The sequence below is a fragment of the Callorhinchus milii genome, unplaced genomic scaffold (assembly GCF_018977255.1).
Source record: "Callorhinchus milii isolate IMCB2004 unplaced genomic scaffold, IMCB_Cmil_1.0 Scaffold1, whole genome shotgun sequence".
Classification (NCBI taxonomy): domain Eukaryota; kingdom Metazoa; phylum Chordata; class Chondrichthyes; order Chimaeriformes; family Callorhinchidae; genus Callorhinchus; species Callorhinchus milii.
In genome coordinates, this window is record NW_024704742.1 from 81,020,389 (window position 1) to 81,228,698 (window position 208,310).

Consider the following 208,310-nt stretch of genomic DNA (forward strand, 5'->3'; position numbering starts at 1 on the left):
TGTTTTTGTAGGCAAACACAAATTTGCACAATTTTGCACAAACAACATCAAAAGGATTAAATGATTTATCTGGGGGATTAGTGACCAGGACCCTGGCGTAATTCCCACTGGATTTAATAATAATAATCCTTGCATTTGATATAGCGCTTTTCACGTCGGGAGGACGTCCCAAAGCGCTTCACAGAATATACTGTAATGTGAATTGACTGTATATTTGTGGGCGAACGCGGCAGCCAATTGCGCATAGCAATGTCCCACAAACAGTCGTAGATTGAAAATGACCAACTTATTATTGTTTTTGGTTTTGGAGGGATTATTATTAGGCTCTGCGTGGAGTAAGGAAACTTGCCCAAGGTTTCGCCCTCTGCCTGGAATTGAACTCAGGTCTCTCGCTTGCAAAGCGAGTGCTCTAACTACTGAGCTACAGGACACCGATAGTGGTTTTCGGATAGTGCCATGGGATCTTTTGGGTCCAGCTGAAATACGCAGTGGTAGCCGTGTGACCAAGGCTCAATTGTATGATCTGGATCACTTTTTGTTAAGAATTCTTTACTATGATTATAATTCACCAAATGAAGAGGTACTGATAAAGTCTCATCTTTTGGGATATCTGTGGTTACCTACAGGACATGGATGGTTTCTTACAGCAGAGACAGTAGTAAATGCACCTGACTGAGCAACCATTGATTTACCGCTCCGTGACTAACGCTTTCATGGCGACAAAGCTTAGAGCGTGATATAATTTAATAGCACGAGTCAGATAACTTTATTTATGTGATCTAATAGGGTTCTTGCGCAGCTCATTGACTGTGAATTTATTCTTTTATTAACTGAGAAGTGAAAAACTGCCATGCCATAATGTCAGATCTTTCATATTGCATTACTACAGTCAAGAAGAATATCACAGTTGATTTCTCTCACAGTCAAACAGTGTGTATGGCCTTTAATCCTGCTTTGTCTCTGAGAAGTGAGAAGTAGATAACAACACTCCACCATTCTATCTCTCCCACCCTCCACTGACCATCTTTCAAGGTGGGTATGTCACCCAGCCCTGGGGTTCTGACGAAAGGTCATTGGCCTGAAATGTTAGCTCGCTTTCCTCTCTCCATAGATGCTGCCTGACCTGCTGAGTACTCCCAGCGACTTCAGTTTTTCTTTCAGATTTCCAGCATCTACAGTATTTTGCCTTTTGTCAATAATCAAATGTTGATTGTTCTTTAAAAGTCTTTCAAATTTGAAGGATTTTTGATAAAGTTTATGGGGAGAAAATATTTTTGCTGACTGGTCGGTGAAATAGTAACTATAGGACATCAATTGAAGATAGTTAGTAAATGAGAAAATCGGGCGGTTCAGAGAAATATTTTTATGCATAAAATAGTTAGCATATGGAATGACCTGCCGGGAGTAGTAGTTGAGACAGAATCCATATTGGCATTCAAAAGGGAACTAAACAAATATCTTAAAAAGAATCAGCTACAGGAGTCCAGGGAAAGGGCAGGTAAATGGGACGGAAAGAATTTCCCCTTGGAGCCAGCACAGACATGATGGGCCAAATGGTCTTTTTCAATCCTGTAAGTTTGTATGGTTCTATGATTTCAGAGGGAAGGGATCAACAACTTCATGGTACATTGCAAAGCGCCTCCTGGGGGTGGAGAGGGGAATAAGGGGGGAGCAGGGAGAGAAAATATCTTTATAGAAATGGAGAGAGGAAAATATTAAACTATTTGTCACTTTTTGTAGAGAGAGATTAAGATCTATGAATATCATGTATAACGTTAAAAACACTCCTGGGAAACTCGGCTTTCTTTTTCAGCTTCCAATTGCATTTATTCATTTATTTATCTGACCTTTTAGGTCCTGTCTTGCCATTCTTTTGCTGCCAATTCAGGCAGTGGATTCTGTTGATGGATGCGAGGAGGGAGTACATGCTTCCATGACCATTGACTTCTCCCCTCACCCTCTCGCACTCCCCCGTCCACTGGTCAGCTCAGTGCCTTCCCCCAGCTGGGTTCCAAATCCCTGACTGTTCAGCACCTTGGGATATCCTCCTGACGTAAAATACACCATACTAATATAATTTTGTATTGTAATACCTTCCCAACTCTTTACCTTCTCGTCATGTCCATCAGTACGATATTCTGTTTCATCCATTGCAACAGGCACCAAGGTCCAAGTTAACCCTGCAATACAGTGCTGGGGGAACACCTGAGTGAATCATTGTCTGAGATACTGCCCTTCTGATAAGGTATTAAACCATGTTCCTATCTGTCTGTTTAGATGGACATTAAAAATCCCATAGCACTGCTCGAAACGAGAAGGTGATTTCTCCCAGTGTCCTTGCCAACAATGCCTTAGATGATAAAATTGATCATTCATTTCATCGCTGTTTGAGGGATATTGCTGTACACAAACTGGTTGTTGTGTTTTCCAAGAAGTACCCAATTACTTTACAATATACCCTGTGAAGTGCTATGACATGCGCTCCAAACATGAATGGCACCATTATCAAGTGCAGGGATTATTATTAATTATTATCATTGCCATCGCGGTCGCCATTCGTAAATAAAAAACTTATACAGTTGTAGTATACATCTCATTCATAACAACTGTAGGGGTCACTTGAATACATTGTCAGTATGAGGCAGCAATGCAATTCGTTGAACACAATACGACAGCAGATAGCCCACTATCCACATTAATTGGGATCGCCATTGCAAATATTAAAACAATATGGAGAATGCTTCTGTGTTTTTAATGTTTGTTTGAGTGTGTGCTTCTCTCTGCCTCTCTAAATGTATGTGAGTGTGTATATCTCTCTTTGCTCTAAACTTGTGCATATTTCTGGATTTAATGAAGCAAGACTGAGTCAGTCTCGCCTCATTAAAATTACAATCTTGGACAATATAAATGCCGAAGCAATTAAAAGTATCCTAAAATCATAGCCTGAATTAACTGGTGCCCCACGAGGTTGGATGGGATACTTAAGACCATTATCTTAAAATTTAGTAATGTACGAAATTTTGGAAAACAGTCATAAATTCAGTTTTATTTGGTAAGCTGCCTGTCTACAGAACTGAAATTAAAAAAAATGCAGTAAACTGACTTCTAAATTTAGCCTGAATTTAAACCAATTTTTTGCACATTCACACAATCTCAAAATGTAAGAGAATGGTTTCAAGCCTGCTTACAATTCTCATAGAGCATGAAAGTCAATGTGTGCTCTGAGTTCAGTTTTTAGTTTAGGAGCATGAGAAATGTCAGGCCCAAGAACAATTAAATACAGTATCCCTTCGAAGGCAAGCTTTGATTTTAAACACACACACAAACACACAGAATACACACAGATATACAAACACATGGGGCAGAGCTGGGATTTAGTAATAAATAATAATAAAATAGTCCTTGTATTTGATATAGCGCCTTATCACGTCTTTGAGATATCTCAAAAAGCTTCACAGAAATATACTGCAAAGTGAATTGACTGTATAGTTTGTATATTTACACTGAGATGTGCTGTTGATATGCTGATAACCACCTGATATCACACGAGGAGCATTCCGTTGGTAATCATGCTACTGTTCCACTTTACATGAGCATGTCTGCATGGTTGCCGCAGGGAATTCATGTGTGGAGGAAGACAGCAAAGAAAAATCAGCCAGTAGGATGTCAAGCATGTCATTTGGAGAATTTGAATCTCAGCACTGCCTAATATTTTTCTTCCAAAAAAAATCACACAGCAAAAGGTAGCAAAAGAGAAGGAAATTGCATCTGAAGATCTATTCACACTACAGAAGATCATAAAAAACACAAATCTTCTTGTTATCACTGTTATCCAAGAGTTTATAAATTGTCTGAGTAGCTTAAGTGCTAAATATTTTGTCTCCAACATGTCTGGGAGGGAGAAGAAAATTTTGACCCTTTCCTAAAATTTGGTAACAATTTGTCTTGTTGGGTCAATTTAAATAAGTTCCAAAGCTGCTGGGTGGAGAATCATAGGATACAATACAAAATTATATTTGTATAGCACCTTTCATGTTGGGAGGACGTCCCAAGGTGCTGGACGGCCAAGTTTGGTGGGGGAGGTTGGTATAAGAGAGGATGGAGGGCAGGGAAGGTAGGAGCTTGGCCAAAGGAGCAGTTGAAGAGGAGGATCTTGTGATGTGCCTTGAAGGAGGCAGGGGATGGAGTGAGGTGAAGAGAATGTGGGATGGAGTTCCGAAGGGTGGGGGCAGAGTGGCTGATGGCCCAACCACTGATGGTGGGGCAGGCCAGGCGGGGGATGTACAGCAGACCGGAGCCTTGCTGAGTGGAGGGTGGGGCAGGTTGATATGGGGATAGCAGGTCACAGAGCAGGAATCGGAAAGGCTGGTAAGGGCCTTGAAGATGAGGACGAGGATTTTGAACTCTGTCCTCTAAGGGATGGGGAGCCAGTAGAGGCAGGCGAGGGTGGGGGTGATGGAGTCAAGGAGCTTGGTGCAGGAGATAACATGAGATGCAGAGTTCTGGATGATCTGCAGCTTGTGGAGGGAAGAGTTGGGAAGGCCGACAAGCAGGGACTTGGCATAGTCGAGCCTAGATGTGATGAATACGTGAATGAGGGTTTCAACGGCCTGAGGGGTGAGGCAGTGGCGGAGTGGAAGAAGGCAGAGTGGGTCATGGCACAGATATGGGGTAGAAAGGACAGTTGAAGGTCAAACAATACGCCAAGTTTGTGGACTGGCTCACTGAGGTGGAGTGTGTAACCATGGATGGTGATGTTGTCAATGCCTGAGGTGAGGAGGCGCTGACGAGAGCCAATCAGGAGAGCCTCGGTCTTGTTGATGTTCAACTGAAGAAAGTTAGCTCTCATCCAGGACTTGATGTCTGACAGACATTCTGTCAGAACAGCAGTGGTCCTGGAGTTGATGGTCGAGGCAAAGTTGAAGTTGTGAGAGATTATTATTTAACAGCAAAGTTACTGTGCAACACCAGGCAGGTACTGGTGCTTGTACCTATGTAACACCAGACAGGTCAGTGACACTGTATAACACCAGGCAGGTCAATGATACCGTATAACACCAGGCAGGTTAGTGACACTGTATAACACCAGGCAGGTCAGTGATACCGTATAACACCAGGCAGGTCAGTGACACTGTATAACACCAGGCAGGTTAGTGACACTGTATAACACCAGGCAGGTCAGTGACACTGTATAACACCAGGCAGGTCAGTGATACCGTATAACACCAGGCAGGTCAGTGACACTGTATAACACCAGGCAGGTCAGTGACACTGTATAACACCAGGCAGGTCAATGATACCGTATAACACCAGGCAGGTCAGTGACACTGTATAACACCAGGCAGGTCAGTGATACTGTATAACACCAGGCAGGTCAGTGATACCGTATAACACCAGGCAGGTCAGTGACACTGTATAACACCAGGCAGGTCAGTGATACTGTATAACACCAGGCAGGTCAGTGACACTGTATAACACCAGGCAGGTCAGTGATACTGTATAACACCAGGCAGGTCAGTGACACTGTATAACACCAGGCAGGTCAGTGATACTGTATAACACCAGGCAGGTCAGTGACACTGTATAACACCAGGCAGGTCAGTGATACTGTATAACACCAGGCAGGTCAGTGACACTGTATAACACCAGGCAGGTCAGTGATACTGTATAACACCAGGGAGATCAGTGACATTGTATAACGCCAGGCAGGTCAATGCTACTGATTAAGGCAGATTCCTTCACAAAACATTTCCATTCTGTGTGATTTCTGCCCATTTACTTTTCACTTTTAAAATGAATCGTAAAAAGAAGCTTCTATTATATTCAAGACTCTGTGACGCTAACCTTTGGGGCTCTGGGAGGCAACTGTGCTTGAGGGGCACTATATAAATGCAAGTTGTTGTTGTTGTAAAGACTGTTCAGTAGTAAGTAATCTTAACTTGGTTATTTCAGGTCTATTTCCAAACACGTGAGTTTGTCTCAATTTCCAAGCATGTCATAATCTGGATAACTTGCCTCTTCAAAAGGAAAACATTCAGCTTTGAAACTGACACCACAATAGAAAGGAAAAGAACTGATCTCGCGCTCGTGTAACATCTATGTGATCTGTGAAACAATACCATTGGTGGTCTAGAAAGGGACATCATTGCTGTCAATCTAGATCTGAGTGAGCATTTGTGTTCCCTTTAGGTCCAGGGTAAAAAGGAAGAAGTCCTGAGGGTAATGAAATGTGGCACCTATTCTTCCCAACAGTGTAAATGCTGAGAAACATACTGCAAATGGATCTTTGACTTTGCCTATCAAATCTGTTCCTTCCACTGAGTCAACAACTAAAATTTATAATAAAAATAATTCTTGCATTTGATATAGTGCCTTATCACAACGTTGAGACATCTCAAAGCGATTTACAGGATATATTGTAAAGTGGATTCACTGTATTTTGTGGATGAAAGTGGCAGCCAGCTGCACACAGCAGTGTCCCACAAACAGCCATGGAGTGAGTCACCAATTTTATTTGGGGGGTTATTAGGCAGGACATCGGAAGAAACCCCATTCTCTTTTCGAATAGTGCCATGGGATTTTTAACATTCACCTGAACAGGCAGACTGGACCTTGGTTTAACATCTCATTAAAAATCACACCCCTTCAGCACTGCAATGGAGTGTCAGATTAGATTGCGTGATTCCAAGTCCCGACGTGGGGTTTGAACCCAAAACCTTCTGACTCAGAAGAAAGAGTGCTCCCACTGAGCCAGGCTGACACATAATATAGAAGAAGAAAAGCACTCATGCACCTTTTTTTTCTTTGAAAGAGAATATTAAAATGGTAGTATGTAGATACCAGGTTACATGCCTCTGATCTGTCACAGAAAGACCACCAGTCCCTACCCCCACTCCCTGGAGAAAATTGTGCTATAGTGTGCTAGTGTTAAAGTGGCCTCTCTCAGCATCTGGCCATGCCTGACTAAATGTATTAAGCAGGGCACAAAATTCAACCGTGAATTAATATTAGAACACCCACAAAATACACAGTTAATCAACTGTACACTTTATCCTATGAAGCGCTTTGAGACATCTCAATAATGAGATAAGGCTCTAAAGCAAATGCATTGATTATTTATTATATATTATTCTTAAATTATTAAGGGATATTTTGCTGATTACTTTTAATGGTAAGAGCCCAGCATGATAAAATAAGGTCTGAAAACAAAGGCAAAGCTACTGGTCCAACAGCTGCAATGGCAGCTGTTGCGGGAAATGTAATGTAAATTGCCAATTTATCTGTGACTGCTCAGCGGATTGGATTTTGCTTCATGCATCTGGAGTCATATGCAAAGTGTTCCTTGCAGTCTGACATAGTTCACTCCTGCTCACTGACCTAGTTACTAGGCAAGCTTATTCGCTTCTCGGGGAATTCACTAACACACTGAACAGGAATTCTTGGTAAAATATTCTTCTGCATCGTTGCCACAGATCAAATTTACTGGAACATAGTACATCTAGAACAGAATGCTGTTTTTATAAGAAACTATATAAATCATGCATCCATCATTTAGAGCTGTTCAAATCTCATTTCAGCGAAGTCAGCAATTTGTGATTCAAGCACTATTAGATGTGATCACGTGCATCCATAAATGGTGGTGGGGGAGAGGCTAAAGTCTTTATTTGTGCAATTAACATTATAAAATCAACAGAAAAGAAGCCACTGTGCATGTAGTTTTCAAAAGATAAAAAGGAAATTATCAAAAGGTTCGTTTGGTCAAAATGTGAAGGAATAAAATAATTATGAATAATAATGATAAAAAGTGCATTAGATTTCATGATATCAAATCGACAGCCTCCTCCCCACCCATTCATGCATGTATGTGATATCAAATCAACATTTACATTGTCAGAGATCTCACTCAAAGGACAAAGTTTTTTTTGTGCTTTGAGTGAGATCTCTGACAATAACCTGATAGAGGGTCTCCCAGGACAGTTCTGTTTACAGGCTGCTGACAGCATCAGCAGAGGTCTTGATTTGGTTTTATAAACCAATCAGTCTCACTCCCCAGGAGAGCATTCTCTTGGGTACCAAAAGGTATAAGAATAAAGGTTTATTATTATTCTAATAATAAAAACACAGACTAAAAATAAAAACGTGACACTGGAAAGATACAGCATAGAATGAGGCCATTCGGCCCACCTAAATTGTGCCAGTGTGTATACTTCACACAAGCCTCCACCTTTCCTATTAACCTCTCTTTTATCTCTCTATGCCCTTCCCAATCATGTACGCATTGTTTCCTCTTAAATCCTTTGATACTTTCTGCCTTCAACCACAGCTTTCAGCAGTTTTCATAACTCTTTACACAAAGAAATTCCTCCTAAACTCCCTTCAGATCTGATGTTGGCTAACCAGCTGAAACGTAAAGTTCTCTTAAATCCTATGTTATATTGCTTGGGAAAAAAACAAATTAGAACATGTTCATTTCAGACCAAAACCATTCCTGAGCTATAGATTTTCCTGCTTGTTATTCACATCAGGTCTGATTTCCAGACTCCAGACCGTGTCTGACTTTTAAATGAGACTGGTAAACTAAGTGCTTATAAACCCAATATGTGATATGAGCAGTCATAGATCACAAAGTATAGAATAGGGCTTTTATTGATAACTGAGGAACAAGAAAAAGGCACTCGAGAATTGATTATTAAATGAAGACTGCAACGTAAATTATTTCTACATGACTAATGGTGGATTAGTATTTGTGTTAATCTGGATTTTGTTTGTGCCACAAACACTAATCCACTGAGTTTTATGTGATTCAAGTGGACAGGAGACAGGGGTATGAAGGATAGAGGATTGAAAGAGTAATAATAATAATAATAATCCTTGCATTTGATATAGCGCTTTTCATGTCTTCTAGCCATCTCAAAGAGCTTAACATAACATAACATTATATAACATAACATGTAGGAGCAGGAGTAGGCCATTCAGCCCTTCGAGCCTGCCCCGCCAGTCAATCATTGCTGATCTTCTAATCTAACTCCAGCTAATAACCTAACTCTGCCTTATTCCCATATCCCTTAATCCCTTTTACAATAAGAAATCTATCTATCTCAGTCTTGAATATGTTCAAGGACTGAGCGTCAACAGCCCTTTGGGTTAGTGACTTCCATACATTCACTACCCTTTGAGCGAAGAAGTTCTTTCTCAACTCAATGCGAAAGGGCTGACCTCTGATTTTAAGGTTGTGACCCCTGGTTTTAGTTTCTCCAACCAGGGGAAACAATCTCCCACTATCTACTCTATCATGCCCTTTGATGATCTTATAGGTTTCTATAAGATCCCCTCTAATTCTTCTATATTCTAGAGAATATAGGCCCAAATTGGTCAGCCTATCCTCGTAACTCATCCCCTTCATCCCTGGCACTAACCTAGTAAATCTACGCTGCACCCCTCCAAGGCAAGTACATCCTTCCTTAAATAAGGAGACCAAAACTGCACACAGTATTCCAGGTGTGGTCTCACCAGGGCCCTATACAGTTGCAGCAAGACTTCCCTACTCTTATACTCTAATCCTTTCATAATGAATGCTAACATACTGTTCGCCTTCCTAATTGCTGCTGCACCTACAGACTAACCTTCTGTGATTGGTGTACAAGGACATCCAAGTCCCTCTGGACGCTAACACATTCCAATCTCTCCCCTTCTAAAAAATAACCCGCTCTACTGATTTGCTACCTGGGTGGATGACTTCGCACTTCCCTACATTATACTTCATCTGCCACCTACCTGCCCAATCACCTAACCTATTTATGTCTCGCTGCATTTTTTTAATGTCGTCCTCTGTGTTGGCACTTCCTCCTAGTTTAGTGTCATCCGCGAATTTAGATATATTAGCTTCGATGTCGTCATCTAGATCGTTGATGTAGATGGTAAATAGCTGAGGCCCAAGGACTGATCCTTGGGGCACTCCACTAGTCACATCCCGCCAATCTGAAAAGGACCCCTTTATCCCTACTCTTTGTTTCCTACCCATTAACCATTCCCTAATCCACGTTAATATGCTCCCCCCAATTCCATGGGCCCTTATCTTTTGGATTAACCTTTTATGTGGCTTCACAGAATATGCTGTAAAGTGAATTAACTGCATATATTTGTGGGCGAAACGCGGCAGCCAGTTGCGCACAGCAGTGTAACACAAACAGTTGTGGATTCAAAATGACCAATTTATTATTGTTTTGTTTTTTGGAGGGATTATTATTAGACGTGTGGAGTAAGGAAACTTGCCCAAGGTTTCGCCCTGCCTGGAATTGAACACAGGTGACTTGCTTGCAAGGCGAGTGTTCTAACCACTGAGCTACACTGAGTATGGGGAAGAGGTAAGGTAGGGCATAGGGATTGAATGAACAACTTATTCTTAGAGTTGGTTGAAAATTTATGGGACATCTGGCCTCCTTCTGTGCTGCAAATTTCTATGATTCTTTAACATTTATCCCTTAGTGGGGAAGCACTTCATTTTCTGATCCGACAGCAATAAACCACTAATCAATTCAAGTGCCTGTAGTTTGACTGTGACCCTGGTGCAGGTGGAGCTGCTGCACAACATTGCTTCCTTTGAAAATCGGCTAATTTTGTCACACTTCACGAGCACTCGCCAAAAAATAGTGCTGACTGAGGGTTTCTGGCAGGGTGGAACCATTGGCGCCGATTTATCACCCTGTCAGAAAATATAGCAATTAAGCTCTTATTGGGTGGGTTAGTCCGATTAATTGCAGCAGTGCTGGCAGTATTTGAAAACTACAGGAAGTTATCTGTTCAGGTTGCCTACTAGTGGAATTCAGACCTTTTATTTCCAGGCCAGAATCATTTGGAGTCCCGTAGTTTAGTGGCTAAAGCGCTCACCTTGCAAAGGAGAGAAAGCGGGTTCGCTTCCCAGTCAGGCAAAATGTTGGGCAAGTTTCCTTACTCCACACGCTTCTGTTTACCTCGCAGTAAGTAGGAACCCGGATTGTTAGTCGATTGACGGATCGCTTACCAGCAATAATAATCCCTTAAAAAAAATAATAATTCATCAATCCACAACTGTTTGTGCGACAATGCTGTGTGCAGTTTGGCTGCCGCATTTCACCCACAAAATACACAGTCAGTCCACTTTACAATATATTCTGTGAAGTGCTTTTAAACGTCTGAATGACGTGATTAATTGCAAGGTGTATTATGATTATAATTATTTGTCAAATCCAGCAAGAGGATAGCAATATGATATTGGCTCAGGTTGTTACTGTGGTGATCTTTTTGTAGGAGGCATCAGATAAATATTTGAAAAGAAATGGATCCAAAACTTGGGGTCGTGTTGTGATCTTGAAATCAGATCTGGACCGAGAAGAACTGAAATCACACAGAGGCTTGTGAAAGTGTGGAAAGCACTGTCTGCCAAGACTATACAGGCAGAATCAATTGCGAGGCTTAAAAGGGAAATATACATACTTGGGAAGTAAAGGTATTGTGCTCTTACCTGTTTGCTGCCCATGATATGGGGTTAGGAGTTTTCCTTAGCTTCAAGGTAGCTACAGTCCTGGAAGTGATCTGTATTTTACTGACTTGTGATCCTCAGGAGGGAAATCAGGTCAGATAAAGGGGTAGGGACCTGGCCCATATATAAACTGCTCTCTTCCATTCATTATTCTCTTTTGTCTGCTCCAAGTTGCAAACAGTAACCTCGGGTGATACCTCCACAAGGCCTTGAAAAGCCCCAACTCCAAGTACCCGGTTGCCTGATTCAAGAGTGTCTGAGCCCAAGACATGCACCGTGACAGTAAATAGAAACTGAGGCTCAAGTACATGTTGTGCTGTAGAGAACATATTCCAGGAATTAAAGAGAAATCACAGTAATGTAAGAACTGGGTAACCCAATGTACCTGTGTTCTGACAGGATATTCTGCTTGTATTCTTGAGGGGCCTAAATACTACTTGCCTGTCCCAGTTAGAGATCTATGTGTGATTTTGCTGTGTGTTATGTGTTTCAAGCCCTCCATGGCTATCTATGTGTTCTGTGAGTTGTTCAGTGATAAGGTTACAATATTAAGTGGTATAGAGAAAAGGTTTGCTTACATTTATATTATTATTACATTTTATTTGTATTGATTTGTATTGTCAACTTCAACTCTGCATGTCTCTCTTAATAACTTGAAGATCTAAGTCCCAGGATCATCCTTGATGCTCCTCTCAAACTTGTCTTGAATGCCACACTGTCCTGTTAAATACAGAATGCCTAAAACTCTATGTTCACCAGTGATCTGTATGAGGTTAGAATCATTTGTTTCAACTGTACTTGTAATAGCAAAATTAGCAGTGCATCTTAACCCATGTCTTGTGTTAACTAATCCTGAGTAAAAACAGAGTTAAAAACTATGTTCTTGGCCCACACATGGAAACAAAGTATATAAAGTTATTTTCCTGTGTTGTTTTCCACCACCAAGCAGCCAGCTGATAAGGAGAAGGAGTTAGGTGGGAAGAGAGGATAGGATCAGGTTGCTAAATACAGGTAAGTCTGGATTGAGGAATGGTGACATCACTTAAGTTATCAGATCTTTCCGTGTTATTTAACCCATTTATTTTGCTAATTAACATTGTTCAGCAATTCCCTTTTAAAAAAAAGGCTTGCAGAATTGAACGCAATTATTTCTGAGGTTGAATTTATCATGTGCTCATTGGCAATCAGATTGAGATTGAAATTATTTACCTGTCTCTCCTACCTCTAGATATCAAAACAATTACTCTGGTTCCTGAACCACTGGGATGAACACGACAAACATTTAACATATTGAAGCTGTTAGTTTTTGCATTTTTTGCCCCGTTCAGTAAATTCGATCCAAGGCATCAATAATAATAATTAATAAAATACAAAATATTGCAGATGCTGGAAATGTGAAAACAAAAACAGAAGTCGCTGGGAAGACTCAGCAGGTCAGGCAGCATCTATGGAGAAAGGAAAGTGAGTCAATGTTTTGGGTCCATGGCCCTTCATCAGATCTCATCCTTTGTCAGAACATTTCACGTAATTGATTGTAAAAGGTCATCCAAATCTGAGCCAGTTGCTGTCAGACAATATTTACAAAATTTTAACATAATGAATAAGGTAGTCTTTGAAGACAGCAAGCACAGTTAAACTTGTCTTTTTAGATCCTATGCTAGTCAGCACATTGGTGTTTTTTCTGCTCTTGATTGTAGAGCAGAATAATCATGACGATTTGCGTTAAGGTTTCTCTTGATAATTTCCCCAAACTTCTCACTATGCAATCAACTGAGCCAGGTGTCAGAAGGTTGTGGGTTCAAACCCCATATTGAGAATTTGAATTCATATCATTTAGGCTGACACTCCAATGCAGAGCTGAGGCATGCTACATTACATTAGAATACATTAGAATATACAGCACAGAAACAGGCCATTCCGCCCAACTGGTCTATGTCGGTGTTTAGGCTCCACACAAGCCTTCTCTTACCCTTCCTCCACTAAGCCTTCAAGCATAACCTTCTATTCCTTTCTCCCTCATGTACCTATCTAGCTTTCCCTTCAATACATCTATGCTATTTGCCTCAACAACTCCTTGTGGTAGCATGTTCCACATTCCCACTATCTGTGTGAAGAAATTTCTTCTAACTTCCCTATTTGATCAATTTGTGACTATTTTATATTGATGGCCCTGGTTTTGGTCTCCCCCACAAGTGGAAACATTTTCCCTATGTCTATCCTATCAAAACCTTTCATCATTTTAAAGCACTCTATCAGGTCACCCCTTACCCTCCTCTTTTCAAGAGAAGAGTCCAAGCATGTCCAGCCTTTCCTGATATGTATAACCTCTCAGTTCTGGGATCATCCTTGTGAATCTCCTTTGCACCCTCTCCAGTGCCTCTCTATCCTTTCTATAATGTGGGGACCAAACCTGCACACAGTAGTCTAAGTGTGGTCTAACCGAGGCTCTATAGAAGTTTACCATAACTTCCCTCTAGAAATAAACCACAATGCCTGGTTTGCTTTTGCTATGGCCTTATTAGCCTGCATTTCTACTTTTAGTGAATTGTGTGTTTGTATCCTTAGATTCCTTTGCTCCTCTACCCCATTTAGGTTTCTATTTATATTTTCCATTGTTGTAGGTGCTCTCCTCCGGATGAGACATAAACCAAGTTTGTGTTTGCCTGTTCAGGTGGATTTTAAAGATCCCATGGTAGTATTCATTGCTGTTTGTGGGACACAGCTATGTGTAGATTGGCTGCTATGTTTGCCCACAAATACACAATCACTACACTTTGCAGTGAAATCCTGTGATATTGCAACTTATCACAACCCAATGGCACAATAAAGCACGCAATATCAAATGCAAGGATTATTATTATAAAATTGCAGTATTCCAATGCTCCTACACATATTTCCGTTCATTTGTAAGGACATTGTTGAAATATGCTTTTAAATTCCACGCCCAATCTCAGCTTCTGAATAATGGTAGCACACAATCCCAACTGAGAATTCCAGGATATCACCATCTTGGATTCCAGCTTCGTGGGTCTCATTTTCAAGCTTCGAAAACAGCCTCTCTGGTGCTATTTAGAGGTTGTGGTGGTTAATCTGAGTTTGGGCAGTAACCCATAAATCCTGCTTTTTGCATTTGCAAACATAAACCAGGCCCTCTGTAAATATCATAACATTTGTTACCTATACAGTCAAACATGTCTTCAACAGCCATTCAGGAAACTAGGACAAAGTGGCCTCTGAATAAGGGTTTGTTGGTGTGTGAACCAGGCTGTTCCAGGGTGGCTGTTAACAGGTGGTGGTTTCTGAAAGGAGGTGGTTGCTTGAACAGGTTTGAAAATAATTTTTTATCTAAATTTACACTGGACTGAGGGGATTTGTTTATTATAAGAATTTGAAGTTGCAATTTCGAAATGAAGAAATTGAGAAAATCTGAAGAGGTATTTAAAATGTTTTCACCCTGTATTGCATTGTGCTCCCAATTGATAAACTATTGCCGTGAACTGGTGTTATTGCCTCTACAACAGTACTCTGCCTGGAGGGCATGCACACTGGCAAAACATTGGCAGCTATTGTCACTCACCAATGTTACCAACACTTTCAAGAAGGAAATGAAATTGAACAGGGCAATCTTGTAGATGGGAAAGAGGGTGGGTTAACAGTAAGCTGCATGTATGTGTTCAGTGCTCATCAACACAGCAGCCATCATCTCTGGATGCTGCTCAAGGACACACTGCATAAAATGATCATAGAATCATAGAATGTTACGGCACAGAAGGAGGCCATTCGGCCCATCGAGTCTGTGCCGGCTCTTTGACAGAGCAACTGACTTTTATTAACCCCACTCACCAGCTTTCTCCCCATAACCCTGCAAACCTGTCTTCTCCAGATACCTATCCAGTTCTCTCTTAAAAGCTGTTATCGAATCGGACTTCACTGCCCTTTCAGGCAGATCATTACAAATTCTAACAACTCGCTGAGTAAAAAAAATTCTTCTAACCTCCCCTCTGCTTCTTTTGGTAGATATCTTGAGACTGTGACCATGAGTTACAGACACACCTACCAGCGGAAACAGCTTTTCCTTATCTAGCCTGTCGAAACCTTTCATGATCTTGAAGACCTCTATCAGGTTCCCGCGTAACCTTCTCTGCTCTAATGGGAAAAGTCCTAACTTTTCCAGCCTGTCCTCATAGCTAAGCTTCCCCATTCCTGGTATCATTCTTGTGAATCTCCTCTGCACCCTTTCCAGTGCCTTAATATCCTTCCTGATAATCAATGTATGTGGAGAATGTAAGTGTAAATCCATCTTTGTTTCTTGAGAATTCAAAAACCCATGATTTTGATTGATTGATTAATTGAATCATTATAATAAACCTTGTATTTGATATAGCTTCATTCGCAACATGTCACAGTGCTTCAGATTATTTACTGTAAAGTGTAGTGTGTTTATTTTTGTAGGTGACTGAAGCAGCCAATTTGCACACAACAATGCCTCCAAACAACCTTGAAGAGAATGATTAGTTTTATATGAGGGTTGTTGGTCAGGACACCTGGAGAAACTCCTTTTTCTTTTTAAACAATGCCATGGGATCTTTAATGTCTACCTCAACAGGCAGATGGAGCTTCATCTTAACATCCTATCCAAAGGGTGACACCTCCAACAATGCAACACACCCACAATACATTTTTGGAGAGTCATCTTTGACTGTGTGCATTCAAAAAACTGACAGAGGGCTTGAACCCACAACCTTCTGACTCTGAAGTGAGAGTGCTACCAAATGTGCCAGGCTGATATGTAAGGTAACAATCTCCCATTTTATCTTCATTTGCAATCACTTAATTTATTCATTTGGATAATTTAATCTGCTAAAATGTGACTGAATGTGTATCTGATTGAATGTTAACATATGACTGGCATTTATGTTGCATAATAACTCTCAAAGCTTGCTAAGAATAAAAAATGTTTTCTTTAAAAAAAGTCTCCATTAATTGGATTTAAAGATCGGTTATCAAAATAAATGTGAATTTGATCATGGTTCCAAATATTCTTTCTCTCATTAAGGATACTTTGAATAGGTTAAATGGGTACATTTTGTTTAAAAAGGGGAGAAAAATAAATTTATCACTGCCATACAAAAGATGGTCTCATATTCATATATGCTGTGCCATCTCGCACATAACTAATGGAATGGAGGATTGGTTCAGTGCACTGGATCATACCCAGTGGCATGTAGGGGAGACTTCACTTACATAGGACAAAGCAAAAGCTCATGAGAAGATAAACTGGCCCCTGAAATCTATGCAAAAGATTTTAAGTCCATTTTCTAAGGGATATATATAGTGCTAAACACACGAAAAAGTTCATCTTATGACATTTTGCGTCAAAAAAGAAAGCCATGCAAGAACATGGCTAAACAAACAAAAAAGTTCATCTTATGACATTTTGGGTGCACTTGACACACATTTAGTGTAAAAATAGTAAACACAGGAATGTTGTAGACCTAGATCTTGAAACATGAAGAACATTATATTACCAATTGCAGCCTTCATAGAAAATTTGTATAAATTCACTTCTGTCAGCTCCCATTTCACTTATAACCTTGAGTTTCATACCATTTAGCTTGTATTTGTGCAGCTGTCTAATAAGTATGTTCATGCATAATTTCAGCACTACATTCATTTTATTGTTTGCATTTGTGTAACAATTGAACAAATGGTAAACAAAACATTAGACTTTATTAAGGAATAGAGTACTGTGGAAATAGGAAGCTAGAAATGTCAAAGCCTGTTTTGTGTAAATTTGTATAAATCCATTTTGTCGCTTGGGTTGAGTCTGCTAACTGCCTTTGGCCAGAAATTTATTGCAAGCAAGCCTTCACTGCTGCAGCTACATAAATATATGTTACTAGCTGTACCCATTGCAGCTACACTTGGAACCAAAAGGTGCAATATGGAATGTAGACTTCAGTGATGCCATTCACAAATCATTTACTATGCCATAAAGACTGTATGTACACCTTACATGCCTTTCTGTGTCGAAGTCCAGTTGTGCTGTTGTTTGAGCGGGCAATTCATTTTGCCATGTTCTTGCATGCCTTTCTACATTGAAGTCCAGCAGTGCTGTTCTTTGAGCAAGCAATTCATTTTTCCTTGCTCTTGCTGTCCTTTCAGTATTGAAACCAAGCCGGGCTGTTCTTTGTCCTTCAGTTTCATTTAAACGTCCTTTTCTATTTTGTCTGGCAATTTTATTTGGCCTTGAAAGTCTTGATTTTCGCTAAGAAAATTTGCTATTGTGAGGACTCATGTGGGAGGACTGAGTGGGAAGACTCATTGGGAGGATTCTTGTTGGCAGGACTCCTGTGGGAGGGACTCCTGGTTGGGAGGACTTCTGTTGGGGGGACTATAGCTCCCATGACAACCCGAAAAAACTGGCATATATTTGTTGCAGAATATATTTGTATAGATGTATCTCTTTAGAAGGGTGTGTCTTTTCACCTGTCTCTACTTTATTACAGAATATCATGCATACCTCATATTTTGGGGCTTAATTAAAGCATTTTTAAAATATAGCTCATCAACGATAGGAGATCCCCAAACAAAAAAAATGCCCATGATACTCCCACTGCAAGACCTTTCCAATGAGTGTAAATCATGTCTCTACGCCAATCGGTGATTGTGTTACTGGTAGAAACACAGACACATAGACACACAAACGCAGACACTTCATCTTTATTAGTATAGATAAATAAATATAAATGGTTACAAAATGAAAATCCCATTACATTTTAAAGAAACTATACAAAATGAACAACTAATGATTGAGGAGCCAATTTGCAACAAAATGTCAGTAGGAGTCTTTAATCTGGAAATAATCAGGTCATTTAAATTTTTTTAATTTCAGCGCATTGAATGATTAATTTCTAATTGCATCCTGTCATCACAGTCACCTTGTTTCGATTAACACTCTATCTCTTTGTTGGGGTTATTAATGTAAATATTCTGTACGTGTTGAGATTTTGTGCAAAGTGGAACGCCTTCGTTTTAAGCACATTTATGGTTTTGGGACTGAAATATAATTTAGAGCTGTATAATTTAGGGCAGCCTTGGTGATACGAAGTCTGTGACCTGAGTGATTTACTGAAACAAAAAGGCAGGAAAGAATCATGTTGGATCCTGGAGGAGGAACCTACTGATACATTGAAAGATTGAAAATGGAGGGGAAAAATATCATAGCGATACAATGGAAAGGGGAGGAGTTAGGAAAATATATGTAGGTATATTGATTGAATGTGTCAAATTCTAGATTAAGTTTTTAATTTTGAAGTTATTTTTCTGTGCCTTTTGAGAACAAAGTTAGAAATTGAATTCAATAATTTACCAAACTGTGCAATCTGGAATGTTACATTAATAACCCCAAGTGGAATTTCTAGCAGGTACCAGGAACTTCCTCCCTTCGCCCACAAATATACAGTCAACTCACTTTACAGTATATTCTGTGAAGTGCTTTGAGATGTCTAGTAGATGTGAAAAGCGATATTTCAAATGTAAGGAATATTATTATTCCTGGTGGCCATACAGCTCAGCATCCCTTCCCACTGAGCAATCTCCAGGACATGGAGTCCTGTAGCTTAGTGGTTAAAGCACTCGATTTGCAAGTGAAAGACCTGGTTTCGATTCCTGGCAGGGTGAAACCTTGGGCAAGTTTTCTTACTCTACATGCCTGATAATAATCCCTTAAAAAAAAACAATAATAAATTGGTCACTTCAATCCATGACTGTTTGTGAGACATTGCTGTGCGCAATTGGTTGCCACATTTCGTCTACAAATATACAGTCAATTCACTTTACAGTCTATTCTGTGAAGCACTTTAAGACGTTGAGAAGATGTGAAAAGCGCTATATCAAATGTAAGGATTATTATTATAGACTTCTGAAAATGTATTACTGCTTCTCAGTAAAAATTTTGAAGTAGATTGACTAATGGTGGGGTGTGAGTTTGAGAATCATTTGTTTGGTCAAAGAAATCTATAAACTGAGAAGCAGTGAAATACAATCTTATTCTTTAGCAAATGCAAAATTGGATCTTTCATTTGAATGTCACAAAGTTCTAAATGTGTGAGTTAGCTCAGTTTCCCACCACCACCCTCCATAATTTCTTAAAAATTTCTACGTACTTAAACCTAATGCAAAAGAAAGAAGCATTTACGTCAAACTGTTACACACGCTGCCGCTAACATTATGTCTACCCCAATTGCATTCTCCAAAGTAGAAGACGGTGCTTTCACTTTCAATCCAGAACTATATTGATGGTTCTTTCTCACCAGGCTCTCGGTGTTAGCCTGACTCAATTGGTAGAATTCCCTGAGTCAAAAACTTATCGGTTCAAGGATACCAATTTCAATTAACTCCGGACCCCCCTCAACTCAGTAGCCCAGACTATATTATCAAGCTCTTTGAGACACCCTCCCGAAGTGAAAGGTAATAAAATAAATGATAATGTATCAGAAAATCTGGAGAATAATGCACACTTACCCCTTTCATTCGAAAATGGTGGCACAATGTCATAGACCATATGCAAATTAAACAGCACAGCTTTTTACACAATAAAAATAGGAAGTATATTACAGAAAATGTCTTTCAATTTTTTATTAAAAGATATTTGTAAGTGCTCATTATTTTTTTGTGGGAACACACAAAGTATAAGCACAATTACTGGCTCCTCTACCATCACATTGGAGATGGGAGGCCTGAACTGAGTGTACACTTCTTTTGTAACACATCACCATCATTTATAGACATGAAGGTAAATTATTCCCTCAGTTCATCTTAACTTGATGTTTTCAGTCCTTTGGCTGTCAGTCACCATGGCAACAATTTCCAGTGACATTAAATCGTTTAGGATTTTGCCTTGTTCACTTGTTCCCATCGATCCCAGCTTCATGTCCTTAAATAGGGAAAATAATTAACAGTTCAGGCCTAATTACATTTGCAACCTTATTGAAGCAAACATGATAAGTGGTTAAAAATAGGACTATGGAGTCAACACTTTAACCTGTGATGTTCTGTTAATGCTTGGCTTAGAGGGTAATTAATGCATGGAACAGTTTGCCAGGATAGATGGCTGCAGCCAGGAAATTGGATTCATATAAAAAATTAGCTTGTTGGGGTTGGTAGTGTGGTATGGTCTGGAGGGATGAGATCAGATGGGCCTAAGAAAAGGCCTTCTTCAGCTTGACCAATCTTGTGTCTATTTCTCTTTGGTCAGGTGAGTATCTAATACATTAATACATACATGAAAGAGGAGGGACGAGAAATTCTGTCAGGACAGCGGTGGTCCTGGAGTCGAGGGTGGAGGCAGAGAGATCGAGTTGGGAGTCATCCACATGCATGTGGAAGTTGACCCCATGTCTGTGGATGATGTCACCAAAACGGAGAATATGGATATTAAAAAGGAGGGGACCAAGGACAGAGCCCTGAGAAACGCCGCTCAAGATGGTGTGGGGGCTAGAGGAGAAACCATTTGTGATGATGAAGTGGAGATGGTGTGAGAGGTAGGATCGGAAACCATTCAAGGACAGAACCATGAAGCTTGAGGTGAGAGAAGAGGCGGTGAAGGAGGATAGAGTGGTCAACAGTATTGAAGGCAGCAGAGAGGTCAAGGAGGATGAGGGGGCAGAGGGAGCCCTGGTCACAGATGGACAAAATGTCATCACTTTGACCAAAGCTGTTTCTGTGCTGTGGGCAGCACGGAAACCCGATTGGAGGGGTTTGTGAAGGGAGTGGTGGGGAGGAAGGAATGAAGGACCTTGGAAAGGGAGGTTGGCGATGGAGCGGTAATTTGAAAGCAGGGACGGTTCCAGGGAGGGCATTTGTAATGATAGGGGTGATGATGGCTATTTTTAAAATTTAGTTGATAAACATTGAAGTAAGTAAGTGTCTGAAATGCTGTACTCTGTCCAGCGCCTTGGGACGTCTTCCCGATGTGAAAGGCATTATACAAATGTAATCTTGTTGTTGTTGTAAAGGGGACCATTCCATACCCTAATAACCTTCTCAACAAAGACATTCTTTACAATCTCTGCCCTTTAGAGTGATTTGTTCTGATTTGATTTCCAGTTTCCCCAGCTTTCCTCCTGAGCTACAACTTACTTCCTGTGGGACTGTTGGGAGAAGTTTTTAACACATGTCCAGGTAAGTAATTCACCACAGCAGGTTTGCTTTCATTGTTTATTGGATGGGGCAGAGGGAAGGTCACACACAATTACATCTTGGAGTGCTTTATAGGACGTTTTATAAGGCTATAACATAACAAAAGAGATCAGAGACAGAAAGATGGTGCCATCCCCCACTCCCCTCCACGCACACACACACACACTTAAAAAACTCATTCCTCTGGAGGAGGCAGATCATAAATATAAAAACTGTTAAGTATATGAATGTAATGCATTTAGGAATTAGCACTGCCAAGACAAATTACATCTTGTTCCTATATTCATCGTCTTAATGATTTACAGAATGCTTAAGCTTGTCTGAAAGACATTTGCAGTTATGGTCCACAAGCAAATCATTGAGCATGGCAAGGCTGTATTAGTGATCACAATCTTGCACAGCTATGCTTGCAAAAATTACGTATATAGTGCTGAGATACTGAAAATACATAATCTGTTTCTTCACAGATCCAGAGGAATATAGTGGACTCTGCATGTTCCAGGTAAGACACTTGGCTAAAGCTCAGCAATGCCATCATTGCATTTGAGGTAGAACACTGAAACATTTGACAGCATCATCGCACATCACAGATAACATCAGAGATAATTGCTGTCAAGTACAGAGTTTGTAAGTAAACACGGCAGTCAATTTGTACTAGCAGGGTCCCGCAAAACCTCCAGCAAGTGAATGACCACTGTTTTGAAATTCCTTTCTCATTTCGAGTGGTATAAAGGTATCTATTCAACCTCAATTGAATGGATTATCTGAAGGACAGCACCTCTGTCAATGCAGTGCTCTCCTACCATTGACGTGTAGTCTCATCTTAGACTGTGAGCTCCTAATATAAATAGGCTTGGAGATGACGTTCAGGAAGGAGTCCAAGAAAACAGCTTGAAGGCAAGAACCAAAGAACTGTCTGAGAGTATTTATCACCCAACCAAAGGATTTAAGAAGATGCTTCAAAGAACAGAAGACTGTGTTTATAATTGCTCTATATAAGAGCCTAGAGCAATATCTCATTAACAGCAAGTATGTCTAAGTCGAAGAGTCTGAGTGGTAATGAATCCCCTCAGTTCTTGATTTTCATTACATTTTTAAAAAGCTCTTTAAGAAAATGTGGTGCATTGCAGTGGCATGTAGTCAGTTTGTCAAACACTAATTTGCAACACTTAGCACTTCTCTATGGTATTTAGTGGACTAGTTTGTATATTGTGTCTCTTTTAGTTCCAGAAAGGCTAATTAATGCATCAATCATTGGGATTAACGCCTGCTCCTGACAATACATTTTAAATGTTATCTCAAGCATAAATCTTCAAACCAAATTATTGGAGACTGAATCACATTGTTGCAATCCAGAAGTTGACTGACTTGACTGAACTCCGGAACAGTTAAAGCGATCAGTCCTTAATGACTCTGTTTTCATAAGGGTTTGTTTTTCCACGTATCTCGCTCTGTTTCCCATCCCTTTCACGTGTTAAGATTTGGAAATGATAACCACTACAGTACTTCAGGTGGAGTCCTGTAGCTTAGTGGTTATAGCTTTTTCCTCGCAAACAAGGGGATCTGGGTTCGGTCCCAGCCAGGATGAAACGTTAGGCAAATTTCCTTACTCCAAACTCCTTTATTTACCTAGCAGTAAGTAGGAACCTGGTTGTTAGTCAGTTGGTGGATCGCTTTCCTGGGGGTAATAATTCCTTCCAAAAAATAATAATAATTTGGTCACTCAATCCATGACTGTTTGTGGGATACTGCTGTGCGCAATTGGCTGCTGCGTTTCACCCACAAAATATACAGTTAATTCACTTTACAGTATATTCTGTGAAGCACTTTGAGACGTCTCGAAGACGTGATAAAGCACTGTATGAAATGCAATGATTATTATATATTCAATACAACGCAGTACTAAATACTAAGATGTGCATAAACAGCAGGTGAGTGGGTGACATTGTGGGGAGACATTTTCAGTCAAATTTCTTAAAAAATGTATTTTGGGATCGCTGTAGGTGTCAGCCTGGCTCAGTTTAAAGCACTCTTGTCTCTAACTCAGAAGGGTTCATGTGGCAAGTTGGGAATTGGAACTTCATAGTCAGGCTAACACTCCAGTGAGACATTGAACCAGGGTTCAATGTCTGTCAGTCCAGTTAAATATTAAAGTTCCCATGACACTATTCAAAAAGAGAAGGGAGATTTTCCTGGTGCCCTGGCCAAAATCCCCCAAATAATTCATTCATATCATATCTGTTTGTGGTACATTGCTGTGTGCAAACTAGCTGCCCCATCTGCCTACAAATACAGTCACTATACTTCACAGAAACCTCTGTGGCATGCCATAAAACATTTTTATGACATGATAAGGCACTATATCAAATGCAAGAATTATTATTATCATCTCTTGAAATGCTGTTCAATTTGATCCAAGCCTGCTTTCATCTTTGAATATGTGTTGACTGTGTGAAGATGCTTTTGACTGTATTTGTTATATTTTTAATCTCTGAAGAAAGCTTGAATCTTAGTTAAAAAAAATTCAGATGCAGTTGCACTGCACCACACTACAAAAGTCTATTCGATGCATCACGACAAAGAAATGTTTGAAGTTCTTCCCTGGGGTCCAACATTTCAGCTGTTCTTCCACTTTAAGAGACAAGTGCTTTGAAGTGAATACCTTCATGGTTCTATTTCTCTGTTTCAACCCCAAAAATTGTGCCTATGTTTAAAAAGGCATCACTGCTTTACAGTATTTGTGAGAGCTTTGTTTCCTTCTTGACAAAATATTAACTCTTTTGCACAATAAGTTCCTGCAGAGATCCAGAGATTACTCTGTCTAAACCCCCCGACAAACAAATTGCCGATCATAAGAGGGAATAAGACACAATTTGATTGAATGGTGCTGTGAATGTTAATCGGTTCTGATCTCAACACACAAAGGAATAGGCTCCTCATCTCTATAAACATACATAGCCTCTTTCTTATGTTTCATGGTGTGCTTCTGAATCACACAGCTCTTTAGATCCCCTTGAAGAAGTGCTTTTGTAAGGTACAACTAGTAATAATAACTCCAGGTGTACTCCAACTTCGTACTCTTGCCAACCTACATCTAATAATCTCCAGAATTAGATAAGCAGGATGTAGCCTTCCAGGGAGAGAGTGCGCATTCCATTTCAGAAACTGGAATTTGCAAGTGTCGGTGGGATCCATTTGAACATTCAGTTTTGTTTGCGTATTCAAAAACATGGTTATGCAGAACTCCCTTATTTTTGAATAGTGCGTTGGATCATTATTACCTACCTGAAGAACAGGCAAACATATATGTTCAGGAAAGTGTATATTTACAAATTGAATCTGATCCATGCATTCACCAGCAAGTAAGACTGCTCTTACTCATACAACACTGAAAGAGAGGATGTTTAGATATTAACCTTTGACATAGGCATGTTACCTTAGACGGATGCAATAGGCCAGTCAACACTGTGGAGGAGATACCATATCCAGCAGCACTGCTCCTTTGTTTGGCATGGGGTCATTTCCACAAAGGCATTAATCATCTGGAATGGTAACACTGTACATATCACATGTATCCTCCACTTGATTCACTGTGCTCTGAGGATATAAAATGTTGGATTAAAAAGAGGGCAGAAGTTCTACTGTGAGAAGTATGTGGAAGTGTGCTGAAAATGCCTGCAGAGATGCAACACACTGTAAAACCCAATCTAGTAGTAATAATAACCTTGGCATTTTTAGTGATATAGCAACTTACACTTTAGGAGGACATCTCAAAGCAGTTACTGTAAAGTAACTTTTACTTTATTTTGCAAACAAATGGGGTAGTGAATTTGCACGCAGTGATATAATCCTTGTTTTTGAAATAGCACCTTATCACGTCATTGATATATCTCAAAGAGCTTCAGAGAATTTACTGTGAAGTGTAGTGACTGTGTATTTGTAGCAATGGCTCACAAACAGCCATGAAGTGAAATTCCTTTCTCTTTTTGAATACTGCCATCAGATCTTTACCACAGTAAGAAATTGATATTGATTTTATTTGGATTCTTTTGAGTGATGAAATACAAATGTTGCAAATTAGTTACTTCCTCTCCTCCATTTATCTTCCACTTCAAATTTGCTCCCATTCCCCATCTCCTGAAGACATTTTGACTCCTTTCTTTCCAACTAGAGCGTTAACCTGGCTTAGATGTTAGCACTCTCTCCTCTGAGATAGATTCAATCCCTTTGTCAGGAATTGAACTCATGTAATCCAAGCTGATACTCCAATGTGGTGCGTGCAGTGTGTTGATTTGTCAGAGGTGTCATCCTTCGCATGAGATGTTAAACTGAGGTCCTCTCTGCCTGTTGCGGTGGACATTAAAAATCCCTATCTACCAAACACAAGGATTATCACTATTAACTCCTGGGACCCACTTTTTCTCTCCACTGTATCCTACGCAAAATGAGCTTGGACATTTACAACCTAGCTCCTGAAAGATGAAAGCACAATACTACCTAGAATTTGGTACAAATTGGTGCTGAATCGTCTATCTTACTAAGGGATGTCTCGTGAGAGGAATGGAAAATATCGCACTCATGAAGTTGGGGTGGTGGGGAGATTAGAAAATCTACTTTATTCTACAACTCAGTTAGATTAATCAGATTGTGGGCGCCAAAAAAGAGAAGGGTTCCATTCCTAGCTATCATTCAACTATGAACAAGAAAATGAAAAACTGGATACACAGAAGGAATCAGAATGCACTTGCATTTCTAGCTTTACCCATAAGAGGGCACCAAAGAACTGGTAGAAATAATAATAATCTTTGCATTTAATATAGCACAGATCAGACAAACAACTCCAACCATGGTTCATGCAGGCTCAAGTGTTTTTACATTATTGTGATGCTTAAGACATTTGAAGGACGGATGGGGGTGGGGAGGTTGCCTGGCATGAAAATCCCAACATATCAAATGCCACATTTTTGCCCCCTTTCTTTTTTGTTTGGGTGAGGGGGGAGATGGGGGTGGGACAATGCTAAAAGATCAAATAGTAACAGCTTTGGATTGTGCAATACCAGGTTTGAAATTTAATCAATCTCTGACTGTGTGCTTTGCCTCCATCTGCAGGTGTGCTGTGGTAATTGGGATCAAAACCTTCAAAAGTTTCAAGAAATCAAACATTTTTAAAAATCGTCCATTTTTGCTTGTTTTTCCTTTTTTGTTTTCTTTATTATATCCTCCCTTCGACAGCTGAAAACACCCATGATTATTGCTGTCCCTCAGGCAATTGTGACGCTCAATTGGTTGTTTTTTACAGCAAGTGAATGGAGATAGTGAACACTGAGGTCCTTCTTCTGGCCATGTACTATTGAACTTACTAGGTGTTTCATACTGGCAAATTCCACAGTTGATATTTTTAGTGTGCGAAAAGCCAGCTGGCATTTTGAAGCAAGCCAGCTGGAGTTATGTGCATACTTCAGAGTTTTTTGTACGCAATTGGCTGCTGCGTTTCACCCACAAAATACACAGTCACTTTACAGTATATTCTGTGAAGCCCTTCACTAAAAATCATCCTAACTTGGTCAATCAATCCACGACTGTTTGTGGGACACTGCTGTGATCAATTGGGTGCTACGTTTTGCCCTCAAAATACGCAGTCAATCCACTTTACAGTATATTCTGTGAAGTGTTTTGAACCATCTCGAAGAGGTGATTCGGCGCTATATCAAATGCAATCGTTATTATTATTATAGGATTTTACCTGGAAGTGTGGTGAATGTGTATTTGTAGGCAAATTTAACAGCCAAGTTGTACATAGCAACACCCCACAAACAGCAATAAAGTGAATGAACAATTGTATTTGGGGTATTGTGGGAGGGACATCAAGAGAAACTCCCTTCTCTGAGATGAGTTATTACGATACTCACCTCACATAGAGTTGCCTATGGTAGGTTGAGAGGGATGATGGAGCTATAGATAAACTCTTTTCATCCATGTGTGAAAATCCCATTTTCTTTTCTATTTTCCAAATGTTTACATTTTTCTTGGTTATCATTAAACCAATATCTCATCTGCTGTTTACATAAACATCACAAGATCACAAGAAATGTTTGGATGAAATCAATTCAACCATCTGGTGTCATCCTTCCTGAATACCTCACCCGACTATTCTCCCATCAAGACGTTTCTTAAATGAGTCCAGTGATTTGGTCTTAAACACTCATCTTGGTCTCATCCATCCTTTTCCAATAATTAATTACCCTTTAGGTAAATAAATACATTTAAAGATCTCATGGCACTGTTCAGAAAGAGAATGGAGTTTCTCCCAGTTGTGTGACAACTCTCCAGCCTAAAAAGAAATGTTCAGTCACTTCATGGCTGTCTGTGGGGCATTCTGTATGCAAATTGGCTACTGCTTTCACATATAAATACAGTCTGTACACTTAACTGCAATTATTGTAAAATGTGTTGAGCTGTTTCGACATTATTAGTGCTATAACAAAAACAGATTATTATCATAATTTTTTCTCTAACTTTGTTTATCTATAAAATGTATCATTTACCTTTTCTTCTGAATTCCTGCTGTGGATTTGGGAACGGAGTATCGAATTTTAAAACAATTTTTCAAGGGCCGAAAAGTGGCTGTGTTGTCTGGATAAACCATAAATAGTTTAAAACCTGAAGATTAGCCAGGTCCCATTTTACATAGAAAACAGCTTCAGCATTTTAAGGGTTGCACCTTTAATTTGGCAAAACAGTCTCATTCAGTATTTTACAAAATAACCTCTAGATTTCCGTTTAATACGTGACAGTAATAATTGCAAATAATCCACATATCAACATATATGACATTTGTCTTATTAGAGTTATATTGGATTCCTCATTCACTGACAGCAAAACAAGTCATTAACCAAATGGCTGTGAAATGTATCAATTAAATGTCTGCATTTAGACTGTCTAAATTACTTCATTTCGAAGTGAGAATCTGTTGAGAGATGGAGATAATACTTGCATGGCGTAGGAGCTGTGGAAATTCAGTTTGATAATGTGCAGACAAACATTGCCATAGAAACCCTGAATTGCCCATCTTCATCTCACTCAACACAATGACTCATAGGACAAGAATCGTTCCATCATATTTCTGAATTAGCATCTTAGTTTCTCCCTCACACACACACACACCTTGAGCTGATTATCCCAGACACCTTAAAAAAAACTTTCACTTATTTCCAGTCAGTCCTACTTTATGCCATAATATTACTGTAAGTAGGAACCTGGTTGTTAGTCGATTGGTGAATTGCTTTTCTTGGGATAATAATTTTTTTCAGAAAATAATAATCCCTTCAAAAAAAATAAAAATTTGGTCATTTTATCCATCACTGTTGTGGGACATTGCTGTGCCACATTTCTCCCACACAATATACAGTCACTTCACTTTACAGTAATAATATAATAATAATCCTTGTGTTTGATATAGCTCCTTATCATATCATTGAGACATCTCAAAGCGCTTCACAGGATATACTGTAAAGTGTAGTGACTGTGTGTTGCGTGGGTGAAACGTGGTAGCCAATTGCACACAGCAGTGTCCCACAACAAAATAATATTAATTTGGTAATGAATGGCCAAATTAATATTATTTTGTTTGAAGGGATTATTACCCCCGAAAGAGCGATCCTCCAATTAACTAACAACCAGTCCTCTCACTTGTGAGGCAAGTGCGCTAACCACTATGCTATGAGACTCTGGGATGTTTTGCTCTCCCTTTCCTCATCTCCACAACTCTAGGTGCCAATGGATCAGAACTGGGCTAAAAAGCGGCTCAAAGGAGAAACCTTTAACATGTGATAGTCGGATAGGGCTGCTCAAAAAAACAAATCTATGGGTGCTGGAGAGTGGGGGATGGTGGGGGCGTTGGGGGCAGGAAGCTAAAAGGAACAGAAGGATGTATAAGAAATAGGGACATTTAATGCTATAATGAGGCCACATCACACTCACTATCACTTTCAGAGATCTTTACACACCCCCACCAGCCCCCCCACAAACCTTCACGATAACGAACTGTACCTCACTTGCTGTTGTTGCCTTGCACTTTCTATTCTCTCTCTCTCTCTGCCCCACTCCCTTCCTCACAGTATATTCTGTGAAGCGCATTGAGAATTCTAGATGACGTGATAAAACTCTGTATCAAGTGCAAGATTATTATTTATTTTGTATTACTGTACCCTTCATTCTAACAATTTTAATCGCTTCCCTACTGAATGGCACAGCTTCTATTTTGTAAACACAGTATTTTTTTAACCCAATGTCTTAAACTGTGCCTTTTATGTTATAGCATTTTTCAGAGTTTTTCTCAAATGTTCTGTGGCCAATTATTTTTCAGCAAATACAGATGCCCAGCGCTCTGTCTCGGTGGTTTCTCTCTTGCCTGGGCTTATGGACTTCGTCCTCGCCATCCTCCAAGGACCGGGGTGACCTGTTGCCTTTGAATGGTTCTCCTGTGGTCGGTCAGGAACTCACAGCTAATGGAACGAGGTCAGCAACACTCGATGACAAGCTCCTGGGCCAAAGCCAAGTCCTGCAACTCCCTGTGAATCTGGGGATGGTGAAGGCTGACCTGCAGCTACAGTACCTGTCATGTCACAGGATCATGTGACTGCAGGAGGTTTGGTCCAGTCATTGATTCATTCCCACAACCATTCAAAATACAGGCAATTTCTCATCCATCTTCTACAGTACTGAGAAACTTAGGTGAAGGTCCGTGTGGGTGCTGACCTGATGATTGAATTCACCCGGCCTTTGACCTTCTCAGCCTTCGTTCGCATTTAATTCAAGTCCTGTAGCTCAGTGGTTAGAGCACTCGCTTTGCAAGTGAGAGACCTGAGTTCAATTCCAGGCAGAGGGCGAAACCTTGGGCAAGTTTCCTTACTCCACACGCCTAATAATAATCCCTCCAAAAACAATAATAAATTGGTCATTTTCAATCTACGACTGTTTGTGGGACATTGCTGTGCGCAATTGGCTGCCGCGTTCGCCCACAAATATACAGTTAATTCACTTTACAGTATATTCTGTGAAGCGCTTTGGGACGTCCTCCCGACGTGAAAAGCGCTATATCAAATGCAAGGATTATTATTAATTCTTCCAACTCTTCCAACGTTTTTGTTTTCTAAGTAAACACAACAGTTTCTGGGGCAAGGAAGTTCAGCACAGCAAGTGCCCTCATCCCTCACCCAGTTGCTGTCAACTTTCAACCATCCAACTCTTACTCAAGGCTCCAAAACTGAGATGCTGACTGGTGTCATCATACACACACAAAACGGACTAATAGTTTAGAGTGGTCCAACCTTTTGGCTGTCGAAGGAAAGAGTTTCAGGGCATAGTGGCTGAGTCATGGTCACTGATGGTGGAACGGAGGACACAAGGGACAAACAGGAGACTGGAGCCAGTCGAGTGGGTGTTGGAGTTAGAGGTAAGCTGGTTCAATAGGTAGGGAGGTGCAAGGGCATGAAGGAATTTGAAAATGAGTGAGAGGATCTTGAAATGGATCCATTCGATAATTGGGAGCCAATGAAGCCTGGCAAGGACTGGTGTAATGGAGTTTAATATAGGTAAGTATGATGGCAGTGGAGCTTCGGTTCAGTTGGATCCTGTGCAGAGTGGAGCTGGGGAGACTGGCAAAGAGTGCATTTGAAAAGTCCAGTTGGGAAGTGATGAATGCATGGACGAGTGCTTCGGCTGCATCTGGGGTAAGGTACGGTCAAAAGCGGGCAATGTGGCAGAGGTGGAGGAATGTGGGGAAGGAAGGACAGCGGTGGGTCAAATGTGGATGAGGGAAGATGGGTTTATCTCCTGGAGGTGTGGGAGGATCTTGCGGAGAGAGTGGGTGATGGGGCAGTCGGGATGGCTACTCTGGGTAAACATCGATGAGTGCCATGATGAGCATGGCGTAGGATGCCTAGGCTGGAGCAGAGGAGGCAGTGGAAGAGTCCAGGAGAGAAAGAAGGTGAGGAGAAAAGTGGGTGAAAAGGACAGAGGTCGAGTAGTGGAGGGTGGGGAGTAGAAATGGGACCATTTTTAGGGGGGTTGGCTTGGATTGGACTGTACTGTCACGGGTCATGTGAATGTTTACGGGAATCAATGGCTGGACCAAACCAGCCACAGTCACATGACTGGTCTTGGGTAAGCTGCTCCAGTGCCTCTCTAGCGAGCCTGGGTTAGCCAGCCTGGCAGGGCAGGCATGACAGAGCAGCTACAAATAGGGGCAAGGTCTCACTGCAGCCCTGTTGTCAGTCATGGAGCTCCCTGCTGGCCTACCCGGCCGGCAGATCAGTGCCAAAAGTCTGCTTCAGTGCAGCCTCAAGCTGAAACTCAACCGGTCCCACTCAGCAAGATGATCAAATACCATGGCTCCAGTTCAGAACTTGCTACAATATTTTCCCTTAAGTCACTACTGGGAATTGTCCCACAAACAGCCATAATGGGAATGACCAATTTATCTGGATGATTGTTGACCAGTTCCTCCTTTCTTAAAAAAAAACGTTACAGCTTAATTTAACGTTCACCTGAAAATATAGATGGGACCACATTTTATTGAATACAGCACTTCTCCCAGTGCTTCACCAGAGCTTCAGCCTTGAGTGTGAGCTCAATGTCCAAACAAGGGCTTTAACCCACAAGCTTTCTGACTGTGTCAAGAGTGCTCCCAGCAGAGTCATTCAGACTTTTTAATGTATTTCTTAATGTTGGATTGTTTTGCACTGGGGGATTTCAGTGAATCATCTGAAAACTTGCAGACACCTTTAATCCATGGCTATTGTTTACCCACAAATTCCCATTTAAACCTGCATGCACTCACTCAATATGGTATAAAGCAAAATAGCTACAACAACATTTACTATGTATGGAGTGAAACTGTGTTCATCTTATTATTGTGCACACATGGATTTCTCCAGACAGCTTGCTCAGTCAGACACCACTGGACACTTTCCAGCTCACAGCACCTTAACAAGGTGAACATTTGGTTTATTGAGCTCCTGTCAGCAATGGTTTGTAAACCGTGTTGAATTAAGTTGCCGCTCCGAGATTCTGAAACAGATGAAACTGTCCATCTGCACTTGTTTGGGATTTCATCTGAGCATCTGGATGGTACAGAGATCTCAGAAAATGAACCTTAGCTTGTAATAATTCTTGCACTTGTCATAAAGGCTTATCTCGTCAACAAAACATCTCAAAGAGGTTCACTGTAAAGTATAGCAACTGTGTACCTTGTAGTAAAATGCAGCGGTCAATTTGCACACATCAATACTCTCCTTCGAACAGGTATGAAGTGAATGACCAAAATTATTTGGAGCATTATTACTCAGGACTATGGGAAAATCTCCCTCCTCTTTGAGTAGTGCCATGTCCACCAGATGGGACGAACAGCCAGATGGGACCTTGGTTTAAACATTTCATCAAAGAATGGAATCTCTGCCAATGCAGCCCCCTCCCCCACCCCTGAAATCTGCATTGGAGTATCAATGTAAGTTAAGATAAAATACATCTCAGGAGAGAAGATGGAATTTTGTCACAAGACTCTGTAGTTACCCCAATACCACTTGAGTGATGCACAACAAGAGTAATGGGTGAAAATTGATCTTTCGTGTACTATTTAGCACATCATTGAAAAATGTGCAAGTTGATATCTTAATTTCATTGAATAGTAGAGGGAAGTGCAGACTTCTTAATAATTGCACTAGGGATTAAGTACATACTGTTTGTAATATTTACACTAGGGGGCACTACGGAAACTAATATTTCAGCAAGCATTGGCCGGCCTCTTCTCCTCTGCCCTCTCCTCCCCATCGTTGATGAGCAGACTTTCAACCCGTCTGCTCCTGCTGTCTGGAACTCCATCCTTCAGTCCTTCCAACTTGCTTCCTCCCCTCTTTCAAGGCTTGTCTCATAACATACCATTTTGACAGTGCTTTCAGTCATCTTTTCCATCCCCACCTACCACGGTTCCCATCCCCAATGTGGGTGCCCATTCAATGCCGTGAATGCAGTTTGGAAAATGAAAGGTGCTATATAATGCAAATTGTATTTACGGCAGGGGCTAAATACATACTATTTGTAATATTTATACTGGGGAGAAGAACACAGATTTACACCAGTGTGAGAATTTTTTTTGGTATCAGCCTCTTGGCTTCTTAATCTTCTTTTCATCCATCCTAAAGTACAGTTTGCTGCAGGTGTGTCACTAAACTGAAATACAGAGGGCCATACACAATAATGAGGGGTAGCATTACTTCTAACCACCATCACCTACAATCACATGCACAAGCCTATTCTTTTCTACATAGAGCCGTGTGGCAAAAATGAACTGTGTATGTTCTGGGTATGTGTAAATGCCATCGTGAAAGATCGGGTTGAAAAATTGAAAACAGGGAGTTTCAAGTGCTGTATAAAAGCAGCCACCTAGCAGAGGAAGATTGAGAACTTGAAGTGTTTGGAGAGGGAGAGATATGAAGAAATCTCTTTCAGGGACAGTGATAGTCAATTAACAATCAATTTGGACTGGTGAGGAAAGTATAGAAGGACATTGGTAAAGGGGCACAGGGTGTTTTGTAAGTATTTATTGTAATATCCTCCCTATGTGAATTGTACTTTTTAAATGTAAAATTGTATTCTATGTGTGCAGCATCGATGAGTGTGTGGAGTTCTGTAGCATATTGTTTAGAGCACTCGCCTCACAAGTGAGAGGACCTGGGTTTGATTCTCAGTCAGGGTGAAACCTTAGGCAAGTTTCCTTACTCCACAAACAATTCACTTTACAGGATAATCTGTAACATTTGCTCAGGGATGTATTTTTCTGGAAGGAAACTAGCTTAGGTTATGCAATAACGTCAGCCACCATTTGACATTTGGTAATTTAAAATGAACATTCCATTGCTGCCAATGGGAATTCCTGCTTGGTTCCTGTCAAAGTAAGACATCAAGAAGATGAAGCATAAACTGTATTGCAGTATTGGCTGAAACTATAGCACCATTTACATTGAGTCCAAGCCTGGGGACACATTTGATTTGTTTCTCCTGGAGCCTTGGTCCTTCTCATAGATCTCAACTTCTTCCTAGAATCTCTGTTTCCATTACATTAGAGTATTAGAATATCACACACTTTGTCACTTTGGCACAGGGTAGGTCGGTAACCAGTGGACATAGATTCAAGATAATTAGCAAAAGAACCAAAGGAGAGATTATTTTACACAGATCGCTGTTATGGTCTGGAATGTACTGCCTGAAGAGGTGGTGGAAACAGATTCAATAACAACTTTCAAAAGGGGAATTGGATAGGCACTTGAAAATCAAACATTTGCAGGGATATGGGGAAAGAGTGAGGGAGTGGGACTCTTTGGGTAGCTCTTCCAAAAAGCCGGCATAGGCACGATGGACCAAATGGCCTCCTTCTGTGCTGTAATATTCTATGATTCTATGCACTAGATAGCCACCTAATGGCTATCGACCGGTTGGAGACTGATATAGAGGGCCTTGAAGGCAGTAGAAATGTCTGGGCTGGGTCAGTCTTGGGAAAACTAAAGAAGGAACTAGCCTGGTCTGCCGGGAAGGGACTGTTTGATTCTGACAGCTGCTGTACCACGTGACAGCTGCAACTCATCAAACTATTCAAGGCTGGATTGCAGACGGGCTCCTCTCATCTGCTGCCATCACTTCCCAGCCAGTGTACGGTATTTGGCTCTACAAGAATACCATAGGTCCAGCAGGTGTCAAGACTGTCTGAGCGGAGGAACTGAGCAGCTGAACTCCAAACATTAAATTCTATGAGGCAACAGAGGAGCAAGGAAGGCTTAAACCAAAATTCCTCAGCCTCAAATTACTCCCGTAAGTTCATTTTGTCTTAACTTTTTGTCTTTTGACTTAACATCTAAGGTGGTGCAGAACTGTGTGAAATTTAAAAATTCAGTCTGAATTTGAAAGCCAGTTCATTTTTAATGACTGCCAGAAAACCTGGCTTTCACTTTAGATCTGAATTTAAGAATTGTTCCATAACACTGGGTGGGAATCTGGATCTCACCACTGAGCAAAGTCAGATAAGAGTTTCAACCATATGATATCTGAATACAGATTTCATCTGTGAAATACAGGTGCATCCAGAATTTCACATATTATTAAGTACAGTCTTTAATTTTGAAGGCGGTTTCAGTAAATTTATTTGAATTTCAGGAAACGGACTTCAAAGTTAAAGCTAAATTTTAAAAATTGCCAAATTCTGGACATTCTGGAATTCTATATTAATCACATAATACCCCGTGTGATAGTTCATATTATAGATAAAAACTGCAGTGACCCTATCACCCCATCCATATCAGGACCTGTTCTGCCGTCCCACACTTCTGCAATATTGCCCGTCTCCCCTATTGCCTCTCCCCCCAGGCTGCCGAGACCCTCATTAATGCATTTGTCACATCCTAGGTTCAACCTGCAAACTCCCTGCTTGACAAACTCCCCAATTCTTCTCTCCACAAGCTTCAGATCGTCCAGAACTCTGCAGCTCGTCTCCTCTCCAGTACCAAGCTCTGTAACCCCATCACCCCAACTCTCGCACGGCTCCATTGGCTCTCCATCTTTTAGAAGATAAAGTTTAACTTCCTCGTCCTTGCCTTCAAAGCCCTCCATGGCCTTGCTCCTTCCTACCCTGTGATCTGCAAACTCCATATAGATCTGTCTGCTCCCTCTGCTCAGTGGGTTCCAGCCTACTCAATGTCCCCCGCCCAGCACGCCCCAACATTGGCGGCTGGCTTTTAACCTTTCAGCACCAACCCATTCAGCTCCATCCCACATTCCCTTCACCTCACCTCCTCACTTGCCTCTTTCAAGGCCTGTCTCAAACTTAATGCACATATGTCTTTCTCATATGTGCATTAAGTTTCCTCTTGATGCTTTTTGTTTCAACCAGTATCTGACAGTGAGATCTGCATTCTCACCATCCTCTATGTGAAGAGGTTTCTCCAATACTTATTCTTTTCCACTAGCTAGCTTGTATTATTGGCCCCTCCTTTCGGACTTGTTAAGAAGTAGAAACAGTCTAATTAATGTCCACCTTTTCAAATGCTTTCATAATAGTTAATGTTAATGGAATCTTGTTGTTTTTTTAATTGCAAACATCTCTATTCAGGTCCTTTCTCAAATCTAGAGAAAAAAACTCCAACCTGTCCAATCTTTTTTGCTCATTATATCCACCCATCTCAGGTAACATTCTTGTAAATCAATGCTGTATCCTCTCCAAAACTACTATATCTTTCCTGTAATATGACAACCAGAACTGCACACAGTACTCCGATTTCGTCTATCCAAGGTTTTAGGAAGACTTAACATTCCCTTCCTACTTTTATACTCGAGTCAAACTGATTCACAAACTCTAGCTGCTTACAAGTATTTGCAATATCAACATCAAGTGAATTTTAGCTTTGTAATATTAATCATCATCGTTATATTTGATATAATAATAATCCTTGCATTTGATATAGCACCTTATCATGCCTTCGAGACGTCTCAAAGTACTTCACAGAATATACTGTAAAGTGAATTGACTATATATTTTGTTGGAGAAATGCAGCAGCTAGTTGCACACAGCAGTTTCCCACACAGTCGTGGATTGAATGACCAAATTAATATAATTAATACAAAAATATTTTTTTAAAGGGATTATTATGCCCAGAAAAGCAATCAACCAATCGATTGACAACGGGGTTCCTATGTGGATTGTGTTATTGGATATTTTGGTTGCTTTTGTTGTTTAGCACCCATCTAAATAGGCAGATGGAGCCTTGGTTCAAAATCTCATCTGAAAGACATCTCCAAAATACAGCACACCCAGCACTGCTTTGGAATGTTAATGCAGGCTGTGTGTTTAAAATCCTGATGTCGGGCTTAAGCCCACAATCTTCTGACTCAGAGGTGAAAGTGTTACCAACTCCCCCAGGCTTAATGACTAACTGGCCTTAAAATTGTCAGTTTTGTCTTTTTTGAAGGCCTTCCACCACCTACTGCCTTTTAATGTCCTGAGTGGACTGATGTCCTTGGCTGTAATAGAGGAGAGATCTGAGCTGATTAACCCTCTAACACTTGGTTTTCATATCACATCCTCCCGCAGTACCTTTTACTTCCACAATCAGCAGTCTTGCTTGAGAGCAAAACACTAGGGAAGAAACACGGGGAATGATAGAAAAAAATCAAACATAGAAATACTGCCATTTAAATCTATGAGGACATGTGATTTCGGCTTTGCATTTTATTCTGTATTCTTCATCAGAAATGTGCCGCAGGTATTGCAAGGCAATATAAAATATTGATTAAATGCCAAATTTTTTGTGGATCTTCTCTGCCAGATACTTTGCTATTACTGTCAGTTTTGGTTACTGGAAGCTTTGGTCTCTGGTTGAGATGTGCATAGCACAAAACTGTCTGTAATGAGTATTAATTGACAGGCTGACTCAGAGACTCACTGGTGTGGGTAATAGAAATGTCAGGCTGCTGTTGCTCAGAAACCATTCATTTTCATTTCTCCACCCCCCCACCCCACTCCACCACCATTCCAAATACTCTCCGCCCCCCAAAGAGACCCTTTCCTGCCCCCAGGGATGCTTTTTCCCTTAAGTACAGCTCCTCCCATCAGAGACACTCTGATCCCCATCAGAAAAGCTCCTCTCCCACCATGAGAGACACTCCTCTCCTATCAGATAAACCTCCCTCTCTTGGCAGAGATCTCCCCTCTATTTACCCAGAAGCACAGACAGCACAATGTAGTTCTTTAGCCTGAGGGTGAAGAATGGCTGGAACATGATACCAGAGAGGGAGCGGAGGACAGGACGGAGTAAAGGGTGGGTTGACCGGAAGGATGAGATCAAATAGGCTGAAAAGTCTTCTTCATCTCTTAGATGGTATAAATTCCAACTGGGCCTCGGTTTTCTCTATTTATGTAGCATTTCAGAGAACTGACAATTTGCCAAATTCCAGAAGGTCTGAAATACTAAATAAATAGAACATGTCTGGACCCAGGTGGAATTTCACCCCTTGATCCTTAGGGTATTAAAGCTCAGTAGTATGGAGAGGAGACTAATCAACCTGCTCTCTTATTTCTTGAATTAAGTAGGAAAGCGCTGAGTGGACAATGTGTTTGAGGGGTGGGGAAGGAATGGGCAAGATGGAAAATTCCTCGGTGGTCCCTTCCGTTTCCTGGCAGCTGACTGAATGGACATTGACTGCACTTGTGGGCCAGCCATGTACTGTTCTTCTGAGCATCAGACTATGTGGACAAAGAGAAGAGGATAAAATAGACACAATGATAGAAGGATGAAACCTTGAGTGAAAACATTCTGATCTTCATATATGTATACAAATTGAGACATTCAAGCAACCAGATGAGTTTTTTTTAACAGGAAGCACAATTTGTTGACAGGAGACACAAATAAATCTTTTCTTGGGGTCCTTGCTTTGTGGAACCCCTTCAAGTCCTGGATTGTAATTTTGAAACACTAGTAGCACTGAAGCCATAATCTATTCTCAAACCAAACCTTTACCTCCATACCCTCCCCACTTTCCTCCATTCACTGCCTTCTACTCTTACTTCTCTCCCTTCCCTTTCTCTCCGCCTGTTCCATTTCCATCTCTCCTACTCTCTCTCCAATGCCCTCCCTCCCTCTCCAATGCTCTCCTTTCCTCTTGCCCATTCTCCATCAAATCTCTTCCTTCTCTTGTTCACTCCCTCTCTTTCCCTCCCTCTTTGCCAAAACTTTCTGTTCATTTCTTTGATATTAAGCAGTGATTTTGGTCGTCTGTACCAGACAGGCATAGTTCATGAAGTAAATGAATTGCTATTCATTGTAAACAAGCCAATAATTGTGCAAGCATTAAGAATCCTATCAATGTACTTTCTATTTAAGTGAGTTACACACTGAGCACATTTTAATGTATTCACACCTATTGATCGAGGAGAGGAGTGGGCTTTGCATCCTTTCAAGGGAACAAATCAGCAATTGCATGAATTTCACAAATGCAGCACCTAGCAGGGTGAGGTGGTGGAATAGATGTGTTGCTCACAGAGAGGGAGGGAGTGAATCTTTGAGTCAGGGAGAGAATTTGCTATCAGAGGAAGGAAGGGAGGGAGTGTGACACAGCACAGGGGAGAAAGCTGTGACAATTGGACTCTCGGTGATGTCGCTCTATGCCCTTGGCTGCTGGCAGTAACATTTTATTTAGGTGCATTGATACATATATATAGATTTGTGTATGTATATATATATATACACGCTTGTCCATCATGTTGTCATCTGTGGCAGTAAAAACACATTATTCAGTTGCTTCTTCTCCCGAGCTTTGCTGAGTGATGCTGGGTGCAAATCCAGAGCCGACAGTGTAGAGGAAGAGAAAAGCAAAGCTGCGATTTGAAAAGGCTTTGTCAAGGCAACAGCAAATTAGCTCTGGCAGCCACCATAATGAACACGCATCTGAGGAGCAAATCCTCACAAATGGAGTAAGTACTCTTAATTTTCATTAGTTTCTTTATCTAAAGGATGTCGATTTTGGTCCCCACTTTGTTGGGGATATCCCCCCATTGTTTAAATTGCCTTCAGTGAATGCTGCGCTGGATATTTTAATTCTGTGCACAGATTGTGCAGGTTCCTTTGCGACACTGGTACTTTTGTCAAACAGCAGATGTCAGATCATTTAGCCAAAAAGGTGAAGAAAAAAAAGTGTTAATGTACGTTACAGAACGCCTTAGTTGCAGACAAAAAAAATTCAATGTTATTCAAATTTGTACTTAAATGAACAACTATTAAGGCAAATTAAACTACAGTGATGTCAGTCTTGTTTTCAAGGCGAAAAATGCAATAAGCGTTTGATAAATGATCTGTTTGTTGAAACGTTAATTGAAAAGCAAATTACAATCATGTGCTACCCAGTCTAAACTCTGCTCTTGCTTTACCACCCACTGGATGAACTGCACTGTATTCCTTGAGGAACCAGACAGGTTCTGTGACAGCTTCTGCACCCATTTCAGGAATTTGATAGATTAATCTACCAGTGTCAGTGTGCACAGAGGTGACCATGACAGGATCTACGAGGTCACAGTCGTGAAGAGAGAGCTGGCGGAAAAAAATGTGGGTCTGTAAACGATTTCCGAAAAGGAAAATCTAATAGCAATGAAGGGTGTCAATTGCAAAACTTGCTGATTACGCATTTAGCCGGAATGACAAGGATCTTGGAGGCACCTGCAGCCTTCACTGATAACATTGTGTGGGATTGTGAATGTTTCAGCATTAACAAATGCCAGATAAAAGGGTCACCAAGATACAGCTGTTGGCTCTTTCATATTGAAGTCAATCGTCTCATATTATGCACCAGGGATTGCCATGCAGCTAAAAAAAATGCCTGATGGAAAATTCCAATACAAATCTGATCATATGTGTGAAAGTCCCAATCATAATGATCATTGAACATTTATCTACTTCAAATAGTGATTGATGGGAGAGGAGATGTTCAATTCAGGCCTAAATATTATTCTTGGTCCTTGAGTGTGTGTGTGGGGGGGGCGGGAGTGAGAGTGTTAAAATCTCCAGCTCCCTCCCCAGGGGATTTGCTGCTGCACTGGGGAGTTTCTGAACATGTCTGGATCCTAAAACGTTTGTGAACTGTTTCAATCCACTATGAGCAGTATTGAGGTGAATTCATGCTGCATCCTTTACAGACTACTTCGGGATGTCATTTTCAGGATTTCCTAGTTAAGGAATCTGGCAGTGAATTGTCAATGGTATCAAACGGGAATATCACTCCAATTGGATCTATTTTCAGGTTATTTTGATGTGTGGGGTCTCCGACGGGCTACGCCACTGTTAAGCGCTCCGAGACACTGCCCCGATTGAAGGGCACTATATAAGTGCAAGTTGTTGTTTGTCTTCTCAGGTTGGGGTGATGTGTGGGGGCTCCTCATGTTTGTGTGATGTGTGGGGTCTCTGTAGGTTGGGGTGATGTGAATGATGTACATACATTCAATTGGATTTCTTAATTAATTTCTTGATTAAAAAATCATATTAAAGAATATCAGAAATCAGACCCCCTTACAAAGTGAGCTTCTTTTACAATGGGCTATTTTCACATAAATCTTCAAGGTTATAAAGTGACAGTGGGCAGACTGAATTGGTGCCACTGACAATGCAATTGCAATGACATCATTTGCACACACGTCCTGTGTGTGCAGAACTGGTCATAACTCCTCCATATTGTAGCAAACAACAGTGGCTCTTCAACACGTCGCTCAGGCAGCACTCTCTATGCTCCAGTGCTCCTTTTAAATTTTAGTTGTATGTTTTATTTCATTTATTATTACTGCACACTTACACTGTGGTCTTTTCACTTACTACAGTTGGAGCTCAGTCTGCTCAGCTGCAGTAAATGTATCATCTGGCTTCCTTCCAAACCCCAGCAACTGGAGCGGGAATGATTTGAGATTAACTCTCCAGTTATGAATGAGTGCAACTTTCACTTAGGTGTAGACTGTCTGGAGTCTTTACACAGCAAGCAAAACATTTCTCCCACTCAGCCCCCACTATCCCAAATGCAGTCAATTGTAAACTAGTGTCCCAGGGGAAGGTACGAGGACTAGATTCTTGTCAGTCGCTGACTGAAAAAGGAATGTTATAACATTTCAAAACGTGAGAGACACTCAACGTCAACCCAGTAACCTCTGATATCTTTCATTAGAAACGCCTATGATCATGCTAGTGTAAAGCAATTGATTTTCAGCTCCCCTGTGGCTGATAGCATCTTTTCAGTGAGTACCTGGGTTGTGCTTCTGGTGAGATGTTAAACCAAGGTCCTGTCTGCCTGTTCTCAGGTGAACGTTAAAAGATCACATGAGTCCACTCAAAATGAGAAAGAAGTGTCTCCTGATGTCCTGGCTCAGTTGGTAGCTCAGTGTGTATCAGCCTGGCTCAATTAGTAGCACTCTCGTCCTTGAATTAGAAGCTCCATATCAGGACTTGAACTTGCAAAGTCTAAGTTTACATTCCAATACACTGTGCTGCCTTGTTGGAGATGCCAATCTTCAGATGAGATATTTTAACAAAGTCCAGTATAATCTTCAGTGGACGTTAAAAATCCCATGGTGCAACTCAAAAGAGAAGAAAGTTTCTGGCTAACAGTCCCCCAAATAAAATTGATCATTTGTTTCATAGCTTTTTGTGGGACATTGCTGTGTGGATTTGGGTTATCACCTACAATTGGGAATTGGGGTTCACCTACAAATGCACAATCCCTCCACTTCTCAGGAAATCCTGCTGATATGAAAGGTGCTATACCAAATGTAAGGATTATTATTAGTATTAATTGAGGGTAGGATCAGGCTCAGCTGTGACACTGCCTACCCACTACTGTTTTGTATAGTACTTTGGGATCTTTAATGACCACTTGAATAGGCAGATGTGATTTCAGTTTAATATCTAACCTGAAAGATGGCATCTCTGATGATGCAGCACTCATCCAACACTGCACTGGAGCATCCGTCCAGACTTCGCCTCTCTGATGTTAAGCTTGCACTACGGAGATGTACCTGGAAAAACGACAAGTCTCTAGTAATCAAAGAACATTGCTGATGGTTTACCAGTCAATCTGGGTCACTAATGAGATTTTGTGGTGTTTAGTCTAGCAATAAAATATACACCAATATACACAGAATAAGTTTACTACAACAACAACAACAAATTACGCTTCACATCGGAAAGATGTCTCAGGGCATTGGGTCAGAAAGAAAAGAAGTTACCTCTGTACTGGCCAACAAAATGCTTTATGATTTTTAGTAAAGAGAAATATTATTGATAAGAATGAGCCATGGTTATAAGTTGACACTTCTCATATAAATATGCCATTTCCTCTTTAACGTGTGGCTATTGCTCAATGTGGGTAGCGCTATTTTCATATCGTTAGTCACTTGGCGACATTTCACAATGTGGATAGTTTGGAGATTTGCCATTGAGAGACTAAAAGAACTGCAAGGAATGAGTGTGAAGTTAAACTGCTTTCACGCAGAATGTGAAGAAAGGAAACTGATTAAAAATATTTAAAGGATAGCGTACATACCTATAAGGTGGAAAGCAAAGCAAATACTCATTTCCACTATAGGGCTGGTTCAGTTGGTAGTGCTACACTTTAAATTAGGAAGGTTGCGGGTTCAAGTCCTATGTCAGGACTTGCAAGTTATATAGTCTAAACTGGGGGTGTGCTGCATTGCTGGAGGTACCGTTAATCGATATTGTCTGAATTTAAAGATCCCATGGCACTATTCGAAAAGAGAAGCAAGTTTCTCTTGATTCTGTCCACCAACCTACCAAATAAAATTGGTCATTTATTTCATAGCTGCTTGTGGTGCATTCTATGTATAATTGGTTGCCGCATTCGCCCACAAATCACACAGTCACACCACCTTACATTATATCTTGTGCTCTGGGACATCCTCCTGATGTGAAAGTTCAATATCAAATGTAAAAATTATTATTATAATTGTAAGTGGAATTATATAATACAAAGAACAACTAAAACTCAGGAGTCTGCTGGATCAGAAATGTATAATAATTACCTTTCAAAGTAACGTGATTTCTGTTGTCCACAATGCTATTACTTAGGAGACCTTTAAAAGATTGCAGAATGAGCCAGATCCAAGCTTGTAATAGGTGAGGGGCTTAAGAGTTACTGGCTTTGTGTGAAAATATCAACAGAACCAAGAGGTCTCTTCAATTCCCTTTACACTACTAATGCGAAACACTCCACGTAACTTCCTATTAACTGGATATTTGATCTTTTCCCCCATAAATCTTCAGTGATTTACTCGACACACTTTGAGTGCGAGTCATGGTAATAGAATTGTGAACACGTCAGGCTCTTGCACTCTACTTAGTTCAAGAATTCATGGGAAATAGATCTGACACTGTAATCATATAGGAATGTCTGTGCAACCCTTAAAAATAAACCAGCTACCTGCTGATTTGCAAAGCAACTGAGTGCTGTTTTCAGCAGACAATATGGAATGTGTGACCAGATTTTTATATTCTGGCTACATAAGAAGATCTTTATCCCTTGAACTGAATGAGCTTAACTCTTTCTTACATGTGACCACATCAAAACATCCTACAGCATCTTAATTTCTTTCAAGAATGTTGTTTATTTTGGCATTATGATAACATTTCTTATCGATTATACTTTGAAAAATAGTTTGAAGTGTATTTTTCCACAAAAGCCGTGTCTAAATATGAGTTGCATTACTCCAATGAATGTCCTGTGAAATGGCCTAATTCTGGTTTGTAACATTTAGCATTATAACATTCAGAAAAGTTACCGTCCAAATAGCTCAGTGACTTGATGCTGGGTTACGTGTACCAGCAAGATCCCAGTTTGCATCTGAGGTCACCTATCTCATCATGGGCTGTGCCAAGTCCTTGATCCCTGCAGGTGGTGTTGATGGTGAGGGTGCTTCTCAAAGGACCCTGGCCTATGAGAAAGAGTCAGTAGCAGGGATCATGTTCCTAATAACAATCCAGGATCTCCCCCAACCCCTTCCCTGGAATGGAAGGGACAAAATGCAGAGGAAAGCCATTAGGCTGATCCCCAATGTCAGAGGATAAGGGTGTGGGAAATAACTAGATATGGTAGGTTCAGAGGGGATAGTACAGAGATAAATTGGATGTTTAACGAGATATAGAAAATAAATCCAGCACAGTACTTACAGTTATACTAAGGGAGAAAGGCAAGCGGGCACAGGTTTAGGTTTGTGAAGGGTAACTTTAGTACAGACACCAAGTACCTTTATGCGCAGGAGAAGGAACAGCTGGAATGGATTACAGTAGCGTGCTGGACGCTAGACTTGTTTTAAAACAGCTTTATGTCGTAACGAAAAAATTATAGGTTTGGTATTCTGGAAGTTTGAGATCAAATTTGCTAAAGAACCTTCTTCACCCACAGATGTACATAGTTTCACTTAGGCTGTACAGCATGGGAACAGGCCATTGGGCCCAACCAGTCTGCGCCGATGCTTACACTCCACATGAGTCTCCACCCACTCCTTTCACCCTCACACACCCTTCTATTCCCCTCTCTCTCATTTGTATATCTAGCTTCCTCTTAAATGTATCCATACTATCTGTTTCAACCATCGTTTCAGGCAGGGACTTCCGTATTCTCACTATCCTCTGCATGGAATAGTTCCTCCTAAATTCACTTTTAGATACCCTAGTCATCATCTTATACTTGTGCCTGAGGTTACAGCCTAACATTTTGGAACAATCTACTTATGTTAACCTTATCAAAACTTTGTGTAATTTTGAACACCTCCATTAGATCCCCTCTTAAACATCTCTTCTCTAACGAAAAAGGTTCAACCTATCTAGTTTAACCTGACAGCATTAACCTGCTAGTTCATCATAGTAAACTTATGCTGCACTCTTTCCATCACTGCTGTATACTTGTAATGTGGCAACCAGAATTGCTCACAGCCCAGACCTCTTTTGTGAAGAAAATCATGCATGTTACTTAAAGTAGAAGAATCTGCTGAGCATGCAATTCTTTAAATTATTCCTCTATATCCGTCTGAAAATAATCATAATCCTTGTGCTTGATATAGCACCTTATTACATTATTGAAATTTCTCAAAGTGCCTCATAGTATTTTTACTGTAAAATGTAGTATCTGTGTATTTTGTAGGCGAACATGGCAGCCAATTTGTGCCCAGCCATGCCCCCCAAACAGCTGTGAAGTGAATGACAAATTGTATCTGTTGTTGAAACTCCCTTCTCTATTCAAAGAGTGTCATTGGATCTTCAATGTTCACCTAAACGGTAGACAGGACCTTGATTTAACGTCCCATCCAATATATGTCACCTGAAACAATGCAGCACACCCTCAGTGCTGTATGGGGATGTCAACTAGTCTATGAACTAAACGTTCTGACATGGGCCTGAACCGACAATCTTCTAACTTAGCAGAGAGTACAAGTATTATTATTATCGTTTCTATAGTTAGACAGAAAATTAATGGGAAGGGTTGTATTCTTTGGGAGAGGAGGGAGAATATTATATTTCCAAATTACTAGCACAATAATGAATGTAAGGCTCAGATTGCTGATTCTCCTCATTCTTTATAAAGTAATCATTAGCTGACTGCCGCTTTTTAAATCCATTTAAATGACTTAAACCAGACACAAAGCTGTTAACCTGAAAGATAATTTCAAGCAATAAGTGGTCTACGGAGGTTCAGAAACATTTTATGGTTTAAAAGTACTTGTGATTAGAAGTCTTTTGATGTTACCCTTAATTATGAGTTATTTGATTATTTTGAAAATTACAAATACGTTGGATGTACTGGGAATAAGCAATTGCCATGGTCGAGCTTAAATGTCTTGTTGAAAGTCTTATTGAGGTCCTGTTGGAACAACACTATGCAGTGCAATGCCATTGTGCATGTTGATCAAACTGAAAGCATAAAAAAAATCATAAAAAAACACTTAAGTATATATTTGATATACAGCAAATAGACCTATGTATAATGGAACACTGAAATTGAACACAGACCTATAATAATAATAATCCTTGAACACGGACCTATAATAATGATAATCATTTGATGTAGCACTTTTCACGTCTTCTAGATGCCTTAAAGCACTTTACAGAATATACTGTAAAGTGAATTGATTGTACATTTGTGGGCAAAATGCGGCAGCCAATTGCGCACAGCAGTGTCGCACAAACAGTCGTGGATTGAAATTAACAATTTATTATTGTGTTTATTTTTGGAGGGATTATTATTAGGCGTGTAGAGTAAGGAAACTTGCCCAAGGTTTCACCCTGCCGGGAATCGAACCCAGGTCTCTCACTTGCAAAGCGAATGCTCTAACCACTGAGCTACAGGACCTAACACTTGTCTTCTATTCTTTCTATCTTTTTACCTCTTCCACCATCTTTTTCCATTCATCATTTTTTTGTTGGTTGCTACTTGTATATCATGAAGAGTGTGGGTTTATTTTACATTTTACAAGATCTGTATGTAACACTGCAAAGAGTAATATAGTTGAGCGCAGCATTTGAAGCTGTTTTTAAATCATTCAGTTTGGTTTTGGATATTGTTACTTTTTTGGGTAAAAATATGATTTATAATCTGCACTTCCTAAAGTGCATAAATTAATCGTATAATTAAACAATGCTGATTTCACCACAGCTTATATAAAAGGGTAAGGCTGGTACTTATTACATCTGCTATCGTGTCATTTTTGGCAGAGTCTCTGAGATAAGATGAGAACATTGCCTAACATCAGATCAGCCACAAACCTGAAAACCAAAGGAAAATAAATCACAGACATAAAATAGCAAAAAAACTCTCCTTTTTAATCTATGCTTATTAAAAATGACAAATTATTGCTTATCTATATATAAAAATGCAAATGAACAAATTCAGTTCTCTGACTTAATTTGGAAACCGGTTTGTGACTGTATTTGTAGACAATTAATACAACAGGTTTAAACAACAAGCTGCTGAAACCTGTTGAATTTAAGAATTAGAATTATTGAATGAGGCCATTCGGCTGATCAAGTCTCATTTGATCCTGCTGCCCCAACCAGGCTCCTAAACCCATTATCTTTCATATAAGGTATAGGTATTACTTCCCTACAACCACAGTCAGTACACATCACAGTAAAATTGAAATGCCACTGAAACCCATATTCGCAAGCTTCCCACTTTGATTTGCAGAGTTAACAGGAGCGGAGCATGAAGAATCCATGCCCTTGTGACTGTTCCTGCCTCTCTAATTCCTGCTGACAAGCCAGGCTGGCTGCTGTATCATCAATAGCACCTTGGTGTACCGCTGACCTGACTGACTCAAGAAATGAACTACCGAGACCATCACTGAGGATCGACGCAGTTCTAATATTGCTAGGCATGTTTCCTTGGAGCCAATGTAGGTCCCAAAAGACCCTGCTTAACTTTTCTACCTCAAAAACCCCTTCCCTCTCCTCCAGCAGGACAGTCACTAATTGCTCTTCAGATATCGGACAAGCATACGTTTGAGCCCTCGCTCAGTAACTAGGAAGCACTAGGAACTCCCCATGAGCTGCTTGGTGAACAACATGAAATGCATGAGAGCAATGGCACCATCCCCAGTCCAGACATACGCTGAAAGACAATTCCTCTAATTGAAAGTACGGAGCTTTAGCTTTAGCTGTTTGTACCACTCAAAGCAAAGCAGGTACCAATCCCTTGGTATCTGAGCTTTCTATTCACAATCCCAGACTCCCGGTAACGTGTTCCACCAGCTGCCAACCAGAGCCTAAGTTTCTTTATCAGCTACTTATCTTGTAAGAACAGTACTGGAAATAGATTGATTCAGAATAGAATTCTCATTGATTAAGTGAGCATAATACACTTTTAGTTAGAAGCATTGTAAATCAGGGTCTACTCTGAAGTAGACATTTTCTCCAAATTCATATAACAAGCTAAGTCCGATCTGCCCTTACATGAGGTTCAGATGCACATAACATTCATCAGTCTCCAGATAGTGAACAGGAACCCTGGTTCATTTCCCCCTCCTTTAACCCAAGAGTAATGAGGCCAATTTAAGTGCCTCAGTTGCTGAGATACCACACTAGTTTGTGCAGGAATGTGAAACACCCATGTTACTAAGAAAGTGACTGGCATTGAAGTCTTGATTGCTATTTGAAAAAGCTATCGGCCTTCGAGGTCACAACCTCTGTCCAATAGTTGTTGTTGTGATTGAGTTTCAGATATAGATTATCATCATATATACTCATTGTGGTGAGTAAAGAATTTCACATTGAATGATCAGTCAATAATTTAGACCAAAGATCAATGGTTAAATGTGCAATCCTGCAATGACATAGTAGTTAATGAAGCTACTGCTCTCGGTGGGTCTCTGTTTTGGTTGGTGTTCTGCAAGGTGGTAAAAGGGGTGGCATTCAGGACCACTGGATTCGGATAAGCAAAAATCATACAGCATTCAAACCACTGTGCCCTCAAAATATATAGTCAATCCACTACAGTAAATTCTGTGAAGCACTTTGAGACATCTCGAAGATGTGATAAGGTGCTACATCAAATGCAATGATTATTATTATTATAAATGATCACGATCCAGTGATTCTTGTACTGTATATGGACATTAGTTGAGGACCAGATTGATCTCTGCTAGGATCCCCTGGGTTTAAAAACTTGCTAACAGTACTACCTAGGTTCACATATGAAGAATGGTTACTAGTGAAGGCTGCCATACTCACAGAATCAAAACCTAGCATAAGTCACTGCCTTCAGGATGGGTGGGGAATAAAAGTTAGAGGGGGAATTGTTTCCAAATAGTTACTTTGCCCTCCCAGAGATGATTAAAATTAAATCTTGGCTGAATTTCAAGCATCCATTTAATCATTGAAAACATCCCTCATCATCTGAGGCGTACCTTTGTTTTACGCAGACCTCTTCGAAGGAGTCTGGATCCAGATTTGTGCATATCTTTATTTAGTTTTACTTCATTTCGGTTCACACTTAATCTTTACAATTGATACAGATTCAACTGTTTATCACTTCAAATGACGGAATTCTGTCTTTAATTTGTGAACATTATAATTATGCAAGATGTTAGCATTGGTGTTTGCCTGGCTCAGCCTCTAGAGCAGAAGTTTGTGGGTCAGGACTTTGAGCTCAAAGTCTCGGTTGACACTCTAGGGCAATGCTGGGATAGCACCACATTGTCAGAGAGGTTTTTATTAAGACCTTATACAAACGCCCTGTCTACCTGTTCAGGTGGATGTTAAGAATTCAACATCACCATTCAAAAANGAGAAGTGAGTTTCTTCTGGTATCCTGGCTAAAAATTGTCCAGTGAAAATAGGTCATTCACTGTATGGCTGTTTGTGGGAGATTGCTGTCTGCATATAAGCTGTTGTGTTTTCTTACAAATCCTGCTAAGCGTTTTAAGATGTTCCATCTCAAAGCGAACTGCACTATTTAAGTGCAGGTCATTATTATTTTTAATAATAATTGATTCCATGCTCTGCATTATTTGAACTGCATTTTGTATTTCAAAATCCTTTTGGAACACATGTGCTAATTTGCTTATCTTTCACAATACTCAATAGGTGCAGGACTTGAGGTTCAGAGCAGTATCTGGTGATGGGGGTGGGGTGGGTGGGCAAGAGGGGCTGGAAATATGAACTAAATGTCTGTATCATACCAATGATGTGTTGAAACTTTATCCACATGAGATGCAATTTATGCAAAATTGCATGAGGCTTCAAGGTCATGCATTTACAATTCATTTGACACTCGTTGCTCAAGTGCTCTTTGTTTTTCAAGTTCATTTGTTGCTGGGTAGTGATGCAGAAATAATAGCTTTCAGTACAAGAGGGTAAAACAATCACTAAATCAAAAGTTGGTTTAGTTTCTGGATCAGTTTACACTGAGTGTAATGTTTGTTTCCCAACGCTTTGAGTCCATTTCATCATGATCTTGATCTTTATAAAAATATTAAGCAATGCACAAATGTCCTCCCTTTTCAGATTTGTCGTAAGGCAACAGAGTGCTTAAACAGTTCCAGTCAATGTGAATCTGCTATCAACAATGTTAAACAAATACTAGGTTGTATTTTGAACTTATATGGGTATCCCTTGAGCCTTGTAATAATCACTGGCAAGGTCATATTTGGATTCAAACTTCAGTTCCATATGCTATTTATCACACTGAATGTGTCACCCCCATCATCTCTCTCCACCCCCGATTTCATTCTCAATGTCCCATCCTGCAGATCATAGCCTTCCATTGCTATTGAGTGGAAAACTGAGCGCTGTCAGCCTGCCTTCGTTGGTAGCATTCTTGCCTCTGAGTTGTCATTCAAACCCCACTTTGGAACTTGGACCCCACATAGTCTATGCTGACAATCCAATGCGGTGCCGGGCGCGTGCTGCATTGTTAGAGCTGCCATCATTCAGATGAGATATTAAACCGAGATCTTGTCTGACTATCCAGGTTGACGTTGAAGATCCCATGACACAATTCAAAAAAGGAAAGGAGTTTATCCTGGTGTCTTGGCCAACAGTCCCCCAAATAAAATTGCTCACTCACTCCATGGCTGCTTGTGGGGTATTTCTGTGTGCAAATTGGCTGCCACGTTCATCCACAAAATTTAAAGTATGAAGTATTTTGAGAAATCTTGATGATGACCTGATATTTATTGTGCTATATAAGGTGCAAAGATTATTATTTATTACCAGCTTTTTAGTACATAAGATCAAAAGCCTTATTGCACTATCCCAGTGGAAGTCCCACAACTATACGGTCAATTCACTTTACAGTCTATTCTTTGAAGTGCTTTGAGACGTTGAGAAGACGTGAAAAGCGCTATATCAAATGCAAGGATTATTATTATTATTATAAGGCCTTGTTCCATGAACAGGAAATCTCTGCCTTGACTGTGAATGGTGATGTGGGTTAATGTTACACTTCCCTCAGCTAAACTCCAACTGAACTGAAACTTCTTGTTCAGCTTTCTCCAGCTCCTCCTTGCTTTTGACTCCATGTCCCTGGTCACTCACTCCTGCCAACAGAGCCAGAGAATGACTTGTTTGACCCTCAGTTCTATTTCAACTCCTACATCGAGTCCTTGACCAAGTCTACCTTCCAAAGATAGTGTGGAATACTATTTCTGGAACATTGCCCGTTTAAGTCTTTATCTCACTCGCCCTGTAGCTGAAAGCCTCATCCATTCTTTCATCACATCATGGTGCCGAAAGCAGCGATGAGAGTTTGTAGCAGCTACAACAGGATAAGTCTCGGAGTTTACGGATTTAAATGATTAATGTAACATTCCAGCCTATATGTTATCTGTAAGTTACGCCACGCCTAAACCGCAAGAACATTTCTCTCAAAGTGATGGCTAGAAAGCACACCAGGCATTAATCTGAAGAATTAAATAAATTGGGCAGCGAAAGAAGTGTTACATCCTATGCAAGTCTAAACTGCTCAAAAAAGTATGAACAGTTTATTGTAACTCTAGGTCAGAAAGCAAATTTTTCTGTATAATCCAAGGGTCATAGTACCCCATTCTTTAAATCTTACTCTGTGTAACCCAAAGGTTATAATGCTCCTGTTTCAATATGTTATTCGCACAATTCGGTTCATCAAAGTGACTTGTCATCTGGTACAGCCAATCCATGATAATGTTTTATCCAGAACGCACCAAACCTCCATAATGGCTGATATAATTTTCTCTGGGGGACTTTCATTTTGGATAACGTAATCCTTAATGGATCTTTCAATTTATAGTAAAATTCACTACAATGTTTCTAGCTTGTATAGATGATGTTATTGAATCAATTGGAGAGGAAAACCTTCCAGGATTTCTTTATCGTTCTTCTTGTTTTTCAATAGGTTATGAGGGATTTGAGCTCATGGTCGAGACTGACACAGAATATGATCTCTCATAAATTGGGACTCCAAAAGCAATTACAAAGGCAATTGACATACTAGTTTATATCAGTAAGTGACAGGCACTAGGTTTACATTTGTCGGGATAAACATGTTGCAGCCAAATTGCAATCTACAGTGTCCCACAAACAGCCATGAAGTGAGTAACCAATTTTGTCTGAGGGATTTTTGGCCAGGATGCCATGGGATCTTTAACACCTACCTGAACAGGCAGATGGGAGCTTGGTTTAACATTGCATCTGAAGAACAGCACCTCCGACAATTCATCACACTCCCAGCATTGCATTGGAGTGTCATCTTAGACTATCTGAGTTCAAGTACCATTGTGGAGCTTGAATCCACAACCTTCTGTCTCAGAAGTGACAGTCCTACTAACTGAACCAGGTTGACACACAGACAGGTTGGATAGAGGTAAGGCATCAAAATCCAGTGTGTATGTGTGTGTCTGAGGGTAGGTGGGGGGTAACTTCAGTCGAAAGATAAATGATTGGGGTGAATGGGTTTGAAAATGACAAGGGTTTACTTTTGAGGATAAGATAGAGTGGGAAGACCAAGAATGTAAAGCTGCACTTCAAGATAAAATCAACAAATTATGATTGTGTACATACTTCAATGTCTGGTATTGTTGCAGTGCTAAGCATCTGGCCTCTGTCATTTTCATTACCAAACTGACAGCCAGTGGTGAACACCATGGTTCCTTTATTGTCTCCAGATGGCTTTTGAGTTCAGGTTTCAATTTGCAAACTCCACAAGCGTATGTTTGCCTGAAAGTTGGAATTGAGACACTTAATTTAATTAAACATAGTTGCTGAGGAAATGATTTGCTAAGTTTGATTGAACTGCAATCAAAATGCTGCCATAGAAAGTTTTTTTTAATTCTAATTCCATGCGCGACTTTGATATGAACCATATGAGTCGGTAGCGGCAAGAAAGGAAGGGGTGACGTAAGCCTATGGAAGTGCAGTTCCTTCATCACCATGAGGTAATAAACAGCGGATAAAGAATGTTCTGTATGAAAGACTCAAATTTAATGTATCATGCTATGAAAGTCAGGAAATGAGGATTTCCAACCAATTTCAAAAGGTAGATCCTTGTTCAAATCTTGCTACAGATAAATCGTTGTTACCAAGTCCTGAAATCTCCCTCAATCTTTAAACACAGTAGCTGTATAAATAGATCAGGTGCTTCTCTGCAGTGTTTCCAGATAACTGTTCACCCAGTTTTTACTTTTATTTCTTTGGTACTTCTCCATTCTGGTGGATCTGAGAAAACACAAGTCTAGTGATGCTGGAAAACCCAATCCAAATATTGATGAAAGAACATTTCGTCCTTTGCTTCGGCTTGAAAGCAGTTGCAGTTCCTGAGATAACTAACATGCCGTCTGGATTTGGTTAAGGAGTGGGATTTTTCTCCCAGCTCCACTCCTCTTCCTCATTCCTTCATCCTCGTTTGGGGAGCGGGGAGAGGAGGCAAGCGGAAATGGGGTCTCTTTGGGGCTGAGCTGGCTCCAAGGTGACAAGTTTGGCAATGGAATTTCATAAGTAAGTCAACTCTCTGTGGTGGTCATGGAAATCTGGTTCTTTGTAACTTTGCATGTTTGCAGTAGTCTTGGGCACCTCTGTTGTCAAACTAGCCAGAATTAAGTAAGTAGAGTGCAACCCTTCAGGAAGAGAGTGCTCATTCCATTCCAGACATCGGAATTTCCGTGTGTACATGGCAGAAATATGTGGAATTCTAACTTTAGTTTGGATACTTTTTTAAAAAAATGTGATGGGTTGCCAAATATTACAGATACCCACCTACCCCTAGCCCCCCCCCCCCCCCACCCACCACCCCCCCCCCCACCCCACACACACAAAATCATATTATCTGCTAATATCAGACCAACAATACCTTGCTTCAATGTTCGTCAAAGTAGCTTTGTTTAGAGTCTCTTACAAGAAAGCAACCTGTGAATCTAACTTTCAGAGATTTTGTAATGTGGAATGTATTCATCACCTAAGCTCAGCTAAGCTCAAAGTCAAGGAAATGGAGGGTGCGTTACTGTCTTCTGTTTGTTTTTTGTTTGTTTGTTTCTTTAGAGACTGAAAGTTGAGATTTCAGTTGACGATCCTTGTGGCAGCATTGCCAACATTACTCGACACTGGAATTTCTCCTTTTTAAACACGTGGTGTCAAAGTTACTACTGTATAGTAAACACCTGATAAACTATACAGTAAACAACTGTTTGTCGGACACTGCTGTGCACAATTGACTGCCCCGTTTGTCCACAAATACAGTCAATTCATTTTACAATATATTTTGTGAAGCTCTTTGAGACATCTCAACGACATGATATATCAAATGCAACAACAACAATTTGCATTTATATAGTGTCCTCCATGCAGGGTGCGTCTCAGAGTGCTTAACAGTGACTGAGCCTGACTCCGAGCTGGGGGAAGTATCCGTAAGCAAGGTTGAAGAGGAAGGTTTTCGGGTGGAACGTGAAAAAGGGGAGAGAGGAGGGCAAGGCGGAGTGAATGAGGGAGAGTGTTCCAGAGTTTCGGGGCTGACAGCTCAAATTCCGATGGTGGGGCGGAGAGTGCGAGGGAGAAGCAGGCTGCTGGTGCCAGTCGAGCGGAGGCACCAGGTGATGGATTGGGGAGTGAGGCAGTTGGAAAGGTAGGGAGGTGCCAGAGCGTGAACACGAGTGTGAGGATCTTGATGGGGAGACCAGTGGAGCCTGGCCAGAACTGGTGAGATGTGGGTACAGAGTTTGGTCCGGGTAAATATGCAGCAGAGTTCTGAATGAGCTCGATCTTTTGAATAGTGGAGCTGGGAGACTGCCGAGGTTTGTGTTGGAGTAGGAGTAGTGTCCAGGTGGGAGGTGACAAAGGCATGCACGAGGGTTTAGGCTGCATTTGGGGTAAGGTACAGTCGGAGACAGGCAATATGCAGAGGTGAAAGAAAGCGGTCCTTGCCATGGACCTGATGTGGGGGATCAAGGACAGATGGGTTTTGAACCGGTTAACTAGATTGCGCATTGGTTCGGTGAGTTTGAGGGAGAGCCCAAGGAGGTTGAGGAGTTCAGATCCGCAGGAGTGAAAACATTGACGAGAGCATGGCTTCTGTCTTGTCCACATTCAGCTGCAGGAAGTTTACAAGTATTATTATTATTAATGTTTACTGTTTACAACTCAACCCTGTCTTAGTTTGTTACAACCACATAAGTCATCATGCTGTCAATATCCTAGCCACATTTATTCATGTTTATTAATTACATATATGCCTAACTTGCCACTCCAGATAACTTGTCACTGAGTCATTTTCCTTTGGAGTGACAAGTTATCAGGAATTTATAGTATATGGAACTCCAACTGGGGCTTTCGTTCTCATGATTCAAATCTGGCTCAGTGGAGTGAAAATGCCTTGTGCATTGTGGGAATCGCATCATCAAAAAAGTTTGATACAAATCAGCTTTTAATTATCAACAGAGCTTTGCCAACTCCTACGCAGTGGTCTGGCCTGAAGCTGGCAAGGTTCTCTGTGTGCTGTCATCTTTGTTGTCTTTGTTGTCACTGCCCGCGATCGCAGCGTTTGCTCTCAAAATATGGCTTGAACTTTTAATGAGTTATGCCATTACTGTATCGAGCAGCACTGAGAGGCAGCTGTTAGTGGTGGTGACAAATAAGATGGCGGCATATATAGAATGTGGCAAAACAATGTGTAAAAGTTGTCTGGGTAGAGGGTGTTCATTCCCAAAGCTATTGATAGCTAAGGACAAGTTAGGATGGCAGATTTTGTCCAATGTGATAATCGTTTCCAGCAATAACGAACACATTACATGTGCATTTGACACTCCCATTATTAGGTAAGCATTGTTGTTGAGAGCTATGCACAGCTCCTTTAACAATGAGAAAATGCCACCAGTAGCCAACATCACCAAAAGTGATGCGTGAAACGCTGCCCGGAATTTTTCCCATCAAATGGGAAAATAAATCATTACTGATACTGAGATAACAAGAGGGCCTTATAATCCTTGCAAATAAATAATCCTTGTATTTGATATAGCGCGATTCATGTAAGAAGGCCATCTCAAAAAGCTTCACTGGATTTACTGTAAAGTGTAATGACTAGTGGCTGCGTATTTTGTAGGCGAGCACAGCAGCTAAATTGCACAAAGCAATGTCTCACCAACAGCCATGAAGTGAATGACCAATTTTATCTTGGGGGATTGTTGGCCAGACGCCAGGAGAAACTTCCTTCCTGCACAATGGGGAGAAAGGAAGCACTTAGACCCACTAGAACACCTTGATCCGGAAATTAGCCATAGGTAATCTGCCTGATTTATATAACTATCTCACTACATCTCCCCTCTCGAGCCCCCACCCCACCCCACTTCCTCATCCATTAAGTTGGAATCACTAGCAACTTTCAACAGTAAACAAATGTGAAAAGTCCACTTGTAGTTTAGAGAGTAATTTTTTGTATTAATAAAGCAATCAATTGAGAAAAGCCCTTTCTTGCAGAGCTGATTTGTGATGATAAATAGAGGGGCCCTGTTCAATGTAATATGAAGAGAAATTAGTTCTTGAGTGAATGGAGCCTAGTATATTCACCAGTCTGTGGTGAGGGAGGGGGGGCGGGTCTGTAAATATTTAAACAATGTTTGAATGTACATTACTGTACTGTTTCCTGAGATTTTCTTTTCGTATTCTTTAGAATCAATAGGTTATACTTCACAAATTCACAGGAGTTTTTTTCAGGGCCTAACTTGAATTAGTGGCCAATGGTTAATCCTGAGGTTTTGTTTACTTGGAGATACAGATGTGAGGTTTTTAAAGAAAGCCAATAAAATTGATGACAGGTGGGAATTTCATAGAATCATAGAATCCTACAGCACAGGAAGGGGCCATTCAGCCTATTGTGCCCAAGCCGGCACTTTGAAAGAGCTATCGAACTACAACAACAACAACAAGATTCCATTTATTGAGCGCCTTTCACGTCGGGAGGACGTCCCAAGGCGCTGTACAGTTGGGTCAGGACCCGAGCAGGGGGGAAATGGTCAGGGTGAGGGGAGGGAAGGGAGGGAGCGAGGAGGGGGTAGAGAGTCGAGAGGGGAGCTGAAGGCACTAGTGCCACTACCCCGCTCCAAGGTCTTGATCTCCTTCCCAGAGGGTATAAAAATATATATATTGAAAACACTGTGTGAGAAGATGATGTGGCAAGTGAAATGCGAGGACTATGACATGTGGGAATTAATGGAGGGCGCCCTGAGCCCGGGCAACTTCATCTGCAGCAAGTGTCTGCAACTCAGGAAGCTCCAGCTAAGAGTAATAATAATAATAATCCTTGCATTTGATATAGCGCTTTTCACGTCTTCAAGAAATTCTTCAAAGCTTCTTCAAAGCGCTTCACGGAATATACTATAAAGTGAATTGACTGTATATTTGTGGGCGAACACGGCAGCCAATTGCGCACAGCAATGTCCCACAAACAGCAGTGGATTGAAAATGACCAATTTATTATTGTTTTTTGTTTTGGAGGGATTATTATTAGGTGTGTGGAGTAAGGAAACTTGCCCAAGGTTTCGCCCTGCCTGGAATTGAAGTCAGGTCTCTCACTTGCAAAGCGAGTGCTCTAACCACTGAGCTACAGGACTCCGCTGAGAGTAGCTGAGCTGGAAGCCGAGGTGCAGACACTTGCTCCATCAGGGACAGTGAAAGGTTCCTGGACAGTATGTTGGAGGAAACCATCACTCCCCTGAGGCTTGGGAGATGCTTCATCTGGTTAATTGTCAGGGACAGGATAGTTTTATCAGTCCTGCAGATAATGGGACCCCTGAAAGAGGGGTGATGGAGCCTTGGGCTTCAAACTTGTACAATGGATGTGAGGATTTGATGGACCAGACACTTCAGGAGGTGGCCCCCCAACAGCCACCGAGGATTCAGACGGAAAATGACTGGGTGACTGTCAGGCATGGTAGGAAAAGGGGACAGGCAGAATGTCCCCAATAGTGTAGCACTCTCAAAACGGTATTCTGCACTGAACATTGATAGTGTTGATATCTCCAGGGAAGACAGTAAAAAACGATTGGTTGAACAGGGGGACATAGGTGACAGGAGCAATGCTGTTGTCATAGGGGATACAACAGTGAGAGATACAGACAGGCATTTCTGTAACAGAAGACGGGAGTCAAAGATGGTATGTTGCCTCCCTGGTGCAGCGGTCTTAGACATCACGGAACGGGTGGATAAAATTCTTCAGGGGGAAGGGGAACATCCAGAAGTGGTGATCCCGGTTGGGATCCATGATATTGGTAAAAAAAAAAGGGCTGAGACGCTACAGGGTGAATATCAAAAGCTGGTGAAAAAACTAAAGACTAGAACATCCAAGGTGGTGATCTCTGGATTACTCCCTGTGCCTCTGGCGAATAAGTACCATAAAGGCAGGATCAAGCATATGAATACTTGGCTGGAGAAATGGTCCAGAAAAGAGGGCTTCAGGATTCTGGATCATTGGGACCAGTTCTGGGGCAGGTGGGACCTGTACCATATGAATGGGTTACACCTAAACAGGGCTGGGGCGAATGTGCTTGCAGACAGGCTAACTAATGCTGTAGGGGAGGGTTTAAACACGTTTTGAAGGGAGAAGGGAATGCAAAAAACAAAGGGCTAGAAAATGGAGAAATAAAATGGGGGGAAGTGCAGAACCAGGTCAAGTTGGTCTTAGAGTGCATGTGCCTAAATGCACAGAGTTTAGCAAACAAGATTTGGTGAGCTGCAAGCTCAAGTGGTCATAGGGGGATATGATGCAGTAGCAGTAACAGAGACTTGGCTCAAGCAAGAACAGGAATGGGAGCTGAATATTCCCGGCTACAATGTATTCAGGAGGGATAGGGACGGAAACAAAGAGGGGGTGTGGCAATGTTAATCAAGGATACGGTTATAGCCTTGGAAAGGGTCGAGGTGCTGGAGGGCCCCAAAACAGAATCTATCTGGTTAGAGTTAAGGAATAAAAAAGGAGCTGTTAAGCTGGTAGGGGTCCACCAAATAATGGGAAGGAAATAGATGAGCAGATCTGCAAGCAGATCTCAGACAGATGCAAGGCCAATAGAGTTGTGAAAATGGGGGACTTTAATCATCCCAACATAGACTGGCAAAACAACAGTGCAAAGGGCAAGGAGGGGAAAATATTCCTAAAATGCATACATGACAACTTTCTTGATCAGTACGTTTCCAGCCCAACGAGGAAGGAAGCAGTCCTGGATCTAGTTCTGGGGAATGAAGCAGAGCAAGTGGAGCAGGTTTCAATGGAAGAGCATCTGGGCAATAGTGATCATAACATCATTAGATTCAGAGTGCATATGGAAAGAGACAAGGAACCATCTAAGGTGAAGATATTCAACTGGAAGAGGACAAATTTCAGTGAGTTAAAAAGGGACCTAGCCAAGGTGGACTGGAAAGAAAGATTGGCAGGTAAAACAACTAAAGAGCAGTGGGAAGTCTTCAAGGATGAGATAGCTCGGGGACAGAATAAATACATTCCCACAAAAGGGAAAAGTAGGGCTTCCAAACCTCCCTGGATGACAAAGGTAATTGTATCTTGAATGAAGCAGAAAAGGGAGGCATATGATAAATGTCAAACCCAAGATACAGAAGACAACCAAATAGAATATAGTAAGTGCAGAAGAGAACTGAAAAAGGAAATAAGAGGGGCAAAAAGATTATATGAAAAAGGGTTAGAGGGTAACATTAAATGGAATTCTAAAATATTTTACAAACATATCAAGAAAAAAAGGTTAGTCAAAGGTAGTGTGGGACCAATTAAGGACCAAGGGGGAAATCTTATTGTGGAGGCATACCACTATTTATAAAGCCAAGGATCCCATATGCTTTTTAACAGCTTCACCAACTTGCCTCCCACCTTCATGTCTCCCCATATGCCTCTGAAGCAGAGGTTGTGGTTCAAGTCCCTTGCCAGACTTTGAACTCATACAGTCTGGGCTGATACTGCACTCACTCATAAGGCAATGCATTCCCCATGAATGCAGTGGTGGGGGTGTGCTGTATTGTCGGAAGTACCATACTTCGGATGACCATTAAACCAAGGTCCCATCTGCCTGTTCAGATGGAAGTTAAAGATCAGAAGGCACAATTCAAGATGAGAAAGGAGTTTTTCTAGTTTCCTAGTCAACAATCCCCCAAACAAATTGTCACTCACTTCATGGATGTTAAGTGCTCTGGGAAGCTGCCTTGTGTGAGGGGCGGTATATAAATTCAAGTTGTTGCTGTTTGTGGGACATTATTATGGTCAAATTAGCTGCCTCAGTTGCCTACAAAATACTACACTGTACAGTATATCTTGTGAAGTACTTTGACAGGTTCTCCCAATGTGAAAGTTACTATATCATTTGTAAGCTTTTTTTAAAAATTATATATTTCTTGTCTCAGTTTTTGTTACCAGTACAGTCAGAATTGCAGTATTTCTAAATGGATTATTTTCCTTATTTAATCACAATAATAATCCTTGCAATTGGTATAGCGCCTTATCACATTGTTTTAATATCTCAAAGTGCTTCACAGGATATACTGTAAAGTAGATATCACTGTGTATTTTGTGGGCAAAATGCAGCAGCCAATTGCATACAGCAATGTCCCACAAACAGCCATTGAGTGTGTGACCAATTTTATTTGGGGAATTGTTAGCCAGGACACCAGGACAAACCCCCTTCTCTTTTTGAATAGTGCCATGGAAATTTTAACATCCAGCTGAACAGGCCATAAGATCATAAGACCATAAGACATAGGAACAGGAGAGGTCATTCGGCCCCTCGAGCCTGCCCTGCCATTTAATAATATCATGGCTTATCTTCTAACCTAATTCCATTTACCCACCCTAACCCCATATCCCTTAAACCCTCTATCCTTTGGAAATCTATCAATGAATATGTTCAAGTACTGAGCATCCACAGACTTTTGTGGTGGAGAATTCCACAAATTCCACAAGCATATGAGACCTTGGTTTAATACCTCATCCAAAGAATGGCATCTCCAACAATGCAACACACCCTCAGCACTGCATTGGAATGTCAGTTTAGAGAGACTGAGCAATTCCAAATCTCGACATGGAGCTTGATCCAGCATCTTGTGATGTCCTTCCAATGTGAAAGGCGCTGTACAAATGTAATTTTGTTGTTGAACCCACAACCTTCTGAGTCGGAAGCGACAGTGCTACCACTGAGCAAGGCTAAAATTTGCTTTAAAATATCCTCCCTTGCTTAGTTTCTATAGTGCATAATTCCTGCTGAAAGTGTTCTGAATCACTATCTTGGATTCCCAGTGCTTTCGAAGCAGGGGTGATGTTACATTATAGGATATCGGGTTAGCTAAGACTGCCTGTTATTTCAAGACCATGATGCTGCAATGTACAGAATCTATGCTTAACTCTTGACTCTGATGTGTCCCACCAGGGAGAGAATGTGGATCATATTCCCCACAAAAATCTCTGGAATTTCTTTGTACGGGTGGGATGCATGGATCTCTGTTGATTTGGATACTTTTAAGTATGTTGATGGGTTTCCACATGTGTCAGACACCTGGCTGACCGAAAAAAAATCTTGAACACTGGAAATGGATTGCAATGGAGTTACGTTTCTATGATTCAGCAAGATGTAGTTCCACTTGCCAGAAGGAGGTCTCAGAAAGGAATCCCATTTGAAATTGCCACAATTTAGATCTCATGAGCGCTTTGCTCATCAAGGTTATTACTGTGGATTATCATCCTTCTATTATACAGTTTTGCTTTGTTAATCGGTGATGGAAGAGATACATAAAATGCCAATACATCTAATTATGAGGCCATGATATCTGGTCTCACTGTGCATACACACAGCTAGTCAATTTGCTTCCTGTGATCCCACTGTTTCCGCACTAAAATAAATGGTCAACTTCCAGTTCATGAGGTCACTGCTGACATCCCTTCCCGCCTGTTGAGCGGAGGGAACGGATGGGTTGATATGGGGTCAGCAGATTGCAGATAGGGAGGGGCAAGACCGTGGAGGGCCTTGAAGGCGAGCACGAGGATTTTGAACTCTATCCTATGGGAAATGAGGAGCCAGTGGAGCCGGGCGAGTGTGGGGGTGATGGGCCATGGAGACTGGTGCGGGAGAGGACATGAGCTGCAGAGTTCTGAATGATCTGCAACATACGCTTTGATGTTAAAGCTGATATTTCAAAAGCAAGAATTTTCATCAGCCATCTGACCTCAAAGGTTAACATCTGTTGAATTGATGTTGTGTAACAATTAGAGTCTAGCCCGATTATAATGAGTAGGTGAGGAGAGGAAAATTGTCCGAAACTGGTCAAAGAGGTAGGTGTTGAGCGGGTCTTAGAATGAAGTGAGGGAGGAACGACTCAGGGCGATAAGGTGTTGGGCCAAAAAGGCTGAAAAGCCCACCCATCTTGGATTGGGGTGGGGGGGTTACATAAGCCAGGGAACATGATACAAGCCAGCGCTCGTTGAGTAAAAGGAACGGCCAATTTGATAGAGATTAAAGAGATCACAGAGGTAGGGTGGCATGCGACTGTGGAGGAATTTAAAAGATTTAAATTCAAAGAAACTAGTGTTATAACAAAGTACATTATATTGCATTAGAGAATTGAACAGATGTTGACCTTGGATATTCACACGGCTGATAATAATTCTTCTTTTTGAAATAGTATACTTTAACATCCAAACATCTCTTAAGTGATTCACAAGGAATTGCTGTTCTATTGTAGTGACTTCATTAGTATGTGAACGCTGAAGGCAATGTGGCATAGCAATGACCCACAGTCATGAAATGAATCATCAGTCTATTCTGAGAATTGCTGGCCAGGACACCAGGAGAAACTACTCCTTTTGAATAGTTTGCCTACAAATACACAATCACCTCAGTTTACAGCAAAATCCCAAGAAGCACTTTGAGACATCTCGAAGACACGATTAGACATACTATCAAATGCAAGGATTATTAATTATTATAATTATTATAATCTTTTTTATCTCATGGGATCTTTAACATCCACCTGATGGATCTTGTTTAAAGTCTGATTTGAAAGATAGCAACTCTGACAATGCAGCTCTCTCCTCCCACCAGCACTGGACTGATGAATTGATACGAAAGAAGGTTGTTGAAATGTGTTAACTAGCACATGGAATGGGTTAAGAAACACCTACAACTTTGTCCCAATCACTTAATTTTCACATACACTGTTTAATGAAAGACCGAGCTGTATTCTGAGAATTGTTCCCAGCCTCCAACCCTGGTCAGCTGGCCACTTGCAAGTGTTTTTGTTAAACCTTCTAATGCAGAATTATGAGCACATTCCCTGTGGTTTTCTTCCCTACTAGCAAGAAGCCAGCTGGCCTGGCAGGAGATTGAAGACTGGAAGCAGAGCACTGAGTTACACCTCAGTACTTCATTAAAAAATGCGGGTGATAATTAAGTGATAGGAGCAACGTTAATGGACATTTCTTAAACCATTCCTTCAACAGATTACATTTATGTAGAACTTTTCATGTTGGGAGGATATCCCAAGGTGCTGGACAGTCGAGCATTTGCACCTGAGCTGGGAGTTGGATTTGGGAGGGATGAGACCAAAGGAGTCTGTACCTTTATGAACAGAGCACTCGTCTCACAAACGAAAGGACCTGGGTTCGATTCCCTGCAGGACGAAACGTTGGGCAATCTCCTTATTCCACACGCCTCTGTTTAATTAGCAGTAAACTAGGAAACTGGTTATTAGTTGATTTGTGGATCGCTTTTCCGGAGGTAATAATCAGTTCAAAAATGCTTTTAAATTATAATAATTTAGTCACTAAATCCATGCCTGTTCGTGTGTAATTGGCTGCGCATTTCGTCCACAAAATATAGAGTCGATTCATTTTACAGTATATTCTGTGAAGCTCTTTGAGGTGTCTCGAAGACACAATAAGACTCTATATCAATTGCAAGGATTATTATTATTAAAGGGTGTGGGGATGGGGTTAGGAAGATGACTGAAGGCGCAGTCAGAGGAGGTTTTCAGATGGACCTTCAAGGAGGCAATGGATGGAATTCCAGAGAGTGGGGCTAGAAAGCCTGGGAGTCTGAGCATTGGTGGTGGAGAAGTCCGAGCAGTGGACATAAAGTAGGCCAGTGCCTGCTGAATGGAGGGATTCGGAGGGGGATACACTTTAAGAAGGTGCAGCCAAACCATGGAGAGATTTAAAAGTGAGGACAAGGATTTTGAACTCAATCTTCTGGGAAAATGGGGAGCCATTGGAGTTGGCAATGTTGGGGGTGGTAGGTAGGCTCACAGAGCCTAGTGTGGGATTAGGTTAAGAAACTACTGCAAATGTTAAATTTTATCCCATTATTCAGAGCCAGGATCCCTGTGAAGCACAGCTTAATGAAACAAGCAACCAGAAATTGAAAAGAACGGAGGTGTGGAGGTTAGTAAGGGGAGAGCAGAGAATGCGAATGAATCCATTTATTTAGAATTGGATTTTATAAATGCTGTACTTTTAATAAATGTGGCATTTTATGGACTTTTAATGCTTGAAAAGTGAAGGTGCTGGAGTAGAAGGGCATGAACCTGTGATCATTAAGTCTAGTTGCTTGAGGGCATTTAAGGTGTGAAATTCCTTAATGGGAGCATTGATTTGGAGGAGGTGCAGAGTCATAGCCAGTGGGAAGATAGGCTGCAGAGTAACCATCAATGAGCATTTTTACAAGCACATACTTGCTATCCAAACAACAATTTGAACGCAAAATAGCACCAGGATCACGGTTGGAGAAACAGCAGATGAGAAAACTTCTGAAAGGAAGGCCAGAATCAGCCATATCTCCAAATGGTGCTGGCAGGCAATCAATGTTTGCAAACTGCATGGTTTTAACTTCAACAGTACCCAAAACGTACTCTAGGGTTTCCAATCTTCGCTTCTTGCCACCCTGCATCTAAACTCTGTGGGATAAGACATACTGGGAGTGTGACTAAGGAGGTACTGCACACCACCATCCCAGACAAACAGAAATGTACTCCTCAAATTATATGGCTATTGCAAACATATAGATCCAAGAAACCACAAGAATTCACTCCATATATAGGAAATCCACCCAAGGATCCACCCTCACTAAATCAGTTCAGAACCTTGGTGTCTTGGTTGACTCTCAATTATCCTTTCTACCCCACATCCGTGTCATGACCTGCTCTGCCTTTCCCTACCTCCGCAACATCACCCGGCTCCGCCATTGTCTAACACGGCAGGCCTGTGTTTTTCACCCTCTTACATGCATTCATAACATCCAGGCTTGACTATGCAAACTCCCTGCTTGTCGGCCTTCCCAACTCCTCCCTCCATAGGCTGCAGATCATCCAGAACTCACCAGGCTCCGTGACCTTATCACCTCCATCCTCACCCGACTCCATTGACTTGCCAACACCACACAGAGGATACAGTTCAAGATCCTAGTCCTCACCTTCAAAGCACTCCAGGCCTTGCTCCCCCCTAACTCTGCAACCTCCTAACCTTCCTGTATGAGGGTTTCAGCTTTTTTTTAAGCAGAGTACCCAAAGTAGAGGTACCGTGGACATTACTGAACACTGAGATATTAACTGCTGGTATGCTGCTGGCAACACAGTGACTCCCTGGAGACCATTTGAACAATGATTGAGTAGTGTAATGGGTAGGAGGAGATCAACATTGTAGGGCTGTCCGTACAGCCACCTACTGCATGATGTGCCCAGTTCACTTAGTTTAAAGCTAAAAGAAAGCCCTTTCTTCTTCAACGACTCAGAGCTGAGGTATCCTCTCTCTCCTGCTCCCTGGCTGTTAGAACAAATTTCTTAACAGGATTTTAAGAAATCCCAATATAATTCCCATTGAGGTGTGAGAACTCAACTCTAGATACCGGAGCAGAATTCCTGCAGGTTGGTGTGATGGGCTTCAGGTACTATTTGTGTGACTGATTCCTTCTTAAAAGAATCTGGTTAAGCAAATCCCCAAATTTGAGTCTGATTATCAGAAGGCTATGATGATCAGCAGATGTCCATTGATGAGTGAAACTCAGTTATTTTCCGACAGCATCTATGTTTTCCATTGGTACAAGGCATAGTTACAGGCAGCATGTATAATGAATTGTATTTCTGTCTGTATTTTTTAGCTTAATCTCAGTTGTTTTTAGAATAACAGTGATTCACTTTACGTTGCTGAGCTGCATGTAAACAGAGCTTGTGTTATTTGTTGACGAGATCTTGTTTTCCAGCATGGATGGGATGTCAATTACTTGTGTTCCTCTTACCAGTAAACCTGTTTTTCTGTGTTATTCCTTAATGAGGAAATAAGATTAATATTCACTGTTCCAAAATAATTGTATCGGGAGTTTAGGAAACATATATTTTGTACAATTCGCCCACAAAATACAATCAAATTCACTGTACAATATATTTTGTGAAGCACTTTGGATGTCTTGATGACATAATATGACGCTATATCAAATCCAAGGATTATTATTATTATTACATTTGTACAGCTAAGCAGTTGTGCTGTTCAGCTATTTGGTGCCCCCAAAACAGCTCACCTTTTAATGTTCGTCAAAGGCTATTGTCATGTATTCTAAGAACATTTGATGGGGCCATTTAATGGAAGAATTGACCAGAGACTGAATTGATTTGCACTGTCTGCATTTATACTGAATAGTTGTGAGAAAAGCTATCCTTTCAAAGTTCACCTACTCAAGGGTCATTCACTGTCTTCCCACAAATGAAAATCACTTTGCAAGTGTGTGCCCATGGCTGTATTTATTAACCTTATTTTCAGCATTGATTCAGTGTCAATTTTAATGAATTGAGGTTCAAAGTGCAGTATGACTGTGCCTTATCACATCTTTGAGACATTTCAAAGCGTTTCACAGGATTTGCCATAAAGTGTAGTCACTGTGTATTTTGTAAGTGAACATGGCAGTCTATTTGCACACACCAAAGTCTCACTAACAACCATCAAGTGAATGATCAATTTTAAGATGCAATTCAGGACAGGCTCAAGGAAATACTTCTTTACTCAAAACATAAGGGTCCAGTAGCTCAATGGTTAGAGCACTCGCCTCACAAGCGAGAGACCTGGGTTCGATTTCTGGCAGTTTCCTTACTCCACACACCTGATAATAATCCATCAAGAAAAAAAAACAATAATAATTTGGTCACTTTAATCCATGACTGTTTGTGGGACACTGCTGTGCGCAATTGGCTGCCGCATTTCGCCCACAAAAACGCAGTCAATTCACTTTACAGCATATTCTGTGAAGCGCTTTGAGACGTCTAGAAGATGTGAAAAGCACTATATCAAGTTCAAGTATTATTATTATAATTAGTAACTGGAAGGCGTTATCAGGAAGAGTGACACTAGACTCAATTGAAAAACAGCAGCTTTAATCTTCGATGCAAGGACGATAGGGCTAGTATTCTAGAAGGATAAAAATCAAATGGATCAAAGGTACCTTCTTCATTAAATCCATATTCTGTTCTTATGAAGATTATAACTTATAATTTTCCATTTTATACCAGCTGCGAAACATTGCCTAAAGTGGTGCATCATCAGAGCAATGTGAGACTACCTCCCCGAAGTAGGCATCCAGCTCATAAAACTCTAGCAATAGTGCAGTCTGTGTCTATTCAACATATGAATTGCATTGAGCCAACACAAATTATGTAGTATAAGTGCTCAATTATTCAGCCATGTTTAGCCTCTCATGCAAAAAGCTAACAAAAAAGTGGACTGGATCTATTCAGTCTGGGGGCCACTGTGAGATTCAGTCTGCGGGCCACTCCTCCTGTGTTGTATTTATGGTTTGGTATAAAAAAGATGAGAGTTGTAGGTGACCTTTTATCTGACATCAATGTCAAATACTTGCATTAATAAAACAATGCAAGGATTATAATTATTATTTATTATTATTTGGAGACATGTTTTTCACTGCAATCTGCACTTGTGTCCATGTGTGCACGAGTATCTGTCTTTTTAATATAATTTATGTGTATGCTTTACTTCTATTTATCTGTTTGTGTCTTTTAATACTGTTTATCTGAGCCTTTTAACTAGTGTGAAAAAAATATTGTATGTGATGTGATAATTATCACATGAAGGGATGTTTCTCTCCTGGAGATGACCCATTTATAACTGCTGTGGGTCAACACCTCCCCTGACTAATTTAAAACAATTTTATCCAAAAACTGGTTATCGCAGCTATTGAGCTGGCTGGTTGGTAATACCTTTGAAACTGGCGTTTCATAGATCCCAGCATTTCAGTGCTGGTTCAGGAAATACCAGCTTAACTCAACTACACGATGGCAGGATGAAAAATACTGGGTCATCTCCAACAGCGGAATATCTCATTCTGTTAGATTAATATCACCTGTGATGATTATCACCTCCCACATCACATTTTTCACCTTATTTTGTGTTCTTGTGCCTTTTTACTGTTTGGGTGGCTGTTTGGATAGAAATTCTTTACTTTTATTTATATATGTATATGTTGCCTATGTGCATGTTTGACTAGTATTTATGCAAGTGTAGGTATGGTTTACTGCCATTTATGGATATGTATGCTTTATTACTATTTTATGTATGTGTGTTTTATTACTGTCTGTATGCTTGTGGACATGTGTGTTTGTGTGTAATCACTGTAACCCAAACTTCAGCAATCCAGAATTACACAGGAAAAACTTTTACAAACAAGATTTAGATTTTTTTCAGCTTCTTAATGGGCTGATCTTTAAGAACAGGATGTCTGACATCTGGTCTTTGTTAGTGATCTGCATTCACTGCTTGACTGTTAAGCTCATAGAGCTATGATAACAACATAAGTTAGTATGTCTGGTTACGTGAGGCTGAGCAGGGTCTTTTTGGGGGACGCCAGACACAATTGAAAAGTTTTGCCAACAGCATTAAGTAAAGTTTACCTTTGAATGAAGTTAACCTTCAGAGTTCAGGATATCCTTTGCACCTTTCACGTTACAGATTACCAGATAAACTGAGCTGAATGTAAACGTGCCAAAGTTGCAATGACAAGTGAAAATGCCTGAAATAAAAGCCTCCTGTTCTCTCGATAAAACTGGTAAAAATTTGAAAAGCCTTGTTTGGAAATGGGGGATGGGGTTCCGTCCCAAACCTATCACAAAGTTTAAATTTTAAGGACATTTTAAACACAATTTCTACCCTGTCAATAAAAATAATTAAGGAATAGAATATTGAATATCACATTTCCCTCTTCACTCCCTCCCCTAGTGTTTCATTACTTAACACAGTGAATATTATCATTCTAATGTTTGGTGTCTCTCTACACCAGTAACAGCTTCTTGTGAAAGCTCACAGTTTGTGCAGCTTCAGCTATTGAATGAGCAGTTGTTTAGATGAGCTTAAGTACGCCCATTACAACATGATTGGTTTTAACAAACAATGATGAAGATAAAGTCCGCTGCACTTTCATGGCTTTTCAGAGCTCCAGAGTCCTGAAAGCCCTGACATTTTGAACAGCTTCCTAAGTTATGTCAACCAATGTTTTTCATCGACAGACCTCTTGACATAGTTATGTAATAATAATAATCCTTACATTTGGCATAGTGACTTTCATGTTTGTGGGTTCAAGCCCCACGATGGGACTTGGAATCACATTGTCTAAGCTTGAACTCCAATGCAGGGCTGGAGGTGTGTTGCACTGTCAAAGGTGCCGTTCTTCAGATGAGATGTTTAAATTGAGGTCCCGTTTGCTTGTCCAAATGGACATTAAATATCCCATAGCACTATTTGAAAAGAGAAGGGAATTCATCCAGTATCCTAGAAACCCTCAGATAAAAATGTTCATTCACTTCATGGCTTCACTAGCCATTGCTGATTGGAAATAATTCAGTTTCTTAAGTGACAGAATTGTGGCCTTTCCCACCTCATGGGAAAGTTTAGAGATGGTTAGGAATGTGTTCCAAGTTGCAATATACCCCAGGGGTTTGAATGATGTTATACAAGTCTTCTCATAGGCTGAGAATGTTTGTTTCCATAATTCACAGGAAAGCCATCTGGAATAAAACTGGAGGAGGAAAATGAGGAAAAGTAGGAATCAAAATTGCTCACTGAAAGGGAGTATTTTATGTAGTTCCTGATTGTTGAAATGACCAGTTCAGAGGTGTGTCCATGCCACTGTTAGTATTTATGAGAGTTTTCTTTAATCTCTCTTAATGTAGACTTTGGTATCATTAACAAAAGGGCAGAAAGGGCAGTCTGGTAGGATGCTCCTTCCTTTTTGCAAGACCATGGCTTCTGTTCAGCATCTCAATGGCTAATAAATAGTTGAGACTAGCAACTCACTGAGTGAGGACCTTGGCAGCATGTGAAACATTGCAATTTATGAAAATAGCTGGCATAAGACTTTCACACTGTGTTTTTGTGTTCACAGAAACTAGTTCTGGGGAGGTGCTTGCTGAGCCTTTTTGCTAAAGTGGAGCTAGTGGCCAGACATAAAATTTGCAGTTATTTTAGTTTCTCTGCACAACAAATACGATTTTCAACAATCCACAATATTTCCCAATTTAAAATATTAGCCATGATATCGGCAATTCTACCTCAGCAAAAGTGTGTGGGAGGGAGGGAGGGAGAGAGAGAGAATGAGAGATTTTACATTTGGGATATTGCAGCATGTGTAAAACAAAAGTGAGTACCCAGGGTCTATAAATCCTTTCTGGGAAATTAACTCAGACATCAATTAACCAGCAATTTTTGAACCGTGACATATATTACATCGCAGAACTGGTAGCGATGCACTGATGAGATACACCAGGCGCACTCGAGTGTAACTAACATATTAGATCGGTCATGGGGGTGTTGCAGAAGAAGTAATTGATGCCAGCCATAGTTAGTGAACAAAACAAATCAACTCTATTAGGGCCCAAAGTCAACAGACTGGGTAAAACGTGTGTTTGCTTTGCTCCTCTCTAGATACTTTGTTCCTAGGTGCAGGAACACCCCTTATAACAATAATAATTTAATAATCCTTGCATTTCATATACCGCCTTATAACATCTTTGAGATGTCTCCAACTGCTTCACAGAGTATATTGTAAAGTGGATTAAATATGTATTTTGTGGGCGAAACGCAGCGACCAATTTGCGCACATGAATTTTTACAAGGGGGAGTATTTTAATAAGGACTGAGTATTTTAAAACTTGCATTTGTATTCCTATCTTGATTACCAAAAATACAAGATATAGATTTCGATCACTCACAAAGAGTACCACAAACAGCCATGGAGTGAATGATAATCAATTTTATTTGGTCAGGACACCAGGATAAACTATCTTCCCTTATTGAATAGCGTCATGGGAACTTTAATGTCCACCTAAACAGGCAGATGGGACTTTGGTTTACGTCACCATTAGGATCCTCTCAAGGAACTTGCGAAGGCTTTCCATCTGCGGGAACCCTGGGCTATCTCATTGGGAGATTCTGCCCACAGCACAGAAACAGCCCTGGTCAAAGTGACAAATGACATTCTGTCCATCTGCAACCAGGACTCCCTCTGTCTCCTCATCCTCCTTGACCTCCCTGCTGTCTTTAACACCGTTGACCACTCTATCCTTATCCACCATATCTCCTCTCATCTCAACCTTCACAGTTCTGTCCTTCAATGGTTCAGATTGTACCTCTCATGCCTCCTCCACTTGATCTCCATAAATGGTTTCTATTCTAGTCCCCACACCATCTCATATGGTATTCCTCAGGGGTCTGTCATTGGTCCCCTCCACTTCAATATCTATACACTCCCTCTTGGTGACATCATCCGCAGAATGGGTCAATTTCCACATGTATGCGGATGAAACTCAACGTTCTGTTAGGACAGCAGTGGTCCTGGAGTCAAGGGTGGAGGCAGAATGTCTGTGAGTCATCAAGTCCTGGATGAAAGCTAACTTTCTTCAGTTGAGCTTCAACATGACCGAGACCTTCTTGATTGGCTCCCGTCAGTGCCTCTACACCTCAGGCGCTGTCAGCATCACCATCCATAGTTACACACTCCATCTCACTGAGCCAGTCCGGAACCTTGGCGTTTTGTTTGACCCTCAACTATACTTTCTACCCCACATCTGTGCCATAACCCGCTCTGCCTTCCCCCACCTCTGCAACATTGCCTGGCTCTGCCAATGTCTCACAGCGCAGAACGCCGAAACCCTCATAGGCGTATTCATAACATCGAGGCTTGACTATGCAAACTCCTTGCTTGTCGACCTCCCCAACTCCTCCATAGGCTGCAAATCATCCAGACTTCTGCAGCCCATGTCCTCTCCCGCACCAGGCTCCATAACCCTATCACCCCCATCCTCGCCCGATTCCACTGGCTTCCCATCACACAGAGGATATAGTTCAAGATCCTGGTCCTCACCTTCAAAGCTCTCCATGGCCTTGTCGCCCCTGCCTCTGCGACCTCCTCATCCCCTACCATCCTGCCCACTTCCATCGCTTAGCGGGCTCCCGCTGGCTTCACATCCCCTGCCTTGCCCGCCCCACCATTGGCGGGTGGGCCTTCTACCACTCTGCCTTCACTCTCTGGAGTTCCATCTCGCAGTCCCTCTGCCTCATCCCCTCCCCTGTCTCCTTCAAAATTCATCTCAAGACCCTCCTCTTTGACTGCTTTAGATCACCCAGCTCGGGTCCGAAACTCTGACTGTCCAGCACCTTGGGACATCCCGCCGACATGAAAGACACTATACAAATGTAATTTTGTTGTTGTTGGTCATGGGGCAGCATCAGCTGATGCTGCTGAGTTGGGAAGGTGCAATCCCTGTGCTCGCTGCTTGCAAACTGAACAATAGTGATCTCCTGCCCAGTCACAGAGTCCAAGCCCATTACAATATATTCACTACCAGTTAGCAACATATGACAAAGATTTTAACTTTTTCATATCTTTCCTCTCATTTCCATCTATGGGGGGTTGCCGTGTATCATGTGAAAAATTATCACTGGTGATTATTATTACATCACATAGTGCATTTCTTATCCCAACCCCAACTACTCCCACCATAATAGAAGACTGCAATGTGCAGGAAATGGCTATTCTGGAAGAAGTGAATTAAACTGCAGGAATGAAACTGATATGTGGTTTATGAATTCTGCGAGTGTTAAGCTTTGCAGGCGAATGCGGCGGCCAATTTGCACAGAGTAATGTCCCACAAAAAAACATGAATTGAATGAACAATTTAATCTGGCAGTTTGTGGGGCCAGATCATCCAGACACCAGCTTTAAGGCTTTGAACAAAATGCCCTATTGATTTTTTTTTCTTTCCATATCTTTTGTTTTGGTCATCGAGACAAGAATGCCAATGCAATTTGCGAAATACTTCAGTTTTTATTTCCCTCACCTCTCCCCTCCCCCTGTTAAAATTCCTATCTGCTGACTTTTGCTTCCCCACCCCCTTTTTTTGCCATTATATTTCCTTCTCACTGTTAGCACTCATAACCCAGAGATTTATACCGCAAGCAGCAATGAGTTACAACTTTAAATCTGTTCCTGTGCTTTCAGTTTGGCTTTCATTAGTGCTTTCTTTGTTCCTCCTGCTCTCAGAAACTGGCCTCTCATGCAGCATAATTTCGTAGATTCACTTAAAAGAAAGAATAAATATTTGTAATCCTTACATTTGATATAGCACCTTTCATGTCGAGAGGACTTCTCAAAGCGCTTTCCGGGATTCACTGTAATGCGTTGTGACTTTGAAGGCGAATGCGGCGGCCAATTTGCGCACAGTAATGCCCCGCAAAAAAACATGAATTGAATGAACAATTTTACCTGGCAGTTTGCTGGCCAGGACACCAGGAGAAACTCCATTATATTATGAACAAAAAATATAAAATAAAAGGTTCGCTCACAGAATAAATGTCAAGTTTATGCCCTTTCCAATGATGAATCAATGATATAAGGATGATCCAACATCTGAAACTGAGGGGGTAGTGAAAGATTTAATTTTATACTGAGGAGGTTAACGTTCAGAATCAGATCGGTTTGTGGGGGAGCTGGAGAAGGAATTCACCACCAATGTTTTGTGTATATCTCATCTCCCGCCCTATGGCTCTTTTCTCAGCTGGTGCTACATAACTATAAATTTAAACAAGAAACTATTGAGATAGAAGACCACTGAGGTCTAGATTTACTCCATTCATGTAACATTTCAGAGATTCCAGAATTTTGCAAATTGTTGAATTTACTCTGAATGTTGGGGCCCCTTTTTCTGCAGTTCTTAAAAAGAAACGTGCAGAAAAATTGCTTCACAATTAATGACTGTGTTTAAAAATTTGCTATATCCTGGACGATCTGGAACACTTGCCTCCTTCAAAGACCATCTCAAGACACTCCTCTTTGACTGCGCCTTAAGTCACTCTCCTACCTGCCCTCCACCCCTCCTGATCCCAACCCCCAGCTCGCTTGCAAATCCTTTCCTGTCTAGATTCATAGATTCATAGAATGTTACGGCACAGAAGGAGGCCATTCGGCCCATCGAGTCTGTGCCGGCTCTTTGACAGAGCAAGTCACTTTCACTAATCCCAATCACCATCTTTCTCCCTATAACCCTGCAACCCCGTCTTCCCCAGATACCTATCCAGTTCTCTCTCAAAAGCTGTTATCGAATCGGACTTCACTACCCTTTCAGGCAGATCATTCCAAATTCAAACAACTCGCTGAGTGAAAAAAATTCTTCTAACCTCCCCTCTGCTTCTTTTGGTAGATATCTTAAGACTGGGTCACAGACACACCTACAGCGGAAACAGCTTTTCCTTATCTAGCCTGTTGAAACCTTTCATGATCTTGAAGACCTCTTTCAGGTCCCCGCGTAACCTTCTCTGCTCTAATGGGAAAAGTCCTAACTTCTCCAGCCTGTCCTCATAGCTAAGGTTCCCCATTCCTGGTATCATTCTCGTGAATCTCCTCTGCACCCTTTCCAGTGCCTTAATGTCCTTCCTGATGTAAGGTGCCCAGAACTGGGCGCAGTACTCCAGCTGAGGCCTAACCAGTGTTTTGTATAGATTGACCATAACCTCCCTACTCTTATACTCTATGCTCCTACTAATAAAGCTCAGTACACCAAATGCCTTTTTTACTGCCTGATCTACCTGCCCCGCTACCTTTAATGATTCGCTGACTTGAACACCCAGATCTGTCTGTACGTTCACCCCCCTTAAGATTGAGCTACCAAGTCTATATTGCTTCCTATCATTTTTCCTACCTAAGTGTATCACCTCACACTTATCTACATTGAAATCCATCTGCCACATGTCAGCCCATTCCACCATTCTGTGTATGTCTGCTTGCAGTTGGTTACAGTCCTCCTCACTATTTACTACCCTACCTAACGTTGTATCATCTGCAAACTTGGAAATAGTGCACTCTGTGCCCAAGTCCAGATCATTAATATATATTAGAAAGAGCAGTGGTCCCAATACCAATCCCTGGGGGGCACCGCTTCACACCTACTTCCATTTCGAGAAACACCCATTAACCACTACCCTCTGCTTTCTGTCACTCAGCCAGTTCCTAATCCAAACTGCCACTGTCCCCTTAATACTGTGGGCCTCTAATTTTTTTATTAATCTCTTATGCGGTACTGTGTCAAAAGCCTTTTTGAAATCCATGTAAATAATGTCCACCGCATTTCCCTCATCAACCCTCGCAGTCACCTCTTCAAAAAATTCTATTAGATTTGTTAGGCAAGATTTGCCTTTAACAAATCCATGTTGGCTGTCTCTAATTACCTCATGTTCCTCTAAGTAGAGATCTATTCTGTCCCGGATTATGGTCTCCAAAAGTTTTCCTATTACCGAAGTTAGGCTGACTGGCCTGTAATTTCCGGGTTTGTCTTTCTGCCCCTTTTTGTAGATGGGGTAACATTAGCCACTCTCCAGTCTCTTGGCACCGGTCCTGTGTCCAATGAAGATTGAAATATAATGGCCAAAGCCTCTGCTATTTGAACCCGTATCTCCCACAGCGACCTTGGGTGAAACCCATCTGGTCCTGGTGACTTATCAATTATGAGCCCAGTCAATCTTTTCAGAACTTCCTCTCTGTAGTAATTTGATCTATTTCCTCTACCCTCTCATCGAATACTGCGGCATTTGGGGCATCCATTTCCGTTGTGAAGACAGATGCAAAGTACTCGTTTAGTACATCAGCCATGCCCTCTGCCTCTCGCGTCTTGGGACATTCTCCCAACATGAGAAGTGCTATACAAATGTAATTTGTTGTTGTTAGCAGAGTTAATCTAGACCCATGTGGAATTGTATCCCTTATAACTACATCTAACCCAAAGTCTATTGCACAAAACAAAAGTTCTTGAGTTATTTTTTTAAGGGGAATCTTGAGAAGCATCTTGTGCTGGTCATTGATTGTTTAAAGTAAGTAATCTGAGCTGTTTTATTTTAATTTGGTACTTGTAAATGTTTTATCTTTTTTTTGACTGCTTGATGCTAAACATTTTAATACTTAAATTATTATGGCCTTTAAATTTTCCACCTTTTCAATTATTCCGTGGTTACAGCAGAGACAGGAGTCAAAGCATTTCATTATTGTCCCAGCCTCTACACAGTAGAGTCTCCAGATTGGCATTGTGTGACCATCAACGACAACAAAGTTACATTTGTATAGCGCCTTTCATGTCTAGAGGTCGTCCCAAGGCGCTGACCGCTCACTCACTGGCAGCCTGTTTGTTGTCGTTAGTTGTGATCAGCACTAAAAGGAAATGAACAAATAATAATAATAATAAAAAGTTACAATGGGTGTCAGCCTGGCTCACTTTCCTTATTTCAGGAGTTTCAGTTACACTGACAAACAATCTTCCCAATAAAATTGTTCATTCATTTCATTTGCCTGTAAAGGTTACATTGGTCCACAAAACACACAGTCACTACACTTCACAGTGAATCCTGTGAAGTGCTTTTGAGATGTCCTCCTGACCTGAAAGGCACTATATGAAATGAAGGATTATTATTAATATTTTTAATGTTGTGTTTTTCGATAAGGAATGAAACCAACCTTATACCAATAAGCGCAGGTTCATGTCTTTTTGTGACAGCAATAATATGTCAACCAGTTAAGAATGAGGGATATCTCATTGCACATGACTTCTTGGATGCAAGCATGGCTGCACGTGTCTGGGTTCTGTTTGCAGTCACGGAGTGCGTGTGGGTTTGTGTTTGTGAGTGGTTAGCATTTTTAGTGTACCCATGGCAATATGAAGCAGCATCAGTTCAGCACAGCCAAAGTCCGGGGCTAGAAATTAATCCAGGGGCAGACATCAATAAAAGTATACAGGGAAGCCAAGCTGTGTTCCTGAAAAATTCCCTGTGAAAGTCGAAAATTTAAAGCTACAATGCCTATATTGTTGCAGCACGAGTGTTCAATAAAATATGTTACCTCCTTGCCAGGAGCATGTAATGCATTCCCAGAGGCATTTCAGCAGTTGGAAACACTTCAGTCTGCCCAACGGTCGACTCAAGCTTTTTCCTTATAAGGCAATTTAATTCCTGCACAGTAGAATGACAAGAAGCCAAAGTGTCAATTCTGCAAGCAATAGACCACGGCAGCCTTTGTCTCTACAGGGGCCCAGGTTTGTTGTCCAGACCTGACTCCCGGCCTTTGTCCATGAAGCAGATCATATTTGTGACTGCACCGCAAGACCACAAAACTGTACAACAACAATTCAGAATGGTATCTTGTTGCCTGTGACTTCTCTCTTGCCATCCAAACTGTACTGTGTAAAGTACACAAGGGCTTGACAATTCATAAAGTCTAATAGTAATCATAATCATTGCATTTAATATAGCACCTTATAATTTCTGAGCTGTACACTTCTGAGTTTTCTGGAAAGTGTAGTGACTATGCATAAGCAAATGCAGCAGCTAATTTGCGCACAGCAATGTTCCACAAAAAAACATGAGCTGAATGATCAATATTTTTTTATCTGAGGATTGTTGATCAGGACTCCACGGTCACCCGAATTTTAACGTCCACCTGAACAGACAGGCAGGACCTTGGTTTAACATTTCATTCCTAGGATGGGATCTCTGACAATGCAGCAAACCCACAGCACTACAATGACATTACACAGAGTGCATAGAAAGCCTTTGCTGAACCTTAAATTGTGTTCCACAAAGGGCTAATTCTTTTTAAAATCTGCTATTTATTGATGGTAGATGTCCTGAAGTGTAAGCTCGTCACTTTGTAATTCTCCAGATCAACGTAGCCCATGACTTCATTAATTTATTTATTGCTGTTGTTTTTAACTATTTTCTAAAGCTATTGCTGTTTGCTGGTTAATGTCGTTGATTAAAATGTGCATTTAGGCAAAGTGGCATTATCACAACTAAGGATTGTTCCTTTCTAACCTTTAAATCCTACATCCTACAGATTTGCAAAACCACCCAGAATATTTAAGAGTAAATATAATACAGTGGGGCCTTCTTTAGTCACAATCTTCAAATGTTACAAAATCATCTTATATTATGATATCGCAAGGCCATCTCACCGTAATCCTGCTGCATGCTGTGAAATTGGTTGAGTGCACTTATGCCCCATTGGACACAACCAGACCTACAATTACTTATGGTATTGCATCACAGCAAAATACCCAGCGATATGGATTTGTCATGACGATAGCAAAAATCTGACGATATAGACTATTATTGCCTTTGTACCATCACCGGGTGAAGGGGAATGAAATCCAGGACTTCTGTGGTACAAATCGAAGTTTCTCCCCACATTGTGGCCAACAAATCCTTTGATAAAATTGGTAACTCACTCTTGGCTTTTGTAGGACATTGCTGTGCACAAATTTGCCTACAAAATACAGTCACTTCATTTCACAGTAAATCCTGTGAAGCACTTTGAGACATCCTTCCAATGTAATAAAGCGATATAGCAAATGCAACCATAATTATTACATGAACTAACTGCCAGAGCTGGTTGTGATGCATACACTACAGGAGCTTATCACAAGCACTCACCTTGCAAGCAAAAGGACTTGGATTTGATTACCAGGCAGGGTGAAATGTTTGGCAAGTTTCCTTACTCCACACACTTCTGTTTACCTAGCAGTAAGTAGGACCCCAGTTGTTAATAGATTGGTGGATCGCTTTTCCGGGGGTAATAATGCCTTAAAAAATAATAACAATTTAGTCACTCAATCCACAATTGTTTTGGGACACTGCTGTGGACAATTGGCTGCTGTGTTTCGCCGAAAAATAGTTATTTCACATTGCAGTGTATTCTGTGAAGCATTTTGATAAGGCACTCTATCAAATGCAAGGATTATTTTTATTACTGTAAACCTCATTTAACCCCAGCAGGAGCAACAATTACAACAACAAAATTACAGTTGTAAAGCGCTTTTCATGTCGGGAGGACTTCCCAAGGCAGTGGGGTATCAGGACCCGAGAGTAGGTGAGGAATGGCAGAGAGGTAAGAGGGTGGCTGAAGGCACGGTCAAAAAGGAAGGTTTTAAGTCGTGCCTTGAATGGACAAGGGAGGGAGAATGGCGAAGGGAATATGGGATGGAGTTCCAGAGGGTAGGGGCAGAGAGGCTGAAAGCCCGGCTGCTGATGGTAGAGCGGGTCGGGCGGGAGACACGGAGCAGGCTGAACGGAGGGAGAGGACAGATTGATAGTGGGTCAGCAGGTCAGAGGTATAGGAGGGGGCACGACCATGGAGGGCCTTGAAAATGAGGACAAGGAATTTGAATTCTATCCTCTGAGGGATGGGAGTCAGTGGAGCCGGGCGAGGGTGGGGGTGATGGAGTCACAGAGCCTGGTGCAGGAGTGGACACAAGCTGCAGAATTTCTGGATGATCTGCAGCTTGTGGAGGGAACAGTTAGAGAGGCTGACAAGGAGGGAGTTTCCGTAGTCGAGCCTTGAGGTGACAAATGCGTGTATGAGGGATGAGGCAGGGTGGAGTCGGGCAATGTTGCGTGGGTCATGGATATGGGAGAGAAAGAACAATTGAGGGTCAAACAAGATGCCCAGATTCCTGACTGGCCGGTGAGGTGGAGTGTGCATCTATGGATTCTGATGCTGACAGTGCCTGAGGTGCGGAGGCTCTGGCACGAGCCAATCAGGAGAACCTCGGTCTTGCTGACATTCAGCTGTAGAAAGTTGGCTCTCATCCAGGACTTGATGTCTGACAGACAGTCTGTCAGGACGTCAGTTGTCCTGGAATTGAGGGTGGAGGCAGAGAGATAGAGTTGGGTGTCATCTGGGTAACTGTGGAAGTTGACCCCATGTTTGCAGATGATGTCACTAAGGGGGAGTTTGTAGAGGTTGAAGAGGAGGAGACTGAGGACAGAGCCCTGAGGATCACCATACAAGACTGTGCGTTGGCTGGAAGAGAAAGTGTTGGTAAAGACACATTGGAGACGGTGTGAGAGATAAAACCTGAACTATTCAAGGACAGAACCTTGCAGGTTGAGGTGAGAGGAGAGGCAGTGGAGGAGGATAGAGTGGTCCACGGTATTGAAGGCAGCAGAGAGGTCAAGGAGGACGAGAGACAGAGGGAGCCTTGGTCACAGTTAGACAGAATGTCATTTGTGACCTTGACCAGAGCAATTTCCGCTCTGTGAGCAGCACAGAAATCCAATTGGCGGAGCTTGTGAAGGGAGTGGAATGAGCAAAGCTGGGAAGCAATGAGTCTTTCAAGGAACTTGGAAAGAATAGCGAGGTTGGAGATGGGCTGGTAGTTAGAAGGGAGGGATGGGTCCAGGGAAGGTTTTTCAGGATAGGAGTGATTGTAGCTGTTTTTCGGGGATGGGAACCCTGCTGGATCATAGGAAGAGATTGATGGTGTCAGAGATTAGAGTGGTGAGGCGGTGAAGCTGGGAGGAAAGGAGAGGGGTGGGGATATAATCAAGGGAGCAGGTGTTGTGTTTCATGCTGGATATGGTGGTGAAAAGATTAGGGGAGACAGGTTCGAAGATTTGGAGAGAGTGATGGGTAGGGGTCAGACTGTGGGGGAGATGGGGAGGGGGTGGTGGTTGAGAAGGCGGAGGCAGCTGAACGGATCCCCTCAATTTCGGACTCGAGGAAATACAGCATCTTCTCACAGTCAGACTTTGTGGAGAGAATAGGTGAGGCATGGGAGGGTAGACGGAGGAGCTGATTGGTAGTGGAGAAAAGGAGCTCGGGGTTATCCTTCACCTCAAAAATTATCTTGAAGTAGAAGGACGATTTGGCAGAGGCAAGTGCAGAGCGGTACGTTTTCATGTGGATCAGGCAGATCTGCTGGTGGACAGTTAGATCAGATTTGAGCCAGGTGTGTTCGGTGGCCCGCACCTGACCCTTGAGGGAGCAGAGGTGGCTGTTGTACCAGGGTGAACTTTGTGAGTAAGAGGTAGTTCGGGAAGTGAGGGGGTCAAGGACATCAAGATTGGTGGAGAGGGAGTTGTGGAGGAGAGTGAGCAAGGAGGATAAATCAGTGTGGGACATAGGCCAGATGGAGAGGAGTTCAGATGATTCCAGGGCAGCAGAGAGGATTGCGGGTAGACTTTTTTCCCTGGGCGGTAGGAGATGGAGGTGGGTTTGGTGGCGATGGGGAGAGAGATTGAGGAGTTAAAGGAGATGAAATGGTGATCGGAGATGGCTTTGCTGTGATTGTGATATCCAAGCCATTGAGCCCCAAGTAATCAACAGGTCAAGTGGGTGGCCATGAACGTGAGTGGCAGAGTGGATGTGGAGAGAAAAGTTGTGAGAGGAGATGAGAAAGGTGAAGACCAAGGAAATAAAGCAGGAGGGGGTGAAGTGAAGGTTGAAGTCGCCGAGGATGAGGAGGCGGTCAGAACAGAGGCAGAGGGAAGCTAGGAGGGTGGAGATGTCAGAGATGAAGGTGGGGGATGTTTTTGCAGGGGCAATAAATGAGGAGAATTTTGAAGGAAAGATTGGCGGGATGGTAGAGGGTAAGGTGCTTGAATGAGGGGAATAAGCCAGAGGAGTAAGGGATAAAGCAAGTGAGGTCCTGGAGATGAAGGCCACACCACCGCCATGATGGTTGGGACATGGGCTACAGTGGGAGCAGTCACCCTTCTGATCATTATTAGACTCAGCAGCAATAATAGAAACTTTGAAAGATGTAATTTTAAAATATTTAGCAGGTCCAATTCTCAGGTTCGACAAAAGATTATCAGTCCTTGATACGTTCAATACATTTAACCAATATGGGTCCTATAAAAGTGCAAACATGTATACCACAACAACAACAACAAATTATATTTGTGTACCACCTTTCACATCAGGAGGATGTCCCAAAGCAATGGATACAACAACAACAAGATTACATTTGTATAGCAACTTTCACATCGGGGAGGATAGTCAGGGATCTGCACCCGAGTTGGTGGTTGGGATCAGGAGGGGAGGAGGGTGGCGAGGGTAGGGGTAGGAGAGTGACCGAAGGCATGGTTGAAGAGGATGATCTTGAGACAGGCCTTGAAGGAGGACTGGTTCTTCTTATTACCTCACCTGAATTCTGGAATTTCCTACAGTCATAGTCTGAAAATGTTAAATCCTTGGGCACTTCTCGAAAAGAGAAAGGAGTTTCTTCTGGCCTCCTGGCCACCAGACCTCCAGATAAAAGTGCTCATTGACTTGAAGGATGTTTGTGGGACAATGCTATGTGCAAATTGAGTTTCATGTTTGCCTACAAATACACAGTCACCTCACTTTACAGTAAAATCCTGTGAAGCTCTTTGAGACATCTCGACAACATGATAAGGCGCAATATCAAATCCAGGACTGTTATTATTATGTGATATTTATTATATGATATTTATATTTTTCTCTTCAACCGTGCCTTCACCTCCCCTCTCGATTCTCTACCCCCTCCTCGCTCCCTCCCTTCCCTCCCCTCACCCTGACCATTTCGCCCCTGCTCGGGTCCCAACACAACTGTTCAGCGCCTTGGGACATCCTCCCGATGTGAAAGACGCTCTATAAATGCAATCTTGTTGTTGTTGTTGTATGTGCAATGGGCTTGAAGCCAGCAATAACATACTCTGTGGTGAAGCTGGGTAAGTCGAGTCTGTTCATTAAAATAGCCGGTGTACCCGCTCTATACAGTTGCGTGCCGCAAGTTCAACCTCACAGGCTTCTTGGAATTCATCATGAAGAATGACTTTGAGGGAGGGGGAAACAGCTCTTCGGGTCCATTTGATATGAAATCAATATGACATGGACTGCAATTTACACTCCATTGTGTTTTCATCCCTTCCCAAAATACACAGGATACACTTTACAGCATCGCCTCTGAAGCGCTTTGAGATGTCTCGATAACGTGATGAGGCTCTATATCAAATGCAAGGATTATCGGCTTTGAAACTCTTTCCCTCAATCCCTCCATCTTGCCCACGCCTTCCCCTCTTTTAGATCACGACTAAAGACCTTCCTCTGCGACAGTGCTTACAGTCACCTTCTCCCTCCCCCAGCTCGGCGTCAGGCTCTACCTCTGTTAAGGGCTCCAATACCCTGCCCGCGTGAAGATTGCTATGTAAATGTAGGGTGAAACCTTGGGAAAGTTTCCTTACTCCCATTGGTCATTTTCAATCCACGGTTGTTTGTGGGACATTGCTGTGCGCAATTGGCTGCCGCGTTTTGCCCACAAATATACGGTCAATTCACTTTACAGCATATTCTGTGAAGCACTTTGAGACGTCTAGAAGACGTGAAAAGCACTATATCAAATGCTAGGATTATTATTATTAAATACAAGTTGTTGTCTGGGCAAGTTTCCTTACTCCATACGCCTAATAATAATAATCCCTCCAAAACCAAAAACAATAATAAATTGGTCATTTTCAATCTACGACTGTTTGTGGGACATTGCTGTGCGCAATTGGCTGCCGCGTTCGCCCACAAATATACAGTCAATTCACTTTACAGTGTGTTCTGTAAAGCGCTTTGGGACATCCTCCCGACGTGAAAAGCGCTATATCAAATGCAAGGATTATTATTATTATTATTATAATTATCATTATTGTTTATTTAAGAAATGCCCACAAAGTAATCAGCGAATGCTATCAAAAACCATTAAGTACCTCTGAGCTTACTTTGCATTAGTGTTCAAGAAATTCCCCTTGGATGTTTAGTTTATGGCAGAAGTTGAAAAAGGCTGTGGTGCCTATGAGATTTTTTCAATCCAGATTTATATTGATGTCAACAGTAGGAATTTGCTGTCCTTTTTTTAGTCTTTGGAAAGCAGCTCCTGATTCTGGCTGCATTGGAATAATCTGTTCTGTGAATTAATAGCAGATTTAGAGAGAAAAAAATAGTGCAGCCAGAAAAAGGACAGCCTGAATATTTTTGGTGTGCTTCCTAATATATACATTCCATCCAAGTCAGTTCCCACCGTTTCTTCCTGTTCATGCACCAAACACACAGACACAAAGCCTATGGCTGCAGTCTTTCTCCCTGTCTGTCTATCTCTCTCTCTCTTTCCTACCCACATGCAGGTTGCTACCACACAAACCACCCAATGCTGAGGCCCCTGCAGTAACCCTACTCTAGGAGGAGCGAAGCGCGAGAGGCATGTCAAAGTGAAAGAATGATAGACATGCCAGCTATCCCTCTGCTCAGCTCAGCTCCTTTTCACTGCACATACATGGCCCGTGACAGCAGCACAGAGAAAATGCAGTCACATTACAGCTGAGGCAGCCACTGATCTAGTGACTGAGATGAACCTGGCATAAGCTTTACAGTACATCTCACTGGCAGTGACACTCAGCACACACAGAGATAGAGATATCTCCCTCCTTTTCTAACTTTACCTGAACACTGTGTTTTTTGGTGATTGCCTTGTTCTGTATCCCTCTTTTAGGATGGCAGAGGCTGAACTTCAAAAGCAAAGACTCCAAGCCATAACCGTAAGTCAATTCTCTTTTTCCTCTACTCGGTTGCACAACTTTTTTTGTTCTTATTTTAACTCTGGACCATGTGTTTTGTGCCTCCATGAGCTTCCTTTGAAAGAAGTCGACAGGGGTCTGAAGCCACTTTAATTGATTGTTTGATAGCCTCCAAGAATCTATGTTAGTTCATTAATTGACTGAAACACACTGTTGCCTGGTGTGTTGAATGGATCCCTGTCACTACTTATTCTGAATCTTGTGTTGGTTCGGTTATTGCTGTTGATGCTACTCGCCCCCAAATGTGCTTTTTTAAAAAATAAAAATGATGATTATTATTTTTTCATCGTAATTTTTTCAATGTTACCCAGAGACGAGTCGTGAAGCAAAAACCCACCAGGTTTCAAAAGAAAGTTTCTCTTCTCTCTTCCCCCAAACACAAAACACCTCAAATGTCCCCATTTGACCAGCAGGACACACACAGAGTGTCTGACCTGAGCTGGACGCCTGTATATGATTAAACTCAGAGCACTGGAAAGCTCCTGATAGAAGTCACAGAATCAAACTGTAGGGTCAGCCTCAGACTTAACCCTTTGGGTACACATCACCAGCTTTCACACTCAAAACACTGATTTTCAATGGTTCGGTGTAATAGAATCAAGGACCTATACCACACTGCCAGGATATTGCTTAACCCTCAGAAGACAAATGAACAATGTAAGATCACTTTTGTTTGACTATCATATGAATTCTGTGCAAAAAAAACCACACACACACCTCCCACTCCCAGCATTATCAGGCATATAGAGAGGAGTCAGAGAGACCCATTTCATTTACTTAACCCTTTGGGTATGGAAAATTATTCTCGACAATTGAAAAAAAACATTCTCTTTCATTTATCTGCTATTCCGACTTATTTTATTGTGTTACAATTCAAATCCGTGCATGTTTCTGTGAAGTATAATTAAGAGGTTTACCGAAGAGTGTTGCTTAATTCACATTATTTGATCAAACCACTGGAATGCATGACATTTGTGATTCGAGCAAAGATATGCGAATGTTGTTACTCTAGTTTTATTTTGTGCTCTTGCTCCAATATTATGCAATTTTAGGTTTGAGTTCCTTAATCACATTGGCACTCAAAGGGTTAAACTTTTCTGCAGTGGGCACTGTAGCTGTGCACTGCACTTTAAGAGATATTTGTTCCCCAGCAGGGGCAGGGGAAATTAACAGACAAAGAAAGATTTTTTTTTGCAGTGTATTCGTCCACTAGAAGTTGTCTGAGTTTCTGTTTACAGACTTTTTGACTGCAAATTGTGAGACCATTGATTTCTTTCCCCTTTGGTTACCCATCTCTGCACCAAAACCCCCACTCACTGACAGACTGTCAGTCTGCAAGAGCTTTCATGTGCTAGTTGGCTAACCGTTTGAGGAGTAATATTTACTCCTGCTGTCCGAAATGACAGCCCTAGCTCGTGAACCAAAGGATTTGATAGCAGCGAGCACCAACTAGGAAAGACGCTGAAGGGAGCAGAAACAGTATTAATTTGGACTTGGCACTAATAGTTAAGGATACAGCCGGGAAATGCCTGTATCAGGGGAACACAAGAATGGCTTCATTTTGATCTGCATTCTGATTTGTTTGCACAGATGATTTTAATTTAACTGCAGCTACTTTGTCGGATTTATTTATCTTAATCCAGTGAGAACAGTTACACATGGGAGGAGCTTCTGGCCTGTCTGGGAATGCCTAATAATAGCTGCTGCCATGATTGAGGCGAGGAGTGTTAGGTGAAGAAAGGGGGAGGAAAGAGGGTGGCGGGGAGGCGTATTGCCTGCAAAACTGAAAGTCGACCAAATGTCCTAAAGCTTCAGCTGTGTGACATTTGCAGGCTGGTGAGCATGATATCCCTTGTCTTTTAAGAATGTAAGAATTCAGTTTCTAGGTCCAATGGTTTTCTGGAAAACAATCCAATTGGGGGCACAGAAAATTTGTTTAAAATGCAAATATGGAGGCAAAATTATGACATTTTTAGTCCAGGCTTCTTTTTGAATGAGTGTGCCGAAGCTGCCCTGCCAGATGGCAGCTATTCTCCCTTTGTTAAGTGGAGTCTTTACACCCACAGAGGCTGCCTTCAACTCTGCTCTTCACCTGGATCAACTTCACTCATACTGTGTTCAAGTCAATAGTCTCTCTTACGAACATCGCTTCTGATTTGATAAATTCCTTCGTGAGTGTCATTTGTTAGTTGTGAAAAAGTACGCGCAAAAGCATGCATACAGAGGGAATTACATGTGTCCTTAATATATATTTGATAATATGTCCTGGCCAACATACCCCCAAATATAATTGATCGTTCACTTCATGGTTGTTTGTGGGACATTGCTGTATAACAAATAATCTGCATGATTGTCCACAAATACAGTTACAATACTGTACAATAATTCTTGTGAAGTGCTTTTGAGACTTTTTGATGATATGATATGTTGTTATATCAAATGTAAGGATTATTATTGTTATAATCAGCCATTCTGTGAACTTTTTTAAGGGCCTTATGTTTCCTCTGGGTGCATGTATTCAAAGTTAGTTTATATTGTATGTGGTTAGCACACATCGATATTGTTCTTGTATTCAGTAATTATACAGTAAGCACTCTTAAGATGTTACCTCATGTGAAGGGTATTATATATATGCAAGTTCTTGTTGTGTAATTGATTTTATATTATTTAGATTTATTTGCTGATGCAAAATAGAGGGTCCATTTTCAAAAGCAACAAAAATTGAGTGGTTGGGACGATATGAGAAATATAGTAGTTGTCAATGAATGGAAGAGATTTTCATCTGAAGTTTTGATCAGAATTAGAGCACCAATGACAGCTTCATAAATACAACAATCGTATTCAAGTGGAGCACAGATCTGAGGAAGGAGAGTTCCAAACTGTGGATCTTGGACAATTTAGTGAACTATCATAAACACCCAGAATAGAATCCTTCTTCCCAAGTTAAAGTCTTTAGCTATGTGTCATCTTGCATGGTTTTAATCACTGGTATTCAAAACAGATTTTATTGTTTAGTCAAAATCACACTTTTAAATCAGTTAGGAAAATAAAACAAATCCTCGTTAATCTTAGAGTATGGAGAGAAATCAGGTTAGGATGTCCTATTCCTGATCATCATCCACTGATTCCTACTGATGATCACCATCCACCGATTCCTACTGGCTGGTGCATGCTAACCCCAAGAGTGAATAACAACAACAACAAACTTACATTTGTATAGCGCCTTTCACGTCTGAGTTCATACATGAAGAATACGACTTCAATGATGCACTTACTCGAGGGCTCCTACATCCCGAAATGAAATCAGGACAGGAGAAAAAGGAAGGAAATAAGATAATTCCAAGAGATGCAGCACACTCCAAAATCATTGGGGACAACCTTGTCTCCATCCCCTGAATGCCTCTATGCAGTTGGTATGCAAATCAATAAAGTCCCTTCAATGATGAACTGAAGTGTACACAGAAAGGAGAAATGGGAAACGGAGATTGAAATTCCTAGTGTTCAAAACCATGCAAGATGACACCATTTCCGGTTCATCCACCGCTGGCTGATGCAGCACAGTAAAGAGTTTGTGAAGTTAACAGTCCATTCGGAAATAAAATCTAGAATAGGTTCTATCCAGTGAATCTGTCTTGTGTCAATATTGCCCAAGTCCATTTTGGACTAAATTCTCAAGTCAGTTGAGTTCAGATTTCCAGAAATCATACTGAAGCTGTACAGTGCTCTGGTAAAGCCACAGATAAGAGTACTGCATACAGTTCTGGTCGTCACAATATAAACGGGGTGCCTAGGCACTTGAGATGGTGCAGAGGAGAGCAACCAGGTTGATTCCCATTGTTAGAGGAAAGAGCTTTGAGCAACAATTGGTTTTTCATCAGATCTTGTGAAGACATGTACTTCCATCACAAAGGGTCTTTGCAGAAGGATCTTTGAGGAATGTGAACTAAACAGTTACAGCAAGGAATCACGCCATTCGGCTCAAATATTCCATGCTGGTGTTTATTCCACATGAGTCGCCACCCCTCCTATTCCCCTTTCTTATAAGCCATCTATTTCCTTCTCCCTCATGTGTGCATCAAGTTTCCTTTTAAATATGTCGGTGCTTTCAGGTTCAACTACAGCTTCCAGCAGTGCATTCCACATTCTCACCACCCGCTACGTGAAGAAGTTCCTCTTCTTCCACCATTGTCCTTTTAAAAATATTATGTCTGTAGCTAGTCCATGGCTAATCCAAGGCCAGCATAGAGTTAGTAGCCAATGAGGTATGGATATTATCATATAGCATGAGAGTTAAACTGATCTTAAAATTAAACTTAAACTAAATTTATAAACACTTAGCAGAGGCAAAAGATTGAACAATCATAGCATCCTGGGATTTGGGGGTTTACCTAGGGTGACCATTAAAAACAGCAATCTATTCACTTTGGGAGAAAAAGCAATCTGCATCTAGATTTACTCTATTTTCTTTGCACTTCAAATCCAGAATTTCAAACTTGTTGAATTCATTCTGAACTTTGAAGTTTTTTTTGGTGGTACTTAAAAGAAATTTACAGAAAGACAACTTCAAAATTAAGGCTGTATTTACAAATCTGCCAAATTCTAAACGCTCTGAAATGTGCAGCGCCTTGGGACTTCCTCCCGACGTGAAAAGGTGCTTTATCTTTCATACAAAAACGAAAAAGAAAAATATGAAATCGAGAAAGCTGGTTAAATTCAAACCTCAATTATTCATCATATTCAAACGTTCTTAGAAAGGGGGGTGAGGGGGAGGGAGGGGCATTATAAGTGACATTCCATTGTATACATTAAACAAATTTAGGCAAAGTATTCAAAGTTACATTGTACAAGTTAGATCATATCAAGAGCAGGAACAAGACACAAAAGTTCGGCAGAAGTTTATGAATGTGATGTTTTATAAAAAGGCACTTCTATATTTTTCAGTCAATAAAAGGAGGTTGAAATTCCTCCAATTGAATTGGCCCGTGTGAAGGGTGCTATATATATGCAAGTTCTTGTTGTTGTTGGTCCATATTTGTCAGTACAACATAACCTTCAGGCGTTTAAAGAGGCATGTATTTTTCATATGTGTACTACCTCCTTTCCAGATGTCTTTTGGTCTAAATTCCATAAGTATTCTCCAGTTTCGATCTCTCCTTCGATTTCCTTCCAGATTGCTTTTCTCATCATTAAGGTTTTTATTTCACTTTTGCAGCACTTCACAAATTAATTTCTCACTCTATCCAGTCCTTACTTTAACTCATGGGAGGCCATATAGGAATGTGTGGCCTCCTGGAGAAGAGATTTTGGGTCATTGTCGTATCATTTTACACGCCACAGTGTTTCCAGACCAGGCAAGCCCTTTGCCGTAGAAACAATCACTGTTTTAAACTTGTCTCATCTTTGTCAATCACTTCAATATTGGAGTGTGGGCAAAACTGGCTGAAGAGGAATAAGAATCAATTTTGATTCTTATGGACTATTCCACACACCGTGGGATACGGTCCGAGAAGCTACCACTCATGAAGACATTACCCTCATGAAGAGCACTATATAAATGTGAGTTGTTGTTGTTGCTTTGAGATATTTCCAATGAAATCAGGAATTATCTGATGCAGACACCACAATGGGTACTGTATTATTGTATGGCGCAAACGCTGTTTGCCACCGATTTACAGTAGGGTGGTATATTGTTCAATAGCTGTTTTGCACCTATTGTAGGTTGTACTTTTGTAGGAGCGCTTTAAGGGAAGGCACAATTTCCAGGCTGTTGGGACTGACCAGTGTGCGACAACTGCTCTCAACTTAAAGACAACACACTTTACATAATGACTTCATCGAAAGTAACAATGCTTGTGACACACATGAGATAAACAAGTGTAGGAAGATTTGTTGTAGAAATATGGAATTATGTAGAAATCAAACTCTTTTTACAGACAGAAATGTCCCTTTAAGCAGTTGAGGGAGAGACATGCTTTTGACTGATTTATTCATGCATTTTTCTTCAGACATAGCCTTTCTAGAGTTTAGTCTCCCCCAGGACTCTGCCCTGGTCTCCAGGAAACCTTCCGGGCAGCTGTCAGACCAGTCTTCAAGCCTTCATGCTTGCACTAATAGGTAAAATGTGTTTGTAATATATCACTCGTTTCCTTAACACCACACAATATACTACAACAGGGCAAGGCGAAACGTTGGGCAAGTTTCCTTATTCTGCATGCTTCTGTTCACCCAGCAGTATGTGGGAACTCAGTGGTAGTCTATTGGTGGGTCGCTTTTCTGAGGGTAATAATCCCTTTAAAAAAGTTTGGTCACTCAATCCACGACTGTTTGTTGGACACTGCTGTGCGCAATTATTTGTCATATCACTAATGTCAAGAGGCATCAAGCACAACATAAAGTGTGGGCCACATGTAAACCACGTTCTTCCCCTTCTTACCCTCTATCGTCACATAAACTCATGGCGAGTTCTATCTCCTCGAGAATGCAATGAGATTGGTTTCCTTCTCCCCCATTTTCTTTGTTCCTCCTCTTGTTTCGAAGGCGCAGACTCCAACTGAGGTACAGTTTCACCTATAACCACCTATTATCATCTACACAGTTTTACCTATAATTCAGCTACATCTCCATGACCTCGCTCCAATGACCATACTTCCTGTATGAGTCTGAACTGTAATAAATTGTAGATCCCAAACCGCTGCTGCTGTTGAGAGCCTATCTGCAGAGATTGCTGCAGTCTGTGTGATCAATTGCTAGACCAGGAAGTACAATTGCTCAAGTAGCCATCAGGTAAACTACCTATAATTCAGTTGCCAACAAACCAGTAATTTCACCAGTCTTACCTCGCTGAGCTGCGGCAGACTATTACAAGTAGGTTCCTGGAAGAGAAAGATTTTTCTAAAAAGTTTATAATAATAATTCTTGAATTTAAATAAACACCTTATCATGTTGAAACTTCTAAATGTGCTTCACAGAGTTTTCTGCAAGATGTATTGACACTTTAAATTTAATTTTAATTTTAAAATTATTGTGTATGTTGTAGGTGAACATGGATGGCATTATGCTTGTAAGAATCTCCCACAAATAAACATGAAGTGAACGATTAATTTTAGCAAGAGGATTGTTGATTAGGGCACTGGAAAACCTACTCTTTACTTTTGAATAATGCCATGGGATCTTTTAACACCATAAATGTGGGACATTCCTGTGTGCAAATTGGCTGCTATATTCGCTTACAAAACATTCGCCTACAACAGTAGGATATCTCAAAGTGCTTTACATGAAGCACTTCAGGATATCCTACCGATGTGAAATGTGCTATATCAAATGCAAGGATTACTATAATTAATGTTTCAGCACAAAAAGAGGTCATTGGTTCCACGAGAGGCTATGCTGGTGCCAACTCCTCCACAGGAGAGATTGCATTGCGTCCCTTTGTTAGGGAATGTAACACATGAACCAGAACGACCCACAGTGTACTGCAGCATTGGAGCCGCAGGGCTAGGCGTGTGCCTCTGCAAACTAAAACAGCTACTTCCACCTCTGTATGTAAGTCGTGTGCCGGTCACTCATTCGTGAACATTCTGCACCCAGAGGGCTGAGATGCTTGCAACATACTTAAGAAACGTGTCTTAAAATTGTCATTTTTTTCAAGTGAGTGTTGAGATTCATAAACTATTGCAAACGTCAACTGGTTTTATACAGGCCGCCTGAGATTATGCTGTACAGCCATGGAGTTTTAGTTACTCCTTGCATTCAATGTAGCGTCTATAACATCTCAAAGCATTTCACAGGCAATATCCATGAAGTGCAGAGACTGTGTATTTGCAGATAAACAAGACAGCCAATTTAAGCTCAGCAATGTCTCACAAATGGCCGGCAAGTGAATAATCATTTTATCTGGGAGAATGTTAGCCAGAGCGCCAAATGAAATACCCTTCTAAACAATCTGAAGAGGGAGGCAGGGCCATAGTTTGATGCCTCTTCTGAAGGATGGCATCTCTACGAAAACAGTGCTCCTCAAGCACTGAACTACTCTGTAAACCTAGACTATCAACCTAAAGTTCCAGTGTGGGATTTAGACCCACAACCTTCTGCCCCAGTTTCCTCTTGATATCTGTATAACAATTCTCAAATAAGAGAATAATCCAACAACGGGTCCAAATTTAGATTTGTTTTTAATGGCATCAAAATCTAAATTTTTGTGGTAATTTCTTATTAGGATAATTATTTGAACTGCAAATATTCTCCAAATAAATACACAGCCCAGCAACGTTATTCTTGGCTTAAGTCAGGATTGTTTTGCAGTTTACGGTTGTGAGTTGATGAAATGCTCTCAGAAGACTCTGCCTCAGATATTCCTCCCTTCTTTCAGGGCAAATGAATCACATTTACTTTAAGACCTAGCATACTGTGCTCTGACATGACCTCCACATGCCTGTCTGTCTCCGATTATACTTACATAGAAGTCCAATATACTCCCTGTGTAAATGCATGTGTACAAGGAAAATTATTGATTATTAGTTGTGCAATTAACAATCAATCCTTCTCATTGATTGTTAATTAGATATGTGGAATACCTGTAATTTTCTCTCTTCACACGAGGTTACACACAGTTTACAAATGGCGCATAATAGTCCCCACTGGTTTTACAGAATTCCAATACTGGTGGAGATGGGCTAGGATCTGACGAGATTAATGTTTCTGTAATAATAATAATAAAAATAATCCTTACATTCAAAATAGCAGCTTTCATGTCATCGAGATGTTTCAAAGTGCTTCACAGGATGCACTGTAAAGTGCAGTGACTATTTAGTGGGTGAATGGAGCAGCCAATATGTGCACAGCGATGTTCCACAAGCAGTTATGAAGTGAGCGACTAATTTTATTTGGGGGATTGTTGCATGAACTGGGAGAAACTCCTCTTTTTGAATGGTGTCATGGCATCTTTAACGCTCACCTGAACCGGCAGATGAGTTTAACATCTCATCTGGAAGAACCTCACTGCTGACAATGCAACACACCTTCAACACTGTGTTGGAGTGTCAGCTGAGACTATAAAAGTTGCAAATCCCGGTGTGCGCCTTGAACCCACACCTTCTGGCTCTGAGGCGAGAGTGTTCCCAACTGAGCCAGGCTAACAACAACAACAAAATTACATTTGTATACCAAATTTTAGATTTACTCTGTATAGCATTTTAGAGTATCCAGAATTTCGCACATTGTTTAAGTTGGTTTGCTGCATTCTTAAACGAAATTACAGAAAATCTGCTTCAAAATGAAGACTGAATTTAAGAATTTGGCAAAATTAGGCTATTTGATCTTATTCTTTCAGAATACCAACCTTATCAACAATCTGAAGCACTTTTGAGATGTTCTCCCAATGTGAAAGGTGCTATATAAATATACAATTCTTGTTACCATTTTGCCATTGTGGCATGAAATTAGTTACTATATGAGTGGAGTATTCTGGCCTCAACCACCCTTTCTGGCAACTCATTTCAGCTGTCGATTACCCAATATGTAAAGATATGGTGTACAGTGTATGTCTGGTGTATGTCGTAATGTTGCCACTTGCAATCCAGAACCCATTTGTACCTGAATATATCAATGTATTGTTCGGAGTTTACTTTCTTTATCTCAATTAGCATCATAAAATTGGCGTGTTATCCGGTTATAATCTTGGCTTATAAACAGCCTTTTCTCTACAGTTGAACAACATCTTGAAACAACTAAGGACTCATTCACAGAACATCAACAGTAAATGACTGATTATTAATACAGCCTTGGGGAATATTATAATAACATTGTGAAAATGAACAGTAGATTAGCAAATACTGTATAAATAAATGTGCTAAATTTGAAATGGCTTAGACGAATTCATCCTTAAACATCCAAATTTATGGGAGTACATGGAAACTTAAGATATTAATCCAGGCAATAGGTCAAACAAATAGATCAGTTATTCCCATTGAAGCAAAATTATTTCACAACTAGCATAATTTTCTTATGTTTGCCTTCACTTTACTTTTCTTCAAGGCCTGGGTAATGGAACCGATCTAAATAAGTGATTTAATTTCTTCTGTACTGGAGTCCTCACACCTATTAACCCAATCCTTGTCCTCATCTTGAAATTGTTCCAACCAACCTCTGTAACGGCTTTGAAACATTATCCTACCTGAAAGCACGATTAGGCAAGTTACTATTGGAAAGGCGTGAGTTGTATTATTCACTGGCAGAAGACCTGACAGTGTAAACAGAAACAGAATTCAATAAACCCGAAGAAAGGTGAATTGCTACGTAATCTCAACAACATTCACAAAACCACATTATTGCAATAATTGGGGATAAATCATCGTTATATCTTTGCAAGCCTCACAAAAGGAACATGTGTTAAAGTATTAGTGAAAGCATAGTGTTGAGTCAAGTAGACCAGTATTAGTGAAAGCATAGTGCAAGGTTAGTTCTCTGCTCAGGCCTGTATTAACTGATATCTCTCAAAGAAATGGTAATTGTGCCACAATTGGGTTTACCATACCTGATTTTCAGAGGGATTAGTATATGTCACTGCAAAAAAACTTAAAAAGAATAGGTCAGAATTCCTAGGATAGTCTCACCTTCAAAAACATCTGCTCCAGGATTATGTGCTTTATCCCATTCAAACTTGTTTCTGACCAACTCCCTTCTGTTTCTTTCATATATGAATAGCTTTACTTTTACCCAATAGATCCATTATGTTTTTTCAGCTGTTGTGCACTAAGTCTGTAACATCTATGGTTGCCTGGTTACATAGTATGCTGCCCTTCAGTGAATGTTGGAGCTGTTGCCTTGATTTGGGTGGAAGAATCATCATTGCCGACTTCATACACTATTCCTGACAATTACAAGACAAGCTTTTTTTTCTAAATGTTTCCTATGGTAACACACGTTAGCAGGTGAAAGGCCTGAATCTCCACCTGGTCTTATCTTATGTTTGCCTTCACTTTAGTGGATTATTTGAGATATCCTCCAGATATGAAAGGCACTATATCAAATGCAAGGATTATTATTAGGGTAATTTTGATTTAGATTATAAGATTACATGGACTTGTGAAAAAAAATCAATTTAGTCTAAATTTGCAATTCTTAGCACTATTGTAATAGAGATGGGGGTTTCTCTTGGTGTTTTGGCCAACAATCCTGACCAAATAAAATTGGTCATTTACTTCATAGCTGAATGTTGGAGCTCAATGCTGTTCATAAATTGGCTACCAGGTTCAACCATAAATATACAGTCACTACACTTTACAGTATATCCTATAAGGCGCTTTGAGCTATACCAAATCATTGATATAGTGTGAAAGGATGATTATTATTATTGTGCCCTATACCCCGCCCCCCACCCCACAGACCTTATCACAATGAGGTTTGTGCACCTAAGGTGGAGCTCAGTGTTTGAGTGCAATTGTTTTATATAAAGGAGCAGTCCAACGTAGATGAGTTCAGGATACCAAGACTAGTAATGGTCCATTTATTGAGCCCAGGTTTAACTTTTTTATTGGTTAATCCATCCCTGTATTTGTGTCGAGAGAGCAACAGAAACCCGAGTTTAAAGTCTTGTAGTGATTGTTAGTCAGAGATTCATAGAACGAACAGCTCAGAAACAAGCCACTCAGCCCACGGGGTCTGGCTGGTGTTTACACTTTGATGTCAGTTTTGTTGCAATGGTAATCCAAGTACTGAGGAGGATTACTACTGCAATAACACATCATTGGTTGAGCAAAGCTAACCTGTATCATAACAGTCTAAACCCAGCTCACGATCCTATTAGTGAGCGAATAATCGAACGCTTTGTGAATTCTGCTTCACAATAATAGGAAGAGCCGACATTGAAGGATCAAAAAGCAACATTGCTATAAACCCTTGGCTACCACAAGCCAGTTATCCCTTTGGTAACTTTTCTGACACCTTCTGCTTAACGCCCAAAAAGCCAGAAGGATCATGAGGACACACTTTCATGGCTCCAATGAAAACCAAATTGGTCATTCACTCCATGGTTGTCTGTGGGACATTGCTGTGCGCAAACTTACTGCCGCATGTCACTCATAAAGTATATAGTCTACCACTTTACAGTATATCCATTTTTAGATGTCTTGACATTATGATAAAGCTCTATATCAAATGCAAGGATTATTATTATTATGTCTATATTTATACTGAAAATCTTATCCCTCATTCCGTAGAATCGTAGAATATTACAGCACAGAAGGAGGCCATTCATCCCCTTGGTGCCTGCTCTTTGGAAGAGCTACCGAATCAATCCCACTCTCCCGCTCTTTTATTGTAGGCCTGCAAAAAAAATTCAAGTAGTACCTATCTAATTCCTTTTGAAAGTTATTTTCGAATCATATCCTGTCTTTTTCCCCATTTCACTCAAATTTATTCTCTCTTAACAATGTGTCCAGTCGTTTTTTTGAAGGTGCGCATGTTTGGCACTCTGACGACAACTGACTGTGGCAGAGAATTCCACACTCCCACCACTCTCTGTGGGTACAAGCTTCTCCTAATCGTGTTCTGGGCCTCCCAGTTCTGATTGAAAAACTATGCCCTCTCATTCTAGAACAACACAAGTAATCTTTCCCTGTTCCTCTTATCCTCATCCTCTCATTACTTTTTATGGCTCTATCATTTCCCCGCAGTCTTCTGAGCGTCAAAGAAAAACGGCCCAGTTTATCAAGCCTTTCCCTATAACTGCATTTTCCCTCTGCATCACCTCCAATGCCTTAACATCTTTCCTATAACAAGGAGCCATAAATGCACACAGTATTTCAAATGTGGCCTTATCATCGTTAATCCATCAAAGTACATTTAAAAGTGAGTGAGTTTATTGACCTGAGGTTTTCCCATTAGGTCAATGCTCACAGGTGTTCTTTTGGATATGTGTGTTTCCTACATTTTATGGGTTCTTTAACTTGCTCTTGTTTTTAAAATACGTTTTTTATACTTTCTGTGGCAGAAACGTATACGCTTTCTGTTTCTTAAAGCTGCCATTTGTGGCACCAGTGCAGCGGAGTGAGAGCAGCAGTTATGTGCTCCCAGGCCCTGCCAGTGTCAATCAAAAAACAGCAACTGATCAAGTCCAGCTCAGCTTGGTAACTGCCCAGAGCAGAGACTCTCCACTTTAAACTGAAACCCAACCATTCTGGAACCTGGGTGTGCATGCAAGAGGCCAACTTTGTATTTGTTATCACCACTGTGGCAGTGTCAAACTTGCAGTGGAGTCCTGTAGCTCAGTGGTCAGAGCACTTGCCTCTCAAGCGAGAGACCTGGCTTTGATTCCTGGCAGGATGAAACCTTCGGCAAGTTTTCTTACTCCACACGCCTGATAATAATCCCTCAAGAAAAAAAANCAATAATAAAATTGGTCACTTCAATGCACAACTGTTTGTGGGACACTGCTGTGCGCAATTTGACTGCCGCATTTCACCCACAAATATGCAGTCAATTCACTTTACGGTATATTCTGTGAAACGCTTTGAGTTGTCTAGAAAACTTGAAAAGCGCTATATCAACTGCAAAGATTATTATTATTATTATTAAAAATTTACATTTTCTGCTGAGGCCACAACAAGCAGCAAACAGCTGTTGCGTGTCTACGCAGACAGCTCAGTTATGCAGTGCTGTCCTTAACTTCAGCAACCAGGGTTACACTCCAGCCCAAGCTCTCCTCGTTTTCAACAGGCTTTAATATTTTATTTTAGCATTTTCTTTGTTTCTTGTGTTCAATAAGTGATATTTTGCTATTTTTCCAATAATTTACTGCAATTTCCCTCATTTTGCAATGTTAAAAATCTTTACAAAGTAGCCTGCTGATTACTCTGTGTCGGGGATTAGAATTGCAGGTGATAATGTGCTGATTTAAATGGCCCAAATTGAGTGCAATATTACTGCATTGTACTGCAGCTTATTTAATGCAATAGATTTAGGTGTCAGTCTGACTCATTTGGCAGCATCTCTAAATCACAAGATTGCTAGTTCAATACCTGTGTCGAGACTTTGACTCCCAGAGTCCAGGCTGACACGTCAAAGCAGTGCTGGAGGATTGCTGTGTTGTCAGACATAAGGCACCTGGGACATCAAACCAAGGCTATGGCTGCCTGTTCAGGTGAATATTAAGATCTCATGGCACCACTTAAAAAGAGAAAGGAGTTTCTCCTGGGGTCTTGGTCAACAATCCTCTCGAGCAAAGAAAATTGGTCAGTTGAAGTTAAACGATAGCCACTTCATGGCTGTTTGTGGGACATTACTATGTCCAAATTAGTTTTGTGTTGACCAACTTTCACACAGCCACTACACTTTACAAAATTCTATGAAGCCCTTTGAAACCTGTTCTTATCAACATAATAAGATGCTATATTAAATGCATGGATTATTTATATTATATTATTGCATGTTTACAACATTGTATGCAAGACATGTTACTGTGGATTTCAGGATATTACTGCTGCTCCTCCACTGACTTAGATTTACGACTCATACCCCATGTCTTCCTCTTCACCACTGATGGTTGAACCTTCAGTGACCAAGAGTATTACACTGCTGTGTCTGCGGAGACAGCTGAGCACATGAAAAAAAAATGTAGCTTCTTCCTGAAGTTGATTGTCAAATGTAGCAAATAATAATAAATAGTAATAATGCTTGACTTTGATATAGCGCTTTATCACATCATTGAGGCGTCTCAAAGTGCTTCACATAATATACTGTAAAGTGAATTGAAACGTGGCAGCCAATTGCGCACATCAGTGTCCCACAAATAAATTATAATCATTTTTTAAAGGGATTATTACCCCCAGAAAAGCAATCCGCCAATTGACTAACAACGTTAGATAAACAGAGGCGTGTGGAGTGAGGAAACTTGTGTAAGGTTTCACCCTGCCCAGGGATCGAACACGGGACCTCTCACTTGCGAGGTGAGAGCGCTAATGTGAGTAGTGGCAGTTTGACGTTTACTTGTCTCTAGTAACAACTTTCCTGAATTGGCCGCCTCAAGACCCTCCTCTTCGACCATGCCATCAGCCACCCCCCTTTCCCTCCCCTCCCTTCTCCCCCCCGACCCCTGCCCGGGTCTGAAATGCTGTACACTGTCCAGCGCCTTGGGACGTCCTCCTGATGTGAAAGACCCTATACAAATATAATCTTGTTGTTGTACCACTTTGGATCTATGAATGCTTTTAATATTGTTTCAGCTTTCTCCTGTTACTGCTATATTTGTGGAGCTGGATGAATTATTGATTGTTACTTCTTCATTTTTAAGATAGAAGCTGCAAGTGAGTTTTGTAATAGAGGGAGTTATGAGCATCATATCGTATTATTATCCTATTATATTGTGACACTAAAAGATGAATGTCTTTTTACAAAAAAATGTGGTTAAAGGAACAGAAAAATTACTTATCAGCAACACAACATTATACATCTCTCTGCTTGGTCTGTGTTCTACAACAACAATAACAACCTGCACTCATATCGTGCCCTCCACACAGGGTAGCGTCTCAGAGCGGTTAACAGTGGCGAAGCCTGACTCTGAGCTGGGGGGTGGGGGAGGTGGCTGTACAAACAGGAAAGTTTTCAGGTGGGACTTGAAAGAGGGGAGAGAGGGGGTAAGGTGGAGGGATTGAGGGAGAGTGTTGCAGAGTTTGGGGCGTAGTGGCTGAAACCACAACCTCCGATGGTGGGGCGGAGGGTGCGAGGGACGAGCAAGAGGCCGATGCCAATCAAGCGGAGGTGCCGGGGGGTGATTGGGGAGTGAGGAAGTCAGAGAGGTAGGGAGGTGCCAGGGAGTGAATGGATTTGAACACAAGAATGAAGATCTTGAAGTTGATCCGTTTGGTGATGGGGAGCCAGTGGAGCCTGGCCAGAACTGGTGAGATGTGGGTACGGAGTTTGTTCCGGGTCAGTATGCGGGCGGCAGAGTTTTGAATGAGCTGGATCTTGTGAATGGTGAAGTTGGGGAGACCGGCGAGGAGTGTGTTTGAGTAATCCAGGCAGGAGGTGACAAACGCATGCACAAGGGTTCGGCTGCAGTGGGGTAAGGTATGGTTGGAGGCGGGCAATGTGGCAGAGGTGGAAGAAGGCAGTCCTGGTCAGGGACCGGATGTGGGTGAGAAAGTACAGTTGGGGGTCGAACCGGACGCTTAGGTCTTTTCGAGTAGTGCCATGGGATCTTTAACATTCACCTGAACAGGCAGATGTCAGTTTAATGTCTCAGTTTAAGGATGCACCTCTGACAACACCAACATTTTGTTGGAGTGTCAGCCTAGACTGGGGATTGAACTCACATCCTCCTGACTCAGAGGTAAGAGTGCTACCAACTGAGCCAGGCTGACGCCTACAGGGAACAATACAGCAATTGCTGTGTAGTGAAGATGGCTATATTTCACTATGCAATTCGTATGATAAGCAGTCTTGAAGTCAATGTTAGAATTTGCAATAATATACTGTACATATCTGAGAATAATACTCTGAATAATTCATTTAACAGGATGGACTTTCCATCATTTTGTCCCAATATTTAAGTATATTTTGCCCCAGTTTGTATATGTAAATGTTGATTTTAATATGTAAATTTACATCTGCTTTGCATATCACAATTATTAGAACCTATTTCAACAGATCTTCCAAAAGCTACACAATAACAGGATGTACAATATTTTATTTACACAATAATTTCTAACAAAGGACTACTTTGCTTTGTTCTGGATTAAATATTTATAAAGGTCTTAAACAGCCTTACTGTACAAAAGGAAGAATGGTTTAAGAGCATTGTAGAGGGTGAACAGTTGTTGACATAGGAAATCTTTCTCATTACATAGAATAACAGAATTCTATAGATTTCTGATTTTATAAAGTCCATTGTGGGTTTCAAGAGGGAATTAGACAAGTGCAGGATCACCAAAAAGTATAAAAAAAACTCATCATTTCTTTAAGACATATTAGACATGATAATGGTATCACGACTTTTTGGTCACCCTGTATATGAAAGATAAAGGCTTGAAGGGGTATGGAAATAGGGGGAGAGTCAGCAACATTGAATGGGCAAGTTGCTCTGAGAGCAAGTGCAGACTTAATGAGCTGAATAGCCAGCCGCCTTCCACATTGTAAATTTCTTTGATATTAAAGAATGATATTGCACGGAACCAGCCATTTGAGGCCAATTAGTTCATGCTGGCACCACACCTCCTATACCCCTTTATTCCCCTCTCCCTATATAGGTATTAATTTTCCTTTGAAATACTTTAATTCTTTATGCTTCAACCAAAACTTCAGGTGATGAGTTCCAAGTACTCACGTGGAGTCCTGTAGCTCAGTGGTTAGAGCACTCGCTTTGCAAGCGAGAGACCTGAGTTCAATTCCAGGCAGAGGGCGAAACCTTGGGCAAGTTTCCTTACTCCACACGCCTAATAATAACCCCTCCAAAACAAAAAACAATAATAAAATTGGTCATTTTCAATCTACGACTGTTTGTGGGACATTGCTGTGCGCAATTGGCTGCCGCGTTCGCCCACAAATATACAGTCAATTCACTTTACAGTGTGTTCTGTGAAGCGCTTTGGGACGTCTTTCCGACTTGAAAAGCGCTATATCAAATGCAAGGATTATTATTATTATTATTATTATTACTCACTACCCTCAACTAAAAGATGGCCTTGTAAACTCTCTTTCTAATCTGCCCTTGTCTGTTTTATATTTATGCCCTTGCTTTGGACTCATTAACAAGTGGAAACAGCCTATTAATATTAATCTCATCTTATCCTTTCATGATCTTTTTGGGAAAAGGACCAGATTTGACAATGTCCACTGAGTCACTCCCATTACAAGCACACGTTGCTAGGCCTGGTCATTTTTTCTCACAAGAGGAAATCTTTCCTCTCCCTGCCCCCTCCAAGTCTCTGCATTGTCTCTCCCATACCATGCACTGGAGTTGTGGGTTAAGTAAGGTTAAGTAAAGCAATTATTGCAGGCAACAAACGGACTCAGTAACTCTACTGTGCTGAGAGAAACGTGCAATTATGTTATCTGCCCTGATATCAAGTACTGGTGGGCTTCACTTCAGAGTGAAGGGAACATCTAAGGCACTTTCTGTGCCTTGAGAATATTCCCAGAATCACCTTTGAACTCCATCCCACAGTCTCTCTGCCTCGCCCCCTCCCTTGCCTCCTTTGACCCATTTCAAAACCCTCTTCTTCGACCTTGCCTTCGTTCACCCTCCTTCCCCCATGCCCTTCACCCTCCCCATTTCCCCCCCAGCTCGAGTCTGAAACACTGATTGGCCAATGCTCAGGGACATCTTCCCAACATGAAAGGCGCTATGTCATGTGCTTTATTCACAAATATAATTTTTTTAAAATCTGTATCTTGCTGGATCTCCAGAGCTCAGAAAACAGAAATCAATAATATATTTTGGCATTATTTTTGGAATCTATTTTGCATTATTTTATTGCTTTTTAATGTTCTGGATTCAGTGATTTATCAGGTGTTACAGTAGGGCCTTTTTTAAAAAGTACTGAGATTATCCAATTAGTTACAAAAGTGCTGCTTGAAGCTTTATCCAGAGAATCACAAGCCAGTAATAGAGTCATAGTAATAGGCATGCCCTGGTCAGGGAAGCACTGCAAATGATTACAAGAATTTAGAGCAACTATGGGGAATGATCAAAGAGGGAGATAGGATGTGGAATGTCCTACCTGAACCATGGTTAAGGTACAATTCGTATTAGCTTTTAAAAGGGAATTAGTTAAATATCTGAACATGTGAAATATAAGAAAAGCTACGTGGAAAAGGCAGGAGAATGGGACTAAATAATTAGCTCTAGCAGAGTGTCAACATGGGCACAATGACCTTCTTCTGTGCTGTTAATTCTATGAAGCGTTGTGCTTAGTTCTAACCCAAACATTGAGGCTTCTCATGTGCATGACACTGGAAAGGAGGATGTCTCTTAATACAGCTGGCTTTGAGGGGCTGGGGGTGGGGGGGGGAGCTGAAGAGGGTGGGGGAAGGAAAAGACGACAGAAAGTGCAGTTAAAAAGGTAACTCCAGAAGGACTTCAGGATGGAGTACCAGAGAGTTGGGTCAGAATGGCTTGCTCACTCATGGTGGGAACGGTAGGGTGAGGGCATGAAACAGACCGATGTTCACTAAACACAATATGGAAGTCAATTTAAGGTGGTGTTGAGCATTGCAAGTCAGTGTATTGAGGGACGTGGAACCCTGCTTTCTTCCAGCTGTACTTTTCAATGCTGAAAATGGAAGTGGCAGCACAGTCTAAATATACATGCTTAGTCTGTCTGATTCTGGGCGATTTTGTGTAAACAGCTGTAACAATGAGCCCAATGCTTTACTGAAGAAAAGGTGGAAGGAAAACTGTTGCATTGAGTGAAATGTGAACAGATTTCTTTTGGTTTCTCCTCTGTCATGTTATATACATGGTAAAGTCCTGCTTGATAATGCAATGATAATAATAATCTTTGGATTTGATATAGAACCTTATCACGTTTTCGAGACATCTTAAAGCGTTTCACAGAATATACTGTAAAGTGAATTAACTGTATATTTTGTCAGCAGCCATTTGCACATAGCAGTGTCCCACAAACAGTCGTCGATTGATCGACCGTATTATTATCATAATTATTATTATTATGACTAGTATAATGGATTAGGAAGAAAACTGAAGCAACATTTAGTTTTCCCCATATTGCTTTAACCCTTTTATTTAGTGTCACAGAATGAACTCACTGTTGACTTGAATAATAAAACATGCTTTGTTCGAGTTTCCCAATGATTTGTACGTCAGAGAAAATCTAAATTTTCAACGGTTAAATATTTTGAATTTCTTCGATTGAAAAAAGTCTCATAACTTTTTTGTGCATATGAGGACAAAACAAAGGCCATTAAAAATACCTCTAATAGGAAGCCAGTCAACTTCAGATTTAATATCTCTTATCTTTCTTCGCAGGAGAAAAGGCGGAGACAAGCAGAAATTGAAGACAAGAGGCATCAGCTCGAGGATAAAATACTTCAGCTGCAGCATCACAAGGTAGGAGACTGGTGCCAGAGTTTCATGCTATAATTTCTTTCACAAATTCCACACAATCGGGCTCATTCATGGCACATGTAATACATGACATTTGCCAGTAGACTCAGTTTAATGCCAGCAAGAGAATTTTGTTCAGTTCAATTCACATCTCACGGCTTCTTCTGAACTATTCTGTTCCTTCGTGAGTTCAATTATTTCTTTTCTGGGGGCTGGGGGGAGAGGCAAATCTTCTGATTACTAGTGTAAGGATTTTGGAGCTGGAGAATGCCACATTATTCAATGTATTTTACTCGGTGTCAATTTCAAACACTCTCCAGTTCAATTACACTGCTGTCAGTTGCAGAGCAAAGTTTGCAGCGCTGTACCAACCAGGGCCTCCCAACAGACCCCAACCCCCCTGCATTTCAATCAGTTTTATGTTTTGGGCTTACGTCAACTAAGAAATTGATTGATACTGTCCAGGATTGTAACAGCCAGCACATAAAGAAAACATTTTTCTCATTAGACTGGGCTGCATTTGAATGCAAGTTACTAGATGTGAAAGCACAATTTTCTTTCTAACTGCACCACCTAAAACATGTATTGATTACAAATATCATGTACATAACGTCATTTTATGGAATCGCATACTGTGGATTCCTTAACTGGTTCCAAGTGGCATTTCTTTTCATCAAAAAACACATCAATAGCTATGAAGCAGTACTTCACGGTTCACAGGAGGACATATTGATATCAAGCAAAAGCGAAGCATTGGAGTGATCTATGGATTTAATTTAAATCCAATGAAGGTTCCAATAAATCAATTCAGCAGAAGGATTAAGCATGCTTAATGGTGGGACATCGGAGATGTGACTTTGTAACAAATGGCTTGTAAATCAGTGGACTCTGATGAAAGAGGTGGACGGCACATTAAAGAGAAACTAATCCATGTTGAGACCCGTGTTGATTAGATCAAGTGAAAGCTATGACGGAATCCCATCTTTACTGGTGCTAACCTCAGTCATCCATCAAATCATCACTGAAGACTCTCTTATGAATTTGCATTGAGATCTGAAAAGGCAAGATTCAAGCCACTGCAGAAACATCTGTATTTGTCATCTCTAGGGATGAGCACCAAAGAAATTATCCATCCAAATCATGCCAATTCAGTCTTAATTGAAAAGGCATGTCATTGATCCAATTTGGACACGTTGGAAGATGCCTCCCCACTTTTTTAAACAAATAGGAATGTACTTTCACACAGAGGAACTACTTTCATTTTCTGTGCCTTTCCATTTTGACGCACACACTCATGGAGTTATTTCATTCTATTATAGACATAGATGATTAGTGTGAAGTACACTGTCATGATGCCTCATTCCTACTTATTGTTGACAGCTCAGCTTCTAAAGAATTACAGGTAAAAGGGAGCAGTAAAAGAAGTTTACAAAAGTTCACATCTTTTAACAGTGGTGGAAAAAAGCAATTAGCACACCAAGACACCAGTTCCAATTTTCATTCGTGCAAGAAGAAGCACAAAGTTGCTTTCTCCCTCCAAATAGATGCACTAAAGCAATGGACTGCAGTCACCAGCATAAGTTCACCATAACAGTGGTGACCAGGATTGCTTAGCAAAGGATAGAGGTGAAATTCTCCACAATGCCAGCTTAGATTCCCAGCTCTTATACAGCACACAAAGAAGTAATTTGGCCCATAGAGTCTACACCAGGTCGCAGAGCAAGATGTACTTTTAATCCCCCTGACCTGCCCTATTTTTATACCCTTCAAGACTTCAACGTTCAGGTACCCATTTATTTCCCTCTTCAAACCCACAGTGAACTCTGCCTCTACCATCTCACTTGGCAGGACATTCCATATCCCAACAACTCTCTGTTTGCAAAAAGATGAAAAACAGTTAAAAGAATATCTCAGAATGAGCTGCAATGAGCCCATTACATTTCTTTTATTGCATTGTTGGGCCATGCTCAACTGGCAAGGCATTGAGGCTTTCAATAATTCAGATGAAATCCAAACCAATGAAGTCACCATCATATGTAATTTGCATCTGGCATTTCTTTCAATAAACTGTGAAGTGCTGAATCCCCACAAGCAATCCCCATGTCCCTATTCACACGCTTCCAACCATTTTTCACAGCTCCAGGGCAAAGGCAACCCGACAGATGCCACTTTCAGTAGATCATTGCTTCAGATATCAGTGAGTGTTAATATAGGAATCCGACTTCTTTTCTTTGTCTTGTTTATATTTTGTACTTTTCCCTGTGACCTTTCCTTCACTTGTCCTGAAGGACAAGTTCTATCACTTCTTGTTGCCATTTCTTAGTGTGGAAAGCACACGTGTTTCTGGCACTGGTTGACATCCAGTGATGTGTGAGTTGAGCCTTATGTGTTTTGGCATGCAGAAATAATCTTGTTTGGGAGGGGTTAAATATTTTACAGACCTTGAAAAGACTCATTAAGCTGCCCTCTCTGAGTATCACTACATCTGTAATAACTCATATATTTTCTTGATTTGAGGGTACCACTCTCATCTTTGGTTCAGAGGGTTGTAAATTCAAGCTTACATTGGTACTTGAATTTCAAGTCTAGGCTGACACTCCAATGCCATACTGGGGCAGAGCTGAAGTACCACAGGTGAGATGCTGAACCCAGCTGCCTACTCTCATCATTTTGAAGAGCCATTCTTCCCCACCCCATCTTTTTTTCCTCCATGAAGGTACTTCAGTTCTGTTAGATCTTTCTTGTTGCTCTTTTCTGAAATCCCTCTTTTCCTTCCCAATGCACCAACATCCCTGTAAAGGACATTGTGTGCCTTCAACAGTGATCGAAAGCAGGTTAGATTGACACACTTTGAGTTAAGGTGACAAAGATGAACATCTTCAGGATATAGCTTAGTATTTGATCAAGTTTGTTGGAAACATTCAAGGAACAATCATGAATTACACTGAAATCCACCTTTGCTACTGAGTATAATAATAATCCTTGCATTTGATATAGCGCTTTTCACATCTTCTAGACGTCTCAAAGTGCTTCACAGAATATGCTGTAAAGTGAATTGACCGTATATTTGTGGGCGAAATGCGGCAGCCAATTGTGCACAGCAGTGTCCCACAAACAGTCGTGGATTAAAAATGACCAATTTATTATTGTTTTGGAGGGATTATTATTAGGCGTGTGGAGTAAGGAAACTTGCCCAAGGTTTCTCTCTGCCTGGAATTGAACCCAGGTGTCTTGCTTGCAAGGCGAGTGCTCTAACCGCTGAGCTACAGGACAGGATATCCTTTCTCCATGTGAAGCTGCTTCCCAGTATAATACAGATTACTTTGCATCTACTTACATCGTTGCAGATGCAGTGTATAGAAAGAACAGACAGACAAGAGGCAGGCAGACCACGAGAGAGAGTAAATCAGGCCAGGAGAGTAAATCAGGCTTACAGTCACAGGCCTCAATATGGACTATAGGCAGATCAACTTGTTTCCCAGTGAGAGAATAAATAAAACCTGCAAAGAAAGGCTTCCCTACGGACTGTGTATTAATTCAGTTTGTTAGAAAGTGAACTTTTTACAAAAACTAACCTCATTATGCATTGGCATTTGACCAGCCTGTTGAACAAATGGCTTTCACATTCCTTGAGTCTGATGTTCCACCTCCTCTTAGCCTGTTGGGACCACTTTGTCTTAAAATTTAATATCGCACCGAAGGGTGAAAAATTCCAAACTTCAGTTTTAATTTGGAAGCTGGTTCTTATTAAGATTTGCAGAAAACTTTGCTTCCAAATGAAACTTGAGAAGAGGAATTTTTCACAATTTTAAAACTTTAAGAATTTAAAATTCAAAATGGTCTCAAGGCTGTGAAATTTTAGGATAATGTCTTGGAGCACTTCCCAATAGTGCTGTCGGAAGAGATGAAGGGTGAGATAACGTAGGTGTGGTAAAAGAGAGGTTTTCAAGACATATAGAGAAGGACTGAGATGGAGGGTGGAAAGGAAGGAAGTTCCAGAGGTTTGGGCACTGTAGCTGAAGAATAGGGGCATGGAGAGGGCAGCAAACCCAAAATAGTGAAGCAGAGGGGCGATCACAGGAGTGGGGTAGATAAGCTCAGATACGCAGAGGTAGTAGGGTAATGGTGGACAACCATTTAGGTCGGCCAACAAAATCAAGTTTGTTCATTGAATATTTTTGGATTTATGCCTTAAAACTATTGATTCAACACAATTTACCAGGACTTTTGTGAATGTTTCGCTTGTTGACGTCGATATAGGCTACTTCCAGCCTGTGGGCCAAGGATTGACCACCACTGAGCGAGGGCATGGAGGGATTATAGGCGAGGACTGGAATAATGGGCATGCAAAGTTTGGTGAAGGTATTAGACCATTTAAGATGGTGAGGAATTGTGGAAATTTCTTAAATTCTATCTTAATTGAGAAGTCAGCTTCTTTTGAAAAATTGCAGAAAAATAGCTTTTAAGTTCAGTCTGAATTTAAGAATGTTTGACAGTTTTGCCCCATGTTAAATATTAAGACAAAACATTGCAGATGTCTGGAATTTCAAACCTCAGATCACTATCTGTGGTCTTTAGCTTGATTAAGACGTTTTACACACTTTCTCCTTTCCACCCAGTCCAAAGCCATGAGAGAGAAATGGCTGCTACAAGGAACGCCAGCTGTATCTGCTGCAGAGGAGGAAGCCAGGAATAAACAAGTCCAGGAGGATGAGCTCAAAGCGAAGCAGCTGGAGGATACCATTCACAGGTAAGATAAGCAGAAGGGACACCCGTCCACAATAAATCCTTCAACAGTCACTTTATTAAAACGGTAACCTGGAATTTGAAAAATGTTGCAGCAGGTTTTGATCTCTAGGTTGATGGTCATGGGTGTACGCATTTTTTGTTTGGTCAGCCAGATGTCTGATACACACGGAAATCCATCACCATGTTTACGTGCATCTTACTCTTACTGAGTAACTGCTGAAATTCTGTTCCACAGATCCTTGCAAAGTCTTTGCAAAATAAATATGTTTAAGATTGAAGCTGACTAGCAATGGAATACAAGGCAGTCATTGAATGTGGGTTCTGATAATTTGCTGAACGGTGAATATGAAACATGAATGGATTTTTAATGGGGCCAGTGACCACTGCACACTGGCAGTGGCTAGTGGATGCGGTCTGTGTCTCCTAACTGACAGCTACTTTCTCACCTCTTGTGGTAAATGATTCTTCGTAACTGTTTAGGTGAGGTTCTGTTCTGTGGTCCTGGATCTGGTTAACAACAACAACAACTTAGAGGTTTAAGTTAGTTAATGTGGCTGTTGAGCCTCAGCAAGCAAGACAAAAGCCAACGGTTAATAATGGTAAGAGTGAATCAGTGGGAGTGCTGCAATTGGCCTAAGAGCAGTGAGGGGATAGAGTGGAAAATCCACTGCTCATTATCATTCTCCAGCAGTTTACGTGTGCACGGGTCAGCGTAGAATGGGATCAAGCTTGGCTTTGATGAGCTCCACAAATGAATGACCTACTGATGCTGTTTAGGAACTTGATGACAGAATGGTCATTTTGATCTGGGTGTTGCAGGGCAGCTGCAATCCAAAACTGTACTTGAACATGAACAATCAGTTTCAGGAGAGGAAGGGAGAAAAATGGGGTGAGGGAAAGAAGTTATTCAATAAAAATGTGAAGTTAATTAAGTATATGAAATGTGTTAGCTTGGCTAAATCGATAGAACTCTCATCTCTGAGTCAGAAAATTGAGGGTTCAAGTCCCATGTCGAAACTTTAAACTCGTATAGTCGAGGCTGGCACTACAGTACTGGGGGGTACACTGTTTTGTTAGAGGTGCCGTCCTTCAGATGAAGTGTAAAAAACGAGATCCGCTCTCAGTCTGTTCAGATCCCATGGCACTATTTGAAAAAAGAAAGGAGTTTCTCTCAATGTCCTGGATAACAGTCCCCCAGATAAAATTTGTGATTCATTTCATGGCTGTTTGTAGGGCATTGCTACATGCAAATTGGTTGCCACGTTCACCTACAAGTACACTTTACAGTAAATCCTATGAAGTGCTTTGAGACATCCTGCCGACATGAAACCAAATGTAAGGATTATTATTTACTGTTACATCAATAAAGTCAAAACACAAAATAGAGAGAATGGATAAAAAATAGGAAAATTGTGAGAAACAAATCTTTAAAATTAATTGCTTTGAATTACGGGTTTGTGATAAAGAATGTAATAGCATCAGTAACAAAGCTTCTCTTGACATTTGAGCAGCTTTGTTAATGTGATATTGTTTTAGCATCAGTGAATGAGACTAAACAGCTTTTTCTTAAACTTGGCATTTCCAGAACAGTGCTCTAAGGGTTAAATGTGGATACTCACAGCACAGTGTCCAAGATGAATAGTTCATTAGCACGCTGCTCCCATTAATTCAATCCCATTAATAGCACTAATTATATTTAACCAAACTCATTCAGAGAATAAGAATATAAAATACGAGTGGGAAATTGAAAATCTGTCTCTGACACAGATTCAGAGGTCAGACAAAGATGCTCAGATCAGAGGTTCACTTACCTTAACAGAGCAATTGAAGGACATCTCTGTTTATTGAACATGTACAAGGATTGATTGATGATCTCGTTAGGTGCGAAATGAACGAACCCGACCACAACAGGAATATCACAAATTGTGGTGAATTCTGAATTTACTAAAAATGAAATGTCAGCACTATTAAAATGTATCTTTTATTTTTTTAAAAAATGATCTTTTGTTGCTGATGGAATAAGAACGGCAAACAGTAACTAGCATTTACACAGCGCATTTCAGTATGATTATACCTCAAAGCACTTTACAGAGGCAACAACAACAAATTGCAGTTATGTAGCGCCTTAATAATAATAATAATCCTTGCATTTGATATAGAGCTTTTCACGTCGGGAGGACGTCCCAAAGCGCTTCACAGAACACACTGTAAAGTGAATTGACTGTATATTTGTGGGCGAACGCGGCAGTCAATTGCGCACAGCAATGTCCCACAAACAGTCGTAGATTGAAAATGACCAATTTATTATTGTTTTTGGTTTTGGAGGGATTATTATTAGGCGTGTGGAGTAAGGAAACTTGCCCAAGGTTTCGCTCTGCCTGGAATTGAACTCAGGTCTCTCACTTGCAAAGCAAGTGCTCTAACCACTGAGCTACAGGACTCCTTGGGAGGATGCCCCAAGGTGTTGGACAGTCAAGTGTTTGCACCTAAGCTGGTGGTTGGATTCAGAAGGAATGGGGTGAACAGGGGTGGGGATGGGAAGATGACAAAAAGTGCGGTCAAAGGGCAAGGTCTTGAGGTGGACCTTGAAGGTGATGTGGGAAGGGACTACAGAATGGAGTTCCGGAGACCAAGGGCAGAAAGGCAGAAGCACCGACCGCTGATGGTGGGAAAAAGTAGGTAGTGAGGAATACAGGGGTAAAATGATCAAAAGCACAGTCAAACAGGTTGGCTTTTAGAAGAATTTTGAAAGCAGAGTATGGGCGCAAAGCCAAGATTTTGGGAGAGCGCAAGGCCGTAGAGAGCAGGAGCACAATGTCTGAAAGCTAGGCTGCCAATGGTGTAGATCATTCATAGGATGGGCAATTGGCCCGGGTGAGCTCAGCAGTGAGACTGCAAACCACAGGGGTAGGGTAGGGCAAGGACATAGAAGCATTTGAAAATCAAACAAGGATCTTGAAATCAATCTGCTGGGGAACAGCAATGGAGCCCGGTGAGGATAATGGTGAACAGGGGCACACAGAGCCTAACCCGAGAAAGGTTGCAGACTACACCCCCATGTTTAACATCGTTCTATAAAATTTCATTGTATTTCTTTAAAAAAATTGCTGCTGCTAAATATGGATTATATTGTTTTTTCCAAACCGAAACGTTTCCTCACACAGCTCATGTCTGCATGTATGTCACTCAGCACATCAGGCCAGCCCATCCACCTCGGTGCAATGCTATGCATTGTAGGAAGAGAGTCCCATCTTGCCAACTTGTAGTGGATGGGACCATAATAACTTGTCAGCACCTCATTATCCTGCATTGCAGGAAACCAGCTCTCATCACTCCTTTAAAAAACAGGCCAACATTATCGAGTGTGGCATGATTTCATCATCTGGTGCCATTTCAGCAGCAACATGGCAGAAGAATGGTGTTAACCCTTTCCGATGGGTGGTTTGTTGACAGGCCCACACTAGGTTGTTAAAGCTGCACTTGATTGAGGTTTCTCGGCACTTCAGTAATACTCAGCTGCATTAAGGATCATGTACTTGCCATCTCTAAAGCTCCTGTAATCACTCGGTTTCTCTAGTGAAATCGGAACTGGATTAGAAACTGTACATAAAGATATTTAAAGAAGCCTTTGGCCACGGTGGCCCACTCTCCATAACAACCTTTTTTCACCCACTCCATCTCTGCCCTTGCTTGTGTGTTATTTATGAAAAGAACTATCACGTTGATCGTGTTCACGGTCACTTCCCTAACCGTTTCTCCCTCACTGCTTAACTGACGTCCATCTCTGTGAACCACTCTGAAATATTCTCTACATGAAGAATAAATACAATTTGTTATTATTGATCTTATAGTCCAGGCCGACTCTCCAATGCATTGCTGGGTACAACAACAGCGAATTACACTTGTATAGTGGTCTTCACATCAGAAAGAAGTCCCAGGGCGCTGGACAATCAGGGGCTTTGGGTGTTGGGTCAGAAGGGGAGGAGGGCAGGGGGGTGGGGCTGGGAGGGTGGCCAAAAGCACGGTTGGAGAGGAAGATCTTTAGATGGGACTTGAAGGAGGCAAGAGAGGGCGTGAGGCGGAGATATTGTGGGACAGAATTCCAGAGTATAGAAGCAGAGATGCTGAATGCCCGACCGCCAATGGTGAGGTGGGAAGTGTGGGGGACCTGAAGCAGGCCAGTGTCCGCCAAACGGAGGGAGCGGATAGGCTGCTATGGAGTTATGAGGTCAGTGAGGTAGGGGGGAGCAAGATCCTGAAGAGCCTTGAAGATAAGAATGAGAGTTTTGTACTTGATTCTCTGAGGAATGGGTAGCCTTACATTGATGGGTTTGTGGTCCTTCGGATAAGATGTCAAACCAAGATCCACCCACCTGGGAAATTGTTCAAGTGGACGTTAACGAATACGTGACACTATTCACAATTTTCTCCCGTGTTATTTGCTAATTATTAATGAAAATCGTATGTTTCAACATAATGAGGTGCTATAAAAATACAACTTTCTGACACTCTTCAGGAATTTCCATGCAAAATGCATCTTTTGTGGCCTGAAATTCAACCCAGTCTTAGCTTGTGAGACTGTTTTGTGTTAAAATTTAGGTGGAAGATTTTTAATTCGTTCTTTTTAAGAATGTACAAAACTGACTTCCAAATTAACGTAAAATTTTAAACATTTTCTACAATTCTACGTAATCTTAAATCTTGAAGCAAAATGTACTTGACGACTAAGACTAGGTGGAATTTCAGGCCACTACTAAATAAAAGGCAGCTTTTATTTCGTTTTTTAAATTGTTTTGTGCAATATTTTTCTGATCTCTTACTCAATTCCATTATTGGTTTTGCATCTGATTGCGATCCCACAGACCTGGTTTCTTCTGCGTGGTTTGGAGCTGCACATATCAGTCAAATGTTGTTGTGTCTACATCTTCGCTCAAATGTGCATGTGTCCATTAAGGAAGTGCAACTAGATAAATCATGGATCCTTGGCCTTGAAAAGGGACACTTCAGTGGGTCCTGGAGAGGTTCAGAGGCATCAGAGCAATTTTAGGATGGACACCAGGAAGTATATATTTAAACAGAGGTTAATAAGGAGGTAATAAATAATTAGAGACCACAAAACTGACTTTCAGGAAAGGGCTTGATTCTGTAATGGGAAGGCGTCAGGTTGGATACTCTGGAAGGCTGAGATCAAATGAACCAAGAGGCCTTTTTTCATCTGAACGTGTTGTGAACTTGTAAGGGTTAAAAGACTGATTTCCTACTTATTTGGTTTCTAAATGTTGATCATATCTGCTGTGGTTGGTTAAGTAACATTTCCTGAATCTCACAAACGGTTGGTAGCCTGACTGTGGCGGTGGGGGGGTTGCTGAGAGGAATTGTCAACGTTCCTCTGTGTATGTCATGAATTCCTCGGGTTGTGCAACAGTCAGAGACCCTAACGGACATTGACCAGAGCCTCGCCCTCGTTACAACAATAAATTGGAGATACGTTGCTGCCACGGTCAATTTTTTTTATTTTCAAGGAAGCTTCTTTATCTCATTTAATATATTTACTCTTTAAGAATAATGGATTGTAGATTTGAACAAAGGGAGTTCTAGGAGCCGGCATCAACTGGAAGTGCTTGTGGAATGAAATGCTGATCGAGTCTCATAATTGCAGACCCCCCGGTGATCTGTGAGTTTCACGTAGTCTAAGTGCGTTTTTCACGTATGTTTGCTTTTTCTTCAATTCTACCTAACTATGTTCTCATCCCTATTCCAGATCTCCTAGCAGCTTGTTGCTGAAGGTTGCATTGTTGATAAAAAAATTACTTATCACAATTGGCTGCTACGTTTCGCTCACAAAATATACAGTCAATTCACTTTACAGTATATTCTGTGAAGTGCTTTGAGACGTCTCCAAGACATGATAAGGTGCTATATCAAATACAAGGATTATTATTATTATCACTTATTTCTGAAGTTTACATCTTGCATTCTTTCCCTCTTTCCCCTCCCCCTTCCGTCTCCCAACGTACACATAATGTTAGACCCTGAGGCACTGAGGTAGGTCATAAAAATGCAGTCAATATGTTGCCTTTAACATTTACCAATCTTAGCATTTCTGTGCCTCATTTCCTATCTGACCTTTGAATATAAAACACAGGAAAGGCTATTCTCAAGATTTTTTTAGCAAAGTGAACAAAAAAAAAGCAATGTATTTAAAAATTTTGGAAATTCGCAGCTGAATTGAATTCTCAGTTAAAATGCGGGGCGATGATGTTGGTAGCCGTTGGTTGACAATTACATCCAATTAATTGTCTTTGGGATTCCTCAGACGCAACAGTCAGGTTTGCCTACTCCGATTACTAGATATGGGGACTTTGGTGAGACCAGATTTGGCTGGATTCACCTCATGTCCCTCTCCAACCCATAGTGAAACCTCCAAACAACTCTCGTTAGGCTCAGGAAATATACAATGTAAATGCTTCTCCAGATCTAGTAATTAGCATTCTCTATTTTCCCCTGGCACTGAATTCCTCAGGCTGTCCAGACTAAACTAAAGTTGTGATGGACAACACGTTGAAGTGCAAGATATATTGTTTTGAGCTTGGTACCAACCTTACTGACTTAAAAGTTTACATTAGCCAACAAAACACACACTCACTTCACGTTGCAGTATAATCCAGTGAAGCACTTTGAGATGTCCTGTATGAAAGGTGCTATACAAAATGTAAGGATTATTTATTAATAATAAATGCAGGGTAGCAAAAGGGTCAGGCCAGTGCAGCACAATATTGTCCACAGATTAGAACTGTTCTTTAAACTTGACCAGGTTGTAAACTGGATCTTGGGGTATACTTTATTAAGCTTGTCATTGAATGAGATGTCTGGTAAAAGAAATTCTCAGATCAGTGGTCTCTTGGAAACATCACTGCACGTCTTTAGTGGTTGAATGTTGAAAGACTGTACGGTCGACTCTACGTTAACCATGTGCCTGGCCCTAGCTAAGAATTCCTATGTGTTACACCACTTCCTGGTGGCTCACACTGTCTGGAATTCCAGTCTTCAGAAAGTGTTTTTTTTTTATGAGTTCAATTGTTTTAATATTCGCTTTTTAAACCCGGTGATGCCAGTACATTGTGGCACAAAACATGATTAGAAGTTGGTGCATTGGTGCTCAAGTCTCAGCCTTAAGAATCATGTTGATTCTTGGTGGAACAGATTCTTAACAATAAGCAGCAACATAGACACCGCACTGGAAAATTTCAGCCCTTTGTAATAGCGCTAAATGGAAAAATATCTGTGCTCATTTTTCATCTTGTCCCTGGCGCACAGCATTTTTCAAATTAACTTAAGCTTAAATATAAAACTAAGGGTGCTGAGCCTACCCAAGAGTTCATAAAAATACAAACTTGATTTTAACTCTGTTTTCCTGGCAAACATTCCCCTTCATCCCCAAACTCATTTTGCTGTATAAGTAACAATCGTTATATTTCTACGGAACTCTTGTGTGAAGTGCTTTGGCGTGATTGGCATAAGGTATGGAGTGTGCAAGTGATATTTTACTATTTCGATTCCTTTGTGTTCTGAATTTTGTATTCTGCGTGCAATCTCATCCATTTATTTTGGACTGGCTTTCCCAAATAACCTTTTTTTAAAAGGGATGTTATAAGAAGCAGACTTGATTCCCTGTGGATGCAGAGTTACTTGGCTGTTCGTAAATAGGTCTGTGGTTTGGCAGAATTGCAGTGATTGAGACCGCATAAAGTATTCCTTTCAAATAAAATGCATCTGTGAAGAACGGAAATGATTTAGCAATAGTATAAGCTAAGGTATTTAACAAAGCTAAATGTTAAAAGAATATACCTCATGGGATTTTTAGGTTTGCATTTCTATCAAGCCATTATCATCTGACATTTAGCTCCAAATGGCAAATGCGGTGGAAGTCCAGACCCTTAGTACATTTTTTTTTCTCTCCCTAGAGCACATTTTATATTGGAAAGATAGTTCATTATCTAAGTCTCTTTATTGAATGTGCCAATTTCTGAAAAAGAATGTCAGTTGCTGTTGGCCATTTTCAGGCTCAAATTTCTAATAATTTCAAAGATTGAATGACCCAATCTCATTTCCCTGTCACAATGAAGGTGCTAAATGCCTGATTGGGATTATTTTCTTCGTTCCGAGTTCACTATTACCTGCTGCATTTTAGATAATGAGTTAAATTGTGAAAAGGCTTGTGGGTGTTGTAAAATAAGGATGGAAAGCTTGTTAAAAATGTTTCTAATTGTTATTCAGTCTTGTAATCCTTGCATTTGATATAGCACCTTATCACATCATTGAGATGTCTCAAAGTGCTTCACAGGATTTATTGCAAGAAGCTCTACAAGTTGAAGAACTGTTTCTGGAGAGCTGATAACATAATGTAATAATAATGCTTACCACATTGTTGAAACACCTCAAAGCGCTACACAGGATTTTGCTGTAAAGTGTATTTGTGTATTTGTAGGTGACATCTCAGCCGTGGCAATGTCCCACAAACCTTCAAGAAGTGAATGACCAGTTTTAATTGGAGGATTGTCAACAGGATCCTGGGAGGAACTTCTTTGCTCTTTTTAAATAGTACTTTGGGATCTTTAACATCCACCTCCACAGGCAAACAGGACCTTGTCCAAAAACTATAGTGGGACATCCTCCCGACGTGAAAGGCACTCTATAAACGTAATTTTGTTGTTGTTATTTCGTTGTTGTATTACATCATATTCCATTTTGGTTGATCACTGCTGAGGTTATATTTGTGTAATGCTGTGTACAGTCTTGGGCATTTTAACTTTTTGAAAGATACTTGATGTGTTGGAGAGGGTTTAGGGAAGTGCATCACAGATATTTTCTAGAATGGGGTCCAGTTATCAGCAGAGATTCAAAGAGTTAAATTTATAATAATAATCCTTACATTCGCCAGAGGATGTCTCAAAGCACTTGATAGGATATATTGTAAAGTGTAGTAACTGTATGTTCTGTAGACAAATTTGTTCTCGCTACAGAAGAGGTTAATTGGGAAAACTAATGATAGTCCTGAAATGATGAGAGCCGCAATCTGTATTAGGGTAATGTAAGCTGGTAATTTGATTTAGACTATGAACTGGAATAGAATAAATTGAAAATTGATAGTACTCTTATTGAGATAAATGGTTAGGCTTTATTTTTCATAAGATGGATAAACTTGCAGTAACACAGGTTGCTGAACCAATTTAACTGTGTTTAAACAAATCTGAAAAGTATCTGATTGAGTACAATATTGAAGCTTACAGGGTTAGAGTCATGGACATTTGTAGAACCAATGGGACATTTGCCCTATCATGCCTGTGCTGGCTCTCTGAAAGATCTATCTATTTAGTCTTATTCTACTATTTCAACCACAACTTGGTTTGCATGGGTAGTTACCTAGTACGCACTAATCTAATTCTATGTGACACCATGATTTTGTGCTACCAAATGGTCTTTTCTGATTCCATGCTTTATTTTGATTAAATCAATTGCTTAAATCATTTGCTTAACATGTTCACGTGACCAGCACTGGCTTCTTATTTGCTTTTGTTTTTTTACACCGCGGGTCATGGCCAAGTCCTCATGGATTAGATGTGACACGTGTTTTGCCTACCTAACAATGTACTTCAACTTAAAGCATGGAATGGTACAGCTAGTTTAGTAATTGTAACATTATTTTTTACCACAGTAGGCATGCCTGTGGCTTCTCTGCCTAACTGAGCATGGGTTTGTGTTAAATCGAGCACAGTTTTGTGCTAATGTGACTTTATATCCTCTGGGAACAGCATTGTCCCACCTGATGTAGCTCCCTTAACTGATGTTGGAGGAAAGGGAACATAAAGTTATTATTTAGCTGGTCCACTACTATGATGAATGTTTACATTGTTGCCATTATCTATCCCTATGCCACTTAGTTGGACTTATTGTCATACAGAAACCATCATAAGAATTATCCTGGAAGCTTGATACACTTTTCCATTTGTAGGCAAGTAGGCACAGCAGTGTCCCACAAATAGTTGTGGTTAGAGTGACCAAGTTATTAGTATTATTTTCCTAATGTGTCGCCCTTTTTGTAAATTTTGTAAATGTTTCTTTACAATGGGTAACTCTGCAAGTGATTGTTATTAATCCAATACTCTTCCTCATTTATACCACGTTTTAATATTGAAAATACTGTCAAAGAGCCAGACTAGCTCTACAATAGTGCTCTGGAGTACTTTGGACCCACCAGGCTCTGGAACTGGACTGGCGAGAGGGTTGGCTCATTTCTGATATTCCATTACCAGGCATGTTACCCTGGAGCCAGCTCAGCCCAAGGAGAACCCACTTACATAACCCTATACACCCCATAGCTTATAGAACCATATCAATGTATGACACAGCAGAGGGCACTTGGCTCATTATTTGGTGTTGGTATTTGCTCCTCCAAATAGACATCCATCCTAATCTCAATTCCTTGCCCTTTCCCGATCCATCTTTTGCCTGTGTTTATCTAATTCTTTATTAAATTGATTCTTCTCTATCACCCAACCTAACCAAATCTTTCCATCTCTGTCAACCTTCTGGGAGTAGTTCTTATGGAATATGATATCCCTGAGTTCACTGCTCACAGGAAGAGGTTTCCTAATAATTATTTTAATTCCTTTCATTATCACAAATTGCACGTCTCGATCATTTCACCCCTCAACCTTCTTTGCCGGAATGGACAAAGTCCAAACTGCTTCAGCCGCTCTCCATAGCTACTGTGCATCCTTCGATTTCTGGTATAAACCCTGTGAATCTACACCACACCCTCTCCATAGCTTTCGTATACAGATTCGTCATCACTTCTTTACTTGGTATTCAGAGGAATACAAAACAAATTACTGTCCTACAAAAGATAAAGGAGGCGTGCAAAAATTGTCATAGCATTTTCCAGAAATGGCATTACATTGTGCACAATCAACAAGTAGATATGTGTGTGTGCATGTGTCTCTCTGTATGCGTGCATGTGTCTATCTGTGCACTTGTGTGTATGTGTCTCTGTGTGTGGGCATCAGTGTGTCTCTCTGTGCATGTTCACGCATGTGTGTGTCTCTCTGTACATGTATGCGTGTGTGTGACATGTTCATGAAAGAAACTGACGCATTAGAATCAAAATGATGCAAAACTGAAGGAGAATTTTTTTGTCAAAATAATCGAAGCAGACAGATGTTTGACATTTGTAGATTTAGAATTGCCCTTGGGTCTCGTTTCTAATGGCTGAATGCAGTTGAAGAGTTAAAGAAATTGTGGCTTGTCGCAGGCAGAGCGAGCATGAAGTTAATAACTCAAACAGTTACCATGGCAATAGCATCCACATGATGGTACATTTGCAGGAATGTAATAACGTTGGGGTGGGCGGGCGGGGTGCGGATGGCGGGGGTGAGAGATGACAAGAGTTCAGTTCTAATCTAATGTTCCAACAGTAAAATTATTTTGATAGTTTTAAGGACAGTCTTCAGCTAACCATTTAAAACTTATTATTATAACAATATAAAAACACAGGTAGCACCTTCCACCCTATTTTTGCCGCATCTAAAGTATTGGAGCCGCAGCGAAAAGGATGGGAGAACATTGTGATTGTAATGACAGCTCATTTTTGTGGAAACATGGATTTCTGGCCTGTATATCAACACTCCTGCAGACAGAGAGGTCCATTTATTTTTAATACGTCTAGCAAATGCCATCCTTATCCTGACACCTACTGCAAAAATACATTAGCCCTTGGGACTGAGTGTAGTTGAAGAATCCAGTGGTGAACTTCAAGCTCAGTTTCTGAAATGCATTTTGTTCATTCACATTTCTGAAAAAAACACACAATAATTGGGGTTTGATGTTTTTGCAAAATAAGACTAAAATCCTTTCCATAACCTGGTTTCATATGTTGTTAGGATATGAAATGCCTCCCGGGAACAGTGATCGAGGCAGAATCTATATTAGATTTGAAAAGGGAATGAGATGGAAATATTAAAAGGAGTAAACTACAGGGGTATGGAGAAAAGGCAGGTAAATGGGACTGAAAGGATTACATTTTAAAAAAACAGCACAGACATGATGGGCCAAACGGCCTATTCCTGTGCTACAAATATCTTTGGTTTTATAGTTCTATGTCCTGAACCACTAAAGAAATATACGCTCTGTGTTTTTGATACAACTTAAAAATTCCCGGAGGTGAAATTTAACAGCCTGTAAAAGTTACAAACTGAGCAGCATGTGCTTATAATGGGGAAATCCCATTTTACATCTACACCCTCAGTGCCTGTAACTTTTCTGACCAGCAGAAATATGTGCGTAAAGGTATTCGTTTGAACCTCCAGCTTCACCTTTTTCGTACAACACAGTCCTTGTGTTCAGGTCACGAAGGACACTAATAAAATTGCCATTTTCTTATCAATATAAGTGATTGCTGTGGCTAGGAATGTTTTTGGTCCGCCGGGTAGCTGACACTTGCAGAAACTCATTATCATATTAAAGTGTGGCCAATCAAACCGAAGTCGGACCCTGTTATAATAGTAGTTAGGGTCAATGAAATCGGACACCGGGTTATAAAGCCTGCACAAACGGGCACGTGTCAGCACTTCTAGATCAGCAAGTTGCAAATAGTGACACCAATAACGTCACTGAACCACGCATCTTAAAAAAAACACAGCTGCTCTCATTGATGTTTTCAATGGTTGCTGTGTTATTGGGAGGCTTCAGGTAAAGAGTTTGAGGTAAACAGAAGCAGACATTTTCAGTACAAAGGGAGGCCATGAGCTCGTCATGTACATGTCACTGTTGCCTATTTTTTATTAATTATCCTCATTCTCCAGCCCTCTCCCCAAATCGACCAATCTTCTTAAAGCTTAGGTGCTTATCCAGTTCCCTTTTGAATGTTCCTATTGATCCAGCCTCAACAGTTCCTTGCAGTAATGAAAATGTGAGCTTGCAATGTGATTTTCATCATTTGTATCAATAATCCTTGCATTTGATAAAGCACCTTATCATGTTGTTTTAATGTCTCAAAGTGCTTCACAGGATTTAATGTAAACTGTAATCGCTGTGTATTTTTAGTGAAAATTATAATGTACACTTCCAACATGGGCAATACATTTAGATTGCACTTTTCACATCGGGAGGATGTCACAAAGGCGATTCACGTCCTGGCTGGGCACCTAAGCCGAAGGAGGCGAAGGGGTTGAAGAAGGAGGGGATGGGAAAGATGACTGAAAGTGTGATCAAAGACGTGAGTCTTGAGGTGGACTTTGAAAATGGGAAGGCAAGGTCATTTGGAGGAACTTGGAAATGGAGGTCCAGAGGGCAAGAGCAAAATAGCAGCAATTCATCAGTACAAGGGCAGATGAATAAAGTAGTAGTCTTAGCAACACGAGGAACTTCACTCTGTAGTTTTTCACTGAAAATTCACTCCCATCTCTCACTAAAAATTCTCCTAATTTACCGCCCCCCCCAAATCCTCCCCCACCTTCATCTATGACATCTCCACCCTTCCAGCTTCCCTCTGCCTCTGCTTCGACCGCCTCATCATCCTAGGTGACTTCAACCTCCACTTCACCCCTTCTTGCTCCACCTCCTCCGACTCCTTTCTCCTTTGCTCTCTCAACCTCTCCCTCCACATCCACTCTGCTAACCACATTCACGGCCACCCACTCCACCTGGTGATCACCCAGGGCCTCAGGGTCTCGGATGTCACCATCAGCAACAAGGCCATCTCTGATCACCATTTCATCTCCCTCAACCCTGGCGTGGAGGGTGCTATATAAATCCAAGTTGTTGTTGTTGTTATTATATCCTTCTCCCCACTGCCTCCAAATGTACCACCATCTTCTACCGTCCGTTGAAGAAGATCTCCCCGCCGTCCCTCTCCACTGCCCTGTAGTCCTCTGAACTCCTCCCCCTCTGATCCACCTCCTGCACCAACCCATCCTCTGCGTTTATTCTCCTCCACAGCACCCTATCCACCACACTCGACGTCCTTGCCCCCCTCACCTCCTGAACAGCCTCCTATTTCCGATCCTCACCCTGGTTCACCAGCCACCTCCACTCGCTCAAGGGCCAGGTGTGGGCTGCTGAACGCACTTGGCTCAAATCTGGCCTAACCATCCAGCAGCACATCTGGCTGGACCTCATCAAGAATTACCGCTCCGCTCTCACCTTGGCCAAATCGTCCTTCTACTCCAAGTTAATCCTGGAGGCGAAGGGCAACCACAGGCTCCTGTTCCCCACCACCAACCGGCTCCTATGCCCTCCATGCCACATCTCACAGATTCTTTCCTCCAACTCCCACTCTGAGGAAATGTTAGATTTCCTCGAGTCCAAAATCGAGGGAATCCACTCAGCTGCCACTTCCCCTCCAACTTCCACCCCTTCCCTATCCCACCCCCACACTCCGACCACTACCCATCCCTCCTTTCACACCTTTGAACCTGTCACCTGTCCTCTATCATCACCAGCATATCCTCATGAAGCCCACCACCTGCTCCCTTGACCTCATCCTCACCCCTCTCCTTAAGTCCCAGCTACACCTCCTTGCCCCACTAGTCACCGACATCACCAACCTCTCTCTGTCATCTGGCACTGTTCCTATCACCCTCAAAACAGCCAATATCACCCCCACCTTGAAGAAACCTTCCCTTGACCCATCACAGCTATCCAGCTACCGGCCTATCTCCAACCTCCCTTTTCTGGCTAAGGTCCTTAAGAGAGCCATTACCTCCCAGCTTCACTCTTTCCACTCTCTCCATGAGCCCCTCCAATTGGGTTTTAGTGCTGCCCACAGCAAGTTTTGTTGTATTTTGTTTTGGCAAATTCAAATAGCGCTATGTAATTTCCTAGTACTTTTTGTTTAAACTAATTACATAATATTTTTTATATATGTTTTTTATAGTTAAAGAATCTAGTATCCTGTGTCCCGGCCAAATGACACTGCAATGCTCTGGGTTAATCATCAGTTCAGACCTCTGACTTGTTTGGTTATTTAATTGCGCATCACCTAGAGCCATGTTGAGTAAATTATATTATCTCTTTAACAATTAACTTGCTTTGAATTTCAAATATCTTGTGTAATAGTTAAGAATTACTCTTCCTTGGTTTGTGAACTCTGGGGCAGGAAATGTAATTGCAATTCTGTATTTAGTCACCAATCCATCCTGAGACCTTGGGTGGAAGGGAGAAACAAGGCAGAGATTTTAGATTGCTCCATGGATATATCTCTTGTTCAGTTAACTACAGTGCATCATAAATGTTTGGAACAAAAAGAATCCCAAACTATTTGTTTCTAGCTTCAATGAGGGGAAGTGAGAATAGTTTAGACTCAACAATAGGAGTCCTATATTCAGTGGTTAGAGCAATCGCCTCGCAAGAGAGAGACCTGGATTCAATTCCTGGCAGGGTGAAATCTTGGGCAAGTTTCCTTATTCCACACGCCTAATAACAATCCCTCAAGAAAAAAAAATCAAAAAATTGGTCACTTCAATCCACAACTATTTGTGGGACACTGCTGTGCGCAGTTGGCTGCCACATTTCACCCGCAAGTATGCAGTCAATTCACATTACAGTATATTCTCTGAAACGCTTTGAGACGTCTAGAAGATGTGAAGAGTGCTATATCAAATGCAAGGATGATGATTCTCCCCCACATCCACGCCATGACCAACACTGCCTACCACCACCTCCGCAACATTGCCAGACTCCGCCACTGCCTCATCCCTCATGCTGCCGAAACCCTGCCGAAACCCTCATCCATGCATTCGTCACATCAAGGCTCGATTATGGAAATTCCCTCCTCATCGGACTTCCCAACTCTTCCCTTCGCAAACTGCAGATCATCTAAAACTCTGCAGCTCATGTACTCTCGCGCACCAGGCGCCGTGACCCCATCACTCCCACCCTCGCACAACTCGACTGGCTCCCCATCCCTCAGAGGATTGAATTCAAGATCCTCATCCTCACTTTCAAGGCCATCCATGGTCTTGCCCCCTCCTACCTCTCTGACCTGCTGACTCCCTATCAACTTGCCCACTCCCTCCGTTCAGCGGGCTCCGGTCTGCTCCATGTCTTACGCCCGACCCGCCCTACCATCGGTGGTCGGGCTTTCAGCCTCTCTGCTCCCACACTCTGGAACTCCATCCCACAGTCCCTTCACCTCGCTTCCTCCCTTGCCTCCTTCAAGGTCGGTCTCAAGACCCTCCTCTTCGATCGTGCCTTCTTTCGCCCTCCCACCTCTCTGCCTTCCCTCACTCCTACCCCACCCCTCCCCCATGCTCGGGTCCTGACCCCTGACTGTCCAGCACCTTGAGACGTCCTCCCGATGTGAAGGGCGCTCTATAAATGTAATTTTGTTGTTGTTGTAATGTTATTTATAGATACAATAAGTATATATATAAATAATTCTATATTTATATCATTACGTTTCAGTGAGGTAGTTGAAAAGCATTATGCTTCAATGATCCCTTCTACTTCTACAACCTCATAATTCACTCAAATTAACTAAACGGTATAATTTTAAGTAAACCTAAAATAATTCTGAATGTAGTGTTTGTTCTTGTTTAGTTCCTTGTTTCTCCACGTAGAAGCGCAGTTTGGGCACAATCACAATCTTTGTGGCTGTGGCTCTGGTTCTGATTCTCCGTGCCCTGACCTGGCAATTTATGCAGCTAATTGTCAAATAGTTATAGCCCTTTTTGAGAAAATCCAGACCTTTCCATAGCAAACAAAGGTCCACTCTGTCATTATTTCTGGAGCTGAAATAAATCAATGCGAGCAATTTGTTGGGAATCTTGCTGGCAATCTAACACACAGGCCCACTCGGATAAGGAGGAAAACCTTTGAAGAGGAGGTTTCTTTGTTGTGGTTATGGGTTCATATTTGGCAAACAGAGTTTCAGCCCTGGTACAAGAAGCTTATCCTTTCTGGCAAAACAGGACATGAGCGTTATGGTCAGTGGTAAAAGGCTGTTGCTTTTTAAACTGAGGGATTATGTGTGTTTGTATTTGTTCCCATAATCTCTTGGTGCTGCTGCCTTGCAAACCCTCAAAAGCAGTTCTACTAGAGTGTTGTATTTCTCGGGGCAGGAATAGAAGCTCACACCAAAGTGTTTTTCAAAAATTTAAATTTTTAATTAAAATTAAAAATTAAAAAGGCTTGGTTAGGAAAACATCATGGTGGGAACATACCTTGTTTTAGCGGATCCAAGATCTCTGTCCTTACCTTCGGATTGCTCCATGGCCTTATCACACTCTACTTCTGTGACCTCCTGCAACTCTACATCCGGCTCAACAAACAAATGCTTCATCCCCTCTGCCCCACCATTCTGCCACCGTTCTCTAGAACTCTATCCGGGAGTCCCTCTATCTTGTGCCCTCGCTCCCTCGCTCGCATTACACCTTTAAAGCCCATCTCAAGTCCTTTCTTTTCAACCTCGCTTCCCTCCACCTTTCTCAATGTCATCCTACCCCCCAGAGCAGGCTCCCTGTAAGCTCTGTGTAGTGTGCTAAAATGTCCATCTGATGTGGTAGGGGCTATATAACTACAATACAATTTTACATTCTATAGTACCTTTCATGTCAGGAGGTCACCCCAAGGCACTTGACGTTGCTATTGTTGTTGACAGTCCTGGCTTGGCACCCAAGCTGAGGGTGGGGAGGGGAAAGATGACTGATGGTGCGGTTAAAGAGATAGGTTTTAAGACAGATCTTGGAAGAAGTGAGGGAGGGAGCGAGTAGGAAGAACTCATGATGGAGTGCCAGAGAGTGGGGGCAAATAAGGTGAAAGCCCAACGAAATGTAAATTGTTGTTTTATTAACAGAAAATGATGTTATTACCTCTCTGTGCTGGCAGGATTTTCATTGCAGAGGTCCCATGTTTAGCATGTGGGGATGGAATGAAACAAACCCAAGTCAACCTCATGGCTGTAGTGTCTGCCATTGTAAAATGTCTTTCTAATGCTCCCACAACCAGGCTAGATGGTGGCGCTAAGAATTAAAATAAATAAATAAATCAGCCGAGGTCTGTGATGGTCTTTGCTGCTCTGTCGCAGTCCGTTTCCATTAACTCCAGTGAAAGATTTCTTTGTGCTGCTCAATACCTCAGCTGTGTTGGGCAGTGTGCCAGATGTTCAGCTGATAGATCCTCTTTTATTCAGTGACTTAGGTGCAGAGCCCAAGGGTCAGACGTAGCCCACCATCAAGGTTGGGAAAAAACAGAAGACTGCCATAAATCAAGTTGTGGTTAGCTAGGTGACGCCAAGCTTGAGATTCAAAAACCTAAAGGCTGTAGGAGCAAGGGAAGACTGACAGATTCTGGCATGATATAATACACACTGTACATTTTGCATTTAATCCGCATGCAAGAGCTCTGTTAATGATGAGATTTCCTTTTTACCATGTATGTTAAAAGCGAGTCTAGTCGTCCAATCCATCTCAGGTGTCAGTTTGGCTCAGCTGGTGGCACGCTCACTTTTGAGTACGTTTAAGCCACATGTCGGGACTTACATAGTCTGCGTTGACATGCCAATACAGTGCTGCATTGTTGAAGGTGAAATGTTAAACTAAGGTCTGCCTGTTCAGGGAGATGTTAAAGATCCCATGGTACTGTTTTGTCCATCCGCCCCTCCCCAGGTAAAATTGATTATTCATTTGATGCAAATTGACAGCTGTATTCACCTACAACGTACACAGTCACTAACCATTAACAGTAAATCCTGTGAAGCGCTTTGAGGTGTCTTCCTGACATGAAAGGCCTATATTAAATACAAGGGTTATTATTATTTATTGTTCCTTTGATAAGTTTGTTTAGTCGTGTTGCTTTGATGAGAAGTTTGACGGCATTTATTTTTGTTATGGAACTCAGTGGTGGCATCAATTCCATCTTTCCTTCATCCACTAATTGCAACTATCCTGATTGTTACCACTGTATTTCTAAGCACAAAGAAAATAGGGGAGACATTAAAATTTAGAAAGGAATATCTTCACTCAGAGGGTTGTAGAGTGCATTACCATTCATGGCCATTGAGACTGAATGAAAATAATTCTTCAAAGGACCTGGATAAGCTTAAAAACTCGAAAGTAAATGAGCAAACTCACTTTATGCACATTGCCATTGAGAATTGTACGTAGTAAACTCAGGCCAATATTTTAGAATGGAACAAGATAGTATAAGAAACGATATAGGTTTAGATTTGGAAAAGGTAATTTCAGGACCAATAACAGAAAGTTTTTGTTCATTCAGAGGCTAATTAAAGACTGTACAGATTGCCAGGAAGGTTAGTTGAGGCCAGGACACCAGACTCATTTAAAAAGCATAAATTGATACTGTGATGGGAGGATTGATTATATTAGTATTCTGGAGAATGAGATCAGGTGGGCTGAAGGGCTTTCTTCATGCAAATCAATTTTGTGATCTTGTGAATGTATCTGTGAGTGGGATGGGGGGCAGGGGCAGAGAGGGAGGGGAGGAAACATCCACCCATTCCTTCAGCCACAAAACGACAGCCACATAGTGCAAGGTATGAGAATGGATTTTTTCAAAACTGAACAGAAACGTAAATTTTATGTTAAATAAATCTCACAAAGTCAGGTTGTCAAATGCATAAAGATGATGGCTGTGCAGATAGCTTGGATTTAACACTGGTGAAACATCAAAAATGCAATGTCTAATTCTTGAAGTTTCCACTTTTGTTTTGCTGATATTTTCATACACATTTGCAGGGCTATGGGGTAAAAGAAGGGGAGTGAGACTAGTTGGTAGCTCTTTCAAAGACACAGGAATGATGGACCAAATGGCCTCTTTCTATGCTGTAAGATTCTATGATATGAATCCAAATCATTTCTACAAATTGTATATATGGAAAGAATATGGGTCACAGGTCAATGCATAAATACAAATTGGCTTTAATGCTAGCCCAAATTGCTTCCATCAGAAGTTATACCATCACTATAGGACATCACTGTGTATCTCATTATCTCTTTTCTTTTCTCAATTTCTCACTCTAACTCTTTCTCTTTTTCCCTTGGAGTCTCTTTACTTTTTTCATTTCCTTTTTCTCAAACCTACTTCCTATTCTCTCTGTTTTGACTTTCTCTTTCTCTATTTCTGGTCTTTCAATTTCTGTCTCTCTTTCTCCGACTTCTTTTTGACTCACACTCTCACTCACTTTCTCTCTCTCTGACCTAATTCTAACCCTATAGTGCACCTGAAATAAACAGCAGTACAAACACACTTGCATCACAAGGCTTGGGTAAGATTTTGAGCCTGGTAACCTCACGTATCCCTGCAACTAAAAATTGTATTGCTAACATTACAGACCAACATTATTTCCACAAGGGAGTCATGGTGTGGATATGTGGACATACACATAGTCAGTGTGCAGATATGAGGCTTTCTCCTATGTAAGAATGAACCTTGTGTGTTTACCCTAAGTTTATTGAGAGGTTACTTGGAGTTGATTTTTTTAAATTTCTAAGCCCAGTATGCATTGCTTAACTTTAACTTTAATCTTTGTGTCTGGACAGTCACTAGCAACATATACATATGTGTGTGTGTATATATATATGTATTCCTATATATATTTCCATATATCTGTGCTCACATCAGTTTTGCACATTAACTACTAACAACTGTTTCTGCCTCATCTTTCATTCATTCTGACTCATTTACTGATGACCATATTCAAACCAACAGAAAATTGCTCTTTTCCTTTTATGTTCCCTCAAGCCACATTTCCTTTCTTCCTGGCAGAGAAAACGACAGCCCAGAAGCCTGCCTCTCTCCGTTTGCAGTTAATGCTTTCATATTTAACTTCTTCCTGATGTCTCTGTTTTCTTGATCTGTTTCTGCTTGGTTCACTTGTTTCCCCTCTTAATAAAGAAGCTTCTTCAGCTCGACCATTCCAGTTCTAACATTCAAGTCACTTTCTCTTTTAGATCAGCCTGTTGTTTGTTCCAAGCATTTTTCTGTTTTAAATTTAAGATTACCAATAAACATTTTCAGTTCTTCCTTTCCATTCCACCTAGAGAGGGGTGGAGTAGGTTAATGCACTGTGACCTATAACATTGTATTTTATCATTTTAAGTACTCACAATAAATAACCACAGATCTGCACAGAGACCCTGTTACTATTCCTGTTTAATTTTTATATTTTTATATATTATATATATATGCATTAAAAGAAACTCCCAAAAATCATATTGCTGTCCATGGAATGATTTTAGCCTCACCCTACTATAATTTCTGTAAACTAAGCTTCATATCTTCTATGTTTAAAATTAAATCAGATCCATTTCTTTGGTGCACACTAAAATTTGAGTGATCCATCAAAGTGTCAGTCCTTTACACACAGGACTTGGGAGTCAAATTAAATGGAAGCTATCAAAATGATCGCATAAATAATTCAGATCTGGTAGAACATACGGTGGCCAGTATTCAACTCTCTTACGACCCAGATACTGCCCTTTCTCATCTTTTGTGTGTGTGTGTGTGTGTGTGTGGTGCTTTATGTTTGTATGTGTGCTTGTTGTGTGCAATCTGTGCTGTGTGGTTTGTGTTTGTGCCGTGTGGTGTTCGTATTTATGATGTATGGGTTGTGTGTGTGTGTGTATGTATAAATAAGTGAGAGGGGAGAGGATACCATCAAGCTGAGACCATAGTTATTCTTTTCAGATCAAGCATGCCACCTTTTTGCCCATAAGCAAGTCCATAATTGCTTGAAGGTGGAGGAGGGTGTGGGGAGTAATTGCTTTTCAACATCACTAATGAGCCGGCTAATCCCAAATGCACTGTATAGCAGATAGATACATTCCCAGCAAATTTCACCTAGGTTCCACTGCCTCTTGCAGAATATGCACCAAAGGTAAAAACTGGCTCCAAAATGCTTTTAACTCATCAAGTACTGATTGAGGTTTTATATTTATAAGAAAAAATATGCACATCGCACAATCTCCTTTCTTCTCCATGAACTGCTCCAGCCCCTCCCTACAACCAAACAAACACCTTCGCCTTCCGCCCAGGAAGAAAATTATTTCCAACTCCCTCACTTCTGCCCTTGAGTCCTCTGAACTCCTGTCTCTCTGCTGCCCTTGACCTTATCTCCTCTGTCACCCTCTTGCACAACTGCTTCACCAACATTTTAAACTCCCTTTCCCCACTACTTCCCACACCAACTCCTATATTCGCCTGGTTACGAAGGTCACCTCTGTTTCCTGCCCCTTCACCTACACCTTCCCCACCCATCATCAAATCAGATTCCCACCCAGTACTGTTAACCTCTTTGGTACGTTTTCCTGATATGAACGTTATTGCATAAATATTGGATTTTTTAATTTGTATTGCATAATGTGAAATGCTGGCATCCAAATTGTGGTATTCCTAAATGCAATCTGTTGATTCATTATTGCCAGGAATAATTAAAGTACATTTTATTGACTGAAAATTGTTCTTACTGACAAATTTAAGACTGACATTTCCCAGCCTTCCTCCCTCGGATATACACACACGCACACTCTTCCAGAGAATGGTTTCAACTCACTCTTTTCAGGATTAAATTGTTGCTACGTTTGATTTTAATACAATAAGTGAATCTAGTTTTGATTCCTAATGCTAGAATTCCAATAACAAAAACAAAAGAACAAAATAATAAAGAACAAAATAATTTTACTTTCAAATTTGTCTGTGAGCCATTATCTGATGAAGTAGTGTAACTGGCAGCCTGCTGGATTACTTGTAGATAACACATTGGTCTAGGTTTTAAGCTCAGACATTAGGTGTCAGCCTGGTTCAGTTGGTACCATTTTCATCTTTGCGTCAGAAGATCGAGATATTTAACTCATACAGTTTTTGACACTATATGACCATGTCCAGGACACAGTGAGTTTCCTCCGCCATCTGCCTGAAACCCAACGTGCTTGCTCTTCATCGCACAGTGGTTAATGATCTTATAATGGGTTTCTTTCTATGTGTGTGATTTTTTAGGAATGTAATTATTTTATTTGCGAGGTGGATTGGGTTGAAGAGGCAGAAAGTGTTTAGTATTTTGTTCCAACACTGGAAACAGTGGGAGCCAAACTCTGCCAACAAGCTTATGTCCTGCTATCGTGTTAGTCAGTGGAAAGGGCGGGAAGGGACATTTTACAAATTGGATTACAAACAAAGCCTGAAACCTCCACTTTAGATATCTTATTGTGCTTTTATTTTAACCACAGGCTAAAACTATATTTTACCGTGTAGAAAATGATCCCACAATGCACTTGTCATGAGGTTTCAGTTTCCCATTCATAAAGGCTGGAGTAGTCTTCATTCAATGACCAGGCCTTTCAGATAATAATAATAATAATAATCCTTGCATTTGTTATAACATCTTATCATGTCATTTGAGACATCGAAGGATATATTGTAAAATCTAATGACTGTTTAATTTGTTGGCAAATGCAATAGCCAATTTGCGCACAGCAAATTATCCCACAAACAGCCATGCTATGATTGACCAATTTTGTTTGGGGGATTGTTGGCCAGGACACAGCGAGAAACTCCTTTCCCTTTTTGAGTAGTTTCATGGGATATTTAATGAACAGGCACAGGTGGGAACCTTGGTTTCACAGCTCATCCAAAGGACACCACTTCTGACAATGCAGCACACCCTCAGTGCTGAATTGGAGCGTCAGTCTAGACTACCTGAATTAAAAGTCCCAATTTGAGGCTGGAACCCACAACCTTCTGTCTCAGAGGCAAAAATGCTACAAACTGAGTCAAAGGTGGAACAAGGTAACAGGAAAGGGTAATCTTTGTCTGTACCTTTCTCGTGTATGCAAGCAGATGCACTGTCATACTGACTTTATCCCCCACTTCTCTTTCATACGTCCTATCTCATTACTTTACATCATTCTGTGTTGCTTTCTTCTCAACATCTGCATTGTTTTATTTTATTCTCTCTTCAGTTCCCCTTTCTCTTTCTCATTGCTCTCCGAGCCCACAATTGCATGGCAGAGGTAAGCCAAGCAATTTCAAGGGTATCATTGGAACAAACACCACAAAGTATAGTCACTACTCTTCACGTGGAATATTATGTCAAACCACGGGTTTAACCCATGTTGTCTGTCAGCTCCTTTACAGCAATTGCACCAGATCTTTCTCACCTTCTCCTCCACCAGGTAGACTGTAATGTACCAGATGTTTCTGTCACAAATGCTGACCACATTTTAAAACAAGACAACAATCTTTCTTCTTTCTAGCTTATGCTACTTCCAATTTTCAAGTTTTACGTTCTACACTGCTTGCCACTGTACTTTATCTCCTACCATACATTTGTGACATTGTTGTGTCTTTTATGCTGCTCTTATTGAACCACACCAGAAAGTTAAGCAACCGTCTAAGACTTCCTGAGCATGAAGACTGGTCTCTAATGATAATAATACAATAATCCTTGCATTTTATATAATACCTTATCCCTTCATTGAGATGTCTCAAAGTGTTTCATGGGATATGCTGTAAAGCGGATTGACTCTATTTTGTGCACAAAAAAAATGACCTCACTATGTCTTCAGTGTGAAAACCCAACAGACCTTATGCTTCTAACATTCAACCAACATTTTGGGCATTTTGACCCAATTGTGAGCTTTGGTGTACTAGCTTTCAACGTTACAACCTTCAGTCTGGACTCATAAGACTGAAGCTGTAGGTTTGCTCTGCTCTCTGCTTGACTGTCTAACTCAATAACCAGCAGCACTAAGCCTGCCTCAGAGAACAACCTATGCACAGTGGTGAATTCAAAGAAGCTTTGTGCACCTCTTCTGCTCCCCTCATTAAAACACTGTGCTCAATGTCAGAGTGCTGTGCTCTTTTTGTACTCCTCACGTGCCTCATTAAATAGTTGGCTCCACAGTGCCATGCTGCCCTAATCTACCACAGCTTTGGAATTGCTTACGGGATGTGGAGTACACATGTTGAGCATTGTTTCAGTGAATGAGGGAGCGCCAGAACATTTTTTGCAGCTACCTATTATCTGTAAACTTTTTATTCACTGCCCGAGTAACAGTGTCTGGGCTGAAATCCAGTCTGAACCCTATTCTGTAAGCAGAAGCCGGGCTTTATCCCTTGTGTAGGGTCCTGCTGTGATAGTGCATGTTAGTCATAACTCATGGTGGGTAAGCCCGTTAGCTTGAGACCGTGGTTACTCCCCAGAGACCTAAAATTTCCCTGATTCCATTTATAGATAATTAAGTCATAAAACAGAAATGTATAATCCTGCAAAGTCTCAGTGCTTCTGGGTATTTTTTTCAAATTAAAACCATCTTAAGTATTTTGCAGGACACGTTTTACTTTATACTGAAACAGCATGATTTCTCACCCATTCACAGTCAACTGGAGAAATTCTGCACAATGCCGTTTTGTAAACTCCTTCAGAATGTTTTATTGAGTGTTGTGGAACGTCCATTGATCCCATCATCTACTATTACTTATGGAGTCGTGTAGCTCAGTGGTTCGAGCACTCGCCTTGCAAGCGATAGACCTGGGTTCAATTCCTGACAGGGCGAAACTCTGGGCAAGTTTCCTTACTACTGATAATAATCCCTCAAGAAAAAAACAATAATAAGTTGATCACTCAATCCGCGACAGTTTGTGGGACACTGCTGTGTGCAATTGGCTGCCGCGTTTCGCCCACAAATATACAGTCAATTCACTTCACAGTATATTCTGTGAAGCGCTTTGAGACGTCTCGAAAACGTGAAAAGCGCTATATCAAATGCAAGATTATTATTATTACAATAAACCTACTAACCTATTAATGATGCCCAGAGTTTTAACTATTTTCACATTTATCCTGTCACTTTTCCTGCAGATGATTTATCTACCCTCAGTCAGTTACAAAAAAATCTCATTCGTTCCATATCGCTCCATTGTCCCTCAAACAGATCATTTATTTCCTGATTATCAAAATGCTGCTTGCTCATTTCAAATTGTGAGAGATGTTGCTTTGCTTTGGTTTATTTCCCACCAAAATTCACCCAAAACATTCCAATTTGTGGGATGATCAATCTCATTGCACTCTGTGGCATGTTGCTGACATGAATTAGCTGTTGGGTTTGCCTACTTAAGTCACTCCACCACAAAGTAACTTACTGTGAGAAGCACTTTGAAATATTTAGACAAATTCCACCCAGATCTCAATTGACTATTTGTGAAGAATGTTACAGCCTAAAAGGTTCTTAAACAACTTAATTTTGAAGCCATTTTTCTGTAAGTTCTTTAAAGAACTACCCATAAACAACTTTAAGTTGTGACTGAATTCAACAACTTTTCAATTGTTGGTTGGTTTAAAATGTTGCATAAATAGAATAAACTTAGACCCAGGGGTAATTTCTCCCAAAGATGCTATGTTATGTGCAAATATTCATTCCAGTAGTAGAAGTCTTCTACCCTTTTTNAAATTTCTCATCTCGAACTGTTTGGAGGGAAAAGTAAAATGCTTCCATCTCTCTGGCCTGATAGAAATGATGAGTTGATCGCCACTGGTACGATTTCAACAGAGAATTCGGGAGAAACTCTCTTCTCTCTTTGAGTAGTGCCATGGGACCTTTAAGTCCACTTGAACAACTGACTAATAATAACATAATAATCCTTGCATTTGATATAGTCCTTTCAAGACGTCTCAAAGCGCTTCACCGAATACACTGTAAAGTGAATTCACTGTATATTTTGTTGCGAAACGCAGCAGCCAATTGTGACCAGCAGTGTCCCACAATCAGTCGTCTATTCAGTGACCAATTTTTATTATTTATTTTTATTTCTTAGACTTTGGTCAATGTCTCATCTGAAAGATGGCACCAGTGCAGCACATCCCCAGAACTGCATTGGAACATCAGCCTAGATTAAATCTTGGTAAGCTTCTAACGGAAAACGTTGAGAAGGAGAGACACAGACAGATCGAGGAAGAGAAAGGTTAATATTGGTGTTGTGAATAAGAGAGAGAGAAATAGCTATAACAAGAATGTCCCATAGGTTGCTATATAATTGACCTAGATTTTGAATGGATCAGTGAGTGGAATTCCCTTAAATATTTTAGCAAAATTGTTTGGAGTTGGAAGGATAAAACCATTAATAACTCACAGTGACATGCTCTTTCGAACTTAAATGAATTGTTAATGATCTCCAAACGTTAAACATGTTAGCAGCTCTTTCAGCGTTTTTACACTGAGATCTTTCTCAGTATGCCACAGACTATCTGTCTAATATCATTACTTTAAATTTGTGACCACAATTGTAACATAAATTGAGAAAGAAAATAATAGTTCATATTACAAGGAGAGATTTGAAAGCTACATTTATTTTACTAGTAAGAAGATTAAGAGGGATATATTACAGCCCTCTGAGACGCTATCCTGGATGAAGAGCCCTATATAAATGCAACTTGTGATCCGAGCCATCAGCTGATTTTTCTCCAAGGCACAGTTTGCAATTTAGTCCACTGCTCATTGCACAGCAGCAGGGTTTCTGCCTCCAGTCTTTTTAGTTTCTTTTTGTCCTTCTTCAGTTGAGTGACGGTACCATTGCTGAAGGCTTGAAATTCTCCCAGCTCCTGCTGGTAACCCTCCAGGATTGCGAGTGACTGAGCTCGTTCTTCAAGCTGTTTGGCCAATTCACTAAACTTACTCCTTCCATCAATAAAACCTTTAAGGCAGTGATATCCAACATCTTTGGTTTGCCACAAAATAAAAGTTTCTTGATTGAATATTTCTTCATTTATGCCAACGGTAGGCAACCTTTCTAGTTTGAATATTTCTTGATTTAAGGCATAAATCTATGCTATTTTGTTATTTTTAGAATTAATGACCACTACTTTAAAGCTTTAATTTGGGACTACGCTACTTCAAGAAGCTTTTTTATGTTTGTCAACTTCTTTCTTTGTTGACGCTCCTCGTCCCAGCTTCCTGTGATTCTAAGATTTGTATTTCCACTTGTTTGGTACGTGACGGATAAGTCTCCACTGGAGCCAACAGATTTTTTCCTATAGACAGCTGGTCTTGTTGTTGAATAGTTTGCATTCCCACTGACTGATAGAGTCAGAAATTTAACATTGGCCTGTTCTAGTTTTGGTCCTGAGAGCTTCATTGCCCTTGGACAACCCTGAGTCTATATTCCATGAATTCGCTGTCAAAAAAAANTCAAAAGTAACAAAATTGGGGGAGGTGGACTGTGAAATACTTACCAAATTCCATATGAATATCTTCTGGCACAAACATTTTCACTTTAACAGAATAAAATATTTAATTATTCCTCATTGACAGGTGGTGTTCAGAGCAGTGTTATTTTCTGATGTAGTCTATCTTTTGTGAGGTTTTTAACACCAGAGCTAATAAACAACTAGTAGATTTTGTTGTTAGCAAACTACAGGCTACTGTTCAAGGCATCATCATGACAGATGTGCTGCAACATTTGTTTGTGTGTTTCCTATTATCTCAGAGAAAAAGTATTGTTTTGCAAGCAAACCACATGTTGGTAAAATTTTCCATTTGTTTTATTACTTCGATTCTTTTATTTATCACTATTAAAGTCTGTGTATACAATTTATATTATTTTAGTATTTGGAATTGAAAGCTTTTTTTTCATTAGAAAAGGAACTGGTGAAAATGTTGCTATTGTAACATACACTTGGAATTGGGAGTGAGGAAGGCCTCTGTGTTGCACTGAGGGAGATAGGAATGGGGGGGGAGTTCAGAGATTGTGCTATTTTGAAGGGGTGACTGATCGCCCAGAGCTCTCTCGTTTTCTTTCTGACTGCGTACTTTATGGGCAAAAAGTGGCAGCCAGTTGCATACAGCTGTGTCCCCCAAACAGTCGTGGATTGAGTGACCGCATTTTTTTTCGATGGATTGTTAGCCCAGGACAACAATTTGCCAACCTGGTTCCTACTTACTGCTAGGTAAACAGAGACATGTGTGCCTAAGGTTTCGCCCCACCCAGAAATTGAACCCAGGTCATCTTACTTGTGAGGAGAGCACACAAACCACTACACTATAGGACTCATAAATGCTAATAAAACACCAGCAAAAAGGATTTTGGGCATTTTATTAACATTTGGAAGTTGGATGTTTTTAAGAAATGCGGAAATAATCATCAATATTATGATTGATTTTTTTTCCCAAATATCCCCTCAAACTTAAATTTTAATAATAATAATAACCTTTGCATTTGGTGTAGCGCTTTTCACACCTTCTAGACATGTCAAAACGTTTCACAGAATACACTGTAAAGTGAATTGACTATACATTTGTGGGTGAAATGTGCAGCCAATTGCGCACAGCAGTGTCCCACAAACAGTCGTGAATTGAAATGACCAATTTATAATTTTTTTCTTGAGGGATTATTATCAGGCGTGTGGAGTAAGGAAACTTGCCCAAGGTTTCACCCTGCTGGGAATCGAACCCAGGTCTCTCGCTTGCAAAGCGAGTGCTCTAACCACTGAGCTACAGGACTCCACCCACTGAGCTACAGGATACAAAATGGCCTGACAAGCTGAGACCAGCTGGAACTTTGGGACTCCAATGGGACTTCTTTTCTAAATTGTGAGGTCTACATTTTGCTAGAGAATGCCAAGCTAAATAGAACACATATTTGCAAATATACCAGAGCTTCTATTCTTTTGCAAGCAATTCCCAATCCAGATGTAGCATTGAAAGGTCCAATACTGATCCAAGCATAATATTATCCCCCATTAGTCACCTTTTACTGTTTTACTTGTGGGTGAATCCCATATACCAGGGCTATTTTCCATTGTTACTGGAATCTACAAGTCCAGAGAGGCCTCTCTTTAGCCCTGGTTGAGCAGCTATGTCACGGTGAACTTAACACAAGGTAAACAGGAGGCTCTGGAATCAGAATGTCAGGGCTTTCCTGGCACAAAATGACAACTTCATAACATCTGCAGCTTGGGCCCATTGAGTCATTCATTCATCTGCAACTGAATCTCAGTCTCCGTGGACATAGCATACTTCACTAATGCAAAATGAAAACATTGATGATTTTGTTTCAGCTGAGGAGGTGTTAACGTGCTGAAGATCTGGTATTTACCACTACCATCTTCAGGGAGGAACTGGGCAATGGCCGACATTGTTCAGTTTGCTGCACAGTAAGAAGATGAGTAATAGATAATATAATCAGTGATTCACTGCTGTGCCTTTTAAATGTACAGTCTATAGTGGGAATTGCATGTTGAAGTGCGGGAATAAGAAGTGATCTGGATCGTTGGAATGCTGGTCTTGCACCAGGATCTTGTTTGAGTCAGGTATGTACCAATCTATAAGTAGCTAATCTCTTAAAGATCAAATGACTGTCTGGTAAAATGTGTTCCTTGCACGTCTGTCATCTGTGCATTCAACCACTCCGTAACAGAACTGCAAAATACTCATAGAGTGTCGTCAAAACTTGTTTCATTGTAACACAGGTTTGCTTATAGAGCGGGTGCCCTATAGACCAGTGGGCAGATTCACACACTACAAAAAATGGCCAATTACCAGGTCATCCGATTGCTACTGACATCACTTCCTACCCACTATGTTGCATACAGGAAGTGATATTGACGATGACCCAGAAGGTGACCCACCTTGATACAGGGGCACTGACCAACGATTACACTCTGTTACAAGAATGGTTCAATTTTTACGGATCTTATTACCATATATAACAGGGTTCTACTGTATTACAACTGGGCACTGAATGAAGATCTACTTTAGAGTATCTCTTAACAATCCAATTGTGTCTAAATTGCACTATTTCTTATTAAGGAATCCCTTTAGAATTCCCGTCATCCCATGGGAACGCTGTAGATCACATTGGAACAGAATTCCCGTTGGTTGAATACAAGAAGAAGCCCCATTTGAGCAACATAGAATCTTTGTTATGCAAACCCTTAAGAAATATCACTAATTAGACACCAGATCTGATTTTGTGTAGTTTATGTGGTTTCACTGTAAAAAACCTTTAAAACAGAATAGAATAAATATTTGAAGAGCAACAGATTAAAAGGTATAGGGATGAACAGGGAATTGGGATTAGAATAGTTAGCGCCAGCCAAGAGCCTGTGTTGACTCAAAGAAAATTCCCAGGCCTTAGAGAAAGGAACCACGCCTATCCGTGATTGATGAAATTATTTTCAATAATGTTTTGCTGCAGATTGGTGGGCCTGATAATTGGCATTCCACATAACAGGATGCATCAGGCTAAGGAAAAGCAGTAGGTGGAGTTTGGCAGGGAATGATGTGTGCCTCTCTCTCTCACACACACACACACACACACTGTTACAATAAATTGCATCATATAAATGTGAATGGCACCCTTGGTGGAGTTTGAAGGAAGCAGCATTAAAATCTCTCAGGCCATTCTTAAAGTCCTTGATTTATTTTGGCTGGTCTAATGGCTTGACAGGAATTCACTCCGCAATGTGAGCAATGCATTGACACCAACTAATTGAGATAGACTTTGTTCGTACAAATAGTGTTGTCCTGGCCAACAACAACAACAACAAAATTACATTTATAGAGTGCCTTTCATATCGGAAGGACATCCCAAGGCGCTGGACAGTCAGGGGTCAGGACCCGAGCATGGGGGAGGGGTGGGATTGGGGTGAGGAAAGGCAGAGAGGTGGGAGGGCGACCAAGGGCACGATCGAAGAGGAGGGTCTTGAGACCGTCCTTGAAGGAGGCAAGGGAGGAAGCGAGGCGAAAGGACTATGGGATGGAGTTCCAGAGTGTGGGAGTAGAGAGGCTGAAAGATCGGCCACCGATGGTAGGTCGGGCGGGAGACATGGAGCAGGCCGGAGCCCCTGAATGGAGGGAACGGGCAGGTTGGTAGGGAGTCAGCAGATCAGAGAGGTAGGAGGGGGCAAAACTCCTCCGGGTAAATAAGTCGGTCATTCACTTCATGCCTGTTTGTAATATCTTGCTGTGTGCATATTGGTTGCCTACAATATGCCTTAACAGCAGTAATCTGAACACTTTGAGCCTTGTTTTAGGCTAAAGCTTTTTATCAAATGCAAGCAGGAATGACTTATTATGAAATAAAATTGAATTTAAAAAAATTCTGTTTGGTGTGTCAGACTAGCTCAGAGGTAATACTCTCGCTTCTGAGCCAGAAGGTTGGAGGTTTAAGCCCCACATCAGGACTTGGAATCACATGGTCTAAGCTGACACACCAATGCAGTGCTGGGGTAGTATTGCATTGTTTGAGGTGCTGTCCTTTGGATGGGGCATTAAACCGAGATCTACCTTTCAGGTGGACATCAAAGATCCCATGCACTATTCGAAAAGAGAAAAGAGTTTCACTCTCCTGGTGTCCTGGCCAACAACCCCTAAAGTAAATTGATCACTCAACGTTTCTGTTTCTGGGATATTGTTGTGCACAACTGGTTGATGCTTTTTGCCCCACCACCCCACCCTACCACCACCCAAAATACAGTCAGAACCACTTTACAGTATATCCTGTAAAGCATTTTAGATGTCTCGCCAATGTGATAAGGAACTGTATCAAATGTGAGGATTGTTATTGTTTATTATTATTTAACAGGAGCCTAAAATATGCATCTTAAAAGCATTTGTGATACAGCAGCTAAACTTTAGTTTTGATACAGGAGTGAAATGCCAAATGCACCAATTCATGATGTGATATAAATATAATTTTTCATAATTTTTCCTCCGTATCACAGTTCAGGGAGAAGATAGTAATGTGAATGGTGAGACAGTTTGCTCCCTTTTATGAAAGATTTGTTAAAATTCTGATACAATGGCCTCAGTGTATGTGAGTTCAATGCAAAAACAATTGTCTTCACTATATTTTTCCAAAGATGCACTTGTACATCTCTGCTGTTGAAATTGAATCTGCATGAAATGGTGAATATTGCTTTAAACAGAATGCAGGAAATCCACGGTGTGCCAAATGGCACTGAGGGAGAATAATGGAATGTCTTTGTGTTGTAGAAATACAGTGCATGTGTGTATTTTCTGTAATGCACAAGAAGCGCATTTATCTTGAAGTGCCGTTTGCACTGTGAATTTATCCTGCTGACCACAAGGTGGCATGTGTGCAGAGTGTAAATGCACTGCAAAGAGTCGAATACCCTGGTATGGTATCATTGGTAAAATCACAAGAGAAGTTCAATGAAGAAAGACCTTCAGCCCATTTGATCTCATCCTTCCAGAATTCCAACCTATTGTCCTCCCATCCCACCATCGGGCTGTATTATTTTTTGTTCAGTCAGTTGTCTGACGCAATTGGAAACCCATCACAGACCAGACTGAGAGTTCCATGTATGCCACCTCCACATGGGTAAGGTGGACCTTGCTGACAAGCAGCAGAAAGCTTGCTTTCAACAACAAATTATGCAGTTTATCTGATTAAATTTCAGCAGTACCGCAACACACTGCATGTCTGACACATGCAGAAACACATCACTATGTGTAAGGTTTGGATACTTTGAATCCCTCCTTCAAGTGACGGGTTTACCCTCCGAGTCCTACCAGGTTTTTCTCTGAGATGTCTCCTTTCAATACTGAACAGATCTAGCTTGTCAATAATAAGCCTTGCAATTATACAGCACCTTTCATGTTGAGAGGACATCTCAAAGTGCCTCACAGTGCTGAATAGGAACCCGAGCTGAGAGTGGCAGCCAAAGTGGGATGAAAAGGGCAAGAATGACCAAAGGGGCAGCCAAGGTGGTATGTTTTGACTGGTGCTTGAAAGAGGGGAGGGAGGGAGCAAGTCAGAGGCATTCCGGGATGGAGTTCCAGAGAGCGGGGGCTCAATGGCTGATAACCCAAATTGCATTAATAGGACATGATACCTTTAATTTATCCCAAAGGAAATGTTATTTTAAGACATTTAGTTATTTTGTACAAATAACATTTGGAGTCCTGTAGCTCAGTGGTTAGAGCACTCGCTTTGCAAGCGAGAGACCTGAGTTCAATTCCAGACAGGGCGAAACCTTGGGCAAGTTTCCTTACTCCACACGCCGATAATAATCCCTCCAAAAACAAAAAACAATAATAAATTAGTCATTTTCAATCCATGACTGTTTGTGGGACATTGCTGTGCGCAATTGGCTGCCGCGTTCGCCCACAAATATACAGCCAATTCACTTTACAGTGTGTTCTGTGAAGCGCTTTGGGACGTCCAAATACAATGATTATTATTATTATTATTATTAAATGACAATATAGATTAGGCCAAGCTTCATGGGTCTGTCTCCATGTATAAATTAATGTTTGGGTACGTGTGTGTGTGTGTGTTGGGGAGGAATCAATATGATCACTGAGATGAGCACATTAATATTATCTGCTCAAGCTTATGAGCCGCTTGTTTGCTGAAGCATGCCATTGAATTGAATCATAAGGGAAACAGCAGGAAGGAGAATCTTGAGCAGAATTCAAAAGTTGATTTTTTAAAGAAAAATATTTGAACATTTCCGACCCTTATACTATTTGGATGGCAATCAGAAATTTGGTATAATCCTTGCAGTTGACAGCGTGAAGATAAGACTCTGAATGAATCCAAGACCGGATTCACCTGGTCGATCCATTCATGCATAGATAAGTGTGTGGTGACTAAGGGTTTCTGAGCACCTGCAAAACAGTTACAATTTTGCAAAAGGCAGATGGTAAACCCAGGACTGTCTTCTGTGGATGGAACCACTAATACTACAACATCCTAGCAAAGATTAATAACTACATGATACCATAACTTACTCTAGGCATAGAATTGTTGGACATTTAAGGCACAGAAGGAGGCCACTTGACCCAATGTGGCTGTACTGGTGCTAGCTCCTCCACTGGAGCTATCTCTTCTAATCGTTTTACATTGCTCTTTCTCCATAGCCTTTAATATTATTTTCCTTCAATCATTTATCCTATTTCCTTTTAAATGTTGTATATTTTAACAGCGTGTGAAAAAATATTCTTTGAACCTCTCTCTTTTTTCTTCTGGTGATTATGACTGACTGAGGGAGGGCCCATTATCACTCCACTCATTTCCTGCTTCCAATGGAATGATATCAGCACGTTCCCAGGCTAGTTCTGAGCTCCCACATATTCCGAGATTCTCTGGCTCTCATTCTACTCCTATGGTCAGCAAAGGACGCCTACCCTCTCAACCTGGGAAGGAAGTTTTCAACTAATCAACTAATCACAGCAGAAACGGACAAAATAATACAAATAAGTAAATAGCCAGCATGGAGCTTCCTGCAGGGAGATGAGACCTATTGTTTTGTTCCATGTCTGCAATGTAAAGATGTCTTTTGGGAAATTTGGGGTATAATGAACAGAGTTCCTTAAATATCATTGTTATTAACTGCTGCTGACATTAACTGTCACCCATTACCTTCTTCCATGTAAATACTTTCTTCCTTTTCAAATTCTATTTTTTTTTATTTTGAAGCAAACATTTTTCCTATTGTAAATTGTAAGTCCTACAGTGGTCTCTTTAGGTTTTTTTGGGGAGGGCTTAATATTCTCCAGGATTAAGTAAATTGACCTGGTATATCATATTTAATAACAATCATATTAAGAGATTTTGGATGAATCCTTTAATATATCCAGATTCTCTTATGTACTTTCACATCTTGGGCCTGGCTACTTCAAATCCTGCCAAACAAAGAGGCAGGAGAAGTGAACTTTCCATTTAATACCCAGCACAGACAACGACTACAAATGTTACATGTTTTACTTGTGTATATAGCGCCTTTCACCTCAGGAGGATGCCCAAAGACACTTTAAGATTTCTATGTACAGTATTCATTTTGAAAATTTTATTGCTAAATTTTTGTAAAGATTGAGGTCTAATATGTAATAAATTCTGATTGAAATTGATTAATAAATAATAACTACATAAGAATATTTTTTTAAATAGTGCCTTATTATGTCAGGGAGACATCTCAGGGTTTCATATGACTTTACTGTGAAGTGTAGCATCTGTGTATTTTGTAGATGAACACGGCAGCCAATTTGCCATAGCAGTGTCCCACAAAGAGCCAATAAATAAATGCCATGTCAAATTGTGAAGCCTCTAATCTACTTTCAGAGTAGAGTTCCTGCAATGCAGATGTGATGTTCAAGATGTACTCCTGATTACCAGGAGTCCTCACTCAGATTCCTTACTAAAAATAAAAGCAACAACAACAACTTCATTTATATGGCGCCCTGGTTTGAACTCAAATGGAAATCATGGTGAGCACATTTTCTGTTGGTAAAACACTTGGCAAACCAGTGATATCTACCTAGAAAGTTTTGTTGAATTGTTTAAAACATTGTTCTGTTAGCAATTAAACAGAAGGTGAACTTCTGTGTGGTAATACTTGAAGTCCACTCTCTTCAGAGACGGTAATAAAATGCAAGTTGGAAGTGCACTAAATTCCTCGCTTTCCATGGATTCCAGCCAGAAAAATAATATAAAGCAGCTACTGCATGACATGCGGCTTACTATAACATGTATGGCTTTCTGCATGACTCCCAGGAATAGACTTTGTGGAAAGATCAAGTCTATATTTATTCCATATCCACTTGTAATTATAATGGCATTTATCTGTCATCACCAATGATTTTGTTACATTGCAATAAAAGGCAATCATGCATGTTAAGCCTCCCTTCCCTCCCCTCACCCTGACCTTTTCCCCCTGCTCGGGTCCCGACCCAACTGTCCAGCGCCTTGGGATGTCCTCCCGACGTGAAAGGCACTCTATAAATGAAATCTTGTTGTTGTTGTTGTTATTTTTATGTAATAATCAATCAGCATTATCCTTTAAATAAAATACAGATTTATAGATTGCAATATGAAGCTCCAAATATTCCTTGGGCAGTAGATTCTGTAATTTAGTGTTGGTGCGATGTTACCACTGATGGACATGATTGCACAACCCATCACTGCCATATGTTGTCTCATTCTAGTCATTTGTCAGCTGAGTCATCAGAGTCACAGCTACCTGACTGAATTGCATTGGAATACAAAGGTGTCAACTCCTCCCAATGGTTAAGCAGCAAGTAGGAATCCAGTTGTTAGTCGATTGGCGGATCGCTTTTTCGGGGGTAGTAATTCTTTTGAAAAAAATAAAAAATTGGCCACTCAATCCACGACTGGATTAGCCAGAATACTCTCTTCTGATTGTTATCAAGAGTAACTGTTATGTGCATGTGTGTATGTGTGCGTAGATTATTGTGAAAGGCAAAAATGGGATTGGCTGTGCCTGTCCCCTTGGTCGAGTGCATATTTCACTCCAGACATGGAGACATTTCCAAGTGTAGGTGGCACACATATAGAGAGCTCTGTCTGACTTAGATAATCTTAAACATGGTGATAGGTTTGCTGACACCTAGCTGACCAAAAAAATAGAGCAATTAGTCTGCTGACACTCTATGCCCAGGGCAGGAAATAAAGAATGGTGATGTGGGTGAAGGTAATTATAAAGTGGAAACACTGTCAATCAGCATCCAATACAGAAAGATTTGGTTAATTTTCTGAGCATTGCCCTACCTCAGAACTGTCATAAACGAATTATGGTCCAATTCTTGACCCAAGGTGACAGTTTCAGGAGCATTGCCCATCTGTTCATTTTTTCCCTAACCACACAGCATTGTGTGCACGTGCATAAACTTACCTGTACTTCATCACTTTCACTGTTTGTTTGAAATATAGCACCTTAAATACTGGAAGCAATCAGCCTGAGTGACCTGACAGCTATACTCAGGTGATTATTTTTGAAGGGGTCAGATATTTGGTTTGTTCTGTATGAGATGTGTGAGCGCTCAGACTGCTGCCAACTCTCAGTTGAGACTCCCACATTCTGACACATTGCTTTCTGGAGGATTTAATGCACTCACTCCTTTCACTGACCCTGAACAGGCTGTGTGGAACTGCATCAAACCACAGGGAAGTGAATTAGATTATGTTGGGATATAGATTCCCCCCCACCCCCTCCTCCCACCGTGTACGCCAGCCTGTTTTTAAACCAAGCAATTCTGCTACAGTATTTGTATGGAAGCTATTGACGGTAACAGCAGCAGGTAGGTAGGTGAATGTTAGTTTCAGTCACATTGTATATTAATAGATCTATATTTTTTTGCAAAGGACATAATTTATGAAGTGAATTGTTCCTCTTACAATAGAAAGAAGTGCAAATGTTTACAGACAGCAGTGATGTTGAAGAAATATGTTTTCTGATCACTCAGTGATGGATACAGCCACACTGTGATGGATTAAGGTAATTTTCAAATAAGTAGAGAATAACGGATATTTGCAAATTAATACAATGTAGCAATCTAGCAAAGTTTATAAGCATAATTTTAACCTGTTAAATTTAAAGTAGCCTTGAAATGGCTCCCTCCTGCCTCTTATTCTTTAGAATCCCGACAGATTCAGCCTATGCAGGATTGACAATGTGTTTGGGTAATATTTGATCGGGCAGTGGTTGTCAACCCACTCACAGGCCTTGAATGATGGAGTTCACATGAGAGGATTAATATTTGTGACTACTGTTATTCAGAAATCTTGGGAAGGATTGAAATACAATTTAACCTTAGGAGTAACACAAATTTTGATTTCAGAGCCTTATAAAACTGTTGTGACTTATCCAAGACCGCATACTTAATGATCCGTGCATTTAATATAGGGCTTATAGCAATGAAATATTTCAAAGCACTTTACAGTTACTTGCTGGAAAAGTGTAGTGCTGTGTTCTTGTAGGCAGAAGCAGCAGCCAGTTTAAATACAACAACCTACAAAGTTTATAAGCATAATTTTAACCTGTTAAATTTAAAGTAGCCTTGAAATGGCTCCCTCCTGCCTCTTATTCTTTAGAATTCAGACAGATTCAGCCTGTGCAGGATTGGCAATGTGTTTGCCCCACGAACAGTTCATCTGGAGGATTGTTGTTCAGAACACTGGAAGCAGCTCCCATCCCATATTGAATAGTGCCAATGGGACCTTGATTTAACATATCATCCAAAGCAAGGCACCGCCAATAAGCATTGATCCTCTAGCACTTCAGCAAAGTCCCATCTCTTTTCGAATAGTGCCATCTGGCAGACAGGAACGTTTGTTTAATGTCTCGTCTATAGGACCGCACCTCCAACAATGTAGCACACCCCCAGCACTGCATTAGATTGAGAGCAATAACTATATAGCTTCCAAGTCCTGACATGGGTTTGGAACCCTCAACCTTCTGAATCAGAGGTGAGAGTACTACCCAACTGAGCCGGACTGACACACACATACAGTGCAGCTCAGGGAAGAAATTTGCAACATACTTTGTGCAAAGCAATCCAGTCAGGAAATCCTCAGACTTGAGGCTGTTCTAACAACATCTCCACCTTTCTCAAAAATTTCCTGCTATTGTTAATATTCCAATCGATGCTTGGATCCCATACATCTGGGGAATGACAACAGCAAGCACAAAGGCATGGGATACCCCTCCCACACATGTTTCCTGAACATATAACCTTGACACGGCTTCCTGAGAGCTTGGACGCCCCACAGACTAGTTCTGAATGACCCAGAAAGCTCAACATTCCCTGGAATTCAAGGGAAAGTAATGTCAGAGCTTCCTGTTTTTTATTCAAGAGACAGATCATTCAGATCAGCTGACTGTTAAAGAACGGCACCAAGAATGCTCATTCAGAATACCCATTTGGTCACTCAACTTCAGTGAGTGTCAGAGCGACAATGTACAAGGGTTAGCCATGCTCCTCACTCATCTTGTTTTATCCCCCACCACACCCCCCCCCCCCGCCCCCCCACCCCCATACAGACCTACACAGAAATTATCTACACAAATATATACACACAAATCAAACCCACAAGCACATATAACAATATAGTAGATCATTTTTGGGGGAGGACAAGTTTGTAGAGCTATGGGGAGAGAGAGGGTGAGTGGGATTGATTTGGATAGCTCTTTTCAAAGAGCCGACACAGACACGATGGGCTAAATGGCCTCCTTCTGTGCTGTATAATTTTATGATTCTATGATGAAATATTGTGAGGGTTTTATGTACTTTTTACATTCCGTCAGTTTTCACAGAAGAGTGTGGCAGTGAAAAGGTTGGGATACAAGGGCGGGAGGTGAAGCAATCCGAAAGGCTAAGCAGAAAAGCAAGTGGTTCTGAGAAACTTAACGGAAATCAAAGTGGCCAAGTCACCAGGGACTAATGGTATGCATCCCAGAATTAATGAGGGAAGTCAGCAAGGAAATAGCAGAGGCTCTGACCACAATCTGTCAAAACACTCACTCAGAGTGATCACTGCCAAGCAGGATCCAAGCTATCTTTGCCCCGGACCTCTCAGCCTGGTTTTGACACTGTCATTATTCAGAAGGGTGGAACTCACTGCCAGAATCTGTGGTTATAGCCGAATGAATCATTGCATTTAAGAGGAAACTCAATGCATACATGAAGGAGAAGGGAATAGAGGGTATGAGAAAGGTATAAGACGTATGTGCTTTGGGATGTCTTGCTGATGTGATAAGCTGCAATATCAAATGTAAAGGTTAAAGTTGAAGGCTCATGTGAAGTATAAACGTTGCCATATATTAGTGGTGCTGAACTGCCTGTTCCATTGCTATTACCGCCTATGCCTCAGCCTGGTTCAATGATAGCACTGCACCACTGAGTCAGAGTTTGTAGGTTCAAGCCCTGCGTTGGGACTTGGAATCACATAGTCTAAGCTTGAACTCCAATGCAGTGCTGGAGGTGTGTTGCATTGTCAAAAGTGCTGTTCTTCAGATGAGATGTTTAAACTGAGGTCCCGTCTGCATGTTCAGGTGGATGTTAAAGATCCCATGGCACAATTTCGAAAGAGAAGATAATTTCTCCCAATCTCCTGCCCAATAATTCCCTGAATAAAATTGATCATTTGTTCCATGGCTGTTTGTGGAACATTGCTGTGTGCAATTGGACTGCCACATTTTTCCGACAAATACAGAATCATTCCACTTCAGAGTAACTCCTGTGAAGCACTTTGGGATGTCCACCCAAAGTGAAAGGCATTATACCAAATGCAAGGATTATTATATTATTATTAAGTAAATGCCTCCACTTGGCTTACTGGCAATCAAGTGAGTTTTCCCACTTTTGGCTCTTGCTCATGAGATATATTAAGAGGCATCAAATAAGGCATTTTGCAGAATTGACGGAATGGAGTTCTCTGGACTTGGAAACTGACGGTGATGTGTGACTTGGCGTTCTGTGTTTGAGTCATTACACAGAATCTACAGCATTGAAACAGACCATCTAACCCAACTAGTCTGTGCCGGTGTTTAAAACCAACATGCATCCTTCTCATCAAGAAGGATGAAAGAGAGGAGCCGGGAACTATAGACTCATCAGCTTCACATTGCTAGTGGGCAAACTTTTAGAAGCCACAGTATGGCATGTTATAATCACTTAGAGATACAAACACTGAGATTGTGTGAGTCTAGTGTCTTATAAAGAAAGTCGGAAATGTCTTTCAGAAGAGAATGAGAATTATGTGATCTTAATAAATTGTTGGTAGACACAAAATACATTTATTTAAGCATGAATTGCTTTTTAAGTAAATATATGCATGTATGCAAAAAAAAACCCAACATGTTCATTATGCTTGGTTTCCTCATTAGCATGTGTTAATTGGTAAGAAAATGTAATGGGGATGGGGGAGAGGAAGAGTCACTTGCTATATGAGATTTGTGACAAGACTGACAACTGCATCTCTTGCCGAGATTCCCACAGTTAGTTACTTCTCTCATTGGGGGACAGATGGGAAGGCCTAGGGGGTTATCGCAATGAAAGCACTTAATTCGACTACAGTGATTACAAGCAGTGACCTCTTTGAATGATAAACTTGAAGTTGAGATGTTGAGAACATTCATCGGAACCCCCATTGAAACTGCTGTTCTAAATTCACTCACATGTGTCTCCCTAGTTAGTTAACTGTTTATTTTGAGGTGAGACTTTGTGGTCATTTAAGGCGAGTGTTGTTGATGTTGACACATGTTTGCATTCTTTTTCTTCACTTTTATAAGTTCCCAGTTTGCACATTCTGTTGCCCTGAAAAAAATTATGCACATAAGATCAACATTAAGTTGGGGGATCTGTGGAATCAGAGGAGACACCAAAGGTCATACAAAGAGAGCTTGATAGGGAATGCAAATAATAATAATAATAATCATCCTTGCATTTGATATAGCGCTTTTCACGTCGGGAGGACGTCCCAAAGCGCTTCACAGAATGGACTGTAAAGTGAATTGACTGTATATTTGTGGGCGAACGCGGCAGCCAATTGCGCACAGCAATGTCCCACAAACAGTCGTAGATTGAAAATGACCAATTTATTATTGTTTTGTTTTGGAGGGATTATTATTAGGCGTGTGGAGTAAGGAAACTTGCCCAAGGTTTCGCCCTGCCTGGAATTGAACTCAGGTCTCTCGCTTGCAAAGCGAGTGCTCTAACCACTGAGCTACAGGACTCCAAATAGGTCGATAACTGGTGAATGAAGTTTAATTTTGATAAATGCAAGGTACTATATACAGGAAGTAAAGTTATTAGGCACTCCATGAAACTTCAAACTAAAAGAGATCTGGGCATGTTGTTTGACTAATTGTCATTTTACCATGTGTCAGGCAGCAATAAATAAAGCAAAGAGGATGTACGGCGATATTGCGAAGTCAGATGAGTTCAGATTCACAGGAATCATATATGTAGTAGAGTTTTGCATACAATTCTAGTTACTGTGACAAGGGAGCTCCCAGGCCCTCGAGGTAGTGCACAGGACAACAACAAAGGTGATTCCCCAAGTTAAAAGTTAGCAGTTAGACAAATCAGGGCTCTTCAGCCTTGAAAAGAGATATTTTGAAAAGAGTGGTTTTCAATGGGATTGAGATAGTAAACTCCAAACAGTGTTTTCAGATATGCTAAAGTAGCAGAACAAGAGCATACAGTTTCAACGTAGCAACGGGGGATTTTCAGACATACATCAGGAAGCATTTCTTTACACAGAGGTAAAAAATAATGACTAGAACAGGTTATCAGGAAGGGTGTTTAAGGCCAGCCCTCATGTAAGAAACACTTCAATGCTATAGTGGGAAGATGGTAGGTTGTGTGTTCTGGAGGAATGAGATCAAATGAGCTGAAGAGCCTTCTTCATCCAAATCTCTCTTGTGATCTTGTGACGTGAAAACCTTTTTATTTGTTGCAGACTTGAGGGAGAAATAGAAAACCTAGAGAGCGAAGAATCCCAAATAGCTGCCAAAGAACAAATTATTCGAGAAAAGTTGAAAGAGACTGAAACATCCATAGAAGACTTGCAGAAGGTAAGTGTCAAAACCTGTTGATACACAATGCAGTAAGTCTTCAAAGTGGCAATGCACTGACACAATTTCTGTTTCAAAAGCCACGCAGAGATTTTGGTTTGCATGTTGATTAACTGAAAGTGTTGACACTACTCAGAAAGTACTTCATGCAATCACGTCCAATCCTTAGCCCAAAAAATATACACAATCAAACCACCCCACTATCTTCCCATCACAGCATCAAGCTAGCTTTTTTAATGAGCCCAGTGTCCTGGCCCAAACCATCCTTCTTGGCAACAGGTTCTAGCTGTTAATTACATTCTGGGTAAACAAATACTTGTTGGTGTCTACCTGCTGAAGGAGGGACAGGGACTCTTCCAACTCAGCTCCCCTTAACTCTGCAAGCCAAAGTCCGAACATGTAGGATGGTCCTAACTGGACAAGCAGTGTAAAAGCTTGCCAGGTAGTGCTCGGAATGGCAAGCTATGCAGAAGTTCGCAGAAGTAGAGTGGGGCAAGACCGTGGAGGAATTTAATAGTGAGGATGAGGATTTTGAACTCAATCCTCTGCGGAATGGGAAGCCAAGATCTGGGCAAGGATGAGGCTCATGGAACCTGGTGCGGGAGAGGACATGAGCTGCAGAGTTCTGGATGGTCTGAATCTGGTGGAGGGAAGAACTGGATCTTCTTGTCCAGTATAAGTCCAGTAAGGAGCGAGTTGAGGTATTCTAGCCTGGATGTGATGAAAGCATAGATAAGGATCTCAGTGGCTCGAGGGGAGAGGTAATAGCAGAGGTGAGCAATGTTGTGGAGGTAGGAAAAAGATTAATGTGTCAGGGTATGGATGTGAGGTTTATAGGACAATTGAGGGTTGAACAAGACACCATGGTTCTGTACTGGTTTCATGAGGTGGATAGTGCATCCATGTAGATTGATGCTGTCAGCACCTGAAGCGAGAAGTTGCTGACAGGAGCCAAGCAGAAGAGCCAATCTTTTGTTGACATTCAACTGGAGAAAGTTGGCTCTCATCCACGTCTGACAGGCAATCGGTCAGAAAAGCAAAGGTGCTTGAATCAAGGTTGGTGGCAGAGAGATGTGGATGTCATCCACATACATATGGAAGTTAACCCATATCTGCGGATAACATCACCGAGTGGAAGCATTTAGATATTAAAGAAGAGAGGACCCAGGATAAAGCACTAAGGAATGCTGCATGTGACAGCGTGGTGGTGAGACGGATACCATAAGCTGATATGAAGTGGAGTTGTTGGCTTAGTTAAGAATAAAGTGAGGCAGCGACAGAATCATGAAGGTGAAGCTGAAAGGACAGGCAGTGGAGAAGATAGAATGGTCGACAGTGTCGAAGGAGGCAGAGAGAACCCTACACACCGATGGAAAGAATGTCATTGTGACTTTGTCCAGAGCAGTCTCGGTTTGGAGGAGTTCCTGTACAAGTTGAACCTGGACCATTCTATGGTGTAGCACAAACCATTATTTACTATTGATTTTGATGACCGGGCAGGGCGAAACCTTGGGTATGTTTCCTTCCTCCAGACGCCTGATAATAATCGCTCAAGAAAAAAAACCAATAATGAATTGGTCACTATTTTTGGGACTCTACTGTGTGCAATTGGCTGCCGCGTATCGCCCACAAATATACAGTCAATTCACTTTACAGTATATTCTGTGAAGCACTTTGAGACGTCTAGAAGACGTGATAAGGCGCTATATCAAACGCAAGGATTATTATTATTTACCATCAATTTTTCAACCTTTCATTATTGCACTGAAATATGAACACATTTGTACATGTGGGTTAAATTGCAATGAAGTCTCGTATTTTCTGTGGCAGTACAAGACTTTCCGCTGGGCAATATGGGTTTGAGTTGGATGGTGCCCAACACTCCAGTTTCCTTAATATGACATTTGATCAGTTTAATGGTGGTGAACAGCAAAAGCTTGGAGTTTTATCCGTTTACTACATTTTGTTGGGAGTCATTTTCAGACTGTATTTTACATTTCCTACCTCTCTCTCTCTCGAGTTACTATTGTTTCTTTTACATGTTGCCTCCCATAAGTCTGATTTGTAACCATCTGAAACAAATGAAAACATTTAGGAAAATACCACAAAACCGTGATACTTAGTTAAGTATAGTGTTGCATCTGGGTCAATGGAAAATAGCCATGTACTTGCATTATACATGCCTATTGAACAACAGTGTTTGAGAGGACTCAATCCATACTGCACTCTAATGTAATTACTTTTAACTGAACATAAATTGATTTACCTAGGATTTAAGCGGAACATTTTGTGTCTGTGTGTATTTTAGGAATGGAATCCTTCAAATACAATTGTGTAATTGGCCTGTTTTATGTGGACTAATTGCATAATAGTTTTTGATTTTGGTCACCATAAAATATGTGCATGGCAAACAGACCATTGGCATTGGCAGTGGTGATGAGGAACAGATCTCTGAGGTGTCTTATTTCTCCATGTCACTCCACCACATCTAGCCCATTATTTAGCAATTAAGGTGGATATTTGCAACTGATTTTGCTTTTTTTGCATTTTCTCAGCTTTCGGAAATCACAAATAGCCTTTCGCATCGGGGGGACATCCCAAGGCACTAATTTTACAGATATTATACATAAGACGTCTTTCGATAATTGCAGTTGTTTATATAGGCATATCAGGGAGACATGGAATCTTTCTAACCTGGAATCTTGCTTATGAGTTTGAAACCTGTGTCTTCTGGTTTTGGTCTTATGGTCTTTGCCTGATTGCTTCTATCTTTTATTTGCCTCTCAGCACCTATAACCCAGACTCTAGTCTGCTCCTTTTAACCATGGAAAAGATGTCCAGATCTATGAATCTCTCTTTGTATTGTAGAGCTCAGAGATCCAGAATCATCATTGGCCTTCTTCTCTGAATTGCGAAGGATCGACTTCAAAATCTTCACAAATTCCTTCACACACTTGCACCTCCCTACCTCTCTAACCTGCTTGTACCCAACTGCTCTGTTTACCCCTTTGCTCAACTAACACAGTCCTGCTGCACGTACTCGAAATGTATGATTTTTTAAGATCAGTTACGAAACACATGACACAAACCAAATCAAAAAGAATGTTGTAAATAAGCAATTTGATACAGAAATAACCAGGTCATTCAACATGCACACAAGCATTAAGTAATAGGTTCTTGCTACAGTATTCAGTTGAGTGAATTATAATGGGATTTAGCATGGTGCAAATCTGATCACTTGATTGTACTTTCAAGCTTAGTGATTTGACACATACCTTGGGCTGCTTCTTCTGCAGTAGTTTTTCTATGACAATTAGTAACTGAGTCTGAGGACCACTTTAGTTCTTTGTTAGGACAAGAGGGGTACTCCTAACAGGCTGCCACACATTTGTGTTGCTCTCAGTATTATTACTTGCCATAGAAATGCCATATTCTGGAAGAACTAAATAACAAGCTTGCAGCTACTTCCATTTTAAAGGATGAATCACAACAAATCGTTCTTCACTTCTGTTTTCTTCTTGTATTTTTGTGTCTGGGATGCAATCTATCTCTCCCTGGAGGGATGCAGCCATCTTGCCTAATTCTGGAGAATATTTGCCATAGGTTGGCTCTTGCCAAGGATTGGGGACCCCAGAGTGTACATTGGGTTAAGTGTTGAGTTTAACCAGCTAAAGCCACATAGCTTTACATTGAAAGAACTGCCTGGCAAGCTTCCTGCTGCTTGTTCAGTAAAGAACACACTACCTGTTAGGACTTTGACTTGCAAGTTTAACAGAAGTCAAGTAAGATGAATCTCTGCACCCAGTCTGTTCCTTCAAGTCCTGCCGATGAGCCAGGCAGGCCAGACTGGAATCAGGATTGCCCTGGAATATTGCGGACCCGCTTGGCTCAGGAACTGGACCTAGCCTATTTGCCTTGTTTGTTGCTGCCTCACACTGTTTTGACACAGTGAACGATGAGTCAATTAATCCCCCTAGATCTCTTTCAGCTTTCCTTTTGGCAAGTTCAACACTATCCATTGAGTACTTGTGTTTCCTATTCTTGGATCTATGTGTAGTAGCTTGCATATATCAGTATTAAACCTAGTTATCAGCCCCTGTGCATTCCTATCAATTTCTCTTTGTGGGCCCTTTCTGCCTCCTCTAATTCCACAGTCCCCCCCAACTTGATATCATCCTCCACTGGTTCTTTGAATTCAGGTCAATATACTTGAGGAACAGGAGGGGTTCCAGTGCAGATCTCTGAGGGATGCTGCATAATACCTGTCCCATTTTAGACCCAGTTCCCCTTACAAAGACCATCTGCTTCCTTCCCTTCAAAATTCAATTTTGAATCCATGTCCATGTCTTGCCCTTGATACCCTGTGCCCACTGTTTGTGGAGGAGTCTTTCATCAAGTGCTTTGTCAAACGCCTTAAAAAAGATATTTTATATATAGTACACCTTTTGAATAGAATGCCAAGATTACTACATCATATGGCTCGCAATCATGCCGATTCTCATCTGTACCTGATGTCCAGACAAATACACTTTCCAACTGCAGGCATTGGATAGTGATCAATAATAGGAAACATGACTGATTTATTTCCATTACAATTCATCTCACGCACACAGTTTATCCAGATTCATTGTAATGCTATCAATCTCTTGCACTTGGCAATTGGCCACACGGCTAGGTGCTATTTTACAATACTGCAAGAATTATCCAGTACATCATCCAGGAGCTTGAGCAGCAGGGAACCCCGAACAGATTCCTATAAAGCTCATTTATTTCTGTTCCCCAGAGAGAGCTTTATCAACACCTTCTGTTTCCTACAAAACGCTAAATACTGCAGATGTTGGAAATCTGAAACAAAAACAGAAATCGCTGGGAACACTCAGCAGGTCAGGCAGCATCTATGGAGAAAAGAAAGTGAGTTAACCGTTTGAGTCCATGTCCCTTCATGTTGGGGCATGTTGCGAGAGAGAGGCTTTTAAGGAACCTCTGTTAGCCCTTAAAACCCTCTCCTTCCTTTCTGTTTCCCATTGTCTGAGCCAGATTTCAAATCAACTAGCTATTTTTTAAATCAATTAGAGAAGCCTTAATCATTTAAAAGCTCTCAAAGGGGACTAAAATGCAGGATAGTAGCCTATGGTCTAGCCATGTTCGGACCCATACACGATTGTTGCTTATACAACAACAACAGCAACAAGATTTCATTTATAGAGCGCCTTTCACGTCGGGAGGATGTCCCAAGGCGCTGGACAGTTGGGTCAGGACCCGAGCAGGGGGGAAATGGTCAGGGTGAGGGAAGGGAGGGAGCGAGCGAGGAGGGGGTAGAGAGTCGAGAGCGGAGCTGAAGGCACGATCAAAGAGAATTATAGAATTAACCAGTGAAAATGATTCAAGAAACATCTGTATTCCTTATCATTAGTGGTTAATTATGTAACCAAGGGAACTTATATTCAAGTTGCATTCTGGCTTTCAACCAGCTCAGAACTTGAAATCTCCCTTGTGTGATCTTCAATGTTCAACCTCTATTGGTTACAATGTCTTATCTCTGTGGCATCATCTTGATCTCTTTCTGTGTACCATGTTTCACCTAAGGGCTCAGTGCTTTGAAATGTTGGTGTCCTTTGGACATCAGGCTTAAGAACTGAATGTTATGACAATAGGTGTCAGACGGGCTCAGTTATTAGAATTCTTGCCCCATCAGATGATTGTGGTTTCAAGCCCCACATTGGGACTTTGAGCTCACAGTCTAGACTGGCATTCAAATACAGTACTGGGGAATGTCTTTTTGATGAGACATTAAACTGAAGTCCCGTCTGCCTATTCAGGTGAATCCAATGACATTATTCAGAATGAGAAGCAAGTTTCTTCAAGTGTTCTGGAGAACAAACCTCCAAATAAATTTCATCTTTCACTTTACGGCTGTTTGTAGAACATTGCTGTGTGCTAATTAGCTGCATTCAGCCACAAAATACAGCGTCACTACTGTGAACCACTGAAAAAATGAAAGGCGCTATATCACGTGAAGGATTATTATTCCTGTTCTGTATATACTGCCTTTCACATTGGGAGGATGACTTGGCAGCCGAGAAGCAGGGAAGGGGAAAGATGATTGAAAGCACAGTCAAAGAGGTACGTTTTGAAATGGACCTCGAAAGAGGAGTTATGCAAGCCAGAGGGACTCCAGAATGGAGTTCCAGAGAGAGGAAGCAGCATGGCTAAAAATTCAACTGAGGTTCATTTATATTTTGGACTCTTGTACCTGCCTTTATGATGGACTGTGTCATGCCCAGCTTTCTAAACATCACCATGGAGACTGACTTTGGTGGGGGCATGTCCCCTTGATGTGCTAAAATATGTGCTAAATATTGAAGGCACTGTTTATCGGCCTCTTTGTCACCTTGACTCTATACCAATGCATTCAGAAATAGAATAGACTTCATGTTTTATTTATTTATTCCTTCTGAAAGTAATTTCACTCTGCAGTACAAACTGACTGTTTCAGCACCAGCCAGGGACTGGCTGAATCTGTGCATTTCAATTCTGACACCGGGGCCTATTCTGCACGTTGTGATCACAGAATCACCTGCTTGTTAATCATACAATGAAATGGATCAGTTATGATCTCGGAACACCTAATATTAAACATGGTTAGTCCAACCCCACTTTGTTCCTGGGGTCACTCAGGATTGGCAGGATTTCTGTTTGAATTGTCAAGGTAGATTGCCGTTCTCACCTCACTCTTGCTGTATAAACATCAACGCTGCTTTTACATACCACTTTGGCCATTGAGTTGAAACCTTCTCTGGGGGAAATGATAATATTGCACAAGAGTGGCAAATGGACCAGCTCAAGGGTACTCTGGACACAGCTCTGCACTGATCAGCTGTTGGCTCTGGAGTGAGCTGCTGAATATATAAAAACTCTGATCTGAAGCAAGCTGATCCTTGATGCAGCTGTTTGATTGATAAGTCATGTCGGTTCAATGAGCAGGTCAGCAACCAGGCATTGGAACTTTATGTAATTTTTTATGCACGGACTTTTCATTCTATTTTGCGTCTTTTTTTTGCTAATGTTTATGGTGTTCTCGGGGGTGGGTGGGTGGAGGGAGGTGTCAAGATAGGGGGAATAGGAATTTGTTTGAACTATCCTTTCTACCCCATATCCATGCCATGATCCTCTCTGCCTTCCCCCACCTCCGCAATACCGGCTCCACCACTGCCCCTCCCCCCTTCACACTGCCGAAACCCTTTTATCACATCACAACACGACTACGCCAACTCTTTGCTTGTCAGTCTTCCCAACTCTTCTCTACAAACTTCACATCCAGAACTCTGCTGCTCATGTCTTCTCCCACACCAGACTCCGTGACCCTATCACCCCCACCCTCGCCCGGCTCTACTGGTTCCCCATCTCCCAGAGGATAAAGTTCAAAATCCTCATTCTCGCCTTGAAGGCCCTCCACAGCCTTGCTCCTTTTTACCTCTGTAACCTGCGAACTGCATATGCTAACCTTGCTACACGTCCCCCACCCGGCCAGCCCTACCATCAGCAGTCAGGCCTTCAGCCTCTCTGCCCCCACCCTTTGGAACTCCATCCCACAGTTCCTTCGCCTCGCGCTCTCCCTTGCCTCCTTCAAGGCATGCCTCAAGACCCTACTCTTTGACTGCGCCTTCAAGCACCCTCCTACCTTCTCAGCCATCCACCCACCCTGATCCCAACTCCCTGCTCGGGTCCAAATCCATGACTGTCCAGCACCTTGGGATGACCACCTGACGTGAAAAACTCTGTACAAATGTAATTTGTTTTGTTGTTGAAAGAAATTTAAACATAAAGGCTGTATTTAAGAATTTTTCCGATTTCTGGGTGCTCTGAAATATTGCTTTAGGAAAATAAACTGAAACCGAAGTGGAATTTCTACCCACTGAAGTTCTGAAATGCTGGATTCAGTTGATACCAGACTTGAGATCCTGCCTTATAAATGAATCCCTCCCAAGTGCCTGTTCCCTCCTGCTCTTTGTTCACATCCACCGTAAGTCATCCGTCTTCGATTGCCCTCTGCACCCAATTTTGGCTCTCACTCCCAGCTCGGGTGCATAGTGTTAAGTGTTAAGTGGTTCGAGGGGTTCTCTGAACATGAAAGACACTGTCTAAATCTAAGTTATATTGTATTTTATATTAGTCTGGAGAATGGAAAACAAATCTCCATCATTCTGCAATACAAGGGTAACTGTATAGCTCAATCACACTGTAGCAATTCACTTCACAGTTATTGGTGCTTCATTGTGGATGGCAGTATGCGTCAGCTTGGGACGCTTGGCCTACATAGCTCACGGAGTCCCTTCACATTTGCTCGTGTGCTATGATTAATCTACGCAGCCTCAAGTTTTATAAAACCTTGGGAATTGTTCCTAAAAATACATTTCTGTATTTCTGGGCTGAACCCTGAATTCTGCCTAAATTTCCTGTTAACAGTTGCTGGTACAGCAATGTTGCAGGACAGAATAATAATAATTATCCTTGCATTTGATATACCACCTTATCATGTCTTCGAGACATCTCAAAACGCTTCACAGAATATACTGTAAAGTGAATTGACTGTATACTTTGTGGGCGAAAGAACCATAAAATATACAGAGGGAGCAAAAATGACTGTGGAACACTGGTTAATTTTTATATACTCGTAAGGGGGTGGGGTGGCAAGCAGCAAAATGTAATTTTACCTCTGCCAAAGAAATTAAAGTGATTGGGTAACATTCACATATAAAACGTATTGCATGCCAGACACACGTTCTTTCATGCATCAGTTGACAGATTGAGTCAATTGCTGCTGTGGAGTTGGTAGATTCCCATTTATCATTCCTTCTGTTAGAAGTGAGATGCTTGTCACCCATAAGCGTGAGGTGGTCACGTGGCAGTTTATGCAGATGCATTTAGCTGGGTAGGGTCTGTACGAAAAATCGAGTAAAGATTGCTTTGTGATGACAGTCGCAAAAATTATTAATCTGGGAAATGTATGCAAATATTATATTTTGTACAATTCAGAACACAACAAATGGAATTTTACAGTCAGACTCTGGATTCATTTGATCGTATGTTCTGCACGTTAAAATGTTAACATGCTCTTTCTCTTTTTATCTTCACAGAGTCTCTCCAATCCCGATGGAGGTGAGTAGGCAATTTCCTACGGTGTTTCAGACAATGTGTAGGCAGACATTAAAGGAATGCAGTGCAGAGCACTCACTCGCAGTAATGCAGAGGAGAGCACACTATTGCTGTATTATAATGCAATTTACATTCATATATCATGCCTTTATGTCGGGAGGATGTTCCAAAGTGCCTAGCAAATCTGACTGGACACCATAGCTGAGGGTGGGAGTAAAAATAAGTAAAAATGTGGTCAAAGAGCTACTTTTTGAGGCCTCGATCCACCCTACTTTTGTGACCTCCTGCAACCCTACTCCCCCAGCTATTCCTCCACTCAGCCTCTGTCATGTCCTCAGCCTGATGCGTCACACCAATGGTGTGTGAGCTTTCAGACATTCTGTGCCCACTCTCTGGAACTCCATCCTGGAGTCACTCCACCTCGCTCCCACCTTCCCCAGCTGTTAGACTTATCTTTAAATGAAGAAAAGTACACACTATTGCAGCAATGCAACAGAGAGCACACTATTGTATTAAATCAAAGGAGAGCACACTATGAAAGTCTAACTTCTGATAATTACAAACCAGCCCTAACTGTGACTTGCGTTATGTGAATATCAGATTCTGAAATTTGCAGTGAAATTTGTGGCCAGAAAATCCCGAACCAGCAAAGTCCAAAATATAGGTCATTAACAAAAGATGGATGGGAAATGGACTGCAGTTTGCTAACCATCCTTGTTTATTATTTACTGAGTAATATTGAGTCATTCACAGTTTGTGGGTTTGGTATCACAATTCAGTCCAACGTGCAATATTTGCAAAAGGAGAGAGAAGCCTTAATCTGAGATTGAATACCTCCATGGCCTCGACCCATCTTACTTTTGCGACCTCCTGCAACCCTGCTGCTCTGGCTAATCCTCCACTCAGCCTGTTTGATGTCCCTGCCCGATGAGCCTTCCGTCACCTTTCCCTTCTCCCACTCACCTCAGCTTCCCCTCTGTTCAATTTTCTGTATCTGCCTGTCTTAGTTGGCATCACTCTTGCCTCTGAGTAAGGTTATGGGTTCAAGACCCACGTCGGGACTTGTAACCCATGTAGTCTATCCTGGACATGCAGTACTTAGGCATGCTTTATTGTTGGAGGTGCCGTCCTTTGGATGAGATATTAAATCGGGGTCCCAACTACTGTTTAAATGATCCCATCTCACTATTAAAAAAGAGAAGGGAGTTTCTCCTGGTGTCCTGGCCAACAATCCCCTAGATAAAATTGTTAATTCAATTCATGGCTGTTAGTGGGACATTGCTATGCGCAACTAGCTGCTACATTCTCCCATAAAGTACACAGTCACTCCACTTTACAATAGATCTTGTGAAGCGCTTTGAGATGTCCTCCTGACATCAAATCACAATAGCAAATGTAAAGATTATTAAATTGGGCTGCAAGACAGCGATGTGAATCATTTTGAGACATCTTCCTGACATGAAAGCATTATAGAATTGTCATTTGTTGCTGCTATTGATGGGTCTCTTTGACTGAATCAGATTGGATGCAATGATTTCTAAGGTTCACTTCACAGTTATTAGTGCTTCATTATGGATGGCAGCATGTGTCAGCTTGGGACGCTTGGCCTAGATTCCCAAAGACTTTAAATTGCAAAACAACAACTTGCATTTATATAGTTCCCTTCACACGGGGTAAGCATCCCGGAGGTGGAATTGCATAAGGATCACTTACAAGCAGAGAGGCTAACAATTTGGACATAACCTTTATCAGAACTAAAGTGATGAGGAACGGAGAATTACTACTAATAATAATCCTTGCATTTGCTGTAGAAGCTGTAGTGCCAAGATGTCTCAAAGTGCTTTATAGGATTCACTGTAAAGGGTAGTGACTGTATGTTTTGTATGTGAACTCGGCGGCCAATGTCCCACAAACAGCCATGAAGTGAATGACCAATTTTTCTGGTGAATTGTTTGCCAGGGCACTGTGAGGAAATCCCTTCTCTTTTCAATAGGATAGCTAAACAAGATATAGGAGAGTAGTACAACCAGCCAAGAAAACAGCTTATAGGCAGAAGCTTAAAAAATGTAAACTAATCATTACAAACAAAAAAGAAACAGTTAATCGAACAGATTGTAAAATGCTGATCATGCTGTTGTTGAGGAGTGGTGTCCCATTATAACTTGCTTCTTTAGAGAACAAATTCAGTTACAATGGAGTTCCACTGTGAAACCCATTGATTGTGCATGCGCGTAGTCAGCCGTCTTGTTTCCTCCACTCTGGTCAGGTTTCACTTTAAAATGCCATCATTTGGGTCATTAGATCACCACTGGAATCACTTCCTGTTTGCTGTGAGTGAGCAAAGCAGGAAATTACATTTGGCACCGACTTGATGGCCCTAATGTCGGCCATTTTAATTTCCTATGCTTAAAAAAATCCATAAAATGATAATAATAAGAATACTCCTTGCATTTGATATAGTGCCTTATCACGTATTTGAGACATTTCAAAGTGCTTCACAGAATATACTGTAATAGTGAATTGACTGTATATTTTGTGGGTGAAACATGGCAGCCAATTGTGCACAGCAGTGTCCCACAAACTGTCGTGGATTCAGTGACCAAATTATTATTATTTTCTTTTTGGCTGTCGACTGCCTATGTTCATGCATAGTGAAACCAGCTATCATACCTTGCTATGGTTGAGGTTGGGATTTTATGGATCCACCCAATGCATTATAACGAGATGTTACTCTCGCTGGAACAAGCAAGAGATTGTGAAATTGGAAGCAGTACTGATTGAGCTGTGCAAATGATTCTAATTGTTTTCCATTACATAAGAATGGTAAAATAATATTATGGTTCTCATTAAATGGATCCACAGGGATGATCTTGGAATAGGTTTTCCATATCTAGATTCAACTAAATCGGGCCAAAAGATAGGTCAACATTTGGCTCCAAATTGGACTAATTGGATTTGAAGTAGTCTGTCCCTTTAAAAATGATAGGGATCATTACAGAATATCCTTTATCTCTGATCCTACATCGACTCTTTATGGCATGGCTGGGGAATATGGCCCCATGCTTATATTCATATCCTGATGGGTGGAAACCAATGGAAGAATAAATCTTGAGTTTCATCTCATGGCTTGTTTCTGAAAGTTCACCAATAAACTGGAGGTGGTTGGGGGGACTGGGCTGAGGTACCTGGATTCCATTGCAAGTTCCTAGTACTCCAGTGCGAAGGGCAAAGTAGAGTTTGATAGTAAAAACACAATGAGAGGTAGTAGGAGTGAGTCACTCACTAACCTCTTGTTGAGGGCCAGAACCCCAAAACTAGTGCAGTGTTCAAGGCTGATCTCAGAAATGTTCCAATATTCTGCTCCACATAAAGATGTGAAATGAAGTCTGTGCCCACAATTCCCCATATGGAGAACTCCTGACTTCATTAAGTTAAATGTAGGTGTCTGTCAAGTCACTCATTTCATGATTGTTTGTGCAACATTGCCGTGTGCACAATTGGCACCACACTTCACAATAAAATCCTGCAAAGCGTTTTGAAATGTCTGGATAATGTGATAAGGTGCTATATCAAATGAAAGGATTACTACATGTTTTTTTTCCTGCAGGTACCATTCCAGTCAATTTTATGTCCTAAGCATTTTAGGACGGGCTTTCAGACATTCTGTCCTTGCTCTGTGGAACTCCATCCCAGAATCCCTTTGCCTTATTAACTCCGCTCAATCTAAGCCCACCTCAAATCATACATTTGACTAAATTTTCGGTCATCTTTCTACTTCCCCTCTTCTTCGGCTCCTGCCACCCAGTACAGGTGTCCAGCTAACAGTGTCAAGCACTTTGAGACATCCTCCTGATGTGAAAGTTGCTGTATAAATGTGAATTACATTATTTATCATCATCCCATGCTTTATGGTGGCACCATTTACTCTATCATTTTACCAACAACCACTTTTTCAATCTTATTGCCTTTATCAGCCTCAGGAATTCAACATCATCAACAACAAATTACATTTGTATACCGCCTTTCACATTGAGAGGATATCCCAAAGCGCTGGACATTCAAGGATTTGGACCTGAGCACGGGGTTGGGATCAGGAGGGGTGGAGGGCAGGGGAGATAGGGGTAGGAGGGTGGCTAAAGGCGTGGTCGAAGAGGAGGTTTTGAGACATGCTTTGAAGGAAGCAAGGGAGGGAGCAGAGTGAAGGGACTGTGGGATGGAGTTCCAAATGGAGGGGCAGAACGGCTGAAGGACCGACCGTCGACGCAGGCCGGGCAGGGGATGTGGAGCAGGCCAGAGCCTCTGAGCGGAGGGAGTGGACAAGTTGATATAGCATTAACAGGTTATAGAGGTAGGAAGGAGTAAGAGTGGAAAGCTTTGAAGGTGAGGATGAGGATTTTGAACTCTATCCTTTTGGGGTGGGAAGCCAGTGGAGCTTGGCCATGATGGGGGTGATAGTGTCCCAGAGCCTGGTGCGGGAGAGGACACGAGCTGCAGAGTTCTGAATGATCTGCAGCTTGTGGAGTGAAGAGTTGGGAGTTGGCATAGTTGAGCCAATTTATGTAATAAATATGTGGATGAGGGTTTTGGCGGCCTGAGGAAAGAGGCAGTGGCAGAGCCTGCTGACGTTGCGGAGGTGGGGGAAGGCAGAGTACGTCATGGCACAGATGTGGGGTAGAAGGGACAGTTGAGGATCAAACAAGACCCCAAGGTTCTGGACTGGCTTAGCAACGTGGAGTGTGCAATCGTGGATGGTGATGCTGCCGGCTCCAGAGGTGAGGAGGCGCTGGCGGCAGCCAATCAGGAGAGCCTCGGTCTCCTTGATATTCAATTGGAGAAATCTAGCTCTCATGCAGGTCTTGATGTCTGACAGATATTCTGTCAGGACAGCAGTTGTCCTGGAGTCGAGGGTGGATGCAAAGAGATAGATGGTTTCATCTGTGTACATGTGGAAGTTGTCCCCATGTCTGCGGATATGTCACCAAGAAGGAGCTTGTACATGTTGAAGAGAAGGGGACCAAGAACAGAGCCCTGAGGAACGCCGCACGAGATGGTGTGGGTGCTGGAGAAGAAGCAGTTTGCGGAGACTTTTAAAGTGGAGACGTTGTGAAAGGTAGCATCTGAATTATTCAAGGACAGGACCATGAAGGTTGAGGTGAGAGGAGAGGCAATGAAGGAGGATAGAGTGGTCGACAGTGTCGAAGGCAGCAGAGAAGTCAACAAGGATAAGGAGACAAAGCCTTGGTCACAGATGGACAAAATGTCATTTGTGACTTTGACCAAGGCAGCACTGAAACCAAATTGGAGGGGTTCGAAGAGGGAGTAGCTTGAGAGGAAGGAGTGAAGCTGGGAAGCAGCAACTCATTCCAGCACCTTGGAAAGGAAAGGAATTGAATATTTACCTGTAGTTTGAAGATTAATGAGGTACTGACATTTGTAGCTTTGCTTCTGTATCACCTACAAGAAATTCTACCTGAGTGACCTGTATAAAGAGGATCAAGCGGTGAATGAATCACATCTTGACGGTGAATATGCTTAGAGCACCATTTCAGAGGTTTGATACCCTCACATGTATACCCAGTGACGTCCTCATTGTTAATATCATGCTACTATTTTCAGAGAGCAAATGATCTTGGCTACAGCCCACAATTACAAATGGCAGCAGACTGCAAAAGCACATACTACTCCACCTGTTAATATTACATTGACCTTAACACATTCAAAATGAAGAGGGTGAAAATAAAATTCAGCACGGGGGTCTTGTATGCAACGATTTCCAATAGGAATCTTTTGTAAGAAAAGTAACTTAAAACACAATGCCCATTCACAGAATTGACACAGTCTACATTCAGAGCAGATTTCCCATGGGTCAGTGTGACAGTTGTAATGTGAAGCAGTCTCCATTTGCTTTCTCATTTAGGAACCCTGTTAGAAATCTCTGCATTGTAACCCTAATGTCAGAATCATCTGTTTTCTGTTTGGGTTGTGGCTGAATCGCATCCTGTAGAAACATTATGCATTCATTACTCATTCCAGACCCAAAGTTTTGCAGGAAGTAAGACTGCGCACATAAACACCCAACAAACTCCCCCTCAATGAAAAGAAGAGGGAGGACGTGATGGATTTGAGGCAGAAAGTGCACTGTGAAAAGGCTTTGCTATCTCACACATATCCGAGTGACAGTGGGTGGCCTTACACATTGCTGGTTAGTTTGTGAAATGGCAATGTTGCTCAATCACAAAACGCAGCGGTACCCGGTGATCTGTAATGTGGGCGTGTCACTGACCCTATTCAAAATCTAGAACCACTGACTGAATTAAATAATTAAGCGAAATGTAGACGAGCCTCTTGGACCCAATATTTCCTGCCTCAGCTACTCTATTTAGCACCAATCATGAGACTGCGATTCTGCTCATTGTTTCCTCTTATCCAGCTGTTCAGTGCAAAGCCTGGTGCTTGTGCTGCCTTTTATTGTTCTGGTTAATACACTGCTCTCAGGGACTCTGCTGTCGAAGCAGCGAGCCTAATACTGCTGCCACTCACTTTATTTCCTGTTTTTCCACCAACAGATGCAGTAAATTACATTTTTTCGCGGATTCCCAACCTTCCAAGTTTGTACTCACAAAGGACAGAGGCAATAAAAGGGGAGGACGGGACAGAGAAGGTTGCGGGTAAGTCGCAGACTAAAGCATTGAACTTCAACAATGTCCAGATATTATATCAAACTTTAAAGTGATAGGAGGTCTCTGCTGGCATAGTGGTTAGTGCACTTTTGAAACAAGCAATTTTTTTTTAATGTGTACCATCTAATATAGATATATATATATTTTAAAATGCTTGTGATCAGTCTATGCTATTGAATGCAGGCTATGTGTGGTTCTGGGAGTTGCGTGCCTGGCTGCACCTTGTCCTCTGATTCAATTATATTTAGAAGTGTGCATTGAAGAGAAACCAGATCATTTCTGTGTAGTTTGTATAAAATGTGGCTCCTTGGTTTGTTTGTGATTCAGCACAAATTAATGCTCAGAAATGGGCATTGCCTGCGATAGCACCCGGCTGACTCACTTTCCAGAATACAGTCTGTGGAGGCTAATTTGCTCTACAGACTGAAACCTTTTTTTCTATATAGATAGAGAAGAGAAAGAAGGTGAATGTGAGGATATATGACAGTGGGCAAATGTAAGGCTTAATAGAAGGCAGATGCAGTTATTTGCCAGTCGTTGTATAGCCTCTCTTTAAAAATACCACAGTGGTAATTAAATAGTTTATTAGTATAAACCATCAGGTTTGCCAGATTGCCTTCTGACCAATCAACTCAAATCCCACCACTCCACCTCCTTCCTGGGGGACACCGTTTGCCTCTCCCTGCACCCCCTCCATTCTGTCCGTCTATCTCCCCTGGATATGTTTTGGGCGTGGTACGTGATGTGGTACTTTAGTACTTGATTTTGAGGCAGCTCCAGGGATATGGGGAACAATAGGGAAATGGAAATAAAAGTATTGCTTTTATAGGAGCCAGAACAAACACGATGAGCCGAATGGCCTTCTTCTGTGCTGTAAATTTCAGTAGTTCTAAAGAGATGAGCAGACCTGCTGGGATCTGAATTTTGAGTATTCTGGTCCCATATACATTTCTCAATCAACCGAGTTACCCAGGTCATGATGCTACATGAACTGTCTACAGATATTCAACATCTCAAAAGATTAATGAAAGGGATCAGTGGGGCACATCCTTCCAGTAATGGGCAATTAAATGTTGGCCAAGCTCTCCCTATTTTTTGATATTTTCTACCAAGGATCACTTTAATTAATAATAATCCTTGTATTTGATATAGCGCCTTATTACATTGTGAAGTCCTGTAGTGTAGTGGTAAGAGCACTCGCCTCGCAAGCGAGAGTACCCGGGTTCAATTCCCGGGCAGTGCAAAATATTGGACAAGTTTCCTTACTCCACACGCCTCTGTTTACCCAGCAGTAAGTAGGAACCCAGTTGTTAGTCAATTGGCGGATTGCTTTTCCGGGGGTAATAATATCTTAAAAATAATAATAATAATAATTTGGTCACTCAACCAACGACTGTTTGTGGCAAACCGTGGCAGACAATTGTGCACAGTAATGTCCCACAAACAGTGTGGATTCAGTAACAAATTTTTTTGAGAGATTATTACCCACGGAAAGCGATATGCCAATCAACTAATAACCAGGTTCCTACTTACTGCTATGTAAACAGAGGCGTGTGGAGTAAGAAACATGTCTAAGGTTTTGCCTCGCTTGGGAATTGAACCCGGGTCTTCTTGCTTGTGAGATGAGTGCTCTAATCACTACATTACGGTAATCTACCACTTAATTGGAATCATCAGCAATATTTTACAACACAAGAAAAAGATAAGAAAGCACACAACAAGGCCATGTCAAATATCTTCACAACCATGTCAAGTATCACCATACCCAAGCCTTTCATTTGCTCATTCACTGCATTTTCACTGAAAATTCTGTATAGAAATTAACCTTGCTGGTGAAGGTGGCTGTTGTGTTTGCTATAAAAACAGTCACGACACTTCATGTAATCTGTTGTGAAGTGTTTTGAATGGTTTGATTTATAGACACTATAAAAAAGCATTTTTTTTATCCATGAAAAAACTCCAGAATATTCATCCATTCCTACATTTCCGCTACTCAAACACCGACATAATTTCATCCACAAACAGCATTCCACCACCTCACATTCCTAATAGTACTGAAATTATTGCGTCAATTGATTGTTTATTTCAGTCTTCATCTCAGTCTAAAATATCCAGAATTCTTCTTAACTAGTTACTTAGCCTGTTCTTTATGGAAGGAATCAATTAGTGCATCATCAATTACTTTTGATGGGAATCTGTTCCAAAAATGCGTTGAAAGTCTTTCAATCTCTATATTCACTTGAGACTTTCATAAATCTGACCTCTGGTTCTACTCTCATGAGTCAAACGATCTGCTCATACCAGCATCATCTATGCCTCCTATCATTTTAATGATCCAAATCATATCCCCACATTCTTTTCATTAGTAAACATAATTTGAAGTGAATCAACCTTGGTTCCTGCTGATGATTTCTATCCAGTCATCCTGTGGAAAAGTTGTTTGTGTATGGATGTTTGATGGTTTCCAAAATCAAAATGACCTGCTCTGTTGCCTCTGGTTTCTTCACTTCCTCCTCCCATTCTACCCTTCCCATCTTCCACCTTCCCCACAATGACCTCCCTTATCTCCAACTCCTCTCCCCACCTTTCATATTTTTGACCCCATCACCCCCTTTATCCTTTCCTGCTCGAGTGCAGATGGTGGGAAAACTGGCCTGACAGTTCACCGCCAACTGTGGTTCGAGCATCTCCACAGCTACCGCCGTTCTTTGACTTGTGCAAAAACGGCCTTCTACTTCAACATCATCTTGGAGGCTAAACACAATCCAAAAATCCTTTTTTCTACCACCCACTACCTCCTCCGTGCCCCCCCCTCAGGCCTCCTCAATCTTCATATTAAATGCCAAGTGCGAGGAGCTCATGGACTTCTTCTCTTCCAAAATACTTAACATCCGTCAGGCAGCCTCATCCACCTGCCCCTTATCACCCACCACCATGTCCTCTCTGTCCCCCTCACCTTCCTCATCATCTGCTCCTACCACCACTCCCATTCTACATTTCTTCCTCCCCATCTCTCCCTCCTTCCTCTCACCCACCATCACCTCCATGAAACCCACCACCTGCTGTCTCGACCCCCTCCGCACCATCTTACTGGTCACTCAGCTCCCCTCCTCTGCCCACGACTGGCTGACATCATCAACCAGTCCCTCTCCTCCGGATCAGTCCCTGCCTCCCTAAAAACTGCTGTCATCACCCCTCTCCTGAAAAAACCCTCCATAGATCCCTCAAACCCCAGCCACTACCGCCCTATTTCTAACCTGCCCTTCCTCTCAAAAGTTCTGGAACGCGTCGTTGCCAATCAACTTCGCGCACACCTCTCCTCCCACTCCCTCTTCGAACCCCTCCAGTCCGGTTTCCGCCCTGCCCACAGTACAGAGACTGCGCTTGTGAAAGTCCCAAACGACATCCTCTCTATCTGTGACCAGGGCTCTCTCTGCCTCCTTGTCCTCCTGGATCTCTCCGCTGCATTTGACACAGTTGATCACGCCTTCCTCCTCCACCGCCTTTCCTCCGTCATCCACCTCAGTGGGACCGCACTCGCCTGGTTCAAGTCCTACCTCACAAACCGCCAGCAGTACATCTGCACAAACGGCTTCTCCTCCCGCTCTCACCCAGTTACCTGCGGGGTACCCCAAGGATCCATCCTTGGCCCCCTCCTTTTTCTGATCTACATGCTCCCTCTCGGGGATGTCATCCGCAGACATGGGATACACTTCCACATGTATGCAGATGACACCCAACTCTATTTTTCCACCTCTCTTTGCGACCCTCAGTCCCCTGAAGTTCTGTCAGCCTGCCTGTCAGATCTCAGAAGCTGGATGAGCGCAAATTTCCTTCAGCTGAATATTGACAAGACGGAAGCTATACTCTTCGGTTCTCGTCAATGTCTAAAATCTCACGACTCTCACCTACTCCACCTACCCAACCTCCTCCTAAAACTCTCTCAACTTGTATGCAACCTAGGTGTCAGGTTCGACACCCAATTATCCTTCCTCCCCCACATCTGGTCCCTCACCAGCACCACCTTCTACCACCTCCGACCTATCTCCCGTCTCCGGCAATACCTCTACCCAAAAACCGCTGAAACCCTGGTCCATGCATTTATCACCTCTCGGCTGGACTACTCCAATGCCCTCCTCGCTGGTCTCCCATCCACTACCACCCATAAAATCCAAATCATTCAAAACTCTGCCGCCCGCATTCTCACCCGCACGAAACTCCACTCCCCGATCACCCCAGTTCTTGCCAAACTGCACTGGTTGCCTATTCCAGAGAGGATCGATTTTAAGATCCTCACCCTTGCATTCAAGTCCCTGCACTCCTCTGCACCCCCCTACCTAACTGACTCCTCTCTCCTCAAAACAGTACCCGTTGCCTTTGTTCCTCTGGGTCTGGTCTCTTCCTCGTCCCCCGAGTCCTCCGTTCCACCTTCAGCAGCCGTGACTTCAGCCCCGAGGCTCTGGAACTCCCTTCCTCACTCCCTTCGTCTCACTCCCTTCCTTCCCATTTTCAGGTCTTTGCTGAAGATCTTTCTTTTCAACCGCGCCTTTGGTCACCTTCGGCCCCCTCCCCCTGGCTCGGCCCCAGGATCCGTTACTGTAAAGCGCTCTGAGACGCCGTCCGGTGTGGAGGCCGCTATATAAATCCAAGCTGTTGTTGTTGTGGTTGTTCCTCCATGCAGTTTCTCACATGAAACCCACCACTTATTCCCTTGATCCCTTTTCAACACTCCTCTGTCCACAGTGATACTCTCCCCCCTCTAATAGCATCAACCTCACCATTTACTCTGGGAAAATACTCCTCTTCAAAATCCATCATCACTGTCCACTTCTATCCAAAAAAACACACTTGACCTGTTCAAACTCTCCAGTTACTATCCCATGTTCAATCTTCCCTTCCTCTCCGTGGGCCTGAAATAAACTGTCACCCTCCAGCTTCACTCCTTTCTCTCCCACCATTCTCTCTATGTGTCCCTCCAATCCAGCTTCCACCTTGCCCTCAACACTTGTGAGGCAACCTTGGTCAAAGATACTCATAACGTTATTTCTGCCTGCAACCTTCGCTTTTTCTATGCCTATTGTTCCTCCTTAATCTCCCCGGTAGTGACTGAAACTTGTGTGCCAATAAGTGTGTGAATGTGTGTGGTGGGGCGGGCGTATATAGGGGGAGCCTGTGGAGGACAAGCCAGAGGTCTGAGTTTGCAGAGTGGAAGGAGTAGACAGGAAAGAGGGACTGGAGGAGATGGCAGAGGTATGGTGAAGCAAAGGGATGCAGTGATATGAAGATCAGTGGGAGGATCTTGTGGTAACTGTAATAAAAGAAAAGGGAAGCTTTGACTGCAGTGTTATTTTGCTGCTAAGTCAATGCTAAATTTTGTTCTGATGGACCTCACCAGGTAGTCATGCATTACTGCTGTTGAAATCCTAGCATTATTTTTTNCAACCATTAATTAACAATGATGAATACAATAATCCTAAATAATCCTTGAATTTGACATGGTGCCTATTATTAAATAGCCTGGTTGCCACGCTTTTGGCTCTTTAAGATAACTGCAATGCTCAACGAGCCGAAGCATTCTATTTCTTCTCTTCAAGGTGTCAACTCATGCTCCACCTTGTTCCCTCTCTCCCCATCTTCAAATCCCTTCTAACATCAAGCCCCTCACTCGTCCCCTTCTTCAGTAACCAATGCTGCTGTTCTTCAGTGCTTTATGCTATTCTCTTATGTGCAAAGCACTATTTAAGTGCAAGTTGTTGTTGTGACGCTTGTAAAATAAGGGCTTCGAAGGACTTTAGGGGAATGAAAATGTTTTGTGAATCACTGGGCTGATATTCCAGTCAGCATTCCGTGTTGCAGCTTTGGCAATGTGAAATCACAGTGGGAAAATCCCATTAGAGGCCAGCATGTCAGCATCCCTTACACAGAATGCCAAACGGAATTCCAGCCGTCTGATATGTAAATACCTTGAGCTCCTCTCTTGAATGTGCATTTATTTGTTTGTTGACATTGCAGCAATGTACGGCATGCAGATCAACGTAGAAAAAGACAAGCAAACAGGAGAGACCAAGGTCCTCTCCACAGCTGCCTTGGGTCCTGAGGGAGTTTACCAGAGGGGAGTTAAGGTCTACGATGATGGCAGCAAGGTTGTGTATGAGGTACATTCTGGAGGGGCAGTGGTTGAAAACGGTGTTCAACACTTAACCTCATCAGAAGTGGATCAACTACTAAACAGAGCTGGGAGAACCAATGTGAGTTGTGACAGATATGTGTCTGACTCATTGACTACATCAGAAAGCAATGCTTCTACTGAAGGCCCAAGGAGCCTTGGGGACACTGGACACAAAGATATGATCCTCAAGGAAGCTAAGCTAGAAATGCTCCCTAAGCCAAGTAACTTGGATCTTGCCGTCAACCCAATTTGTCAGATACCTGCAGGTGAAGCTCCCGAGGCCAGTGCTGACCATCCAGTGACAATGATCTTCATGGGATACCAGAATGTGGAGGGGGAGGCAGAAGCAAGCAAACTGCTGGGCTATGAGGGAGCCATCCAGGCAGAACTTGTCCTGATAGACGAAGACGATGAAAAGTCACTGAGAGAGAAGACTGTGACGGACGTCTCAACACTTGATGGCAACGCAGCTGAACTGGTGGCTGGGATATCCATGACAGAGGCTACTGACACCCCTTCAGGAGATGGGCTTGAAGCAACTGAGAGCGGAACGGAACCAGCTGCAGGTACAGAAAAGAAAAAGCGCTGTAAATGCTGTACTATCATGTGATGGTCTTTGGGAACATGCTGCCTCTCACTGGCTTCAACCTCACTTTACTAATCACATTTGCAGTACTGTGAACTGGGAGGGAATGTCTTTTCTATGCTCCTTTAATTCCTACCTTTAATGCTGAACTAACTGAGGTATCAAAACCAGGAGACAGGAAGTGGCTATAACACATTTTCAAGTTTCATTGAAATGTTATGGCACTTTACTAACACTGAGTGTCATTTAAAAAATTACCACTCGAAGAAGATAGAAAATAGCCAAGTGGCATTTGCGAAAGGCAAAGACAACACTTGCAAACCTATGTAGTGCTGTAATCAAACAATCTGTGATTTTCTTTTTNCTCTCCTCCAATATTATCACACAACAGTGAATGTTGCTGAATGATATCTCTTATTATCACTTTCGTCATCCTGACACACATTTCCTTCCCTTTCTCCCTTCAATATTCTAAATTCCTATCCCTTGAAATTCTTGCCTTTCTTACTCACAAATTATTTTTATTACATGAGGTGCATATACATTTTAATCTCATTTTTCCTGCCACACCAACCAGCCTGGAGTTTGCAGCTCCCTTTAATGCTCTGTGAAGACGTACCTTAGGGTTTTAGATGCCCTGGTGCTAGTGCAGTGTCCTGGACCATGCACAATTGCAGAGAATAGAAAGTAGCAAGACTTCCTAAAGAAACACTATAACTGCAACTGGTACTGTATAGAAATAAGCTAGTGTGCTGCCATGACTGGGCATTATACTGTGTGGACTGCATCCACCATTCAGAAAACACTGAGCACATCCAGGTGTTCAGAATTCATTCCTATATTTCTTTATCAAACCGTTCTACAATTGATCTACACTGCCACTGCACATCTATGCAATAGGAAGTGTTGGTAAATCTTAGTAAATGTTTGCCATTTGTTGGTTTATTTGCTTTTATCTACAATGTTGGGAATTGACTAGTTAGTTTTTTGAATTTTGCTTTTTTTGAAATGTCTGTTTTGATAGCATTCTTCAGTGAAGTCACTTAAACTTCCATTTTAAATTAATATAAGGGGAAGTTGGCTCTCCGTCAGTCGCAATTCCTCCCTTCGTCCTCCCTTTCCACCTCTCCCCCACTCTCCTCCCCTCACAGAATTACCATCTCTGCTTATCAATCTCACAGAGACAAATTTTGGGAGTTGGGGGAGGAGGAATCCAAAATTGACTGGGAATTTTCTGAACGTAATATGGAAAAAAATATAAAAAATCAATGAATATCTATCACTGAATCACTAATCATTCTTCCCATAGCTATGTTCCCCTGGAAATGCTCAGGCAGAATATGTTATTTGTTAACTCGTATGCAAACTCTCCAACTGCAATCGATGATTCTCTGGCCCCATATATATTAGAACAGTAACAGAAGGAATACTGGTTTTCAGGATACCAGATAGCTAAACATGAGCCAGATACTGTCTTAGTGTGAAGACATTCATGTTTTCTATAAGAATAGTAAATTCTACTTTATGAAACTTTTTTGGGGTTACATTTCACAATTCATGAAGCAGCCTTGTGGAATTTGTGGGATTTATTACTTACCACCTGAAGGAAACAATATCCAACTTAAAAGTTTTAGTGCCTTGTTTTTTTCCAGCCTTGTTTGAACCTAACAGTGTGCAGTGCACTGCAGTGAATCCAGTGGCTAAGAGCAGTCAGAAAGGATGACTGTGATCATTTGACTGAAGCAGTACCTGCTGCTTGCCTGAGTCTGATAGCTTGACGGCTGCTGTTTATCTGGTATCCTGTGCTGCTTGTTGGCCCTCCTCAAGCTCCCTCCCCATCCCAGTTCACTTGTGTTTGAATTGAGCAGGCTGTACACAAGTAAAAATGATCTCAGCCGTGTCTGAGAATGAAGTAACAGCAAGAATTTCTATGAGGCCTTTGAGTGACTGTGCCTACATTATTTTTCTTTTACTTTTATTATTTTTCCCCCACCAGAGAAATGCATTTTTTTGCCAGACTTTGATTTTGTTAAGGGTGCCACTGTATTTTACTGTACAATGTGAGATTATAAAATTATTGCTCTCTCCTTAAACGACTGGGTATTTTCCCATCTTCGTCCTATATTTCAATTGTTAATAGGTGTGAACTTCCTACTTTGAAAAACAAATCCTGATTTTACTTCTTGACTTTTTTTTTCTGGAGCTTATTTACTTACACAAGCAAATGATTCTTCTCCTAAAGGGTGTCTTTGAAGTGACCATTTTGTATCTCGTTCTATCGAAGTTTGTATGATATTTCTACTCTTATTTCATTTTTTTTTTAAAAAAAGCACTGTATTCAGCAACTTAACATAGCTGTGGCTGTTTCTAGAAATTCAATGCGATGTGCAGTTATTGTCTTCTGTGCTTTCTTCCTTTTGTGTCAGTGCCAATGAGCTCTTTTACACTCACTTCGCCTTAATGCTGTGCACTGCCCCTCACCAAAATACCCTTGCCCTGCCCACTGCAGGGATTTAGGAGGCAACTTTTGATTTACACAAAATGAGTGTCCTTTCCAATTAAGCACATGATTAGTTTTGATTGTGTAACGATGTGTGTAATGTTGTTTTGTAAATTCTGAAGGCTTAATGTTTTAAAACAGAATTAGGCGATGCACAGAAAGTGGAGCAAATCTCAATACACGGTGATCTTGGCAAGCACAAACAGGCAATGCCCGACAGGAATGCATGACACTCAATGCACACATAGGAGAACAAAAAAAACTCAAACGTTCTATTTTAGGAACAGAAATCCTCAAGAGTCCTCGGAAAGTCAGGACTACGTTTTTTTTTAAAAAAGCTCGCAGAAGGGCAACAGAGTCCTCACAACACGTCTACAAATAAAATCCTACTGAAGATGAATTTAAAAGACTCCTTCTTCCCACTTTTGCTTCTGCTACTAACCGAGCTCTCGCTGACCAAGAGCACATCTTGTTAAGATCAAGCCTGTTAAAGCTCAAAGAGACTCCCTTTGTCACCCTCAGAAAAAGCAGCATCACAAAGCGAGCACAGAGCACAATGCAATCGCTGACATTGTGAACAATTGTATAGTTATCCCAGTTATCACTGGAAAGCATTGCACATTTCCTTTGATTTTCTCTAACCCACTTTAGTATTAGCTCAAGCCTCCTATTTAATGGCTTTGAATCACTAATTTGATGTACTGTTATACAGCTGACTGATAAGGATTTCACCTCTGAAATGTTTCGTCATTCAACCTAGTGGACTTATGCTTAATACAGGCAAGATTCTTGCACCAAAATGGCTATCATAGAGCAGGTAGCTTTGCTTGGTTATCAGCCACTTAGTATCCGGTGTCTGGTGTTTTCTAGGAGATAGCAATCAGACACAGTTGATGATCACAAGTGGCAAATTACTGTAGATTTAGAGCAGGTTATCCTTTATTTCTCATCAGTTTAATACAGGTTCACAGATTTAAAAACAGGTTTTACCATCACAATACTTTGAAGCATTGAACCCCAACAAAGTAACTATTGGCTAAAGCACAAGTTCCCAACTAAAGCACAGGCACCTCAATAATATTTCATCTTAACCCTACTGACTTTCAGATGTGTGTCCCCTACAGTGATGTACAGCCATTCTTCAGAGGGTCATTTATGCATGAGAAGATGTCTTTAATACCACAATGCTGGAAACATGAAAAACATTATATATAATGAAAGTAGCTGAGATGGAAGACTTTAGAGGGAAGGATCTTGGTCAGGCAAATCTCATAAACTCCACAGTTTGACTCTGCAAAGCCATATGAGAGTGTACTCTACAGTAGCTGAAACAAATGAAGATATTGAGCTGAGTCCCAGGACCTATCTTGATCTTTATATATTTTATAATTACATGGGTTTCCAGATTTATTGCAAGGTAGATAACGTTTGGAGGTAACACCAAGTTAAGGGCAGCTAAGATCTTACAAAGAGAGTTCAATAGGATGTGTAATCTTGGGTGATCACAAACAAAATGAAGTTCAATACAGAGGAATACAAGGTTCAGCATACAGGAAGTAAAATAGAAGGGACACATTCTCTGTGGATGGGAAAAAACTTGCTAAGGGGAGGCTGAAAGAGATTTAGGGGTGTTAGATTGCTCACCTTGTTATAAAAGTGTAGATGAGAGCAATGAGATTAAACCCCAATATTAGAGGGATAAGAAAAGAGAAAGTTTAGATAAAATAGACTAGATATAGGTTTTGGAAGTTGAAAAGCCATTTCTCACAGAGGCCTTACAGAAGCATACAAAATGTTAAATGGAATTGGGAACGTAAATTCAGAATAGTACTTCCAGATATGCCATGGCAAGAGAACAAGGGGGCACAGGTTCAGGGCTATGGAGGGCAATTTCAGGATGAAAACTGGGAAGTATTTTTACACTGAAGGAACTAATGACTGAACCAGATTATGAAGAAGATTGGTTGAGGCTGAGAGTTCAACTCATTTAAGGAACAGTTTGATGCTGTGCTGGAAAGTACAATTAGAGTGGGTATTCTGGAAGGATGAGATCAAATGAGCCAAAGGGCCTTCTTCGTCGCAGTTGTGATCTATGACCTACTGTTGATTCAGTAAAGGAACATCCTAAAATGTATCTAATGGCCTAACATGGCCTAGATTATATTGCCCTAAGATCAAGGAGTGCAGGAAAGGGCGAAAATACGGAAATTAATTCATTCTAGTTCTAAAAATTAATAATACTGGCATTTCACAGCAATCATGTGAAAAGCAACTGCCTCACATGGAGAACCTAGAAAGTGTCTTTATGCTTTAAATATTTTGCTATTTTACTGCCTAAGTTTAGATTTGCCAGAGCATATCACTCACTCAATAAGCGAGTGGAGCCACGTTCAATTCCTAGGCGGGGCAAACTCTTAGGCAAGTTTCCTTACTCCACACACCTCTGTTTACCTAGCAGTAAGTAGGGAACTGGTTGTTGATGATTGGCAGATCATTTTCCGGGGATAATAATTCCTCAAAAAAAATTTGGTCACTCAATCCACAACTGTTTGTGGGACACTGTTGGGGCATTTGACTGCTGTGTTTTGCCCACAAAATACAGTCAATCTACTTTACAGTATATTCTGTGAAACACTTTGAGACGTCTCAACAATGTGATAAGGCGCTATATCAAAATGGATGGATTTTTATTTAACTGCTCTGAGGTAAATTATTATGTTTAGGTGTGTGGCAAGGTGATATTTGAAATGGACAACCTTTTACACGCGTTTCATCTATGTCATTCTGACCCACAAATGGAAAGGGCAGTGTTCAGAGGGGGTACACAACATGATTAATTAAACTATCAGAATAAATGAGGCATTAGGGCACTTTCTGTAATCCCAAGTGAAGTATGCAGTCCTTGACACAAATGGTCAGGATTCTCTGCAAAATCTTTTTGAGTTTAGTTTTTCCCCATTGAAACAACATGGAATGAAATTAGGTACTGTTCCTTGACACACGTCTGTGGAATACATTTCTTCATTGAGGTAAAAAATGTACATGAGGTGGTCCTAGACCTGTGAAATAGAGAGAGGCACATTCCTTCCAGATTTTGAGTCTTTAGGTCCTGAAAGCATTCATCCCATCTGCTTCTGCTGGCCTTACTAACCGTGTCACGTGTGCTCCTCTTCAGCACTCTGTGCGCATTGACTCCGAGATGTTCATTTAAAGGGGGAGTGTCGCTTGATAAATTGTCTTGCAAAGACACATTGCAAGAGTCATTAGAAGTGTCATGCACAGTGATCTCATAGCATTACCAATCACATTGCATCTTTTTAAAATTTTGAATACTCAAACCAATAATGTGAAAACACACTTTAGTTCCTGCAGCACCATTAAGAATGCCTGGCAGCTAATAACAACAATAAATTACATTTGTATTGCTTCTTTCATGTTGGGAGGATTTCACAAGGCGCTGGACATTCAGGGATGTGGACACGAGCTGGGGGTTGGGATTAGGAAGGGTGGAGGGTAGGAATAGGAGGGTGATCAAGGATGCAGTTGAAGAAGAGGGTCTTGAGTTGGGCTTTGAAAGAGGCAAAGGAGGGAGCAAGGTGTAGGGACCTTGGGATGGAGTTCCAAAGGGTGGGGCAGAGAGAAGCTGAAGGCCTGACCAATGATGGAGCCCGCTGAATGGAGGGAGTGGTCAGATCTATATCTTTAATGGGTCACATATACTGTGGCATTTGAGAGGCATCTCCTCAGATAGCAAATTCCTGGGTCTGCCGTGGTCTAAGCCTGGCTAGCAACTCCCCACTGAGGAGTCAAGGCCCTTTAATGTTTCCTCAACTGACCTTCTCATTGCCTTGATCCTGTGCTTGAGATTGTTGGTGGAAATTATACAGACATGAAAAACAAGTAGAACCAGTGTCAAATGCAACAAAAAAAGCAAATCTAAAATGCTGAAGAAATGTGTTGTATTTTTTAAAATATCTATTAAATCATCTTATTAGATCGATATCAGAAATTATCCAATTTTTACAAAGCTAGCTTTCTGGTACTCAAAACACTTATCACCAAATAATTGGAATGTAAGAAGTTTCTAAATGTTCAGAACACAAATCTTTTGGGTGTTTTTCTATTCGAGAGCCCCATTAGGAAGTGATGAATTGAATAGTTTAAAAGCTTCTCTTAGATCCCTTAATTCATTTGCACTGTCATTGAACAGCAGAAATTCAGACTGAAAGGCCATTTCACCTGTACTAATAATACTAATAATAATCATAACAATAATCCATAATCATTGCATTTGATATACACAGTAGCACCTTTCATGGCAGGGGGACATCTCAAAGTGCTTCACTGGATTTACTGTAAAGTCTAATGACTGAGTATTTTGTAGATGAACAATAGAGATAATCAGAAAGAATCACTGCCCACATTGAAAACACAGGAATGATCCTAGCATTGTGTGAGCTGACTAGCAGATAGCTAACCGAGGCTTTCATTTGTAATGCTCATCTTCTGTTACACTCATCAGTGCATAAGATAACTTTCAATACCTTGCTCACTTTCACTCTGATAGAATCACACTGCTATGATTTCAGTAAACATAATAGAACAATTAATAGCAAGAGTTACTTGTACAATTGTCTTAGAAACTAAATAAAACTGGAGTGAATGCTAAGTTTCCACAATGGTCCATTATTTGGGGTTTTTTGCAAGTTGTCCAAACTCGCAGATGTGAAATAACATCTGCCTAACCTTGATTTTTTTTTCAAAGGTTTTTATCTACAAATAATTATGATATTGGGATCAAGGGTGACTTTTCACTGAGTTTTATAAATTCAGAACAAAAAAAAATGAATTAAATGATACTGTTAAATCTGTACGTCTCAAGAGGCTGCCTGAGAACAGACTCAAGCATGAGCTAAAAGTAACACTTGGTCCTGTGGTAACATCTTAATTTCATTTTTATAATTTACATTTTTTTTTAAAAATCACGAGGGCCAGCTTTCACCAGTTGCTCCTCAAATACAAAAAAAATTAAATGAGGTAATGCGATTCTCATGAAGCGAGTTTCCAACATTCCGAATCATTTAAAAGATAAAGTAAAACTAACTTGAGAGACGGTGAAAGAGTCTCACTAGTTTGCCACAATGTCAGGGTTCTGCAGTATCCCCCCCATATTGCAGAGAGTCAATCTTAAATCTGCTTCACATTTCATAATTATTCACATTGTCATACTGATATAGAGTCTTTATAAACCAAACTCCAACTAAATGTATAAGTGTAGAACTCTGATTAGGATTATTTTGTTTGACCAATATTTAGTACAACGTGAATTCTTAGATAAGAAAGTTCCTCTTTTACCAGACGATAATGTATGATTCACATTAGTAGTTGATTTATAGTTTTTGTTCAAGAGTATGGTTTTCTGTCTGTGAAGTACTGGTCATTGTTGTTTGGTATCCGTTCATCTATATTTGAGTTAGAGATTTTATGGAATTATTTGTTCCTGTAGATGGCAATGGTAGAGTGTAAGAATAGTCTGTCTGTGGCCATTTCATATCCCAATTCATCTTCTTAAACAAGCAACCCGAAGCATAAGATAGCAGAATGGATGGTATCCCTAGTGCAATGTCTTCAAAGTCTTTATGTTTCCAGCGACTATCAAGGTTAGATTTGTGAGACCCCAAATTATCTCAGACTGCACCCTTTTATTACATTACCTCTTCATACTCCAAAATAAAATTTGCCAAAGCATGAATAGACAATTGTGAGGGAGTATTCTCCTGTGTTCCTTAGAAATAAAGTTGAAGTTAATAATATGTAGGATTGATTTGGATCATTTTGAACTTCAGCCAATATGTACAGACCAAAACAAAAACACATGCCATGTCTAAACACGTGTAAAAGAGCTCAGTGATTGGCATTGGTGCTGTGCTAACACTGATTAAGACTTGCTGGGTTTTCTGCTGAATTTTGTAACCTGAAGTGTACTTGGACTGTACTGTTCTGTTAAACTGCCACTGGCCAAGCTGTAACTCCGGCTTCTCTTCTGTACAGAATTAATATGAATAAACTTGCTCTCCACTGTGTATACACCACGTCTCTGCTACTTTTCTTTCTAACTTTCACTTTATGAGACACTCCATAATTCCAGTAGAGCACATCACTTTGGTATCACAACTGTCACTAAAAGGTTACTAACCCACTTTTCTGCTACTATGCTTTATTTTATGTAACTATTATCACTTGTTTTTAGACAGCGGCAACTTGGCATATAGCTGCTGCCCTAACAAATGACTGCCGCACTCAGCTTTCTGGGATATGCGTGTGCTTTTCCCCCTGGGTAGGAGAGAGTTGAGGCTGTGGTAGAATTGAAGCAAGATCAGGGCCTACTGAGCAGTCTGATAGCATAGCTTGCATTGCTGTGGCTGTGAGCACACATTCCAGCTAATAGCTGATGCTCGATCCAGCAGATGTGGGTTACGGAATGGGAATGTCCCATGCAGAAGTAGAGATTCTCCCATCAGGGGAGGTGGAATGGAGGGGAGAGAAAATTATAACGTTATCCTTTAGTCTCTCAGCAAGTGTGTTCAATATTAGACCATGTGTCACTGAAGAGCTCGCAATGTGTGTCTATGTCTTCCTAGCTTTGAGGAGATGGCAGACAAATGAGTCTTCAAGAGAAGCGAAATCATGCAGGAGTAGTAAACAAATAGTAAAGAGTTGTCTCTTGCTCTAGAGTTATGACTGTTGTTTTCTATATTGCAGGCAGATTAGTTGTCTCTAACAACTAAACTATTTAGTTGTCTCTACAGGTTGACTAATTGTTTCCTGTGCTTCAGGTAGACTATAGTTGTTTCCAATACGACAAATAGATTGGTTGTCTTCTATACTAAAAACGGTCAAGCTCATCTTCCTGCCATTCACGTTATGAGACCAATCAGTCCTCACCTGATAATCAGGAGAGATATCCTGCTTAAGAAGAACAGGGAGCATTAGGTGACCAGCTCCGAGGCCTCTGTCTATGCTGCTCTAACCTCGTGGCCAGGATGTACCCACAGATAACCTTCCCAATTAATTTCCTGCCTCTTTATATTTCTCCACTTAAAGCCACCACACAACTGCAACTCAGTGCAGTGGGAAAGCAACTTGCATCTCAACACAATCCATGCATGTTTAATGATCTTTCTCCTATTCACATGCTTCAGCATGTCCCAAATACACAGCCTCATCTTCTTTAATTATAATGTAAAGGAAGTAATGTACCCCTGAAATGTGAAATGTAACACCCATTCATCATGTACTTGGATGCCTGGTCAATGGGTGTCCTTTATCCACAAGGCACATAAACCAGATGGAAACTACAATGGAATCTTAAAGGAAACAATAGTTCACTGTACCTGAAGAACAAAGAATCATGAAAATTATCTAAGTTAGTGAGATAGGAATCTGGAAACTATAGGCCAGTTGGGAAAACATCTGCAAACGGAAAATGGTTCAGAGTATTATCCGAGTTGCCTTCAGCAACAACAGCTTGCAATTATATAGCGCCCCTTCCCCAGGGTAGCTTCCCAGAGTGCTTGACATTGGCAGAGCATGAATCCGAGCCAGGGGAAGGGGGAAGTGGCCGTAGGCATGGTTGAATAAGAAGTTCTTCAGGTACAATCTGAAACTGGGGAAGGAAGGGGCAAGGTGGAGGGATAGAGGAAGAGTGCTCCAGAGTTTTGGAGCCTAGTGGCTGAAAGAGCGGCCACCATTGGTGGAATTGAGTGCACGAGGGACATGCAGAAGGCTGGAGCCAGTTGAGAGGAGGCAGTAGGTTATGGGTTGGGGAGTAAGCAGGTTGGGGAGGTAGGGCGATGCCAGGGCATAAAGGACCCAGTAATAAATTGTAAGTCATCATCAAGGATTTAGATGTCATAGACTACGTCCCACAAATCTACTAGAATTCTTTGAGGCAATTAAGATTTGGGTTATGCTTCAAATATTGGTGTAAAATTCCACTGTACATATACATACATTACTTGAACGAAAAAGAGAGAAATCCCAGTTTGTCAGTATTCTGTAGTTAATGGGCTTTCAGTGTGAATAAATATAAAGATTATTGGAGCAGGAACTATAAAACTCAAGTACATGATGAATGGGTGTCCATTAGCAAAGGTGGAAAAGGAAAGGAAAAGGAATCGGGTGTGATTATTGGCCATTCAGTGGAGGTCTCCGGTCGATGTGAAGCTTACTAAATTAAGTAGAAGTTCTGGTATAAATATCAAGGTAATTTTAGTCCTGTGAAATTCATTGAGAAGGCCACATTTGTTAGAACAATCCGCCCAGTTCTGGGCACTTTGTTTCAAAAACAACACTTGTATGTTGGAGATGGATTCAGACTAAAGCAACTGGCAGTGATTCTGGAAATTGGGGCAGACACCGAGTTATGAAGTTACATTATCTAGGCCAATGTTCCCCAAGCCAGCATTGGACTTGCATTCAAGGGCTGATACTTTGGATACTATCTTAATTCTCTTAATCTATCTTAAATATCTCAATTATCATGGAGTACCTTAGCGAGCAGTTAGTGCTCTCGTCTCACAATGGAGAGGACCCGGGTTTGATTCCCTGGCGGGGTGAAACCTGAGGAAAGTTTCCTTACTGCATAAGATTCGGTTTACCTAGCAGTAAGTAGGAACCTGGTTGTTGGCTAATGGGGAGATCATTTTCTGGAGGTTATAATCCCTCAAAAAGGAATTGCACCACTCAATCCACGACTGTTTATATAATATAATAATCCTTGCATTTGATATAGCGCTTTTCACATCTTCTGGATGTCTCAAAGTGCTTCACAGAATATAGTGTAAAATGAATTGACTATATATTTGTGGGCAAAACACAGCAGCCAATTGTGCACAGCAGTGTCCCACAAACAGTTGTGCATTGAGTGACCAAATTATTTTTTTTTTTGAGGAATTATTATCAGGAGTGTGGAGTAAGGAAACTTGCCCAAGGTTTCGCCCTGCCGGCAATCGAACCCAGGTCTCTCACTTCCAAGGCGAATGCTCTAACCATTGAGCTTCAGGACTTCAACCACTGTGCTACAGTACTCCAGGACTGTTTATGGGATACTGCTGTGCACAATTTGCTGCCACGTTTCGCCCACTAAGTACACAGTCAATCCACTTTACAAATATTCTGTGAAATACTTTAAGACAACTGAAGGACTATATCAAATGCAATTATTAATTGAAGTGAAGAAAATAGATCTATACCAGTATTCTGGGAACTAGCACTTACACCCATTGCCTGAACATTCACCTAGCAGAATGTTCTGTGATGTGAATAATTATCCTATTGACTGAAAATGCAGAGCCGTCAATAGTTACCATTTGCCTCAGCGTGAATCCCTTTCCTCTCCAACCCCAGTGATAATATCACATGCCACATTTGTCATCCTTCTAATATTGTGGAGGTAAAATTGTGATATTCCTAAACACATTCTATCCCTTAATTAGGAAACAGTTTATTAACTGGTCAAAAATTGGGATCTAAGCCTGTTGAGCTAATGACAGAATTGGGAGGCAACCCTCCCAAACTTTAGCACCGAGGTTTGGTCTAAAGTCTTGATTGAAATATTTTGTGCCACCATTTTGTATTACCATTTAGTTCCGATTCTTTGACACCTCACTTGGATACAATGATTGGGGTCCAAAGATCCAATGTTATTTGCGCCATTTCTGATGACTGCCAACACGTTTCAGTGCACCTGAAAATAGGCTGTCAGATTAACTGATCCACTGTCTGGAAAGCAGTGCTCAAATGCTTGCTCCGGGTTGAGAAACAGAATTGGGTACAGAAATCCAAAATGGCGACAAAAGCATTTTGAAAAGAGGCTTCGGACTAAATATTGTGCTGAAATCAGGGAGGAAGAGGTGTTGTTTACTCCCAAATGTACGATTCTAAGCTAACTTCTGGAACTCCCTCCCTCTACCGATCTGTTTGCACCCACCCCACCATCCTTATCAGTCTTCAAGTCTCACCTGAAAACCTACCTCTTCAATTACACCTATGGTCATCTCCCCCTCCCTCTCCCCTCCTCCGTACTTGGTGTCCATCGTCCACTGTAAAGCGCTTCAAGAAAATATTCTATGTGAAGGGCACTACATAAATACAATGCTCTCCCACTATTGGAATCTCCACACATTAGACCATAGTTTAATGTCAGATCTCGACATGAATTGCAGCCTTGTCCTGCATACTTTATCAACAAGAAAGACTTTCCAAACGTTGTCAGAGAGAAAGTATCCGTTTAACACTTCAGTGCCTCATAATTGTTTTCAGACAGAGGAAAAACACTGAAAATCCCACGGAGGAAATAAATTCTCTGAGTCTGTGTGTTTGGAATTCATTCCAATCTTTCCTTTTCCATAACTCTGCCGAAACAGGTCAAGTCCAGAGACCTCTCTCAAGGTCTGGCAGGGTTGTTTCATAATTGGCCCCATTGGGAGTTGGGTTCCTCTGGGTGACTTTTGCTCTGAGGTTCCCCAGTTTCTGTAGCTCAGTGGTTAGAGCACTTGCCTTGCAAGCGAGAGGCCTGAGTTTGATTCCCGACAGGGCAAAATGTTAGGCAAGTTTCCTTACTCCACATGCCTCTGTTCACCTAGCAATAAGTAGGAAACCAGTTGTTAGTTGATTGACGGAGTGCTTTTCCAGGGATAATAATTCCTTAAAAAAAAAATTGGTCAATTAACCCACGACTATTTGTGTGACACTGCTGTGCGCAATTGGCTGCCGCTTTTCATCCACAAAATATACAGTCAATTCACTTTACAGTATATTCTATGAAGCACTTTGAGACATCTCGAAGACGTGATGAAGCACTATATCAAATGCAAGGATTAATAATAAAAGCCCTTGTATTTGATATAGTGCTTTTCACGTCTTCTAGACATTATTATTATTCCTGTGTGAAGCTGCTGGATTCCACTTGCTGTCTCGCCACATGGTTGAGATTAGCAACCTTGGAGTGTAACGTGCAGTATTCCTGAATGGGAATTCCTTACTAAGGAATCATGAAAAAAATGACCATCAGAAGTTGATTGGGTCGGAACAGAATTCCCACTGGTCAGCAAGACACACATGTGATTTCTACACAGGAAGGGGTCTTCATTTGTGTGACTCAGTTTCCAATTGGGAAATACAACAATCTAGACCTCACCTTGTGAACTGGCACACTATAACCCTGAACATCCTTGGGGGCTACCAGTACTTGACCCATTGAGAATAAATAGCAGTAAGTCCGAGATTTATTTACTTGCACTCTTGAACTCTGTTCCTGCTGACTTGGTTCAGCAATAGTCTGGCATGAGCAATTTAGTTCTGGAAGAAAAAAATGTTAAAGAAGCGGGAGAATGAAACCTTTTTTCTCAAGCCTCCATTAAGCATCTTTACACCATTTCTCTCTTTATTCTTTATTAATTAAGGGGTATACAGTTTTGTGGAGGCTGTGTTGGGATATTGAATGTTCATCGATCCAGCACAACAGTCCAAAGTCATCTCCTTTATTCCTAGCTGAGAATTTTTAAAAACTCAGAATTGGAACTGATTGATTTTTAAAACAATCCAATTACTGATGGGATTTCATATACTGAATCCAAATATAAGAAATGTACTGGTACGTGAAACAATCTCATCACCCCAGGCCTTGCCAAGCTCCACTGGCTCCCTATTGCAGATTGGATTGATTTCAAGATCCTCATACTCGCGTACAAATAATATCATGCCCTAACATCTCTCTACCTCTTCGACCTGCTCACACGTACTCCTCTACCCCCTCCACCACTGACTGCTATGCTTTCAGCCACCATGACCCGCAGTTCTACAACTCTGCCTCAATCCCTCCATTTTACCCCTTATTTGCCCATCTTCAGATCACACCTGAAGATCTTCTTCAATTGATCCCCCCTCTCTCCAGCTCGGTATCAAGCTCCATTTCTGTTAAGTGCCCTGAGACATTATCCCACATGAAGCACACCTTATAAATGCAAGTTATTGCTGCTTTATAATCTCCAAAGTCCATCTGCACAATTGCTGTGCCCTTGATGTAGTAAGGTTTCCACATTTTCAGATTATTACCTCCTTGCACATGTTCAAGTCACTCTTGTATATGGAAGACAAGATCACTAGTGCTCCGCATGCTAGTTTGAGAAACATACATTTGCTCGTGCTCACTGTTTCTATCCATCAATCAATCCCATATTCATGACACCACTTTGCCTTTAATATCATGCAGGTTGGTTTATGCAACCACTCTATTTCCCACCATGTCAAACACCTTTTTAAAGCTCAGAATCTACTGCATGCCCCTTCAGTCATCTGCTTAATCAAATACTGGAGTAAAACGTACAATGTTTCTCAACAAATTCTGGGGTGCATCATCCAGTTTGTGATATGATCCCACAGAAAATTCCAGACCCCCATCACACCAGTCTTTCCAAGCTTCACTGGCTCCCAATTACCGAATGGATCGATTTCAAGATCCTCTCACTCATTTTCAAATCCCTAAATGCCTTCACACCTCCAACATCAACTTGATTTATATCGCACCCTTCACGCATCCCAGAGCGCTTGACAGTGGCACAGTCTGACCCCAAGCCAGGGGGAGAGGGAGGGGGGAGGTGACAATCAATCAAAAAGCACAATCAACAAGGAAGGTCTTTAGGCAGGATTTGAAAGTGGGGAGGGAGAGAGCAAGGTGGAGGGATTGAGGGAAAGAGTTCTAGAGTTTTGAGGAGTAGTGGCTGAAGGCATGGCCACCGATGGTGGAGCGGAGGGGACACGGGATGAACAGGAGGCCAGAGCCAGCCGAGCAGTCGCAGCAGGTGGGGGAGGACATTGGAATAGTCCAGTGCGGAAGTGACAAAGGCGCGGATGGGGGGTTTGGGTTGCACCTCCTTGCACCTCACCTCCCTATCTATCTGATCTGCTTATCTCCCAGTTCACCACCTGCTGACTACACTTGGCTGGCTCCAGCCTCCTGTTTGTCCCTCGACAATTGCACACAGCAGTGCCCCACAAACAATCGTGGATTGATTGCCAAAATTATTATTGATTTTATTTATTTTTTGAAGGGATTTAATGAGGTCATTCACTATGAAAGCAATCCACCAATCAACTAAAAAATGGGTTCTTACTCACTGCTAGATAAGCAGAGGCCTGTAGAGTAACGAAACTTGTCCGGAGTTTTGCCCGGCCAGGAATCGAACATAGGTCCTCTCGCTTGTGAGGGGAGTATTTAATCAATGAGCTACAGGACTCCACATTACATAGCACCTAATCTAGTCCCATTCATTTGCTCGCTCACCAAATCTTTAATATTCCTCTTTCTCAGTCATCTAATTATTTTTCAAAAAAGATGTATGGACTTTGCTTCAACTCTTGGTTTGTGGCAGAGAGCATTACATTCCAACCTCCCCGCTGCACAAGGAATTATTTTTCTAATCTCGTCCATTTTTTTTGATCATATTAAATTTGTGTAATCTTGATACTGATTCGCTGACCAGTAATAATTAACCCTTTGTAATCATGAGATCAGTTCAGGTCACTCCTTAATCGCAATGGATTGTATGGAATTACATAGAATTCCATACAATCCATTGGGATTAAGGAGTGACCTGATCAGGAAACAGGCTGTTTGGCCCAACATTCCTTCTGTTGTTTATACACCACACAACCCTGTATCCCTCCAATTCCTCTCTCCTATACCTCTCTATTCCCTTCTCCCTCATATATGCATTAAGTTTCCTCTTAAATATGTTGCAATGTTCCAGTGTTTCAATACTGTTCCAATCTTGTTTCTGTGCTACTTGGAAGCACAAACATCAAAGTATTCTCTCCTCCCCCGTGCAGTGCTAAAACAGGAGGATGCAATTGTGCAACAGTCAGATTCAAACAAATGGGGAAAATTAAATTTAGACAATGTTATTCAGTTTGCGGAAAATGTTTAGGCACATCAAACATGAACTCTACTTATTAAATTCACAGCAGTGTGAGCAATTACAATGCTCTTTTGTTTTCTTATTACTTTCATCTTTGATGTAGAAATGACCAGGAGATTGGTTTCATCTGTGTAAGAATATTGGCAAAGGTTTTTGGTAGAGTTCAGGCACACCAGATTAGGTAATTCACAGGATCTGGATATAATTGACATTGGAGAAAGCTATGTTATTGTTAGTGCATGGCATCAACACAATACCAATAACACTATTTGCTCCCTCTATGGCCTGGGCATAAGGCACTACACAGTAAGACATACAAACTGAAGGTGATGGGGCACATTTGGACCTGTGTTGGATTGCATAATTTCAATTGGAGCAGCATTTGTGAAGTTTAAAGAATTACTTTGTATTTCACTAGGTCTGTGTAGATGGCCAGTATGTGGCAGTAGTGGTGGGACCTGATTTTCAACAACAACTTGCATTTATATAGCACCCTTCATGTGGGGCAGCATCCCGGAGAGCTTGACAATGATGGAGTCTGACCCTGAGCCGGGGGAGAGGGAGAGGATAGGTGACCGAAAGCACGATCAAAAAGGATGGTCTTTAGGCGGGATTTGAAAGTGGGGAGGAGGGGGACAAGGCAGAGGGATTGTGGGAGGGAGTTCCAGAACTTTGGGGTGTAGTGGCTGAAAGCACGGCCTCCGATGGTGGAGTGGTGAGGGCGAGGGAGGAACTCATTCATTCTTCCTGCTTCCCCATCTTCAGGTAGCGCCTGAAGATCTTCCTCTTTGACCAAGTGTTACTACACTTCGAATTGCCCCTCTCTCTGGCTCAACATTGTGCTCTGCCACTGTCAAGTGCTCTGCAACACAACCCTGCATGAAGGGCACTATATAAATGCAAGATGGAGTCCTGTAGCTCAGCGGTTAGAGCACTCGCTTTGCAAGCGAGAGACCTGAGTTTAATTCCAGGCAGGGCGAATCCTTGGGCAAGTTTCCTTACTCCACACGCCTAATAATAATCCCTCCAAAACCAAAAATAATAATAAATTGGTCATTTTCAATCTACAACTGTTTGTGGGACATTGCTGTGCGCAATTGGCTGCCGCGTTCGCCCACAAATATACAGTCAATTCACTTTACAGTGTGTTCTGTGAAGCGCTTTGGGACGTCCTCCCGACGTGAAAAGTGCTATATCAAATGCAAGGATTATTATTATTATTGTTGTGTTGTTTTGTTTGTTGGGAGGGTAAGAATCCACATTCCCCCAGGGCAAAACATTCCCCACTAATAGGCTGCTGAGTTTTGCCCACAAATATTCAGTCAAAACACTTTGCAGTACATTCCGTGAAGTGCTTTGAGATATCTGAAAGACGTGAAAAACGCTATATCAAATGCAAGGATTATTATTGTTATTATTTACAAAAGATTCTTAACAAAAATGGAAGCCCATGGAGTTGGAGGTAACCTTGTGACGTGGCTTGGTAATTGGTTGGGAGGCAGGAAACAGAGGTAAGGATAAAGGGAATGTTCTCTGCTTGGCGGGACATGACAAATGGTGTACACCAGGAGTCTGTACTGAGACCCCAGTTGTTTGCCATATATATAAATGACTCGGATGAAAGACTAGAAAGTTTTACATCCAAGTTTGTAGATGATACTAAACTGGAAGGCTCAGAAAGTTGTGTAGACGGGAGTAGGAAGTTACAAAGGGACTTAGACAGAATAAGTGAGTGGGCAAAACTGTGGCAGATGGAGTTCAATGTAGGGAAGTGTGAGGTCATCCACTATGAAACAAAAAAGGATGAAGCAGAATATTTTCTTAATGGGGAGAAATAAAGAGCTGTGGAGGAGCAAAGAGATTTGGGTGTCCATATCCACAAATCACTAAAAACTAGTTCCCGGGTGCAAAAGGTAATCAAAAAGGTGAATGGAATGTTGGTCTTTATCTCAAAAGACCTGGAATACAAAAGGGAAGTATTGATGCTTCAGCCATAGAGAGCGTTGGTCAGACCCCATCTGGAGACTGTGTTCAGTTTTGGGCACCACACCTCAGGAAAGATATATGGGCCCTGGAGGGGATACAGTGCAGGTTCACCAGAATGTTACCAGGCCTTAAAGGGTTAAGTTACGAGGAAAGGCTGCGTAAACTTGGATTGTATTCCCTTGAGTTTAGAAGGTTGAGGGGTGATTTGATTGAGGTATATAAGATGATGAAGGGATTTGATAGGGTAGATAGAGTGAAGTATTTCCTGTGGTGGTTGAATCCAAAACAAGGGGCATAGTCTTAAAATTAGAACCAGGCTATTTAAGAGTGAAATCAGGAAGCATTTTTCACTCAAAGAGTGGTAGAAATCTGGAATTCTCTTCCCGACCAAAAAGGTGTGGATGCTAGATCCATCCACACCTTCAAGAGTGAGGTTGATAGATTTTAGGTAGGTCAGGGTATTATGGAGAGAAAGCGGGAAATTGGAATTGAAAGGATTGGTTGAGGTACAGATCAGCCGTGTTCTAATTAAATGGCGGAACAGGCTTGAAGGACTGAACAACAACAACAACAAGATTTCATTTATAGAGCGCCTTTCACGTCGGGAGGACGTCCCAAGGCGCTGGACAGTTGGGTCAGGACCCGAGCAGGGGGGAAATGGTCAGGGTGAGGGGAGGGGAGGGAAGGGAGGGAGCGAGGAGGGGGTAGAGAGTCGAGAGGGGAGCTGAAGGCACGGTCAAAGAGAACGGACTCCTCCTATTCTTATGTTCCTATGGCTGACTCACCACTCCTGATAACTCCCCCCAGAGTACTTTGCCCTGGGAGTAACAAGTTATCAGCAATTTATTGTAATTAATACATCACTTAAAAGCTAAAATATTATATATGCCGCATAGAGTGTAAAGGGTTAACTAAAAGATAAAAGGAAACAAAATACAAGGAGTTGCCAGTAATTTCAAATATAATTTCATCCGTAGTTCTCTTTGAAACACAGACTTTCTTTGTCACAGGCTGCTTTACTTTTCCTCTCTTTTCTCTCTCTTTCTCTCTCTGCTGTGGCTTGCTGTGGGTTTATCCTTTGTTCCCCCTTACGGTTAACCACTCTTTTCAGGCAGGTTTCACATCTCACAATACTCGAGTAAGGGAGACACAGCCAACTTTGACACCAGATGTACTGTTTCAGTAAACACTGTGCACTGAATAGTTTGTTCACACCTTGCCATGAATGAGACCTCAGAGAGCACCCAAAACAATGATGGGATCAAAAGCCTACTAACCTTTATTCATTCAATCATGGATATCAGACTGATTCAATTGGTAGCACTCTCGTCTCTAAACCAGAAGGTCAATCCCTTTAGTCTAATGCAGTGCTAGGTTGTGCTGCATTGTTGAGGAGCCGTCATTTGAATAAAATGTTAGACCTTTGGAATCACACACTAGCGAGAGTTACTGTCTTCAAAGGAGGATACAAGTTAAAAAAAATAAGCAGTGAGCGAAGTGACAAGGAAAGTACGAGAGAGTGTATTATTGATAAATGAAGTGTGGTTGGAGCTCAATTCAATGTTGGGTTTGTAACTATGGAGTCCACTTCCCCAAACATTTCTGATCTGACAACAGGATCTACAGCAGCATTTCTCAACTGTGGTCATATGAGGCTTTGTGGTTTTGGTGGAGGGGTTGTTTGTGTGTGTGGAGTCCTGTAGCTCAGTGGTTAGAGCACTCGCATTTGCAAGCGAGAGACCTGAGTTCAATTCCAGGCAGGGCGAAACCTTGGGCAAGTTTCCTTACTCCACACGCCTAATAATAATCCCTCCAAAACCAGAAACAATAATAAATTGGTCATTTTCGATCTACAACTGTGGGACATTGCTGTGCGCAATTGGCTGCCGCGTTCGCCCACAAATATACAGTCAATTCACTTTACAGTGTGTTCTGTGAAGTGCTTTGGGACGTCCTGCCGACGTGAAAAGCGCTATATCAAATGCAAGGATTATTATTATATTATTATTTGTAGTTCGAACACGTGTTGAGCCATTGCGGTGGACTGGAACTGTAAGGACTCCACAATGCGAGCATACCTGACCAGGACTACAGCTCCCAGGGCAGGTGGCTGATCAGTCATGTTTGTGCTCTCTCCTTCTCCGTCTTTCCCTGCGCTCCGCCTGACTCGAGAAGTAGGGAAGTAATGCAAATTACCAAGAAATCATACTGCGGTCACCAATAAGTGTTTTGTTTGAGAACTATAGTACTGATCTGGAGGAGGAGCTAAACCAAGGAGATAAGGAGGGAGGAAGAAAATCCAAGGTAAATCAATCCAGGCTCCTCAGACTCATATTTTACATAGAATTACATAAGATCTACAGCACGAAAACAACCCAACTAGTCTGTGTCAGTGTTTATACTTCACATGAATCTCCACCCCTCCGAATCTCCTCTCTCTAGTCTTGCTCCTCACCTCTCTAGTCCATTCTCCCTCATATGCATATGATAAGAAGAAGGCAACATATCTGACAAAATCAGCTAGTTTTGTGATACCAATGAAACACAGTGCCACAGCGCCCTATATCAGCACACTAGGGATGATTACTTTAAATCCAGCAGCACAATTCTATTTGTAAAGCCCCAGCAGCACTAACCTCAATCTCAGAGATAAAATCCTCCATTTGCAGTACCTGAGAAGTTCATAGTCCTGTGTCAAACAATTCCATTGCTATTGTGCCAGGAAATGGTTCAGGTATTAATTATGAAAGAAAAGAAGTATGCTGAACTTTTCACTGAGACAACCTAACTTTAAATTGTTCTCTATAATGTACTTGACAGTGTTTCTCTGTGTAAATTGGGCATTGGCCTCAATCCCAATCTCAGTCTAAGAATAATAATCATTGCAATTGATACAATGTCAAAACATCGCAAAGAGCTTTATGGGGAACTACGTTCAAGTAAAATTCTGTGAAAAACTTTGAGCCCTCTCCTCTCGATGATGTGATCAGCGCCATATCAAATGTAAGCATGATGATGATTAGTTTTATTTATTAAATAAAGAGTCCAGTTTGTGTGCAACGAGATCCCACACAACAACCATGAAGTGAATGATCAATTAGGAGAACTGTTAGCCAGTCCACTGTGAAAAACTCCCTATATCACTTTTATTATCATCATTTGATGCACCCATTTTACATACAGTCAGAATGAGCAAAGGAAGCAAGTGAAGCCAAAATGGGTTAGGAGATGTGGTGTTTGTCGAAGGGAGAACGTTCTTTACGAGGTGAAGAATGATAGGGTTATAATTGTTAAAGGGAAAAGGCGGACATGGGATTGGTGATGGGACAGGAGAGATTGTACCCCTATGTACATTCTTGAGGGCACCAGAGGAAGAGTTACCCATTTGGTAGATGGATCTATTACAAGGGGACAGAGCCTTGATGTCAGAGTCAAAGTAATTAGAACTGAGATCAGGAAGCTTTTCTTCACATGGAGCTCCTGTCTCAGAATCTGAAGAAGTTGAGTCAATAAGGATATCTTAAAGATAAACAAAGACTTGCAGAGTAGTGGTATTACAGAGATACAACAAAAGGGCTTGACATTGGGATTAAAAATCTGCCCAGCTTTAATAATTTTTTGGAAAAGGGCAAATTTTTGAAAATGGTCTCTTTCTGCTCCTGATGCATACACTAAAATGCTTTGCACTGCAATCGAAACAACAGGTTGAAAAGGACTACATGCAATACCATGATTATTACACTGACAGTAAGTGTGGCAATCCCTTTCCCTTTGGGGCAAATTGAAAATAAATTTTCCACTTGCTCAGTGTCAGCACAATGGTTTGGTATAAAGCCAGTTGTGTTTTTCGCTGGCTGATCGCACTGCCTGCGATTAGAGTTTATCAGTACTGCAGCTCAGTTAGAATTGGGCTGCTATTCCATGCTGCGTTAGCAGATATCACCTGAGGCTGCAATTGCTTCAATTCTCTGAACTAGGGAGATGGAGAAAAAGCTGACCAGTTTTCCCTGCTCTTAATCCCCAAAGAGTGACGTCTCTTCAAATCTGAATTTTTCAACATGGTTGGAGACTATTCAACTGAATATGTCTATACTTGATCTCTGTAAGAACTATCTATTTGATCCCAGTCCCCTGCATTTTCCCTCATTTAAATAGCATATTAAAATTTTCCTTATTAAAAGCTACTATGGATTCTGCTTTATTGTTGGGGCATTCCATGTGCTATTAACCCTCTGAGTAAAACAAATTCTCCTGATCTTAAATTGATGGTCTTGTTCCTGACTCATTAACCAGTGGAAGTAGTTTCTTCCTATCTATCTCGTCAAAAGACCCTCATAATTTTGATCGCCTCTATCTAGTCTCCCTTCAACATTCTCTCTTCTAGTGAAAAGAGCCCCAGTTTCTCTAGTCTCTCCTCCCAAGTAAAGTATCCCTTCACTATTATTTTAGTGAATCTCCTCTGTATCCTCTCTGGACATAGACACAATTCTATGACTGCAGCCTAACCAATTGACTTCTACAAGTTCAGTATTGCCCGTTTGCTTTTAAATGTAATGCCCTATTTTCTAAAATCTAATCCCCCATTAGCTTTTATCATAGCTTCATCGTCTTACTCTCCCAAGTTTAATGATTCATGTTTAATAACCCCTTCATTTCTCTGCTCTCCTTTTTAAAAAAAAACATTTAATGTATGTTTTCCTCATTCTTTCACCCAAATTGTATTGGCTTGCATTTTTCTACATTATAATAGATGTGTGGTGAGGTCATCTGGAGGCAGAATGAAGCTTGGCAGTGATGCTGAACAACTTGCCAACATTGGCTATCACTTACAGAAGGGTTTGTTAAGTGAGGTGTAGGACTACTGGCAGGAGAATTCCCAGACCCTGTAAACCCCCACCCCGAGTAATATTACATGGCCTTTCATTCACTGCAGACTGTGACAATCTTTATTCCTCAGATACCCATTTGGTTCCAGTTCAAAATCTTGACATTCCGGCTCTGACTCCCACTCCTGTTCCGATCCCAGCTACAACTATAAAATAATATGCAACCAGATCTCTCTAAACTCCTGTGTTTGCCCTTGGCTGCCAGCAGATGTGATCCCAGGAAGACTGAGGCGCTATAGAAATGTAATCTTGTTGTTCATGTTGTTCAGAGAAAAAAGGGTAAGGGGATAAAACAAGGAGTAAAAGATTAATGACTGTAATATCATTCAACCCAAAAAATTTGCTAATTGGATTCAGTATAATCAAGCAATTATTGCCACTTGTGTTTAATAACACATTGTGACTGAAACAGTGAATAAAGTTCAGATCATTTAATTTTACTTAATGGAGTATTTGGATCCAACTTACAGTATTTCTCAATGGGATTCCTTCATAATGAATCTCGAGTCAAGGAAACAGAACTCCATCTCGTAACTGGAAAGATGTCACTCCGAATAGCGGAACTCCGCTCAGACACAATGTGGTTCAGAGCGGGATTCCACAGGTCAATAGAAATTAGACCTCTTGACCAGCAACCAGAAGTTGATACATTCTTAGACGAGAAGAGGGAAAAATTTGAGGGAAAATGTTGCGGGTGATATAACTCCTCCTAATCAAACGACCCGACTTGTGCTACCTATAGACATGTATTGTAGTTTGTAAGTTATAATTGTTGCATTTTAGGAGCAGAGGTCAAGACTGTTTCTCCGTTAAGTGAGCTGGCTCGATCGCTTGTGGGTGACATCGCTGGAGTGGAGAGGAGCACACTGGTAAGTCACATCTTGCCTCACACAATCCCACCTGTCTTTACAGTCAACACCAAGGCAATACATGTACCAGTTGGTGATCATCTGCCATCATCTGTGACACTTCCTTTCAGTGTCTGCAGGACCTGACAGGAGTGGCAGAGGAGCAAGGAGCTGCTCTGATACAGGTTGGATATTTCCTCAGGAGGGGAGGGGTGAGGAGCCAAAATGCTTGACAATCTATTTTCTTATCCAGAGACAATGAGGGGAACTTTCGTGATTCACTAACCTTGGTGGAGTGCCTTTAGAATTCAGAAATTCTGGCAAAGTAACCAGAGGGAAGATAAGGAGATGTTTTTACACACACAGAGAGCTGTTACGATCCAAAATGCACTGCCGGCGAGGGTGGTGGAAAACATTCAACAATAACATTCAAAAGGGAATTGAATATGTATTTGAAAGAAAAAAATTGCAAGGCTATGGGGAAAGAGCGGGACTAGTTGGCTAGCTCTTTCAAAGAGCCAGCACAGGCATGATGGGTCGAATGGCCTCCTTCTGTTCAGTAGGACTCAATGATTCTATGAACTGTCCATCTCACAAAGGTTGGCAGGTTTAATGAACAGCAGAAAATTGCACCCAGTATCTGTTGCTTTTACCATCAGCCTGGACTGAAAGTTAATTCAGCGCCTTGAGGACGTCCTCCCGATGTGAAAAGCGCTTTACAAATATAATTTTGTTGTTGTTGTTAATTGAGTTACTCTCTTAACCATTAAATTGATTTCATACTGCATACTTGGTGATCAACTGTCATGGTTATGGCACCAGAGATCTGAAATCCCTCCTCATCTTAGCCTGTAGGACCATTTTGCCTTAAAATTTAAGATTGTGGAAAATTCTTCAACTCAGTCTTGAGTTGGTAGCTTTTTTCCCGCAGTACTTAAAAAAGAACCAACTTCCTTATTTTATTTGTTTTCCTGCTATGTGACAGCAATCCCACACCACGTTGCAGCTCATTCCCACCTCCTTTGTGACAAAGGATTGATATTCTCTGCTTAAAGTTTAAATAATAGTTTACTTAGCGAGTCTACACTTTGCAAAAGGTGAAGAACTGCAGATGCTGAAAATCTGGTATAAACACAGAAGTCGCTGGGAATACGCAACAGGTCAGGCAGCATTTATTTCTCCACAAATGGTTTTTCCTCCGTGTCCCTCAAGGCTCTGTCCTCGGTCCCCTCCTCTTCACCCTCTATATACTCTCCCTTGGTGACATCATCTGCAGACATGGGGTTAACTTCCACATGTATGCGGATGACACCCAACTCTACCTTTCCTCCTCTACCCTCAACTCCACGACCACCGATGTCCTGACACCTGCCTGTCTTCAGCTCAACGTGCGTAAACTGAGGCCCTCCTGATTGGCTCACGTCAGCGCCTCCGCACCTCTGGCGCTGACAGCATCAGCATCCAAGGCTGCACTCTCCACCTCTCAAAGCCATCAGGAACCTCGGGGTTCTGTTCGACCCTGAGCTGTCCTTTCTCCCTCACATCCGCACCACAACTGGCACCGCCTTCCATCACCTCCGGAATGTCGCCAGACTACGGGACTACCTCACCCCTCACGCTGCTGAAACACTGGTCCACGCCTTTATCACCTCAAGGCTGGACTATGGGAACTCTCTCCTCGCCGGCCTTCCCGGCACCTCCCTCCACAAGCTGCAGGTCATTCAGAACTCTGCAGCTCGTGTACTGTCCCGCACCAGGCTTCGGGACCACATCACTCCCACCCTCGCTCGCCTCCACTGGCTCCCCATCCCCCAGAGGATCGAATTCAAGATCCTCACCCTCACCTACAAGGCCATTCACGGCCTTGCTCCCTCCTACCTCTCCGACCTACTATTCCCCTACCTACCTGCCCGTACCCTCCTTCTCTGGCTCCAGTCTGCTCCACATCCCCCGCCCCAACCGCCCTACCATCGGTGCCGGCCTTCAGCCTCTCAGCCCCTAGGCTCTGGAACTCTATTCCCCAGTGCCTTCGCCGCCTCCTCCCTTTCCTCCTTCAAGGCCGGTCTCAAGACCTTTCTCTTTGACCGTGCCTTCAGCTCCCCTCTCGACTCTCTACCCCCTCCTCGCTCCCTCCCTTCCCTCCCCTCACCTTGACCATTTCCCCCCTGCTCGGGTCCTGACCCAACTGTACAGCGCCTTGGGACGTCCTCCCGACGTGAAAGGCGCTCAATAAATGGAATCTTGTTGTTGTTGTTGTTCATGGAGAGAGGAAAATGAGTTAACGTTTCAGTTCTATGACCTATCATAGAAAAGTTTTTTTAAAACAACTAAATTTTGCAGTTGTTTTAAAAAATACACTTACTATGCAATCAGCGTCATAAATTTTTCCAGCTCTTTCGTTATACACCATAAGCAGAAAAATTTTCTTGATGAATTATATTGAAACAAATAGTAATCAGTGTATTAGGGAACACACTGTTCCATAGAATTAAAGATGACATCTACTGCAGTGAAGCCTTTTTCTAAAATGGTTTTCACAATTGTATCTTTGGTTAAAATTATGTGAGGATGGTGTGCTTGTGGTGCAGAACTAATTTCACAATAAGTTGATATCCCTGAATTTCAGTTCAGCGATGCACTTGCTGACTAGCCTAGAAAACTGCAGAGAGACACACACTTGGAGGAACGTGATTCAGAGTAGCTGAGCAGGTGAAATGGGACCAGTATTGTCCTTTAAACCATTTCATGGTTCCCTGGCCTCATAAAATGCTGAAGAAGCATCATAATGTGTTGGTTCTTTCTGTTTGAGAAAAGCAAATTACCAAGATACTAAAATCTACACGCTCAGAAATACAGCGTAGGGATGAGAAATGCACATCATATATCACTTTTTGTTCCGCTCTATAGGGCTATGTGAAATAGGTCAGAGTGGATTTCTTTGTTAATATCCTTCGGCATACAAAATGCTGATAGATTACCAAGCTCTGATCAAACTGATAAGGGTTTCTTTACATCAGGAATTTGTTTACATCAGATTTATCTCCAATTAATTTTGCCTATCAATCATACATGATTATCTCATTAAAACACATAAATAATATTAGCGTTAATGCCACGAGGAGCGCATGAATAATACATTACCCTTAGCACCAGGAGCAGGGTGGTTCTTATCTAGCGATGAACTTGCTTTCCTATGATCTCCATGAAGATGAATTATAAATACTGTGAAGATGTCTTTTAAAATAAACTGATTTAAAGACTTTTTTCCAAGGTTACTCAGGACAACAATAGAAGGCGTGTTCTCTTTACCATTCTGCTAGTCCAGATATAACCAGTTCAAATGGCAAAGCACTCAGGATATGTGATGGTTTCCCTTGGGAATCCTTGAAGTAGATCTCTTTCTGGTCTCTCTCTGAGGTAATTTTGCAGAGTGCCGATTATTAGCATGTGTATGCCTGTCAACGCACCTGCCTGTCGTATAAGTCAGGGCATAGCAGTGACCCACGTGTTTTTTTTAATTTTCTTATTTTATGACATGAGTTGACCTAGTTGGATATTGGCAAAAAGCAGAGACGTAAGTACATGTATAAAATATTAATGTCACAGACAAACTGTACCCACTTCTTCGATAAATACTTTAGCTACTATAGATGCAGGAATCAAGACATTAGAGATGAAGGGATCAGAAAATAACAGGCACAGACATATAAATTAGATAGGAGGGGTATTAGGGATATGGGTGAAGACATAAGAAAGACGCAGTGGTTTGACAATGTAGCAACAGAGGCCAAGCATCAATTTATTTGGAAGATTTGGAGTCCTGTAGCTCAGTGTTAGAGCATTCGCCTTGCAAGTGAGAGACCTGGACTCAATTCCCAGCAGGGTGAAACCTTGGGCAAGTTTCCTTACTCCACGCACCTGATAATAATCCTTCAAGAAAAAAACACAATAATAAATTGGTAATTTCAATCCACGACTGTTTGTGGGACATTGCTGTGCGTAATTGGCTGCCACATTTCGCCCACAAATATACAGTCAGTTCACTTTACATTCTATTCTGTGAAGCGCTTTGAGACGTTGAGAAGACGTGAAAAGTGCTTTATCAAAATGCAAGGTTTATTATTTTTTATTTAAGATTTAGGATTCAGGACATGAGAGCTACAGGATTCAAGATATTATATTACAGTCGAATCTACACATATACATACCACTTGGAGACATTTTCCTGCAGTGAGTGGATCTCAGTTTTGCTCCCCATATCATGAGTGATGAATGGACTGTCAGAATTCCTTTGTGTTTACTATTACTTCAGTCCTATTTTGACCACAGTTCAACAACAACAACAAAATTACATTTATAGAGCGCCCTTCACATCGGGAGGACATCCCAAAGCGCTGAACAGTCAGGCGTCGGGGCCCGAGCATGGGGGAGGGGTGGTGTAGGGGTGAGGGAAGGCAGAGGGGTGAGAGGGAGACCGAAGGTACAGTCGAAGAGAAGGGTCTAAGACCGGCCTTGAAGGAGGCAAGGGAGGAAGCGAGGCGAAGGGACCGTGGGATGGAGTTCCAGAGGATGGGGGCAGAGAGGCTGAAAGCCCGGCCACCAATGGTAGGGCGGGTCGGGAGGGAGACATGGAGCAGACCGGAGCCTGAAGAAAGGAGGGAGCGGGCACATCCAGAATTATGGACTGATGAAGCAATAACAGATTTAAAAATACTAATATTCTGTGAGGCGGGTGGGCGAGGGGAGGTCAGACGTAGATCACAAAAGTCAAACAGCAGGAGTCATGACAGTGCAGAATGCAGTTGATTTATGGCATCTGAACTCCTGTGTGTCTTGTGAGCCAGTTATACAAAGTGAAGGCCTGTAATGACAGAGAGAGCTGCACCATTTCAATAGTGTTTTTGACTTTTCCAACTCAAGGAGCCCAAACCCAGATCTGAGCTCTGTTAAGTCAATGCCAATATCGTATAAACCCTTCCGCCCAGCACGGTGTGCAGTGAAGCACAATGTCCATTTTATCACTTCAATCCTGTGTCCAGGGAACAATATAATATTCCCCATTTTTGCTTTTCTGACAGGACATCTTTCACCATAGCACGCAATAGCAGCCAGTGAAATAAATATGCTGCAACTGATAATGAAAGCACGACTCCCACAAAACTGAATATAGAGTTCTAACTCATCATTCTGAAGCTGTGAGAGGATGGACATTTTATCAGGCCACCATTTCTGTGGCAAAGTGTTTTGGGGGGTTGTTTGTATAGAAGCAAATCACATGATGCAAATTATAACAAAAGGTACTTTATTGTTAGACTTTTGCATGGTGTCAGGGTGAGAAAAATATCACATGGCCCTCTCTCTCTCTCTGCAAACAACAAAAACACAGATTTGTTAAACCCTCTTTCATGATGACAGTGACTTTTTAATTGATACATTCTGGATCTTTTAAGCATCTTTTGGCAAGGCCATTTTCAGGGATGGATGATGGTGTTTTGTCCTGCCAGAGGACATTGAAAATTCAGCCCAAATCTCCAAAGTGGATTTATTCATTACAGAGAAATGCTTTCTAACTCTGGCCACAATTATTTTACATTTTACACAATTATTTCCTTGCATGTGATATAGCATCTTATCTTGTTATCAAAATATCTTAAAGCACTTCACAGGATTTGCTGCAAAGTGTAGTGACCGTGTATTTTGTAGGTTAACACGGCAGCCAATTTGCGCACAGTAATGTCCCACAAATGTCCATGAAGTGAATGAATAATTTTATCTGGTGGATTGTTGTGCAGGATATCAAGGGAAACTCCCTTATCTTTTCAAACAGTGCCAATGGTTTGCTAACTTGTCCATTTGGACCTGCGCTTAATCTCCAAACTGTCTAAGAAGTGCAATCAATAAAGTCTTCAGAGGAAATGGGCATTTGTTTTATACATGTATACCTTGCGTTGGACAGGAGTCTATACCTCTTCCTTTCTCTTCTCCTATACTGAAGGTGCTGCATCTTACTGGGTACAGTACTATGTGCTCCAGTTGGTCTCCAACTCCTCCCCAAGTGACCAATATTACCTTGTAAGCCATGTCAGTGAGTGTCAGCGGCTGCTTATTTGTGGGAGGCCTCACTTCTGAGCCCCATTCTGTCCTCACCCGATATCTCACATGAGGACCATCAAAGAAGTGTCTGAATTTTGATCAGGCCTGGGCATCATGGCTAATTTCCCCCTGCCTAACTATGCTAGGGAATTGTAACACCCCTGCTTATTTGACAGATTTGCAGGCTAACTCAGCACAGAGCAGGATTCAAACCTGTGCCCAATTGCTGTGTCTTTACCCACTGGGCCTTTGAGATTGCTTTAAGTTTTTAAATCCAAGTGTCATAACTTAAAAGTTTAAAACTGCCCCTGAAAAATCAGTTAGTTACCCAAGGAAAGAAATCTAAATAACAACTACAACAATAACTACAACAATAGCAACAACAACAACAACAGCATTCATATAGCACCATTCACATCGGGAGGACGTCCCAAGTCCTTGGACATTCAAAGGTTTTGCACCTGAGCTAGAGTGGTGGGGTCAAGGGGATGGGAATGGGAAGGAAGCTGTCTGAAGGTGCGGTCAAAGAGGAAAGTCTTGAGATGGATGGTGAAGGAGGTGAGGGATAATAATTATCCTTGCATTTGATATTGTGCCTTTCATGTCAGGAGGACGTGACAGGATTTACTCTGAAAGAGTTTTGACTTTATTTTGTAGGAGACAACTTGCACGTAGCAATGTCCCACAATCGGCTATAACCATGAATGAGCAATTTTATCCAGAGCCAGTCAGTGACTCAAAATACAAAGTTTCAAATCCAAATTCATACCTACCTAGGCAGATATCCAAAGGTACGTTGAGACTTTAAACATCCTCACCTACAAGGCCATTCATGGCCTTGCTCCCTCCTACCTCTCTGACCTACTATCCCCCTACTTACCTGCCCGTACCCTCCGTTCCTCTGGCTCCGGTCTGCTCCACATCCCCCGCCCCAACCACCCTCGGTGGCCGGACCTTCAGCCTCTCAGCCCCTAGGCACTGGAACTCTATCCCCCAGTGCCTTCGCCGCCTCCTCCCTTTCCTCCTTCAAGGCCGGTCTCAAGACCTTTCTCTTTGACTGTGCCTTTAGCTCCCCTC

The 208,310-nt window shown here is 41.4% G+C and overlaps 1 protein-coding gene and 1 non-coding gene across 3 annotated transcripts; one reads left to right on the forward strand and one right to left on the reverse strand.

The window, feature by feature from the left end:
- Nucleotides 1-40,040: 40,040 nt before the first annotated feature.
- On the forward strand, nt 40,041-197,731 carry palm2akap2 (palm2 and akap2 fusion). Of its 2 annotated transcripts, XM_007892034.1 has the most exons (9): nt 40,041-40,235; nt 86,107-86,152; nt 106,173-106,253; nt 110,870-111,000; nt 154,236-154,350; nt 163,488-163,509; nt 170,073-170,174; nt 176,199-176,921; nt 197,653-197,731. In XM_007892034.1, the coding sequence occupies exons 1-9, from the start codon at nt 40,198-40,200 to the stop codon at nt 197,673-197,675; spliced, it is 1,281 nt and encodes a 426-aa protein (XP_007890225.1). In that variant the 5' UTR covers nt 40,041-40,197; the 3' UTR covers nt 197,676-197,731. The 2 variants fall into 2 exon arrangements, with proteins under 2 accessions (XP_007890225.1, XP_007890224.1); XM_007892033.2 differs by lacking the exon at nt 197,653-197,731 and having other exon boundaries at nt 176,199-177,151.
- Nucleotides 140,436-140,507, reverse strand: trnaa-ugc. Its single transcript has one exon. It is a non-coding gene; the product is annotated as a tRNA-Ala (tRNA).
- Nucleotides 197,732-208,310: the final 10,579 nt, after the last annotated feature.

Coding starts and splice junctions, on each gene's coding strand:
- palm2akap2 (XM_007892033.2), top strand. CDS start 40,198: ATGAACACGCATCTGAGGAGCAAATCCTCACAAATGGA. Junction 163,510..170,072: donor TCTCTCCAATCCCGATGGAG/GTGAGTAGGCAA, acceptor TTCCACCAACAG/ATGCAGTAAATTACATTTTT. Junction 170,175..176,198: donor CGGGACAGAGAAGGTTGCGG/GTAAGTCGCAGA, acceptor TTGACATTGCAG/CAATGTACGGCATGCAGATC.